The sequence below is a fragment of the Notolabrus celidotus genome, chromosome 13 (genome assembly GCF_009762535.1).
Source record: "Notolabrus celidotus isolate fNotCel1 chromosome 13, fNotCel1.pri, whole genome shotgun sequence".
In the NCBI taxonomy this organism is placed as follows: domain Eukaryota; kingdom Metazoa; phylum Chordata; class Actinopteri; order Labriformes; family Labridae; genus Notolabrus; species Notolabrus celidotus.
This window is the reverse complement of record NC_048284.1, coordinates 17,873,735-18,162,092: the sequence shown is the minus strand read 5'-3', so window position 1 is coordinate 18,162,092 and position 288,358 is coordinate 17,873,735. Positions and strand designations below refer to the sequence as shown.

The 288,358-nt window shown below is 40.1% G+C and overlaps 7 protein-coding genes across 12 annotated transcripts; 4 read left to right on the top strand and 3 right to left on the bottom strand.

The window, feature by feature from the left end:
• Positions 1-73,550: 73,550 nt before the first annotated feature.
• Positions 73,551-211,010, top strand: gphnb (gephyrin b). Of its 4 annotated transcripts, XM_034698846.1 has the most exons (27): positions 73,551-73,620; positions 116,212-116,290; positions 131,010-131,067; positions 131,262-131,354; positions 138,064-138,158; positions 138,460-138,526; positions 145,603-145,875; positions 146,100-146,134; positions 148,143-148,215; positions 148,548-148,682; positions 179,500-179,541; positions 182,760-182,834; positions 188,757-188,813; positions 192,005-192,047; positions 193,111-193,248; positions 196,517-196,609; positions 199,922-199,977; positions 200,418-200,537; positions 200,981-201,039; positions 202,580-202,733; positions 204,437-204,558; positions 204,825-204,912; positions 206,886-206,959; positions 207,115-207,179; positions 207,306-207,409; positions 208,825-208,921; positions 210,611-211,010. In XM_034698846.1, the coding sequence occupies exons 1-27, from the start codon at positions 73,557-73,559 to the stop codon at positions 210,742-210,744; spliced, it is 2,493 nt and encodes an 830-aa protein (XP_034554737.1). In that variant the 5' UTR covers positions 73,551-73,556; the 3' UTR covers positions 210,745-211,010. The 4 variants fall into 4 exon arrangements, with proteins under 4 accessions (XP_034554737.1, XP_034554739.1, XP_034554738.1 ...); XM_034698848.1 differs by lacking the exons at positions 146,100-146,134; positions 148,143-148,215; XM_034698847.1 differs by lacking the exons at positions 146,100-146,134; positions 148,143-148,215 and having other exon boundaries at positions 207,115-207,182.
• Positions 211,011-217,048: 6,038 nt separating this feature from the next.
• Positions 217,049-238,886, top strand: mpp5b (membrane protein, palmitoylated 5b (MAGUK p55 subfamily member 5)). 2 transcript variants are annotated; one of them, XM_034700221.1, is made up of 14 exons: positions 217,049-217,271; positions 220,923-221,393; positions 223,790-223,998; positions 228,591-228,668; positions 231,440-231,547; positions 232,237-232,398; positions 232,518-232,595; positions 232,703-232,886; positions 235,435-235,503; positions 235,673-235,744; positions 236,304-236,465; positions 237,020-237,222; positions 237,473-237,583; positions 237,864-238,886. In XM_034700221.1, exons 2-14 carry the CDS (start codon positions 221,069-221,071, stop codon positions 238,038-238,040), a joined length of 1,938 nt encoding a protein of 645 aa, XP_034556112.1. In that variant the 5' UTR covers positions 217,049-217,271; positions 220,923-221,068; the 3' UTR covers positions 238,041-238,886. The 2 variants fall into 2 exon arrangements, with proteins under 2 accessions (XP_034556112.1, XP_034556111.1); XM_034700220.1 differs by having other exon boundaries at positions 231,428-231,547.
• A 1,541-nt stretch (positions 238,887-240,427) lies between these two features.
• Positions 240,428-241,460, bottom strand: LOC117824584 (alpha-N-acetylgalactosaminide alpha-2,6-sialyltransferase 1-like). Its single transcript, XM_034700116.1, has 2 exons — positions 241,191-241,460; positions 240,428-240,775 (listed from the first exon to the last, which is right to left on the bottom strand). Exons 1-2 carry the CDS (start codon positions 241,458-241,460, stop codon positions 240,428-240,430), a joined length of 618 nt encoding a protein of 205 aa, XP_034556007.1.
• A 600-nt stretch (positions 241,461-242,060) lies between these two features.
• On the bottom strand, positions 242,061-246,361 carry atp6v1d (ATPase H+ transporting V1 subunit D). Its single transcript, XM_034699083.1, has 9 exons — positions 246,081-246,361; positions 244,332-244,449; positions 244,160-244,239; positions 243,681-243,748; positions 243,554-243,598; positions 243,369-243,472; positions 243,056-243,122; positions 242,885-242,963; positions 242,061-242,756 (listed from the first exon to the last, which is right to left on the bottom strand). The coding sequence occupies exons 1-9, from the start codon at positions 246,119-246,121 to the stop codon at positions 242,612-242,614; spliced, it is 747 nt and encodes a 248-aa protein (XP_034554974.1). The 5' UTR covers positions 246,122-246,361; the 3' UTR covers positions 242,061-242,611.
• Positions 246,346-251,990, top strand: eif2s1b (eukaryotic translation initiation factor 2, subunit 1 alpha b). The gene is made up of 8 exons (XM_034699082.1): positions 246,346-246,547; positions 248,997-249,239; positions 249,502-249,581; positions 249,771-249,922; positions 250,005-250,111; positions 250,196-250,293; positions 250,415-250,558; positions 251,370-251,990. The coding sequence occupies exons 2-8, from the start codon at positions 248,999-249,001 to the stop codon at positions 251,493-251,495; spliced, it is 948 nt and encodes a 315-aa protein (XP_034554973.1). The 5' UTR covers positions 246,346-246,547; positions 248,997-248,998; the 3' UTR covers positions 251,496-251,990.
• A 3,175-nt stretch (positions 251,991-255,165) lies between these two features.
• Positions 255,166-268,677, bottom strand: rbm25b (RNA binding motif protein 25b). The gene is made up of 17 exons (XM_034699057.1): positions 268,527-268,677; positions 267,959-268,055; positions 266,921-267,135; positions 265,545-265,602; positions 265,204-265,364; positions 264,911-265,096; positions 264,741-264,824; positions 261,248-261,513; positions 260,896-261,013; positions 260,580-260,669; positions 260,249-260,322; positions 259,805-259,955; positions 259,150-259,567; positions 258,202-258,497; positions 257,955-258,053; positions 257,817-257,864; positions 255,166-256,096 (listed from the first exon to the last, which is right to left on the bottom strand). Exons 2-17 carry the CDS (start codon positions 268,032-268,034, stop codon positions 256,004-256,006), a joined length of 2,433 nt encoding a protein of 810 aa, XP_034554948.1. The 5' UTR covers positions 268,035-268,055; positions 268,527-268,677; the 3' UTR covers positions 255,166-256,003.
• Positions 268,210-278,337, top strand: hsp90ab1 (heat shock protein 90, alpha (cytosolic), class B member 1). 2 transcript variants are annotated; one of them, XM_034699060.1, is made up of 13 exons: positions 268,210-268,361; positions 271,297-271,475; positions 273,240-273,383; positions 273,631-273,837; positions 274,416-274,575; positions 274,756-274,889; positions 274,973-275,278; positions 275,380-275,545; positions 275,662-275,852; positions 276,296-276,443; positions 276,540-276,808; positions 277,363-277,696; positions 277,780-278,337. In XM_034699060.1, the coding sequence occupies exons 3-13, from the start codon at positions 273,240-273,242 to the stop codon at positions 277,896-277,898; spliced, it is 2,178 nt and encodes a 725-aa protein (XP_034554951.1). In that variant the 5' UTR covers positions 268,210-268,361; positions 271,297-271,475; the 3' UTR covers positions 277,899-278,337. The 2 variants fall into 2 exon arrangements, with proteins under 2 accessions (XP_034554951.1, XP_034554950.1); XM_034699059.1 differs by lacking the exon at positions 268,210-268,361 and adding an exon at positions 270,910-271,173.
• Positions 278,338-288,358: the final 10,021 nt, after the last annotated feature.

Genomic DNA, 288,358 nt, shown 5'->3' with positions numbered 1-288,358 from the left:
CTGAGGGAGGACTTCATGACCACCGAAGATAAGCTGAAGAAAAAACTTCAGAAGGAGAGGACAAAGAGCGAACTTCTCCAAGAAGAGCTGGAGAAGAAGAAAGCTTCAAACACTGACGTCCAGGAGAGTGAGTCAGAGGTCCCTGCTCTACAACAACAGGCTGGTCTCCTAAACCCTGAAACATCATATTTCTTATTAGATAGAGAAACACGACTTTGTAACATGGCAGTTGAGGAGGCTTCTGGAGTGCAGATGGGGCCCTTAAAGAGCTGAAATCAAACCTTTCAGACAGAGGCCGAATTGAGGGTTTTCAAAGACATTATCCAATCCAATCCACTTTATTTATATAGCACATTTAAAAAAACAATCAAGTTTAGTAAAGTGCTGCACAGTGAGGTAAAATAAGTTAAAACACACAGAACATAAAACGCTGTAAGAGAATAAAATAGAATAAAGTAAAAGAATCATGATAAAACTAATAAAACACTTAAAAAGAATAAAAACACTGTAAGAGCAAATACAAATACAATAAAATAACAGACAGAGACATAGACCACACAACTCTCACGCTGGGTTAAAAGCCAAGGAGTAAAAATATGTTTTAAGACGGGATTTAAAAGTCAGTAATGTTGGGACCACAAGAAGAACATTAGCCTGAGATGAGAAAATATTTTTTTAGCTGTGGATTATGTAAAGCTACTACAAGCTATAATAGGGACAATATTAAGCCTGGAACTAAGAATAATACACCCTCTTTAATGAGTATGATTCAGTTTTTATTTACCCAAAAAAGGAGTCTTGCTTAAATAAATTTGGTTTGAGTGAGTTGTTCCTGGAAGACAGATGTCAAAACAGAGTCTGTCTCAGTTGGGACCTCACTGTGAGCACACTCAGAGCCTGAAGCAGAGAGCTCCAGTTAACAGAGAAAGTTTGAGGAAATGGATCACTGAAAAAACAACTGGATCCCCTTATCTTGACTAACCCTGCCAGGTTTATTCAGTTTCACTTCCGCCACTGATTTGACCCTGGCTTTGATGCTTCTCAGGGCGTTGCTTTTTTTTTTTTTTACTTTCCCAGCATTAACAATAGGTTCCTACTCAGTTTCTGTCCACATGTCGATGTGTACTGACCACTGTGGCTGGGTAAATTGGAGGGAGCTCTGTTGAGTCAGGGCGCTTTTAATATAAGCCCATTCTTGTCTGTTTAGCTTTCATTTCCCCTACTGGGAGCAGCTATAGAGTAGTATGCTTTGCCACTCAGTCTGACTGTGGGAGTAAAGTCAAGGATAGTGGTTATTGTTAAGATTACTGTAGTTTTCCTGGAAATAGAAGCATGTGCATATTCAAATCCTAGTTTGATGAAGACTCCCAGTTTAGAGTCTTGTTTAAGTGCCAGTTTTTGCGAGACCTATATCAGCTCTACATTCTTACCTTTTTTTTAGGGAGGGGTTTTATCCGTTAAGGGGGTCACAGATTGTACCATGATGTGGGATTTGTACGGTACATTACTTCCACCCCAGAAAAGTCAATACTGATGAGAAAATAGATAAAAATGGTACTTCTCTGAGAAATTACTGCACCCTGATGTGAACAGGTGTGATGAAAGGCTACAGTGTTTTATGAATCATAGATCATCTTGAAGCTTACTGCAAAGGTCATGGTATTAATGTACTGGCTTTTATCCTGTCAATAGCTTCCCACACAAGTGGAGAGGTAGTCAGAAGTAAAATACTTGTGCTATGAGAGATGGAGTGTTATTTTGCTGAATTTTTAATAGTCACTACAAATCTGCAAAGGCTGGTATGTGTGATGAAGTCTCTTCATCTGACTGTTTTTTTTCTGCAAGTCTTTCCTGTCCATTTTTTGAAAAATTATCAACAGCCTTTTCCCCCTTTTTCTGTCATTCTTTTATGTAATGAAACTATTCGATGTTGTTTGAACCATGTCTTAAAATAAGCCCAGTACCAGCATGATATCAACTTTAAATCTGCAGAAAAGATCTGTAGGGCAGTCCCAACATCTCTTTAGACTGAGAACGATGAAGTCTTTTTGCAGTTAGGTAGCCAAACCCTGAATCCTTGCACCGGTAAACAAGAGTAATCGGGAATTTTTGCTTCCTGTTGCTCAAACCCTGTATTTCTTTGGTGGTGCATATATTTTAGACGATTTCACATTTTAGGACTTAATTGCAGGTTTGTCCAGGACAGAGATAGGGATTAGAAAATACTGCCTGTCTTGTTTCAGAGCTGTTTGCTGCTTGACTGATATTGTAGCCATGCTACTCTCGCTGCCACAAGGTGTGTGAATGACCCACCCATGGCAGGGTTGAATCCAGACTGGTTTGATAGAGGCGGCCCCGGCTGGGTCACAGACTTATTCATGGTTTGCATACAGTTTGTGTGCACACACACATGCAAATTAAACTCCTTTTGTGTCCACTGATTATATCTACTTTATCTCCTGACATCAACATACGAAACGGATGTTATATTCTCATATATTTTAAACTTTAATAAGGAACACCAGAATGGCAACATTTAAAATCTCCTAAACTGACAACTTAAAGACAGAATAGGTATGTCAGTGACAATTTGAAGTACTAGAGCTAGTTCCGCAGTACTTGTACTAAGTTGTAGTGTGCTACATTGAAAAATAAAAAGAAAGCTACTAGCATCCTGCTGCAACACAGCTTAAATGGCTGACTTTTACACAAGTCCTGCCTTTGACAAGGAGCAGAGCCAATCATAGTTTAAGATTTCAGGGTGGCCACTCAGATTTCAAGGGGGATCATGCCACCTCTGGCCCACTGTACTTCCCTTGCACTTGCGCTGCTCTCTGCAACTTTGTTGGAATAAATTCAAGAACGCTAAATTTGAACTGACTTTTGTATTGTTGTTACATCTAATGTAGAGGGGTGACTTTAAGTCCATGCAGTAGGGTAGCTTTACCAAGCTTCACAACCCACTCACAGAAAGACCAGTCAGAATATCTGAAACACTACAGTGTGAGTGTAACAGCCCTATAAAGGAGTCCTGAAGGGCTCTTTTAGAGAAGTTTTTTGTCTTGAACTATTGTCTAGACCCAACACACTGGAGTATGATGTCAAACTGCTTTAACTTTGAGTCCCACTAACTGGCTTCAAGTTGACTGCTGTTTGGACAAAAACAAACGTATTGATGGCAGGGATGGGGATCTGTTGGAATTGTAAATATCTGTTTTTGACTCAAAGGGGAAACTCTCAAGAGGAAAACAAACAGTGTCACAATTGTTTTTGCAGCTTTATAGAATGATTTAAGAGTCTGGCAAAAAACACAGTTGGCGAAATAAAAACAACAACAACAACGTAATTTTCTGATAGAAATAAGTCCACCTTTTCTGAGAATAAGGTGCCATGTCCACTGCCACCGTTTTTTGTGCTGGCAGCACCTATTTTCTATTCAAACGCAATGTTAATCAGAGTTACCAGCCTCCTGTGTCCTCAGTGCAAAAACACTATCAACCCCAAGTTATACAGGATGCGCTGCGTCGCATCACGGCTGAGCTGCACACGACGCTGCCAATACGTTCCCATTCTAGTCAGTGCTCATGTGTACACAGGGAATGCCGCGGCACGTCTCAGCCCCGTCTAGGGAGCATGCTCCCACCCCACTTCAACACCATTTATGGACTCCCGACCATTTAAAAGATCGTATACATCAGAAATACTCCTCTATCATGGATGTAAGCTACAAGCAGCCATAGATCAGTGATCCATGTCGACTACAACAGGCCACTAAGATGATAACTGTTTCAGAAGGTAACAGGACAACAAAATAGAGCATAATTAGTAATATTAAAATCATCTAAACTTTCAAAAACAAAACCTTATAGTTTTGCAGCATACTCAGCAATGATTAAAGCACAAACTTAGTGGAATACTATCCAAATGAGCAGGAATTCAACCACAGAAAGGCTCTGTAACCTGTTGTTTGTATGTAGTTCTCTCTATACTGGGCCCAGCTGATCCTGGCTTCTCTGAGCTGGCGCCACGCCCCAAACACGCGTCCTGTGTAGCAGGGCGCAAGCTGTCATACCGAGCAAACACGCAGCATAGCCATAACGCAGCACAGCCATAACGCAGCACAGCCATAACGCAGCACAGCCATAACGCAACGCTGCGCATCCTGTATAAATTGGGATCAGAGTCAGATGGTTTTTGTCGCAACTTTTTGAACATTGCCGCACTCATCATTGTCACTTCTTAATCACCGACCAAGCATTTTAAAAAAGACCCAGTGGTCACGACTTGGGAAGTGGATGGGCCACGGTCTAATTTCTTAACTGTAAAATTGAATTGGTTGTTAATATTAAAATGTTTCCCTCCATTTTTCCTAGCTGTTACTCCTTTTACTATTTTTCAGTCACTTCAATGGATGTTACTTTAGTCTGCCTGTTTTGTTTTTTTCGTGTGTGTGTGTGTACAGATGTTTTGTATGGATGTTGTGTATGCATGTCATTGGATAATGGTCAAAGCTGAAGCCACTGCCCAGATACAATATTTTGTTTGAGCTTCAAGGGTCTCCTCTGTCTTCTTCTTAATGATGGCGATGACAGTTGATGAGTGGGATCTGTCAGGCAGGGTGGAGGAGCCTGATGAAAAGTTAGCTTGTCTCAGAGCAATTTAGCTCTGGGGAGGTTGGTGTTGCACCAAAAGGTGGAGTAAGAAATGGACTGCTGGTTGGCTGTCAGGGAGTTTTTTTTGGCCGCACAGGGCTGAAGAGATTGTAGTACAGTCAGTGCATTTAAAATAGATAGTGAGCAGAGAAGCCTTGTGAGATTAAGAGCAAGAGAAAGACAGGACATTGCTTTGCTTGAGGGGGCGGAGGTCTCTCGGGTGTCCAGAGATGATGATGAATGAAGCTCTGTTGAAACAGAGCCTGAACACCGGGTGGGAGTAAGATTGGGGAGTATGGTAAATATTTTACTGCAAAGTAAAATCTTACAACTGCATCCTAAGAAAGAAAATAGTTTTCAAGTATTATGGCCTAGTGTCTGTGACTTATCTTTGGAGCTGCCTGGATGGCACCAATGGGCTCGGCTTTTTGGTAGTGGTTTCCATCTGAAAGGTTTAGGACCAGTTATAGAGTCTAGGGATAATCTGTAAGGTCATGAGAAGACTTTAAAAAAGGAACATTTGTTTTGAATTAAGCTGGGTGCTTATTTTCCTTGCGAAATGCTATTTTGGATAAACCCCCAGCAGCCTCTTGATCATTTAAATTTAAAATACAATTTTAAACATTCAGTTTTTAATCTGTGGTCAACAATTTGAAAGCTCAGACTATGCCACCTGTGACAAAGAATCAAATGTCATCCTAAAAAGAAACTGTAGATATGTTATTATATGTTGGATAGGCCTGTAGCTAAGGAATAAGTGGATTGTTGACTGGTCATCGATTATTCAAACAGTTAGTCGACTAATCAAATAACAAACTGCTCAACTCATTTATCTATCAGCTTTAATTTTAACATGAATCTTAAATTCAATACAAGCCAATAACAATCTCAATTTAAGCCATATTTCTATATTGTGTTGATGAACGCCATGATTTTGTTTTAATGTGTTGTATTGTTAGTGTAGTAATTTAATATGAGTTCTAGAGGAAACACTTTGAGGTGCTCCCATGATGAGTTAGGTCGCCTTTACAAATGTGAAATGCTAGAAAATTCTGTCTTTGCAGGATAAAAGCTCCCATGAGTATATGTTTAAGGACATGATGGTGTTGCAATGGCCGCCACCATTTTGCCATGGTTTGTGTACCTGTCACTTCCTGGTCCTTGTAATGAATGTGCAACTCACACAGCAGAGACAGTAAGGGTAGAAGACTGATGGTAGAAGACTGCTCACTCCTCTGAAACCAAGCCCCAGAAAATAATGTTATAAATGTGCAGTGACATAACTGACTACTGACAATTAAAATGGCTAGCAACAGAGTTTGCCATCAATTTTATTGACAATGTCAACTTGTCTTGGATGATCATGAGTCTTGCATGCCATTTTCATTAAAATGTGTATCAGAATTGGTGAATGTTGATGTTAAGAGTCAAGCACTTAAAAGGTCCAAAGCTTAATAAAAGTGCCATGTAAGTGCAATCAGTGCACCATTCACTCTAAGGATTTATTCCTTTCATCAATGATGTTGGTAACACCGAAAACAGAAACAGCTGCTCTAAGGTGTGTAAAGGTAAAATGAAAAAGTCATTAGAGGACTCACACAACCAAATATGAAAGCAGCAAAACCAAGTAATCATGGACAAATAAAGTTCATGCTTATGTTGGCTCTACATTTACAGTGGCTCTCAGTTCATGCACACAATGCACCAGATGACTGTTTCCGTACGGTCGTCGATGAAGCTTCCTGGACTAACAGAAGCATTTATGCTACACACGCACGTTTCCAATTTGTATAACTATGACCTAGCGCAAACACCGAGCCAATCCATTTGTATAGATGCGATTCTTAAACTTCATAGCACAGGCACTACATACATCCTTTTTACCTACTCTGCTGCATGCTTCCCAGAGATTTTAGTCCCTCCACCTCCTCAACTTCATGTATTAGGATTACGATTTATGTGAAGTCAGCATGTTTGTCTATTCAACATGTACTTAACTTTAGTGGATCTTTGCAAGGGGGAAGTGAGCTGAGGGAATGTGTGTGTGTGCTGGAGTAACACATAAGTAAACTAGACGACAATCAGTTATGTTTGGGTTGCACAGAATTTATGATCGTTCCTTGGCTAAAGTGCAAAGATGTTTTTTTAACATCTAAGCATATTTGGATGTGTATGCTCTACTTGCCTTATCTTTTATGTTAGAGCCATCCCTTCTTATCTCTTACATTTAAATAAAACATCTTATTGAGGGAGTCCTTTATTTATTGTTTGTGTGTTTCGTAAGGTCCCTAGTGACTGCCTCAGTGATTAAAGGCTCCAGAAATAAACATAAATGCCATTATGTGCTTGCTTTTGCAGAGAGGATTTAACCTCCATAGAGGCCTTGTGTGAATTCTTTTACAGTCCCAAAATAAAGCCAGTGTTTCTCTGTCCCTGCAGAGGGTGTTTGTATCAGTGAACACATCATCCCATGCTCCTTATACTGTCACTCACCTGAGACTCACAGGAAGAGTTGAAGTCTTCACCAGGAAATAATCCCTCAAAAACATGTCGCCACAAGCTTGTCACATCCATTTTTTTTCTATATTTAGGGCGTCTTTGTAGCTGAGACAGCAGTTAACTTCAAGCAGTGTTTGACTGCACAAAGTCTGCATTCTGAATAGTACAAAAAAAACAGGAATGCAACAACATGCAATGCGTTACAAAACATAAACACATTTATACATTGTGTTCAAACAATTATTTATGAGAGGAATGTTTCGCTCTGGGTTTCTATATAAAAATTTTAGCATCTGTTTCCTTCCAGCTGCTGTTTGGAGGTTCTTTCCTGGAGCTGGAAATGTTGAATCGGTTTCTTCTTGTCTTTAATCTGAAAGTTGGAGAGTAGTCAAGGCCAGAATGAAAAAAGCTCCAGTCTTTCCGCAACAGATCCCAAAGAAACCCTTTTCTTGTGTTGTGGCTCAACAAGATATCCAACCTGGAGCTCTGTGCTCAAACCCAAGCCCATAAAATCCTCCATGAGACCACAATGATCACTGAACACAACCAAACAGGCTTCCCTTGAACACTATCAAATGAAAGGAATCAATGAAGGCCTAAAGCTGCCTTGTAAGAACAGATGAGAATTTCCTCATGAAACTAACACAATGTTGAGCCAATGAGCCAATGTGGCTACTCTTTCAGTATTGTTTAAATATATATTACTAAGATGAGTTAACATTAGGCTTTTTATATATATATATATTTAGTTAAAAGGTAGATTTATTTATTTATTATTATTATTATTATTAATAACCAAGCGCTTGCCAGAAACTCAAAGACAATGAACAATCATTAAAATAAAAGGTGAAACAACAGGGAAAAAATAAGAAAAATAACAAAATCCCACAAACAAACAACACAATCACACATTACAGGTTGTTTAAAAAGGTGAGTTTTTAACAATGATTTAAACATGGTAGGGTCAGTGCAGTACCAGAGGGAGGGGGCGGCTATAGAGAAGGCTCTGTCCTCCCAGGTTTGGTGCTCGGTTCTGAGAGGTAGAGCCTGAGGTTGACATTTGAAGAATGGAGATTATGGGTAGGAGTGTGATGGTGGAGGAGGTCAGTGAAGTAGGACGGGGCCTGGTGGTAGAGAGCTTTGTGAGCAAGGAGCAGGATTTGAAATTGGATGTCATAGGGGACAGGGAGCCAATGGAGCTGTTGCAGGACATGGGTGAGGAGGCGTCCGGATGTATTGAAGTTCAGGGAGGACTTTTAATGACGTGCAATAAAAGACGCTTTTAGTTATCAAGACGGTCAGGATTAACGTTACAGCGGCAGAGAATGGCAGAAGTGGACAGGGGTCGGCTATGTTTTTGAGGTGGATGAAGGCAGTTTTAGGGAACTGGGTGACGCGATGTTCAAAGAACAGTTGCAGTCAAAAATAATACAAAAGTTGCAGATATGAGGTGAGGGAAATATGGTTGAGTTGTTTATTGTGTTGCTGAAATTTGGTGGAATAAGTGAGGAACTTGGGACCAATGATTATACAGTCAGATTTTTCTTAGTTTAATGATAGAAAGTTGTTGTGCATCCATTTTTTTTATTTCAGCGAGACAGCAGGTTATTGTGGAGTGGATCTCAGTGGTGATGGAGTTTGTGGAAATGCACAGCTAGATAACAAGTCAGATAATGTAAAGATGATCAGATGTTGGGATCCTGTGTTAAGCCTGCTCTCCTCTTTAGTATAGTTGATTAATCGAAATTTTTATTTACATTTAAATGGCTAAGAAATGAGTCGCGTACTTATTTTAATTTGTATACATTATGTGGAGATGGAAGACTGTTGTCTAACTTCCAACATTAGTGCTTTGTAAATAGAAAAACAGGACAGTCCCCAGAGTGAACACAAGCACAGTCACAACACTTCAATCAGGGATATGGATATTAAACCTCCATTACATGAGTAGTTTTCCTGTTGTATTCAATAAATCAACTTTTATTTTGTCTTAACTCTCCGTTGAAGCATCCTCCTGAACACAGAAGTTATCTAAAGCTGAGCAGTTGTATTTTGATGAGAAGTCAACCCAAGGTTTTTCTAATGCTTCCAAAAATGAGTATCTTCCAGGTTTGTCATAAAAAACAGTCAGTTCTCATTGTTGAGTTTCAGCTTTCCTGTCAAACACATCTAGTTTGAGTAAAAGAAGCCCTTGAAAGCTCCATAAAAGAGGCCTCGTCTGCAGCAGTATATAGCCCAGCTTCTGTGCTGGTATTCTGGCCAGTTTCTTAACAAAGGGGCCGACCCGTCTGGCACCCCCTGTGGGTAATACATTTACCTTTGACGAGTGCCTCATACAACCCCACTTCAAAAAACCAACCTATCCCTTTATTTGACATCTAAGCTGCCTTTAGGCTCTCGCCATATGTTGCAAAATGGTTATTTAACCTAAAACTGATGCACTGATCATTCCGTTGTATTGTATGGTATATTATAAGTATTAACCCTCCTGTTATGTTGCGGGTCCATTTGACCCATTTTAAAGTTTAAAATGTAAAAATGTATCAACATCACTTCATAAAAAAAATAAATGAATACAATGCAAAATAAAATTTTAAAAAAAACTAAGTCATGTAAAGCTATTGCTAATTATATTTAAGGCTTTCCAATGTACATTAAAAAAAGTTTTGACATGAATTTTCATAATAAACGAGTGAGTTATCTTAATTGAACCATGATCTGTGAGAATTAAAAAACACCATTGCACTAAATATTGATTTGAATGGTTAGTAATTGAGTTAATAATGAGATTAAAAAATGTTTATTTGGATTTTTTGGGGTTTGAACATTTTGGATTAAATTGACCCAGGAACATTATTACTGTCCCTAAGAAACGAACATAACAGGAGGGTTAAGTAAGTTCCCTGTGTTGTTATTAACCATCAAATGCATGAGAATATCTTTAAGATGTTTATATACCAATCTAAGCTAGTTTGCAATCCTGTCATTTAACCAAACAAAAATGTGCACACTGTTCCCAGACAGAACATTTCCTCGATTCAAAGTTTTAAATTATGGGGCGCTGGTTGCCTTCCCCACTCTCTACTCCCCACATTTCTTGTCTCTCTTCAGCTGTCCTATAATAAAGGCAAAAAGCCCCAAAAATATAACTTTAAAAAAAAAAAAAAGTTTTCAATTATATTTTGATCGTCCAATTCCAGTGCAGGACATCACCCTTTCCAAAAATGTCCCTCCAACTTCAAACCAATGAGACAAACATGGTCCAAAATACATCATTCTGTCAAGTGAAATTTGCAGTAGGGGTGTAACATCAGTCAGTAATGATGTAGGAACTCATCTCTAATGGCCTAAAGCTGATTAAGAAAATGTTTTTTTAAGGCTTTAAGCTTAGTTCCACCTGGACCAGCTGCAAAATTAAGCTGCTGTTTACCATTAAGGCATTTTTTTTACACTGTGATGAGAGCCTTTTTTGGTTAGGATGAGAGCTTCAAATGAAATACTTGAAAGCATCTGATGAAAATATGGTTAAGGAAAAAGGACAGAGGTTATTTTTCTTATACTGGGTATTTCTCTGTTCAATCATGAAAGTAGGTTATTTTACTTTTAATTTCAATTCTCATTGAGTCTGCCTTGTGTTCTGAAATATTCTTTCCAATGAATTTGACTTCACTATATCAAAAACTCTTCCTCTTAATACAGATATGGAGGTGAGCTTGGTTCATGTCTCCTTCTCCTCTGGAGATACAGAGAAGGATACAGCTGCCGCAGCACAAGGTGAGAGAGCTGTTTAACTCCAACAATTACCAGGAGCTAATGGACTGCGGTGTTCACTTCGCAGGTACACAGGACGCACAGGTATTTCCACTCGGCTGCTTTCCATTTATCGTTCGTGACAGGTGCACAAACGCTTGGTTATGATGACATTGTTGTGACAAAGCACTGCACCCAATCTATCGCTCATCTGTGACCCTCACTCACGCGCAAACACGTGCACGAAAAGGTCCACCTTCATGTCTTTCTCAACCGATCATCCAAAGTACCACACGCTATCTCGTTTTTTATCCTAAATGGTTCCTGCGACCCCTCCTCATATTTTATCCCAACCAGCGAGAATCCCAGGTGGCTGTTGGATTAGGCTCATGCTTTATAAAGCATGAATCTTAAAGAGTGATATAATGAAATCTGTAGATTCTTGTAAGTCATTCACATCAGTCTGATTTATGACGGTGGCGGATTAAGACGGATACCTGGAGATTTACAGCAGGGAGTTTCTGGTTGTGGTGAATGTGTGTTGTGGAAAGAGGCACTGGCCCCAGAAGCTTATTTTCCCACTTTAAATAAGCACTATAAGATTTATTTGGTTTTTTTAGGTTCCCCAACACAGATTCACAGGAGTTTCTAGGATTATAAAACAATACAACGTGCCAATGTTGAGGCCATCTGCTAAATGTTTCCTTTTCATGACAATAATTCTGTTTCCATTAGCGTCAGCAGCCTTTTCTGTAATGCTTAACTGGGACATGAATAAGTAATAGAGCCAACCTACAAAGCTACATAAACATGACTGACCCTTCCTCTTTCATACCCCTTTGAACTCTGTACTTCCTGAGCTTCATTCAAGGTTAGCACCTTCTTCTTAGGAGCTTTGTTCTAGCTTGTTCCTTACTTCCTCTGAGCTTTGCTCTCGCTATTCTCCTTCTTCTTATAAGCATTGTTCTAGCTAGCTCCTTACTCTTTAGAGCTTGGTGTTAGCTGGCTATGTTCTTGCTCTTGTCTTGTCTTTTTATTTAATACCTAGCTATGCATGCTGTAAACTTGGTCCATTAATGTTTAATAAATACCAAGTTTTGCAGATGATTAACAGTTGTTGCTGTGAGAACTTTCCCAGAATTGAAAAACAAAGAAAAATGGGAACATGGATCTGTTTAGCTTGGTTCGCAAAGAATGAATGTAACTGACCAATGGATTGTTATCCTGAGACTAAAATGTTTTGCAAGGAATGTGTGACTCCTTCTTTTAACTTTGAGACCGCAATGGCTCAGCCTCGATTCCTACCTTTGACTTGTTCATCAAAGTCTGAAGCTTTATTGCCTGAGACCAAAGACATATGGGCGTAGTATCCGTGACGTCATCCATCTGTTTCTGAAGCGCTGTTTTGAGGCCAATCGTCGACAGCAACCATATTGCTGCTGTCGAGCGAGTGTGACGTAAAGAGGCGGGCTTTGAGCCTCCTAGAATAGAATAGAAAGGAATAGAATAGAATGGAATAGAATAGAATAGAATGCCTTTATTGTCATTGCGTGATTTGCATAAAATGAAATTAGGAGCGCAGTTCCGTTGGTGCATGCATACATATATACATAAAGCAACAATAGCAGCAAGAGCAACAGTGGTCTGATAATAAAACCCTTTTTTTTTTTTTTAAAGAAATGACTGTAAAAATAAATAGTATTAAGTATTAAGTATTTACAGTGAGTATTGCACGTCGGATGGGGAGGGGGGGCAGAATATTGCACATTGATTTTATTGCACGGAAGGAACAGTGTAGTCAGTGTGTTTTATGGTGAGTGTTCAGAGTGTTGATGGCTCTAGGGAAAAAGCTGTCTCTGAGTCTATTGGTCCTGGATCTGTGAGACCTGTAGCGCCATCCTGAGGGCAACAAGTTGGTTATGTGGTGACCAGGGTGGGACAAGTCCTTAACAATGTTTGTAGCCCTGCTGAGGTAGCGAGAGCTGGCAATGTTGTCCAGGGAGAGCAAAGAGCAGCCAGTGATCTTCTGTGCCGTGCTGATCACTCTCTGCAGAGCTCTCCTTTCTGCTACTAGCCAACAGCTACAGTGTTCCCGCCTGTCAATCAAGTCAGCTGTATCTCTCATTGGAAGACTCGTAATCTCAATATCTTCGAAATTGCCACATTTGAAAAAAAATTCAACCCCCGCACAGTGTGTGCCGATCGAGAAATGAGCTATCCAGACTCCACTCGTCTTTTGTACCAGGCTGTAAACATGTTTATTTCTGAGACCCAGAAATGCTTTAGTGTGTGTGTGTGTGTGTGTGTGTGTGTGTGTGTGTGTGTGTGTGTGTGTGTGTGTGTGTGTGTGTGTGTGTGTGTGTGTGTGTGTGTGATCTAGTGTAGTGTAGCATCAGTTAAATGAAGCCAACATTTTTTGGATTTAATAGTAAAGAAGGAGTTGGGAACTTCAGCAGATTGGAAACGAGACATAAAATTATACTCATAACATTAAGCTAACAATGACACTTTCTCATTTTTTAAATTGTAGTATACATTGGCTTAGATTTCCATGGTTTTGGGTATTCAATATATACAACCAAAGTTTTGATTTTGTTTGTGTTTTATTCTAAGGTTAAAATGCAGCCTTAGTATTTCAGCTTTGGTTTATCGACTTCAACCAACAACAATCAGAAGGCACAACACAAGGCCTGATTGAATGGCCGAACAGACCATGATGTGGGTGGCCACTCAGAGGTCTGAAATCAGGCTTGCAACTGTAGCAACATAATATTGACCATGCAAGAAATCAACTTGTGCACTAATCCTAAAAAGTCCCTGCTCCTTTGTTACTCTCGGGAACAGTTCTTGTCGATTCATGTTTTTCCTTTTGTGTGTTTGATAAAGAAATACATCTGCAAGGACGGATCAGTTATTCTAATGTTCCTCTGATATCTTGTATTAGTGTGTATGCGTATTCGTCTGCTATTGTCAGTCAACAAAAAACGTCCAGCACTTCAGAGGAGCTCCCCGCGCTGATAATCCTTCATGGCCTGAGAACAAATCTGGGATAAAGCTGGCTCCGACCCCAGTCTACATTAACAAATGCTACAGAATAAGAAAAAAGCGCTTGGCCAGACTTTGATCCTCCTGTACAGTGTTGATGTGTTAAACACTTTCTATCAGACTGTGAACGCAGTGGATATAGCGCTACAAGATCCCATTATGTATTCCAGACACAGACATCCGGGATGCTGGCATAGAGAACACTGTTTGCTGTCAAACCTTTTTACTAAGTTATGGCTCAGGAAGAAGAATAAAAAGCCCTCATAAATTCCAAAATGAAAAGGTATAGGGCGCCATCAGAGATGACCAATGCTTGGCTGAATGAAGGTTTCCTTGCGCTTTTGTGCATTTTATCCCAAGTAATGAAAATTAGGTCCCTCAACACGGAAATGACCCCAAAGATGAGACAACCCTTATCTCCCCCTTTTATCTGACAAGGATTATTGATTCATGAATGAAAATGATCATCCGGGTTTGATGTGCCCTTGAAAGTAGTCTCTCTCTCTCTCTCTCCTCTCTCTCTCTCTCTCTCTCTCTCTCTCTCTCTCTCTCTCTCTCTCTCTCACTCTCTTCCCTTTGAATCTTTTATCAAGCCTGTGTTAGCTGCGGTTGGCTAAAAGTAAGCGTGATGCTGACGGTGTGGGGTTTTTCCTCCAAATCCTGCAATATTCATACCCTGCTGTATTATTTCTGCTTTTTTTTTTTATCCCTCCTTCAAAAGGAATTGGACATTTACTTTAAATGGTAGTTTGAGCCGCTGTCTTCCTCGCAGCTCTACAATGTTGATAGACATCAATGAATCGGATTATTTTTTTTGCGGGCATGGACTAATCTCCATATAATGAGGTCCATCTGCAGCAGTAACAATAAGTACAGCACCTTCTCTTTAATACTCAATCTTGGTTGACACAGGCGGCATCATATTGCCAGACTAATCCACTGTCCGATGTCACGGCATCCGAAATCTAATTTACCTTTCCATTCGGGGGACTAGATATTGCTGTTGCCAGTACACCTGTTGATTGTTAACACAGTGTGTGTGTACACACACACACACACACACACACACACACACACACACACACTCACACACAGACACACGCACACAAACACACACACACGCACACAAACACACACACACACACGCACACACACGCCTGGAAGTGGTTTCTCCCACATAGTTTCCATAGCAACAGTCCAGTTTAGTGTTCTGTTGTTTTTCCCACAGATGGAGAGTGGCTAATTTTTCAGAATGAGGCTCTTTGATGAAAAAGAAAGCTAGGTTGGGGGATTTACATAATGAATGGATGCCACGCTAGATCAGTCAACATCCCTCACTCTGATGATTGCTTTTTGATGAATTTCTTTCCCTGCATGTCCTTAAGGTTCACCAGCTGTGGGAGCCCACTGCATCCAAAACGGAGCCCTGCACATATCCACCTATTTAGGTCAGTCTTTGTCTCTTTGTGCCACTGTAGCCTTAAAATTGTGGTCAAATTGCACCAAAGTCCTGAGGGCAAATGTCACATGAAGCCTCAAACTGGGTTCTTCCCAGGAGTAAATGGCCAACAAGTTTTTGTTTGTATGGGAGGTTGTGCTTTTGAGGTCAGACAGGAACACTTAACACCTTGGGGTAAACGTAACACTTCATGCAAACCTTTTTCTCAGGCCTTGAACTCCTCATGTTTCTTTATTTTTAATCTGCCCCCATCCAAGCGCTAAGAGTCCACTCAAGTGCATTTCTGTGAGTGTGAGCATGTGCACAGACATATATGTTTGTGTGTGCTTGTGTATTGGGTGGGTGATGTGAAGGGAATGGGGGAATTTAATCACACTCTGACAGATGTGTGTGGTATTGATTTGTGGCTGTTTTTGTGAGCGCTGCTCTGGGCCCTCCGGGAGGGATACAAACCCCTCTATCAAAGCGACCTACCCACAGGGTGTGCACCGCACTTACACACCATATCTCGTTTTGTGGGTGTTAAAAGCATATGTGTGTGTGTGTATTATTTTGGGGGGAGTGCAAAGGTGAACCAGAGTTGCTCGTTACACTACTCCAGGGCTCACAGGGGAAATGTATAGTTCCCTACTGATGGAAATGGTCGATTCCTCCCCTGGAGAAAGCAAACCTCATAAATAAACAAAATTGTTGGGAGAGGTTCCAGTGTGGGGCATAAAACATTGTGAGAGAGTAAGAGTGAAAATTGGCAGTATTTTGGCCCAGTGAGTGTTTGTGATGATGAAAGGATAAAAGGTTTTCACTTTGGCTGAAATCACATGACCTCATGTGAACCACAGCCAGTGTGATCCAGCCCCTTCTAGTCCCCTCTAGTGGTACTGCCTTTGTCTTGTCAGGCTCTCAACCCCTTTCTCCAAACTTCAAGACACACACACACACGCACGCACGCACGCACGCACACACACACACACACACACACACACACACACACACACACACACACACACACACACACACACATTTTGTATTACTGTTTGGTCAGTTTCCCAAGGTATCTGTAGACAGGGTTTTGTGATTGTGATTGTGATCATAACTGAGTATTAAAAGAGCATTAAGAAGTCTCTCAGAAGTAAAGTTGGGAAGAGGAAAGACTGCATGAGCAAATAGGTTAATAATTTCAGAATAATGTTCCTTAGCATAAAATTGCAAAAAAAAGTGGGATTTCATGATCTACAGTACTGGATATCATTCAAAGATTCAGCGAATGTGGATAAATCTCTGTATTAAACAGACAAGGCTAAAAAATAATTCTGGATGTCCATTACCTTGACCCTGTGCACGGGGTGGCTGACATAGGAAGAATGGCCAAGCTGTCGTCTCTGATGGACATTTTTTTTTCTATATATATTCTTGTTAGAATTCTTGTAATATACACCTTCTTGTTTGCTGCTGTAACTCCGTGAATTTCCCCATTTAGGACGTATAAAGGAGTATCTTATCTTATCTTATCTTATCTTATCTTATCTTATCTTATCTTATCTTATCTTATCTTATCATAAGACCTGCAGGCGCCACAGCATTAAATACAGATATGACTCTGTAGTGGAAATCCCTGCATGGGCTCAAAATCACTTCTAAAAAACACTGTCTTTCAAAAGTGTTTTGCTCTATCCACAAGTGCAGGTTAAAACTGTACCATGCAAAATAGAAACCATATGTTAACATGACCCAAAAATGCCAGCTTTTTCTCAGGGCCCGAGCCTGTTTAAGGTGGACTGAAGTGCAATCAAAAACTGTGCTGTGGTCTGACAATTCAATATTTGACATTCATTTTGGAAATCATGGAAGCTGTGTCCTCCACTTTGAAGGGGACAGTTATCAACGCACAGCTCAAAAGCCAGCATCTGTAATGGTACAGGGGTGCATGAGTGTCCATAATATGGGTAGCTTACACAACTGGGGAAGGCAACATTAATGCCAAATGATAATTACAGGTTTCTGAGCAACATATGCTGCCATCCAGACAATTCCCTTTTCAGAGAAGACCTTGCATATTTCAGCAAGACAATGTCAATCCACATTCTGTATGTATTACAACAGTTTGGTTGTGTAGTAGAAGGATCTGGGTGCTAAACTGGCCTGCCTAGAGAGACACACATTGCTAACAGAGGTCTCCTCTGTTCCCAAACCTTTACAATGTTGTTAAAAATAAATCACCAATAAGTCAAAGTAGCAGCACAAAATAACAGAGGTTCAAAGTGCTAAGAACACTGATTACTGTGTTAAACAAGCTCATAGGCCATGATAAAAGACTTATTTACAAGTTGTCAAAGTAAATAAGTAATATATTACAAACGGAAACAAACTGATAGATAACAATTGGTATGAGGTGTTTGAAGTTTATATGATAAGATACAAATAGGATAAATTATGTCAGTAGTGTGTATGTGTGAATATTGTGTAGTGACACAAGTCTAACTAAATAAATGGTGCAGACCCTGGTCTGGCATGGGGAGAGCGAGAGATCGAAACCTGCAAGAAGCTGGCTTTATGTCAGGCGTGGAGCACCAGGCACAGGTGCTCCAGATCCGAGTAGGTATGGCTGATCAGCTCTCCTGGCACTCTGAGGAAACGCATCAGCAATTAGTACATATGGCCACCATAAACACAAGCATACAAGCAGAGGCCATCACAACTGTCAGTAACAATGACAAACCTTGTGTTTAAAGGAGGATCTAAAAGCTGTTCAAAGGAGATATACGTTTTGTCTAAAAAGTAAGTGATGGGTCAAATCCCCCCCCCCCCCCAAAAAAAGTTGTGGTGACAAAATTTCCTCCTTGGGGGACTGTTTTGTAGATTTCACTCTCTCGGTGCTAGAGCAGAAAGCAACAGTGAAACCCATCTTCCCTCTTCTGCCAAATGGATCGGAGAAAGCTGGGACTGTGTTTACAGCCATGGCTAATATCCTCGTTAACGCTAATCTGTGGGGAGTGGGAAAGACGAAGAAAAGGAGGGAGGATGTTCAAGAGAGAGACAGAGAAGGGAGGAGGAGTTAGGGGTAAATAGTACAAGGAGGAACCAGACAGAGTGAATGACCAGTGGACTCGTCTGGGCACTTTGATGGCTTCCCTGATGGACTGTGATTGGCTCATTAACCCTTCCTCTAAAAGCTGGCTGTACTGCAGGCTCCTGCTATATATTCTACACACACATACACACTCCAGCAAGCAGTTGCCCACATACATGCAAACAAATATTCTCATTAGCAAGCCAATGAAGTGAGACAGTATTCACATATAATCTATTTCTTCGTTAGACACACAAGGCCAATGGATCATTACGCTAAGTATGTTCTCAGTTAAGTCTAGACCTTGAGCAGCAGTAATACCTGAGTGGCACAGTGCCATAAAAAGTTCACATTTGAAAGGTGCACGCTCTAGTAAGCTTCCTAGTTAGATTAGAGTCTAAAGTAAGAGCTGTGGTCAATGGTGCCAAAGGTACAGTAGGAGGCTGAGGGTCAGGGTTAGGTTTTTAGGCCACAACACATCTAACAGCATATATAAATTGGAGATTGTAAAGTTGGCTCAAAGGTGTGTTAAGTTTGGGTAAAAGTTTTTTTCTTTAAAATTAGACGAGCAAGGTAAGGAGAACATGCCACTAAGAATATTCTCCATCAAGCCTTAACCTCAAACAACAAGAATCTTACGGTGCAATGCCATCGTAATTCAGATGTTGGTTTTGCGCACTTTAAAACATTTTTCAGACATCTGTAACACTCTAAACAGCATCAAGGTAAGGTTAGACTATTGAACGAAATAAGAAATAAGGTTTTCACTTGTTGAGTGAATAACACACTTGAGAACAAGACCAATTCACTGATCGCTCAAAAGGTCTTTCAATTTGTCTAAGGTTTGATTAGTTTTGTTGAATATTAGAAATAGTTACAGTTTAGGTCTTTAGAATAGGACAGTTAAGACTAATGTTTCACGACAGTAAGGACCCATCAACACATATCTGGATAGATTAGAAATTTTTTCTCTATATAGGCCTCATGTGTACATACAAACAGAGTTTAAGGTCACTGAAACTGGTTTTCAAAAAACACCTTTTCAAAGTTGAGATTTTTGAAAACTCAGTTTTGTCATTCTTGTGTTGTTTATTTGTACAGAGCATGCACCAAGATGGAGGGCTACCCTTTTTTGTTTTGACATCTGCATGTTACTTTTAGGTTTGATTGAATGTTTAGAAGGAAATCTTGTTATTCTTTATCATTATACCAGGGTGCGAGGGAATATATTTCACTTAATGGTTTTTAATTCACCACTACGTACACAGTTTGAAAAAATGTTGTTTACAATTACACTGTTTCTGGAGAAGACGCTCAATACACAGGCGCACAATGTTCTTCTGTGGTGTTCAATGAGACAGAACGATTACACATTCTCACCTACTGTCCTGGCATACTTATGTAGGGGATAAAAACCCTTTATTGGACTGTTATGTGGACAGGGGAAATATTTAGGAACACCTCTGGCGTGGACGTGATTTTTTTTTTATGAAGAGAGAAAAAAGAAAGTAAAGATATCTGTGTTACACACAAAAATTAACCCTCAGTTGATATAACAGATTACAGTTCAGATTTTACTGGTTTACGTACTTCACAAAATTGGAGTGCTAATATCCCTGATGCGCTAAGAAGTAAGTTCAGATTCCAACTTTGCATTCTTAAAAGATGTTGGATATCTTGGATATAATTGAACTTGAAAATAGCTTCCAGGTTCAGTATGAGATTGAACATTTCAGCTTTTCACTCTCAATATAGCAAAGATATTGCCCTTGTAAATAGCCTCTGTAGTAAAAGAGATGTGGTCTAAGGTGCAAGGAAAGAAGGTATTTACTTTTAGACTGTCAGAAATCCGCCTCACATTAACAATTAACAGATATATAATGGGCCTTCTATGATGGCTGAGGTTTGTTTAGTTTGGGGAATTAGTTCATTGTTTTAAATGACTATTATTGTAATGGTTCAAGTGTGCTGCTTTATTGGATCATTCAAATTGAAAGGCATATGAATAGCTTTTAAATGATAACATTTGATGGCTAAAACTGTCTATTCCGACAAATAACACAAGGGCTGACGATCCCCACATTAGGGCGCAGATGTTTTGTAGCGACTGTGTTATTTAGTTACCACTCAAAGGGTTTTTTTCTCTTTATGTGATACCTAATTCAGCCTCAGCTGTTCTTGAGCTGCAGTTAAACAGACTCTCATGGCTCATTGCTCAGTTAAAAAGATAAATGGCATAAATAAATGGCAAAGGCAAATGCTTGATACTTAAAACCTACTCCAAACACAGATGGAAGTATATAGGCCCAAGCTTATAATTTCACGACACTTAAAAATACTCTTACTTGTGCTTAAAGTCAAACTGAGCATCAGGACCGAGGAAAAAGTGAGCGAGTATGAGAACACTTTGGCTGTCAGCTTGACTGGTTTCCGTTGTCAACCATTTCTCAAACACGGCCAAACATTTAGTTTTTTTGTTTGCTGTCCCTGATCACATCTCTGCTGTCAGAACGAGAGCTATTTTTCTTTCAGCATGAATCATCTCTGCAGATCTTTGTCACAATTTTAAATAAATTGAAGTTTTAGACAAAAAAATAATAAAAAAAACTCCCCATACAGCTGCATATAACCATAATATCAACACAACTGGGCCCATCTAACACATTATCCACTGTGAAGTTCCCACGCACTGGATAAAATACCACAAGCTCATACTTGAACATCCACTGTATGTTTAGTGATTTAATGACAGAGTACAAACTTAAGTCGTGCATCACCATCAGTTTTGTTTGTTTTGTCATGTAGTTATTACTTCACAGTGGCAGATGTGTAATGACGGGGAGGCTGTTAACACTGGAATGTGATTGTGTTTTATGTTCATATTGCTGTCAGATGTGTATCCCTCTGCACTTCAGGTTGTAAATTCAAAGGACAAGGGTGGCAATGTGACCTTCTGGTTATAAAACACCTGACGTAGTCCTTCTGCTTGTTTGCGTATCGGGCTGTTGGTGACAGGTCAAGTACAGGGCAAAGGGTGCAGGTATCACATCATGTTCGATTGGTGCCACGACATTTTAATTTTAGCTCCTCTTTTCAAATGGCAAAACACAACTGATCTTATAGAGCTACTATTCTCTCCTAAGATTCTCTTACCAAGTTGGACAGCACCAAATTAATTGATACAATCTTCATCAACATTTGAACATTTTACTCTCATAAAAGGCTGTAGCTTGAAGAGACTGACTGGCTCCCACCTTAAACTGATTACTGGCTTAATAACAATTAGCCTGTTACACCAGCTATGTACAAGTTGTGTCCTAAGTTAGGGTTAAAAGTCCACATGAAAACATATGCTCAAACTAGTCAGTTTGTAACTTAAGTTGTGTCATTGTTTGGTTGCACCACAAAGACTTCAGATCCATCTTAACTAGTAGATCAGGGCTATTCACTTAAACATTTGGTCGGGCTAAGGACATGAGCTGGGCCGGACATTTTTAACAGACATGAGCAAAGTTAACCATTTAAAAGAAAAACAAATAGATAAGATAACCAACACACTGGATGTTTATTAACGTATTGCCACATCCAAAGCATAAACACAATCGAAAAACCTATGCTAAAATACTACTTCTTTAAATTTTACATTTCAAACACATAACTTCAACACATTTTGACAGGTAAATACAAGCACATGTTGAGGTGCATATGAACAAAAAAAGAAAAGTGCAGATTAGGAACACCATCTTTTGTTTTGGTCACATCTGAAAGTGCATAAGTCACAATCACTCAGCAGTTGCTTTCGGGCCACTCAAGGGTTGCTTTTGGGCCGCTAATTCAATAGGGCTGTAGTAAACCTTAACATCTAAACTAACCAAAACATTGTTGAAGATATGACATTTTCAATCAGTAAAAAGTGTTTATTTCTCCATTGGGTGTTAAAATGCTAACTTCTGTTTGCCACATTGACTCTAAACAAGCTAACAGTACCTGCCATAACTCCCGTTAATGGACAAACAGGAACATAAAGGTAAGTCATATATGAAAAAGCACTTAGATACGGTGATAATTACTCTATAGTGTAAAATAACAACAGTGACATCAAGTGGTGAACCTGCAACTACAACATATGGTACATTGATATGACTATACTTTAATATTGTGCAGATGTACAGTAATTATCTCCGCTCATTGGAAACCAGCGTGAATTAAGATCTCCATCTTGTATGGAGGACTTTACAACTACTCAGAGCTAGGTGTAAAATTTAAGATTTAACTTAATGCCTACATTGGAACTATCTCAGCTGGTGCAACGGCCAAAACTTTAGGAGAGTGTTATGTTCAAATTAGGCTACGTTTGAACTTATGCACAGCTGGTGCAACCCAGTACGTGAAATGAAATCAAGTGGTATTCAGAGTTTGAAAGGTGCTTGCAATTAATTGAACTTTGTTTTCCTGCACTAGGGTAACATGTTAATGTTAGCATGCCTGGCTACCAACTTGCTTCCTGTAATCAGTTTTGAGGCCTGATCTAATGTTTACATGTTGGCTGAATATACACGGCTGCTCAGAGATCACGTTACTTCAACCCTCTGAATCTGATCCAGAATCTGATCCTGACGGAGAGGCGCCTGTAGCAGGACCTTTCTGAAGGATTGGTCACAGATTTTGTGTTTCTTGTTGTTTTATTTGTCAGTATGTCGACCTGTTTCTTGGTACACAGCTACAGCTACAGCTATGAACATGTAGCTATGCTTACTAGCGCTAGCACTTATCCATGACAAATAAAAATCATCCACTAGATCTTCAAATCTGCAGAAGTGGGGAGTAAAACCGACCTCTGCCAGAAAGGCAGCGGGACCTTTTCTGAAGGATTGGTCACAGATTTAGTGTTTCTTGTTGTTTTATTTGTCAGTATGTAGACGTGTGTCTTGGTACACAGCTACAGCTACGACATGTAGCTATGTAGCTATGCTTACTAGCGCTAGCACTTATCCATGATAAATAAAAATCATCCACTAGATCTTCAAATCTGCAGACGTGGGGAGTAAAACCGACCTTTGTGTTTATTAAGACAGCCTAGCATACCTCCCTCCTAAGCTCCTTGTTACCACACATTTGTGCAGGTAATGAAAAACAGAGGGGGGATTCAGTATTAATTTATACAGTCTATGGGCTGAACAAGCTCCGAGCTCTGACTCCGTGACAGACCGGATATTGTTGTTACGTAACAAAAACACGGAAGTCTGAAACGGCTCGTTTCACACACATTTACAGAAAGGTGTCGAAATCAAAACAGGGGTAGAATGGATTTTTTTCATTCTCGGGGGGTTTGTAGACATGCCAGGGAAACATATTTCAGGTAGAGAACCATTCAAAAGTCCATTTTGCATGATATGTCACCTTTAAGTCCATTGATTCTTAACCAGATTATGTTATTTTTTCTCAGAGCCTTGATAGCACTCAGATCACAGCAGTTTTATTGGAAAAAAATGTGTACGTTGGTCACTATAAACTTAAAATATTCTACAAGGTAAAGCTGGAGAGCCATAGTAATAATACAGAGGGACACAGGTCGAAGCTCAGTTCTTTCTCAATGACTGTTTGAAATGTCTCTGGTCTGTTGGTTCATGTGGGAAAATTGAAAGCCTTTGTCATGAGCTTAACCTTTCAGAAGATTCACCAACTGCTAATCTTGACACACCATTGTTTCTTTTCCTTATCAGCAAATTTACATTATAAAGTCGCTCAATAAATCTATGGCTATGGATTAAAATGTCACCCTGCCTTGGACTCCATTTACTCTCCATTTATTTTTTTCTCTCTTGTTATTTTTATCTCATGTTGGGGAGCATTCGATTTCATGTCTCTTGCTCATTTTTATCTAATGAGCGTCATTGATTTGCCCTCATCAAATCTTCATTAATCACCATGAAACTGTCTCCATGTGTGTTCATAAAGGGTGCTCCATTGGAAAGTGGACGTTAGCCGGCATGCTTTCTGGTTGACTGAGCAAATAGATCAAAAATATTTGAATAAACCTTTTGGCACATCCTTTATTAGTCACTCGAGCTACGCTGTTTTCCTGGCCAGAAAACCGCCTGGGGGTTAAAACATAAACAAGTCCAGCTGTGTGCACATGCATTCCTATCAGCATACATCTACTGCAGGGAGTATTACTTATTTGAAGACATGTGTGGCGTCATGCATGTAGTGTAGCTGAAAAGCTGGCAAACTACAATCACTTCCTGGCTCCTAAAAGTGTTTCTCATGCAGCGCATCTGGGCTGAGAGGCACAAGCAGAATGTATATTAAGCCCCATCTCTCATACTCAGCATGCTCCAGCACCTGGAGGATGGGTCAAGTATCAGCTCCAAGGCTCTGAGTCAATATTAATCTGCCAATATGAAAGGCTGGATTATCACTAGGGTCGATTGCTTGGGCATCATGTATGAGAAGTGTATAATGGAGGATGTAGGAGGAAGGTGGGAAAATGAAATGGACAGGATCAGTGGCAGGCAGGAGGAGAAATAGAAAACTTCCAGTGCTTCTGGATGGTCAATCTTGTCATGCTTCTTGCAGGTGAAGCGCTCTCAAATTGATTTAAATCAGGAGGTGAGAGTTACAGCAAAGAGCAGAATTAGGAGAGAGGGGAGAGGAAAGAACACTGGAAAGGTGGCTGCCATGGAATGCATCTGCTTGGTAAGTGTGTGTATACATTCAGCTTGCACTGTATGTGTGTGTTGCAATTAAAGGTTGAAGGAGACAAATGTTTCTGTTTGCTTCAAGGCTTGAGGAGAAGTGGCACACATTTATTTGCAATCTCCAAAGAGAAACATGAAGATTACAGAGTGGCTTTATGATTTTGTAAAACTCAAAGAATAAAAAAACAAGCATTTTGCCACCCATAATACAATTTGTTAACAATGTTATAATTATAGTAAATAACTAACAATAAAGCTATCATTTGACCCCCCCTCCTCAAAAAAAAAGCACAACCTACCCCTTTAACAACCATTTTCGCCAGACACTGATTAAATCCAATTGGATCCTTCATTCTCAAACTGACTATCAAAAAAAGGAAAAAGTGAAAGTTAATGTATCCCATGATACTTATCTACATGTTCTTCACATATGATGCAATTATCCAAAACATGATGGGAACTAAGTGGGAGGCTTGGGGGAAATATGCTCAAACAGGCTCAGGCCCAATACAGTTTTCAGCCTTGTCCCCTCGGTGCAGAGATGTCTTCTGATTCTTTAAATCTTTAAAGATATTACGTACTGTAGATGATGAAATCTTCAAATCAATTACAATTTCACGCTGAGGATTATTATTCTGAAATTGTTGAACTATTTGCTCAGTCTCTCAGAGAGTGGTGAACCTCTTCTCATCTGTACCTCTGAGGGACTTCGTCTCCCTGGAATTCACTTTTTAAACCCACTCTTTCTTTTATACTTAACCTGATTAGATTGGAGATGTTCTTCTTGGTGTTTTTGTAGCATTACACAATTTGGTCAGTGTTTCCTTGTCACTGTCACAACGTTTTAGCCACATTGCTGACACCAAATTTGAAATGAGAATATGAAATAATAATAATAATAATCATAATAACTCTATTAATATTGCGCTTTTCAAAACAAATTATAAAGCACTTTACAATTTTTTTTTTAAAAAGCAGTAGGCAGTAATTAAAAACATATCATTATCCAGCAGTAGTATTAAAACAAGCATCAAAGCAATAAACCATAAAATCAATAAAAAGAAAGTCTAAAATACTGAGATTTTAAAAGTGACTTAAAAGACGACAGTGTGTTAACTTCGCCTTTTGTTTTTTTGTTTGAGCGTGGAATAGTTAGTAATGACCTACAGGAGGATCTGAGGTTACATGATATATTATAATATATTATATATTCCTCATTGAAACATATAACTACCAAGGTTCAATATTTGATGTCTGCAATACTTTCAATTTCAAATAGCGTCTAAATGACCCAAATGTTAGTTTTAAATCACAAGTCTCCACTCCACCTGCATGATAACTCACTAGGCCACACCTGATCAACCAAGCCACGCCCCCAACACTATAAAAGCCTGCACCCAGGCCTTTGTTTCCCCCTTTTTCCCTCCAAACCTGGCATGTGCCAGTGACTCCTTTGTTTGAATGTTTGTGCCATGTGGTTTTTGACGTTCACCTGGAGTGGATGCATTACTGATGTAAGTGACACCTTATTTCTGAATTATCTTTCAGTATCATTATGTGACATTGTTTATCTAGATAATTAATATCTCCTTGTTTGCATTTTGTTTGTAATCACAAAGATCATCCACATCCACATCCACACCTTTGACAGCATTGAGCTGATCCTTATTACGCCAAATAAACCTTCGAAACCTGCCCTGGATCCTGACTGTTTACCACACATTGTTCTGTGAACCAGCATCAAGAAGAAACAAACATTTTACAGTTAGCTAATTACGATTAACTTAAGTGCTTTATTTTGAAGTTTTCTTTCTTTGTTAAAAACAGTTTAATTCATGGATATAAATAAGTTCAATTCATAATTCAGGGTTTAAAACACTTAATATCAAGGATGTAATTGAACACACGTGGTTTTAAAGGACTGAAGTGATCTCATATAAAGGTATTAATATATTCTTTAGCTCTTATAGTGTGTTCATCATTCAACAGAGTCACAGATGTTTCAAGGAACTACTTTTGATAGAACTTAGTGAACCATCAATCAGCCGGGGATGCCATACAGGGTCTAAGTGATTTGCGAACCTTCATGTTCTGTTTTTATTAATATTTTACACAGCGTCCCAACTTTTGGGGAATTGGAGTTATAAATGATATATATCTGCTACCCCGAATAGTCTCCGATTTGACTTGAAGCAGAGTGATAAAAGTCACATTTCTGTTGTGCTGAATATATCAGTGCACATGAAAGCATCTTCCTATAAAAAGACTTGGTTGTTGCTCGCTATTGTTTAAGACTACAACATGACTATGATATAACACTCTGCCAATGTATTTTCAATTAAGTTCCATATGCCTTTGAGGAGACAACCAGAAGCATTTCATTCTTCTTAATGTCTGCTTGGGTTTTTTGCAGAACCATCATCAGGTTATTTGGAACAAAACTTAGCAGATGATTTTAGATGTAGTCAGGCAACATTTGGCATAGGCTGGTTTGTTTCCCTGACCTTCTGAATGTGGAGGGAAACACAATAAACAAAATAGCATTCAACATACAGCACTCAGGTAGGTAGTTGTCGCTTCCTAGCAGCATGTGCGCACATCTGGGTCTGTTTGTGTGTCGTCCCGGGGTGCGCTGATGGCTCTGAAGAGCAGTAGAACAATCACAGCGGCACAGCCCAGATTGCAGCCTCCTTCCAGGCCTTTATGCCTCCTCATCTCCCTCCCTGCTGAGATCGGTTGTGACTCTTTGTCCTTGTTGACCTGCTGTTGAACTATCTCTCCATTATTCTCATCCTGCACAGAACCAACCCTTCACATGCACGACACACACACACGCACACATCCACCCCGCAGGCTGTTGTTCCCCCTGTCCCAGCCCGGCTCCACCTCCCCTCTACACACCTTTCCTGGGGCCACATAGCCGGCTTCCAGCTCCTCGACAGCTCCTCTCTGCACTGCGACACTTGGTTCCCGTCCGTTGCCTGCTGGCCGCTGGTTAATCGCGATTGGTGGGGAGGAACAGATCGCTGTGAGACACGGCTGTCCTCTGGAGCCCACAGAACCAGGCCAAGGTCACTAACATCACTCTTGTGCTGCCGCTTCCCAACAGCAAACAGGGAGAAGGAGAGAGTGAGGGATGCAGGGGTTCCAGGAAAGAAAGATAAGACTGCTGCAGAGGACTGTTGTCTCATGAAGTCACCTGGTGATCATTTCATTCCTCAAATTATTGTTTAAAAGCAAAGCACTGGAATATTATCCGTATGTCACATGCATATTTACCCCTTTTGATGAAATATTCAGGCATGTTCGCATGTGAACGTAGAGGTAACCTAGGTTGGCTTTTCCTCTTGATCAACGCTCATCAATAATTCATTCCTAGTCCATTAGTTTGGTGCAAAATGCCACGGAGCAACTTAAACTCATCAGCAATTCATTGCTTATTTATTTTGTGCCCAAACATATGGCACAGCCTCTCATTGAGGAAATGTAGAGAACTTGGCTGTGCAGAGTAGTTACACTGCTCACTTAAGGCAAATTGCTTTGCAGTTAACCTTGGGATAATATTTACATAAATTCCAATACAGTGCCACATCAGATTGCAAGAAGGGAACAAAAGTGAATGCACCCCTCCCTTTTTTTTTTTTTAACACACACTTATAAGACTTATCTCCTCAGAATATGTCAGGAATTGTTACAGTGTGCTGATATTCAGCAGACCATTTCCCCTCAGCGCTGACAATGTATTTTATGGAATAAGTTGAGAGATGGATACTAAAGTGAGGGCCTCTGTCACGAAAGCACACAGTGTTGTCATCAACAAGCCTGCTTTTTTTTCCAGCCCATTGCCTTTGCTGTAATTTGCACTCTTTCTCATTCCCTCTCCCCCCTCCTCCCTCTGCCCACTATTATTTCAGACAGTGTTTTAGAAATCACTGCCAGATTTTCCTGCCAGTGTTCACACATTTGTCATTACATGTCAGCAGGGCTTTGGGATTTTGCTGCCTCACTTGGCAAAAAGAAATTGTGTGCGTCAAGCTGTGGCTCTGTTGTGGAAGCTGAAACACACCTGGAAATGAAAAAAGGGCTTCTGGGTAAAGCCTCTTGTGATATTATTAGGCTGCGTCCTTGGTTGTAGAGTCCAGGCTATTTTATATGCCCCACCTGTTAGAGTGTGAGTGTCTTCAGCTTGGCTTGTTTCTAAGCCCTCTCATGGCCAGAGCATCCCCTCTTACATGCTCTAGCTCCTCCCTGAGACCTCAGTACTCTCAGAGCCCTGTTCCTATCTCCCCTTGGCAGTATTCACTTGATTGTCACTTGATTTAAGGCTTAAAATGGTTGTATCTTATCGCAGAAAAAGAGCACAATGTTATATAACCAAGCCCGACTGAATGGGGACCATGGCGGAGAAATCTCATATGACAGATATTCAGAGTTTTACAGTTTGGGTCTCGAAACTTTACTGCATGTTACGCTGAATGACCCATTTCAGGGTTTATAATATAAAGCTCTCAGGCTTTAAAATATTTTTATATATATATACATAACTTAATCACCAAAAATAATAATTTATGCACACAGGGTACAGCAAGATTTCCCTGTGAGAACGTTCATACTTTATATTGGACAAGTTATCTTTACAATTCAAAGAAGTTCATGGTCACCTTATGAAAAGCCCTGCAGAGCTTTGCATGTTATGTATTTCTGGTGTCTCATTTACAGGCAAGAGGCGACATTTTTTTTGTCTCATATAAGAGTGAATATGTTTGCCTATATGCAGTTTGCAGTCTGCAGTATTTAGCATATCTGCATCAGTTTTATTTCTCACAGCTGGAAGTTGCAGCTTGTTGGTTTTTAGTCTTGTAAGAGTGGGTAGATTCTGTGATCGTTTGGTAATGCTTCAAGGTTCCAGTAGGAGGATTGCAGACACGTTAACAGTTTTTTTAATATTGTGATGCATTATGAAAAATATAAATTTTTTACTGTATTGTATTGTTGATAGAGTTTCTTGCTAATTCAGATTGTTTTTTCTAGCTGCAGGAGTACCATAGCTTTGCTGTGGTCTTCTACTGTTAAGCATAGGGTTAAGGTTTATTAAGCTAGTCACTATTTGTGCCTACTACTGTAAGATAGGTATATTTATTCTGCTCTTGGTCAGTTCATATTACATCACTAATACTTTACTGGGTAAAAACTAAAAAAAATCCTAATTCCTGTGTTAACTAATAACTTAGTAAAAAAGATTGCCTTGGAAAAGTACTTGTGGTCCTGAAACTGAAGTGTGATAAATTATGCAAGTTTGTTGCTTTCTAATACAACTCAATACAGATCAGGGATGGCAAGATCGAAGCGCGCGTGGAAATCACCAAAACAGTTAATTGTTAGTGTACTTGTGTTTGTTGTAAATCTCTATATACATACGAATATCTAAATATTTGTTTAACACACAAACTTCATCACAGCCTACAAAAAATCTCTATCTAACTTGAGAAAGCATGTCAATGTTTGTAGCTAACAAATTTGTTTTATTCCAGATGAACATTTTAAACTGGTCTGTGCTTGTAGAAACTTAGTCCCTGTTTATATTTCATGTTAAAGATTTTAGATATGAAATAATGTTTTCTAGATCAACTTAACCTAGCAGAATGAACACCCATCTATTCTTGACTGCAATCATGCTTTGTGAAAATATATATATTTTAAAAAGTACTTTGAATGCTGAAGCATTTTTAAAAGAAATTACTCCGTTACTTTAACTCAAGTAATAATTTGACGGAACGACTTTCACTTGTATTGGAGTAATATTTGACCAGAAGGATCTTTACTTTTACTTAAGTAATGAAGCCATGTACTTTGTCCACCACTGATTATTACACATTGGACAGGAAACATGGTGTCCTGGGTGGTGGTCCTGTGATGTTTTGCCCATTCATCTTCCAAGAAAACCACTCCAGGCAAACTTGTATCGTCTTGCTAGATTTTTGCTCACTTGCTGTGAGCTTCTTATATCACTGAAGTTGGGTTTATATGGGAGTTAGCTAAAAGCATGACGCATTGTTCACAGAAACGTATGGGTTCCTAAAGCATGCCTTAGTATTTGAAGTTTGAAATAAAGGAGACTGGTATACAGGGCTGAAATAATGCATTACAATTAGATCAAACTTTCTGTATAATAAATGAAAACAACAAAAGCTTTCTAAGAAATGTAGTTAAGTAAAAAGTGCAACATTTCCTTGTGAAAAAAGTTCATCCGTTGAAGTATATACAGAAATAAACTTAAGTACTGAAGAAGTACTTCAAAGCACAGCAGTGTCAGCTTCCATCGAAAGTCAACTGAGATTAGCAGAAACTAAATTCAACCCTTCAAGCTCTTATGTTTTGCTACTGGCAAAGTCAGAGAAGATGCAGACACTCCTTCAAGTTATGGGGTACAAGGCGATGAAAATATGCAACCATTTCAAGTTTGGAGAGGATGAAAGAGTATAAATAGATGTGCTTAACAAGGAATTTTGGCACCATTGAGAGCTGAGATAAAAAAGGTCTTTACACAAGCCTAGAAACGGTTTGAGCTTACTGATGCATACAACACTAACTTGTAAAGTAAAGCCAAAGATACTGTTTAGACAGCTGTGGACAGATTCCCTAGTTCCATATGGGACAGAATATTTTGTCTAAAGACCATGAAAGAGGCAGACTGTTAAGGCAAGCAGATCTGATCAGAAGTTCTGTTGAGCCAAGCCAAAGAACTGAAGAGTGGAAGTGAACAGAGTGAGTCAAGACAACCCAGTAAATCTTGTCCAAAAGAAGAAAGGAGTTGTGGCTTCAAACAAGGGACCAAATGTTCAGCAATTGGCCAGACATGTAAATGATGCCCAAAGAAAACCACTTGGAAAGAACAGTATGAAAAGAGAGTGCATGCAATTAAGCAGAGTAAAAGGAACATGTTTGTTTGGAGGGTTAAAACTTAAGTGGACTGAAAAATCAGAATGGTGCTTTGGTTTGAAGAAACAAAATTCGAAGACGATGGATGATGAAAGATATATTAAGTTACGTGGAATGATGTCTGTGTCTTGCCAAGTGTTGACCTCAAATGTTAGCCATCAGCATCTCCTTAGGAAGTGTTGAAGGAGACAAAAAGTGGAAAATAGAGAAGACATAAGATGAGCTTTTTAACAGACAACTGGTCCCCGTCACCCAACAAATACGATTTTTGATGATGACAGACAGATCACACTGTCAGCGTTTACCATCCCAGAAGGTATCATGACCAGTAAAGTACAATCTCCTGAGCATTTACTTAACGCCTGCACACGGAGTAAATTGCCTCTCAAAGACAGTTACACCATGCTCCAAACAGATGCAAAGGAACAACTTTAAAATCGGGGGCAAGGATTATAGCGTCATTCCTTGAAAAGCAGAAAGATCAACTGGAGAAGGAACTTTGGGTGATCTGGATTACACTCCACCTGCCAGTTTCAGAGGGGAGAAACAGATAAAATCCAGGAACAGCAACGGAACGAGACCCAGAAACAAGCCACAGAGAAATATTACGCTGACTTGGTAGCAGGTTTTGAGCAATACAGCACCCAATCAGAGACTTTCAGGGAGGAAATCAAGCACACATGTGGTTTGGTGTTCAGAGCAGCAGAGCTTTTGTTCCACATGAGCTGAGACAAGAAATGCTTCCTCAAATCTTTGAGTAGGAAAAGCGAGAGGTGTTCTGTTTTGGCCTGACACACAGAAGAGACGGTAACTCAGTTTGCAATTTGGAAAAAGGGAAGGAACTGTCATCAAAAGGAGGTGTAACTCTTGCACCCAATACCATTATGACCATGAGGAAATGTGTCTTTTACTGGAAAATCCCTGGGTTTCTGCTCTGCTTGGCTGCCTCTCAAAGCTCCCACTGATCACTCAGTGGAAGGATTCCACCAACTGCTGTGTCATTATTTCAGTGACATGAGACACAGCGAGGCATGGCATTCCTGATCTTCTTTGAAAGACTTGTCTGAACGTTCAGGTACATTTAGTCTGATGGTCAAGCATAAACAACCACCCTTTGAGAGAGTGTAATAAAAGTAATGCCATACACAACTGGTGTTTGTAGGCTCATCAGCAGCAAAGTTTCTGTTGGGAAGTCAGCTGAAAAGAAAACAGCCAACCTTTTCCTCTCTGCTTACTCCTGAGGGAACTGTCCAGGTACGCAAGCTGCAGAGAGAACAAAAACCTGTTCTACAAAAAGCAAGCAGGGAAACTTTGTGATCTGTGAGTCTATCTGATCTGTCCACCCAAGTTAAAGTAACAATTCTTTGACTAAAGTAAACTTCTCCAGGATCTTTTCATCTCTGCTAATAACTTTGGTTGACCTGGAGCTCTTCTATTAAATCTGTACAGCCCCTTTCACACACCGACTTCTGTTATTTCCTGGAACGCTGTGATATTTCCTGGAACTTTCTTCAAATACTCAAATATTCTGCTTAGTTAAGGTGAAGTGTTGCGACCTGGTATGAGTCGCTGTCTTCTGTAATGGTGACTGTGTCTGTGGTAGACTTACTGCAATGTGTACAAGGACTTTTCAACAACACATAAACACAGTGGAAAACAACATACAGGCAACTGAGACAAACAGTTAAGAGTACAAGGCCATTAAACTCAGCTTAACGTGAAAAACATCATCACTTTATATGGATGCTTTACTTGAAGGCTTTGAAGGAAAAAGCCAAGGTAAGCAGATCCAGCTCTTTATTTTCATTGATGCATCCCACCTGAACAATTTCAGGAAATTTACAGGAGTTCATTAATGAATTTAAGTTCATTATGCTTTCATACTAATGAGAGGCCTAGGCCACAGGAGCTCTGAGCCAATTCATCTGTGATTAAGCCATCCCAGCAATCAGAGAGAATCTGTTCTGCAGCTTTGGTTATATTTTGTCCAGATTATCTTGTTAACAGAGGAGTTGGAAGAGCCAGTTAAATGCCAAGCCATGCTGTCCTTTAATGCTTGGTCTCTTGAGTCGATGTTTAGTGCAAATGTACCTTAATTGTTTCAAACATGTTGAATATTTAGGATCTAAATCTGTGTATTATGTTAAAACTCCAAGCAGATCCACCAAAGTCAATAGGAGTGAGTTAGTGAGTGTGTGAGTGTGTGAGTGTGTGAGCGTGTGAGTGTGTGAGAGAGAGAGAGAGAGAGAGAGAGAGAGAGAGAGAGAGAGAGAGAGAGAGAGAGAGAGAGAGAGAGAGAGAGAGAGAGAGAGAGAGAGAGAGAGAGAGAGAGAGAGAGAGAGAGAGAGAGAGAGAGAGAGAGAGAGAGAGAGAGAGAGAGAGTTGAAGAAACTGACGGTGTTGATACTCCTTGAAGCCAAAGTGAGCTCGCCAACTTCTCCTGACAAATATTAAACTTGACTGTTCTCACCTTCACTTCTAAAGAGCAGACAAACTGCTTGACCATGTCTGCCTAAATTTTTTATCCCTTTGATTTTTTTTTTTGCCTCAGAGTTACCAAGTACACGTCTTGTGAGCTTAAGTGATTGCTGTCAGAGAGAAGAAGCAAGAAACGCGACGTGCCTGTTTTTTATCAACAGTAGCTAACGAACAGTGTTTGGCACTACAATGTTTGCCAACGCTCTGACTAACAATCAATCCGTTGTAAATATGTCAGCAAATCTATGTTTCTACAAGAATACTCATACTGGTAATGAGTTTATCATTAACATACAGTTTATAGGCACAAATGAAACCTGCCTCTTTACCTTTACATACAGTGGGTACGGAAAGTATTCAGACCCCTTCACTTTTTCTACATTTTGTCATTATGGAGTATTGTGTGTAAAATGTTGAGGGAAAAAATGAATTTAATCCATTTTGGAATAAGGCTGTAACATAACAACATGTAAAAAAAGTGAAGGGGTCTGAATACTTTCCGTACCCACTTTATATCTAAACTGAAAAAACTCTTCAAAATGTTTTGCAGAATTTCACAGACACATATGGAATTAATTTTCACATTACTACTCAAATATGAAGAGTTAATGTTGTATTATTTAGTTTCAAGTTAGTTAACTCTTGTATCTATTCTTTCATTAAGCCCCTAACCAACTTCAGAATTTTAGTTAGGAAGGAAATAAAACCATGTATTGTACTTCTGAAAGCTATTAAAGATAAAAGCCTGATATGGTGGTGGAGACCAAAATATAGCAACAATGTATTCACATTTATTAAAGTCTTAATATTTATCCCATAGTTATACAAAAGGAAATATGTATCTCTCTTGGCTTGTTATGACCACTCATCGCCCTCTCCCCTTCTCTCTCTCACTAGTTATTGTAGTCAGGCTTTGTAAGTGCTGCATTTGTTTGGAATCCTAAATAACAATATATGTAATTTAATTTTCTTTGTTTTATGTAGAAAGGCACTGTGTACATTATTGAACATGAATGTAACCATTTGATGCATTGTACCAGAGTTAGTTAAAAGCTAATTTGCAACTACAGTTCCTTTTTCAGGTTATAATTTAAAAATCACATTGTTATGAGACATCATTAACACGGAGCAATACAATACAATACTAACACACACATGCACGCACGCACGCACGCACGCACACACACACACACACACACACACACACACACACACACACACACACACACACACAAACACACAAACACACACGTTAGGAGCACTAATAGCAGTGCATTTGAAACTATAGGGATGGTTCTGATGAGACTTTGAGCTTTTTTGGAGGTAGAAGTCTGGAAACCCTCACGTTGGCAGATATTGTGGGCCAACCATACTCCTACCTTGATTGTCCATATGGGTATGATCAGGTATGCAAATAAACCCTCAGCTCTGTAGTTTGCTGTCACTTAAATTCAATTCAAAACCTTTATTTATTCTCGAAAATACATTGAGGTTTCCCTAATTTCCAATGTCGTCCAGATCACAGGCACATTAGAAACAACAAACAAACACACACAATCATTCACGAAATAACATTAATTAAAACAGATACAATTTGAGACACAGTGGTCTGGGATCAAAGTCTTAAATTCTGCAAAAGTGGGAATGGATGTCAGCTTTAAAGTCTGTTGGAGGATATTCCATGATTTAGGGGCTTCGATGAAAAATGCTGATTGACTTGTATACTACACTTGTGAAGTATACAACTGAAAAAGGAAAAGGAAAACATTGTTCTGCTACTTTTGATGGATAAATAAACATTTTCCCCTGAAATATTGGATATCATCACCTCTGAACTAATATGCAAATGAATCTGAGAAGACAACATCACTCCTTGGTAGGGCTGTGCAAAAATATAGATTCAAAGTATTGTGATATTTGTTTTCATGATAATATGTAGATTTTTTATGTAATCACAACGACCTCTACACTCATAGATGTTTGGCTAATAGACTGGCTCCTAAAGCTTCCGAGATAAAGAAGCAAGAACAGCATCTGATTCTTTTGAAAGCCGTAAAACTAAGACAAATGACTTTCATTCTGATTGTTTTCCAGCAGTCAATCAGGCTCTAAATAATTTCAAAACACTCCCACAATTTGACACAAACCTGCCGGAAGAAGCTCCATCTTTTTCGTATGCAGCTGCGCTTCATCTTAATGTGTGTCTCACTGTACCGCCCTCTGTTTCACCTGTAGCCCTTACACAGCCATGACACATACAGACTGATAACATTTATACGTTCACCATGGCAGCATTTGGCATCTCCTTAAGATGCAAGAGTAACATCTGTGCCTGTCGCTGACCAGCAGAGAGCAGAGGCAGTGATGTTATCTAGTCCCTGTAAGTTTTTATTTAGACCCGACCTGTGAACTGTTGGCTATGCGCTCCACACCACTGCATGATGACTGACACACAGGAATGACACAAACATAGCAACACGATAACAAAATCCAGAAATACAGAGAGAAATATCTGCAGATACAAACATCAACACACTCTTCTTCTGGCATTTCAAATGATTCATTGGGTGTTCAGAGGGTTTTTCAGAAACAGAACTGTGTACAGGTTGCTTATTAAAGCAAGAAAGATACCAATTTGGATGCCCATGACATTGAAACAGATATCTAAAATGTGAGTTTAACTAGTGCCATTCTTGTTTAAAAATGTCACATTGTAAAAACCTTCTCAAAAGCTTGACTCAGCTCCACTCTTAAAGCTGGGGTTGGTTGTCAGATTTAGATACACTTTTTGTTATACTGGTTAAAATGATCTATATGTCCCCGATGGCAATCAATACATAATGTGTTCTTAAAAAAAGAGTGAAAAAAAGCTGCTATCTACAGCCGGAGTAAACCTGGGAAAACACCAACCAATCACTGTCATTAGGGTCCAATTTATGAAACCAATCAAATCCTGTCCTGCTGTTCTGCTCGCCTCCTTCACGTACATTTCCCCGGCGTTCACTCCCCGTCTCCTGCCTCTGCTTCCCCTGACTCTACTTACTGCCCCTCTCGCTCGACCTCAGGCCTGTCCCCTCTGACCCCATGAGGTGCTTTGCTCAGGACTGTAGTCCAGATCAGAGTCTAAAAAGCTCTCACCACGGGGCTCTGACAAGCAAAAGAATTAATGACATTTAGTAAGTCCTACAGAAAATATATACATATTGTAGCGTCCGTCCGGATGCTGTAGGGATGACGAGCCGATTTGTGAACACGTTGATCTTTAATAACCGGTCACTGTCGGCCGTGATCACGCCAACCAACAAAGCAACAATCAATGTTTGAATGAATTAAAAACTTCTCCTCTTGTCTCTCCTCTCTCCCGCTCACACACTCTACACCTCTCCTGATGCCTTCACTGACTGTCAACACTGTAGGAATTAAGAACATCTACACTGAACACGTTTCACAAATAGTAGAGCTGTTACAATATTATATGTGTTATAACTTTTCTCCTGATATCGTGTCACCAGTACAACTGGATAATGCTAGCATGACAGTTGTGAGTACTAACAATAGCCATGTTTGTTTGTGCTTTTAACTTTCACTATGATAATGTTTTGTTGAGGACCGGTTTTGAATCAGTCACAATCATATGTTTTGGAGGAGCTCGGAGGGGAGGGGGGAGGGGTTAGACGGAGTCCTGAGGAATTTTCTATTTTCAAATTCATGCTAGTTTTCCGAGACTACCATCCCTAGCTTTAATTGATCAGTAAATTGGGTAGTATTTCAAAGTATCATGATATGACACGAAGCTTGGCCCATGTGATATATATATCCCATCATGACGTCCTTGCTAATACCCAGTCCCACTCTTTGGTTGAACTCTCTTTTGATTATTCTGCATGCAACTTGTTACGTGCTGACTGGCAATGCTTGGCTGACAGGATAACACTTTTTAAATAATTGCAAACCTCTGCTTTTGTGAAAAAACAATACAAATTTGCTGTATCAACTTTATTAAAGCTCTAAATGTATGTTGGTACAGTGTGTGTATAGTCATCTCATATTTGATGTCTGACAGCAGGCAGAGTGCTTACTATTGAAGACAACTTGATAATGGAGTGCCAAAACAACAACATGGCCTCAAATGTCAACAGCGCTAAATAACTCAATGTTGACATGTGCGTGTGTGGGGAAGTAAGGGAGGGGGTGAGACCCACACTCCCATCAGTGAGACTGGTGCAGGCGTGAAGGCAGTGAACAGCTTAAAGAGCCCCTACAGGGTGGGATTTCACACCAGAATCTTTTCTTTCTTTCTTTTCCTTTTTTTCCCCAACAATACAGCTGTCAAACGGCTGGATGGAGACTCAGTGGATCACACAGGAGGGCAGCAATCTGTTCCTCTTGTGCTATCACATGCAGATCTAATCCATTACTGCCACTGGAAGAAATAACAGAGGAATTTGAGCGCAAGTGTAGCTGTTTTCTGGGATTACTTAGTCATTGTTTAGAGGAGAAAATAGTATTTTGATTGCAGGCATATGGACATGAACATAATCTAAAACATCTTGAAAGAATCCCTGTTGATAAGACTGATGAGGCTTTGGCTCAAAAAAGGAAAGATATTGCTTTTCTGCTTGTGTCTGAGGCGAGGAAACCTTGAGTTGAACACAACACGTCAGCAAGTTTGCACATGAGCAATAACAGTTTTGTTAAGCCATAATAAGTCCCAGTGTTCAGAACAGTTTACACGAATGAGTTCTCAATGAATGATGCCCGATCTTTATGTCCAATTACGTCAACCTTTTCATGCTAATATGAAAAGTCACCCTTGTTTCACTGCATACATCCTCATGTATGCCTTTTTATTCAAAATATTGATCCCCTCAGATCTGTTGTCATATGAAATACTGAAGATGTGTCTTTTTTCTAATCTTGGAATTGTTCCACATTAGTGAGTTACTTTGTCTTGCTGTTAAACATCGTAAAGACTGCAAATTCAAAACTTAATGTCTTCTAGTGATGTCTTCTTGATCAATTTTTCTATGTTGCAAATTATCAGCCATCTGCCTAGCCATCCCATGATGACTTGTGTTTAGTCTCATGACTTATTGGAGGCTCTGGTTCTGCAATATGTGTCAGCAATGCAATTATGGTCCAAATTTAACTTGTTTTTTTATATCATGTGCTATTGTGTCTCTTTTGGAACATTGTAGTTATGCTGCCGCAGTGTCTTCCTGCTTCTTGCTGCAGTTGTGATGGACAATAAGGACATCTATGCACTTTTGAATGGCACACTTCAATCAGACAACTCAGATGACATGTCAAAAGTGATATGCACCTTGTAGCAGACGAAACTGCATCGCTAGCTGGAGTCCTGGCTTAAACGTGTCTCCCTGTTGCATCCAGAGCAATCATCTGGATGCAACAGGGAGCTGAACTTGTGAGCCGTTAAATGTTGTAAAAACTAAAACAAATTTATTTAGATGTTCCATCAGTGTCACAAATCCAAATATTTGGCAGATGATGCAGGATTCCACAATAATAAACAAAACTCTAGACAGACACGGTAAAAAAACATGCAACTCCAAACCAGTCTAGCTTCCACTGACCCCTCCCACTGTCTGTGCCACACACAAACCTATATTAAAGAGACAGTGTCTTCTCATCAAAAAATTAACTATAATAATATGTTAAACAACCACACCTATTATGTTTTCTTTACCACAACAATTTCTTAATTATACTAACGCTAAATAAATCTATAAACAGTCACTAATAACCGGAAACATTACTTTGCCCCATACACACCTTGTGTCAAACTGGAGTCAGATATCACCACCTTATTTTGAGTTTGAGCTACCACCTTCAAGCTTAGCATACAGGTGCAGCTAATCAGTCTGATGTCAGCTAGCAGCGGCATCACAAAAGCTTGCAGAGCACTATTTGCCAGTCAACATTGAGGAGGACTCCTCAGTTTTGCATGTTGTGACCGGTCATATGGCTGACCATCCTGGGGAACAATATTTGAAACCATACAGGACCAGTGAGCAACAGCAATAAGAATTACTGTACATTGTTGATGTGGACTTAAAAACATGTTTGTAAAAATAATGTTATTTTAAACATGCATTCAAAATGTGGTCTATTGTGAGTAACTATTATAGTTTCTTGATGAGTCTCAATTTAAGTAAGTAGTGTTTGACAGGCCTAATACAATCACAACTCCAAAAATGTGCTGACACTGACTTCCTAATTGTTAAGACTTACAGATGGGTGTCGCCAGGAATTCTGGGCCCCCTGACAAGATATCCCCCATCACCACAGCCAACCCAACAAAATATAACATTGCTGCTATAATACTGGTTTATTTGCATTTAAAAAAATATATATGTTTAAAACTATCCTGGTAAAGTGACTCCAATCTAAGCTACATATCAATATATATATATATATATTTTTTTACAATTTCTCCAAATGTAACTGCACAATATTGACCTTCAGATTGTCCACCTCTGTAAACAAGACTATTTGAAGCAAAGTGACTTGTTGAATAACAACAAGGGAGCAAAATTTGGTATAATCTAACTTCATGAAGTGAAATAAAACTCTAAAAACCTACAGTTTACTTTCAATCAGATTCAGCCACACTTGATGCTGTGAAAATATGACAATTCCCCACTTTAGGCATAAGACGCACATCTCACGGAGCCGATCCATCTAGTCGACAGGAAGAGACTCCCCTTTTTTCTAGAAAGGAATTCTGAATGTTTGTTTATTTATTCAGAAAGTTTTAGTTATCTTATTGCAGTTATAACAAAACAAAAGAAAAGCGTTGTAGAAAACACGTTTTATTTCAGGCCAATAAGGGCCCCCCTTCCCACTTGGGCCCTAGGTAGTCAGTCCCACTTTTCCCCCCACTACAACGCCCCTGCTTACAGATAAAGTTATTCATGGTTTTTACTACCTGCTTTGTTAACTTACTTTTTTGGGGGCAAGTCTCACACAAAAGTGGCATTTGGAAGTCCATATCCCAACACCCAAGCATTTGATGATATAACAGTGAGACAGCCGTAAGAACTCAAAGAATTACCAGGAAGCTATTAGTATGTAGATTGGAATAGAGCCACAGGTTTTAGTGTAAATGTTATACATTTTGTGTATTAAATAAAGTTTTGTAAGATCTTTTGTAATCTTTGGAAAACAGCAACTTTGAAACTTGTCAACTTTGATTGCACTTTTAAAAAGCAATCAGACATTTTCAGACAAAATCAGACATTTTAGGTCGTAACAAGGGAAGGCCACAGAAACCTGGAGGGACTGATATTAGTCATGATTCTTGGACGCATCCCATTATGACTTGAGCTTTCGTGAGGCCAGAACCATGAGGCAGACCTCAGACATGCCAGAGCTTGGGAGTTAATTAGTGGCTTAGATCTTGTGTCGCTAGTGGACATCGTTCCACCTACTTGTGGCTAAGGCAAAACTTTAATTGGGTCGGTAAAGGACTTTGTGGTGGCAGGGTGCCACGGAAAATGCTTTCATGTGTCCATCAAAGATCACACTCTTAAAAAAAATGTCCATTCTTACATGTTGATGTCTACTGAGCTGAAACTGAAACATCTACGCACACCTTACATATGACATACCCTTTAAGTCCATTTTACAAACACAGTATGATCAATGATGACTATTACATCAAAAAACTTTGTTTAATTCAGTGCCAGAGAAGTAAGCATTAATGTGTTGCAGTAAGAGTCACTTCAAACACCCTCATGCACGTGCACACAGGCCTACTGGATGCATGTTAATGTTGTCCACCCTCAGCACGATCAGCGGCCGGCGGCATTAATATTCCCTCTGATTCCATGCACACGGGCATTAAAATAGTGCCATTAACATCATTACCACGATGGAAATTTATCAACAAGTCATGTTGAATTAGCATTAATGTGCCCGCTGACAGGGTGTACGCTCTCCTCTGTCGGGCTGAAATGCCAGTGTGCTGAATTTTGCTCAGCCAGGCGGGAGGCCTAGCTGCTTCGGCTGCCCACTCCTGACCCTCAAACGCTCGCTGTTGTCAGGGAAATGGAGCTGCCTTTTTTTAGTGTGCTCAGTTTTTTTTTTTTTTCAAATTGGATTAATGGGAGTAATAGGAGGTTGTCTTACCCTCCGTGCTATGCTTTTTATCTCTCGCTAATTGCTCCCTCCCTCCCTCCCTGCCTCCCTCTGTCTACCTCCAGACGCTATTTGAGCTTGGAGTCTCTCCCCCTGGTCAACCTTTTACTCAAATGATCTCCAACCTGTCCTTCTTCCCTCTACCTGCCCCCCCTCCCCTCTCTTCCCGGTCATTGTTTGCTCCTGAATGACTGCTCATTTAGTGGTTGAAACTATGCTTTTCAAAAGAGGTGCTTATCTCGCTTCCTGTGCAGAGAGCTGCTCTTATTCTCTCCTTCAGTTGATGTCAGCACGTAGGATTTCATAGAGGTGTGTTAACATGGACATGCTGAACGAGACAGGGAGCACAAACATTACATACCAGTACATCCAGTACAGTGTGCACCAACATGACAGATTCATGTATGAGCCAAAACAATGCACATCCATTTGTTGATCCACACAGTCTGGGAAGAAACTAGTTGCCATGGTGAATGCATGGATGTGTGAATTAGTGGCATTTGCTTGTCACTGGGTTACATGCACAGAGATTTAGTTGCTGGCTGTGGTGCAGTTGTGTCACATTTATAAGCGATTTCATGAAAAATTTGCTTTGTTTAAAGGAAAATTATAAAGTAGCATTTTTCACAGTGAGCTTTTCTTTTTTCTTTTGCATTAGCAAGCTAAAGATGAGAGCTACTTCTGAGGGGTTAAGCTGATTTTCAAAACCAAATAATATTGAAGTCAAAATTTCAGAATAACACATCAAAATGCCTTAAAGTTTGTGGTTCCTGCTTAACCCTCCTGTTATGTTTGTTTCTTTGGAACAGCAATAATGTTCCTGGGTCAATTTGACCCGGTGCATATTCAATTATCCAAGTGTCAGAAAACCAAAAAATCCCAATACACTTGTTTTTAATCTAATTTTTAACTCCATTACTAACCATTTAAATCAAGATTTGGTCCATTGGTGTTCTTTAATCCTCACAGATCATGGTTCAATGAGGATAACAATTTAAAAGTTTTTTTAATATAGATAGGAGAGCCCTAAATATCAATACAATAGTTTTTTATGACATAGATTTTTGTTTATTTTATTTTACATTTTGAATTTATTTATTTTTTTATTTAGTGATGTTGATAAATTTACTTAACACCTCTTCTGTCACATGCTGCCCAGATTTTTCTGCTGCATTTAGCTGGTTTGGAGGGCATATATTGCCTAAAATAGACTTTAAAAAGGGTCAATTTGACCCAAAACATAACAGAAGGGTTAAGAGATACTTAAGCACTAAATGAAATCTGCTTGCTTGCTGAGTGTAAGATAATCATTACTACCTTATTTATTTGCTTAGCTACATGAAGCTACTGTCACAGCTGGTTAGCTTAGATTTAAATGAAGATTTGGAACAGCTAGCTTGGCTGTGTCCAACATGAAATACAATCTGTCTACCAGTACCCACTTATAAAGACACTAAAGCTTCCTTTTTTATGGCTCCAAAAAGAGAAAGAGAAAAAAAAAAAACATGTTTCTCTAGCTAGCAAGGCTTATGTGTAACCTAGGCTACTTGCCTGCTGGCTGTATCTTATATTTACCATGGAGACATGAGCATGGTATCAAACATTTCATTAAATTCTTGGCAGGAAAGCAAAATAATGGTATTTGATTTATTTATGTGGATATGACAACTTTTTTGTCCTCTTAACCAGGCAAGCTGACAGGTTTGCTGGTGCCAGGGACAGGGCGACCCTGTCGCTCTTCTCCTGAGCAACAACCCTCGGCTGTGTTACTGCCCCAATGTCGTCTGCTGTCAGAGAAGACGTACAGTCTTATACAAGCTAGTGGAGTTAAACATTTAAAATCACTGGCTGTGCTTTAACTGTCTCACCTTGTTGTGAGTCATCCTCATAGGTTACTTCTTAACACTGAAGTATCTGATAGTTAATAAGTAACTGACGTAAAACAAGTCAAAGAGAAACCTATGTTGTCCCAGACTTTCAAGGAATTTGTTTGAGACCCCCTTCCAATTTAGTGACATGCATGGACAAGGTTTGTAACCATTAGGCTAGCAGAGCCCAGGAGGGTATAGTAAATAACTAGAGATCAAGATAAGTTTGGGCTTTGTAGTAAGCTATGTCATTGGCTCAAAGACCTATAAAAGGTGCTGGTCAACAGCATTCTGGGAGTCAGCAGATTTGCAGAGCTGTTCTCCCAAGCATTCCGGGTGCTTGTTCGATACTGGTATTGTTTTCTTGTAATAAATATATTACTAAACAAGCAAGCCAGTGTCACGAAGATTCCTTCTACATCTACACATCACGGGCGGTCCAGATACGACAAGTTGGCGTTTTCGGCAAGGATCTGTTGTGGCCTCCTCCAGCGAGCGCTGCAGTCTCATCACATCTATTCCTCTACCACATTTGACGTCAGGGTGAGTGTTTTACTCACAAAAATTGTGGCACTGGTTTGTGCGTTGGGACTGTGTGTTCGTCTGGTAGGCTACACTGTACTAAATTATCTTGCGTGGGTAAACTGTGATGTGTTGATGTTTGAAGCTATACTTCGTCTAAATTTGGGGTAGAGAAATAAATAAAAAGAAGTTATAATGATAAGAAGATTGAGAAAAGAAGATTGAAATAAGAAGATTGAAGTGATTAATCTGTAGAATAGCAAGAAACGAGTAACGGACAGTGAGCTAAATAATCATGCAAGATTAATGAAGAACAGGGCCCGTATCTTCTTAACGGTAAGTCATGTATAAATTAGTGACTTCCTGAAAGTTTGGCTAAAAGAGATAGTTAAATTTGTGGTGAAAAAAGTGGAAATGACAGCCCTGGGCCCAGGGAAATTGGCAAAGAAAATATAGATAAAAGAAAAATGAAAGGTAGAAGATAAAATAGAAGATAAAAGGAAAATTAAAGATAGAAGATAAAATAGAAGATAAAAGGAAAATTAAAGATAGAAGATAAAATAGAAGATAAAAGAAAAGAAAAGATAGAAGATAAAAGAGTGACAAGAAATAAGTGAAATGACCATTTGCTTTTGAAGAAGCTTGGCCAAAGTTTAAAGATGTTTGATGAAGATAAAAGAAAAGGAGAAGAATTCAACTTAAGATAAGATTGAAAATAAGTTAGGGAAAGATAGAAAAAGAGAATGAGTTGACTTAATGGTAGGAATAAAGTTTTAGAGTGTAAGCCAGGGAAAGATAGACAAATTAAAGAGATACCTTCCTTTTTGATAGGAATGTATAGTGTGAGCGCTTTGTGAGGAGGTAGGAGAAGCATGCTGGAGGACTGTGTGTGAAGAATGTGTGTGTATGCATACCTGTGTGTGTGTCTCTCTCTGTGTGTGAGGAGTTATAAATCTCTCACTCTCTCTTTCTGCTTCTTTCCTATTTTTTAAAGGGTTTTCTTGTTTCTTTCTAAGGGGTATAGAACTAGCTTAATAGAAGTGGACTAATTGAAGGTGTTGTGCTAAAGCTTGAATTGAATTGCATATATATATGTTTGAATTCAGGCGGCAGCATAATACTGGCAAATTGTCCAGGAATTTTGTGTCTCTAAATAAGTCATTGTTCCAGGAAGATTTGAATTGTTTTTGAACGTAAGTCTGTTAACCCTTTGAGGAACAAGCAGTTTGAACAGCACTGAAACTGGAACCTTGCATAAAGACAAAAATCAGGTCTGCTGGAGTTCATAAAACTTTAGTGGTCAACAAAACACTTATCTGACTCCATAATCGGGTAAAGTGGGTATTGTTAGGAAGATTGCTCTCTGTGTGTCTGTGCTGTGTGTTTTGGCTGTGTATACATGTTGGGGAATGTTTTTGAGTAGGTGTAATTGATACATAGACGTCTTAATAAATAAATAAATAAATATATATATATATATATATATAGAGAGAGAGAGAGATATAGATATAGGAGATTGAGTAAAACTATATGAGCCTCTAGGATAAGAGGACGTTTTTAAATCTAATAAAATGAGCCTTTGGTATATGAGGACGTTTGTACATTTGCAATGAGCCTTTTGCTGAAGTCTAAGGAGTGATGAGATCAGAAAAAGGATGTTCTGTATAAACAAGCATGAATGAGAATCTAAAAGCAAAAAGTGAAGAGAAAATCTACTGCTGAAGTCTATCTTGGCTGTAAAGTCAGTTTTGATTCTTTGTATGAAGTTGATAAGGACAAATTTGCTGAGGTGTGGTCTCTTTTCTCTGTGCCTGTGTGTGTGCTGTGCCTTCCCTTGTAGGATAAGAAGGGGAGGAGGTAACAGAAAGCCCATATCAAAATAAAATAACTCTTTAGAGTTTTAAGGTGTTAGACCATTAAATAGATCATTAGATATTATACATTTGAAATGCATGTAAGTGAAAAGTGAGAAATCTGTTATGAGAGTAATATGATTGATATAATAGATTTGTGTCTATTGTAATAGAGGAAAGTCCTAAGTATTGACAGATTAAGTGTGAAAGTTTCACTAAATTGTATATTGCATTGTTGATAAAGATTTAGATGATGATAAGTTACTGAACTTTTGTTTTGTCTTGTTCCATGATACATGAGAGTTGAGGAAGATGGAAAAGATGAGATGTGTCTGAATTTGGATTCTCCAAAGGACAGACGAGAAGATAATTGACTGTTTCACTCCAAAAGGAGGTTTGCGGATCATGTGCTGACTTCAACTGAACAGGCTAGTACGATTTTATCCACAAACTCTTGCAACATGTGTCTGTGTTCACCCGTTTGTGCACACACTCATTTATAGCTGATACATATTTAGTTTGTTTGCACATATAAACTAGAAGTGTTTTATTTTACCTGTTGCTGCTGCATATAAGATCATTTTTTTCGTTTTGCGTTACTGCAATGCAATAAATATCATAACTATTTTGAAGACAAAGCTTGGCAATGGACTGACCAATTAGAATATTTAATTAATTGAGTTTAATTTACAAAGGGGGGTATAAGAGAGTTGCCACCATGTCAAAGATGAACACTAAAAATCTAAAAGTGATAACCCCAGTTGATGTGGTACAACAGAATAATCCTCTTATTAAAAGTATTTCAAAGTTATCGAAGAAATGGATTAAACGTTGGCCTGACATTGACCGGCCGTGGCCAGTGGAAGGTACTCTTAATCCAGATGTAGTTAAAACAATGCAGGTGCTTGTGTCTACTTACAAGACAGGACAAAAGAAAGGTAAAAAGGGACAGAAACGCAAGGAGAAGAGAAAAACAGAACTAGGCATTTTGCAGTTGTTTGAACAGGAGGGACAGAAATTGTTGAAAGCTAGAAACGAAAGTAGGGAAAAGAAAGCAGAAGAAACAGAAAAAAGTGTTAAGGAAACAGAAAAGTTAATGGCTAAAGTTAAAGCACCCTTCTCACATACGACCCCAGAGAAAGGGCCCCCACTTTACAAGACTGACGTAAAGTTTACTGATGTTAATCCTCAGCTTCCAGTAATAAGACAGGAGAGTAATTATCACATCAAAGATCAGGATGAGGCTTTTGGAGGCTATGACCCAGCAGTCAGACGGTTGTTAGCCAAGGCAGAGGAAAGCTCAGAAAAGCCAGAAACTTCAAGATATGCATTATGCTCAAGAAAGAGAGGAAAGTTACCCAATAAGATGTGTCCAGTGATTGTTCGAGGACAGAATTTGGAGTATAAACCTTTGCAGAGCTCGGATATGTCAGATATTCTTGAAAAGTTACCTATTCTTCAGGATGGAGCACATCCTTGGATTTCAAAGCTGGAAGAGATGATGATAGGATTGCAGTTGGCCATGGGAGATATCAAGAGACTCTTAGCTAACCTTTTAGGGGTTCCAGCTATGGAAGAGATCTTACAGAAGGCAGGACTTAATCGATATGTGATGACTGCAGTGAATGATCCAGAACTGTTTGCTGCGAGCAGAGGACGAATGTGGAGAGCGCTGAGAGAAACATTTCCAACAAATGTACATCCTGATAATATTTTCATTGAGCCGTTAGGGTCACAGGAGAACCCTAGAGCTTATGTGTCAAGAGCTCATCAAGTGTGGAGAAATGTGACAGGAAATGATCCAGATTTGCACCAAATGGAGCAATCAATCCTGCGAGATAAGATACAGAAGGGGCTGCCTCAGTCAGTGAGAAGCAAACTGGCCGAAGTGGTTGGTCTAGGAAGCATGACAAAAGGTGTCTACACAGATCATATAGCTCATCAAGTGGAGCTACAAAGGAAGAAGGAGTATGATCAGCAAAAACAAGATCAGGAGACTCTTAGGAAACTTAATCAAATGCAATTAAGTAAATAATGTTAAAAAGGTGGAAAAAGTGACAATATATACAGATTCTGAATATGCACATAATGTTTGTCACTTGTTTGGATCAGTGTGCAAAGATCGAGGGTTTAGGAAAACGGATGGTTCTCCTATACAACATCACGCCCAGATAATGAAATTGTTGCATGCAATGAAGAAGCCTAAAGAAATAGCACTGGCTAATTGTGCAGCAGTGCAGCACACAAAGTGGATATGTCGAGAGTTACACAGGGTAACAGAGTGGCTGACGAGGCTGCAAAAGCAGCCACAGGAGCAGATGAATTAAACAAGATTATTCTGGTCAATCATGAAGTAAACCTGGAAGATAAAATTACTCTTAGAGGTGTGATCACAATGCAAGAAGCACTCAAGATTTTACTGGTCTGTGACAAAATCATGAAGGACTGCTGGTAACACCCTCAGGCCTGCTAAGTCTGATGATTTAGGAGGCACATGGTTAGCCCATGCTGCAAGGGGGGAAGTTAAGAGAAAGATCACAGAGGAGTACGGTTGTTGGGCAACATATTTGCTTGAACAAATTGATTATGTCATAGGCAGGTACACTATCTATTAAAAAACAATATTAGGAGGGATGTAATGGTTCCTTCTGAATATATTTAAACTCTGACAGGTCCCATGTGGAATTTTGTTGATGTGATAAAACCAGTTGGAGGCAAAAAGTACATGATAGTCATAGAGTATAGATTTTGGCGATAGTCTGAAGCTTGTCCAACTAAGCGTTAGGATGCTCAGTCTCTTGCCAAGTTTTTGTGTTGTGAAATCATAAATAAATGGGGATTTCCAGATCGCTTATCCTCAGATAACGGAAAAGAGCTTGTGGATAAAACAATCAAATTGATTTTAAAATAAAATGGATAAAACAATCATCAGTGATTCTAAAAACTAGGAATTAAATTAAGATAAAATAGTCAGATTGATTCTAAAAACTAGGAATTGGATTAAAATAAAATGAAATTTGGGAATTAAGTAGCATTTAGGAGCCATGTACCATTCGCAAAGCCAAAGATAATTCTAAAAAATGAAGTGTGATAAAAAACCACCTTGTTAAGATCTGCCAACAGGTGTGGTAATGCCAGGAGATAATATCCAGATGACACTACTACATAAGAATGACCAAAGTGAAGACGAGGAGGAAGTGATGGTAGAGAAGTGATGCTTGAACAATATCCATTTAAATATTTAACTTCCTTATAGTCTTAATATTTGATTTTGATGTTATCTTTTGACTTTTTGACATATGATAAATTGAAATAATGTGAAAAAAAAAAAAAAAAAGAGTATCAAGTGACTTTATTTCAATATAAAATACAACATTTGATGTTTGTTGTTTTTGCAAGATATTGGTTGGTGATTTTTCTTCCCAGGACAACAGTTGGGAGATTGAGTCGAGAGGGCCTGCTTGTCCAGAGGTCCTACAGCTTACATGAACTCAAATATTCGAAAATGGACAGTGGACTCTGAACAACAGTGACAATGGACAGAGAATCCTGAAGGAAGACATCGAGTCTTGGAATAATGTTGGGAGTACATTACACTGACAGCTTCTGCTGCTGAAGAACAAAAGTTTGATGTATTTGTATGTTTTCTTATTCAATTTCATGGTTTTGAATTTTGATTAGTTATATTGTAATCTGTGATATGGATAGTTACTATTTATGTGTTATACATTGATGGATGGAAAATATAAGTAGAATGTTTTTGGTATTAATCTTAGTTAGCTATGTCTTGGTTTAGTTTTCTATAGCTACATGAGTTACATTTGAGTGTTTATTATGGGGGATATAGATAATGACAAATATGGGGATTTTCTATTTTTGATTTGTTTGGACAATGATGTTTTCTGATATGATGTAGATATATTGGGATCTCAGGTGTTTTCCTTTGTTCTCGATGCCTAGGGCCAGTGGCGTTAGGCAGGGCTAGGTCCAACGAAAGGTCAGATGGGATGACCAGCCTGACTTTGGACACTTTTCATTTTTATTTCTGAGATTTCCAAATGTATTTGCTTGTCGTACTTTTAAATTGGTTTAAAGTTTTATAGGTGGTCGCCTTGGGCAGAGGGACCGGTGAGTGAGTTTTTTCCTGTCTTAATTGTTTGATGGATATCAAAAGACTGATCGCTGCCTGACAGGTTTTTCACTCTCACCTTTCAAAAATGTATTGTAATGTTAGGATTTGCTGTAACAAACACTGACTGGAGATATATCTTAAATATTCTGTGTGTCATTAGGAGGTTTTATGTGACAGAGTGTTTACTGTTTTTTTCGAGACAGTGTTGTCTCGAAGGGGGGATATGAAGTATCTGATAGTTAATAAGTAACTGACGTAAAACAAGTCAAAGAGAAACCTATGTTGTCCCAGACTTTCAAGGAATTTGTTTGAGACCCCCTTCCAATTTAGTGACATGCATGGACAAGGTTTGTAACCATTAGGCTAGCAGAGCCCAGGAGGGTATAGTAAATAACTAGAGATCAAGATAAGTTTGGGCTTTGTAGTAAGCTATGTCATTGGCTCAAAGACCTATAAAAGGTGCTGGTCAACAGCATTCTGGGAGTCAGCAGATTTGCAGAGCTGTTCTCCCAAGCATTCCGGGTGCTTGTTCGATACTGGTATTGTTTTCTTGTAATAAATATATTACTAAACAAGCAAGCCAGTGTCACGAAGATTCCTTCTACATCTACACATCACGGGCGGTCCAGATACGACAACACTTTTCTCACTCACATCTTTTAAAAAATGTTCATGAATTCCTCACACCTCTCTTTTTATTCTCCTTTTTTTCGATTCTCCTTTCTTTTCTAAGCACCTGATTTTTAGTGACTGGCCACTTCCACTGATAACTGTGACAGCAGGACAGTGGGAGTTAGCCAATAGGATTTTTGAATATACACTGTAATAGGCCAAACCATTTTTGCATGGAAGGAATGCAGAAAGTATTCTACCACAATGTCAAAAAAATTAGGACAATGGAAAAAGGATAACTTTTTTATGTGACTCATATAAGCCAATATGACAGATTATTCCAGCAGATGTTATAACGGTCAGAGGGCCCAGTTCTACCACCCCCCTCCCCTTGACCCAGGACCTGGGACAGCTGACTTTGTTGGCGGGTCTGTCCTTAACATGTATGATAGTTTATATTTTGGTGTTTTTAGTATTGTTCGTCAGACATATAACCATTAATAAGATAAATATAGCATTCCCTAAACTCCTAAAATGTAACATCAGTATTTCTCACTGTTTGCTGACATTTTTTTTTTTACCTGCCAATTAAAATAAAGTAATTATCATAATAGTTGGTAGAAAAATAGATGATAAAAAAGTTTGGTATTCTTATTGCACTGCTTCAGTTTGCAGAACTTGGAGTGTATGAGGATCATTAAATGCAGTCATGGTAGTGTTGAAAGCAGTTGTTCTTTCATTTTTTCTTGTTCACACACTTGTTGCATATTGAACCTTAATTTAACTTTTACAAGCATGGAGGCTTATCATTGCCTGGAATACTAGGCTAATCAGGTCAGGAAAGATTGTCTCTGTGTACAGCCATTGTCACCAAAGAACAAAGTCTGCACAGGAGTGGTATAATGTTTGCATGTGCTTTACAACCTGCATGAACAGAGCTTAACAGAGTAATAAAAGTCCAATCAGGTGGATGAACCAACAGTGTCACTATCAGCCTCCTTGTACAGCTTTGCTGATATACCAGCTCTGAAGCCGTGTGTGTGGAGGCAGGAGGCATGGGGGTGTTTTGTGACTTTGAAGTCCAAATAGGCCTTTTTGTCTCTCCGGCACACATACTCTCACACACACACTGACAGACTCACTTACTCGCCACATGATGTGGGACAAATTTATATCCTGAGTGTCCAGCACTTGCTGATGGTTAAAAATGAGTTACACTGAATGAGTTATAAGACGCTCTCAGGCCAGAGGGCTCATAAATCCTGGACTCAGCCATGTCACGCTGCCCGGTCGAGCCTGCCCCTGCTTATTAACAGCAATTTACCCACCTTGTGTTTGATGCAGTGCGGCTCTTGCTGGCCAGTGCACTGCAGGCCGCTCCCCTCTTGTACTCCGCTCGAGGTTCAATCCCCATTTTCAGGCAGTTGCACATGGGGTGTGAAGACTACACTGACACCTGCTGGCTACTAAGAGTACTTAATTAAAAAACAGCCTCCATCCATGTTAACCCGTGCAGTGATCCTAAAACTGGAGGGATGATAGAAATGTTACACAGCTAGTGGCACACACACGAGTACAAACACATGCACACACACAGCGGCTGCTTTCGTATGGTGATTTGACCATTAGCCTCTGACTTTGGACAAATGGCAGTCCATTATTAAGGTGTGATGGGGGAAGGCTAAGCCTTTAAGAGTGGCTTAAAAACTCCCATAAGACATTAAATCATGTCCTACTTTCTCCTGCTCTATTTTTCCTTTTTTCTTAAAAGCATCAGAGCCTTTCATGAATTACGAGACCAAAGCAGTCCGCAGAGTGGTGTCCTACTCCGAATCCGGACTCCCCCTTTTCTTAAAGCAGGGGCTTAGTAACCTCTTCATTTAAATTTAGAGAATTGAATCAGGACTGAGTTGCTTTCTCTTTCTCTACTTTTCCCTCTTCTCCCCCCTCTTCACCCGTGCCGGTAGGTATATTAAAATTGATAGCTCAGAGACTGCAATTTTAATGCATACCTTGTGTGTGTATGTGTGTGTGCCTGTGCAGGTGTTATATCTGTTTGATTCCCTTAACTTGTAATGTAAGTATCCAGGTAGTTCAGAGCTATTTCCCCCCCGGGGCCTCTTCATCACTAAAATGCCTTTTGCACTCCCCCATCATCTCTCCATGCACTAATTTTCTCTCTCCCTGCCACACACACACACACACACACACACAACACACACACACACACACACACTCCCTCCCACCAGGTGAATTAAAGCTATCTGCTCTGAGGCAAAAATAGTAATATCAGCATGTCATCATGGGCGTTTTTAATAATATCAGCAGGATTATATTGACAGAGAAGATTAAACTGTTTTACACAGACGATTATAAATTCTCTGCAGGGATGGATGTGGCATTGGAAACTGCTATTAACACTTAATGCAATCCCATCTCCTAGCTTAATGCATATCACTGTCTTCTCAGTGCACATTACTGTAATGGTCAGTGGTTGCAGAAATCCACTATCACCACAATTTCAATGGGATACCACCTAATAAAGCTGCAGTATTGATCCGTATATATAGTGAGCTGTGTGGTTTTGGTCATATGAGCTCAGGTTCAGGTCTTGAAGCACAGTGTAGTGTATTGTTTATTAATAGCACATCCTCACCTTACAGTCCTATAGACTTCATCCTATTGATTTGTTAAGAACTGCAAAATCATCACTTTTCTTTAAGCTTCATATTGATCTCTTCTTTAGCTCCACGGAATATTAATTTTTACAATCAATAGATATTGCACTTTTTCCTCAAAAAGGGCAAAATCCACATCTATTTTTAGCAAATCTATTCTGCTGACATGATCTAATTCCTCAGGCTGATTTTCAGATTTGCTGTAAAGAAGATTTGAATAGATTACTCACTTGAGTAAATGTCTTTCCAGGAACAGCTTTGCTACATTTCCTGCAAATGCAGCTTTTGTGGTTTCTGGATAATCGAGAGGTAAGGAGGCACTGAAAAGTAATTCATCTCGGTGTAAATGCAGGGCAAAAATTGCCCTGTTTGGTGTCCTCGGCCACATGCACTGGCTGCACGTTTGATGAGGATGCAAGTCCAGGCTGAGGCTGGTGCTTTTATGAAATATTAACACAAGGTGGTGCTCTTGTTCTCTGGAAAAGCCTCCCATCAACCTGATGCTGGTGCTTTATGAGTGGGAAAGGAGTCTCTGAGACTGGTAAATGTGGACTAGCTATTTGTTGATTATGACTTACGGGCTTTTAGTCTAAAGATGAAAACAACATCACTCAGGGGATGAAGGGGGAAGCAATCAGTGTAGAAAGGAATTATGTATGCATGTAATATATTTAGAAATTTCAATGTAATCAGTCTGAATATCTGAAAACACTAAGTGTAATGATGATAAAAGATGAAAACTAAAGATTATTTGTAATGAAAGTTAACTTAATAAGGTTCAAACTTTAAATTGTATCATGTCTTTGGTTTCATTTCAGCTGTCAAGCTTTTTTTTTAACATTTCCACAAGTTTTTTTTTTTTTTTTACTTGTTTTACTTTGCAATTATCATCAAAAACAAAGACAATGGGGTGCTGGTGGCCCAGCAGTCTAAGCGCCCCACGTACAGTCCTCGTCGCAGAGGCTGCCGGTTCAACTCCCGGCCGCAACCATTTCCTGCATGTCTTCCCCCTCTCTCTACTCCCCTCGTTTTCTGTCTCTCTTCAGCTGTCATATCTAATAATAATATTAATAATAATCTTTATTTATATAGCGCTTTTCTTAACAAGGTTACAAAGTGCTTCACAACAAAAAAGCAGAGAATTACAAAGCAAAAAAAATGATGCAAACAGGGGAAGAAAAAAGACATAAGCAAAACAAGACATCTGAATGCAGAGCAAATTCAAGAATTAGGGGTGGAGAAATGCCTTCTTATATAAAAATGTTTTTAGTGAGGATTTAAAAGCAGTTAAGGTTTTGGACTGTCTAATTTTCAGTGGCAGGGAGTTCCACAAACTTGGAGCTCTGATTGAAAAGGCCCGGTCACCTTTTGTTTTAAGGCAGGATCTTGGCACGACCAGCAGAAATGCATCCACAGACCTGAGGCAAAAATAAAGGCAAAAAGTCCAAAAATATAACTATAAAAAAAGAGTAGAATGGTACTGATAGAACAACTGACCGAAATTGACCTCTACGATCGCAGAAATATAACACAACTCCATTGTGAAGTCAGATGTGATGTTCTTCTCAGTGTAAAACACTACTGGTATCATGTACAGAAAAAGCTTCTCTACACATCATTTCAAATTCCTCTAAAAATTCTAATTTCATGACTTATAAATGGAAAGCAAACACTTTTGTGTCATACATGTTGTTTTTATGTTCTAATAGCAGATTCTTATCGAAATGTAATAGGCTTTCCCAAGCAGGTGACATCACATTTTTCGGTATAATCTCCGCCCACTATGCTGAGCTACACATACTTGAAGACACATATCTCACCTTTAATAAGCAAAAGTTTCATAACTTTGAAAGTAAAATGTGTGCTCATTAAACACTTTGACATTAATAGTGAAAAGGCCTGATGGTATCAAGGCATTAGCTAAACAATAATGTGCTAATATGGCAAGATATTAAGTCAACACTAGGCCCTGTAAGATCGTTTAAAATGGTGCAAAAAGTCTTTTTAACGTGATTAAGACTCAAACTGAGCATGCTTTCTACCTCCTCCTTGCTTCTTCTCTGTCTCTGGATGATACAAATGTAAGGCATGTGTAGTTGCAGAACAGTGGGAGGTGAGGTGTGGATGCTGCGTGGAGCTTCCCTGACCCAGTCAGGAGGGAACTCAGGATACACTATCAGCATTGAATCAGCAGAGAAAAGTCCTGTCAGGTGTGTGTTACTGTAATGGTGTGTTGGTATGGGAGGGGGGTGTGAATGCTTTTTATTTTAGCAGGGCAGGCAAAGCTGGAGCATCCCACAGCAGCATGTGAGGCAAACACACACACCCTCGTCCTGCCCCTCTCCCCCTCCTCGCCTCTCTTCTTCCTTTCTGCGGCCCTCTGTGGTCTCCTGGCCGTCCCCAAGTCATTTCAATCTAAATGCAAATTTCATCAACCTCCCCACTAAAAAGACTGATATTAGTATCAAAGCCAATGTGTTACGGCTGTGTCGTGTGGACGTGTCACTCTCACTAGCATCTCTGCCGTGGAGACCTGCCAATCTGACTCTACCACTGAGAATGGATCTTCGCTTTCTTTCTCTCTTTTCCCTGTTTCCTCCTCTTTTATTCTCACCCACCAACTTCTCTCTCTTTCACTCTTTCTGGCTGACATCTTCCTTTTCAGGCCTTGTTGAACCCCCTCCCCACCCCTTTTTCATCCCTTGACTCTGCCCTCCCTCACCTCCTCACATTTGGCCCAGTCTAACCTTTCTTGGAGAAGCCCTCCAAATAGAACCTCATTAGTCCTCCATATGTTGTGTTCTGCCTCCCCGAGCCCTCCTGCCCCTGCTCTGCTCCACACTAAAGCAGCTCCCTGGGACTCGCATGCCTGCAGACCAACAAGGAAGCACAGCAAAAACTCTCTCAGCTCCTCTCTGCACTCACACACATATACTCTGCAGTTTGTGGAAATATCCATCCTGCATTTCCCCCTCTCTCAATCTCTCTCTCTCTCTCTCTCTCTCTCTCTCTCTCTCTCTCTCTCTCTCTCTCTCTCTCTCTCTCTCTCTCACTCTCTCTCTCTTTGTGCTCGCAGAGTCAGGTAAACTGAAGTGGAGGATGGAGGTGCAGGATGGAGGGATGGGTGGAGAGCAAGGATGAGGATGGGTACACACACATGGAGAACAGGGAGGTGGGGATAGGCTGAAAGAGGAGGAAGAGCAGAGCACCCCGGGGAGGCTGCGCTCCAGGGGTTGTTAACATGCAGGTTGCATATTTCTGAATTGCAGAGCAGCCTTATCTCGCCGTGCTGGGTCACTGAAGCACTCCCTCCCTCTCTCTCTCTCTCACTGTGTGCGTGCCTGTGTGTGCACTATTTGTGTATTCTGTGACCCCCCCCCCCCCTCCTTGCATGTGTGTCTGCATTTTAGAATGTGTGTGTGTGTGTGTGTGTGTGTGTGTGTGTGTGTGTGTGTGTGTGTGTGTGTGTGTGTGTGTGTGTGTGTGTGCACGTGACTGCACGTAAATATGTGCATTTGTGTATGCAAAAGTGCTGGAAACATCAGGAAATGTGAAGCTCAGATGGGGAGGGATTCTCTCTCCTTCCCTCTTTCTCCCCCTGTCTCTCTCTCTCTTTTTCTCGCACTGCAGCAAGAAACACTCATCAAACTGCAACACGCATCTCACAGAAGCCCTCAGATACAGCAGCAGCAGCAGCAGCAGCAGTGGAAGCAGAGACCGGGCCTCCTGTTAACACACAGACATGACACAGCGACAGCCAACAGCTTAACACTCTGCTCCCCAGCTGGCTCTGCTCTCAGGTGGGCCGCTGAGGTCTGCCAGATAAAAGCTCGCACTGCTTGGTGTTAGGCGCTCTAGCCAGGGGGGACGCTCTCTGTCGCTGCTTCCCCTCCGTAATACCTGGGCTAAGTTAAGGATTCTAGCCTATGTGTGTCCTTTAGAGGTCAGGATCTGCTTAAGGCTGTGTTGCATGCTGGGCCCTCACATCTCAAGCATGCACCATGCGCTAAATGAGCCTCCACCCTCTTTAACAACTCTGTCACGATCCCTTCCATTTGTCACAGCGTGGCAGCAACACTATTGTCATACACGTCGCCGCCGTCATTATCCAATAACGCAGAGTCGTGCAGAGGTCAGAGTTTAGACCACGAGTTGTGTACGAAAGGGGGATCACGTAATTGTACCGTAGAGATTGTGAGACTGCTGCTGAATGTAAAATGAGTTCTGTTTCTATTTTGACCTTAGTGGAGTGTGCTTTGGTGCAAAAGAGAGAGAGAGAGACAGTGTAGGGGAGAATAATGCAGACGAGGAAATGTTCATCATCAGAGATTGTAAGAGTCAGTGAGCCCTCACAGAAAGTTTAATATCAGTCATTTTTTACACACCTGACAACATAAAACTATGTAGAATTACAGAATGAAAAACAAGATGAGAGAAAGCAACTGTATGCAGTTATTTCCCTCTGTAGAGTACTAACACAGGCGGTCTTATCCTAATCAATGCTGCAGAACATGATATCTTTTTATAATTCAATGCACGCATATTCTTTGTCAAAACCAGGTGCATGCATTTCCCACAATGCAACTTGCTTGTTTAGTTGTGTTATGCTAAAAGCGTTCCCCCTTGTACCTTTGGGTCAAGAAGAAAGTGGGGGTTATAGCTATCAAGCTGAGATGTTACTCAGCCCCCCCCCCCCCCATCTCAAACTTGGAGTGCCTACCCCTAACTAAACTTACAAGGACTAAAGTGATTTCACTGGAGTCAGCATGAGTTCATCAGCTTTTAGGTTTGGCGTGACCTAAGCTGTGGTGTGCTCACTTTACTGAACTTTTTGAAACTTGAAGGCTTCAACCCCGAGTGATGCTGACTCAAGCATCGGAGGTTAAGTCGGCACACTTCCCGTAGACTTTTTGAAAAAATAATAGTCCTCATTACCAGTGGTGGACAGTAACAAAGTAAATGTACCTGAGACCAGTGCTTAAGTACATGTTTTGAGTATCTGTACTTTACTTGAGTATTTTTTTAGGGAAACTTATTACTTTTACTCCACTACATTCAGAAGACAATTATTGTACTTTTTACTCCACTACATTTCTATCAATGCTCTAGTTACTCACTACTTTTGCTTTGAAGTCAGCTCATGAATTTCCTTCTCTTATCTGAAATCTGATCCCTCCGTTGAACGTGGAGCAAACACAGAGAAAATTTCACTCAAATCAGGCAGTTCATGTAGAGGTGGTAATGATGGCTTTAATTCTCCACCTGAGCACCCATGGTCATATCTTCCGCCCGTGTTAGAGGTTTTTAAAATGAAGAATGATACGTACCGTTTGAAATGTTCTCCCTGTTTCCCACTCTGCCCAAACAAACAAAAATTCACTGTCCAACCTGAGAAAGCGTGTTGAGCTACTTAACGTTTGATTCATTCCAGATGAACATTTCAAACTAAGTTGTCTGTGCTTGGAGCAACTTAGTTGCTGTATTTATTCCATGGTATAGTTTTTAGAGATTTCAAGTATTTCTAGATAAACATGATGTAAGCAAATGTACTCCTATGTATTTTCACAAAGCATGATGGCAGTCAAGAATACAAAGTTTTGAGATATTTAAAGAAGTACTTTGAATACTTAAGTATTTTTAAAAGCAGGTACTTCAGTACTTAACTTAAGTAATAATTTGACAGAGTAACGTTTACTTGTATTGGAGTAATATTTGACCTGAGTGTCTATACTTTGACTTAAGTAATGAAGCTGTGTACTTAGTCCACCACTGCTCATTACCGATGAAAACCGAACCAGGTGGCATCATGAAACTTTAGGAAACCAGTTGGATTCAGGAGAGAATCCTAGTGGTTTGGTTATGCTGGTATATTCAGACTGATTTTGCCGATACCAATACCTGATAAATACAAACCTTCTTTCTCTCATTGTGAAGAACACCAAGTCTCTCCTGTACTCATCTTTCTAGACACTCTATTTGTTTCAGAAACAGAAACAAAAGAAGACAAACAACATTTCATTCCACCATAAATGATAAATAAGTTTTTCCAAATATGGACATTGAGAAATATGATCCCCATTTTATCTATGAGCTTTGTCAAATGACTGAGGAAGAGTCTGCTGACAGGCTTTTGCTGGCAACAACACTTTTTCATTCTTACTTTTCAGAAACTCTTGGTGCAGATCTTGAGATGCACAATTAAATTGGTAGTGTTACAGGTGTGTTTTGCTCAACCTCTTATCACCTGTCCTTTACAAGCAAATAGTGATTTGGCGACTGACACGTATACTCCAACATACTTCTATACAGCCAACATGTTGAAGCTTGTTGTTTGTGCACCTAAACTGTCATTGTGCGCATAATAAACGCATCACCTGTACATATCTTCAGAAATATTAATTTATGCCAATGCTGTTATGCAGATAATATTGTGCACCCCTCGTTTTTGGTTTGTCATATCTTGAAATATCATTAATGGGTGGACTTGATTTGATTTATGATTTATATTAAACATAGTTGGATAATCTGAATAGTGATTAGACAAAGAAACTCAGTGAGATTGAAGTTTTTGCAGGATTCAGCATTGTGTGCACTGTAAGGTCTGGTGGGCACACTTGTCTTCCACTTTAACTAATGCTGACTAGTATGACATCATCAGCAGCATCAGTTCTGTAACCCTGTTGGCTTTGCAACTTTAAGCTGCAAAGGTTCCACACTTCCTGGGACTTTTTTGTAAATTTTGGAGTTGTTGTCTTTAGCATCAACTGACACTGTCCTACGACTCAAGCGACATCACTTGAGTTGTTGGACATCATTTGAGTCTGACACAAAAGGCGTGAGCATAGACTGTATAAAATATGGACGCAGTATTTGTGACGTCACCCATCTGTTTCTGAAGAGTTTTGAGGCCAATCGGCGGCGGCAGCCATATTGCTGCAGTGGAGCCAGTGTGACGTAAAGAGGCGGAGTTTGAGCCTCCTAGCCAACAGCTACAGTGTTCCCGCAGTCAGCTATGCCTCTCATTGGAAGACTCGTAATCTCAATATCTTCGAAATTGCCGGGTTAGAAAAAAATCCCCCCCCCCCACAGTGTGTGCCGATCGAGAAATGAGCTATCCAGACTACACTCGTCTCTTGTACCAGGCTGTAAACATGTTTATTTCTGCTGTAAAGATCATCTTTTTCCCATTCATGTGTATGTGTCTTCAGCCTCCAGCCTCAAGCGGATTCTCGATGAACTGCAGCTTTTAGCATTTCCGCATTGGACTCATATTTTTAGACCGGAGGTTGCCGCTTGGGCGTGAGTGACATGCGCCGGCCCATGCAAGTCCTTGACATCCTATTCAACTGCTGAGTCGTCAGACAAGCGAGGGGTGAAGCGGTGAAGGAACAATTAACGTTGCCTCAAGCAACATCAATGAAGGCACTTTGCAAGGTTGACGTTGTCTGCCATGAAATGATACTTCAGATCTTGTAAAGAGAAAACAAATAAGTATTAAATCAGTGGATTTGCCCTTCCACCTCTTATCCTTCAACCCAACTTTCTAAAGACCCCTTTCCCCTATGTTGCGAGTTAATCATATAATAATTTATCAATGCATAATATTTCATGTTCTTCTACATTTGAACATGCATACCCCAGAAACACATATTTTTATTGTTTCTGTCCAAATGTGTCTGTGTTTGCACTCATGCATGTTTGTCCACATTTGTTTGTGCATCTGTCTGGGTTATGGAGATAGAGTGTGAAAGTGTGTGTCACTGTGTTTGATGGATTTGCATGAGGAGACGGGATCAGAAGGGAGTGCTGTGACCCGTCCCCGGGGTCCGTCTTCATGACTGAGTGGACTTGCACTTTGCAGATTCAGGTTCAAAACCGCAGCTTATAATAGACACACTTAAGATCTTAGCAACAAACATCCCTCCTGCCTTCCATGCGGCTCAAGGTTGAATGGAGTATGTACTTGTTAAGAAGCTGACATGTCTGTGCTAAACTACAACATGTGCATCCTGGGTCCTTGAGGAGCACTCTAGCAGAGGCAAAGCTCTCTGCTTCTGCCTCAGCTGGCTCTATTGTTGATCTCTGGCTCCTGCAGATGCAAACGCATCACAGCTATATATTTGCCACATCCAGGCCAGTGTGTGTTTTTTCTCTGAGAGGAGTCCTTTTCTGCTGCTGATATGGCTTAGCTTAAATCCCTCTGCCCTGTGACGACACCAACGCAAATGGAGCCAGACAGAGGGGTTCAGGGTTTAGACAGCAAGGGATGAGGCGAAGCTGCTAATTATTCCTGCTGCTTCCTCTTCCTTGTCAAATCAAAACAGCTTTATCTTCAAATCACGAGCATGAAATGAGCATAAGTGTTTGGTACTGCTAACAGTATCAGTGCCTGTTTGGCCGTCTATATCCTAGATATTACTCTTGCATGTTTTTGAATGCTGACTCCTTTTGGATTATATTTTGTACAGAGATGTTGTTTACAAGCTGTTATATAAAATCTCTAGTGCTCAATACTTATCAACCTTTAATCCAGATTAAAAACATTTTCAAGTTTAAACACATAAGGGTGTTTATTGGTTTCCCAAATGCTTTAAAAGGCACTGTCCTTGAACTTGACGTTCACAATAGCATCCCACTGGATCTGCAGTTTATTCCAAAACATTGCAGAGACATATGCTTCCGTTTGGTACTGAGATGGACTACATTTCCCTTCATTTTCAACCAAAAACATGCAAACTACTGTATATTTGATATGCATCTTTATGACTTTTCTAATATGAGTGAACTCAAACTCAAATCCAAGGTTTTCCTGCTCCACTTCCTCTTCTTCTTCTTCCTCTAGTTTTCCCTATTTCTTGCTGTACATTGACTGACGTGTTTTCATTGGTTGCGTGCCTTCCCATCTCTTCTGCATGGCTGGCTCATTTTTTCGACTGGCCCGGGTGTGAGTCAGGGCTCCTGCGGTGATATGGGAGACCGTGTGCGGGGAGGGGCAAGGAGCGGGGTGACGGCTGAGGGTCTGCATGCGGACAGGAAGCGAGGAGGAGATGGGTGAAGAGCAGACCCCGAGGCTTTCTCTTGAGATGGAGAGCAGAGGATTAGAGGTGGAGGCACCTAAGCCAGGGAGAAGGAGATGGAAGGAAGCTGCATGGCTGATTCAGAGACTGACAGGCCGGCTGGCTGGCTTGCTGGCTGATTGACAAGCTAACAGGCAGAGCAAGGAGAGCGTGGGTTCACAGCTCCACGACACTGCCAGCAGGCATCCATGCGGCTCTGAGGTCCAAAAGCAGGGGTGAGTAATAAGTCATGTAGCTGCCCCTTCTCTGGCCCAACACCTTCAATACAGGGATGAGAGAGGAGGAGGAGAGAGGAGGAGGAGGAGGAGGAGGAGGAGGAGGAGGAGGAGGAGGAGGAGGAGGAGGAGGAGGAGGGGGTAAGGGAGAGAGGAAGGAGTCACCGCAGGGAAAAGTAGGGTGCATCTAAGCTGCAGTAATTGCTTAGTGTATGTTTGTGTACCTGCATGCTCAATTATATATATATAACAGTATATTATTGAGTGTATACAGGAAGTGGATGGTTCATCTGAGGTCACCAATTGGTTTGTGAACCCCCCTTTAAAAGTCTCAGACTCTGCATTTTGCCTGTAGCAATCTTCTTGTGGGTTTTTCAGAACAAATTTGAACAACAGGATGGACTCAGGATCCCGCTTCTCTATTAGGTCACCATGGTGGCAACTTTCACCAACAATCATAACGCCCCCTACAGGTCTGGAGTATTAAACAACAGGACGGACTCGTATTAGCTTCTTTTCATCCAGGTTGACAGGATGCCATGAGAGTAGTTTTCTAAAACAGACAGCACTTCCATTGTGATGTTTGCTTTTCACTTTGCATCCTTGCAGGTATTTGTAGCACATTTGAAGGTTATGCATATGTTTTGGGTTTCTGCATCCCTTTTCTTTTCTTTTTTTGCGAAGTGGCGTCTGTGTTTCAGATTTTTTTTGCACTGATACTGAATTTATGGACAGTTTCTCTCGAACAAAATCTGTTGGGGAATTATTGCACATTCACCCTCAGCAGCCACAGTCATTTTACTTCAAAAGACCAATACCATCACTTTGTGCTGTACTATACTTGAGACCATAAATTCATCAGGCAAAAGTTTACTGGGTTTTCCAATCAACAAAGAAAGATTCATACAGTCAGCTTTCTTCTATAACCAATGGAGTCGCTCCCTTCAGGCCATTGTAAAATACTCAAACTTGGCTTCACCAAAGCTGCATCAACTTCCTGTATACAGCCTTTGACAATTATTTAAATGCATGTATATGTGTGCATGCAGACGAGTGTGTGTTGAGTTAATCTGCATTTTGTGTTGAAGATTCAGGAGGCAGATCTCTGCTGGAGGATGTCTGATTCAGTCTGGCTTTGCAACAGATCGCAGGCCGCTGACTCTGCTCTCAAGCCCCGTCAGGTCCAGCTTCACCCTCTCTCTCTCTCTCTCTCTCTCTCTCTCTCTCTCTCTCTCTCTCTCTCTCTCTCTCTCTCTCTCTCTCTCTCTCTCTCTCTGCCTCTCTGCCTCTCTGCCTCTCCTCTTTTCCCCTCCTCTAACTCTGCCACAGAGCTGACAGCTTGGCCCCAACAGCTCGCTAACCACATTACCTGAACTCACCACAGTCATTATCCTGCACTGGACTCAGTGGAGCCTGAAAGTCATTCCAACTTCTCTGCTGGTAGAGGTTAATAGGTGTGTGGACGTGAGATTACATCCCAAAAGGCTATACATAGCGTCGGGCGAATCCGGGAATTCAATTCTTCCCCAGAAACAGCTTGGAAGGACAGGTACCAGAGGGTGTTTTTTCCCCTCTTTTCTTTTTTAATGCAGCTCACGCTTTCTGACTTGCATGTCAGATTTGATGACAAGAGACAGCCACAAGTATCTGGAACATTTCTGTGCATCTGAAGGCATAAACAGTGCTCCATGACTCCTCGAGGACAGTGTTGTATGGATTAAATATTGGATGTCCTTAAATGGCTCTTCAGCTCTGTCCTCAAAACTGAATATCGGTTTAACACACAACCAGACCTTCTAAATAAAAAAAATGAATGTTGCTGCCAGAGTTCTGTTTTTATAGCTCAATATACTCAACTACCCTGATGGTACATACATGGAAAAAGGGTTTAATTCACTTTTTATTTACTGGTTACTTATTTTGGAGCCAAGATGTGCAGAAGCAATCTAGCTATTGGAGAAGCAGAACTGACATCACACCTTTTCCACCAACCAAAACATGCAAACATTTAGTCTGTTTGAACAATCGAAATCAGTGCAGATTTGTGAGTGGATTTGAAGCAGGTGCTCAGAGTTATGGAAAATTCAGCGACTGAATTGCTTTCAATTGTGATGTCATGAATCTTCCTTTTAACATCAAATAACTAATTCAAACTTAACATCTCAGAAAATGAACACATAAATCAGGATGGGGAGAACAAACCGCTACGACGAAAAGCATGTTTCAGAAAAATGTTTTTCACATGGTGTTTAAAATTATAGTTTGACACATGTTCCATCTGTCATAATGGAGGAGGCATGCTTTATGACCTTTACTTCAACCAGTCCCCAAGAGGAGTTGTAAAAGTTTTGGCTTCACTTTTGGGAGAGCTGCCATGTTGTCCACATTTTTATACAGCTTATTGGTTATTAAAAAAAAAACCCAAGTAACACAAAATGACATCTCACTGCATCATAAAGCAAACTAACTTTTATAACACAAACAGTAAGTAGCAACTACAAACTTACAGAATAGTCCAATGCAAAGCATAATGTGAAACAAGGCAACCAAACTTAGCTTGAATAGCTAAAAAGAAATGACTTCACATTCAGTGAATAATTGGCAATATACTGTGACAAATGAAGAATCCGAAATCAAACTAATAACAAGTTAGATTAGCAGGATTAGCTTAGCAGCTATGCTCATTTGAAGTGAAGCATTTACAATAGCATGTGAGCACTAAAATTAGTAACACCATCACTAACGCCGGGTGTTTTTTACCCGATATAATATACCCAATAAAAAGTACTTGTCATCAACATATATCAAAATACGACAATACATGATAAATTAGAGTAGTGTTCTTTTATTTTAAACTGTGCCATGTCTAAAAAAATGAAAAAAATGTATCATGGGGGACCCTGTAAAAATGTTCCAAAATGATGAAACTGGAAACTTGGTTTTCGGTCCACCCATTCCTGGGACATTTGAGACTTCCCTGGTGAAGGCACAGTCGCCTTGACACACAAACAGCTGCAGGAGAGAGAAACAAAAAAAAAAAGGGTGGAAATAACCCAAACACGTGCCTGTAGGAAAAATCGGGTTTTGGAGTAGAGAAACACCCACACCTTCAAAGACATCAAAGACGATGCTGAAGCTACCCAGGGACCCATGACACACAGACAAACGCAACATAATGAAAATCATGTAAATGTTTGCTCGGGTAAAAATCACCCGGCGATAGCGTTCTAGGGTTAAAACTGTCTTTCACTGGTGTCTATGTCTTTATTTTTAAGGTAGACTCCCCATCAATATTTTTCCAGAGCACAAGAACAACTATTAAAAAACAAGAGCATACTTCTGATTGATTGGCAACATAATGTGCTGATTAAATTCTATTATCAAGCTAATGAATACAACTTAAACTCTGACTCATATAGACATATGATACATAAAACTTAAGAGTCCTACATATGGATTGATATGGAACAAAATATTCAACATTCAGGGTGTATTGTATAATTCATACTCATTTCCCTCTGAGGCTTAATGAAGGAACTCTCTTAAAGTGATCCCATAGTGCTAAAATAAAAGCCGCTTCTATTGCACAAACTGAAGAAACTCTGGCTGGCTGTGCATCAGCTGTAGGGCTGCCCTACATAAAGTTTCATTCTATGTATACTGCCAGTTTGCCTGAGATTGCATGTAGCCGTCAAGCTGGATGTGTTGAGAACGCAGCACAGACATGATCTGCAGAGCCAGCGACGCAGCCACAGAGAGTATGGTTGCTTACACAAACATTACATCAGACGTGTCACTACAGATAGGCAGAGACGGATGGACGTGTTACCTCCACTGCTTTACAGAGCAGCTCAGGGGCAGACACAGGGCACGAAATGAGACACTTTTTGAATGCTTATTTAGCCTAAAGACTGAAATTTGAGGGAAGAGTTCCTCCACAGATATGCAAATGCATGGGATGGATTTTCAGGTGGAAAGAGGTGTTTTTTGACATCCATAATCATCCTTTCCTAAACTTCCAAAAGTCCAAACTGACTGATAATCACCAGCAGGAATCCAGGGGTGCTGAGCCCATTAACAAGAGGGTTTTTTTTTTTTTTTTTTTTTGCTTTAAGGGCAGAAAATCTCTATGGTTAACTCCTCTGCATTAGGAGCCAATTACACGGCTGAAAAAAGTGACCCGGGGTAGTTTGGTGTCCAAGGTTGTTTGTGCTGACATTCTGCTTTTTCAAATGCCAGTCTGTTAATTATGCAAATGGACTACAAGCCCCCTGTATAAACATATACATAGGCCTCTTTATGTGCACACAGTCCTGTATATTCAACGAGTTATTAGCGACAGCCAGCTCTTGTTCCAATGTACTAAAACAAAAAAAAAATTGAGATATGAAATGACCCCTCCGGCTGCAGTTTCTCCTCTCAGACTCTCAGGCCTTCACTCTCCTCCTCCTCCTCCTCCTCCTCCCCTGTCCTCTTTTTTCCTTGTGGTGCAGCTCTTTGCGCAGCGATGCTATGCGACACTGGCCAGCTTTAGAGGAAGGCGAGTCCACATTGCATTACTTCTGAGCGGGAGAGAAATCCAGTATCAGATGTAATGGGTTTGATTCCAAAGCCCCGGGGCTGTGTTCCGCGCTGCTGTAATGGTGGTGGGATTCGGCAGAGATCCCGCACTCATCAGAACGCTGCCACACACACACACACACACACACACACACACACACACACACACACACACACGCACACACACACACACACACACACCCTTCCTTCTCATGTCTGCTCCCTCTTTCACTCCCTTCTTGTCCACTCTCTCTTCATCCGTTTTTCTCTCTCCCCAAATGACCAGAGGTGTCCTCCACCCCTCCTCTGACTCCCTCCAACCATTCTTGCCATGTTGTTGCCTAATTACTGTCTCCAAACAAGGGAGGGGGGCTTTGTCCCCAGCTGTCCTGATTTAAGTGTCTGCTGCCCATTCACAGATGAATGATGGGTTTTTTTTTTCTTCCTCACTGACTTCCCTACTTCGGCTGAGGCCAGATATAGTCAGGTATTCTGTAGAAAGGCATCATGGGATAATGTGGAAATAAGCTCCAGGGTAACTTTCCCTTTCCTTTTTTTGTGTGTGTTTTTTTCCCATCTTGTTTTAATTAAAGAGCAGCCTGTCATCATGATCAGGGCACCTCTCCAAGACAACATATGATTGGTTAGAGGAGTAACAAGGCTAATTTGTTTGCCACCACACTGTAGATAACAGAGAGAAAAACTGAGCCACTATTGGCTCATCAAACACGCCTCAAGTGCAAGTTGTCAATATCTGACCCTTATAAAGTAAAGCGTGCAATGTAAAAGACATGTAACTCTGTAGAGCTCTGCAGCTGCATGCTTTATCACGCATTTAACAATGTCAGCCTAGTGTTTTCTTTTTAAGAACGGGTGCAGGCTCTGCCTCATTTGGTGTGGAGGTAAAAGCTTTATGGCTCTTTGGCAACAATTTCCTGTATGCTTTATGAGTATAAATGGAGGGATATGAACCTTTTACCAACCTTGTGCAAGTGTCCAAAGACATCAGAGGAGAGTCAAGAGACAGAAGTAGTAAAATGTCCAAAAATATCTCCTGTATTAACTGTTGTGCAATCAGATGTGACCTGTGTGCCGTGTTTGCATCTATTCCTCTAAGAACGTTAATCTGACCCTTTTATATTTAAGAGAAGTTGAATATTTAAAAAAATGTGTTATGAGTATTTAGGGCCCAGTTATACAAAAAGTCTAACCTGGATCAGAATAATCTGAGTATTTTGGATCAAAGTCAACTCTATCCTGCTCTAAAGTTTTATGAAAACATACTGGAGCTTTTATCCAGATAATAAACACAACTGAATTATGTACTCTAATCTGATCTGAAAATCCCTTTCCTTCCTTAAATAGATGAAGAACTCATTCTCAGGATTTAATCCAATCTGATAGCTGTAACCAGATTACATTACTTTTTAAAAACTGGGTCTCGAGGATCAACATTTCATTAGAAGGCAATAGAGCACATTTGTTAGTTTGATCCATGTCAAGCACAGAAATGCCTTTTATTTTAACACCTGTTCTGAGTTTTAAGCCCAGGCAGTTCAGGAAAGTCAAACGTAATAATAAAAAGGGAACTGAATTAAACATTGCATTTATTAAAACAGCATCCTGCTTCTCTTCTTTGATGTAAAAGATGGTTCAACAAGTTTAATCAAATCATTTTAGAAACTGGGCAAGGGAAATGTAAATGTGCAGCCCCCTTTTCAAAAGTGGCCCTTCCAAAGAAGCAATAGGACAGGCCTGGTGTGAAGTATGGCGATTGCCTGCTTGGTCTAGTTCCCACATAGTTTTGGGTGAGATTCCACCTTCTGCCACATGTCTCAGCAGCTGTAATATGGGCCTTAAATGCCTCTAATGTTGCATAACACAAACACCCAGAGAAAGCTGCTGTCCCCTGGCTGGCCCCCCTCCTCTCCTGCATCTGGAGCCTTTGGGGGAAACAGAGGGGTTTCCTGGGCCTGCAACAAAGATGTGGAAGCATACGTTTACAGCTCCCTCCGTCTGCCGGGGCTCCCCTTATTATTGTGATGGATGGGGAGCAAGAAGAGGAGAGCGATGGCCCCTCGCCTCCTCATCACCTATCCACGAAGCGAGCAGCTCGACCGACGGTGGGGTAATTACGGCGTCATTATAAAGCGCACTTGTGCACAAGCATACACACTCTCACACTACATAAACACAGTCCTCTATGCACCAGATGGGGTCCCCGATGGCCTCAGCCGATGCCCTCCTCCTTCTCTCCCTCCTCCCTCATCCATACATTTTTGCTCTTCTATCTTTTCTCATCCTTTCTTGTCCAACAAGGGAATTCCAGCCTTGCATGGGAGCTTTCCAGCTTTGGACCATGCAATGGGTACTTGTGTGCATGTGCAAGCGGCTGTTTGCACATTATGAACTGTATAAGTGCTATCTATGCATGTATAAGCACAAGCACTCATGCATCCAAAACACCTCTGTGCATGCTGGTTGTAGATGCTAACGGGGCCTGTTTAGTGGTTGGTCTCTCCATCACTGACAAGCTGACAGATGTGGAGGCTTCATGTTGTGATGCCTTGCTGCAGGGGACAAGATTTCTTCATGTTATGACCCTGAAATTACATTGCTTTTGATTTACATGGCCAGGGGCGTGTCCAGTGGGATGGCATTGCCCCCTTGAAATCTGATTGGCCACCCAACCTCCTGAGCTAACATTGGCTATTTGCCTTATCAGAGTTGGGACGCATGTTAAAATTAACTATTTGGACTGTCAGAAATACATTCATTTTTGGCAATATGACCTTGCTAATAAACGTATTTCTAACAATTAGACAGTTTTCAGGAGTTTTGCTTGAAATCTTTAAGTACTTTAAATTGTTACCTCATAAAAAACTTTTTGTGCTTGTAAAGAAGTAAGCCGAGAAAATTAAATAATCTTATTCTGTTGTGGTACTTTTTCAAGTTAAAAATCATACACAGGAATTTAATATAACTTTGATCTATCAATGTTAGTAGATACATACATGTATACATGATGTCACTAATTTGTTTCTGAAGCAGAGTTTGAAGCCTATCGTCTGCAGTCGCCATATTGGAAATGCTGACTCAGCCTAAATTTGGTTGACCTAGCAAGTTAGAGGCCTTTTTTCTCCTCGCTAACAGTTACTGAATCTGTCTGTCAAGTCAGCTGTAATTCTAATTATGCTAAACTCGCAATCTTAACAGTTTCTTAACTAATGAGTTCTGCTAAAATTCTACCCCATACAGTTAGTGCATTTAGAGAAATACTCTAGTCGGGCAAATATCTTTTTTTTTTGTACCAGGCTGTAAACATGTTTATTTTTTCTGTAAAACAATTTTTAAATGTGTGTGTGTGCGTGGTTTCCAGTACTTCCAGAGCTACCCTTAAGTTGACACTCAAGGAACTGCAGTTTTTAGCACTTCTGCATCAGCTTCATTTCTCACACAGTTACTTTTATTGGTTGTTTTTATCAATAAAATTGTATTATCTGAATAACTGGTAGAAATAAAATCCTCTCTTTATGATAACCTATCGGCCTGATATATATTGTTCATCCCTAATATTGCATGTCTGCCATCAGCATGGCGTGTTGTGGTCTGGCCAATCACATTGACCAGCCTATTGCATTGTTTTCTGGATCACCAGAAAGTTGTTCTGTAACCTTGCAGAATAATTTTTTTAACTTTTTTTTGTGGAGGTAATGAGATAAATGAATCTGTTATAATTGGGAAATCAGCTTTGTTATCCCTAGATAACAAGAAAAATAAGTTGAGATCTCAAGAAAATAACCGGAAATTACTCATTATCATGGGAAAATGGAGTGAATAAAATGTATAGATGAGTATCTCCTTAGGGTTTCCATACGTTAGTGTCACTGGAGACAGGATGTTTTATGCAAAAACAAATGTTAATAAATATGTACAGCTGGTTATAACTCTAGCCTGTGAAACTAATATAGTGTGAAAAGCACAGCTGAAGTCTTGAGGCATCACTATTACAATAAGAAGGCTAGACAGTGACACAGAACTTATCCAAAGTTACATTTCTAATCCTTCTGGTTTCTTAAGATGTATCTATTATACATTTTCAACAACAAAAATGTTAAAAACCATGAATAATTGTCTCAATCTTGTGTACTCTGTACATCTTGTGATGTACAGAACTGAAAGTCATAGTCTAGAAAGGCTGTAGGCTACTGCAGGAAAATAAGATCCATTGTGTGATAATTCAGCACAGGTGAAGACATCATTCAAGCCTTGAAGGTGTCCTGTCCTGAGCTGACACGCACCTCTTGTTGCTAGCTGTGAAACAATGGGACTTGGTTACTGTAATATGTGTAGAAACTGTGTCACCCTTTTTGTTTGGGACACTGGATAAAGACCTGGCATCACTACTGAAGCAAACCTGTCAACTTTGAAGAGTTGCCCCATTTCTTGCCACGGTTACTGCGCTCTTGTAAGTCTGTTAATGAATTATGCATATTGATAGATTCCCAACAGAAGCTGGAGGATGGGCATTTTTTTCTTCCATGAGAATAAACAAGAGAAATTATACACCGTGGAAGCGTGCAGCCAGTCTATGAATAGAAGCGGCGAGGTTGTTTTTGCCCCGGGATGTGGATGCATTTTTACAGGTTGGACTGTGATCTTCTCTTCAGCCTGCATTGAGTTGTAGACGCATCTCTTGGGTGCAAGGGACCCCTTTAATCTCTAAATGCAGAGGTGCATCTCATGAAAGGTGCGTGTGTGGGGGGCTTTTATGAGACCCCCCAAGAGAATTCATTATAGATAAGAGACATGATACTGTTATTTATAAGGTTGGAGGTCAAATTTGAGACGTGATGCATTAGAGATCAAAATCATATGGCTCCAAATGTATGATATGAGAAAGTGAGTGGCGTGTGTTAGTCAGTTTTCCCTTAATGCCTTCACGAAAAATCAATAGTGGTCTCCATAAGACTTAATCTGGGATCCACACTACTACCGTGGCAGGCGGCCAGCTGAGTGATGTGTGCGGTTTAAACGGCCCCCGCATCCTGCCCGCTTATCTGTAGGTGTCCCGATGATCAGTTCGGCGCTCGACGCATCATGTCTGACTGATTTTTTTTTTCTTTTCTTTTTTTTTTTTCGGTATCCCATCCCTCCTCCATTCCATCTCTTCCTCCTCCCTCCCTCCCTCCCTCCTCTTCCTCCTCCCTCTCCCCTCTCTCTAAGTTCGATGTGATCGGCTCTGGGCCCTGCCGTGAGTTCTCGGTGCGGGCGACAGCGCTGCTGAACATGGCGTCAGACGGGATGATTTTAACGAACCACGACCACCAAATCCGGGTCGGAGTCTTGACAGGTAAAGGCAGAAACATCCATCGGCTCTATCAGGTTTTCCTCACATTTCCATGCTTTCATTTCCGCCGGCTATCCGCCTGGATCTTCATACATGTCGGCTGCTTTTTTTGCGTGGCAGCAGCGGCGGTTCTCGGTCTCTCTCTCCTGCCTCTGATTTAAAGCCTGCTTTTGTCAGGATGCATTTTGCTACACTACACCCTGATCTTGTGTGTTTGAAGCTGTTTAAACGTGATCTCTGCATTGGGCTCGTGTGGATTTCTTGTCGTAGCTGTTTTCCTCTGCTGAAGAAAGGAGCTCAGTTTATGTGTATTGAATAATTCATGTCCCTATCTGCTTGTCAGAGCTGGGAATTACAGCTGACCGTGTGTTGTGCGGCTGCTAAAGATGCCCGGGCGATAGATCGCATTATTGACACCACAGCTGACCACAGCGATTTTTGAAGTGTTGCTCACGACAGTTGCTGGTCGGTGGATGTGGTGGTGGTGATGATGATGGTGATGATGATGATGATGAGCGCATTCTTGGCCTATTAAGATGATGTCAGAAAAATTAGAAGAAATGCGCGCAGACATTGGATGTGGCGTTATTTTGTGAATGACTGTGCCGGTGTTTGAGTTTGCATGATGACACATGAGAGCAGCTCTTGCTTGGCTTGGCTCGGCTCGGCGCGGCTCGTTGGGGATGAAAGCACACTCACACATGCACAGATACACGCACACACACACACACACACACACACACACACACACACACACACACACACACACACACACACACACACACACGGGTAAATCCTCCTGACATTCCTCCAAAGGCGACGCGATGACGGCGCGTCTCTCGCCGCTGGAGACGTTATGCGCCTTGGATGCGATGTGCGGCTGTTAGGCGGCGGATGGTGTTAGATCTGGCCTTCATTTTCTCTCTCTCTCTCTCTCTCTCTCTCTCTCTCTCTCTCTCTCTCTCTCTCTCTCTCTCTCTCTCTCTCTCTCTCTCTCTCTGTGTGTGTGTGTGTGTGTGTGTGTGTGTGTGTGTGTAGCTTATTGCTTTGTCATGTTACTGATCGTTGAGGCGAATCCAGCGGTGGTTGGCATGATAGGAAAGTGAATGAAACACACTTTTTTCTTGTGGAGAAGGAGGGAGGTGATGGTGGAGGTGTTCGGGTGGATGCATGATAAAGGCTGTCCAGAGGAATACCCCCCCTCCCTCTCTCTCTCTCTCTCTCTCTCTCTCCATCCTGTGTGTGAGGCTCGCTCGATCAATATTTAATGACAGCCGTGATCTCACACATACGGTATTCCTCCATATGGAAAACCCAGCACTGAGAAGGAGGAGGAGGAGAGAAGAAGGAGGAGGTGGCAGTGGTGGGCGATGTGTAGCGATGGAGGACTGACTGTGTATAGATAGACCTTCTCCTGAAATCTGCTTGGGAAACCCCCGTCACCAACTGAACAACAGCAACACCACAACCACCCGTCGTCTCCTCTTCTTCTCCATCTCCCTCCTCCTCCTCACCGTCCTCCCATTCCACCCTCCTCCACCTCCTGCTGCTGCTGCTTTTGCTGCTGCTGCTTCTCTCCTCGCGCTAGAGGTAGAGCGCTGTCCGTGGTGCTGAAATCCAGCGTCACTCACAAATCAGTGCGGTACTGACCCCACCACAGTAAATACCGCATCAGATAGAAGCACACAGACAGGTAGAGGAGGAAACCCCGAGCTTAAGTCACTTTTTGCCCTCTTAAACACCCTTTTTTGGAAGCTGAAATAAGTTTATGATGAGGAATTTTTAATAAAAGAAGAAGAAACGGAATAGAAGTGGATGTTTCAAGGCTTTATTTTGGTTTGAGATAACCAATAACGGGTCTGTGCAGCACCACAGGGGTCATTTCCCCTGTGTGTCATCAGAATCTCCAACTGTACTCTCATTGTGCAATCTTGCCATGCAGTTTTGTAAACTCCTGCACATTGAGGTATATTAACAACAGTTTTTTTTGTCTTTTTGGTGTATTTGTGAGTGTATTTATTGAAAAAAGGGCTCACTCTATCACAGTACACAAAATGGTGCACAGTGATTTAAGTTGCCATGATTTTGCTTGACCCTTAGCCTTTTAATAATCTAATCGTAGCAGGATTACTCATGGCACTCGTGTGATTTTTTTTTTTCCAACTCTTTTTTCGTGACGTGATGTGTTTTGACAGCCGAAGTTCCCCCCGCTGTGCTGCCATGAGGAAGCAAAAGCTCCAGATATTCAGGTTGACTCCATCTCTCTCTCTCTCAAAAATGCAGAACCTTCAGTCGCCACACCTCAATCTTCTACATCCACAGCGTTCGTGCAGCAAGACTGATGTGTGAGCAGAATGCTAATAGAGGCAGGAGCAGTGCTCAATCTCCCCCTCTTCCCCTGGGGGTCAAAGGTCAGCAGTCCACTCCTGCATTCAGTTACCGGGGGAGGGGATGAGACCTTGGCTTCGCTCTCCTCCATCACTTAGCCTCACATCCCTGTAGACAGGTGACAAAGCCCAGGGGACGACTCTGTTTAGACCGGGACACAGAGCAGGGGAGGTGAGGCTGTTGGACCGAGCTTGTGCGTGTGCGTGTGCATGTGTGTATGTGTATGTGTGTGTGTGGGGATTGATGCATTTTGTGGGATGCCTGAAAAAGAGCTTGGGTTTATCTGCAAGGAGAGGTAGGAAGCTAGGAATCTTGGAACAGGATAATTGGGGTGAGCATGCCGTCACTTGTCAAAGATGTCACACTGAAAATGTGACCTTTGTTAAGAGTGGATGAAAGCTCCTCCTGCTGTGCTCAGCCTATTGTGATGTGTATGTCTCTTTATTTTTACCTCTCCACCTGTGTGTGTGTATATTTTGATGCATGAGTGTCCAGTTTCTAGCTGCCTGTTCTTTTTTTCTTGTTGAGTTTTAATTGTCCTGAGTTTCTCTCCCTAGGCCTGCCTCAGGGTCTGGGCACTCAGGTACACACACGCACTGCAGCTTAATTTGCGTGCATTCATTACTTAGCATTTGTGTGTGTGTGCAGGAATATGGTTGTAAAAGTGGCCTTAAGTTTTCTACCACATAAACCCTCTAAATATAAATTACCGGTATGTTGCCAGACATTTACTGTCTTGCTTGTCTGATTTAGCATCCTGTTGCAGGAATTCATCATAAAACATAGTTTTTTAACAACATACCAGACCATTCGAGATCTTTCTTGCACATGTTAGAATGAGCATGTATTAAAACATATGTTGGACACACACAAGCCAAGTTTTTGTGTGTGCATATGCATTCCTCTGTCTGCGTGTGCATCTTGTGTGTGCCGAACATGTACATAACATGTGACTCTGCCCTGCTTTTGGTCCTATTACACTAATACTGAGCTCTGGCTGTAAAACACAGCTTAGCAAATCCCCTCCAACCCCAAATACAGCTACTGTATTCCTATCTCCTATGATCACACATATACACAGACAGAGAGGTGGAGAGAGATGGGGAGAAGAGAGAGAGAGAGAAAGTCCTGCAAAAGGCATTCAGTGGCCTTCCCTCTGTTTGAAGCCAGTGTGTATGTGTGGGACCATATGTTTTCAATGCACTACAGCTCTCTCCATGCATGGGCCACAGATGCTCTTGGATGTGTGTCTCCATTCACAGCCCATAGAAAGCCCAATTGATGCAGTCCGCTGAGAGTGTGTGGGTTAAGGCATGGACACACACCCGGCACTGAGATTCCAATGAGGAGCAAGTGCAGGAAAAAGTTCACACAACACACATTTTTACCTCTCCTTCACTCTCTCTATTTTTTGTTCTCCTAATTTCCCCACTCCCTCTTGTTTGTAACAACTGAGAGATGCTTAGAAATGAGTGGGCGGTTTTCTAAACTTGCATGTCTGTCAGACAAAGACATGAATCGACAGTAGACAGGCTTCCCAAGAGAATCACATTTAGTCCCTCTGCTAATCCGTCTGTTTACACTAATTCTGTGACTCCTTGCAGGACAGAGTTGGGGCTCTTATTTTGGCGCTGCATTGGTCTTTTGGTGGGCAGAGAGGAGCCGCACTTCTAGTAGATCATTATTTCCATCATACATGCTTATCAGAAATCTACATTCAGTAAGGGCAAACAGCAAAAAAAAAATTGCTTAACATTGACATAGAAGTTTAAACCTCAAAGCTAAGTATGTAAATTGGTAGTACTTTAGTGTGTGCATCCCTATTTATATCCCTTCACATGAACGTGCCTGTGTGGTTTTGTGGACAGTATACATGCCCGCTCATGTGTGAGTGTGTGTGTGTACTTGTCTGGCTGCAGATGGGATAATAACTATTTAATCTGCTTTTCCACATAATTTAATCTCTGGAGTTTGTCCCAAGCTCACCTTAACAGCTCAGGCGCTAAAGAGGCTAAGTAGAGAAACAGGAGTCAAGTCAGCAAAGAGGCAGCCTGGCGTGCCAGAGCACCTTGACCAAAAACGAGGAGACGCCATCACCTGTCAGAGCGTGGCGTGGGCGGCTGCCACGTTATGGAGCAATCTCCTCTCGCTGTCTCTTTCACGATGACTCAATGTAACATTTACAACACAAGTCAAGGGTTTCTACAATTAAAGGAAGCTACGATCACACACCAAACACGGTAGTAACACCATCAGGCTGTCACAGTCACTGTTACGTGACATTTTTCATTGTAGTGCATTTTGCAGTTTTGAAATCCCTTTTTTACCACAACCTGTTTCATGTACTTGTGGCTAATGACCCCAAAATACTAACATTTATCTTTGTAGTAGTTGGAGAATGTGTCACAGTGTGTTTGAACATTTCAGCTTTGGGCTTTAAATGTGTTTTTTTTGAGCTGATACCGATGTTCGATGATAACCAAGCGGCAACCTCCAGTCTAAAAATATGAGACCAATGCGGAAGTGATAAAAACTGCAGTTCATCGGGATCCGCTTAAGGCTTGCTCCGGAATTACCTGAAGTCACATACACATGAATGGGGAAAAAAAGATCTTTACAGCAGAAATAAACATGTTTACAGCCTGGTACAAAAGACGAGTGTAGTGATTTTTTTCTAACGCGACAATTTCAAAGACATTGAGATTACGAGTCTTCCAATGAGAGGCATAGCTGACTGCAGGAACCCTGTAGCTGTTGGCTAGGAGGCTCAAACTCCGCCTCTTTACCTCACACTGGCTCAACAGCAGCAATATGGCTGCCGCTGATGATTGGCCTCAAAACAGCTCTTCAGAAACAGATGAGTGACGTCACGGATACTACGTCCATATTTTATACAGTCTATGATAATAACCCGCTCCTGATTGCCGATAGAAATATGATTATTGATATATTTTTGGGGATTTTTGTATTTTAAAATGTGTAGTTAATGCACACCTGAGAGTAAAATCAAGAAACGCAGAACAGTTCTGTCTTGTCTTGTTTTTTCACTGTGAACCAGAGCTCTCCTGTTCGTGGAATAATGTCCCTTTCATGCTAGAGTCTTCCTTCAGCTGTGGGCCGTCAGACTGGGCATACTCACTGGACTAACATCAGAATTTATATGTCTGAACTATGTATGCGCTAAAACTTCTGTCATTGACTTTCTTATGGATCAGACTGTGAATGCGTGTAGCGATCACCTAATGCCGGGCCAGTTAAGGCTTCATCTGCGAAGTAGGGGCAACTCAGGATACTGTTCCACATAGCTGGTGCAATCTTTACTCTTCTATTTTTGAAAAAGATTGGACATCAACTTCTGTAAACTGATTTCAAACTGATTTTGTAATTAATTGTTTAAGCTTTGGGCTGTCTCTGGTAAACTTTCTGCAGTTTTCAAAGGCCTGTTGAACCAGCACAACAGCATTTGATTGGAGTTAATGCTACCTGAGGCTACTGCTGTGTTGCATCTCTTTAATACATCTTCAGTATGATGAGAGTTTTTCAGGTGACTTAAAAGATTTGTTGTGTTAAAACTTGTTGAAGACTTTTTTCTTCCTCTCGTAATACTTGTTATACATGTTTTGCAAACTGCAATTGTGTTATCAGAGAGGAAACATGTCCATCAGTCAGTTAATCTGTTAACTGTTAATTTTTTGCATCACTCTTTTTTTTAAACCTTTAACATGGATGTCATGAAGAAAACTGTATTACCTAAAACCTTTAACTTGCATGAAATACAGTTTTCTTCATCGTCATTTTCACGTTACCTGACTTCCCTTCTGCCAACTTCCAATAACAACTGCCTACCTTAGTCAGCTGACCTCATTTGTTGCTGACTCTCCAAAGAAAAAAAAACAAGAAGACAGTCCCTGTGGTGGGAAAACAATTATTTTGTTGAGGCAGAAACCACTAGCACTGATGGACCTTCCAATGACCATTGACATGAGAAACCCTGGCCCCACCTGGACCCGTACTTGGTTTTCAAGTTGAGGGATGGAGAAAAGTGCCTGCCAAAGATAGTGCTTATGAAGGGGCACTACATCAGCTAATAAGTCAAGTTGTAATGTTAGTTAACATATTTGTTAACAGATTCATGTTTAGCAGAGTTGAATCTTTGATTAAAGCTGAAATGCTACATGCATCCTTAAGAAAAAATAGTTGTATTTGTCATCATTCCACCAGTATCCCCATTAAGACCTATAGGATTGGCCGTATTTTATTATTGGAAAGCTGTTGAGAGATGATCTCCTTGTGTCGGACTCTAAAAGGTCAGCTTGGTTGCCTGCTTGGTAAAATGTTAACGTGTGAGAATTTCACTTAGCAGACAAAAACAGGCTGGTCAAGGGCTCTTCAGAAATTGCTTATGTTCACTGCCTGCTCGTGAAATCATAAAAGTTGTAGTTTGAAAAAGTTTAGTTTGTTTGCAAGTTAATTATTCAAAGCACATTATTAATTAAAACTGACAAAAACATTAGTTCTTGCTTTTAAACAGTTTGGTTAAGAGAATTCCTTCTTTTGCCTTTCTCTGTGTGATGATGGAGTTTTGTATACACAGTTCAGATTCACTCAGTTGCCTTAAACATTATGATTATCTGTAAATTTCCCTATTGTTGACCTTAGAGTGATATACGGAGACAGAAAGAGAGAGAGGGAGAGAGAGAGAGAGGGAGAGAGAGATCTGAAACAAATGATGATTAATAGACTGAGAAACTGTGCATGTAACAACTTTATTTTTTTAACCCTCCTTTTATGTTACTTTAAAGTTCAAAAATTTAAAAAAATGTTTCAAAAGTATTTTTTCGGTGTGAAACTTCTTCTTTGTAGCTTAATTAGTGTTATCAATACATTAAATGAAAATTGTTCTTTTCACATATTTGCAACCTCCCTGAATGTTGATATTGCAAATACTGTTTGGGTCAATTTGACCCGGCAGTCAAAGTGGAGGCAAAAAAGGGGTCAGAAGTGCCAAATAATAATTGTTTCTTTGGGATTGTTGGTGGAGGAAATTCTACTACTCTATAACCTAGGCCCTAATGTCAAAGTGGATGAAAAGCTAGCAGTATTCAGAGGTCGCTGGCCATTTAGACAACACATGCCTTCCAAACTAGCTAAATACGGAATAACTATCTAGGCTTCACTTCATAAATAGAAAAAAAATTAAAAATGTAAAATGAAATAAACAAAAATCTATGTTATGTAAAGCTATTTTATTTATATGTAGGTCTTTCCAATGTACATTGAAAAAAAGTTTTAACAAGATTTTTTTATGAAAACGAGTGAGTTATCCTCATTGAACCATGATCTGTGAGAGGTAAAAAACACCATTGCACTAAAAAATGATTTAAATTATTAGTAATGGAGTTAATAATGAGATATCAACAATTTTCTCAGTCCTGAGAATCGAACCTAACAGGAGGGTCAAAGAAAAAAACACCTGTATGTAGAGTTATAAATACAGCACATTTTTAATGACGGTTGGCACAAAAGCAATAGACAGAAAAAAAGATTTTGAAAGGGAGTCAAGAAACTTAAATAAAAACAATATAAAAATGTATTTGCAAGAATTTTGTATACAGGTACAATATATTGTCTTACAACATGTATCAGAATGACCACAGCACATTCAAGAGCTAATAAAGCCAACTGTAATTAGTTTTGTCAGTGCATCAGGAGCATAGTGCTGAGCACATTTGAAATTGTGAGAAAGAAATCAAGGATACCTGAAAAAAAAATCTTCTTTCAAACTCAATTGTAGCATAGGTAATACACTTTGTCACATATTGTCTACATTTGGCCAAATATCCAAGGGGAGTGACAAAAATACACCATCAGACTATAAAGCAGACCTTGAAATGGACTTCAAATGAATGCTATTTTCACTGTGTTGGGGGAAAAAAGTAGTCTTACGGATGAGATAGTACTTTCAAATCAAAGAAACCTCATCCGTTAAAATTACAAGAGACTAAATCAAGTGCCTTAGGACCACTCAGCCCACCTGCACATTTCTGAAAGTCTAAGCTAGCTCCCTCATGGCCGCTAGCCTGCCTGTGTGCTCCCATTAGCATCACAACGTTATTATTCATCCTCTCCATTTTGGCCTCTGTTGACTCTGAGACAGACAAATGTAACATCCTGCCATCGCTGACATCATGCCCGAATAACAAAAAACACAAAATAGATGTTAACATTCGGTTCACTGGTGGTATAAAGATACGTGGTCTGGATGGGAATCAGAGAGCCCCAGGCGTGTGTCTACCCACTAGCATGATTTTATTCCTCTTTTTTTTTTTTCCTGCTTTGACCCAACTCTCTGTGTCTGTCTGTGGCTGAATCATCTCTAAGCTGCTACTGGGGTGTTCCCTTGCAACAATATGTGGGCATCTGTTCAACAATATGCTAGTTTGAGAGGGCTACACTTGGAGCAGAAGAAAACACACACACACGAGTTATGCTAACGCTAGTTCCTGCTTTGTATTTCTCACCAAATTAAAACATGTTTTATATTCTTTTGAGGAAAATGTGAGGGAATATTTTATTCTGACTCTTAGAATTGTCACTTATGTAGACCTTGGCATGTTTGTGTTGTAAAATTAAAAATATTTCTAATATTGTGATCCCAATAACCTTTAAAATAAGACTGTAGCATTTGAGCAGAAGAAAACACACACAAAGATTGGACTTACACTTGTTCCTGATTCTTATTTCTCATCAAAATCATCTATTTTATCATTTTCTTTCAGCCGAATGTAATGGACTGCTTTTTCCAGGCTTACTCGATTGTTGCATGTATTGACCTTGACGTGTTTGCACTGTGAAAACAGAATATTTTGAAAATTGTAATCCTAGTGGCCTTACAGATAAAATAATAGTATTATGCAAAAATAAGCACCTGGATGGTTTGCACACAACATTTTGGATTAGAAATATATTTGATCTCTTTGTTCGCATGTGGTCAGACAAGGATTTATCTTCAGTTTTGGGTGGGGCTCGCACTGTAGCAGTACTTAACACAGGCTGACCCCTCTCTCGGTTGCACTTTCTCTCTCTCGCTGCATCACACACACGCACATACACAGCTGTGTGACAGTGGACGGCAGTAAGGCAGGACCAGAATAGACAATATAGGATCAGGGACACGAACACAGAATGTGAATTAAGTCTTCTCTGGAAAGGAATTATTTTCAGCATTGAGTAGTGGGGAGTGGAGTGTTTGTGACTCTCCTCCCCTTTTGCACACACCCCTCTCTCTCTCTCTCTCTCTCTCTCTCTCTCTCTCTCTATATATATATATATATATCCCTCTTTCTGCATTGATAGCTCACAGAAGTAATCCTCAAACACTGTAAATAGTCTTTAATTGTGATGTGAGTAAGAATAAGAGGCAGACAGTATTTGGCGGATGAGGAGCTGCATCTCCTCCACTCTCGTAGGCTCTTGTCGTCTCTCCAGAGAAGAGCACTGTCGGGGCTGCCTGGGAAGCTATTCCCAGACTGGATGCGTAGGTGTAGGAGAGTCGGTCGGTTCCCACTCCCTCCAGGCCTAAAGTACTGTTACAGTCTGTCATTCATTTGAGGTGATAATCACAGGAAGCCAGCAATGCCAAAAAAAGGGAGCAAGATTCGGCTCAATATTTTTGGAGTAAGCAACAGACCTAAAAGGGATGGTGGTGCTTTTTTTTTAGTCTCAGCACTTCTCGTGCTTTTACAGAAAAAAAACAGGCTTCAGACATGTTGGGCTTGGAGCTGTTGTTTTCTATTTTTGCATGGTGATAAATAGAAGTGAATATTCTAGAATGAGTAGTAACACCTTCCAGTAAGTGTTTGATTGTTGGTGAGGTAGCTACGGATGAATCTGGCAACCAATTTTGTACGTTCCACTACGAGTGCAGTCACCAACACTATGGTGACAACTTAGTGTCTGCTAATAATTTCTGACTGTGACAGCGGCATGCATAGTGGATTTAATACGGACAGCCACCCCAGTTACTGATGAAGATACCTTAATCAGGGTATCTAAACATTATTTAGATTTTACATATTTCAAATTGTTACAACAGCCTGCTATGTAATGTAACTAACCAGTTAGATGTTAAATTACAGATGCATTTAATCATCACAAACTAGTTGCACACAGCTCTTATTTGATTATGCTAGCTAGCAAGTGGAGAAATGTTATGAGATCACTTAATGCCTATAGTGTTGAACAACAAGATGCCATCTTCAGGTCACTCAGAGAGGGCAATTACTACGTAAGAAATAATATTCTTCATCCTCTAATGCATAATGTCTTGGTCCTCTGCGTGGCCTGTGAATCTATGATAAGTAGTTGGTCTCATACAGGGAGTCTTTTCATGAAGTAAAGGCTAAAGTTTGTCAGGACTGTGAGAGCAGCCGAGGATTTCACAGGTTCTTCCTAATGACCTTTATGCAGTTGTCAAAAGTAAACTTATATAGATAGTGATGGTAAAAGTAGAAACTATTCACTTCTTAGGACAGTTTACATTCAAACATGCAGATTTTATAGGGAGGAGTTACTGCATCAACATCTAAACCCTTACATTCCTATTATGTGAAAATTCCTTGATGGTACCAGGTGAAAATCACATTCTGAAAGCTCTAAAGCTTTGTTTATTGTAAAGATTATTTGTTCTTGGTAAATATCAGATTGCTGAATATGGGTACTTATGCTGCTAGCTTCCAAAACTACAAGCAGCTATAAGTTTTACTCAAGCGGCAACCTCCGGTCTAAAAATATGAGTCAAATGCGGAAGTGCTAAAAACTGCAGTTCATCGAGGATCCGCTTGACGCTGGCTCTGGAAGTACCCGAAACCACATACACACCAATTCAAAAAAGCCGATATTTACAGCAGAAATAAACATGTTTACAGCCTGGTACAAAAGACGAGTGTAGTCTAGATAGATCATTTCTCAATCGGCACACACTGTAGGGGGGGTGAATTTTTTTCTAACGCAGCAATTTCGAAGATATTGAGATTATGAGTCTTCCAATGAGAGGCACAGCTGACTTGATTGACAGGCGGGAACACTGCAGCTGTTGGCTAGGAGGCTGAAAGCCCGCCTCTTTATGTCACAATCACTCGACAGCAGCAATATGGCTGCCACCGCTGCCATTGGCCTCAAAACAGCTCTTCAGAAACAGATGGGTGATGTCACAGAGACTACATCCATATTGTATACAGTCTATGATTTTAAAACTGTAGGTTGTTAGCTATATAAAAACTGTTAACTGTTAGCTAGCATAAACTTCTATTTTTTGATTAGTGTTTGTTATTTGGAGTTGTTCCTTTCATTCTCGCTCAGTTGCAAAATTTTCTCCCATTGAGTTGTGCTGACTGAAGTGATAGTTGCCTGATGTCTTCACATCAGTGTAACTAAATTCTCCACTAGCCTGCCAGGTGTTGCAGCTTTACTATTTTTCCCTCCATGTTTACTCAGGAAGCTTTTAGACATAGAACTGTGTGATAGCCATGTCTTGGCAGCACTCTGAGCCCAATACACTATCATTTTAGCGATGCTTGAAAACACGAGACATAACGTGACTTTAATGTCAAAATATGCTTCAGGTTGTTGTATGGGCATAGAGCACTTATGCAAGCCATTACGCAGCAGACTGCTGGATACTTTGAAATGCCTCCCCATTTAGACAAGTCTTTTCCTGTTCATGAGGCCTTGACAAGTATCGACCTTTCATGGACATGGTCTCCTGCAGAACTTTATGTACGAGGTACCTTACTTAGCCTTAAATAAAGAATATAACTACTCAAATCAAAAGATTAAATAAACAGAGTTTTTCGAACACAATGTTAGAAGATAATGGGGCCTTATCACACAGTAAAATCATCTGACAAGCAACAATTTTTGGGGTTTAAACAGTAACCTGGTGTCCACAATGATGGCGCGGACTGTTTAATGAATTACTTTTAGTCTCAAAGATTAACAAAGTTGCATTTTGTCTCACAAATCAATTTTCATTTAATTTTAGGGAGTGATTTCGCTTGTGCTTTTTCAAAATCTCTTATCTTCCTTGAGTTTAAAGACATCTGTTAAAGACCTTAATGCTCGGTCCTTTGGTTATCTATTTGAAATCAATGTACCGCTTGATTTTCCCCACAGCTGAGTTTAATATTGGACAGTGTAACCTGACTCTAACACTACAGCTGTGCCAGCTAAGATGAAGAACCTTTTGCTTTTAAGACAGTTCCTGTTTTTATTTTCTGGTTCAGTATTTCACACCTACCTGAGAGACAGTGATTGCATGCCCCCCCCTCGTTTGCTAGGGTAGGTCCCTTGCGATAACCTGTTCAGGAAGAGAGGCTGCTGAGTGATGTCGATAGAGATTCAGATAAAAGATACAGCGGTAGGTTTTAACTGATGAGTCACTTTTGTAGTCCGTGGCAGCCACTGGATCCAGTGTCCCAGCATAGGGTGTTAACTAAGGACGCAGGCAGTGAGCGAGTCAGGAGGGACGATGGAAAGAGAAGAGAAAGAGTGGAAAAAAGTCATTGATTCATAAGTGTCTCTCTGTGTGCTGCCACGCCGCCTCACGTCTTTATCAGTCCTCATCTAATAGGTGTCTGAAACGTACACCTCTCTCATGTTTCACTCAGAGGGGAGGTCAGTTCGCCTGTATCCAACATCCATCACTGTGCTGATGTCTCAGAGAGCTCCACATTGAGAGCAGGGGCTACACTAGCAATGCTAATGATCTCAGCAGTGCAATGTTCAACCTGTTTCATAATATCAAATTATTGTAAACTGAACACACACATTGTAACATTACACTTACAGTAATAATCTGTATCTGTTTGTTTGGTGACTTAGGAGGCTTACAGTGATACTCGATTTAGACTAACTTGACTATCTTTACCATTCTGGAGTAAAACATCTCATCTTTATTTGTGTATTCTAATTTGATCCAATTCCGCTTTTACCTGCTCTAAACAACTGGCATACTATACAGTACAAAAACTAAAATTCATAACATTTAGCACCATTCAAGTTGTTGAATGGAACCACACTTTGTTTTCTTTGATACAGTCTTCAGGTCTAGAGCTGCTGCTACAACACAATTTCTATCACTCGTTCTTTTGTTTTTTTATGGAATACCACTTAATAAGCTAGTATGAAGCATGCAGAGTTCACTACTCGAAGAAGCATCAGTGCTGCAGGACAGCCTCCCCAGCAAAAGTCAGTGCTGGTGAGAAACACTGAAAATGATGTGGTTAGCGCAAAAACACTAAGTGGATACAGAATCAGAATCAGCTTTATTCGCCAAGTATGCTTGAACACACAAGGAATTTGACTTCAGTAAACTGTGCTCTCTTTGTACAAGGCAGAATAGGAATAAGAATAAGAACTACAATAAAAAATAAAATAAAAATATAATAACAATAACCTTAGCTATAACTACAAAGAAACAACAAATAGGCTTGACTAATATGTACAGGCCCTTATTGCAATGTTTCTATAGTTCTTGAAATGAATATAGAATAGCATATCATAGGACACTCAACTTTTGACCCTGGTGGAGGCCTATGTCCTTTGAGTGCCCCTAGTTTTATTTGACATTTAGATGGCTTCTCCCTGTTATTATAGTTCCTTGAGAGGTTAAATCTGCATCTGATCTTCACAAATTTTAGGTTTGCCTCAGTTTTTACTAAGCTTTGTCAAGCCTGAGAAAATCACTGAAATGACATAAAAGGCTTGGAGTTAAATCTAGTAACCAGTATGCAGGGCCTTACAAAACATGGTGTTGGGTTGTTTATGGTAGATCTAAAGTACGTTTTTTCTGGAGCAATAGGGGCTTTAAGCTGGCAACAACTAAGATAATGTTTCCATAATTCAAACTGTAAGACACTACTGTTAAATATGTTTTGATGATTTTTTTAAAAACCCTGTAAACATACTATTCAAATAAGTAACTAACTTGTGAAAATGACAGTTTTTAACACCCCATGGGCCACATTAGCGTTGACAGGGGTAAGCAGCTAAGCGGAGGCCTTTCAGGGGAACTACTTCTTAGATCTTCCATGAAGTGCCACAGCTATTAAATCTCAGCTCAGTGTAAGAAGAGACAAGGAACTTCATTTATGTCAACATCACTCAGCTTTTCAGTATTTCGACATTTTGTTGTTGTTTGCCAACACAGAGGAGAGAGAGAGAGAGGAGAGAGAGAGAGAGAGAGAGAGAGAGAGGAGAGAGAGAGAGAGGAGAGAGAGAGAGAGAGAGAGAGAGAGAGAGAGAGAGAGAGGAGAGAGAGAGAGAGAGAGAGAGAGAGAGAGAGAGAGAGAGAGAGAGAGAGAGAGAGAGAGAGAGAGAGAGAGAGAGAGAGAGAGAGAGTAAAGTGGAGTTTGAAGAGGGTCGGGTTAGAACACAAGAGACAGAAGAAACAGAGCGAGTCAAAGTGAAGATATGACAAGTGACTAAATTGCACTATAAGCTGTTGCTGTTTTCCCAACAGGTGTGTTTGACTGCAAAATATAGCTTCTTCAATTCTTATTTAAAAATGCACATACTGCCAACAGCAAAGCTTAAGGTTAGGAAGCGTAGCACTCAAAAACACAATATGATCGGGCATTCATGAGAATAAAGACAAGCTCCAACAAAGTGGGAAAACACCTCTTGGAAGAAGTGCTGTGTGACATGTGGCCGTCACCCTTGGCTATGGCCCCAATCTTGACACACGGCCAGGGTGTTCATTGGCTTGTCACTTGTTAACCCCCCCTGCCTTGCATCCCTACATCCATTCCCCCAGAGGCCCAGAAGACAGGCCATGTCTAGGTTTGAGGCAGTGATTGATGTGTGACACACGTTCTTGTTAACCACTTCTGGATTGTGGTTTGTGCCTGAATTGTGGTTCTACTTTGTCACAACATTCAATGGTGACACAATAAGAAAAAGATGTTTCAGGAAGGTGTCCAAAAGCTACTTTTCATTTGTTGGTTCTCAATCAAAAACAAGCAACTCTCTGCAGTGTTTAAATTTGCCATCAAGTAATTTACAGTAAATAGATGAGCCATGTGTTCATTTTTTTTTATTAATACTGAACACGTGAAAAAAATTGAAAGTCTTTGTGTGATGATGGCAGATACCTTTTATGGTTTATTCAGTCTTGGTAGATGGCTGTCCACCCATGGATCCTTTTATTTTTCAAACTGAAATCATAGATAATGCATTAAATGGGCTGTGTGAGACATTGTAGAGAGAGCAGTTGTAAATGTTCAGAAGAAAGAGGACTGCGCATAGACAGGTAAATAGACTGTGCAGCTCTGACTGTGAAAGCAGAATAACTCCTGGATGCTGATGTAGTTGATTGAACAGGAAAACTGGCTTGAGAAGACCTCACTGACTGATGGTGATGAGTGCTAGACTTGAACGCAGCTGTTGAGAGATCAAATCCAATCCCACTTGTGCTTGCAAATACTTGTGTGCATGTACACATTTGTTGTCTGTGATTTTGACGCACTGCTCACTTATTCCGTCATTTTAGCTGCTATATATGAGGTGTGTGTGTGTGTGTGTGTGTGTGTGTGTGTGTGTGTGTGTGTGTGTGTGTGTGTGTGTATGTGTATGTGTGTGTGTGTGTGTGTGTGTGTGAGAATGTGTGGGGAATCTTGTGACAGAGGCAGATTTCTCTGTGAAATCTGGTCTAAATATAAACAGCTTGGTATCTTCAAATAGTGAAAAATTAACGTTTTTTTCAGTGTTTTTTCACAGTAATTTTTTAAACATCATGTCTCAGAAAAATGAGCAATGGGAATGTCATTGGTTTGCTAAACTAGCTTATTTATATCAATTTCAAGAATTAATTTCATATCAAGGATTCATGAAATAGAGATCAAGGAGTTTTACAAGACCCGAGACTTAAGAGATACATTTTACACGTTTGGTCCCTCTTTCCCTTTCATGTTTCACCTTTTTCTTTTTCTGGCTCACTATTTTCATCTGCGTCTCCTCACCTTTCTCGCTCTCCTTTTTCATCCACCTTTCTCACTTTTTACCTTTTCTGTCCATTTGTGTTTAACTCATCCTATCTCCTGGACGAACCAAGGAGCGAGGGGAGCATGTTCACGTGAATAATGGAGGAGGCCAGCGTCTTCCCAACAAAGTGCGTTTGATGGCCAACATTAACCTCGGCCAGTGTGTGTATGTGTGTGTGTGTGTGTGTGTGTGTGCGTGTGTGTGTGTGTGTGTGTGGTCAAGGTGTGCTCCCATTCTCCTCCTCTATAATTCAACGTCATGCCCTTTTACCGTTTCTACCACAAAACCCTTTCAGATCACAGCACCTGGGAATTAAATGTTAATACACACTCAAACACATCAGAGCCTCAAATGCTCCACACGTACGCGCAATAATTTAATTTGATTGACATGACGTGGTATGGCTCAATAGCTTTGTTACCCTTTTACATCATTTATGATCTTACAAACAGGCATGACAGCTCTTTCTTCTATCACAACTCATGACTGTGAACATTTGAAAGAGTGAGTCAGTTGAGTAACGTGAGCTTCTCACTCAATTTGCCCCGTTCTGCTTCGTTGACCGACCTGTTCTTTCCTACTCTGTCTTCACTTACTGTGGCAGCAGATTTATGGAGACAAATAAGTCTTAGTGGTGCTACTGACCACGTGCAGAATTCAATTTTCCGGGTTTTCCTACAGCACCTAAATACAACTTGCTGATTGTCAAAACTTCCAACTTGATTGATTAATAAATTACATGTGTAGTTTTTAGCCTGTTATTTTTCTCTGTCTTGTTTTTGGGAAAGGTGGTCTGACAAAATGTAATTAAAGATCCTGCCTCGGAACTAATGACGTATGATGTTCATTTTGAACTGTTGTTACTCTTAAAACCATGAACTGAATTCAGGGACAGAGGATATATGGGCAAGCAGAGCTAAGCCCTATCCTCTATATATGGTAAAGAAGACAAAAATATTCTTCAAATAATTTAAAACACACTATTTTAATTTTGGTAGACCTTAAAGGTGCATTTCGACCAAGAGCTCCGGGGTCTTTTAGCTTCCAGAACTACATTCACTGGAACTAAAAGGTTCCTGTGCCCCCATTGTTGTCTGTGTTTCAACTGCGGGCTGAAGTCCCGGGTAGATTGTTCAAATCAGGCCAGTGATGTATGGAGAAAAAAAATTATATTAAATAATATTTTGAAATCTTAATAAAAAACTAAAATAGTTGCATTCCCAGGAACTCCCTCTGTGTTTCAACAACTGTGTAAACTCCACTAACACTGTTACGTTCAACCGAAAGTCCCAGGACCTTTGAAAAGTACTACCCCCAAGCAGGGGCTTTTCAGGGGGAGATTATCTACCCCTGAACTGAATTTAAACCCTGGTTCCTCCGGTCGAAACGCACTCAACTCAGGGGTAAAGTCCCTAGTTCGGGGGTAAAGTTCCTGCGGTGGAAAAACGCCTTAAGAGTTGCCCAATAGTTACTAGAAAAATGCAAGATAAATCTGAATCGGCCTATTTTTTACAGCCCAAGCACTGTAGCATCCTCTTCCATTCACTTCCATAGTGTACATAAGTGACAGGTGTTATTGCACGCCTCCTTGGTTTGTTGACCATTTGGGGAAAATGTATTCAGTCTATGGGCCATCGACTGTTGACTCATGGCATGACCGTGGTTTTACAGACTGTAGAGATGCTAGTTGTGTGAGAGTGGCCAGAGAGTTGAGCAGTTTTGGAAATCGTTGGTATTATCATGATTCATGAAAGAAATAGATTGTTTACTTTCTCATCCATTTTGTTCTATGACAATTGAGAAATAATTGGAAGTTAGGAGACTGGAGACTGTCAACCCCACTTCTCCACATCAGAGAAGGTTAGAGCCATGTAGCCCCTCAGGCTCTTCTCACATCTGTACCAGCTAACTCATTATTTCCAACTTTCAAGACCAGTAAGAGACAGAAACTCATGTTTTTGCCACATTGTCAACAGGCTAAGGGGAAATGTGCTGGACTCTTTTTTTTAGATTGAAGAGTTGATCAGGTTGTCCCAAGCATGGTTGCAATTGTCATTGAAAATTTCTCATTGATGTCTTGGAGATTTGACCAACCAGAATCAAGTATATAACAGCCTGGCGATTAGCAAGAAAGCCATCCATCCATCCATCCATCCATCCATCCACTATTCGCTTATAAGGGATTGGGTCGCAGAGGCAACAGTCACAGCCAGTTGACCCAGACATCCCTCACCCCAGCAACACTTTCCAACTCCTCCTTGGAGATCCTGAAGTGTTCCCAGGCCAGAAGGGATGTAGAATCCTTCCCACTTGCTCTTGGTTTACCTCCTCCCAGTTGAACATGCAATCTCTAAAGGGAAGTTTCTAGTAAGCAGCCTTGACAAATGCCCGAACCACCTCAACTGGCTCCTTCCAATACGAAAGAGCAGCGGTTCTACTCTGAGTTCCCTCCGGATGTCCATGCTCCTGACTCTAACTCTTAACTCTTGGCTGAAACAAACATTTGGGACTCATTGGACTCTGGAAAATCCTTGTGGGCATCCAGATTAATCTTAGTTTTATCAGTTAACAACTACTTATTGTTAGAAGTGTATGCTTTTATTAAACAGCTAGAAACAGAGCAAAAATATGCTATTGAAGTGAGACAAGGAAGAAACTAAATGAAACCATGGTTCCAGGGATGACTCAAGCCGGAGGACAATGTGGTTCATTGGTGCCGTTGTTACGCCAACACAAGTAGGCCACCCCAAACAGATTTAAAATAAAAACCAAGAAAGTTATACAGCAGATTAAGCAATCATGAGAACAAGTGTTGGTTGCAGGCCTCAGGGAAAGAGAGACACACTAGTGATAACCATTATTTATTTACATGTATCCTTGTCAGTAGTAGTAAGACTTATTTTTCTCCATACCAATTTAAGTCGCAGGATTATTCCTAAACAGCATCACAGTGAAACCAATCCCAAAAAAACTCCCAGAATGCTCTGACTCGTTGAGGGTCTTCCCACCTGCTTTGTGACATGTATGTGCATGTGTGTCTCAGTGGGATAAGTGATGAGATGTGTGAAATATGGCAAGTAGAGCACTCTATTAACCCCCCACCCCCCACTTGCCTCCAGGCTTCCTTCTGTTCCAACATACTGAGAGGGTGGGACAGACCAAGACGTCACAGGGGCTAGGCTGATGTGCTAATGGGCCTCAGTTTGATGTTTTGAGAAGAGTTTCAGTTTTAAAATATTCAAGCCTGAGAAAATTCCACCAATGAAGAAGAGTAGGAGCTGGGGCTCCACCCTGCATCAACCTCAGTTAGCATTGTCCTTCTTCTTGAGAAGAAGGGCAAGCCTCCAACTGACTGTGTTTGTGTGTGCGTGTGAGTGTGTGCACATGTGTGAGCTCTGACAGTGGGAAGCTGCAATGTAATTGCTGACACTGTCCAGAGGATTGAATGTAATGAAGGTAGCTGCTTACAGGCTGCTTCATTAGTACAGCGCGGCCCAGGGCATTCCCTGTGTGTGTGTGTGTGTGTGTGTGTGTGTGTGTGTGTGTGTGTGTGTGTGTGTGTGTGTGTGTGTGTGTGTGTGTGTGTGTGTGTGTGTGTGTGTGTGTGTGTGTGTGTGTGTGTGTGTGGGCATGCAAACTCTGCGTCCTGGGAAATAAGGAGAGTCGAAATGGTTTGCCCACACACAATGACTTATGCACATGCATACACACATGTATTAGCAACCACCCACTCACACATTAACAAACACATCAACAAGCATTGTCAGTGCGTGGAACAGGTTGATTGTAAATTTAATCCATACGAGTTCATTTCCTCTGAGTGTCAGTAACAACAAAAGCTAACATAGAAATACTTCAGAAACGCCCTTCATATTGTAGCTTAGAACCTCATGCAAGAAGTGGATGGAGCCTCTGATTTCAAAAGAGTAGTGAAGTGTCTTTAACCTTCATTCTTTGTAATGACCTGCAGGGGGCAACTCCAAAAGAAGTCTGACTATATTGATATATAGATCTTGAAATGACCCCTTGTGTTACTTGATTTATTAACTGAATTAACTTGTTCCTTATGACTTAATGTGTCAAACCCATAGACAGTATAAAATATGGACGTAGTATCCGTGACGTCACCCATCTGTTTCTGAAGCGGCAGCCATATTACTGCGGTCAAGATTGTGACGTAAAGATGCAGAGTTTAAGCCTCCTAGCCAACAGCTACAGTGTTCCCGCCTATCAGTCAAGTCAATTCACCCTCCCTACAGTGTGAGCCGATTGAGAAATGAGCTATCAAGACTACACTCGTCTTTTGTACCAGGCTGTAAACATGTTTATTTCTGCTGTAAAGATCGTCTTTTTCCCATTCATGTGTATGTGACTTCCGGTACTTCCGGAGCCAGCCTCAAGCGGATCCTTGATGAACTGCAGTTTTTAGCACTTCCGCATTGGACTCATATTTTTAGACCGGAGGTTGCTGCTTGGTCAAACCCCACATTCAAGTCTTCTCTAAAAAATGCATGACAAGTATTTTGTAAATTAAGGTCAAAAGAATGCTTTTGGGCAAGACCATGTGTAACCAACAATTTGCTACTTTCTGACAGATTAAAGACATAACTAAGTGAATCCTCTCTTTGTTCAAAAGATTGTATATTGTGGCTATAACAATTAAGGTTGCATCATATAACATCAAACTAAACGCTTCAAACAGTAATTCCAAAAGCAGTGGTTCGCATCACTTTGGCTATGTCCACCCAGTTGTACACAGTTGATGTAGTGGACTAGACTTAAACCATGGCTGTTTTTCAAAACCACCTACTATACTAGCAGTACGTATTGATTTGTCCAAAATTCAGTATACAGTAAGTAGTATGTGAACAAGAGCAAAATCTGCAGTATGCCCAAACTCCCCGGATGCCTACTGATTCAGGAAAATTTCACAGTATGCATCGGACCAGTCTCCCTCGTGTAGTTTCCCATGCAGTGTTTGTTCCGCTTTTTCTTTTCTCTTCTTTTTTTGACGGGGGGAACTCAGTTTTTAGGTGCTGTGAAAATTATTAAATTCCATATAAACCACTTCCTAACTTTTTAAATCATAAGTGGAAGCTAAAAAAGCAGTTTCTCTATCAGCTTGGTTGGATGTTTACTTCTGCTTTACGAAACCGGAAATTCAGTGACGTCTGGCCCAGCGTACTGCAACACAGATTAAACAGAACAATCATACTACAGACTAAATTCAAACGCAGTATGTAGTAGGCAGTACCTACTGTCTAGTAGGTAGTATATAGCAGGCCGTGTGTCATGTATCATAGAGTTTATATTGAATGACATTGGTAGACGAATGAATAATGACGGTGAATAATTCATGGAGTAAAACAGCTAACTTTCAGTGCAGCTAGGAATCAGCATAGAGGATGAGTTGAGGTCATGTCTTGCTACCTGGCTAACAGCTACAATGCCTCCCCCTGTCAGTCAAATCAACCGCGCCCCTAGTAATTCCTGATTAGTCATGACTTATTGACATAACTTTGTCTTTCCATATCAATTCATGACCCTTTTCAAACTGCTTAGAACTTTTTACAAGTGCAATTCAAAATTTGAACAACAACCAAAATAGGTTATTTTGTTTACTGTTATTCGATGACCCTGTATTTTATCAGAGCTGGCAGTTGGTGTGCATGCATTTCTGTAGATACAACATCAGGTTTCCTTTTTGCCAAAAGATTTACAGTTCATTCATCAGCTGTTTAAACTACCACCAGAGACTTCACAGCATCACGTTGATGTGAGCGGCTTGTGCTGCAAGTCTCTGCTTTTAGTGCAATGTTTTGGGTGTTGCCACTTTTGCTAGATGCAGATTTTAAGATTTACCTCTGGTGCCTCTCTTATGTGAAATTTATCATAGCAATTCATGAAAACATATTGACGAAGCAACACTCATGGCCATTCAAGCTCCAGTTAAAACACTGTAGCACAGACAGACCTGACTACAGAAGATTCACACAAATAACATCACATGAAGGCCAAAGATAAGCCTATGACTGCGAAGGGACACTGTGGCAATCAACTATTACAGATGCTAACCTTCAATTAACAGTAACGGGAAGTTCCTTGTCCTCTTAAAGTCCTGATGTACCCTTAGCTTAATGCTTGCTTGTTTGTCACTGCACAGTTTTGGATGCTGCAGAGTTCCACTTTGCTTTGTTCCTCTGATTTCACGATGATTGCCTGAACAATATGCCAAAGCTGCAGCTGTGCTGATCAGGCTTTTGTCTCGGCTCTTCAGAAGCGTGGCTGGCATGAAATGGGATTTGCAGGCCGGGAGCTGGAACTGGAGCTGGTCACGAGGAGGGCATCCGGTGGACCAGACGATGATGAAGCTGCCATCTTTGCCGCATGGGAACCGGGCGGAGATGTAGTTTAGATTAACTTTCCACTTAGTGAACAATATGTCACTTGCAATACGGTCATGTCTGTGGCTCCAAAAATCAACTTGACAGCTGCACCTCTTGAGATGCGTTCGTCCCAATCATGGTTGGTGTGGTGGATGCATATTTGCCTTTGACATCAAACCATTCCCTTGGTCAGCAAGGGTCACCTTTGATCACAAACCTGTCATTGATTCCTAGTGGCCATCTGCCAGCCACACCTTGACCATTAAGACTGACTGCAGTCAAACTATAACCCTTGACCTCCATCCATCCCTCTCCCTACCTCTATTCTTCTTCTCTTCCATCCTTGCAGTGAGAGATCACAGAGAAGCAGGGAGATCGTTAAGCTTCCTCTATGAGGACCAATCGATACCTGATCTGATTAGGCCTCAGCATATACGTTTCACTACAAACCCTAAAAGCCTGCAGAAAAAGAGCCCCATTCCATTGCTAATGGGAATGGGGCTATCCATTTCGAAGCCCATCCCCTGACCCTTCTGTCTTTAGTCATATCGAATAAAGTGAAATGAATGAGCTAAGTGTTTTCCATGCTTGTCAAGGATGCAAAACTGGATTGTACAGCTAAGCTGTGGTAGTTCTGGCGCAGCCCTGGGTTTCCCTGCATCAGCAGCTTGTAAGGATGAAGGAGTAGGAGGAGGAGGAGGGGGAGGAGGAGGGGAGAGGAGGGGAGATACGAAGGGATGTGATGGCAGAAGGGAAGAGAGGAGGGAAGCTTCTAACAGTAGGAATCAGAAATGTGCAGTGATATTGATGCCAGTGTAAGCACATTTCTATTGAAATCAATAGAGTTGCTCTCTAGCTCATTTTGGCGTCTAACAAGAGAATGGTACCTGGCTCACTAATGGAGCAGACATGGATAACTAACAGAAGGACCCGAGTTAGAAAAAAGGAAAGAATGCGCCAGTAAGGTGTTAATTCATTTATTTATTTGTGTTCTCTCAGTCTGGTATGATACTCTCCTTGTTACCTCTTGCATATGTTGTTTTCTGAGCTACAGTTAAACCTGTCAAAATTAAAGGGTCATTTCACACAAACAACAAAATGAATGAACACTTTTTCTCACCTACATCCAGAGGCATCTGGCCAGGCAGACAGTATTATTTTTATTTCCAGATCCTTATAATTGAGCCTCCTCATTTTCTTCTTCAACACAGGGAACCAGTTTTTAGGATTTGACATCTTAAATATGATTTCAAGTTAACACTACCTCCAGTACCTACATCCAGTAAGCCCAGCCTTTATGGAAACTTGCTTTCTCTTCTAATTCCTGTCTCTTTAAAAAGATCAATGCATACAACTGTAAATGCAACTAAGCCAAAGATTGTTTGTGTGGTAAGATCTATCACTCAACTTCTTCTGTAAACTACGGTCTATGTTTTACGCTTAGTAAGACGAAGTCATTGATTTTTTTGCCAGGCCTAGCACAGGAAATGCGTCATGCACCACGTGAGTATTTACAGCTACTGAGCTCACTTGTGTAGTTGAGTCAACTGGCCTTAAGTCCAAGTCCAATCTTGAGTCCTCAGTGTTCAAGTCTGAGTTTAGTCCGAGTTGAGTATGCGTTGAGACCTCACTGCCCAAGTCCAAGCCGAGGATCATTATTGCTATTGATATTGTTATTTATTACAAGTAGGAATGCTGTTTTATTCCAAACTGTGTGAGTATGGATCGACTGTGTGGGATCTTTTGGATGTGTAAAAAAACAACTCATTTATGAAAATGAGATTTTGACTGATCCTGTTGGCGTGTCTGGAGATTTCAATTGTCTATGAAGACACTAAGCATTGAGTAAGTGCACATCGCTTCTCTCTTAATGGAGACACACTCATCCATTCTAATGCGATGGGATAACTGCAGGTGTCCAGTAGAGTCTAAAATACCTGCAACTTATTTGCTTTTAATCCGAATTTTAACTAAGCTAACATCTTGTACACAGTGGTTGAGTCACTTTAGTTGCAACATTACAATAATGTAGTGGTAGTCCATGTAGGCTACCCTTGCTTCCATAGGATAGCTGTCTGTTAAAGTTTGAACTTGTCTCTGCCTTCTAATCAATGTTTTTTATCCAGCATGCTGTGCTGCTCCTGCTGTAAAGCAAAACACTTTACTCCGGGCACCTCTTTAGGAATCCTTGTAGTTAGTCTTGTTGACAGTGCATGAAGGCGAAAACATGTCAGCATTTGCTCCAATTTGAATAAATTCTTAGGGCCTTATACAAAAAAGCCTACCAAAATAAGAAAAGTCTTTATTAATAAAATGTCTTAGTCCTCCTCCTCATCTTCCGCATTCAATTGCAGCCCAAGTCCAAGCCTGAGTCATCAGCGCTCACGTTCAAGTCGAGTCACAAGTCCTGTCAGATTCAGCTCACTTATGGCCCTTTTCCACTACACAGTTCCAGCCCTACTCGACTCAACTCGGCTCTACTCAGTTTGGGTACCTTTTCCACCAGCCCGAGTACCGACTCACGGTGGGCGGGGTCGTCATAACACAGCTGTGCGAAAACTGCGTTCATGTCATTTTGAACGCGACACAAACACAACAATCACCATCAAAGGAGGACATGGAGGCAATGGTGTGCTTGCTCCGTTCTTCTGCCACTAGACCCAAAAAAGTATGGACCTCGTCAACAGACCACGTAGAAACTTTGCGTGCAGACAATGTACAGTACTGATGTCATTTTTTTAAAATGGCGGGTTTGATTCCTGTATTGGGCGTCGTGCTCATGACTCTTCAGTGACGACATTCTCTGACCAATCAGTGGCCGGCAATCCGTCCATGTCACCTTTTAGTATTGGCTCAGCTTGCTTGGAACCAGAGCAGAGCAGGTACGAAATACTGGTATCTGACACGAGGTACCGCGCCCGTGGAAACGCAACACAAACTGAGTAGAGTCGAGTATAGTCGAGTAGAGCAGGGCTAAGACGGGCCGGTGTAAAAGGGCCACTAGACTTAATGGCTTTGCTATGTAGGATCTTAGGTTAGGTTATCAGCTTGTAGGTTATGAACTTTGATAGAGCTTTTTGATTCAGTTCTGTCAGCTAATGAAAGATATTTTATACTGTACCTATTAGAGACTATCTACTTGGCCACACAACTGATATGTGGATTTGATAAACGGGCCAATGAGCTCCAACCAAAAGATTTCTGCAATTTCTAATACTTTTGACCTCTATGCTGTTGTGCAAACAATTGCACACAGGTCACAGACCTGGACAAAATCAAAACTATCTACATCACTAGTATAATTTGAAAATATAAAATAAAGCAAGATAATTTCTTTTTAGAATGCATATTTGTTTTAATCTGCTTCTAAATTACAGCAAGTAAGTGCAGGTTCTGAGTCTATCCTGGCTGGTGTTCATCTATATATATATATAACTGCAGCATCATTATAACCTTTGTACTGCCCTTGTAAACAGCTCCTGTTCTCAGTTTCACCATGACGTACTTGTTTAACTGTAATGTGTATTATTAGTCAAATGCTGCCTCTATTTGTTTTTCCTATCTTGCACTGACATATACTTCCAAGGCAAATAGTGTGGCCTTTACAGTGAACTGCACCGGGTAAATGGTAGCACTCATACAATGCATATATAGTACATGCACTCGTGTTCAGAAACACAGAGTCTACCTTTAGTTTGTGTGCATTGTGTGTGTAAACAGCTGTTAGAAATGCCACAGAGTGCTGGCTTGCCTTGGGCCCTCTGCCATGAAAATGTCATACTACATGTGGAGAAAAGCTGCAATATATACCTTATCCAATCACAGACATACACACCTGCACACAGACTTGACATACTACATACACACACGTGCACACTCCTGCCAGGCTATATGATAATGCCACACCAAGCCACAGACACATTCATCAAGCCCGTTGTCATTAGAAACAAGGCTCATTATACTCACAGCCTGTGATTTATGATTAATATTTGCAAGGGGGTGTGGTGGATTGTCAAGCCCCTCCAATCCATTGATTTCACTGAAGAAGAAAAACAGGGATGGGGGAAGAAGATGTGTGTAAGCATGGGGGATGATGTTGAAGCTGCAGGGGCATTCCGGTCATGGCGTGGGAAATGAGATGAAGGAGAAGCGAAGTAAAAAGAGGGCCGTACAGTGCCATAATCAAGGTCCCCGTATCCCCTGATGCTGTAAATTGTCTCTGGAACTTTTCTCTGTGGCTTCATTAGTAAGTGTCTTTTCAATATTTATGGCCCCGTTAATAAAACATCAATACACGAGGCCCTTTATGTAGAGCTGCAGGCTGTTGGGTGCTGCAGTCTTGGGCTTTGCACTGATATTTAGATGATAAAGAGAAGAGGGTTCAGGTGAGTGCTTTGCAGAGTGGGAGACGTGACAGAGAGTGGGCTGAGTGGTGGTGGGTCACGAAACGCAGACGCTGAGAAGTTTTTTTGGACATGCACTGCAACATGGGAGAGAAGTTTATCTCATATTCAGACCAAAAGAACTGTATGTAGATGATCCTGATTACTGTGTTTCTCGTATATAAATGTGTTGTGTGATTGTGGTTAGCATGTATGGTACACAATCCCCCTCCCTCTTCTGTGCCATACAGCACATATGGGACTGCATTTTATGATGTGGGATGTTCCAATGCCAATTATTTTTCATGATGCTCATTCCTTGCCTACACTTTAGTATTTGCTGATACTGAGTGCCCTTCAGGTACCAATGATGTAACCAAGCTGTGTTGAACACCTGATTCTGATAACGACAGTGAAGGTGACTCCAGGGTTCCAGGGTTCCTAAGTCTGTGTCCTGCAGAGCCACCCGCTGATTATACATACACATTTACTAACAGCTAGGGGTGTAAGGATATATCGCAAGATGGTAAAAAATCGATACAAATAAGGGTGGATTAAAAATCAAGTCATCAAAATTTGTATCGGGATATTATTTTTAAACAGTAGAAGGTGCTATCTGCATTTCACTCCGCTTGCTCAACATCATTAAGTCTCTTGGGCTGCTCTCTCGTCACTTGCTGAGTGGAGGTGTTTTAAGTTTAAAGCATGTTTTAGAATCAGCTGACTGCACACAGCGGAGACCCTCAGCTGTGTACTGTGGCTCAGTGACAAGTCTCCACGAGCGCTTTTTTCTCCGCCACCTGACTGATTATGACCTGGTTGCGCTCCCTGCTGACACCTTACCGCGTTCACATGCTTATTTTTCTCAGTAAGAAGGAGTTGACAGAAAACTGGACACTGTGAGTCCAAAATATGATTCTGTTCACTTGTTGCAGTAAATCCACATGTTGTAGTCTTCACTCTATGACCATGCGTCCACGGAGATTATTTATAAGCCTGCTCCTCACGTTAATATTCAGTGTGTTAACATTTTGAAGACCTCAAAACAATCTGTATCTGTTTAATACCGTCAGTTAAATACACTGTGTCGTGCAGGAAAATTTGATTTAGGGGAAAAAAACGCATTTGGCATTACTTTTGACATGGAAAACATTTACGTTTTTTTAATGATTATACGATAATTGATCGTTAACATTTCCAAAGATCAAGCACGGAAAATACTTGAAATTGACATCCCTAATTTAAAGAGATTTACCTTATTTTTGAAAAAATATTTAATACTTTCATTTGGGAATTGTTCACTTTCCATTTCTCTATAATTGTTCTGAAATTTTCCAACAAGGTATTTTTGTACGGTGACTTTAGTTTTTTTGCAAGGTACTGAAAAAAAGTATGCAGTGGTTTTATTTGAGTTAAACAAACCTTAAAAATGAAAAAGGATTACTTTGTTTACAAAGAAATATTAGAGAAAAATATATATTGCAACTGTCCATATCTGAGAATTGAAATAAAATAATAGTTATTTAATTTTGAGTTCAATCCAGTTTTCTTGAAAATCATAAGAGAATTGTGAGTGCATCATATCGTGAACCAAAAATCAGGATTCGAATCGAATCATGGGTTGAGTGTATCCCTACTAGCAGCTGTATGATATGTCTGTAATAATGTGTTTGAGTTGCTGTGGACCCGCTCAGTACATTTTAGGAATCCTTGTCCGACACAAGCTGTGGTGACGCTAGCAGCAGCTCAGCTTGCAGCAGCTCAGCTTGCAGCAGCTCAGCTTGCAGCAGCTCAGCTTGCAGCAGCTCAGCTTGCAGCAGCTCAGCTTGCAGCAGCTCAGCTTGCAGCAGCTCAGCTTGCAGCAGCTCAGCTTGCAGCAGCTCAGCTTGCAGCAGCTCAGCTTGCAGCAGCTCAGCTTGCAGCCCCACACCCTCTGCTGGAGGAACACTGAACCTAATCTGCTTCAGTTCGCATTCTTACCCATTTTTATTTAAACTTCTGAAAAATGAAGCTTTGACATGTATGTTGGGAAAATATTGATTGCCAACATATTGTAAGCGTTGACACATCCTCTGCTAAAATCACACTGTTGTTATTTGCTAATGTCTGTGATAATTTGTTCTTCTTTGCTGCTCTAAAACATTTAGCTAAGCGCTCATGGCAGACAGAACAACACCATAACAGCATTATTTTTTGTTCTTACCTGTTAAATTTCTTTTACTGTTAAAAAGCCTAGAGTCCAAGATTCTGTTAAAAAAAAAACTTAAAATGTTGCTAGCTTTGACTGATTTCACACTCTCTACTTACTCTCTGTTGTTTGCCATTGCTTATGTCTGTGACAATTTACAACTATAGTCGTTTCTCCTGGCAGACATACATTTTTTTGTAGGCAACTGTGTGAAATTGGTTGAGTTATGCTATAAAGTGTAGCAATTATTTGTGTATTCACACTACCACATTTTAGGTGTTTTAGGCACAGATATTCTGTGCTGATATCTGTGTCAGAACAACCCTAGAAATGATTTAATACATGATCAACTCAAATCTGCTTGAGTAAATACATTTGTTTGCATGTGTCTGTCCACCACACACAATACTAGACCATTCATCCATGTATTTTATACACTTTTCCTCATGGTCGTTGACCCTGTGTGGTTGCTGGAATGAACAAGTTATGAAATATATACTTAACCGATTGTGTTATACCATCTGTCACTGATCCTTATATGGTTCTTACATCCTGCTGCATAAGTGCAGCTGGCAAAAGAGATGAGGAAATGGGCTCATTCAAGGGCTTCGACTCATAGTCACAGTGGTATATAAAAATCATGTATGTTCTGTTGTGATTATCTATTGAAGTTGGGTTTGATTTGAGATGATTACGTTTAAACTTTGGCAATCTTTGCTGCCATCTTGGCTGTAATGGAGCCTGGAGGGACAACTGAAGGACATTAACCTGTCTTATTTTGGAAGGGGAGAGGCAGGTGTTCCTATCAAGACGTGTGCTGTTTCCACCAACATGCAGCCCCATGCACCTGGCAGATATTCTCTCTTCTTATTAAAATTTTTAGTCCATTGGTGCCACTAATTATCATTTCTGCTATTTTAACAACCACACTGTTATTTTCCCTTTTCCCACCATGAATCCTAAGGCCTGGTTAAATCTGAACTTGTCTGTGTTTGTGTATCTTACAGTCCATTTGCAGAGTGTAAATGCAGTCTGTAAAGTTTTGGCCACACTCGTAACAAAATAATCTATCCAAGTCAAATAGAAACAAACTTGGCCCCTTTGCGCTGTTTCAAGCAAGCCAAGGCAAAATGCTACAGACAATTACTTTCTTGGAAAAGTAAAAGTAAGAAGAGCCCATACAGCAGAATGCTCACCGGCCTGCCAAATAAAGATAGTTAATTAATTGCAATGTAGGATGAATTTGAAAAAAAAGTATCACTTTGCTAGGTTTGTTGCAAAAGCCCATGATAGGAAGTTTTATTCCTGATACAGATACACTGTAGACTGTAAGTCAACATCAGGTGTTTCTGTCTTTCTTATGTCTTTCTATGCCAGAAGAGAGGGAGGGACTCAGCTGAACTCTCTACGTCCTGCATGGTTGCTCCCATCATCTCCTTCATCTTCCCTCCTCTTTCTCTTCCTCTTACTATCGTATTCCACCTGGGATGTGTTGTATTTATCCCCCTACATCTCTCTTTTCTTCCCCCTCCTCCTTTTACCTACTCCCTTTCCTCTCCTGTTTTCTTTATCTGCCCACCCCTCCTTTTCTCTTTACGAGTATTCCCACCGCTGCTTCCCATTCCCCTCTTCTTTCCCTCTGTTCCCCCCCCCCCCTCCTCTTCATCCAGTGTGAATTGCTCTCTTAATCCTGTCAGGGTTAGGCTCCAGCTCGACTTCCCCTTAACTCCACATGTCCATCCTCTCCTCCTCTACCTTCCCTCTCCTGGGAGACAGGGAGGGGGGAAGAGTCTGCTTGGGACACAGCTGTGAAGAAGAGCGCTGTCTCCCCCTCTCTATCTTCGTTTCTGTGCACATCTGGTGCATGGGGTGGGAGAACTGGGCTATTTTGCTCTCTGATGTTTTGTCCTTGGCTCAGCATGGGCTCTGGATTTTGGCCTGGCTACACTGGAGTAGGTTCGGATTTGAGATGCGGATCGGGCCCACTGCTGTACCCACACGGATGAGCCTGGGTCCTTTTGGTGTGGTACGTGATGGTTATGAAGGCGATGGAGTAATTATCAGCTGCAGTATTAGCATGGGCCCAGTGCTTTTTTGTTGTGTTAGGCTTTTTTTTCCCTCCGTAGTGTTCCTCAATGGCAGGCTTGGCAGTAGCAGGTGGAGTGTCGCACTCCTTTCATTATGTAACTCTACCCCAATTTAGATCTGACTTCAAATAAATGAAAATCAAGCTGCTGGTTGGCTCCTCTCCCTGCGGTTATAAATAGCATTTTCAAATCTTATCTAGAAACAGTGTTGTCGTGGGGGGGACTTTGAAATGCAGCCCGACGATTAGAGTCCCATTGTTTCACTCCACACCCCCTCCGCTCTCCCGGCTGCTTACAGTAAGCCTGAGGATCCGTGTGTATGAGTGTGTATCCCTTGCACATGTGTACGCATTCATCTGCATCACAGTGTGATAGAGATAGCAGCTAATGGTAAGATAGCATGAGAACGTGCCTGGTGTCGTGGTTTTGAGAGTTTGTGAGTAATTGGTGTGTGTATGTGTGAGTGTGTATGATGCTGCTGGGTGTGTCTTTGATGATGGATGCTGCTGCTTACCCCACTGCTCCTCTCAGAATTAACAAGGTTGCTAAGATACAGTGGGCTTTTAGATTGGGTTATCTGCTGTTATTGCTGTTACTATATTTTACCCAGCACCGCGAAGCCTTTATTAATTTGGAAATTTACCCTGCCATGGAATGATGATGCTGGCATGTGAGCACTGCTCCTCTTCTTCTGGCTAGAGGGGGTGGTTGTACAGCTAAAAGCCCCATAGCTAGATGTCTACCCCACCCAATTACAAACTGGAGGCGGGTCCACACCTCTATTCATCATAAGACCCGTTTAATCCGAGGCCGGGGGCCCAGTGTTTCCATTTGACACAGAACAAGCCAGTGAGAAATGAGGCAGGAGGTAGTGATATCACTTTGGTGGAGGCTTATTGGTGTGCAGAGGTGTTGTCCCTCCCACCAGCAGATGTCAGCCCAACCCAGTGTTTGACCTCCATAGTAGCTTCTCCAGGGCTTGAGGCCCATTGGCACTGCTGTGAGCTGATAAAGAACAAGAAACAATTGAAATGCCAAGTGGGCTGATTAGACGAAGAAGAGGGCAATTCTCTGGATTTGCTCATTTTCCAGCACACGTAAACATGTATTTTATACGTGTGATCTACATTCAACCAGCAGAGCGAAACATGTCAGTTCAAACTTTGTTATTTTCATTATCTGGATGCTCTTCTTTTTTCTTTTTTTTTACAAGAAGTTAAATGGTATCCAAACATTTAGGAGAGCCAGATATCTGTCACTTTCTTTTGCGAGCAGCAGCATAAAGTGCCATAATGACAGATAAGCGCTGTCATAATTGGACTGAAAGCAGATTTTGGCTCAAGTAACTCTGGACGCTCTGTCTGCTGCACTGTAATTTGTAGCACAAGATGTGTAAAACTGCTGATGCATGATGAGCTGTCTGAGGTTTTGTGTGCATATGTGTGTGTGTCGGTGTGTGTTCACCTGACGAATGTCTGTTTGTTGAGAGATATTCCCACAATTTTGTATTTAAATACATGTGATATCGTGCATGTGAGCTGTATGTGTATAAGCCTGTGTGTGTGAGGACCTGCTATAAGGGAAAACCCCATCAGTGTGAGATCCGAAGGAGATAATGAGTGCTGACTGCTTTATGTCCTGGAAATGATGGAGTGGAACATAGTGGCAGTTTATGAATCCTCTCTGCCAGCGGCTAACAGACTGACAGCACATAGCCTGCTAGCTGGCTAAGCTGCTGTATCACAGATGGACAGCACCTAGCCTGGTAGTTAATCCAGATTATCTCTTTTAGAAAAAGACATGTAGCCTGTATGCTAACTTTACTTTTTAACACTTGAAGACCAAAAAATGTCTGCTTGCTGTTCTGCACTTGAACTGTTAGCAAAACTTGCTACCTGAGGGCAGGGTTCCCACGCGTCCTGGAAAAACTGGAAAACCTGGAAAACAGTTGACCAGTTTTCCAGTACTGGAAAACACCTGGAAAATGGGAGAAAAAGTAAAATGTCCTGGAAAATCATGGATTGTCCTGGAAAATGATTTCAACATGACTGTGTGCTATCTAACAAGGTTAAAAAAAACACACCCCCATTCAACATTTGTGGCAATTTTTGTCACTCACATCTATTAAGGTCAATTTATGCACTGATCCTCTGATTATTATTATCATTTATTTATTTCAGTAAGGCAGCTTCCAGAGTCCTTTGCTGGCTCTTTTGTGTTTTACTTAGCTAATTTTATATTTTTTGAGAAAAGAGAAAGCTGAGATGAGAGTTGCCCATCATTGTTGCTTGGTTGCACTAATAAAGTGAAGTGCTGTACATCTGTGGTTGTATTGTTCTATAATCAATTTGCCAAAATTTTTAAGTATGTAAGAGATGATTTCATAGATAGACTACATGTCTTCAATGTAGACTTCCACTGAGAGGAAAATATTAGACTATTTAGGAACTAAATTTAGACTGTCATATCAGCTTGATCATCACTGAAAATGTCCTTGAAATGTCCTGGAAAATGATCTCTTGAAAAGAGTGGGAACCCTGTGAGGGGTATACTATGAACCTGGATTTGCGGTTATCAAGGTAACTTCAGGGTTAACTCTGGATTTTCAGGACTACGAAGGTGGTTCCCGTCTTACCTGGGTAGATCACCTAACCTGCTCCAGCGCAGGTTATGATCAGTATCAGAGATCTGTTTGGAGAAAACTCCACCCACTGACCAATCAGCTTGCTCGATCACGGAACTCTGTGAGCTGATTGCAAGGGGAGGGGGGGAGAGATCACCAGGACGCTTTGTCTACCTGTATGATTTTACATAAAATACTGATGACAGGTATTGATTTTATTTCCTGACATCATACTAAAACAGAGTCTAAAACAGGTGTGTCAGGTGAAGTTTTTGTCCTGCATTAAATATAAAACTGCGAGTTCTTATTACTTTGAATCATGTTTTCATTTGTATTAGTCCTTTAACCACAGCGCTCAGTTTGAAACCGTCAGGGCTGCAGCTAAAATACATCTAAAACTGTTACACACGATTAAATCAGAGAGAGAGATCCTTTCAGGGAATAAACGTTTGTTATAATCAGTTACTTTGCACTAATGATGAGAAATAAGATGGGATTTGCGCATTCAAGCAGTTTTTGTGTTATCTCAGTTCTAACAAATCTGTGTTGAAGTTAATCTGGATTATGTGTTTAGTTTCTTCATAATTTTCTAATAGCGCAGTACAGTGCAGTGTTTAAAAAATATGTGGACGTACTGGTGGCAGTCTGTCCGTATCTGTCATAAATTGCCTTTTCTGCCCCGTTCATGTAAACGCACTTCTGGATTGACTCATCATGTTGATAACCAGCTTTTTATGACAGTTTAGCGCGATCTCCTTTGTTAGGTTCAGTGAAGCAGGATCAGGAGAAGATATCTGGGTTATGTTGAACTCGCTCCATAGTATACCCCTCTGTACTTTAAAGGGAGTGTTCTCAAGTATGATTGTCTGGGTCTTTCAAAATCACTCTTTGATGTTCGCCTGCTAGCACACATTCTGTGTCTTCCTTCTACAAAATAGTCAAATACAGTTCTGACAATCTTTTGACTCATAACTTCTGAAATGATATATCATTCATCATAAATTACAGATTGCATACAGTAACTAAAAACATTTGCATGGCCTGCTAGCAAACATGCTTCAGCCTAGCAAGAGAATGTCTGACAAAGCCCTCTGACTCAGCAAATGTCAACTAACTTGTTTTTTGTTCACAGTATTTGAAGGCTAGCTTGCTGACTCTATAAAGATAGACTCACATCACCCACTTTCAAATTTCTCTGTTTGTTATGTTAGCTCACTTGTTTGTCTTGTTTTAATTTGCTGTAGGCTAATGTGTGAGACTGAAGTAGCTCAAAAGAAATCTTTGGCTGGTGCTCGTCTTGTTTTAAAGGATTAAGATGCAGAAGGAACAAGGAGACATTTTTCATGATTCAACTTTGAAATAAGTGTGGTTTTTAGCACAGTTCTACACCCACCCCTCTGCTCTCCATTCAAAATCTTTACAACTCTCACCCTATTCTACTTCTGAGATATTGAGTGTGGAAGATTGCTTATGAAGAACAGAGAACCAATAGATAACAGAGCTGTTTTTATCGTTCTAATAGGAAATAGGTGAAAGGAGACACATAGATGTTTGAATACACTTTGAGTTATTCAATCTTTGGTGTTGCTTGGTGTAAAATCAGTATGCTATTCAGTGCTACAGTTGATTTAGGGTCAACAAAGCAAGAGTATTACATTATGGAAAACAAAAAACTGTAAAACCTACTTCTTGTGTGACAGTAAAAGGATATCGAGCAGAAGAACATGGATTGAAGTGCAGTGAAAGGATTAGCCTGCAATGCGAGTGTTACTTTGGCCTGTAATTATTATGAATTTAACAAATGAAAGGAATCATTTTTATTCTGATGACAGAGTCCCACCTCCTCAAAACAAAAATGTTGTGCTTGAAAATTGGATGATGTCAAACCACACAATTGTGATACAAACGTATTTTTATTTACTTTATCTGATCTTCATTTATTCATCATAAGAGAGTGAATGGGTATAAAATCCCTTGCTATTGTGCAAACTAATGTTTCTCTTCACTTCACCAGAGCACTTTTTCTTTTCTTCTTGATAGGCAATAACTCCTCCAGTGTTTTTCTATACATTTCTCCCCTCATTATTGACATTTCTTCCTCCCTGATCAGTTCTGGTCTCCATGGTGTGTTGATGTCTTCCCTTGTGTACTGAACTCTCCTGCTATGCTTTGGCTTAGCCATTAACCCTCCACCAGCATGTGTTAGTGTTTGTGTTATAGGGTGCATGTCTTGATTCTGTGTGTGAGCGCGGTGTTGCCCTGTGTAATGCTTCTGAAGCTTGGACCTGCTGCTCTACTCTCACTGCTTTAGCCTGGGGATGTTGAAGCTTTTGCACTCACACACACACTCACCAACAGATGGAGGCAAATTTGAGAGCATATATTGACAAAAGAAAATAGAAAGATATTAACTTGAAAAAAAACAATAAATTCAATAAAATCACTTAAAAAAGATAAAGAAGTAGCTGAAATGAACATTAAAAGTATAAACTGATAAAACTGTAAGCTAAAAGTAAAAGACAAGTATATTTTGTCATTTTTGAATCATCATGTTGATTAATTATTTTATTTAATAGTTTATTTTGGGGTTTTTATGCCTTCTCGTAGAGGATAAGACAGTGGATAGAGCAGGAAACTGGCTGAAAGTGTGAGGAATTACAAACTGCAGGTGTCAATCAAACCTGTGCCGCCTGCCTCGAGGACATGGGGCGCACCATTTAACCACTAGGCCAAACCGGCCCCCCTCTAATTGTCATTATTTGGCTTCCCTCATAAAATTATCATTTGACTGCTCAATTGTTTTGTTTTAAAAAAAAATTCAGCACAAAAACTATTATGAGTGTTATGGTACTATTATGAATTTTTTACTGAATCTTAGTGCTTAACCTTCCTGTTATGTTGCAGGTCAAATTGACCCTTTTTAAAGTCTATTTTAGGCAATATATGCCTTCCAAACCAGCTAAATGCAGCATAAAAATCTGGACAGCATGTGACAGAAGAGGTGTCTTGTTAATTTATCAACTACACTTCATAAAAGTAAAAAAAGTGAAGTTGTAAAATGAAATAAACAAAAATCTATGTCGTATAAAGCTATTGTATTTATATTTAGGGCTTTCCAATGTACATTAAAAAAAAGTTTTAACATTAATTTTAATGGAAAAACAAGTGAGTTATCCTCATTGAACTATGATCTGTGAGAATTAAATAACACCAATGGACTAAATCTTGATTTAAATGGTTAGTAATGGAGTTAAACATTTGATTTTAAAAAATGTATATTGGGATTTTTTGGATTAGTGAATATGCCCGGGGTCAAATTGACCCAGGAACATTATTGCTGTTCCAAAGAAACAAACATAACAGGAGGGTTAAAGACATTAAACAGAGAAATGCAAAGATGTACAAAAACAAGGGAAAAAAACTTCCAGGAAACTCCAAAAGTTTGCATCTTCACTCACACTTTGGTTGACTCAGTATCAGGATTCTAAGAGTTTCAAATGTAAAGGCTTGACTCTTGCAATGCATTCAAATTTCATTGCACTGAAATTGTATTAACACGATGTGAGCTGCTGCTCGTCTGTAAGTGTTCTACCACTGAACTGTAGGATGACATATTGGAAGTGACCAACTGTCCGTCTGGCCTTTTTTGTCTGACTGCTTGTTGTTGTCCAGCCATGTAGAAGCATTGACCTTTAGCTTGCTGTGTGCTGTAGGGAGTAGCGCCCTCTGGGGTGGGACAGGGTCACTGCGTTACGTCTTCACTTTAGCCATGACCTCGGACTGTAGGGTTGGAAGGGGAGCTAAGTCGATGTCTGCTGTGATTATGAAATCCCTGGTTTCTACCACATTGCAGCTTTCGGGACGATGATGCAGTGCATACCTGGAGAAAGGTGCATGGGCGGAGTTTAGAAAGTGGGAGAGAGAAGCGTCATGAATTCTTGCGCACCTTTTTCCCCCTCTCTCCTCTCACTCTCTTTCCTCCGTCCTCCCTCCTTCTCTCCCCCGTCTTCTGCTCTTGCACAGGATCACATTAATATTCCTTTGAAGCCTGTTTCAGCCGCAGCCAGATCTCCCTCTTTTCCCCTCTCTCTTTCTTTCCCTCTTTTTGTCCCCCCCTTTTCCTCCCCTCTTTCTTTCCCAATTCTTTCCTTGCCATTGTTTTGCGGGAGGGGATCGCTTTCTCCACCATTTCTACCTACCAGTGCAGCATGCAGGGAGGGGCAGTTTTATTACCTTCAGTCAGGAGTTCCCCCTTGTTGCACACATGCACACATGCACACACCCACACAAACATGTGCGCACGCACACACACACACACACACACACACACACACACACACACACACACACACACACACGCACAGATAGAGGGGTGGTGGGTACCGATGCCTTTGACAGAGCGTGTTGATTGGTTCAGAATGGTTGCTGCCTCTTGTAGGAGAGTGGAGCGGCTATTTTTAGATCAAGGGGTAGCTGGGAGAGAAAGACTGAGGATAGCTGTGTGTGTGTGTGCGTGCAATAGAGTGTGCGTGTGTAAGGAATACTGCAGTCTTGAAGGAAGTTCCCCGTCGCACACACAAACACACACACACACACACATGCACTTATGCAGCAGTGCCCCTTTAAAGCCAGGGTGGTGTGTATTGCATGTGCCTGCTCCCCCTTTTCTCTCCTCTCTCAACCCTTTTTTCTCGCTATAACTCGTCCCCCCCTCCCTCCCGCAGCCTTTCTGTCTCTCTTGATTCTCCCTCTCTCTCTCTTTTCCGAGCTGTGCAAATGTCAGCACTCTCCCATTTATTTGCCAGAGCCGAGAGCAACGTCCTGCACCCTCTGTTTACCTCTGTCTCCACACTGCTGCCCCATCGGCACTACTTTTCCTCCTCCTCCCTCCTTTCTCTCTCCACCTTACATCCCCTTTTCATCTGCTCCTCTCCACCTCTGTCTCCGTCCTTTTCCCTTTCCCCTATCACTTCTTTCCGTCACATCTCCTCCTTTTGACACCCTACTTCCATTTTTTACACCATTCTTGCTTCACCCATCCACTAGCCCTGCCCCCCCCCTCCGCCTCCCTCTCCTCTTTTATGGATCATGGCACTTCATTGGAGTAACATGATGACATTTCCAGTCTTGTCTACAACTAGCGCATCAAGTTTTTTTGGATTAAATCCACTGCACCACCACTACCAACACCACCCTCACAACCCCCTCGGGTGCTTCCTTTTGCTTCTTTTTTTAGGACTTGAGCTTGTCTGTTCACGTTTGGCCCCGTCAGATCAAAAAACACCTTGTCCCTCTCGTCATCCTCATCTGTCTGTCTCTTTTTTGTCGCTTTGTCATATTCTTTTTTGGAACATTTTCCTCTTCCCGTGTCTACAACTTCCACACTGTCTAACTCCATCCGTCACTGCATCCCTCTGTGATCCCTGCGATGACTCATGTGGCTTACACCTGCTCTGCATTTGAGGGGCCGCCCTGAGACAATGAAAGTGTGGCATTTTAACAGTGTGTTAAAATGTGTAAAAACATGAATAGTTGGTCAGTTTGGATCTTTGTTTCTGAGTTGTTCACATGGTGACCATATTTGATTTGTTATGTATTGTGACAGAAATTCATGGTTCACAGGAAGATAAAGTAGGGATGTAGTGCTGCACTTAACTCACAATACGAGACAATACAAAATGATACGACACAATTCACGATATGATTAGTAATAGGTTCACGATACGATTTTGTGTAGAAAGGGTCGCCAATGCAAAAGTCCCAAAAATATTGCAGATCCTTCAGAGTCTGCTCGAGGCTGGGAATCCCCATCAACACCCATGTTAAAATGGATAACCCAAAGTTCTGCATAGATTTTCTAAAATAGGGGCGAGGCTGATTTGACTGACAGTTGATTGCTTGGTCACTCTTTGCCAGGAGGCTTAAGGCCCGCCTCAACTTCACCTGTTTGTCTGTTGCGAGGCTGACCATAAGTTAGGATGAGTCAGTATTTCGATTGCCAGCCTTTGGCCTCAAAACCCCTTTTTCAGAAACCAAAGTGTGATGTCACTAAGACTTGTTTCATACAGTCTTTGAGTGTAAGATACCCAGTTGATATGTACACTTAAGAGAAGAGATTGTGTCATTAAACTGTTTTTATCCCAGTTATGCCAAGGTAACTTTATTTCCTATTTAGATAACAAACTTGCTTTTATTTGAAAGGCTGTAAAAGGTATGTCCACCAGATCATTCAGTTTTGGTTGTACATAAAGATAGGGTAAAAAGAACAACAATTAATGTATCAGCACCAAGAGGCAACCTCCGGTCTCAAACTATGAAGCCCATGCACAAGTGTTATAAACTGCAATTTGATGAGGATCCGCTTGAGGCTGGATGCAGAAACACCGGAAACCACATAGACACCAATTTATAAAAGACGATATTTACAGCATTAATAAACATGTTTACAGCCTGGTTCAAAAAACGGCTTGGCTCTACATAGCTATTTTCTCTATTGGCACACACTGTACGGGCGGTGTTTTTTTTTCTAAAGCGACGGTTCAGAAGATATTAAGATTATGAGTTTTTGCCCAAATAAGAACATGACTGACTTGACTCCCGGCCAGGAACACATAGCTATTGGCTAGGAGGCTCAAACTCCGCCTCTTTACGTCACACTCTGCCTGGTTGAGTTCTGCATTTCCAATATGGCTGCTGCTGTCGATTGGCTTCAAAACAGCACTCAGGAACAGATGGGTGATTTCACAGATACTACGTCCATTATTATACAGTCTATGATCAGAACCCATTAAGAAACATACATTTTTAAGGCTGATTTATACTTCTGCGTCAAATCGATGGCGTAACCTACACCGGAGGTCTGCATAGCTCCCATACCTACGCAGAGGTCTACGCACGCAGCTGACGTGCACCTCCTCCAAAATCTAACTATGCATAGAATCAATGTGGACTGCAAGCCCTGTGATTGGTCTGCTCGGCCGCATTGTATTTCCCGCATTTACAGCACTTCCGGGATCCCAGCTCATCGGCCCCACATCGGCCGTGCATTTCATGTCCTCCTCTCTATTCTTCCCTGTAATCATGTCACTATGATAAACAGCAACATGTATCAGCTTTAAATTAACATAACGCGCCCTGAGCGGAGCGGGAAGCAGGAGAGAAAGAACACACTGCCCTCAAGCGTTTCAGCGGGAATTGCTGTGCGGCACGGACATATAGACGCACAAGTATGTGGTGCTCATGTCCGCGTCAGCCCCTGAGGCAAAGCTGGAGTATAAATCAGCCTTTATACTGTTACATTGTCAGTCTTATGTCTGTCTCTCTCTTCATCTTTTACATGTAGAACAGGTGTAGAGACACAAGAGAAAGAAAGGGAGTTCATCAAATAGTTTATCAGAAGGGGATGGTAAATTTGTGTTGATAAGAAAAAGAAAAATGCAAAAATGGTTAGCAGATATACTTTGGCAGGAATCATCTTTGTGTGGGGAAACACTGGAGAAATGTCCTCTAAAGAATAAATCACCTGCTGCTGCCACCATGTCTGTTCTTCTCTGTCAGCTATGGACGTAGGGTCATAATGACGTCAAACAGGAGAGGTCAGAGGTAGACAGTGCTGTTTAAAAGGGTTTAGTGAAGCATCATTCATCACCATGATTTGTCTTTTGTGAACCAATTTTCAACTCTCTGGTGAGGTATTGCTGACATTTATTTTTTAAAACTGCTTAATAAAAGTCAAAACTGACAGGTGGAGTATCCTATTCTAACAAAAAAAGATCTATGTGAGTCTTGGATACAGTGTTTTTTTTTTCATATCAAGTCCCATGTATACATTGTGGACCATGTGTAAAAATGAATACAGACATGTTTCCAAACAAGAATTGAATATTTGGACCATTTTTTATCATTTGTGAGAATAAAAGATCCTGTTTTTTTGTTTGTCTTCATCTGTGTATCATCTCATTCTCCCACCTTAAGTTCCTAGGAAATAAAAATAGATCTCTATCACGTTTTTTTTATCACGTGTCTTGCAACAGTTCTTACTCATACCTTTATAGTTCCCAACAGTGACAGATAAGTAGGTGTTCTTGAATCTATTTTTAAGTTTTTCCATTTCTTGGAAAGCATGACTAAAATGTCAATGGCACGTCATGTGTTTTAGGGTCCACGCACATTCTGAATCCAGTGAAATGCTTTAGAGATTTTTAGTTTCCTTCCCCATGCCCTTGATTAGACAAAGTTAGCAAACAGTCAAAGGTTATCGTGTGTTTTTATGTCCTATTTTTAGAGGGAAAGAACCAAGTAACACTTCAGAAGCCTTTTGAATTTTGGTGGAGAAAAACTTTAGAGTTTTTGTAATCTTCCTTACCTCCATCAAAAAGATTATTTTACCTATGGGTCTATGTGACAATATCAGTATGTGCCTAAAAGCCCTTCGTGCATTCATGTTAACATCCTGTATTGTTTGTGCACTAATTGAGTTTCCATCTCTTCGTCTCTGCAGTGAGTGACAGCTGTTTTCGAAACCTCGCAGAGGACCGCAGTGGCGTCAACCTCAAAGATCTCGTCCATGATCCCTCCCTGTGAGTATCAACCCTTTCATGTCAACACAAGCTACAATAAAACATCAGACAGCGCCTTCATGTTCACGATCATTTACTCTGTAGTTGAGTCCTTTAACCAGCCTTTAAGCTCCCCCAAACAAAGACGCAGGACTTTTCTGCATACATGTAACACTGCCTGTTTGTTGTGCGAGATTGTAACTAAAAATAACTCCTCACAACAAGATGTCGGGGAGCTCGGTGTCACCCTATGGAGAGAAATTCCCAGCATGCATGGCAACAACAAAAGAGCTGCATAACTCTTCTGTTTGAGGATTTTTCTTTGTAGCTGCGAGGAGTCATTATTTGCTCAAAGAAGCTGAAGGAGGTGAAATCAGCAAATGTTTCCACAACAAGGGAGTGATTTTTTCTTGTTGTTTTTGCATCTTTTAAAAGCTTGAAAAGGTGCCTTGTTTCAGGATTTCTCAATGCACAGTTGGTGTAATCTGATGCAGACAACTCAAATGATGTTAATGCGCTTTTTGCTACCTTGGGTCACAAACATATAGAAGTGAACATGAATGTCTTTTGTTAAGATGTTCACCAAAAAACACCTAACTCAACAAGAGCAAAAAATACAACAGGTAAGATACATCTCATGGCCAAAAGTATTTCAGCATGTCTTGCACAAAAATACGGTGGGGGCTGGCAGGAAGAATCTGAATACAAATAAGATTACAAAAAAATAAAATAAAGTAATGAAACATTCCTGTGTATCTAATTCTAAATACTGGGCATTAATTGACAGCTGTAACAGCCTCCACTCTCCTGACAAGGCTTTCTTAAAGATTTTAGAATTTGGTTTCAGGGTTTTGCTCCCATTCAGTCACAAGAGAGTCTGTGAGGTCTCGTGCTGATGTTTGGTCATATGATGTGATTCTCAGATCCAGATCATAGGAGGCGGAAGAGGGAAGTGGAAGTTGGTTTGGACTGGGTATGTCGGTCAGAGCACTCCTTCATAGCCTTTTACTACAGGAATTAAGGAATCAAGATGATGTATTTGTCACTTTAAAACACAGGCTGACACGGTGTAGTGGAGTTTATTCAAACCAAGTATTGTAGCAGGGTGGTTAGTGAAGCATGGAAGGTCAAAGCTGGGTTAGCTTAGCATTTACCCAGCCCTCTTCAGTGTATTTCTTTGGTGATCGCATATGTCAATTCCGCCTTGAGGCTCAGTCAAGTGCTGGTGTTGAAAAATAAAGCTGATGCAGAAGTTTAAAAAAACTGCAGTTCGTTGAGTGTCCACTTGAGGTTGGCTCTAGAAGCCAAGGAACACCCATGAGAGTTTGTTTTTATAGCAGAATTAACAGCCTGGTGTAAAAATTGTTCTCATTTACCCCTTTTCGACCGAGGCAGTTTCAGGGCCGGTTCAGAGCCGGCGTTCAATTGAGAACCGGTTTTTCATTTATCGACTGCGAGTGAACCGGCTCCTGGCCGGAAAAAACAGTTCCAGAGCGGCTCCAACCCTTTACTGGTCTAGAACCGCAAAATGTGTTTCTGCCATTGTCCTGCAGCGAAAAAATAAAAGAGACTAATGGATTCCAAAGCAAAGCAGGGGTCGAGGAGACAAGCTGCCGTTGTTCGCCATTGTTGTCGTTGTCAGGGAAAGTTCGCGCTAGTGCTGCTGGGAAAAGCGTTCACGTAAATCTGTCATGATGTGCCTCTTCTGCAGGCTCGAGCGGGTGGACAAACAAACGGGTGCCATGTTGGTTCAACCAGCTCCGAACCAGCATGAGCACCAGTCCGGAAATACAACCTGGTTTGCGTTGGTCAAAAAGGAGTGGTTGTGCAAAAATGTGTCAGCTGTACAGAGGTTAGTTTTTTCTAACTCTACTGTTTTGACAGGTGGGCACATTGTAGCTGTTTGCCAGGCAGCTAATGCCTTAACCCCTTCCTAGGTTAGCCAAATTTTGTTGGAGTCATAATTTCCAATATGGCGACTACTATCATTTGGTTTCATAAGGCCTCTTCAGAAGCCAACGTGTAACATCACTAAGAGAACATCAATGTTTTAGGTCTATGGGTGTGCTAGGTCTGGCGTTCTTTTTATGAAGATCTAAAAAGTCAGCTATGCTTTGTCTGATTTCAGAACTCTTTTCCATTTTATTATCACATACATTCTTTAGTGATAGCTATAATTTGAAAAAAAAAAAAAAATGTATGTAGTAGCATCACGTGTAATCCTAAAAGGCCATAGCCCAACCTGTAAAAAACAGCTCCAGAGGTTTAAATGTGAACCTCTGTCCACATACTTTTGGCCATATGATGTAAACTGAATATGCCGACTACAGCAGTCTACACCAGAAGCGATGTTATGTTTCATGTCAGATCTGATGTCACTAAGATTTACAAGTGGAGCTCAAGCGATGTTAGATTTAATCAATATCACGGCCCATATCACACATTGCATTTTGAAATGTCGTCCCAGCCCGTGACTGGAAACACTGCACACTGTGACCCCGACACGCAGCCTCAGACACGCTCCTCTGCACATCAGAACCATTCTCCATACAGACATTGATCTGCTGGTGCTGCCCTGCTCCTCTGTCACAATATCACACCAGTCAATAGCAGTGGTGTGTAACCAGTCCCCGTCCCCCCCCCCACCGCTATGGGACCCCACCTCCATCCCCCGACTGATCCATGCTTGTCATGTCCTTTACGGTGTGTTTATTTATAAGCTGAAGTGTATTGTGTGTGTCGGCTCTGTGTGACACAGGAAGAAAGCGTGAGGAGGCCTGTGCCATGTCATGTGCGTCACGCCAGATAGAGTGCCACACAGTGATTAGGAATCCATGGCATGTTTGTTTGCACAGGATGGACAGAGAGGAAACTTGGAGTGGTCTTGTTTGTTTTGTTTTGTGTATCTGTGTGAGCACAAACAAAAATGCTTTTATTCATGTAGGTGTGTTTTGTGATTTTTTTCACATCTACCACATCCAAAGCCCTGGGACAAGACTATCTATGTCCAAACAGTAAGTTTAATGCCTGTAATTGTTTGCATGGGGTAGCTGTCAGATGAGATGATTTACAGCATGCTGTGGAAAAAAAAAACTGTCTTTTTACATTTTCAATATTTTTACATATTGAGAATAAGTGAAACATTAGACTGTTTAAAGAAAGCGGGAGAGTATTTTTAACTAAAATCACTACTCACACCGGACTTACACCAAAACCATATCCGGTCTGTTTCTGATCCGCTGTGTTCTGGCTCCCTGCGCTCTCGTACGTCTACAACCACCTGCTGCGTTTTGAGAACCTGGCACGGAGCAGGACCGCCGGACAGCTGGAGTCATGAGACCAAGTTTTTCCTGCGGTAATCAATGATAATCTGACTCCTCTCCTTAACCATGTTGTCTTTATTGGCCTCTGAAAACTCCTGACATGTCGACTCAAGGCCTGGCTGCGCTTATTATGACGTTTTGTTGTTGTAGTTAAGTGAAATACGAAATAGCGATAACACACACTGATTTATTTCGACAATTAACCAGATGTTTTCATTTCTTTTTCGGTGCCTGACTTCCTGCCCCGAACGATCTGCCAAGTGCTGATTGATGAGTCATGTTCCAGCATCAGGCAAAAATAGAAGTCTTGTGTATCTGATCCGGGGAGCTCCGACCTGCCGGGTCTGAAACGCAGCCGGAACACAACGGAGCGGTGGAAGCCAATGAAAGTCAACACATTGGATATAATAGAAAGATCCAGATCGGACATGGATCTGGTGAAATTTGGCCATTGCACATGTACAGGAGAAAAACAGCAAAGAGGTGCAATGTACATCTTATCCCACAGAGGGCACCAAAATCAACACAAATGCAAAATTCCTCACTGGAGCTTTAAGCTTGTGAATATGTTTTCTTTAAGCATCTGTGTTTGTTCTTTATAGTTTGCTCTATTTGCACTGATATTTTAAACCTAAAAATGTTGAAATACTGTACCCTATTTATTTTGTCATGTTGACTTTATGAATTAGCTTTGCTTTTCTTTCCAACTTATTTTAGTCTGTACCAACAATTTGACCACCCTTTCTTTTTTAAGTTCTGTTATCCACACACACACGCAAGCACAGTGGCGAGTCCCACTCTGCCTCTTATTGTTTCTTTCTGTCTGCATGTGTCTGTGTAATTCTTTAGAAAAACTAATAAGCAGTATGTCTGTTAAAGATGACAAGTAACAGAACTGGTAGTTTAAAATCTGTCATTCAGTCACAACAGCTGATCCACTTGTGAGTAAGCTACTGCAGAATGACATCGGCAGCAACCAGCTGCATATAACTTTTAAAACAGCAGTATAAGAAGGTTGATCACTGACAAGGGTACAGAGTGAGGGGAAGAAAATTGTAAAAAAGTTATACTATTGTACTTTTGCTTTTAAATATATTTCTTCAGTGCAAAAAAATCATATCAAAATATATTCTCATTGGATAAAATCCAGGATGAGAAAAAGTTCCTGGAAGTAGTTTGATGGTGAAGTGCTGTCCCATTTCTCCACACCTGGTTGAGTGCACTTGGTTACGCATGCACTCAGGTAATGTTTTGCCGCGTGAAAGGAACAACTGCCTGTAGTATGTAAGCACATAATAAGTGGCCAAGTGCAAAAAGCAATTGGAACACTTGCTGACCCCCTTTTACATCGGGGAGTAGATTGAGAAGACGACATTGCTGAAGACAAAATATTGTAGCTGATTGTGCTGGCATTGTTTGGCACTCTGCTTGAGCAATTTCCTTATTAATAGATGTGGACCTGCTCACTGCAGACACATTAATGGATCTTGCAAACGTACAGTTATACAATCATGCTGTTATGATATGAATATAATATAAAGTCACAACATGGTGGAAATAAACTTCACCAACATGACGCATTGAAGCGTCAAAGAGTTTAAGTGTGATCAAGGATGCATATTGGGCAGCCTGTATGTATTTAAAACTTTGCAGTAAAGGCCTCTAGAAGCAGCAACGGTTGTTTGAGGGGGGGAGGGGGGCGGGGGGGCAGCTACCAAGTACAGTAGGGCCACCCTATCTCACATCTATGCAACTGCTGTCATCTGATATGTGCCATGAAATAGTTTGAATAACACTTAATTCAGCCTCCTCTGGCCTAAGACCCTCCATGCCGTGTTAATCCACGCCAAACTGCGAGTCAGCCGCTCCATCAGGCAGACCAGCCGGAACGCTGTGCCCCCAATGTGCCACTACTTCCGTGACAAAGACACATAGACTGAGGCAGAGGCCAAGAGAGAGAGAGAGAGAAGAGGAGGGGGGGAGGGAGTAGGGGGGCGCAGCAGGACACATAACATAAACTATAATCACAGGCGCACAAACACACCCACACGTTGGCACATGCAATCTATCAGTCTGCCCAGTTTGGCATTCAGGAGCATCCAGAGGTGTGTCAGGTGGAGAGAAAAATGATATGTGGCTAAAAGAGAGGAAGCGTAGCAGAGGGGGGGTCAGACAAATGATACTCAGACTCAAGGACACACAGATGAGGCTGGTGTAAATGTGTGTGCACACATACAGGTGTCCTTGAGTGAGATTTTTGTTTGCATCTTTACTGTTTCGGCTGTGAGTTAGTACCCCTGTTTGGATTCATATATTTTTGTCACACAGTGTTTGTCTGTGGGTGTTTGTGTGTTAGAGGCTGAGTGAGCCTCCCTCCCGGGTTGTTGAGCCAGCTCTGTGTCTCTGCCCTCCAGCGACTTGTATTGTAACATCCTTTGTCAATTTTACAAATTGTCATGGCTAAGAATAGCCAGGAGTCAATCAGATGGTTGACAGAAGGCCCGATTTCACAGTCAGGGGACAAGGACAGGCACACACACAAAGACACAAACACAAACCTTAACTGCCAAGAAACCCACCACATGTAAGCATCACAGGAAGTGCAACACTTTTTCTCAGATCAACTCTTTTGAAAGTATTCATCCAGTGTTTAAGGCAAGGTTAAGCTAAGCTAAGTGCTAACCTCAACATCTACATGCATTTAAATCATCAGTAAATGTTTGCAACAAATATCTGAGAGCTGCTGTCATCACGTTCTTTTATTGACCACTACCATCACTCAGGAACACCTACTAAACCCGACCGCACAAATGAGCCTCATCCATTATGAGGGACTCAACACACCCCGGACATTCCATGTTCACCACCTTACCCTCAGGCAGACTCAGAACAATCCGCACACGGACGAAAAGATTTAGTGGTGGACATACTGTAGAAGACGTGACCCAGCCCTACACCCAAAAAACAGTTTTTATTGACTCTAGCTACTTTGCTGACAGCGCACTGCACATTACTGTCAGTTACTTACTTGAAGCGGTCAATGCACATATTTAGATTTATATTTTTACATAGGTAAATATTCATTTGTAATACCTTTTTAAATTAGATTGAAAACTTTTGTATGGAAATGCTGCCAAACGAAGTTTTGTTGTATCTCTTTGAAATGACAATAAAGTACCTATCCTATCGTACTTGCTGTCTATCAAACAATAGAGAGACAGCGTAAGCAACAAGTTAGTGAAGTTGCGTTTAGCAGCTAAAACAGCAGATATTACAATCGGTAGTTGGTGGACACCAAAAACAGAGCTAAAAGGCAAGTGAATACTGGAGTGTAGATATGTAAGCAGCAATCTTGTGATATGTAAAGGTCTTACCCTGAAGGGATTCTAATTTGCACAACCACCTGTTCACTATACATTATCTGCTTATTACACCACTACCAACTAGACATAAACTAGATGACACAAACATTTGATTATATGATGATAAAATGATGTATGTGTTCAGCAAAGATAGTTCCTCAGATTCCACTGTTGGTAATGCTTCCATTGCAACAAATTTATATTAGGCTCCTTTTTTTTAAAACATGTTTTTATTAAGATTTTCAGAATGTTTTACAGAGTATAAAGAATAAAGTCAGACAGAAAAACAAAACAAAAACAAAACAGGGCTTACAATGCAGGAAATTATGCTACATGGCATTACTAGCACAATATTTCTTGAGACATATATTAGACTCCTTGAAAGATAAATAAACAGCAAACTGAATAAAACATTTGCATGCTTATTTGTTATAGTTCACATTAGACTAAACGTTTCCAAATGAGGTTAATATCCCAAATTGAATGCCCTCTTGTTGCTGTTATCACTACCACTCAAGGTTTAAATTAATTGATTGTAATCAGCAAAGATGATCTCACCAGCTCTGCTGCCATTGCCTGGGTTACAGGGCAAGATCTTGCTCTACTTTTCCTTTATCAGAGATGGATGGGGCCCAGTAGCTCTGCAGAACGCTATCACATCTGTGCACAGTTACTGTCATTCTCTCAAGACCAGTCTGAGATGAAAATGTACTTATTTTTTGCCACAGTGTCAACAGGCAGTATAATGTTAATTGATAGATAGATCTTTATTTGTCCTTAAGGAGATTTGTTGTCACGGTCTGTACAAGAATACATATATAAAACACAAATAAACAATAAACATCCACCCAGCCTCACAACAATGGTGCACATCATCCCAAATAACACACTGGACACATATGAACACACAGGACACATATATATACACACCGGACACTTATAAACACACCGCACACATTACATGGGCATTTTGTTTAACAGTGCTATGGCCAACGGGCAAAGCTTCTGCCAAACCGGGCTCGCCTACAGTAAGGGGATCTATATCTGTGACCAGATGGGAGTAGTGTGAAGACTGAGTAGAGGGGGTGTTGGGGGTCAAGTGTTATAGTGCGATAATATTTGATGTGGGTGATCAGGTTATCCCTGGAATCATTTTTGCTGTTGGGAATGACGTGGGAATTACTTTCATGATTGGGTTTTGATAAATAAGAAGCAAGTATTTAACACAGCCGGGTAATACAAAAATAAACGATAATAAAAATGACAACATTCTGTTAAAAATTAAATGCACACTGAGGTAAAGCTCAGCCTTATTTAATGTTAGGGACTGATTTATACATATTTATTTGATTTTTATATCAATATGATTGTATGATTTGTACAAATACATTACCAAAGCCAAAAAAATCACGATTGATATTATACAATTATCAAAATTGTGCCAAGACTGCGATAAAAAGTGCATTGTTGTGGTCAACTCCACCTTCTTGGTGCCTGCTGCTACTTCCAATCCGTGAAGACCATGTGACACAGCTGTGCTACCGTTCTACCTGAAGACCTGAGTAGAGGTGTAGTTTACATTGCAAGTAATTGAAACACACCGCAGCAGTGCTTTTTCTGCCACACAGGTTAACGTTGTTGTTTAAATACATGAAGTCTGTAGATTATGTGATGTAGTTTGGTTTAGAAAAAGAAGATGAAAAATGTGAGATGACAGATCTGAACCAGGATGACATTTATTCTGTAAATAAACGGAACCCTTGTGGGGTGGAGTGGTCTGTGGAATATTTTATTCCGTGTGTGTCTGTGTGTGTTTGTGTGTTTCTTATTCAGCATGCGTGTTGTTTAGTGGCTGTGAGTGGAATCATGAGAGTGGAACCCCTTGCTGAGCTCTCATCACAGTCGGGTTTTGAAGAGGTGGACTCCTCCTCCTCCTCCATCCTCCAACTCCATCCCTCCATTCTTGCTTCTATCAGCTAACATGTTGAGAGGTGACCCCTTGAGAGCTTTGCTACACATGAACGAACCAACAACTCAGCTGTAATGGGCTCGACTCGATGCCACAACTGGGAGTGTGGAGATGGCCGAGGCCCTCCTCTCCTCCTCCCTGGATGGAGTGTGTGTGTTGGAAAGCAGGAGGAAGAAAGAAAGAGAGAGTGAGATTGAGTGCCCTGTACAAAGAGCTTGTATTATTAATGAAATCACCCCAGCAGATGGGTCTTATCTTGGAAGTGTCCCGCAACCGCCGAGATTTGCAGCTGGCTCCCATGCACACACACACACTTTCCCTCTCTCTTGTTAAGTGTGCCCCTGACAGTCCATCCCTCCCTTTTTGTCGCTCTTTTCACTCCATGCCTCTCTCTCTCATCCCCACTTTCTCTCTTTATCCTCCTCTCTGTGCTCGTCTTTTATTCATAGAAAGATTTGGCCCAGGCGTCCAGGCTTTCAGGCCAAAACTACTGCCATGCTCCTCTCCCCCCTCTTTACACATACACACCCTATCTCCCTCACTCTTCCCCCCTTCAATTTCTTCCTCCACCCGCATCAGGATTTGTCCACACCTCAAGCGAAAAAGCCTTTATTCCAGGCTGACTACCTCCAGCCTGCAGTTTGAAGAAGAGCTTTATATGTCGTCACCCCCTGCAGTAGAAAGAGACATAGATGGGTGTTTGAGATTAAAATGTTGCAGGCCCTTTCCCCTCTAATAGGCCTCACTCAATTCAGAGCACATCCTCCCAAATACAGCCGAGCACTCTATCTGCAAGAGAGCCAGTTATGCTAAGACACACAAATCTGCACCAACTCTTGTGCGTATGAACACACAATCATATCTTTACATACATAACATACAAAGACTGCAAAGGCATGCATATTCATTTGTGCCCATGTACAAATTTATGGCACAAAACATGCATATGTGCATATATGTACAGTATATTAGCCTATGTTTATATAGCAACTCGCACATATACACATTTTAAGTTTCGTCCCTAACTAGTTAGTAGTAACAAAACTCAACCATATTTATTCTAAGAAATCTTCACAAGGTATTTTGTTCATCTTTTTTTGCCCTAATTTGAAAGTTTAATAAGAACACATAATTAATCCAGGGATGTTGCAGTTATGTTAAGAGGTATTATTGTAAAGCATATACAGTTTCAATATAATCAATTCCATTGTTCCGCTTCCACTTCCTTATGAATGAAGCTTCAGTAGACGTTTTCATGTTGTTCTATGACAATTCTATTCTTAATCCATCTGCAAGAATTGGATTGGTCGATTTTGTTTTCATTCAGGGGACACAATTCAATTCTGCAAACAACAATCACAGCACATGACTTACTTGAAAAGCTGATTAGATTACGTCACTGAGGGGATTAACAACATTAGGCGTTTTTCCACCGCAGGAACTTTACCCTGGAACTAGGGACTTTACCCCTGAACTACATTCGTTTCCACCGGAGGAACCAGGGTCTAAATTTAGTTCAGGGGTAGATAATCTCCCCCCTGAGAAGCCCCTGTTTGGGGGTTAGTACTTTTCAAAGGTCCCTGGACTTTTGGCTGAACGTAAAAGGTGTTTGTGGAGTTTACACAGTTGTTAAAACACAGAGGGAATTCCTGGGAATGTATACTAGTTTAGTTATTAAGATTTCAAAATGTTATTATTATTTTTATTTTCTTCATACGTCACTGGCCTGATTTGCACACGGGACTTCAGCCCGCGGCCAAAACATAGATAACAATTGGGGCACAGGAACCTTTTAGTTCCGGGGAAAGTAGTTCTTGGGGCTAAAAGACCCCGGAACTCTTGGTCAAAATGCACCTTTTGGTATCAGGCATTGACTTTATAAAAATATGGATGACATAGCAGCTCCTCTGAAGTGAAGACAAAACATTTAGAGCTCCCTCTGGTCACTGCCTGTAGTATTAGTAATAAGCCGGCCTACTCCATTATAACAGATGGGAGATGGGTCAAACTAGAAAATTTGAGTTCAAGTTAAATACACTTTTCTCAAACATGGTTTCTGTCATAACAGTTAGTTCTTATCACGTTGATTCATGTAAAAGTGTTAATTTTTCAGTTTCATTTTTTTTGAGAGGGGATGTGATGTCAGGGCACATTGCAGCAGCTATGACAGTTCTGTTTATAAATGCGGCTCCAAGTATTCTTTACTGGATCAGCAGAGTAGAGGAGAAACAGTGAGAGTAAAAAACACAAAACACAAGAGTCATTAAACTTTCCAAAATTGTGAGTATCTACTTCAAACCATGCAACACAGGATCTGTTCCGCTGCAAACTTAGCCATCTTTGCTCAGGGATCAGGTATCATGTTGTGTTAACGAACACAAGAGTGAGCAAATAAATTGAATATAGATGAATGAATGCTTACAAATGAGTTTTACTTTATTCTTCCTGTTTGTATTGTATGAGCAAGCTAAAGAAAAAAACACTTCTCTGCCCTGTCGATGCACATGTGTGACTGTGCATATAGGGAAAACACTGATACATACAGTACATACAGTACAGTATTTACACACATGCTGTAAAGATACATCCATATTTTAACATGCCTGTTTATTCAGATAGAGTGCATACTGTTAAAGTTTCATTATTTCCCCTAGTCCAGGGGTTTCCAAGCTTTTCAGCCCATAACCCCCAAAATATACAGTAGGTGCCAAAGACTCGCGACCCCCACTGTCCCTCAAAGTGATTTAATGTGGCTTCATTTAGCTCGTCTGCAGAAAATGACCCTACCTATATGAGCATGTGACTGTGTGTCCTGTGCTGTTATGAATTAACCTAATGCTACTGATGCTTTTGATAATTAACTGTTCACTAACCCTAAACTTAGGCGTCATCTGTCAACAAGAAAGACAGAAAACTCATTACATTTCTATCGTCAAGGTTTTATTTCAAGGTCAGCTACTATTTTTGTTGATATTTTTACTATAATGGGTCAAATTTGATATTTTTAGATAACTTTTAAAAAAAAACATTCTGAAAGACAGCTCAACACCCCCCAGGGGGTCCCGATCCACACTTTGGGAACCCCTGCTCTATATGATCCATATCTTCTTCTATTTTTTTTTGGGGGGGGGGGGGGGGGGGGGGTAATTTTTGCCTTCATTGATAGAACAGCTGAAGAGAGAGAGGAAACACAGTAAGCACAGAGCAGGAGAAGACATGCAGCAAAGGTTTGTGGCTTGGAGTCGAAACCAGTGACCGCTGCCTCTGTACATGGGGTGCACGCTTCAAGGAAGTTTGGTGGTTCGATCCCAGCTCCTTCAGTCACATCCCGAAATGTACTTAGGCAAGACACTGAACCACAATTTTCTTCCACTGTTGATCAGCTGTGTGTTAATGTGTATGAATGAGATCAGTTAATACTACTGGTCCCTTACTATAGCAGCCTCTGTGATCAGTGTGTGAATGTTGTGTGAATGGGTGAATTTGATGAGTAGTTTGAAAGCGCTTCGAGTGATCAGAAAGACACTTAAAAAACGAATAAATACCCTCAACTTTATAGTCATACATGTATATATACATACAAGTGTTGTATATTGTATAAGCGTGTGCTCATGTATGTCTGTAAACATACATGTTTAGTGGCCTGGAAGCACCCACACATGAATATTCAAATCGCATTATAACTCACAGCTTATTAACGCCACATGCATTCTACACCCACAAGCAGAAAAGTGTCCAGTCAACAACATATTTCTGCTTTCACACAGAAATGGCATCCCCGACAGTTACCAAAAAAAAAAACCTCCACAAACATTCACTGGCACACACATTAAAAAAAACTCTCACACTCTCTCTGACGACGAACAACACAGCACCTGGAGGCTTCAGGCAGAAGGGGTTGCCTTGGAAACGGTGGGAAGGAACCCTAGTTATTTGTGTTGAGCATATTTTCATTTGGACTGAAACAGAGAGGCATAAAAACCCCAGGAGAGGGGGAGAGGTGATTTGTCCTGACAGCTACTTTACTCTCCTGAGGTGTAACACACACACATAAACACACAGGCACATGAACGGACCAATGCACATGCATGAACACGATCATACACACACACACACACACACACACACACACACACACACACACACACACACACACACACACACACACACACAGAGAGAGATGCCAAAATTCAACCTCCTTGTCTCCTAAACACATCAGGAGAAGTAAATCACTTGTGCCATCACAGGAATGTCAGCAGGTGTGTGTGTGTGTTTAGTATGTGGGTTAACAAGTCAGTGGATGCTCCTAGTAGCCATGCATGGGCACTGTTTCATGCAGAAGTACTCCTTAAATGATTCTATTTGACTTCCCTGCCTCCTTTGTCGGGCACAGATGGATTCTCTCTGACTTTCATGCATGCTTGCTGCAGTGTTTGGGATTTTTTTCCGATTGATTTTTTCCAGGATGCAAATTGTAGTCTTTGTAAAAAAGGATGAGGGTAAAACACATCCCTCCTAAAAGGCTTGGAAAAGTACCCGATGCTTTGAATGTTCGCAGAGTTCATGGGTGTTTGTCTGAGCGAGGGTATCATGGTGTAAGTGGCTGTCGCGGAGGGGAAACATGATGCAGTAGTCGCCCAAAAATAGCGCATCTTAAAAAAAGAAAAGGGTTACATAAGGGATGTCTAGTGCAGAGCCTTCACCTTGAGCCTGGGGTTGCTCTTTTTTGGCATGTCATACCCCATCTGGCCACAGGAGGTCACCGTGGATCGATGTTCAGCATTAGCATTAGCAGCAGCTCTGTCCTTGTCAGAGCTCCCTCTTCAGTGGGCCGTCCTGTAGAGAATCCTTTAAGGAGGGGACGTTCAAGGGCATTCTCTCTCTTCACGTTCTTTTCTGTTATTTTTCTATGTCACTCACTCTTTTCTTCTCACTTTATAGTCTTTATTCACTCTGTTTTCCACCCACTTTTTCTACACTTCTACAATCAGTCATCTCTTTTCTCGTAATCAGTGTTTTCAAAGGGCTTGTTTTTCTTTAATGGAAGATATAGTCTTTTTGCTGTTTAGACTCTGAACTGAATAAAGACTTCATTTCAAAAGCCAGATTTCCGACTTCAGGGGAGCATCTAGAACTTTTTTAGAGGGAGTACTTTCTGCTTTATTACACCAAGAACGATCAAAATTAACCAAAAGTGTCTAAACCTGCTACCAAACTTGCTTTTCCTTTAGGGCAGTTCATTATGTTTGGCAAGGCGTTGACAGATCGTACAAATATAACAATGGGCCTTGCCCTTGTCACCACAGCAACACCAACCCTGCACAATTTTTATAACCTCACCCATACCAGAAACCAAAATGACCTCATCAGAAACTTTGAATAACTTATTTTGTGTTGCACATCATCTGAGGGGGCATTATTGATATCATTTAATTTCCACAAGTTGAAGATGTGTTTATTCTAATACAGTTCAGCCATGACCTTACACTTTAAATATTCCCCCTCAGCTCTTTGCTTATTGAGCTTCTTTTAACACTTCAAAAAAATACAGCGAGTCATCTCACCGGATTCTAAAAGCACAGTATTAAGGCAGTTTAAGGCTTTTTTAGAGCTGGCTAGTGTTCTGCTAGCATGCAGCCAAGGATATCCTGATTTTGCTTTTCAGGGGACAGACATGTTGGCCCAGCATCAGTCACATGGCTGCTTTCACTACATTTGAGTCTTAATTAAGGGCAGACTGAAACATTTTGCACATGCAGTAAGAATGAGAGGTCCTCAAAGAGAGTCATTTTCTAAATAAAGACAAAAAAATACAAACGAGTAGTTTTATTTCATTTCAGGCCCTCTCCTCCTATAGGCACTGAAGTCAGCCTCACTTTCCCTCCCACTGTGACGCCCATGTATATCTTTAACTGCTCATCCTGACTTCTCATAGGTCTGTAGTTCCTTAAAGGACCTTTATGACCTCTATGTAGGTCTCAAGAATAAAGAGGATTTTCTCCTCAGGATCAATAAAGAATCTTGTCTGGTATCTAACACGTTAATAACTGTGTGTGTGTAATCTAATGCCTTTCTTTCTCTCTCAGGTTGGGGGGGATGATCTCGGCCTACAAGATAGTGCCAGATGAGATAGACGAAATTAAGGTGTGTAATCTATCAACCTGTCGGTGTATCTGCTCTATCAATCTATTAGCACTTTCTGTCTCTTTATCAGCTGTAAGGCTTTTTTGGATTATAATGAATTGTGTGTGTGTGTGTGTGTGTGTGTGTGTGTGTGTGTGTGTGTGTGTGTGTGTGTGTGTGCGTGTGCGTGTGCGTGTGTGTGTGTGAACTAACAGGAGACTCTGGTGGACTGGTGCGATGAAAAGGAACTTAACCTCATCCTTACCACCGGAGGCACAGGCTTTGCACCGAGAGACGTCACACCAGAGGTGAGTTTTGAAGGAGTGGATCACGGTTCTCTCCAAAAGCAGCAATTTAAATCCACTTCTTGTCTTTTTTTTGTTTGATTCTCATTTTCTGAGCTTAAAAGCCTGACTGGAAGTGGTATGTACAGACTGGCAGCTTACTCAGTTTGTTGTATACTTTATGACTTCTGCTGACGTTGGCATAACTGTTTGAAAGAAGTGGTAGCAAGCAACATCTTGAGGAAACAAGGGTATTTGTGGTGAAACGCCTTTTTAGTATTCCTTTAAAAAGGTGATGTCATACCTCTCTAATAAAAGCAGCTCACACGCAAAACAATTGTTTGTGTCCTAAAAGGAAAGGCTGTCAAAACGTAGCTCCCTCCTGTAGCTGTGTGTGTTGAATTCAGAGCAGCCCATCCTGTTTTTGCTGATTACACACGTGTGTGTTGCAGCAGTGATTAACACACAGTGTAATTAGCCCTTTGGTCACATGGGAAATAAGGAGGGGAAGTTTGATCCTTATTGACTCACTTTTTTAAATGAAATATGGGATCATGTAGCAGGCAGCTCAGAGATAATGGGTGGCAGGTGGCAGCATGGGTGTATTGACTTTTTGAACCTCTGGTATGAGATAAACCACAGCAGATACACAACGTCCAAATGTGTAATGTCTTTAATGTCTTAATACATGACCACATTTCTACAAATGTAACTGTTTTTTTGTACTTATGTCTGGGTTGCTGCAACTATCGAACTTCCCACCGGGGATCAATAAAGTAATGTTTTATCTCATCCTATCTTACTATGAATTACATTCCTTTATTTTTACTTTCTTTAGTCATAAAGTTTGTCAAAGCTAGATGAACGGTAAATTGCTGCATTGCAAAAGCAAGGTTGTCAGAGCGACAATGACAGCAGTGAAAAAAATTAAGTACTTGTAAACCTGAAAGTAGAAATATAATTTTTTAATAATGTTTTTTCTATTTTTTCACAATATGTTTATTGACTTTTTTTTTCCATTACATGCATGAACAGTCAAGAACATAGACAAAGACTCATCCAGCATACACACACACACAAAACGAAACAAAAAAACACCTACCCCATCTGCCCGTACCAAAATCAATTGGCAAGTAGGCAAAATAAATTAAATTAAATTAGCCAATTGTGATTCCCACAGTTTCTTTTAGAGAAAGTCCACGTTAACATCCCTGATGATAGCCATGTATGGCTCCCAGAGCTGAATAAAGTCCCTCTGTTTTCCTTTGACAATATATGTCAGTCTCTCCAGTCCAACGCTACCTGAAATCTCCTCTATCCACATTTTCAAAGATGGGGCGTCCATACTCTTCCAACATAGTGTTCGCCGAGCCTGAAGAAGTCCAAAGTCCAGAAGCCTGGTCCGTCCTGAACTCTGCCCAAAGTCCCTCGTATATATTCCCAGCACACAAAGTTTAACATTCAATTAGGTCTTTTCAATATACACTACACCTTGCTCCACGGAAGTAGAGCAGTGCGACATTCAATGCCTAAAAGAGAAACATGCAAATCATAAGGTGCTTAAATATTGCTGTTTTAAGAAAGACAATGGCTCTGAACACGGCTCTGTCGTGATTAATTTGTGTGTGATGGTTTCTTATATGTGGATCTAAAATAAGCCTTGTTCTTCACTTGATTCCGTTTCAGGTGAAAATTAAGAGTACGTTAAAATTAACATTTCTATATAACAGTTGCACTTAATACATAAAGCATTATTATAAGCATTTCAAAGTGGTTATGATTTAGTTTCAATGTATCTTGTGTTTTTTTCATTTAATATTCTTAGCTACTGTATCTGTTTCCCTTGAGGAAAACACAGAAAAAGAAACTTTAAATTTTGTGAATACCGTTTTGACCCCATCAATAAGGATGCACTACCTTAAATCTGTCTTTTTAAGGTAGTTATGTACTGTTAATAATACAGGACAACATTTTCAAAACTTCAATACTTTTCAACAGTAACTGCTTCAAAATAATGCAATCTGCGATATTTTTGCATTAGATCGTATCAAAGAGTACCAAAGCATTTGAAAAAGACAGATCTACAGATTAGTCATTCTCAAACCCAAAGCTGCTGCCAGTGACAGAGAGGGAGTAGCTGTGTTGGAGTTACATAGAAATTAACTCAAAAAGCAATGAAACGGACAACAAAACCTTATTTATCTATTTCCCAAATCTTGGTCTCTACTCCATCTGAACCATTACTCTCTACAGTGTGGTGATCAAAAAAATTGGATACCTAATTATAGGTGCCAAGGAGTATTATATGTTGTATTATATCCTTTCATATTCCAGTATTGTGTTGAAGTCTAAAATTCTGGTGACAACCCTATTCAAGACCACCTGAGGCCTGATTCATTAAAGGATTGTGTCACTTTTGAGCCCACTAAACTTAAGCAAATAATAAAAAAAGACATTGTCTAATTCACAAAGTATGCGCAGGGTGAAGGCTCCATAAATGGAGCAAAATGAACAGAACTGCAGAACTTTGGATGTTTTTGATCCTGAATATCATCAGTGCAGTGTGCTTTGTGAATTAGACCTTGAGACAGAGCAGACATGGAGGTAAATGATGCACAATCCTCTGTGCTGTTAGCAGCCGCAATCCGTTCTCAGTGAATCCCCCAAGGGGGGTGCATAGTCTGACCATCGTAAGCCACAGAACTTTAGATAAGAACCACTTTTTGGTTAACACTGATGCACTTCTGTTTCAACACACACACGGACACACACACACACACACACACACACACACACACACACACACACACACACACACACACACGCTCACACACATACAAGCAGTTGGCAGGGGATGAGCAGTGCTTCTCAGCAGTATCATTGGTCCTCATCAATCATGGCAGACAGCAGCCTTCCTGGAAGAGGGAAGACACGTAGACAGTGTAGTCCCTGATACCTGCTATCTGATTCAGGCCTGTGTGCTGCAGACAATCATATCTCTCAGTGTGTCTCTGTGTGTGTGTGAAAGCTGAACAAGACACACATGACTGCTCTCTGTTTAAACTAAAGGCAGGGCGGACATAACAGGTTAGGTTTTGTGGATTTTGCTCAAATCGGAGAGAGCTACATATGCGTGCCTAAATGTAATAACTGTTTTTCTATCACAATAGATGCTACATGTTGCTTATTTGAAGAGGTTATTGTTTTGCTAGTTTTACCTCATTCCAACATGTCACTGGTTCACAGAAGCCACTGTTGCATTGTTTTCTTCACCTGAAATCCTTCATAATTTCAAGTCAGACACATTCTCAAAGTTTTGTTGTATCTCATGTGAACATAAGCTATGGCTGCTGCAGTGTCACCATGCAACATTTGTACACTAGATTCACTGCTTTCTTTAAGAACATGGATTTCCAATGATGTGGTTATGGCCCAAAAATCATGATGTATGTATCTACATGTTTGTTAATTTAACAGGAATAACTTGAGTTTTAAAATTAACAGAATAGGTCAGTTTTTGATTTTGGAAAACCTGCGTGAAAGCAATTCCTCCTTGCATGCTCACAGAGAGAAAAAATAGGGTCAGTCAGAATATAGGTGCATTTCAACCAAGAGTTCCGGGGTCTTTTAGCCCCCAGAACTACTTTCCCCTGAATTAAAAGGTTCCTGTGCCCCCATTGTTGTCTGTGTTTCTACCGCGGGCTGAAGTCCTGGGTAGATTGTGCAAATCAGGCCAGTGATGTATGGAGAAAAATAAATTGTATTAAATAATATTTTGAAATCTTCATGAAAACTAAACTAGTATGCATTCTCAGGAACTCCCTCTGTGTTTCAACAACTGTGTTGACTCCACAAACACCTTTACGTTCAGCCCAGGACCTTTGAAAGTACTACCCCCCAAGCAGGGGCTTCTCAGGGGGGAGATTATCTACCCCTGAACTAAATTTAGACCCTGGTTCCTCCGGTCAAAACGCACGTAGTTCAGGGGTAAAGTCCCTAGTTCCAGGGTAAAGTTCCTGTGGTGGAAAAACGCCTTTAAGGGCCAAAGATGACCATAAGAGGCCTCCTTATGATCATATTTTGTCCTCAAACACAGTCATAAATTATTCTTGTCTTACAGGAAACCCAGACAACATAATCCCCATGTTATTTCTGCAATATTGAAATATCGTCCAGAGCACACAGGATCTTTTTTACGCTCCCTCTGGAGGCATGCCTGTTGAATCTCTCCTCCTTCCAGAAGATGATTACATATGATGTAAAACGACGTATAAATCCAGCCTCACCACTCCCACTAGCTCATGCCTTCTTCTTTCCATCTCACCCCTCCTCTGTCCCTCCCACTCTCTTTTTCCGTCCTCTCGCCTCCCTCCTTAATGTCTTTCCCCCCTCTCTTCTGAGTCCAAGCCCACGAAGCTCATCAGCGGCTCCTCTCCCTTTGAAGTCTTTTCTCTCCCTTCTCCCTCACTAATGGTGCGTTTGAAGTGTCACTCAACTCAAGGGCACCCAACACACACAGCTGGAGGAGGAGAGAGCGCTATCACCTCCGCTATCTTTCTGTCAGGAATGTACTGCATGCATTTTGCAGTCCCACATATGTATACATACACTCACACAAACACAAACAAACAAATGCATTTGTTGCACATATCACTGAAAAGAGGGTGAAATCTGCAGAATTAACAACCTTGCTAACCATGTGTAAATCATTTTTGGCTTACAAACAAACTTTTGACAAACTTTTGTAGTCCCAAAAAAGTCCCAAAAAATGCAATAGTTCAATGAAATCTGAAGCTGTAGGATAGACTTAATCAACATTATCCAGTTTACCTACACAGAGTGACCATCTAAAGGACGTACTGCTGCATCGATTTCATAGTGTGGATCAATCTAGATTGCTAATTGGGAAGGATATGGAGGGAAACAGGTCAGGTAAAGATTTCTCAGCCTGCAGACAGTTGTTTGATTGTGTAAGATGGATTGTAAATCAATATCTGAAGGGCAATACAGATGTTTTCAGTCAAAAGTTGTAGAAGTGTGGGATGTTTTCCACTATTTCCTGGTGATCTGACTAAATCTTACAGTTTTACCTCTATCTTTGAATATTTTGAATCACTCCTTATTCCAATTATGTGTGTTCTTTTACTTCAACATTGTTGATTGAGAGCTTGAGGGATGTTGTTTTTTCCTTCCTTTTTTGATTCAGACGCCAGGTCGAAGAAAGGTAGAGATTAAAGTTGGTCATATTGGTCAAAATGAATAATGTAAGCATTTTTAAACAGGCTGAAATGAAAGCCTTTCGATGAGCTACAACACCAAACAAAACCATCAGCATAGTAAACAACAACCTCTATATAGCACAAAACCGCTGCCAGAGGCTAAGTGTCAGACAAAGATTTCAACAACATGCTGCAGAAAAAGCCAAACATTCTTTTTAAACTACATGAAAATACAACTTGCACACACACACGACTAGATAATCCATCCAGCCATTATCTTGACTGCTTATCCCGTTAGGGTTCAAGGGGGGCTGGAGCCGATCCTAACTGGGAGCGGAAGGCAGGGTACACCCTGGACAGGTCACCAACCTATCACAGGGCAAACACTGAAAGACAGACTACCATTAACGTACACACTTACACCTGTGGGCAATTTAGAGTGATCAATCAACCTGGTGAGCATGTTTTTGGACTTTGGGAGGAAGCTGGAGTACCCGGAGAGAACCCATGCATGCACGGGGAGAACATGTAAACTCCACACAGAAAGGCACCTGCCCGGCCAGGGATTCAAACCAGGAACTTTCTAGCTGTGAGGCAACAGCGCTACCCACTGCACCACTGTGCAGTCCATGACTTGATAAGCAGAAAACTTAATCTTCCTGCATCAACAGAACCGTAAATTTCCTCACAGGAGCTTTAAATTGCACTAATTATTTTCACATAATATAATATTATCAATGTCTTCAAATCAAATTGTCACATTTCATTAAAATAAAAAGGGATTACGTGTGTAAATAAGGCATAATTTAATTCCTTCAGTACGTTTTAAGTAACATACCCTGACTCAAACACATTTGAAGTCTTTCTGCACTCGTCATCTTCAGACATTACGCCCCATGGCACTGTATTTCGTGTCTCTTCGACAGCCGTGTAACGTCTCTTCGCGTTTTTCTTAATAAGACATCATAACTCTGCCTCAGTTTTCAGCTAACTTGTCGTACTTCTGTGCTACTTTGCTCTGGTCACCGTGTGTTTCCATCTTTCATTCTCCTGCCCCCATAGCGGTGAGTGATGCCTGGTCTCAGTCATGAGGGGAACGCTTGCTCAGTAGCACCGTCCACTTTTTTGGCTTTAAATTGCTAAACCCGGAGTATAAGATGATGTCCGATACTCTGGTTAATACGGTAACCCTTACCAAAGGCTTAGGATAGTTGATTTAGTGTGTGTTCATGTTGTCATAGTCGGAAAGCATGAGCCATGGCCATGCATAAATGTGAACATCTATCCCTTTCTAAAAAGTCTTCCTGTAATATTAATTTGGCTGTATTAATGAACAACACTGAGCAGGATCAGGGTTAATGACTGCCTTAAACTGAAGGAGTAATGAAGGAGCATATCAATAAATCATTTTGTGATTACGCTAGATGTACACATTAGACACGGTAAATAGAATTAGCTAAGTTAAATCATAATGTTACTAATGACCCTCCTCTTCATCTCTCTGCTCTCCTCAGGCCACTAAGGAGGTGATAGAGCGCGAGGCTCCGGGGATGTCTCTTGCCATGCTGATGGGGTCTCTCAACGTCACACCGCTAGGCATGCTCTCCAGGTAAGTGGACGACATGACAAAATCATACCTGAAATGAAAACACCTTTTTGATTTAGAGCTGATCAGAGAGCAGAGAATGTAAAGCTTTAAAGATAAGATACACAGTGACTCCACTCGATCGGTTGATAAGGACCATAACACCTGTCCATGTCAGACGAATTCAGTGCAATATGCAATGCATTTTGAAATGCTAAACTGAGACGTTGAGACAGAGGTAATGGATATCACCTTACTGAAGCATTTTTAGTTGCACGTTCTCCTTCTGTACTCAAAAAGACTCCCCCATGTTGATCTCTTACAGACCTGTGTGTGGTATCAGAGGGAAGACGCTCATCATTAACTTACCAGGAAGCAAGAAAGGCTCCCAGGTAGGAAACTCTGCTAATAGATGTAATGCCATCACCTTTCTACTGCACATGTTGGGGTTCAAGATCACTTTGAAAAACAGAGCACAAACACTGGGAACTTAGATTCAATAAATCAGGTCCTGTTCCTGCACAAAGTTATGACGATAAATCCAGTTGATAGTCCTCACTTCTGTACAGTTTATTGGAAGAGGAAGCAGGGGTCAAATGCTGGATCCAAATTCTGTACAGACTCATCCAAGGAAGCCAAATACTCCTACGTCACACCCCTTTAGCTCCTTTTTGACTGTATCGTAACTGTTTTTTCTCTTTCCAACATGCAGTTAAAGATAAACCAGCTGTTTGGTTGTTGTTGTTGTTTTTCTATTTTTAAGCTAGTTTTTTGGGGGCATTTGTCTTGATTAGACCGGACAGCTGAAGGGAGACAGGAATTGGAATTTGGAGAGTGGAGGATGACATGTAGCAAACGGCCGCTGTCAAAATCAAATTAGTGACCTCTACAATGCATTGGCCTCTGTACACAGGGCCCACGCTTTAATTGCTGAGTGAAACTGGAACCTCAAATTTGGTTTCAGTTTAACAGGAAATTCATAATTGAAGCTAGGAAGCACATCGGGCAAGATTAAAAACAATATTCACCTGATGTTGCTTATAGTTATACATATTGTAATGTAGCCCCACTCTTCTTTTGGTGGACTGCAGTAAAAAAAAAAAAAAAAAAAGGGCCATGAACTGTATTTATTTATTTATTTATTTATTTATTTATTTATTTATTTATTTATTTATTTATTTATTTATTTATTTATTTATTTGTTTGCTTGTTTGTTATTATTTAATTATTTATCAACATTAAAAATAAAATAAAGAAATAATTAATCTTGCAAAAAGAATATGCTAAAGCTCTGCCTCAATGCACTACGACATTTTCATTCCACATCTGTACATACAAAAACAACAGGGATGCAATCAGCAATTGGTGACTCTTTCTTAATTGCTGCAATTAGGTAGCCACAACCTGTTTCTATGAAGTATCATCAGCTTAGCTTTTTGCCAGCAACATGACTCCTAATGTAAAGGTCAACTCTGCTTTAGACTCCTACATGTACCTGATCCGTGAACCGTAAATGTATCTACATGTTGTCAATATATCTGAGTGTGTACAAGCAGCATGTGGATTGATTAAAGGTGTGTGTTCTTCTGTGTGCACAAATTTAAAATGATGAATTGATGATGCCATGCAGCATAGATCTTTTGGTTGTGTTGGCGAATTTGTAATTTTCTGTGTTCTGTGTACAAAAGCACAGACTTACAGAGGACTTATACGGGTTTAAACTGTGTTTCTCAATATATGTTTGAGAATGTAGACCTATGTGTATATTGGCGTATGTGTGTTTGTGTGTGCACCCCTGCTGTCTCCCTCTCCCACTCCATCTGTCTCCCTCTCTGCCATGCTGACCTACGCATCTGTCTCTGCCTCGTTATGCGCCTGCTCCTCCTGATCGATTTTAGTATTTCTTTTAATCAATTACGCCACCTCCCCCCGTCTGCTGCCATATTAGTGTCTCCCTCATCAACCTCCAGTTAAAGGTAACGACACAATCCGCCCATTGCAGCATTTTATTACTATGATGTCCTGTCATAAAGATAAGTCAAGCTGAGCCAGCCAATAGAAGGTCTTAATATCAGAGAGAGCCGGCTCTTTTTGTCTCTTTGGTTTCGTTAACACTCTACCAGATAAGACACACTTTGAAAAGAAAGAAACAGGAAGTTTTCATTATAAGAGGGATCACTGCATTCTTTTTATTCAGAGGCTCTACTTGACATTAATATGTACGTTAAAAAAAGAGGAGAAGAAAAACATCTTAAGCAGTGACTGTTAATTAAGATGTACCATGTGTCAAAACCATCTTGATGTTTGGAGCCAGAGTCTGCATCATAGAGATCAGCTTATGGAGCTGCAGTATTGACGTTCAGCTCCTTCTTGTAACCAGAACACACATTTAACTCAGTCTGCAATCAGTGTTTTTTAAGTTCAATAACTGTAGCATTACTTCTCTTTATGTTACCCTCCCTGTCCCTCCTCTTTGCTTTGATTCATTGAACACATCACTCAAGGATTCATATTTGTCAACAAAGCTGTCAATCATGGCGTAGTATCCCTTTATAATGACTAATAAAAACTAACCTTTGCATCAAAAAGAACTCTGACTTTCATCAGCATGATAAGAACCAACTTTGATGACAGAAAGCATGTTTGAGAAACATGTACTTTGCAGGTATTTCGATATTATATCGGTCGAGGCAGATGGCTGTCTAACATGAGTCTGGTTCTGCTCGAGGTTTCTGCCTGTTAAAGGAAGTTTGTCCTTACTGCTGTAACTTGCTAAATTTTGCAAAGTGATCTGCTCATTGTGGATAAGAGGAGAGAAGACTGATTCCTGTCTGTACGATGTGACTGGATATCTTATCCTGTCTCGATGTTGGGTCTTTGTTCATAATATAACATAGAGTACGGTCTAGGCCTTCTCTGTATGTATCTTAAGCGTCTTAAGATAACGATTTTTGTGATTTGACCATAGACTGTATAAAATATGGACATAGTATCCGTGACGCCACCCATCTGTTTCTGAAGCGCTGTTTTAAGGCCAATCGTAAAGAGGTGGGCTTTGAGCCTCCTAGCCAACAGCTATAGTGTTACCACCTGTCAATCAAGTCAGCTGTGCCTCTCATTGGAAGACTTGCAATCTCAATATCTTCGAAATTGCCGCGTTAGAAAAAAATTCAGTGTGTGCTGATCGAGAAATGAGCTTTCCAGACACCACTTGTCTTTTGTACCAGGCTGTAAACATGTTTATTTTTGCTGTAAAGATTAGCTTTTTTGAATTGGTGTGTTTGTGGTTTCTGGTACTTCCGGAGCCAGCCACTTGATATTAAAGTGGTACCCATGTCCCATCTGTTAACATGGAGGAGGCATGGTTTATGACTTATACTGCAGCCAGTCAGTGGAGGGTGTTCAAGATGTTTTGGCTTCACTATTGGGGAGCTGTGAAGTAGTCTATATTTTTATTCAGGGATGGTTGTGGCTCAGTGGTAGAGTCGGTTTTCTCTCAATTGGAAGGTTGGTGGTGGTTCGGTCCTTGCTCCCTCAGTCCACATGTTGGGCAAGACACTGAACCTCAAATTGCTCCTGGTGAATTCACGTGAATGGGGTTAGTCAATGACACTGATGATGCTAATGGAAACTTTGCATAGCAGCCTCTGCCATCAGTGTATGAATCTGGGTGTGGATGTGACATGTAGTGTAAAGAACTTTGGTTGGTCATAAGACTATAGAGAAAGCGCTACATAAGTACAGTCCATTACCATTTTAAAATGTACCCCTTCAAACAGTGGTGCTAAGTTACATAGCTAACATGGCTCTGAACTAACAAATGTACATTACATGCCTGTAAAGAATCCACCTTGCAACATTAACTATTAACAGAACTTGTGCCTGAGTGTAAAGGATAAAAAAAAAAAACATGTTTGACCTGTCCACCATCCCTGAACACTCCTATACCCCTCATATAAAGATAACTAACTCCAAGACAACAGAGATACAATAAGCAGTGTGGAATCCAGAAATGCCCAACACTGGTACCTAGATCATCCTATTTTGTGAGACACTGTCACAGCAGTTGTTTTTGATCATGTAAAAGTCAGAACTTTCTATTTCTTAAAGAAAAATTAAGAGTTATTGTCTTCACCAAGTCTCTGTCAAATAACTATATCATGTAGAATAATTATTATAGGTTAGAATACTATAAATTAAGCACTATTTGCGCCTCCACACACGGTCAGATTGTCCATATCAGTACGTTTTAATATAAAAACATTATTAAAAATGTTGTTTTTCTTTCTTTTTGGTACTTTTTTAATTTATTTTTTCTCTATTTAAGTGATCTTGAAATTGAAAGTAGTCCTCTCATTCTGGAGAATTGTTTCAGATAAAAATGCAAAATAGGCCAATACTTCAAGCCGTTTTTCTCTGTCTGTATCTCTTAGTCTCTGCCGTCCCTGTTTCTGTTTGTCTCTTGTTGCTCTGTCTCTCTTTATTTTTTGAATGTCTTTCTCAGTTTCGTTTTGCTCTTTCAATCTCTCTTCGACATTCCCTCCTCCCTGTCTCCATCACTCTTTTCTTTCACTCTCTCTCATTCGCCGCCTGTCTGTCATTCTCTCTCATCAGCTCCTGCAATCTCTGTCCCCTCTCTCTCTCGCTGTCTTTCTCCCTCTCTCTCTCTCTGCTTGTGTTTCTCATCCGCTGGCACTTTATCCAGGGATTCTGCTCTTTAGTGTTCTTGACAGTTACTCTCCTTCAGGACTAAACAGTGAATAAGAGCAGACCACAAAAAAAAAAAAAACACTCCTGACGCATGAAAAAAAAAGTTCCCATCATGCACTGAAAGCACAAAATGAGAAAGGAGGGATGTCTCCAGGCTCTTAACACCAACATTATTTCTCCTTTTCCCCTATACCAACCCAATTCTGACCCAACACACCTGGCTTTTCTTTGAACATGTAAGGAAAAATGCTAACAATATAAAGCAGTGTATTGGGTGAAAAGGTTAGCTAGAGGCTACACAGTAAACTTCTGAGATTAACCCCTTCAATGTGCTCCCTTTCACTATCTGAGGAGTACATTTTTCTCTCCTTTTCATTCACGGCTGAAAAGGCTATTTCAGTCCTGGATGCATCCTGTTGTGGATCTACGGGATTTAAATCCAGTCAAATCAAGGTTAACATTGTCATATTTAATCCCGCCTGCAATATGCACACATGAAAACATGACGCGGAGTGGGAATGTTGCTCCCAAAGCCGGAATAAGATACTGTAAAGCGTAGGAGGCGATTAATAATGTATCCTCTCAATGCTTAAAATACACAGCTAGATAAATAATTTCACAGATTAGCGCTTGTCTTGGGAGTGAGGAGAATGGAGCGTTTAGCATAGCAGAGGAGCCCATGGGCACACACACACACACACACACACACACAGACACACACACACACACACACACACACACACACACACACACACACACCGGAGAGGGGAACAGAGAGGAAAAGGGGGAAAAGATGATGACAAGCTTATATAAAAGTGGCCAGAGGGGGGCACTGTGATCTTCTCATGTCAGGAAGTAAATCTCAGGGTCACACTCTATTTCTATTATGTTACACAGAAATGAGTCAAAAAGGAGGTTATAGAAGTGCACTTTGAAGTCTCAAATACTGTAACTGCACTGATTTGACACAGAGTTGCTGTTTATTAAGGAAAAAGGCTTAATATGTAATTTTTCCAAATTTAAAAATACTTTGCATCAAAACTTCAGCTGTACCCCAAAATGAAGATGTTTTTTACTGATTCACATATAACAAATATAACAACATACCATGACGTTTTTTTTGCAGTACCAATTTGGTATAAAAAGCATTTAAATCGTTTATGTTCCTTTAAATAATTTAATTAGCGCATATTTGTATATAGTTATGTACAGTGGTGGACAGTAACAGATTAAATTTACTTGAGTACAGTACTTAAGTACAGTTTTTGAGTATCTGTATTTTACTTGAGTATTATTTTTTGGGGGTACTTATTACTTTTACTCCACTACATTTGAAAGACAATATCATAACTTTTACTCTACTACATTTCCATCAATGCTCTAGTTACTCACTTCTTTTGCTTTGAGGTCAGCTGATGAGTTTTCTTTTCTTTTCTCAATCAGATCCTAAAGACCGTAAACTGTTCGTGTACTTGTGTTTGGTTTGTCTTAGTGGTGTAGCCATACCTCAGTTAAGAGTAGAGCAGATCAAACGTTATGGGACCAGTCCATTCATTTAGTAATGGTAACATCACCATCTAACCTGAGAAAGCACGTGGAGGTCTGTAGCTAACACACTGGTTTTATTCCAGATGAACATTTGAAACTTGTCTGTGCTTGTAGTAAATTAGTTTATATGTCATGGTATACTTTTTAGATATTAAATCATGTCTTCTAGATAAACAGAATGAAGCAGAATGTTAACCATGTATTCTTGACTGCACTCATGCTTTGTAAAAATACGTTTAGAGATCATTTAAAAAGTGCTTTGAATACTTATTATACTTAAGTATTTTTAAAATCAAGTACTCCAGGACTTTAACTCAAGTCATAATCTGACAGAGTAACTTTCACTTGTATTGGAGTAATATTTGACCAGGTGGATCTATACTTTGACTTAAGTAATGAGGCCGTGAACTTTGTCCACCTCTGGTTATGTAAGATGTTCCTATATGATTTATTTCATCCCTTTCCATCTACATTGCTGTCTCTTGTCATCTTTGCATTTTGCCCTGAGGCTGAATAATCAATATTTTCACAGCACCTATTCTCTAAGTAGTAAATAGTCATTTTTTTTCTTAAATCAAGAAATATTTCCAAAATGACTACATGTTTATGTTTCTTCAACTTTGCTTAACCCAAATATTTTGTGTTCTTTCAGATTCAAAGCATTCCTTCACTTCATAGTCATTAAGTTAGCGTGCACACATAGGGAGTACCAGACTAAATTTAAGCCCATCAAAATTTTAACATCATACAGTATTTGTCCATGCTTTATTTATGCAACATTTTTCAACTACACCTAATGTGCTGATTAAATCAACACTGCAGAAAATGTTTTGGATGTTTTATTGATAAGGTGTTGTGTGCTTAAGAACGATCGGGAGGCTTTAATGTGACACAAACAGCCTGCAGTTTTAGGTGTTCTTGGCAAAACCTTGTTCCTAGCAGATAAGTTGTGAAGTAAAAGTAATTTAGAAAAGCACAGTGGAGGAGTCTATAGCAGCAAACTTTTGTTTGAAGAAGCCCTGTGGAGTTTTCATATTCTGGGTAATTAAATACATAATAAGAACAGGTACAAGTAAAAAAGACACCAAATATGCTTTCCTATCACTGTACTATTATATTAGGTTTTCTTGTTTACGATCAACTCCAAACCACCAAACAAGTCCTCCAAATCATTGATATCCTCTGATCCTCTTGCCTCTTACTTTTCCAGGAATGCTTCCAGTTCATCCTGCCAGCGCTGCCGCACGCCATCGACCTCCTGCGGGATGCAGTGGTGAAGGTAAAGGAGGCGGTGGATGAGCTGGAAGACCTGCCGTCGCCACCACCGCCTCTTTCGCCGCCGCCCAACAGTTCGCCACGTCGCCAGACAGAGGACAAGGGCGTGCAGTGTGAGGAAGAGGATGAGGAGAAGAAGGATAGTGGCGTGGCGTCCACCGAGGACAGCTCGTCCTCACACATCACTGCTGCATCCATCGCCGCCAAGGTATCAGAATATACATAATAAATTGAAAGGAAGCTAGAGAGCTGAAGGTTGTGGAAGCATTTGATCATAGATTTCTTCAAATATTTCCAAATATGCATCATGAAAACTGAACTTTATGCAGTGAACAGATGTGTTGCTCTGTTTTATATATCTGTAGTGTCTAATCAACTCCATTCATAACACTTGGGATGAAATGAGAACCTTCTTGATTGGTTTCTTTGCAGAAGAGTCTGCTGTTTCTGTGGATGAATGTCACTGTGTATGTACTGTTTATTAAATTCATGATTTCATATGATCATTTGAGCATACCTGCTTCACATCCAAGATGCTATCATTGTGTCGAGATAGCAGCTAAGATCATTGCTATGATCTTATCACACATCTTCATGTTATAGATTCACTATTTTTTTACCTTTACACGTTTGTGCTGCTCCCTACTGGCTAAAATGTCGTCCAGCTGGGCTAAGTTCAAAACTTTAAGATCTTTGATATAGCTCAAAAGATAATTTTGAGAGTTTGATTCAATTCAATTCAAAACCTTTATTTATTCTCAAAAAGTCATTGAGGTTTCCCTCATTTCCAATGTCATCGAGATCACAGGCACATTAGAAACAAACAAACACACAATCATTCACAAAATAATATATTAATTAAAACAGATCCAATTTGAGACACAGTGGTCGGAGATCAGAGTCTTAAATTCTGCAAAAGATGGAATGGATGTCAGCTTTAAAGTCTGTTGGAGGGTATTCCATGATTTAGGGGCATCAATGGAAAAGGATGATCGACCCAGTTCAGTGTTAACTCTGGGGACTTTCAAAATGAGCCAATCAGAAGTGCGAGTCCCACAGGATACATTCCAACAAGTCTGTGAGGTAGAGTGGGAGGTGCACAGTCCAAAGCAGGAGTTCTAATATCAATCAATCAATCTTTATTTGTGTAGCGCCAAATCACAACAATCGTTATCTTGAGACGCTTTTACAAACATAGGAGGTCTAGACCACTCTATGTCAAATTATAAACAGAGACCCAATTTCAAGACAGGGTAAGACTCAGTCTTACTCAACCTTAATCCTCCATGAGCATTGCACATAGCAGTGTTTAGCTAGTTACAGTGGTGAGGAAAAACTTCCTTTTAACAGGCAGAAACCTCAGGCAGAACCAGACTCTTGTTAGACAGCAATCATGCCTCGACCGAGTTGGGTCTGGAAAGAGGGTTAGAGGGGAGTAAGAGAGAGAGGGAGCGGTGATAGCGATGAGACGAGTAGTAGAAGCTGTTGCCACTGGAGTCCAGCATGTGCGTAATATGGGTCTGTTCTTTTGGATATAAACTGTATGTAGGTGATAATCATGTAATGGATAAAGTATCGTGAACAGGTGGTTATGCAAATCAGAGTCCCAACAGAGTGAGCTACCTGTCCACATTCAGCTCTCCTCCTTCAACGAGCTTTGCAGTTGACAAAACTTAACAACTATTCACATTTCGTGCTATTGTCAAAAGCACTTAAAGGTTTAATTAAGGTACTTTGAAGCAATTGGCAACTTAGAGATGCTCTCACCAGCTCTGCTGCCGTCTCCTGGATTACAGGACAGGCTCTTGCTCCACTTTGCCCTATCAGAGATGGTTGTGGCTCACTAGCTACTCTAGCTGCTCTCACTTCCATGCCCACTAGCTCTCATCATTTCCCAACTTTAAAGGCCATCTTGAGACTCGTGTTTTTGCCACAGTGTCAACAGGCAGAGGCGAAATGTGCTGGACTCTATTCCTCGGATTGATTTGATATATGATGTGTGTGATCAGGTTATCCTTAGCATCTCTTGCTGTTGAGAATTAACCACCATTTTTATGTGGATTTAACCAATTGGAATCAAGTATTTAACACAGCCTGGTGATGAGAGGTTTTCAATGACTTCATATCTCACTGGTCACAGCTTTGCCAGAGGCTACACAAACAGGACATGAGCGACTTGACATCTTGAGTTGAAAAATAGTGAATCTCTTCTTCCTTATAAGTCAACCATTCATTTCTGTTAATCATACATCACATCATAACTATGGGCCTCTGTATTCATCTGTGTGTGTGTGTGTGTGTGTGTGTGTGTGTGTGTGTGTGTGTGTGTGTGTGTGTGTGTGTGTGTGTGTGTGTGTGTGTGTGTGTGTGTGTGTGTGTATGAGTGTGAGTGTGTGTCTTCACAACTCTGTGTTTTCATGTATAACATTGAGTATCTCTCCGCCACCCATCATCCTATCCTACCCCTGTCTGCAGCCTGGACCCTGCTTCATGGCTCTGTTGTCACGGTAACATCCCACCTCATTGTCCAGTCACAGACGGATGTTTGGTAAGACTCCGCCCCCTCCGGATATGGCTTTATTTAGTCATCATGGTGTCACATTTTTTTAGGTCATTTGTCTTTCATCTGAGTCAGCCCTGTGAGTAGGCGTGTTCGTTTACGTTTGACACATGATTATGTATCAGAGGTGTTGAAGTATTTGTCCTCTTGGCTGGTTTGTGTGTCACTGTGTAGGTTTGTACAGTCAGAACGCTCTTTATTATATATTTGTGTGTGTCCTGGGTCTGTAATATTAGTATATGTATCAGGGTTGCCTATGGGTTTACGTTTTACTTGGTTTTTACACAGTTCTATGTTTGTGTATGTGTGTGTGTTATTAGATCCCAGACTCCATCATCTCACGGGGTGTGCAGGTGTTGCCCAGGGATACAGCCTCTCTCAGCACCACGCCCTCGGAGTCACCCCGCGCCCAGGCCACCTCCCGCCTCTCTACCGCTTCCTGTCCCACACCCAAAGTAAGGAAACATGTAGTTAACACACTCACACATCGATACGTTTAATCACATGTTGATTTGATATTGGTTAAATTCTATCCTTGCGAGGACTTTGCTTTGGCGGTGATTATTGCCTCAACTTGATTCTCAAGCTCAATCATGGAATAAATCTGATGGAATTGAAGAAGAGTGAGTGACACTCTAGGTAGTCTCTATTTACAGACGATGTGTAAAAACAGAGAAAGTGTGGGCTCAGACTTTAGTGTGGAAAAGTGTTCTGGTATCTGTTTGTGTTGTGTTTGTAGTTGGAAAAAACATTAACAATTCCTGTTTTTGTAGGCTTTACTGTAAGCAAGAAAAATGATCAATGTGGAGAGCAAAAGCAGGCGGAACGCAATCTGCCATAATGAAAGGCTTACATTGTCTGTGATCTGACACGTTTTATTTCTCTCTTTAAACAGTAGCAGTACATTTGTTGTTTAAATGTTAATGTTAAATGTTTATGTTTATTTATTTGCACAATTTAATGAAAATATAAAAAATAGCAGATAAATAATATAACGTGCAGGAGGGGGCAGAAAACTCAAAGAGCTTATTTGAAGCCTCCACCTAAATAGTGTTCTAATATCAAAATTGAAATAAAAAATACTAAATTGACACATATAATTAACAATTGTTGATACTAAAAATAAAATAACATGAGAAAATACAAAATTAACAATTAATATAAGTACAGTAATTACATCAACAGAATTCAAAAGTACACAATATGAATATGATATGTATGGACACCTACTCTATGAGTATGTGGTTGAGCATGATGAGTATGATTAAGTAAAAGTAGTTACAAAAAATTTAAAGGATCCTTTATAACATATTAAAGATAAACAGTTTTTCGCTACAGTTTTCTACTCCTTACTACGTCAAAAAGACTGATCAGCGTTTAGATTTCTCAACTTCCTGGAATACATCAGAAATTGTTGATTCAACAAACAAGCATTTCATATTTTCTTTTCTTCTTCTTTCTTGGACAGACTTGTTAAGCTTACAGATTTTGCTTTTTGCAAATGTGCAATTTGATGTTGTTAATTTTAACGAACTTAAGATCTCTTAATTGCAAGAAAATCAAAAGAAAATCTGTCTCTTTTTGGGGAGTTTATACCTCTAAAGTAAGCCAGAGTGAAACCACCATGAAGCATACTATTTACAGTGAAACTGAGACTCACCAAAAAAAAAGGAGAAAATGTTTCTCCAAATGTATGGCTGTTTCCAAGTTGCTTATTGGACTGTAAACAATGCCACTCAGGAAAAATAAAATCTTGGTGGAAATCCTCTTTTTCAAACTGCTGACCACATCAGAACTCCTGAATAAGTTGGCTTTTGTTAACAGAGGCGTTTATCATTGTCCAACAAAAGCCAGTTGGATCCTAGATTGCAAATTACCTAACAACAAACCTCGAGAGAACTGAGCTCAGACATTTCGCTTATCCGGATATATCACTATTTTTATTGTTCAAAAAACAATCCCAGCTCATAATCCAAATTGCATGCTTTTTATAGACATATAAATCTCATCAAGCTTTATTCATCTGATTCCTGATTACTTCAACAATTTAATGTTTTATGAGCTTGAAGAACAGATTTATGTGTTTTGTGTCAATGTATCCATTGTTTTTAGTTGGCCAGCTGGACTTGATTGTAAAATAGCATACAAGACGCTTAAAAATGTAATGTTTTATTGGGGCCTATTTCCCTATTGGAGCAGTGGCGTCTTGGTATTTTGATTGGTATACTCTCCAAAATGTCAAACTATTTTTAACTTTCAAACCAACGGACAAGAAGTCCTAAAAGTGGTTTAAATTTAATAATTAATAATAAAATGTGTAAATTAATCATGACTTCTACTGAGCTTGCATGTCAAGTGATCCAACTCTAGAGAAATGAGTTATCCCACTGCTGATGAAACTTCAGGAAAAGATGTTTGAAGTTGAGTTGGTTATGATGAGTAAACTTTTCAAAAGTTAAAGGAGAAACAATTGGTATTTCTTTTGCTTCTTAAGTCAGTCAAAGTGACACCTCTGTGTCACTTGTTATTTACAGGGAAACTGAGACTCACAGCAAAAACATGAACAAGCATTTTTTGTTAGGGAATGTAACGAACCAAGACATGAAAACGTTTACTTTGTGGATATATCTAGGTAAAATATGGTGGAACTTAAGTAGGGATGATTGGTAGAATGAAGCTTTTGTGTAACCTCCAGATGACAGTGAAACTGAGACTCAACACAGACAAATGAATAAATCATTCTCTGAGAAATGTAATTCACAAAGAAACAAAGACAGCTACTTTGCAGACATATCTAGAGGATACCATTAATTGCAGAAATAACATAAGATAAGATATTACTTCATTGAAATTCAGTTGTTACAGCAACCCAGACATAAGTACAATCAAGAAGAAGTTTCAATAAGTAAAATAAAATAAAATAAAATAAGTAAAAATAAAAATAGATAAAGATAGAATACAATTTAGATATACACAATGTTACAAATAGAATTTAGATTAAATTAAATTACAGGCAGTATTAAAAATGATTCAGTAGTGACAGGTTGACATGGTGTGATTATAGTTGCTAATGACAGATTAAGCAATAAATGAAAATAAATATGGGTATGTAATATGACCTTGAGTCGTAGTAAACAATGATAATGTATTATAACATAATATAATATAGCAATATAATTATATAATATAATATAATATAATATATAAGGCATTATAATGCCAGCAGCAGCCAAGAGAGTATGCATTATAATGTCAGCAGCATTCAAGAGAGTAAATAGTCAAACTTTCTCAAAATCGAGTCCTTAGTGTACAGTGATCCAAAGCTGTAGTGTCATCCGAACTTCTGAAAACAGCAAAAGACTGTTAGCCGGAAGTCCTAATTCCTTATTTTCAACAGTTCCTCCCAAAGATAGTCATGGAATAATGAACAACTCTTTAAACACACATACTGACAATGTTCATAAACACCGGCCTTTCCAAGCCCACTTACCTGTCTACTCAGCCCTTTTGTTTGTCTGCCACAGCTCTGTTGTTTTTCTCCACAGGTTATTTTAGCTACAGTGTTTTTAACTTGTGCAAACTAATACATTTTGTTGGATCCCTTTAATATTTTTTAATTTGGGAGAGGAGTGGTCTCCTACTTGTCTTTCTTGTCTCAGCTTCAGTTTGATTTTTAAAAATTTTCTTTGTGGGATTTTTTTTTAGCTTAATTACAACAGAACAAGGAAATACATTCTTACAATACACACTTATTGAAAAAACTTCATACTTACACACACACACACACACACACACACACACACACACACACACACACACACAAATACACACATGTACATAAACAAACAAGTCTTTCAGTGCTGTTCTCTCTCAGTGTCTCAACTTGGCAAAGTGTATGTTTTGTGTTTGTCTCAATGTCTTCTTTATGTGAAACCCCTATTGTCTGTGTTTGCGTGTGCGTGTGTGAGTGTGTGTTAATGGAGACAGCAGGTTGTGGTTTCTCTGCTTGGATGCTTACAGAATGATTCCCCAGGTCTAATTTGAAGCTACAAACCCTATCCGCTTTAAAAGGAAACCTTAACATTTTGCTTGGTTACAGATGGAAGCTTCTTTTGTGTTGAGCTGCATCACCAGTGTGAAAGGTTTACTCAATTATTCATGCAAAAAGCAACACATTGTAATGTGAAATGTCTGAGTATCCTTCTGTGATTTCACTGATCTCTCCTGCAGGTTTTTTCTTTCTATTTCAAATCCGGCTAGTCTTCAACTCTCTCCCTCTCTATCTTCTGTTTCTCTCTCTCTCTTTCACCTCATCTGTCAGTGTCAGGTCTCCGTCATGTGTCTCTTGGACAGCAGGCAGGTGCCGTGGGAAAAGATGATGGGGTTGTCATGGGAACAGAGGGATGGGATGTCAGTGGTGAAGGGAGGAAGGGAGAGTGCAAAGGCAGGTCACGAGACAGAGAAAGCAACCAGATGAGATCTCCTTCTTTCTCTCTCTCTCTCTCTCTCTCTCTCTCTCTCTCTCTCTCTCTCTCTCTCTCTCTCTCTCTTTCTTTCTTTCTTTTGCTTTCTCTGGTCGACAGTGTTTGGGTTTTGTAGAGTAATGAGAAGCCAGTCGCACGAGTCAGCAAGAAATCGGTGAAAGCCTGACGGAAATTACGATATTTTTTTTTTAGTGCAGCCGTAGATTAGTCAAGATGTGGAGAACAAAGCAGCAAGTAGTGATATGGCACAGAGAGAAAGATGTGTGATTCATGAGGATGTAGACTTTGTGAGGCTTGAAACTGCTGAGGTGGTCACAGAGGGTGCACAGTAGAGTACAGAATGATGTAAAACACACACAGTTTGGTGCAAAGTCTTGTTCCAGCAATCTTGGACTCTCAAGTCTGCAGGTTTTTCTCTGTCTTCACTACTGCTTCCATTTGTGGATATAAAAATCAACATATTGGCATTAGCTTGCATATGAAATGAACAGCTGTGCCTTACTGCTTCTACTAGCTCTTGTGAAAAGCAAAGAACTGGTTCTTTTCTTTGTGTTAATCCAAATCCCTTCAGAATCTGTTATGATTAGACTCCAGATCTATTTTAGAGTTTTCTCTATGTATCAAATGCACACACAAGAAAAATGGGCACAAAATAAAGATTTTTTTTTCACTCTTGAGCTCTCTGCCATCCAAAAATAACCACATTTTAAGAAGTTAAATTTCAACTGGTGCCCCACAAAGGAATTAAGTTATCAAACAATCACTTTCAAAGACGCTGCACTCATCTAATCTGGTTAACTTTATTGGAAAAGACTTAATTCCCTTTATGTTATCAGTTGAAAGAATTTCAGCTGTTGTCTTTTTACAGTTACAGTTTGACTGTTTTGTGCTTCTTTTTTTTATTGAGAGAGCATGAAGACTGAAAGTTCAACATTTACCGCCTTGACCCTGACCTTGTTTCCCTGTAGACTTTAAGCTAGCGCAGCACATTAAATCAAAAATATTTGTCCAACAGCTGTGTATCCAAGTGCTATGGTAAAAGTAGAGCAGCAAAATTGTTCTGAAGGTTAGAATTTTAATCTAGAACAGGGGTGTCAAACATGCGGCCTGGGGGCCAAAACCGGGCCGCTAGAGGTTCCAATCTGGCCCGCAGATGACTTCCCAAAGTGAAAAAATGACAGAGAAGACATTAACTGCAATATTTCAATAAAAGTAACTGCTATTTCAGATTTGTCCTCTGGGGGTCGCATACAATATTTACAGATTGCATAATCCAGTGGAGATTTTTAGACTATTTAGAGCACTTCAAGATCCAATATACACAAATTTTTTCATATATGTAAACATTTAACAGCAGGAGCGGTGGATCCACCTTTTTCAAAAAAAGGAGCCTCATATCATGGTCATGCTTAACATACATGTGCATATGTCATAGGTGTGCTCCATCACTACTAACACTAGCACTACACCCCTGCATACAACACTGTCCAGGAAGCAAACTGTTCATGCTGGAGAAGGGGGGTCCACGCTAGTCAACTTTACCTTCTTCATTATTATATTGTATCTGTTCTTTTAATGTAAACATTACACTGTGTGTGTTAGGTGAATGGGTAACCTGTGTGTTTGGTGTGTTCACAGCAGGTTACAGGGCTTAAAGAATATATTTGGCCCACTATGAGACTCATCATGGCAAAAAATACAACAGCTGTTTCTGTTCAAAGATAGTTCGTGTAATGTGAACATTTACAGAATGTACTTGTACTTTTTTGCACTAAAACAAAGGGAAAAATTTTGCGTTTTCTTCTCTTATGTTATTATATTATGACTTTACAGGTTCGGCCCACTTGAGATCAAATTGGGCTGTATGTGGCCCCTGAACTGAAATGAGTTTGACACCCCTGTTCTAGAAAGTATTGTAATGGAGTATCGCAGAGATGCACAGATCCCATGGCAATATGTTTTGTTTTAGGAAGAACTCAAAAAATTTTATCTTGATAGTTGTGTTTTTTGCAGTGTCAGTCAGTAACATGTTAGCACAATCATTAATTTGGTTGAAGTAGTCTGATTATGATAAAGGATATGATGCTGGATTTCACTTCCCACTAAACTATAATTCACCATCAGCCTTTTAATCTTCTTCAAGTGTGCAGGTGGGCGTTTGATAAAGGGAGTTACCTTTCCCACATTTTTCACCAAAGCCTCCACTCCTCTTTTCCCTTTCCACTGTGCCTTGCAATGATCAACACTTGATAAGCCTCAGACTTAGCTAAGGTGTGTCTGACCCGAGCTGAGCCTCAGAGTGTGGAGCTGTAAATAATTGGACAGTGGGGAGCTTTACTGCTGCTGCTCCTCTTCTTGTCCCAGCGATGCTCCCGGCTCCACTGATGCAGCGAGGTAGTCTTCTCTCATCAGCCCAAACTCACAGACACACACACACACACACACACACACACACACACACACACACACACACACACACCTGTCTCTACTGAAGCCTCTCTCTCCCAATGACCCAGTTTGCTTGCCTGTCACAGTCACATGCCAACCACATTAGTCAGCGTTTGTGTGTGACATGCATGTGTGGATATGTTGCGTGTGGCAGATAACACTTCATGGGCTCTTTTTTTTCCTGTATAGCTCTAAGCTTGTTTAGACTCCGACACAGGCTGCTGCCCGTCGACAAGCTGCCATATGTTCTTTGAAATTCCCATGTTGCAAGCGGCTGCTGACAGTATGTACACAACATCCCCGGAGCCTGAGGCAGAATGGCTTCGTTCACTGATGCATTTCATGTGCCACCGTGGGCTGTTTGAGTGTGTTAGCGGGGTCTTGTTGGCAGAGCTGAGTGGTGGCTTTGAGAAGAGAAGGTATTGTGTAGGTCTTAATCTTGTCAACACCAGAGCTGCCATACAACAAAACACGACACCATGGCTAACGGAGTAAGCATATGCAAGAAAATACTCTCTGCCAAATGGAAACATGCATAAATACACTCACAGGTCGTGTATTAGCACTTCCAGCCCAAGTAGCCTTTAACAAGTTGTGTTAATGGGTGCGTTTTCAAGACATACAGGGATGTGTTGGCAAATTTGAGGTTACAGCTCAATGCGTATTAATGATAATGTATTTAATTTATAGGCGCCTTTCTTTTTTTTCTTTTTTTTAATTTAACCTTTATTTAACCAGATAAAAGACCCAGTGAGATCGAGACCTCTTTCACAAGGGTGACCTGGCCAAGAGAGGCATCAACACAAGTCATAGTAAACCAAACAGACAGATAACAACGACAACAAACATTAAAATATAAAATACAAGCAATTTGATAAAATAAAGAGCAGAAGTTATTTTACAGTAACAATTTAAGAGCACAGACACTGCTCGAAGGATTTCCGTTGTCTTTTTATTAAGATAGAGCGGAAAGCTGCCAATGAAACAAATGCTGACAGTTTTCAGGAGGGCATTCCAAGCAGAGGGGGCAGAGAAACTGAATGCTTTTTTTCCTGTTTCAGTTCGAACACGAAGAATAGAAAGATATAAAATGTAATTTGATCGTAGGGCATAATGGCTGCCAGTTTCTCTGATAAAAAGTGCATAAATAAGTAGGAGCCACTGGACTGGATGGGAGGTGAATGATTTAAGTTAAATGAACTGAGTACGGCCTGAGAGGTATGAATGAAACCAGTTGAGAGGTGTGCTTGTGATGCCTATGGAGAAGAGTCTATTCAGAGGAATGGTGTGTGAAATAGTGTTGAAGGCCGCACTCAGATCAAGCAGGAGGAGAATGGATAGTGAACCGGAGTCAGCAACAACGAGGAGGTCATTAGTGATATTGAGTTTGTCTTTCTTTTATTTAAAGTTTATAAGTAATAGTTTCAAATAGCCTCAGAGACATCTTTTGAATCATGTTTAAAATTAGGAACGCATATACAACTGAGGTTGCAAGTTTAGTGTGCAATGTTCTTAAATATTCAAGATGAATAAGAGAGTGTAACTTTTTATTATTTCAGAGCTCTTTTCATCTTTGTGTTACAACTATTTAACAGTGTTTGGCATAAATAGTGCTACAAGTAGTGACGTAAGTAGTTGAATTACATTTCTAAGCAGCTTTGTGGTTGCACAGTTTCCTGGATCAAGTAGTTTTTCAATAGCTCAGCTCTTTCATTGATCAGGTGGCATGGTAGCATCCACAAAGGTCACATTTCTTGCTGCACAGTGGGGCTTTCTGCTGTTGCCTGAAATAAAACTGGCAGGAATCTGTGCATGATGCTTCCCCCCTTTACAGACATGTACGTGTGAAGGGCAAACGTACTTCCATATTATAGTTACATCTTGTACAAATCCTTTGTTTGATTCTGCTGCAGGGAAAAGTGCAGACATGCTGGTTTGAGTTTACTTGACAGGGAGAAACTTTGAGTTGTCAGATTGATCATGAAAACAGAGATTTTAGAGCCTAGATTTTTATGTCAGTGCATACCTGTTTCTGTTTGTGGTATGAGTACTTTTGTCCACTAGTTTTTGATGAATCAATCAATCAATCAGTCAATCAATATTTATTTATATAGCGCCAAATCACAACAAATATTATCTCAAGACGCTTTACAAACAGAGCAGGTGTAGACTACTCTATGCTACTTTATTAACAAAGACCCAACATCAAGACAGGATTAAAACCAGTCCCCTCTTACAGACAAGACTTACTCTGATCTCATCTTAATCCACCATGAGCAGAGCACTTTTAGCAAGTTACAGCAATAAGGACAAACCTCCTTTCACAGGCAGAAACCTTGAGCAGAATCAGACTCATGTTAGACACACATCTGCCTTGACTGAGTTGCAAAGATAAGATAAGATAAGATAAGATAAGATAAGATAAGATAAGATAGTCCTTTATTCGTCCCACAACTGGGAAATGTAAGTGTCACAGCAGCAAAGTAGACAGTGCAAAAGAGTATAAAGCAAACAAGAGCATATAAAATAGCAATTATTAAAAAGTTATTAGCAATTAAAATTAAAGAGGTAAAAATAAGCATATCTTACAACATATATATTTATATTATTGGTTATAGAGTCTGACCACTGCAGGAAGAAAAGACCTGCGATATCTCTCCGAGAGGGACAGAGGGAGATGATCTGCTGTGTTGAAAACTCAGAGGCTTTCTTCAGTCATCTAACAATAATTAATGTTGTCTCTACAAATATGTCTATATGCAAGTGCTGCTAACAGTACGCTCTTGGATGTCTTTTCTCCGACCCAACTCTGTTTCACACTTTCACAAGTTGCAATGAAAATGCGTCAAGAAAGGATGTGTTGTCTAGGAGTGTTTTTTTTATCACTAAGTGCTGGCTACCCCAGAAGTGCTGAAAAGTTAGCCGTTGCTTCTGGTGGCCATGACATCCACAGACAATAGTCTATAGCAGGGCCATTCAATTAAATATTTGGTGGGGCTGGATTTTCAGACTAAGGACATGAGCTGGGACGGACGTTTTTAGCAGACAGTGAGCAAAGTTAACCATTTAAAAGAAAAACAAATAGATAATATAACAAATACACTGGATGTTTAATAACGTATTGCCACATCCAAAAGGGCATAAACACAATAAAAGAGCAGATTCAAACACATAACTTCAACACATTTTGACAGGTAAATACAAGCACATGTTAAGGTGCATATGAACAAAAAAAACAGAGTGCAAATTAGGAACACCATCTTTTGTTTTGGTCACATCTGAAAGTGCATAAAAAAGTAACTTGCTGAACAGCAACTTTTCAGAACTTGAGGTTTTTTTCTTCTTTTGAAATAACAAAAAACACAGTTTGTCCCTGTCCATATTTTCCTCACCGATTTTTTGTTTTAGGATATATGAAGACATGCTATTTTCACCTGTACAGAACTGCTAATGTTCACTTTTCAAACGCGCCTCCTCAACAACACAATGTATTATGGGTTAGTTGCTAGGTTACGATAAGTGTTGCATTCAATGTTTGTAATAATGTTGGAATTTTTGTAAGAACTTGTCAGTGTTAGTAAAAGATGTTTTTGTTGCCGGACCCAGGTCACAATCACTCGGCAGTTGCTTTTGGGCCACTCAAGGGTTGCTTTCGGGCCGCATGTGGCCTGCGGGACGCTAATTGAATAGGGCTGGTCTATAGGTTCTAATGTTGTAAGGTTGTATGGAGTTTTGTGTCTGTCTTTGGTCAAAATGGTTTGCTTGAAATATGTGTTAATTTATCAATTAGAATCTTTCAGATCTTATCTCACTGGACACCTTTGGTTCCATCTTAAATGAAAGACAGACCCCAGAACAGTGACTGTGTTTTTAAATGCTGTCTTTGTGATCACAAATTGCACTTTATTTGAAAATAAGTTGCACTTTTAAATTATTGATTGCTTCTACATACTGTCTGTATATATGCTCCATGTTGTTGAGTTGTGCTATTTATCTTGACGTGTGCTGCTGACCTCTTGGCCAGGTCGCCCTTGTAAATGAGGTCTTGATCTCAAAGGGTCTCATCTGGTTAAATAAAGGTTAAATAAAAAGTAAAAAAATAAAAGTTTTAAAACAGAACGTTAAAGAGCATTAACTTTGAATAAAATTGGTTTACATTACAATAGCTGTGATGTTGCATGCTACTTTTGCCATGTTGCTGTTGTTTAGCATGCTACATTTCCCCAGAGGGTAGCTCCAGTGTTGTGACATGATTTAATCTAGAGTAACAGGTAGCTTAGCTCACTTTGTTTCAAAAATAACTAGACCAGCTATTATAAGTACTGTGTTTAAATCTAAGCTGATGTAATGAGGTAATTTCACAAGCCTTATAAACTCTGAAAACATCTATTTTTGTGTTTTCATGTGTGTGTAATAGGTGCTCAGCAGCTTCTCTCACATGCTGTCGTTGAGCATAAAGCGTGTGTGTGCGCCTGCAGACTCTCAAACAAACCTGGCTCACTGTGAAGCAGGGAATACACACATACACACACACACACACTCACACACATAAAGTGAATTTAGACACAGAAAATCATCCTTCAGGGAGAGAGTGACTGTCTCACTCTCAGATGCAGCACACACACACACAGCCCACAGCTCACAAATGCAAGCAGATACAAAAGGATTACAAACGGAGCAGCTCTACAACCATTCATGTAACCAGATTTTCTTTCTCTGTCACACTGTCTCTTACTTGTGCACACATTCTTAAGGAAGAACACACACACACACAAACACACATACAGGCACAAGACACAGGGAGGGTAGTTGTACCCTTCCACTCTTGTGAGCATTTAGTACAGTTATGTAATGCTGAGTTTGGATTAATGAAGCATATGGGAGACGGGGCTTTTTGACTCAGACGATGGTTGACAGTTTTGTTTGTGTGAGTGTGTGTGCGTGTTTTTACTGTTGTGTGTTCTGTTCTTCTTTTAACTGGAGTTATACTGGTTAGAATTTCTACATGCACTAATTTGCAGAAACACAACCACTAAAACACTGCAGCCTAATTGAAAGGTAATAATGTTTTGTATTAAAATCTTGTTTTTTTAGTTTTCTGGTGTGTGCTTTATGTGTGTACAGATCAAAATAGTGTGTAAGGAATGTTATCTTGAAAGCTCAAATGATAGATGGTGATTGCTCTTGCACTGAATGAAAAGTCCAACAATGATACAGAGAAGTTTGTATTTACTAAGGTCTTATTCGTATATGCTCTAATTTTCCGGTGATTGATTATGAAAGCTGTCAGTTAACAGCTGTCAGTTGTAGAGGCAAGGCAACAGGTGTCGAGGTGTTGAGGTGTTCTAGCAAGCATACCTTCAATTGAAATCTTTTATGTAACTGTGCACGAATCGAGAGTTTGACACACTTTAAATTTTCAAAGAAAGCTCTGTTACATTTATTCCTTTCAGTTATTCCCTTCTTCTGAATTATTGAATACTTTGATCTGTTGAAGACTGTGGGGAAATTCCCGTCTCACTCTTAACTTGAACTGCTGACATCTCCTCTCCGCATCAAGGTTTTCACCTCTAATAAGGAAGGCTCATTTTTAAAGGGTCAAAAGCCAGAAGTTTTGGAAACTGCTGAACTTTGCTACACAGGTGGAGGTGTTGAGGGAAATTATTTGTTATGACCAAGTGTCATAATGGAGGAAAAAATGCTTAACCCTCCTGTTATGTTCGTTTCTTGGGGACAGCAATAATTTTCCTGGGTCAATTTGACCCGGGCATATTTAATGATTCAAAAGTGTCAGAACCCCAAAAAATCCCAATAAACCTTTTTTAAATCTCTTTATTAAGTCCATTACTAACAATTTAAATCAACATTTAGTGAAATGTTGTTTTTGAATTCTCACAGATCATGGTTCAAGGAGGATAACTCACTCGTTTTTTATGAAAATTCATGTTATAACTTTTTTGAATGTAGATTGAAAAGACCTAAATATAATTAAAATGTTACATTTTTGTTAATTTTATTTTTCATTTTATTTTATTTTTTTTTAATGAAGTGATGTTGATCAATTATTTGATATGTTGATTGTGCTAATTAAGCCAAGCAGAAGAAGTTTCATACCGAAAAAATACTTTTAACATTTTTCTTTAGATTTTTTAACTTTTAAATGGGTCAAATTGACCCGCAACATAACAGGAGGGTTAACTAGGCTGCTTAACGCTCATCAGCACTGTCGGTGTGAGCTAGTGTGAACCAGTGTGACAAATGAGGTGTATTTACAGGTGGTGCTTGAATTACATTTGACTGATGTAATGAGATTAAGCTTCTGTTTTCAAAAAAGCTCAAATGACCTGTTGTCTATTAAACAAAAGAAAAACCACACATGGAGAACCACAATGAAATGTCATTTCTGTGTTGTAGCTGTTGCTCAGAAGAAGAATGCTGTTGTCCTCCAATGCTTCTGGAGGCATAGCAAGCAATGTGAACAACGTGAATGTGTGTGTTTGGGTTAGTTCCTGATTTACAGCTTGGCACTTTGCAGCCTCTGTCACCAGTGTATGAATGCAAATGTGTATAGCTATATTCAAAACTCCTAAAATGTCCTATAACTCTTGGAGTGGGTCGCATTTGTGAATGCACAGTGCCAAAAATTTTACCCAAACATAACCTTGACATGTTCCTACCAGACCCATAGTAAAATTTCGGAAGAAGTCAGGTGCCCCAAGATTTCTAGATTTTGGAGTAACATAACATAGCACAGGAATTGAGCGATATTTTCTCAGTGAAGGTTTCCAAAGACCAAGGCCTTTTTATACTGAGTTTACCTTCCAGAACACTGTCTCTGAGTCAAACTGATTTTAAGCTGTGTGACAAACTCTTGTTTCTGGCTAGGAAGTGTATTCTAAAAAGGTGGATAAGTGACAAACCTCCTACAGTTACTCAGTGGCACCGTGAAATATACAAAGTTTTCCCATTTGAAAGTTTAACTGCACAGATGAGGGGAGACGATTACTTATACTATATAATATGGTCATCTTATATAAAATATCTGCCCCCATCCCTCCAGGAAATTGTAAAAAAGGTGAATTATGTCTTCGACCGGAGTCACCCTTAGATTCAGGTTTGTTTGTTTTTTGTTTGTTTTGTTATGGGGTTTGTTTTTTTGTTTTTTTATTGGTAATAGTGTGGCTATTGCTGATATTGCTGTCATATATACATTCTTAGTTACTATTATTATTCTGTTACTGATATAATAACTATTATCAATATTACTTATTATTCTCTTATCTGTTTTTGAAGATACCCTAGCTTGGATGGTGGAATATTTATTTATTCTATTTTCTATTTATTTCTGTCTTAATCTGAATGTTTGACCAACAATTGTTTCCGATAATCTTCCTACTTTAAAGAGCACTGTTATTGTTTTGATTCTTTTGTTAAAATGTGAAAAATCTATAAAAATCTTACAAAAAAAAAAAGATTAAAAAAAATCTGGTGAGCTAATGTGAAAAAACAGCAATATTCAAGAAAATTCCCCACAAGTGAGTGAGTGGAGGTGATCATATTTATCATGCAACTGGTACAAAAGCAGACATCACAGAGTTGGTCTCTGTCTCTTTGTCCACCGTCATGTTGTAAACACAACACTGTGGCTTTCACAACGTATTTTTGCTGTCATCTGGCTCCCAAGCTTCTTTTCTCTATTGTAGTAATGTTCTGGTGTGCATATGTGTGAGAGGTTTTTGTGATGTGTAGTGCAAAACATTTTGAGTCTCCACAAGACTTTCGATTCATTATTTATCACTTTCTTTTTGTCCTTCGATCAACACTAAACCACAACAATGAAGTTTCCCCTCATTTTTAATGTGAACTGACAGTCTACCGTAGAATAATAATGCCTCTTCATCCTGTCTGCTGGTCTTTTCATCCCCTCTCCTCTTTCCATCAGAGCTCTCACCTTGATGCATCTGCAGGTGCTCACATTATTTATGCTCTGTGTATTGTATACCGTTCCAAACATCCCATCCACTTGACTGATATCGGCATTTGTTTTGATTAAAGTATTCCATGCTCTCACTCTCTCCCGGTGCCTTGTTTGCACAGACTCTTTCAGGTGGCTGGCTGTGCACCTAGAGGACACTTCCTCACTCTGCACTGGTCCTTTCACAGTATTTTGATTAATGCCTTGATGTATGGCTCTGGAGCCAAGGCCAAGGCTTATGGAAATCAGCCATCCGTCCTCACTGGAATGTAGAAAATGAGTCAGCGCTATATGCAATTCAGAACACGCCACTGCCATGACCTTCTCCATGGATGGATTGCCATTCTGGCCACTCCCAGAGGCCTGAACAAGAGTGCGGTTCCATGCATACATGTGTGCAGACAAGAGAACTCATATGTACATACATAAGCACATGAAAGACCAGAATTTGGTAAATTAATTTACCAACTTAAACCCCCAAATTATTTGTTAACAGAGATGAGGAAGTCCCATTAGAGCCTCAAATGCCCATTACAGCAGATATAGATAAGTCCACTGCCTGGTACAAAAGAGGCTTACCTCTCTCTATTACTTGCATCAATAGTATGGGAGTTTAAGTCTTGTTATAAGTCATCCGTTAAAACTAAAAGTTATACTTAGCCCTGTGATAGACTGGCAGCCTGTCCAGGGTTTGCCTTGCCTCTTGCTCAGTAACAGCTGGGAAAGGCTTCAGCCCCCACACCCCCAACAAACTTGAGTGGGATAAGTGGTAAAGAGGATGGATGGATGGATAGATGGATGGATGGATGGATGGATGGATGGATGGATAGATGGATGGATGGATGGATGGATGGATGGATGGATGGATGGATGGATGGATGGATGGATGGATGGATGGATGGATGGATGGATGGATGGTTGAGAGTTATGCATAACTGTATATTCACTCTTCCTAAAGTCTCAAGTACAGCAGTCTTGGCATTCTGTTCCTAGCAGGATTTCACAGCCCTCATAACAAATGTGTTAGTCACAGTGTGTGAAACAAGCAAAAAAAAAAAAACTACATCCCAGTGGACAGATCGCAGAATCATCACTTGCAAATGAGCGCTGACAGAGGATTATTGGCAGAGTGAAGTGATCAGACAGAGGGAGATGAATGATTTATGCCCCTTCTGTATGCCTAAGCACCCGTCCAATGTCAAATCTGCCGGCCGCAGTGTGACGGATCAATGATTAACAGCCTGCATGGCAGATTCTCCAACTGCAACCAAGAACAGTTCAGGAGACATGCCTCTGTAAGGTCCATAAAATCAGGAGGAAGTATGTTTATCAATGTGTGTTTAATGTGTGTTGTAAGTGTATCCCACTGTCTCTTTGGCTCTGTTTTGGGCTGTGAGGATGAAGCCGTGAGGTTCTGCAGGAGTAGCTCTGTATGGCTCTGTTTGCCTGTGCTGAGAGAGTAATTAAGGGTGTGTTTCTGTGTTTCTACATCTAGTTTTGTTCGGGAAAGCATAAATGGAAAGCATCCTGACCCACATACCATACTGTCTGAACTAAGTTGTTGTTGCTATTGTTTGTTCTTGGTCTTCTTTTTGTATTTCATATATAAACTGTAATTTTGCATCTACCATAAACACAAATGTTGGTGCAAGATATCCTTTAAATACACAATTATGGATTATTTTCAAATCTTAAACTTTGAGTTTGACCCTTGTGCCGTGTGAGTTTGAGCAATGTCATTACTTCCTGCATTAAGTCTCTTTTGATGGCGCTATGGTCTTCTTCCTTATGAGAAAATGAAGTCATGGACTTTGCTGACTTTCAAAAGTCAGAGACTAGAAAGATAAGTCGTTTTTGTACTTTATAGTTTTAGTCTAGTTTCAGACGACAACAACTCAAAACATTTTAGACAAGTCAATAAAAAAGTTATCAGATTTTAGTCATCAAAACATTTTCTCTCTTTAAATGTATTTAATTATTCAATCAGAAGATGGCATCAAGGTTGTACCAAGTGTTCAAATCTGCAAAGCAGCATTTCACTCCCTTCACACTTTTATTGTGTGCTATTCAGATTCCTTGCCTTATTTGGATAGTCTCGTCTAGACTCTCCCACTCTCCTCTGCTGTCCTTGCAGATTTACCAAGGTTAGGAAAATGCATTTGACACTGAGAGTTGTGTTAATATCGAGGAATAGTCCTTACTCTAAGTCAAGGAAAGAGGACCTCCTTCCTTTGAAAACTGTGGCTATGTTTAATTTCTTCAACTTCATATTATAGTGCAATCACAACACATTTGTTTGTCATGTTAAGGGCTGTATTGCACTTTTACAATTGTCCTGTGATGAAGGACACACTCAACGGACATTAAATCCACAGCGCTTTGAACTGCATCATCATCTTTGATGATTGGTAGTTTATCAACATACTGCCAAACAAGGAGAAATCGAGTCGTTAAAGTTAACACAAGGCAGAAAGACAAGTGTCAAACTGATTTCACCCTGGTTGTGTCTTTGTCACTGACATGCATCAGGAAAACAAATCACCAATGACAATGAGAATAATGCATGGAGGCAGAGGGAACTTGTACCCATTGCACACAAGTGACTAAATTAACACTGCACCCTCTACCAACTCCGTAGAAATGCATTTCTTGTATTTTGACAGATTAGATGTGCACTAGGGAAAAGTATCATAGGTTTTTAATGTCCAACTACCGACCACTAACATTTTAGTCTTGTCTCATTAATGTCAATGAACATTTTTTGTCTTTTATCACATATTATATTGTATTTTTGTAGATGCAAATAACACTGATGCATTCCTATGCATTTTCTATGGATCCCTCTGCATTCATTTATTTTTCTTCACTTATGGGTAGGGGTGGGAATTGATAATATTTTATCAATGTCAATGCCATTGTCGATTCTGCTTATCAATCCAATTCCTTATCAATTCTCCTAACAATTCCTGAGTATTTTTTCGAGGGGAAAAAAAGTAGTTCAACACAGTCTTCCGCACCAAAAGGAACCTTTTTTTTTTCTTTTTTTTTTTTTTACAAATTATGTCTGCACAAGACTGAACATGAACATATTCAACTTGAACATACTGAACAATAGGTTGACCTCATTCTCGGCCACGTTAGTCCAGACGTGGCCCCTTGAGCCTGGATTAAAAGACTGAATTTGGAGAGGAAAAACACTTTTCCTCCGGGGGTCATCGCGGAGGCATTTTACCCACTCTCGGTGCCTCATTTTAGTCCGCGTGAGTCCCGATGTGGCCCATCAAGCCTGAGGGAAAGCGTCCCAACTCGCCTCCCCGACGCAAACATGTTCACATGGAACCCTTCTCCACCTTTGCGTCAAGCTTCGAGGCCGAGTCGACAAATGCTTCAGCATATTTGAGGTGTTATTGCACTTGGAGTTCTACGACGCAGAGTGTGTGACGTAATGCAACGTACCGCTCGGTGACGTCATGCTGGGAAATGAATCGTTAAGAAGGATCGATAACATTTTAGGTGTACAATTCCGATGGATTTGATCAATTGGAACCGGTTCTTAGTCAGATCCGGTTTCCGATTTCCACCCCTACTTAAGGGCCATGTACACTTGGTCCTGTTTTTCCCCCTTGTTTGACGCCTCTGTCTGTGGCCTTCATTAACAGAAAATCGTGATTGTCATCAGCATAAGTTTGAATTAACACCTTAGTTGATGTAATATTTTTTTGTTTGTTTACCTGTTAGATACCATAAGAATGGAAAGGTTCGGATCAGTTGAAAATGTTTTGGTCTGCCGTGTTTGTGCAGCAAACTGCTTTTTGTGTGCACCCCTTCTTAAAGTCAAAAGTTCAAAGTCTTCTTTAATGTCAAATAAACTGTAGTATGCACTATCGATACTGCAGTACATACAAGTACATGGGAATGCCTAATCAAACCCTTTCAATAATTCACAAAGTTTGATAAACATAAAGTGGACTTGATCTTACTGATGAGCAAGTATACATCTTCTCTTGAGTCATCACTTCAGTGAACAGAAAAAGAAACTCCACAGGCCTCAGATGTCCATGCTTTGGATATGAGTTTATTAAAACCATGAATCTGAAGTGTATGAATGGACAGCTTTAAGTAGTTTCCCTCTCAGATTTATACAACATTCTCTACGTCATACAGAATATGGCGTCATCACTGCACCAGACAGTAGACAGACAACAATATGTTTAATTCTGGGTCAAGTTCCCACCAGAATCAGGAGAGTCTGGAACGTCAACAAGTTTCATGTTATTGTGTCCTCCAGACACAGTCTTCGCACAAGAGTGCAAAGTGGAGAGGACAGACACGTCATAGCACAAATAAACATTTCTCTCTGGGTTAGGCAGAACTTATCATCATTAAAACACCAAATGAGGGGATGTCTTGTGAAAGAAGGGTGTTCATAGACTCTATGAAAAGATGCATTGGAGCAGCTCTGAAGGCCCAGTGTCCCGCTTAAACATCCTGTGGTGGTGTGCCACTTAATTTGTCACCTGTAATGAATACTTTCCATCACTTCTTTGTTATTTCCATGACATTGGACAGTGTTTCTGGTGTCCTAATTTTGAGTCAGAGTGTGCCAAAGGATGGTTTTATTGGTCTGTTTGGATGAGAATATCAGGGCCTGGCGCAGTGTGACATTGTGCCGGCTCTGTTTTACAGCCTGTGTCGTCATTCCTTACAGGTTTATTCCCCTGTGGAAACCATAGATAGGACTTGTTATATGCCTTTGTGCTCAACTGAAATTATTCACGTTTGGTTTTACCCAACAGTATTGACCGCTTTTGTGTCTGTTTCCGTGCGTGTGTGTTTGTGTGTGTTTGTGTGTGTGTGTGTCTCTCCGGCTGAGCAGCAGTAGCACTAGATATGTGTTATTGTCCTCCTCCAGTGCAGAAAGGCTCATAAAAGTGACTCCTCATCTCCTGGTCTGCTGGAGGTGTGGAGGATTTATTATGGAGGGAGTGAGAAAGAAAAGGCGAGAGAGAAGGAGAGGAGGGATGGAGAGTGGGAGGCAGTGAAGAAAAGAGAGAGAGGAAGGAAGGGAGAGCTAATGAGATAGCGAGGACAAGGGGACTGAAAGGGAGTGGGAGGTTGGGAAGGAGAGATGGATGTAAATTTCAAAAAGAAGAAAATGGATGCTTAGAAATGGAGAACACGAGGAAGGATGTACTCAGAAACCTGCAATTATTTCTTAAGGTTGTTTAAAGATCTTTTGACATTTTGGAAATTATGTCCGATAACTTTCTTCCCTTTCGTTGTACACTACAGCTGGTTAGCTTAGCTTTGCACAAAGACTGCAAACAGGGGATGACAAAATACACTTACCAGCAACTCTCAAGCTTTCTGATTAATATGAGATGTTAGTTTAAACTTTATGAAGTGAAATTCCTTGCTTGGACTTGAGCCTTGCCAGTTTTCCTTCGAGACAACATGACTCACAAAGCAAAACAAAGCATGTATATTTTTGTGTAATTAAGAAAAAAGGTATTGTTTAGTGAGATTTAAAAGTGCTTAAACAAATTTTGTCACCGACCTGGACCTGGTTTTCAACTTTTTACAGTCTTTGTTTGGCGAAGCTAAGTCAGCTAGCAAGCTTTCCATTAGATATGCAGTATGTGAACATGTATCATTCTCGTAGCATTAGCAAGCATTCTGGCTACCTCGTAGAGATAGGGCTCTCAAGTTTTGAACTCAGCTCGGAGTTAGACTTTGTCAGCGGATTGTATCCTCTCATTATAGTCATTATCCAGATTTATACAGCCTTTATTTTGTTCCTTTATCTTAACAATTTCAACTGCCCTCTCTCTTATTCTGTCCCTAGCTCTCTTTATTTTTGTGAAAAAGTAGTAATTTTGTTCCGTAAATAGCTTACAAATCAATTGACTGTACACGTCTTCTAATCTGCGTCGGTCAGTCTGCAATTGCGCAAGTGCATCCTTTTCTTTGGAACGTAACGTTGTTGCATTGTTTTGCAGTGATGCTATTTTTTGATTGGCTGTTGGGTAGCTATATTCCTTTCTCTTTCTTTTGATTAGCTGGTGCATGGCAACCTCCTACTGAACTCTACGGGAAACCCACTTGATTCCTACCTGTTCCACAGTTTAGAGAAAAGCGGCGCAACTTGGTGGGCGTTGTCCTGGTAATTATTCTGCGTGAGACATACAAAGTGTGGCCTGTTAACAGGTTGAAATGCATGTGTCTCACGCCCAATGCGTGAGACTTGAGAGCCCTGTAGAGACAACTCGACTTGACAACAAGATGTAACGTGGACCACAAAAAAACAAACTTGACCACACTTAATTTCATGTTTTAACTTGGTTCAATGAACTAAGTAAGTCTAATGAGTCAAATTTCTACTTTAGAAGTGTTTGTTTACAGATTTTGTTCCCTATGGACAGAGCTGGGCTAGCTGCTTCCAACGCTTTCCATACTTTCTGCTAAGTTTATCCAACTAGCAGTAGCTTTGAATATACCATCAAGTAATAAGATTCTTCTCCTTTCACCCAACCTATGGCATGAAATCAAAAAGCACATTTCCAAAAATTCCAATAATATAAAGACATCCCAAGCAGGTAGCTAGCTTAGTGAGCATCAGTACTCAAAACAGGGGGAAACAGCTAGCATGGCTGTCACGGAAAATAAAATACACATTTAAATGCCTCAAGAGCTTACTGTTTAACATTTAATGCTCGTTAATACTCCATTATTTAATATTTATGAACAGGACTCTCTGAAGTCTCTGCTGTAGTTCTGGCTTGCTTACAGGGCCAGCAAGATGCAGGAGACAAAGTACAGCTTTGCACATAACCCTGACTACATCATGTTTTTTGCATTTTTGTACATGCTGTCTTATTTTAACAGAAATATGTTTATGATTGATATGCAGGCTTAAAGTGCTCATATGCATATTTTGTTACTTAACAGAGCAAGGAGAGCTAGCTTCGCCTCTTGCTAGGCTTTAAGATAATCTAACCTAAGCTGCGTTAGCCACGTTTTTCCAATGAAGACATGAAAGTGATACCAGTCTTGACATCAAAAAACTAATTCTGGAAACATCCACAGCCGTTACACAAATATAGCAGCCTGTTTTTATCAGCATTTAAAGTTCTTTTTGTCAATGTTTTTTTTCAGCTAGCTTACATCAACTATAGCAAGGGTTACCAAACTTTTCAGCATGCAACCCCCAAAATAGAGGTGCCAAAGACTTGTGACCCCCACTGTCCCTCAAAGTGATTTAATGTGGTTTCATTTAGCTGGTCTGCAGAAAATTAGCCTACCTATATGAGCATGTGTCTGTGTTTCCTGTGCCTTTATAAATTAACCTACTGCTACTGATGCTTTTGATAATTACCTGTTCACTAACCCTAAACTTAGAAGTCATCTGGCATAAAGAAAGGCAGAAAAGTCATTACATTTTCAATTTTCAAGGTTTTATTTCAGGTTTAGCTACTATTTTTGTTGATATTTTTTACTATAATGGGTAAAATGTACTATTTGTAGATAACCTGAAAAAAAAAATCATTCTGGAAGACATCTCACAACCCCCCATTTGTATCTCGCGACCCTCCAGGGGGTCCTAACCCACACTTTGGGAACCCCTGGACTACAGGACTCTGGGAACAATAAACATAATGGTAACTCAGCCTAAACCACATCGCTTTTCATTTTTACACGATTTTTTTTTATACACATATATAATATAGCAAACACAGGACAACATGCTGATACATGAGCTTTAGAAGAAGGCAAGGATGCTGAAAGGGAGTAAGTGGTGTGGAAGTAGATAAAGATGTAAATTCAAAAACTAAGACATGAAACACACAGGAAACAGAGGATAGTTTAACTAGCGAGGCCTGCACTGCCCATCTGTCTAACTGTCCCTTATTTGTCTGTCTTTACCCATCTGTCCATCCCTGAGGCAGAGTCCAATAGCTCACCTCAGATCAGCTTCAGCCCTTGCATACCCTCTTCCTTTATGCTATTGTCCTAATGAGAAAACTAATAAGGATATACAGAGATACAGAGTTAAGACGGGAGACGTGAGAAGAAGTAAAGGTTAGGAGTAGAGATACAGTCACATCCGTCATTTTCCTCAACAGAAACAGAGAAGCTTTGGGGAAACATGCACAGGCATACCTACATGGACATGCGCACACACATACCTCGGTCATGCGTGTATGATTTAGCGCAGCATACAGCACCGTATGTGCAGCAGTATACCTCCTCCTACTCTCCCTCTTTCCACTCCTCCTTATTGTCTCTTTGGCTGTTGCATTTCCTTGCAGCTCTTTCGCTCTCCAGCTTTCTCTTCTTATCACTCCCTCTCTCTCTCTCTCTCTCTCTCTCTCTCTCTCTCTCTCTCTCTCTCTCTCTCTCTCTCTCTCTCTCTCTCTCTCTCTCTTTCTCTTTCTCTCTCTCTGTTTCTCTTGCACTCTCTCACCCTCCTCCAGTTAGTGAGAGTGTAAAAGTGTGTGTGTGTTCTTGTGTGCATGTGCCGGGGAGCTCATTCTGTTTCGACTCCAGACAGAAGATGGTAAGTAATGTCTTTTCTCTTGCATATCTGAGACAATATTTACATTTTTTGGATGTAGAGAGATGTGTTTGTGTTTGTGTGTGTGAGTGTGTATGTGTGTGTGATTGTCTGTGCAGAAGTACTCTGTGTGCTTGTTTAGTAAGTGAAGGGTTTTGTGTTATTAGAAGAATAGACATGGGGTGGATGTAATGCATGTACAGTTTGCGTGTGTTTTTAAGAATAATTGGTGCTCTTGCACAGATAGCTGTGCATGTGTGCGCTGCTGCTGATGCCTAAAGGAAGTACACTGTCAAAGCACGGATGATTTCAGGGGTTAGACGGGTGAGTAATATAGCGATAGGACTGTTGACTAGTTTAAACTAGCCAGAAGGGCTTCAGGATGAAGAAGAGAAGGGAGGATGGAGGAGTGAATGTACCTGGTGTGTATGTTTCTGTAGTGTAGGATGGTGTTGGACTCTTACATAAAAAGAGAGAGGAGCTAATGTAGCTATCTCATGGACTTCATCAGTGTTTAAGTCAAGCAATCACCTTTTCCTGAACTGAATTCACTACATCCCATATTCTCATTTAGACCCTGCTTTTATCCAGAGCCCCTTACAGCAAATGGAATAAGAAACCCCTTGATCCTGATTCCTCCGCTGTTATCCCTTGTCCCTCGAGTTATCATGTGCTTCCTTCCAGGCTCCGACATAGCAGCTTAGCCGGAGCGCTACTGTAAATGGAAATGAGGGCAATATGGATGAAGAAGTGTGGAAGCAGCACCTTCAAAATCCATGAAGGCTTTAAACAGCTGACAGGGGTGAGGTTGAGGGATAATGATGTAGCTGTGTAACCTCTACCAATGTGTCGGGATCAGCGATAAATTTCAGAGTTTTATCGATGTCAGGGTATGCAAGAATTCCCAGTGTGTGAGGAATAGATCTATGCAGGGATTGTTAATGCCTTTTGTTCCCTTTTTCTGCTTTATTGCACAAATAAAGAATTGATTTTGGTCGGGGTTAAACAGAAAAAAACTCAAATGAGATCTGGTTTACCAAAACATTCGATAAGAAAATGCAGTTTTCTGAAATATAACCTCTTCAAGTATTTTTTCTGTTAAATTCAGATTAAATAAAGGATTGTTCATATCTCAGGATGTTGGAACCCCTATTGGTTTGGTTGCCAAGAAAGCATTAAAAAAAAATAAAAAAAACCAAATGTCAGCCGCTGTACAGCACACTAAATTAAAAGTTATTACTAGTAGTGAAATAGATTCACACAAAGACTTGAAACTTGAACAAACAGCTAGCATGGTCTGTTACAGGTCATACAGTAATGTACACATATTATTGCCTCTACAGCACACTTTCTTATAGTTTATACTTTATTATGTGATATTCTGGACTACAACTTCTCTGAGTTTCTGCTAGTTTTCTGGTTAGCGTAAAGAACCAAGATGACACAACAAATTGCACAACCCTTTTAAGGCATGTTACTTTTAATTTTTGCACTTTGTTGTAGCAATTTAAGAGTAAAAAAAATATTTGTGGATAAGTGAGCTTATGGAGTGCCTTATGCACATCCAGTTACTTTTTACAGAGACTGGAAAGAGACAGTAAACCTCCCTTCTTACTATAAGCATGAAATTGAAAAAGCTAGTTGACCAGAAATATGTTAGTGCTTCAAAAATAAATCAATCTTTGCCAATTTGTAATAATTTTTTTCCAGGATTTTCCAGAAGTCTGCGCAAAAAAGCTGAGAATAAAACATTTTGCTGCACTAGATTTCATGAGGAATTTCAGTCATTCAGAGAATATGAAACAACATGACAGGTACTGGAGATATAATATAATATTCTTATTACACTTTCAGATTTTTTATTCAAAATAGAGACTTTAAAGTCTTGTTACAGAATTCTTTATGAAGAGATTTCTTAAGTATGTTACTTTATTCACCTTTTTGAAGATTTGCTAACGCAGGTCTTTATGTGGCATTAGGGAATATAGAAACATGAATGTCAAGCTAGGGTGCATTTTCTTATCTCTGTTTACATCAGAGACAACAGTGCTCAGTGACGAGATGTAAAAGATCATTTAACATTAAATCGACTAAGAAGAATACTTGTACCCTGTTTAACGACAGGTGCAGAGTGGGATGGCTGAGATAGCTGGGTCATTTAGGAGCAGGGATGTATTAAAATATGTGTGATATATTATTGCAGAGAACAGATGACAGTCGGTACAGCCAGAAGGAAAGTACTCTTTTGTCCCTGATTAATGCACTCACATTCTGCTTTTTTGGCACATTGCACTCATGGACCATTTGGGTCAAATTGCTTTAGGCTTTAAGTCAAAATCACTTCTGTGGCGTCCATTGTGTTTGGTCATGTGTGTACGGAGCATGTTTTAGTTTTAGTGTTAGTCAAGATAGAAAATGTTGACATCTACAAGAACAGTAGAACCAATTTGAAAGAGTGGTTATAGGTGTCTTTAACATATATTAAGATCATGTACATGTATGTGAAAGTTTGCAAGCACTATATGCGGTGTTACATTCGTATTGAGTTAATCACGCCCACTGACTCTGAGAGTTTGCCTCGAGGGTAACCGAAGAAGAAAAGTATGAGTTCAAGAGAGCTTTGAATAGCAAGTCAGATAGAGACGGAGACAGACAGAGTGGAGGGGGAGAAGACAGGCAGAAAGCATGAAAAGCAGCCAGGGGAATGGATGGACGAGACTGTCTGGCCAGCTGCACTGAGCGTGCTCAGTCACCATGTGGGCATGGGGGGGGCATGGGGGGTTGGTGAGCAGCATAACACAGGCCTGTCAAGTCAGCTGTGATAGCTCTCACTCTCGGCTATGCTGGCTTCTCACTCAATAGCTCATTAAACTCAAGAGCGTGTAGACATGACGAGGGCCACAGGAGGGCAGCGATGAATGACCCTATCTGGACGATACAACATGCAGCGCCTGCCTCTGGTCAGCTGGAGTTTCTGGTTGTTTGGCTCCAGTATGGCTTTTATCCCAGTTTCTGTTTGCCTTGAGGAGTCTTTGGAAAGCAATATTTCTTTTTCACAAAATGTAAACACAAAACTATAAATCAGTTAAAGGCACTGGAAGCCTACAAGTATTATTTGAGGGGAGGCTACCCAACGTAACCCTGGAGTTGTGCATCATTTGCCCCGACTATCTGCTCTGTCTCAAGGTCTGTTCCCCAACGCAAATTGCTTAAATAATATTTAAGCGCAAAAACATCTGCAAAACATTGCAGCTGTGTCAGTTTGCTCAAGTTTTGCACCTGATTGTGACTAAGATAAGCTGCCACATCTCCGCTCTGTGCTGTGCTGTTTGCTTTCATACTGATAGCGTTTAATTCTATCCACTGATATGATGAGCTGGATGGAGAGTGGAAGTCCTTACCATTCAGGGAGTTGATTCATGACACATGTAGCACAGATTCCATAGTTTAAAGTCTTGACCCTTAGTCTGACTTAAACTAGTTGTAGCCGGCTTCATAATGATTAGGGATGTCCATGTTTAGTCAACAAAACAGTGAAATGTTGTCACCCTCACTAGTCAGCACCAGAATTACGAGTCAGTTCAAGTTCAAGTCAGCCCACAATGCTGGTTAAGTAATCGGCTGGCTCTCCCCACTCTACTGCCTTGATGTAAACCAGCAAGGTGCATGAGCGGCATCTCTTTGCCCAGTATGGATTTGACTGAATGTTGGCATATGTGCAATGTGTAACCAGCACAGACATTCTGACATGAACCTGCAAGAAGGACCAAAGTTGGTGGTGCTGGCTCTGCTAGTGTTAGCCACACTTGGCAAACCAATTTGTGATAATTTATGCACAGGTGCTGTGGTCTAGCTTGGTCTGAAAAGACAGCGCAGCTCATCATAAAGATGACTGCACAAGACATGCTTTTCTTTACCTCAATTGCAAGAGGAGGTATCTGAAAATTATCAGACAATGTTAAGTTTCTGTTTAGTTAAATGCAATGTTAAGTGACGTGCCAGTTTGCAAAATGATCACTTCACACTGTGCACAATTTGGACTGGGTTTTTTGTGTGTTTTCCAACCTTTAGATTGGGCGACTAGCCTGAATTTAAGCAACTGCAGCATACTAAAACCTCTCCCTGCACTTGCACAGGAGATCACACTCTAAAAATCAATGCCTGAGGTGGGTTCAGAATCCAACATAATGATGCCATGTGGAGTTTACTGTATGACCATCACTGGTTCTGTGATATACATTTCAAAGGCAGTTTCACGCCAGTCCATTGATGTATAGGTGCAGTTGTGCAACTGCAAAAGGCAGTAGGGATGAAGATTTTCAAATGCATTGCAAATTTCAAACGTGGAAATAACAGCGCTGGGCTTGTGTGACCTCAGGAATACATACGTTGGCTTTTGTTGAGAATCAGTGAGTCTTAACAGAAACTTTTCTTCCATTAAACTTGTTACTGTTGGACATAGAGTGGCTTTGAGCAGTTAGAGTGAGACTGAACAATATTTAGAGTTGATATATTAATAATACAATTAGGTAACCAGTCTAAGTGGTTATGTTAAATAAGAATTTGTGCCGAAAAAAAAGACGACAATTGTATTACTTCAAGATAGTCAATGAAAAGAGAAACACTACACACAAGGTTTGAAGTTGGGGAATGTCTAGAAATCATTTCCTGGTGTTACTGGTGAGGACAATGAGGTTCATTGAATGTTGGTGGACTGAGCCTTCTCCTAACAGCCACCTTGCTGCTACAGCATTTAAGAGATCCTTGTGTAGTTAACTCCCGGTTTTCAATTTGTAACCTCCTGTGGTTTCCTGCCAACGTCCATTATCTGAGCCGTGAGTTTGATGAGGGCAACTACTGTGAATCTCCAGCGTTTCAATTAGAGAGGGATTGGATGCTCATCTGCTCGACAGCCCCACTTTAAAAAGGCAATTTATTATTTAATCTAAAATGTAAGTGTTTCATGAGGAATGGCTGAGAATATCTAATGTCTTTAGTTATAATTCTCAGAGAGCCTGGCTCTCGTGCTGGCTGTTGTTCTGTCAGGAACAGATGTGATACTTTCAAATGGACTTCCCAGTGATGCGTCATTTTCAGAGATTGATGCACTCTTGGACCAGCAAAGAACCCTGACAGTGCAGATGGCTATGTTTGTGTGTTCATTTTTGATGTTTTGACTAAAAACCACATGACCAAAGTGCTGTACAGCTGCTGTCTTGGACTCCCCTCCCAGCAAATGAGCAGTAGACAAAAACCCCAGATACCAATCATTTCTTATCTGTCTGCCTGAGTTTAAGGAAATCTGTGAGCACGCTGCACAAAGAGGCAAAAACATAAGCCCTTTCAAACCTCAGTAGTATAGGTAATAAAAGTCGCCATGTGCTGATCTATTAGAAGTGCCTTACTGCTGCATGAATGAAAATCCTCCAATCATGGCTGACCCCAGAAGAGCAGTGATAGATGACACTTATGGGTGCTTGAAACAAATTACATTGCAGTTTCCAAGCGCATTTTATTTCCCATGGGATTTCTGCTTTACATGTTGTGTTGGATGATAACTGTGAGCAACACAAGGGAAGAAGAGATATTAAGTTTAACCCATTTCAGATCAATAATCGTCACTTTCATTGATTACGGAGCTGTTGTAATGAGGGTTGAATCTTTTAACAACTGGTATGGATTCATGAAACCTTTAAAAACATTTTGTCTCATTCACCAACCACCTTGAGACATTAGAGGGCATTTTTCAATGTTAATCAGAAAAAACTGGAAAGAGCTTTAAACGTACCAGGACATGGCATTCGTAAATTTAAGTGTGAACAATTCACATTCAGAACACGTTCATGAGTCTGCCTTAGACTTCTCTTAGAAACCGTCTTAAAAACTAATGTATGAAAAGTTGAAAGAAAATTTTGGTGAATGTGGCCCATTGATCCTTAAATCTAATCCTGTTTCAGTTTTTAAAATGTACCACCGAATATAGCAGTGAGGTAAATTTGCGCTTGATATGAAAACAGCTGCGTACATTTAGAAAGTTTTCATATGGATTGAAGCCTGGACCTCCATGTTGGAGGTGGCAAATTTGTTATTCAGGCAATTCATATTTTCTTCCAATTTGATGTCATGTTACATTCAGTGCAATGACATTTTACTTACAACTATTCTCTGTTTCACATTGAGTTCAGACACCTTTCCTTTGAGGGAAGGGCCGGGATGTACAGCAAAAAGTATAGATGGTTTTTACATTTTGTGCACATGTGTAAGCTCCTCTTTGTCCTCGGGAATTCCTGTTGGTAATGCTTTTGCTGATGGTTTGAGAATGAATGGCTTTAAGGCAATCTAGAGAAGTGTGTCTGTACCTTTTATACTGAAGTCTGTTTATATCTTCCTTTTATGGCTTCCTTTTATGTATTCAGTCAGAAGCGCATTTTATACATGTTGTCCAGACTTAGCCAAATGAATTTACAAGGAGCTCTTACATCTTGGAATAGGATGACTAGGTACATAAGCATGGGGTAGTTTGGTGGCAATTCAACCAGTAATTTATATCTCTGTGAAACGACTCAATAGAGAGATTTGCCTCCCCTTTGTAAGCTTAGAGCAGTATAAGCTTGATGATCTGGTATAAAAGAAGCTGTTAAGCTCATATGCACTAATAATAAATAATCAACTTTGACACCATTGACAGACAAGTTGATACACGGAAGATGAGACTACATTTCACAAGTTGAAAGAACTGACACTGATTTAAATGTGTGATGTTTCCTGTAAGACCCTTTCTCCAATTGTTATGGTGGAAAGTCCAAATGCAACTCCTACCTGCTGTCCTGACCTGTGATGTTTTGTGCCTTCCTGTACAGACCTGTACTTTTCATGTCTATACAGTCCTGTCCTGTCCCGACCTGTATTGTCCTTCTCTTCCCTCTCTGTCCTGTCCTGTTCTGTTCTGTAATGACGTGACTTGTAGTGTCCTTTCCTAGCTGGACTATTTTTCTGTCCGGTCCTGACTTTGTCCCGTATCCTTGACCTGACCTGTGCTTTACTGTCCTGACCTGTACCGTACTATCCTGTTACTCTTCTTCTGTCCTTCCCTGTATTTTCTGTGCTGACCAGTACTGTCCTTACTCCCCCTATTAAAGTGTCCTGATCTTTCCTGACCCTACCTACACTTTCCTGTCCTATACATGGCTGTCCTAACCTTTACTTTCCTGGCTTGTTCTGATGTGGTCTGTCCATCTCTGTCCTATCAGTCCTCTCCTAAACTGTGTTCTCTTGTCTAGACCTGGACTGTCTTTCCCTGACATGTACTGTCCTGTTCCACCTTTTCCTGTCTGTAACTTACTCATCCTAACCGGTCCTGTCCTTGACTTTCATGTCCTGTCCTGACCTCTACAGTCCTCTATGGTCTTGACTTGTACTCTACTATTTTCTCTGGACATTTATTTTTTTCTCTTCCGGTTCGGTCCTTTTCTGTCCTGACCTGTAATGTCCTGTTCTGAACCTGTCTGCCTGTCCTGTCCTGTCCTCCCCTGTCCTCTATTTTTCGTCCTGTCCTGTCCTGTCCTTACCTCTCCTGTCCGTCATGCCCTTGGCTGCCTTGGCCCATCTGAGACAGTCACACAGAGAGCTGTCACGCAGATGTCCTCCTGAAAGACAGAAGGCGCTGTCTGCCACTCCCGTCAGTCTCTGTGTGCCTCTGTCCCCCCGCTAGACCCAGCTTTGGCTCTGTTAACCCTCTTCTCTTCTCCCCTCCTCTCCCCCTCTCTCTATCCCTCTCTTTCTCTGTCTCTCCCTCTCTCTCGCGGCACCAGGCGCGGCTCCCCTCCTGTTCATCTACCCTAAGCATTGCTGAGGTACTCCTGCATGGGTTCTAATGCATCGATACGGCCGTCATCATGGCATCAGATTCTTCCCCTTCTTTCCCAAAACCAAACACACTCCTTCACTCTTCCTACCTTGCATGACTGCCTCCCCTCCTTAACATCTCATCCATACCCTTGTGTGCTTGTGCTGTCCTGCCTGCTGCCCTCCTGCTGTCTCTCTGTGGTTTTCTACTCATAATCTTTTCTGTTCCTCCTCTGTTTTTGTGTAGATGTGGTCTTGTTTATGTTTCTCTCCTGATTTTGTCTTGTAGTAAAAAATGTCCCACGTTGCCCTCATTCTTGTACACGTACTGTATCTAACCCTTTCCTCACTCGCACACCCTCCAAAAATAAACAAACCTCCATCACTTGGCATATTCCTCAACTGCGTTTCAACCTCAGAATTGAAGTTGAAAGATGCTTGAATTATGTATTTGAATGAAAGTGATATTGCTTGCACAAACAAAGCGAGTCTCTCTCCCTCTGTGTAACACCTCGGTCCCTGTAACACTCACACAAACACACAGCAGCGTGTAAAAGGGAAAAGGGCCGTTAAATGTGCCGTAAGCCTTTTTGCAGCTTTCCTGTGCTTGTTACTCTGGTCATGGCCCAATGACTCTGATCTGTAAAGACATGGCCTCAATGAAAGGGGGAAGGAGCTGACAATTGTCCAATGTGGTATTGGAATGAATTGATTTTCTGTAATTACACAGTAATGAAACCTGGGAAGGAGTTTGGATATGTTGTATGAACATAATATCCACCTCAAAGGTTCTTGAAGGTAACATTCATTTTAAGTTTATTTATCTTTTGAGATCATTTATCATCCTTTTTCTAAATAGAGAATATGCAACAATAATCCTATTCTCCAAAAGTTGTCTCATGATAACAAAACTGTGGCACTACTAATTTAAATACTGTGATCGTATTAATTGTAGTATGTTACAGAGCCCTATCAATAAGTCTGCAAAATACCCTTGACCACGTGTTAGGCCATTTATGAAATCAATGCATATTTTGTGTTGTTGGCTGGATCAGTTTAGTAAAGCTCAAAGATAATGATACATGAGACACTTTCAGATTTAAAGGCCGCCTTTAATTTATTCTGATACAATTCTACAATTCTACAATTTCATTGAGCAGACACTTTTGTCCAAAGCGACCTACAACATAAGCAAGAATTTAGACTGGATGGAAAAACCTTAGTAAGTGTGAAAAAGTGCTTCAAGTTGATTGGCCACAGGTTCTGCCATCTAGTGCCAGAAGAAGCGCCGGTCTTTTTTTTGTTTGTTTTCTGTTTGTTTTCAAGATAATGTAGCCAAAGCTAATCACAACAAATAATTCAAGTCAACAATATTGTTCAAAATTCAACAGCATTCAATATTCAGTGCTAATTATTCAAAAAGAGCTGGGTTTAAGAACTTCTGATTCATTCTGCCCCTGAGGACAAAGAGGAGAAGGGTCAGGTTAAGTGCCTAAGTGTTCCCTGAACAGTTGAGTCTTCAGACATCTCTTAAAAGTAGAAAGGGACTTGATACGATACGATACAATACAATACAATGCAATACAATACAATACAATACGTAAGAATTTGTAACGATATAACATGATAGGATACAGTATGAAATACTATACAATACAGCACCATTCTACACTACACAATATTAAACAATACAATAGGAAACACTACAAAACAATACAATACAAAATAGTATAAAACACTACAATACAATATAATAGAATACATCACAATGTGATGCATTCTATACAAAACAATAAGATACAATACTATATGACACGATAGGATATGACATATCCTATTTAAGCAGTACAATGCAGCGTAGTGTAATACTTACAATACAATATGATTTGAAAAATATGATATGAAGCAACACGATATGATACAATATAATACAATACCCCTTTTCTTTAGTAGGCAATATGTCTTAGTCTCGATTGCTGCATACATTTAGCTGCATTCAAAATAATGCTTATAAATGGAAATGGAAAATCATAACAACCAAAATTCCGAAAGTGAACAAAGATTTTTTTAGTCTTAACTTTAAAAAAGTTCTGTAAAATGTCTGCCTCTGTTCATAATTTATCCTTTTTTTCTCATGGGACATTCATTTCAGCAAAAAAAAATTCAGTGTTTATCTAGCAGCATCTCAGTTTTATACTGACATATGAATTTTATTAGCCTTATTTTAGGCAAGGCAAGGCAAGGCAAGGCAAAGCAAGCAAGGCAAGGCAAGGCAAGGCAAGGCAAGGCAAGGCAAGGCAAGGCAAGGCAAGGCAAGGCAAAGCAAGGCAAAGCAAGGCAAGGCAAGGCAAGGCAAGGCAAGGCAAGGCAAGGCAAGGCAAAGCAACTTTGTTTGTATAGCGCATTTCATACACAAGGGCAACTCAATGTGCTTTACATTACAAGCATAAAATAGCACAATTAAAATGACAAATAAAATGAAACATAGAAAAGAAAAGGAAAATTAGAAATATATTAAAAATAAAATTAACATTTGCATTTAGATTTTAGATTTCAGATTTTTAAAGATATGTATAATATGGCAGAAATACATTTAAAAAACGAAGTTAAAGCTAGTTTTGTGTTTTCATGTTCTTGTATGTACTTCTGAAAAATCTTTTGAAAAATACAAAACAAACAAAAAAAACAATCCCAGACTGAATCTGGGTTACCAAAGTACCATAGTTTGTAATCAGCCTCCCCCTTCATTAAGTTGTTCACAAATATACAGACAAAGGTCTTGGGCACAGCCAGGGATCAAGCACCCACTTGTGTTCACTTCTTGACTTTAACTTGCACACACACTGATAGAGGGATGTGTCCACAGTATCAACGCTTTACTGGAATTGTTCTGAACTGGTTCTATTCTTCATCCATCTTTGGTTTTATTGTGTTGTTGGTGGTCACTGGTTTTTTAGTGAGTTGTTGGGCACTTTTTTTACTTTCAAATTTCCTTTAGTGCAATTGCAAATTGTGTGTTCTGGCTTAGTTCTGGCATGTGTGTGTCCTTCAGGTGCATTTGTGAGAGAAGAAATGAGGAGACCTTGAGAGCACCTGTGTTTTTTTTTAAAAAAAAGCCCCCCCTAACTGATGTGTTGATCAGAGCAGGTGTGCATGCCTGTTGCCTGCACGTGTGTGAGAGTGTGCGTGGCATGAAGGTGAGTGACTGTCCTGTGGCTTCCCCCAGGCCTCACGGAGAGAATTCAGGGCTCACCTGGATGAGGTCATCACGCTCAAGTCAAGGTACTCTACCTTGGACCAGGTAAACCCACTAACCTTCTACCAACCTCTTATCTACCGGCATGCAGGCCACTGGCATCCCACATTGCACCTCACCACACACACCGACATACACAGACACACACAAAGGTAGGGAAGCAGCTGAGGAAAGGAGGCCAACAGTTTATACAAGATCATAGAAGGAATCCCCTTACTGTACTATTATTTGTTATATCTACTGGAACACAGCTTATGATACATTTTTGTTTAGCTATAGTGGAAGATTACAGTTAAAGATGACATAGTGCAAGGGATTAAGATAGGGTGATATTAAGCCCCCTAAGACAACATTTACACATGGCAAAATAACATGTAATTGTGTCTGGATATCTCTGCAGACCTTGCAGTTGGAGTGTGAACAGGTTTTTCTGAAAGTTTTTGGCTCACTTTTTAACCAGGCCAGGTGTATTTTTTCTAAAAGTTCTTATAGTTTTAAGTCAAGCAGTCATCAGCTTCAAAAAGGTCATTTGCAATCATAACGATTTAGCAATGTTTGAACCTGAATGTGATGACGGAACTGTTTACCTGTGGCAAAATGAAGCATGCACTGCTTGACAAACAACTTTCACACAAACTCTAGGTTATGTTTTGTTCTAAATTTAACTTGATTGTTACTTAATTGGTAAAGACTGTTTTTAATTTTGAGCCATTTTTCCTTTATTAACCAACGGAAAAGAGAGTAGAGACGACAGGCACTCGGGGTGCATGCTCTATCCACTGAGCTAAACCACCATCCCTTCTGAAGATTATTTACTGTAATAGTAAAACACCAAAGTTTGGAAAATATGTTTGCAGATGCTTTGAGATAAAACGGCTCCCAACAAGTTAACAGCCTTGTTACTTGGCATAGAGGACCTTTTGCAAAGGTTTTACTGTTATATGAGAAAAGTTGAGATAGCTAGACCACTTCATGACCAGGTCCAACTGCAAAAACCTGTGAGAACATCTTATTATATACAACACATATCAAGATGCATTTTGCATGTTAATAACAAGTGTAAATGGGGTCTTAGCTTTCAAACACAAACACACATTTTACACTTCCCCATGTCACAGAATTCTCCAGGGGGAGTTGAGTTGTGCATTCAGAGATAGGCTTTAAATTCTTTGTGGTGATACTCACAGCAATATCTTTGTCACAACACTCATGATCAAAAGTCTGAAGAAGTAAAGACGCAGTTGAAAGTTGTTGCCCTGTGTATCACCACATTTAGTGGTGAGCAACATTCCTCCTCATTGCCTCTCTCTCTCTCTTTCTCTCTGTCTCTCTGAAGATCTCCACCAGCACTCATTCTCCAACATCAATCACCCATCTGGTCTTTTAGTGTGATCTGTGTATTTGCCTGGTTGAATTCTCATGTTTTACTTTTGAAGAATGTATGAGTGTCCGAATTTTGAGTTTGAGCGCGGCGGGTGTGTGAAGAGATAATTAGTGGGGCAGCAGTTTAGATGCTCCTGCAGATAGAGGCCTTTACTGCAGCTGTGTCACTCTTCATGTTTCCCCCCCACTCAGGCTCTTGATTCGACTTCCCAAGGTGTAAGGACTTGGCTCTGGATGCCAGAGTATAGCATTTTGTCCTTCCCTCTCCCACTCTGTTGCTATCACTCCAGCGTTCTGTCCTCCGCTCCCTACCTCGTCCCGTGGGGTGAGGCAGTCCAAGCCAGTTTCCCTGCCCTGTCACAGCTCCTTTCCCGCTCACGCCGGGGAGATAAATCTTCCCCCGTTTTGCATAATGTGTCTGACAGCTCCTTTGTTTTTGTGCTGAGCTCAGCACTACAGCGGTTGCATCCGATCATTTCCCGGAGTGTCTCCTCAGCTGGCTGCTTATCGGCCCCATCGATTTCCCCACACGGAGTCTCGCTGACCTCTCCACCCTGACTACTCTCTGTCCATAGATGCCACCACAAGCAGAGCCCATTGATCTTCTCGGCAGATTTCTTTCACTTTTAAGATATTTTTGTGTGTTTTCGTATTTCAATTATCCTGCAACATGCAATTAAGATGTTTCAAGTGTTGTCAAGCCCAAATCCTCCTCAGGAGCACACACACTGATACCACAACAATGGCTATGTGTATTTCTTATTTGTCCTTTATTTCCTTTTCAGGCCTGCTCTCTTTGTGTTTGTGTGTATGAGGTGTACGTGCTGACATTTGCATCCCTCACATGAGCTCATCCTCTTCTCTCACATTGTCGCTCCCTCACCAGAAACAGGGGGATTATAGTGGAGGACAGATTAGAAAGGAGTGTGCAAGTGTGTCAGTCAGCTCTTTCTTTCCTTTTTTGCTTTTTGCCTTTCCTCCTCTTTACATCACACACCTCATGCTGCTTCTGCACTCCACATATTCTCCTCAATTCCTTCCAAAGTCACCCCTCTGTACATGTTTTCACTCTGTTCATGCAAACTGTCCCCCCCCCCTCTTGGATGGTATGATCCTTTCTATTAGGCTGTTTATTTATTTATTTTTGCCATACTGAGGTCTTGATTTTACCCATGTCAGTTGGTGTCATCACTTCACACTGCATCAAGCTGTTTCTTAGTTTACAGCGACTGTGGATTTACTGCATTTACCCTGCTGCAGGACAGATTTATGAGACAATATTATAAAGGGCGTGTTAAACTGGATTAGGAAGTAGAAAACTTGTGTTTCTTGTGGTCCGTCTGTGTGTCTGGAGAGACTAGCAAGGTAGTGAGATTCTGATGCAATTGTTCTGCCTTAATTGTGTCATTTTTTCTTATTTTGGATGTCTGTTGCAGTTAGCAACGCACACCTTGTATAAAAATGTCCTAGCTGTGGATCCCTAGTTTTCATATGTGCTTTTTCAATGTCTGCAAGTTTGATCTGTGTCATGCTGTAGCTGTATTTAGCTCCCTTAATCCCCACCTCTGTTTTTTCTGCCTTTTTTCATCATTTTTCTATTTCTCTTTGAATATGAAGGCTGTGCAGCTGTGGCACAAATCTTCTAGCAACCACAGCTGTCAGAAGTCCACCGGAAAATAGACTGTGCACACACAAAAAAATCAGTAATTTTTCCAAGTATGCTCACAGGAGAGATAGAATATATGACAACATCTACATGTAAATATAACCCCAGTTCCAAAAAAAGTGGCACGCTGTGTAAAATGTTAATAAGAGCATATTTTGATGGTTTGCAAATTATTTAAATCCTGTATCACTGATAAAAGTGCAAAGACAACATATCAAATGTTAAAAAAGAAATGCTCATTTTAAATTTGATGCTAGCAACACATTTCAAAAAAGTGTTTTACATCACATCTTCTTTAACAACACATTGTAAAAGTGAGGGAACTAAGGAGACCAGTTTCTGGAGTTTTGGAAGTAAAATGTTGTCCCATTCTTGCCTGATGTGGAATTCAGCTGCTCAACAGTTTAGGGTCTCCTTTGTTGTATTTTTCCTTCCATGATACTCTAAGTGTTTTTAATGGGTTTTTAACAGGACTAAAGGCAGACCATTTTAGCACCTGGACTCTTCTACTACAGAGCCATGTTATTGTGATATGTGTAAAATGTGGTTGGGCATTGTCCCCCTGAACCTGTCCCTTGAGAAAGACCTGTTTATACCATCTAAAGAGTGGAGGACAGTTTTTCACTTTGCCCCAGTCTATCGTCATCAGTCCATGGCCTCGGGTCCAGAGAAGTTGCTGGCACTTCTTAATTATGTAATACATGTTTTGTTCTTTGCACAGTACAGTTTTAACTGCATTTATGGATGCAGGGACTAACTGTGCTCACAGATAATGGTTTTTGGGAGGGATTTTGAAGCCATGCAGTGATTTCCACTTCAGAGTCATGTCTATTTTTAACGTGGTGTTACCTGAGGGTCTAAAGATCACAACCATACACTTCTGGATTCCAGTCTTGTCCCTTATGTACAGACATTTATCCATATTCTCTGAATCTTTAATGACTTTATGTTCTGCATTTCACAATTCTTCACATTTTATGCTGAGGAACATAATTCTAAATTGTAGAACGTTGCACTATTTTCAATTGAATATGGGCTTTAAGGGATTTGCAAACCAGTCAAATCTGATCGTATCAACATGTAACACACTTCAGTTAGGTCAATAATAGTACTGTTGTAAGCAGCCTGGAACAATAGTTTTGTCATTTGATCTTCTAAAGGCATAATAAGTTTTTATTCTGAGTAAAATTACAGTTACTGTTTTTGTTAAAGCTAGAAACACATGTTATAAACAACTACCAACTGCTAAACTGCTGCCATCAAATATATTTGGAAGTGGTCCAATCAAAAAGTTCAAAGTTTATTTACTTTAACTTTATTATTTACTTGGACAGTAGATTTATTTGAAAGCCATGCACTACCAGTGACATTTTAAGTTAAGCATTGGTTTGCAGCAGTGCTCAGTATCACATTAAATAGAAATGCTTTGTAAATCAGCACCACTTTAGATGACTGAATTTAAATAAGGCTAGCTGGTAGTAGAAAAAAAAAGTTCCCCTTCATTTGAATTTTTCTTAAAGTCAACAAAAAGAACAGTTGTTAGCCTCTCTTTACTTAAATTATCTGCTCCATCAGTTGCACACGTTATTTCTACATCAATTTCAAAGTGGGTCACAGGTATTATTTAAAGCAAAATAGTCCCACTAAACACGTGGGAACTGTTTTGTTTTTCAAAAAGTTACTCCACAAAGTCCAAATAGTGCCACAAAAAGGCATTTTTCGACCGCAGGAACTTTACCCCCGAACTAGGGACTTTACCCCTGAACTACGTGTGTTTGGACCAGAGGAACCAGGGTCTAAATTTAGTTCAGGGGTAGATAATCTCCCCCCTGAAAAGCCCCTGCTTGGGGGGTAATACTTTTCAAAGGTCCTGGGACTTTCGGTTGAACATAATAGTGTTTGTGGAGTTTACACAGTTGTTGAAACACAGAGGGAGTTCCTGGGAATGCATACTAGTTTAGTTTTTTATTAAGATTTAAAAATATTATTTAATATCTATTTTTTTTCTCTATACGTCACTGGCCTGATTTGCACAATCTACCCGGGACATCAGCCCACGGTCGAAACACAGACAACAATTGGGGCACAGGAACCTTTTAGTTCCAGGGAAAGTAGTTCTGGGGGCTAAAGACCCCGGAACTCTTGGTCGAAATGCACCTAAAGTTATAGTTTTTTGGGAACTATTTATAACCAAGGATGAATACTTATTTGGTCCAAATGTGAAGTGAATATTTTGTATGAAAGGATAGCTGTAGGGTTGACTTAGAGAAAAACAGCACTGTGTGTGTTTGGATGGTAATGTTACTCAATGAACAAGTGCAATATTTGTACTCACTGATGTATATTTTATTATCTTTTTGACACAAGTGGAGCTTAATGCTAAATAGGGCTTTGGCTACAGAGGCATAACTCGACAGTGGTATTATTTCATTTTTGGTGTTTTGTGTGACTTGTTGGCTTTAAGAAAAAAGTTGAAAATCACCAGCTTTATTGTGTTAGAGTAGCCAGTTGACTGGAAAGTTTGCTAACCTGCTTAGCTAACATTGTGCCAATCCAAAATGTAACTTTTCATGAGCTGAATTATTTCTTCAAAGTTAGAAAAGAAGACGCATTTTCATGACAGACATAATTTTAGGTAGATCAAACTGTCTGATTTAAAATTAATAAGCTAAATGTTTCATTACACCCCCTAAATCCCCCCGAGAATAACTCTGTTTTATTTTTTGGTCTTTACCAGTTCTCTCTTTGCTGCTCTTTTCCCTTATCCTGTTAGGGTTGCTTGTCGTAGTGGATGCCTGTCTGTCTGTCTTTCTGTCTGTCTGTCCTCTAGTCTGTCCGTCTGTCAGTCTGTCTGTGGTGTTGTGGTTGCTGGGAACAGATGCACTGATGCCTGTGATTCGATGCTTTATCTCCACTAGCTCCAGTGTAGGTTGGAGGGGCTTAAAGATGATCGCAGGAGGACCTTCAGCTCTCGAGTAACTATCCCTCCCCTCCTCCTCCCCCCTCCTCCTCCTCCTCTTCTCCTTTCTTTTACCTACCCCCCTCACCTTCCTCTGAGGAGCGCGCAAAACAAACGCCCCCCTCCTCCTCTCCTCCCCTCTTCGCTTGCCTCTTCGCTCTCTCTCTAGCTCTTGCTCACTCTCTTTTTTCTGTTTGTTTCTCTTTTTTCTGTTTGTTTCTCTGTCTGTCGTTCAATCTGTCCCCTCTGTCAAGATTCTGTCTTTTTCTTTGTTTCCTTCCCACTCTCTCCTGTCTCTTGTTGTCCACTCTCTCTGTCCGTCTTTCCCTCTCTTCCTCCATCTTTGTCTCTGTCTCTCTGGTTAACATGCTCTGCTTTCAGTAGCTCTGTCTGGTGTGCTGGATGTCTGTTTAGTAGATGCCATCAGGCCGCTCTAGTGGTCTTTATTGTTTTTCGTTCTTTTTCTTCTTCCTGTTTTCTTCTACTTTCTGCTGTGTCTCGGCTCTTGTAGTTTAGTGAAGTCTGTCTCTAGTCCGTGCTTCCTGTTTTTGTTTGTTTCTTTTCTTTCTGGGCTGTGGGACCACGTCATGCTAATCTTCATCCCTCCACTCTCTTGCCTCTCTCCTTCTACCTGTCTTTATCTATTCCTCAGTCTCTCCATCCCCACCCCTTCTCCTTCTTCACCATCCCGCCCACCCATCCACCTTGCCCCACCTCCCATTGCCCACTCAATCACTTTGGCTGTTTGGTGCCCAGTGGTGTCACGGTATTAGTTAAGTAGTGATGGCAGTGAGAGAGGGAAGGAGGGAGAAATGGCGTGGGTGTTTTACACCACACCCGACTTATGTGAGGTCACAGAGGTTTTGTTCATGCATTAACCCCAGATAGCAAAATAGCAGACAACCAGATGTTAGTACTGTATGTCAGTTCATTTGAATAAAGTCAGTAATGCAGTTATACCACTAAGAAAGCCTAAGACAAACAACAGCTAAAATAATTTACCAATATCTAAATCAAGGCCAACCTAAAAATTGGCCAAAAGACACTTTTTGGAAAAGCAAATGGATATTTAAGTTTGGATAACCGCCTTGAATCCCAAAAGACTGTAAAATCTTGGCATCAGAAAAGATCTTGGCTGGATTTCTAAGCTTTCACTGCACCCAGAGCTATATTTGTGTGGTGATACTATTTTTCTGTGCCAATCTTGTAGCTTGACAAAAAAAAAAAAGCAACTTGTGATTCCTCTTTCCTCATTTAGTCTTTCCCCGAGGCTGAGCTTCCCAAAAGCATGCTCGTACTGAAGCGCAGGATGTTTTTTTTTATAAAGGGGTTTAGAACTGCTGAGTAGCATCTGTAGCATTAATGTTTCAGAGCAATGTTCATTCCCTGTAATTACTACGAATACATTGCAGTCACAGGAAATCTTCTTAGCTTAGTTCTTTAAAGACTCAAAAAGAAGATGTATGTCCAAAGTCATTATTTGAATTTAGAACAAAAATCAATGTGCTACATTAAAAGAAACCTGTTGCAACACAGCCTACATATATAATTTTAATAAAGCAAATAACCAATAATAGTTTGGGGTTTTGAGGTGGCACTTGGGGGTGGCTAATCAGATTTCAGGGGGGTCATTTTAATCTGCCCCTGCTTGATTCTGGATACAGTAGCTTGACCTAAACAATGCTAATTCAAGGCCAACTAGCTTTTTGGCATTACAGCTGTTAAGCCTGAATGTCAATGGATACCTCTCAATTATGGCTGAATAAACTTCATCCTCTGACAAAGACTGGATGGCAAAGTTAAAAGGTCTGGAAAAAAGTAGTTGTATGATCTAAAGTTACGATAGTTTTGTAAAAAAAATAAAAAAAATAAATAAAAATAATAAAAACTTTACTGATCACTATGTTATTAGAACATACGTCTGTAAAAGAGAAAGTAAATGCTGGTCTTTAGTAGACCTTGCCTAAACATTTTTCCAATCAATCAATCTTTATTTGTATAGCGCCAAATCACAACGAACGTTATCTCAAAACGCTTTTACAAACATAGGAGGTCTAGACCACTCTTTGTCAAATTATGAACAGAGACCCAACTTCAAGGCAGGGTAAGACTCAGCCTTACCCCACCTTAATCCATCATGAGCATTGCACATCGCAATATTTAGCTAGTTACAGTGGTGAGGAAAAATTTCCTTTAACAGGCAGAAACCTCAGGCAGAACCAGACTCATGTTAGACAGCCATCATGCCTCGACCGAGTTGGGTCTTGAAAGAGGGATAGAGGAGAATAAGAGAGAGAGGTGATAGTGATGAGACGAGTAGTACAAGCTGTTGCCGCTGGAGTCCAGCATGTCCGTATCAACTGGAGTCCAGCATGTCCGTATCAGCTGGAGTCCAGAACGTCCACAGCAGGAGGACGTCTATTGCAGCTCCAAGGATGGTCCTCTTTTTATAGGAAGGAACAGGGTTTATGGGAAATGCAGTCTTTTGGGTTTCCTTGAGATAAAGCTACTTGCCTTGCCATGGTCACTACTTTTTATTAATTTGGCAACGACATATGAATTTCAAACCATTTGTCACTATTTTTCCCACACATGAAATAACAGATGACCCTAATTTCCAGATGGTTTTGGGAAGCTCAGCCCACCTTCAGTCCCCTGTGCTCTCCTCTCCCCACCTTGCCACAGATAGCAAGAAGTGAAGAGCTAGCACAGCTGTCACGCAGCATCAGTGTTCTACTGAGGAAGTTAACGTCCTGCACCACATCTGAACAGCCACTATCTATACTGGACACTACATCTCCACTACATTTGATGTCACACCGTAGCACAGTTAATACATCTGTTATGACCCTGTGGTACAAAATTGTCACTCTGTATGTTGTTGCCTTTGTCCGTATATAGATATATATTCCCTTTAGTGCTATAACTTAGTGCTGTAACCTCAATGTGACATGTTACTATGTGCATTTCTAAGTGTGTATATGTAAGTAAGTGATGATAATGGTAATGCAGGACAAAGTGCACAGTGTAGTGTGACACGGCTCTTGCCAATGCTTTTTGGTTGTTGTATAAACAGCTTCTCATCTCCAGCATGTCAAAAGAGCAGCCTGGTTTATCTCAAATTACCACTACCTCTGCTTTCTCTCTCTCTCTCCCTTTCTTCTTGACCTTCGCCTTTCACTTCCAAATCGCTCCCTTCATCTTCAGGTGCAGTCACGATGCAGCAGCAAAGAAAATATCCTAAGATCAAGTGAGTACCAAGTTCACAGTACAGAGACACTGTCTGTTTTCCGTGTGTCATGTTTGTAATCTGCTGTCAAACACGTATAAATAGATTTGAAATTTATACTTGTACTAGTTCTTGTTCTTTTTTTGACGATGCGAGCACGGTTAGAGCATTTGGCTGTGTGGGCTGTCAAACAGCTCCACGTCTGTGTGTGTGTGAGTGTGCATGTGATGTTTTGCCAGGGGTTGTTAAGCCCCATGTTAAGCATCAGAATATGCTGTGGAAGCGTAAGTGTATGTTTAAATGAGAGAAACTGGGTCAAGGGAAATCAAAGCACAGCGCTTGTTCTTTGCTGTGAGGCAGAGGGACAGAGTGAGATATACAGAGAGGAAGAGAGAGAGAGCACAGATTACATATTAGTTACACCTTGCTTTGTTCCTTTTACCTTTGGAATTATTAAAGGTATTATTAGACCCTCCAGGCTGCTATTGAGTCCCTTTATCTTCCAGCTGGGTGCCACTGCAAACAAACAGGTCTATTTCTTTCTAGCACACCTTCCTCTTGGTTTTTATTGCTCATAAATCCAAATTTATAGACATGTTTTTTAAATGATGTATGTCTGATACTCCAGTAATCCTTATGACATGAGAACAGATTAGATTACATGAGTTTTGCCATATATTCTGAGCTTTATTGCTAAAGCATCAACCAGTAGTCATTCTAAGTGGATTTTTTAAGACTCTGTGGTTTAAGGGCTGAATGAAGTTCTGAAAATGCTTCACTAATACACCAGAGATAGTAGAGTAGTTCAGTTTCTGTCTTAAGAGTCATTTAGATGCCTTCAGTGTTTCGAGTCCCCTGCAGAGCTCCCTCTTCACTCCCCTCCTCTTATCATCATCTGGACTCTCAAATGTCTAAATTAAGAATAAAAATGCAACAAAAAAATGAAAGGTTGGGTTGACTTTTCTGTTTAGAAGTCTTACATTTCAAGCTTGCACCATAATTACTTTATACCCCTTGTAATGTTCCAATTTGCAAATTGTTTAATTTTATGACATCAATCCTTAACAGTCACGTGTGTCCTTAGGTCACAGTGCGGTGGACATCACCAAGGTGGCCCGAAGGCACCGCATGTCCCCTTTCCCCCTCACCTCCATGGACAAGGCCTTCATCACTGTGCTGGAGATGACCGCCGTCCTGGGCACCGAGATCATCAACTACAGAGGTGAGAAGAAGAGATTCTTGGTTCCCTTTAAACTCCCATGAATCACAGTAACAATGATTGACAGCAAATCTGCAGCAGACCCACCCAGCAGAAATCTTACTCCCTTATTTGCTTTAAAACGTTATCTTTGCAGCATTACTTTCACATAATTTTTTTTAAAAAACGTGCCAATCAGAGGGCAGCTTGCTCTTTTTTTGCAGAGCAATCCATTAAAATGTTCTTGCATGTTATACCTGCTGAGTGGAGGGCTTTGTTTCCAACTTCTTGTAAAGCAGTTGAAATAGAAGAGGATTCTGATTCAAACAATGTTTTGGTCACATGTCAATTTTTATTGTTAATGGATTTCATTGTATTATTCGCTGTAAATTCCCAATTCATTGCATGTTTTTGGTCATACACAGAGAAGTCATACACATGTACAAAGATATGTGTACATATAAATTAGCTCTAGTCAGCCTTCCGGCAGAGAGGGGAAAACACTACCTGCTAACTTCATCTCTTAAGACAGAATACCAAAGATTGGAGGCAAGAATGTAGCACATGACTTCTACATCCATCAGGATAGAAGGAACTCTTTCTCCTCCCAGGTGTAAAGTGTTGTTTCATGTTCTGAGAGATGGGAGTGATTTGCAGAAACACAGCTGGGAGGAGGGCAGTGAGATATGAAGGAAAGAGAAGATGGGACATGAGAGATTAAATATTAACAGCTGGAGTAGCTCCCCTGCTGGATTTAGTAGAGTCTGCAAGTGTGAAGTGCACACTGAGTATAGTGTGTTGAAGGGTATGTGTTGTATTTTTGAACCGCCAACACGTGGTCCAAAATGCTGCAGCTAAGCTCCTCACAAAATCATCCAGAAGGTCCCATGTCACACCCATACTTAAGTCTTTGCATTGGCTCCCCATTAAGTTCTGAATCCAGTTTAAAACTTTTGCGATCGTGTATAGAGCAATACCTGGTCAGGCTCCAGCATATATCGGAGAACTGCTGAAGCCGTACAACTCCAGCAGGACTCTGAGGTCCTCTAATAAGGGTTTGCTTGCTGTCCCTCGCACCAGATTAAAAACTGAGGGTGACTGTGCTTTTGAGGTTGTTGCTCCACAACTGTGGAACAGTATTCCACCGGTACTGAGAGCTGTGAACACTGTGGTCATTTTTAGAAAGCGGTTGAAAACCCATTTATTTAGACAAGCATTGGATTGACCTGTCTGTTTTTATGTTTGTGGTGTTTAGTATTTTGTCTACTTCGATGTAATTCTTGCTGTCTTGCTTGCTGCTTTTTATTCTGTTATTGTGAAGCACTTTGTGACGCCTGTTCTGGAAAAGGTGCTATATAATTAAACTTTATTATTATTATTATTTTGTATAGCATGAGTGTAGACTTAGAAAGATGTATTTCACATTTATTGATAACCCATTTTAATAAGCACTGAATGTCTCTTTTTTTCTTGATGTTGTTGATGGTAAAAACACTGAAGAGTGGTCAGTAAATAAAGGAGTGGTTCTGAATGTTTCAAATCTGTCCAGCATTATCATCAAATATTTATGAATGGATAAATATTTCGGAAGTTGCCCTCATTTTTTTTTTTGAGTTAGATGAGACACTCTCCTGTCAGTACACTCTGGCCGAAACCACCTACTATACTAGCAGTACGTACTAATTTAGCCAAAATTCAGTATGTAGTATGTAGTATGGGAACAAGAGTAAAATCTGCAGTATGCCAAAACTCCCTGATTCTACTGATTCGGGAAAATTTCACAGTCTGCATCGGACCAGTCTGCCTCTCGTATTGTTTCCCACAATGCAGAGCGCTCATTCAGCTTTTTCTTTTCTCTTCCCTTCTTTTTTTGGTGGGGAGAAATCCGTTTTTGTGTGCTGTGAAAATTATTAAATTCCATATAAACCACTTCCTAACTTTTCAAATCATAAGTGGATGCTGAAGAAGCAGTTTTGCTATCAGCTTGGCCGTCATTTACTTCTGCATTCCGAAACCGAAAATTCAATGACGTCTGGCCCAGCGTACTGCAACGCAGATCGAACAGAACAGTCATACTACATACTAAATTGAAACGCAGTATGTAGTAGGCAATACCTACTGTCTACCACATTAGTAGGTAGTATGTAGGCCATTTCGAAAACAGCCTCTGGCTGCAGCAGGTTTGGCTAGCTTAGTGAAAATGGTAAACAGTTATCCTAGCTCTGCATAAACACAACAATTTGTGTACTTATCAAACAAAATATAACAAGTAAACCCTCTTTCTGCCTCTGCCATTCTCTGCGCATTAGCTCTATTTTTTATTTTTGCAGACCTAAGGGTGTTATGAACTTTCACATTTAACAATAGACAAGAAAGCTGATCAGTTATGCTTCTTGGTTTAATGACCATTTAATAATAAGATTATGAAAAAGTTGGATCAGCTGTAAGTGTTGTTTTGAGGCATTTTTCTGCTTCAGAAACAAGACATCACTCTGTTCTATTTTTACTCACAGCGTAGACACAGCACATGCTTTTAACAAGCTGCTTTAAAAGAAGCTTGGAAGAAGAAGTGTTTGTGAAGAAAACTCAGATATAAGATGTGAGGATCTGAAAACTCACATTACTCAATTATCTAGAAAGCTAATGTTTATATATATATGTGTGGGAGTTGTAAGATTTTTTGCCATGTTTTTTTTCTCCATTCACTGGTATCAAAGCTTAGATCTTTATATTAACACCCACATAATCAGAGCATAAAGGCTCTGGGAAAAGCTATATATAGCAACACAGCAGCTTAAGATATTTTAGTGCCAGGATTTTTCTCCTCCACCCACTCTCCCTCTGTCTTTCTCTGTCTTTCTTTCCTGCCCTCTCTTTCCCTCTCTGAGCTATTGTCTCGCTGCAGAGTCTCTGTTCTTCCTACACAGATGATTCCCGGGTGTTTTAAGTTGTCTGGCTGGTGGAAGTGGTTGAAAAAACTGGATGGGGACACTTGCAAGCTTCCACTTGTTGTATGAAAATAGAAATGGAGACCGTGTGTGTCCATGTGTGCTGGTCAGGTGGTGAGTCATGCACAGAGATCCTGATGCATGGTGTCACACCCTGTCCCTTTTCTTAAGTCCACAAACATAGACACACACACCTCCGGCTCATATGGCCCTCTGTGTTTTAATCTACATCAGATGCACCGTCTCCCTCACCCTCTTTCTGCCTCTCCCTCTCTCTGTCCTTCTGAAACCCTTTTCTCTGCTTATCCTCCTCTCCTAACACTCATATTCTTCCTCTTTCTCAGATGGGATGGGTCGAGTCCTGGCTCAGGACGTTTATGCCAAAGACAACCTGCCTCCATTCCCTGCTTCTGTTAAGGATGGTTATGCTGTGAGAGGTAAGTATCTTTCATCAATGTGAAATAACTTCCTATAGACACAAAAGTTTACCAATAGACAGGCCTCAAAACATGAAATACAACCATTTCAATGGCACAATGGACCTTTCTGACAACTAAAGTAAAAAAGAAAAACTTTTTCAAACAGAGCCTTTTAAGCTGTATTTACCATGATTTCAATCTTGACAGTTATTTAAAAAAGCTCCGTAGACAGCTGCTCAAATGTAGCCTTGAACATAAACCTTGACATGTTCCACTAAAAAAAACAAGGTGTAACACAGGGGTTTCCAAACTTTTCAGCCCGCGACCCCCGAAATATAGGTGCCAAAGACTCGTGACCCCCACTGTCCCTCAAAGTGATTAAATGTGACTTAATTTAGCTGGTCTGTTGAAAATTAGCCTACCTATTTGAGCATGTGGCTGCGTTTCCTGCTCCTTTATGAATTAACCTACTGCTACTGATGCTTTTGATAATTAACTGTTCACTAACCCTAAACTTAGGAGTCATCTGGCAACAAAGAAAGGCATAAAACTCATTACATGTTCTATTTTCAAGGTTTTATTTCAAGTTTAGCTACTATTTTTGTCAATACATTTTACTGTAGCCTAATGGGTAAAATTTACTGTTTTTAGATAACTTTTGTCATTCAACTTTTTTTTTTGCATTTTCTCAGTATTTCTTTGTTCACCACCAGTTAACAAATTATATATAAGTAATAAAAAAAAACCAAAAGAGAAGAGAAAAAAAATAAAAACAAAAAAATAATAATGATAATTATAAATTAATAATAATAATGAACAATACAAACAAAAATGAAGATAAACATAAGAAAACAAGATAATAAACCAAAATAAATAATAATAAATATATTTAGATAACTTTTAAAAAACATTTTGGAAGACATCTCACAACCCCCCATCTGTGTCTCGCGACCCCCCAGGGGGTCCCAACCCACACTTTGGGAACCCCTGGTTTAACAGACAGAATAAATAATTGAAGCTACCATTTAGAGATTTGTTGTTTTAACATTTTAACACTTTGTGTAACCAGGTATTGCGTTACTGTTTCCCCTCGATGCTTCAAAGTATCAGAATAAGCTAACACACAGAACAAAAGCGAGCTTGATAAAGTGCCCATAGAGGTTTCCATCAAACAGTTGCACCTGCTAACCACCAGCTAGATGAACTAACACACTAGCCAACTGTGTTGCCCAACTAACTAAACTAGTCAACTTAATACTTGAGCCTTATCATCAAATTAAACTGTTGCCTTGCTAAGTAAGCTAGCTAACTGAAAGATCAAACATTAGCTTACTAAGTTCTTTAAAAGGTAAGTAAAAACTTAATCTTTAGTCATTATTAACTATTGCCAATCAAAGAGCTTATTATGATAAAGTACTGTGTTGTTTGGCCTCCTAAAACTCAGCATATCTAGAAGTCCTGGTATGGCTGATAATGATAATGATGATGATAATGAGTAATTAGTAACAAAGTTGTAAATTAGTAGTAATTGGTTGTAAAAAAAAAAATCCTTAAAATATACTTGAACAGCTCAACATGTTTTAAAGCAGCGTTTTAGGCAGAGACAGCTCCTCATTACGCGATGTGATTCAAGTGGCTCTCCTTACCATTTTCATTTTTTCAAAGTAGCTCTCAGAAAAAGGTTGGAGACCCCTGGTCTATCCTTACGGTCAATGTACTATAAACTAAAGAAAAAGTTGAGAAACATAGCTACAGCTGAGAGACTACCAGGCCAGTGTGTCTTTCATCATGTACAAACCAGACTGTCCTAGGTAAGGATGCACAGGGCAAGTCGGGTGTGGAGAACTGTCTCAGGATCCATGTAAGGGGTCTTCTGCCAAACCTGAACTGAAGGCAATTTGAGGCTCTTGATTTTGTGGCTGTCCAGGGCTGTCCTCAATAGTGTAGCAGTCAGGTGGACACTGATTGGCAAGAGATGTAGGGGTTTATTCACTGAGACAGTCTTCATACTCTGCACCGCCTCTGTGGGGTGGTATCCAGGCGTTGTTGATGACTTGCTCAGGCTGGTCACCCTGGAAGGCTTTTAAAGCCCTGTTAACCTGGAGAGCAGAGTGGCAGCTTGTTCGCTCCAGGCTTCTTAAACACTCATGCTAGTAGCATCTGCTGTTGGCTCTTGCTGGTGGAGTAGGAGGAGCTGGACACCACAGGTTTCTCTGGGTTTTATCCACCTGTCCTTAGGGCCTGGCGCCTACTTGTGCAGATTTGAGGGTTTAGTACCTAGACTGTGAGTATGGATGAAGATGAAAAGCTATTACTTACTACAGAGGCAGGGTGTACTTTGACCTGCTACCTGTACCTTTAGCTGTAAAAAAAATAAAGTCTGAAGGAATCACATGTGCAGGTCACAAATATCCTCTGCTGGCAGCATCAACCAAATGAAGAAGCATCAGGAGAGAAAAATCCGGCCTTTTCTGCTCTTACCATGCTGCAGTTTGTACGACTAGGAGTAAACTCAAAGATCCACAAACTTCTGAAGTATACACTAAAAGAGAAGTCAGGGAACATGCAAGAAAAATAAGAAAATCATAAATTCCTGGCGATAAAATGCTCCAGTTCTGGTGTGATCTAGGTGGGTGGAAAATGTAAAAAACATTGGATTCCAATGATCTATTTTTGAAAAGAACTGGAAGAACAGCTCTGAATTTAAGGCAACGACATAATCATCTTTATTCAGTGACTCTCAAATGTTTTGCAAGAGAAAGAGTTTCAGACTCTTTTGAAACTAAATTGTGCGAAAGTATTTTTGCTGGAGTAAAGATTATATGTCAAGTCATGAAAATTAAAGTTAGGATGTCTTTGGCACATGAGACACTTGTCATCAGGTGCTTTAAAGTTTGCAGTGTGTTATAATAGATCTTTCTCCTGTGTGTTTGGTCTGTAGAATAACAAAGTAATAAGCCTGTTTTTAAATGTTCTGTATTGCTGCTGGCTGAAAGTAGCTCTCTTTGCTTAAGGCTTCAAAATAATGGTCTCTGTAGCGCTCAGAACAGCGGACATGATTTATAATTGGGTAACATTACACAAGTAACACAAGTACAGTTTTGGATTAAATGATTGATGATTAAATAAGAATTGAAATAATTATGCATATCTGATTTTATACGTTTAAATAAAAAGAACATTACATTTTTCTTTCCCCGTCTTTTTCCTGTTTGTTCATTCTCTAGGTGGGTGAAATAAATGACTCAGCAAAATGACACACTCCTACTCCCTCACGTTTTCAGCTGCACACGTGTGTAATGCTTTTAAATGTGCTTTTTTTTGTTTTAGCGGCTGACGGCCCAGGCGACCGCTTCATCATCGGAGAATCCCAAGCTGGAGAGCAGGTCTGCAAGCATGGAGACATCTCTGCAATCATATTTGTCTTTGCTAAAAGAAAGTACCAGAACATTCATGCAAACACTCACACACACCTGTGTATGAAAATAGAGAACTTCACTCTCGTCTTTTCGACTCTACCCATAATTGCACATCAGTGTGTTTTCTTAGCAGATGATGAAAAGCCTTTCCCGCCCAAAGCGTGGCTCCAAAGTCAGAGTGCAGCCAAACTACAAAACAGAGAGCGAGCTATGGAGATGTATTGACTGCCTCCACCTCTCTTCTAGAACTAAATCAGCCGATATGCAAACACATACTCTATCTTCATGCTTTCATTTCCCTCTCTAGGCCTACTGATTATATCAAATGCCGTTTTAGTTTGTTTCACATTAATTAATTGTTCTTTTTATTGAGTCATGTATTTTCTCTTGTCTATCTCTCTGTGCAGCCCACCCACACAGTGATGCCTGGCCAGGTGATGAGGGTGACGACGGGTGCTCCCATTCCATGCGGGGCTGATGCTGTAGTCCAAGTGGAAGACACAGAGCTGCTCCGAGAGTCTGAAGACGTAAGCTTGACTGCAGATCTTTTTTTTTTTTAATTCAAAAAGCAGGTGGAGAAAAGTATGAATCAGACTTCAGGGCAAATCAACTCAACCAGACAGAAACTTCTGATCCGCAATTCCTTAAAAACAGAGGCTACATTGAGTTTATGGCTAGCCACTGAAAATAGATTCCTGTTGTTTCATATGTCACTGAGGTTTGTTATTTTATTTCCCTATAACATCATTATTATCAAATAGTTTAATATGTGAGAAAAGTACAAGTGATCAATACCTATTTTATCATGTACATGCATTGATGTGACGACCCAAAGTTAGAATAAAAAGCTCACTTAAAATAAGTTTTGCACTCAGGGATGAAAAAAAGTAAAGTGCATTTTGGTGTAGTTGAGTCAAATTAAACTGTGTCTGTTCGCTCTGATGGATTTAACAGCTGGTTTGTCTTTCAGGGCACAGAGGAGCTGGAGGTACGAATCCTCGTACAGGCTCGTCCTGGGCAGGACATCAGGTCAGTGTATTATTGAGGAAACATTTCAGAGTAAACAAATCAAAGTTACAGTTACAAATAGGGTGAAAACATTAATTAACATTATTATTGAAAGCACATTTGAAGGCACAGTGTATAGAAATGGGAATATATAGCAACAGGGGTGATTCTAGGATTGGATGTTTATGGGTGCTGAGCACCCAGAGAGCTGCCCACCCGGGCAAGATAAATTTCACTGTTTTGTACATTTTAATGCAATTTCATTCCAACATTTGTGAAAGAAAAGTAAAACACTGTTTGGGAAAGTCTGTGACTAAACATTCAAATGTGTATGCTGAGCCACAGCAAAAGAGAATGGGATTGGAATCATAAAATAAACATATGGTAACCCTAATTTTTTGGACTTTCATTTGAAATGCAATGCACAACTTGTAAAACACATTAATAGAAATGGACTTTTTTTAATGTTTTTCTCTGCCTTTTTCCTTCTTGTCTGTATTATATAATTTGATAAGATTTGCATGCCACTATTCTCGGTTTGTTTTCTTACCTGGTTCTTCCTGATCTTGCACTCTCTCCTCTCCTTCCCCCTTTTTCATCTCTCCCTCTTTGGACTTACAATAATATACAAATAGATTGTATTCAAATAGATGAAAAATTACATCAAAATTAAAAAATACATATATTAACCTAATAATACTACTTAATAAAGTCCTCTCTCTCTCTCTCTCTCTCTCTCTCTCTCTCTTTGTACTGTCAACCAAAAGGCAGATAACCAAACAATATGTTTTATATCTAATAAGAGATATACACTGATACATTGATCCAACTTACTACATCATTCTAGATAGATCGACCATTTGAACTTACACTCTTACCTGAACCTGGCTCTTTTCTTTCAAAAAAACTATCTTATATGCATGATGAGTCTGTCTGTCTGTACACACACACAGTCATGCACACACGCACACACACACACACGCACGCACTCACGCACACACGGTGGAGCTGCTGTATTTTTGTTGTTAAAATTTTATGTTTCAACCAAGTACTGTATGGTTTTGAAACTTTTCTAGCTTGTTAAAAAAGACATACAATTAAAAAAAAAAATCTCTCAGATATAGATTGAAATGCTCCCTTACTCACCCCTTCCATTGGGGAAGTGACGGTGTCCTCTGAGGACAAAATACTTCTGTGATACCTAAGTCTGATCCTCCATTTGTCAAGTTTTTACCATCCAACGTTTCTATCACTACAATTTCGTTTGAATCTAGCAACAATAACTCCCCCCTCTTCTCTCCTTTTTCTATTTCATCTCCTTTGTCTTTTTTTTTCATCTTCCAAACCCTGCATTCCGGGTTGCCACTCACTTAATACAAATCCGTGCACTGTCCCAAACAGAGTATTGATTTGTTTCACGCTTCAGAGTTTCCATTAGTTTACTGATATATCTTTGCACCTTACAGAGAAACTTCATTACAAACTTTAATTTACACTGCATTTCGAAGTATTTTCTCTCTCTCTTATTAACCTAAACATTATTTCTGCTATCCCACCACAGGCCCATCGGTCATGACATTAAGCGTGGGGAGTGTGTGCTTGCAAAGGGCACCCACATGGGCCCATCTGAGATCGGTCTGCTGGCCACTGTGGGAGTCACGGAGGTAGAGGTCCAGAAATTCCCTGTGGTAGCCGTCATGTCAACAGGGAATGAGGTAAGGGGGTTGATAATATTGATTTGATTTATTAACATTCAGATAAATGTTGTATGTAATGTGCCATCTATTCTAAACAGCATACCTCATGTTTACACACAATCATCATTGTTTGCATGACTGCGAACATTACCACAAAACTCAGAGCTGATTGTGCACTTAGTTGTTTCATGTGTGCTTTCAACTCCACAGGATGTTTTTATCTGTGACCAGGTGGCTTCTTTTAGACATTAGGGTCACATTTGTGTGTTTTTTTGTTTGACTGATGTGCAGTGTCAGTTTCATGAGGTGTGTAACCTTCACATAGATCACCATCAGACTCTAGATACCAATAACATCTTGTTCTCTTGCTCTGTGCTGATGCATCTAAATTGTATAAATCAGCCCTGAGTCACCAGCTCCATGGCCACGTTCCAAACACATGAAGCGGCTCAATGTCCTCAACTCCCCTTCTTTGGGCAAGTGTGATGTAAGAGAGAATTAGTTATGGTTGCTTTGTCTTCTTGCTTGTACACATGCTGTACCTGTGGCAGTTCAACCACCTTGGTTTTTGGTACATTCTGTGCACATGGCGTTTTCATGTATGTTGACTTGATGATTGTAGTCACTACGTCAAAGAAACTCAACCTCAGATTCTTACGTCTATTTCCTCAAAATAAGGAAGAAAAATGTACTTTTTGAATTAATTAAGACACCTGCGAAAGGTGTTCATTTTAATGATTTAAAACTAACACACCACTCTTTACCAAAGCTACTTGTGTATGGCCTGTAAATAATAGATTCAGCCACCGAGAGTTATTTTCATTATTTATCATCTGTTATTTGTTTCTTTTGAATGAATCATTCTCCCCTTTCAGTCGGTTACATTTTACAGGTCCTCTCTTAGGAATCAATTCTTTCATTTGAATTTTCTGATTTGATGTCTTTATTTCGAACATGTATAAGTAAAAATAGAAAAAAAATAGTTATACAAAAGAAACAAAAACAATATTAGCAAGTGCTGAAACATTTTACTTTACATGTGCGAAAAGGAGTAAGAAGAAGTTCAAACTTATCTGGCATTATACTAGTGCACTCCCACTCAAATCTTCATATATTATATTCATAATTACACCGACAATCAAAAGTAAACCCCCCGTGATTATCAACACCTCTCTTCCTCCTTGTACCTCATGAAAATGATAAATTTTCTTGTTTTGTCCAAGTCAAAGTTTAACATCCAAAGATATCCAATACACAAAGACATATAATGGAATAAAGAAGCAAAAGCAGACAAATTTAAAAAACTGCCATCAGAGTATTATTGGCTTTTCTGTTGGATTGATCATTTGAAAAATGAATCAACTGCCAAAATTGATGGTAATAGATTTCTTTTCCTACTAATAAACAATGTGTTGGTGATGTTATTTTGAACTTGAGCCATTTTTAGAACTAACTCATTTCGTACCAAGGGAGAGCTAAATATAGAAAATGTGGCCAAAAAAAACAAGAAAAGAAAAACAAGTGTCTATCCTCCCTTTTATTCCAGCTGAATAATTATTATTTCCCACTAGACCGGCTGTAACCCAACTGAGTGAAGAGATGCTGTGAACATTAGAAGTGATCTCTAAGGCATATCTTGTTTTTATTTACATCAACCCAAAAATAGAGGTTGCTTTTAAATGTGTAAAGAGTGTTTCTAATTTTCCCTTGTGTCGCTGTAGCTGCTGAACCCAGAAGACGACCTCCATCCTGGGAAGATCAGGGACAGCAATCGCTCCACTTTGCTGGCTACTATCCAGGAACACGGCTACCCCACCATCAACCTGGACATCGTGGGAGACAAGTACGTCCTCACCTTTATTCTCCCATACAATTAAACACACATCATCCTAATTTACACTATCAAAACGTAGCTCTTTATTTTCTTTTTCCCTCCATTACCTTCTCTCGTGTGGGAGCTCGACTAACATTTGTGTGTGTGTGTGTGTGTGTGTGTGTGTGTGTGTGTGTGTGTGTGTGTGTGTGTGTGTGTGTGTGTGTGTGTGTGTGTGTGTGTGTGCGTGTGTGCGTGTGTGTGTGTGTGTGTGTGTGTTCATCTGTGCCCTACAGCCCCGATGACCTTCTCAATGCTCTGAATGAAGGCATCAGCCGTGCTGATGTCATCATCACCTCAGGAGGAGTGTCCATGGGAGAGAAGGTATGACGGCAGAGCTGTAGAGCACTGTACAGTACACACATCCGTTCATGGCCCTGTGTTTCACTGACACCCAGTGGTAGAAGAAGGGAACGACAGCCTTTATTTCAGGGGCGCTTATGAGGAAGAAGAAAAAACCCACTTTGGCCCTTCTTTTACGGCCCCCCTAACTAAAAGACTCAAAGGCTCAAAAGTTGAGGATGGAAGATACAAAAAGAGGTGTCACACAAAATTCAAAGTTTTAAAAACACAAGTTTTATTAAAACCAAACCCAAGAATGTCAAAACACAAGAAAACAAAAGTAACTGGGGAGATGTAGACAGTTTCTGGGCCAGCCATGCAATCCCTGCCCCAATCTAAAACATGCTGAGGGATGTTTGCCTGAAGAGGAAAACCAAGGTTAAATGACAAAACCAAACTCCACCAGAGTCAACCTGCACAGCGAGTGTGTGTCTGATAAAATGCTCTCCCCCTTCCCTAATCCCTTCTTCCTACCTGAGTGCTGTTATAACTCAGGTGTGCAGCAGTCAGAGGGAGGAAGGAGACCAGAGATAAAGAGACATGAGCCGTACTTAGTACCTTTCTCAAAACCGGTCCCCACTTTCACTCCACTGGGGAGTGCTCTGTTTGAGTCACACCCACTGCTGAATGAAGCACACTTCATCAAGGTGAAGGGATCAGGTACAGCTTTGAGGAAAAACTCCCCTCACTCCTGCAAAAACAAAAACTTTACATAACCATGTTTGTGTCACAGAAATATTAAGTTTAGTTAAATTACTGTTTGGCAGACTCACAAAAATCCCCAAACAGTATGAGAGTTTTTTTTTTTGAGACATCTTATTTTCATTCTGATGTTTATTATCTGTTTATTTTGTGTAAGTATTTGTAATTCTAAAACACTTGATTATCAAGTAAAGATGTGCCATATTCTAGACCAGGGCCATCAAACTCATTTCAGTTCAGGGGCCACATACAGCCCAAGTTGATCTTAAGTGGGCCAAACCAGTAAAATAATAACATAATAATCTAACAACAACTCTTATTTTTTTTTCCTTTGTTTTAGTGCAAAAAAGAACAAGTACATTCTGAAAATGTTCACATTTAATGAACTATCTTTCTACAAACACAGCTGTTGGATTATGCAAACAGCAAATAATCTATTTTCTCACTTTGAGAAAAAAACTCCTGGAAAAAAAAAAACGCTGATTTTATGCGACCCCCAGAGGACAAATTTGAAATAGTAGTTACTTTTATTGAAAAATTGCAGTTAATGTCTCCTTTTTTTCATCTGCAAAGTCGTTCCGTGGGCCGGATTGGAACCTCTGGCGGGCCGGTTTTGGCCTGCGGGACGCATATTTGACACTGCTGTTCTAGACTGAAGGGGTTGATTATATTCCAGATACTTAAAGAACTTTTTTTCTCTTCTCTAAGTTATACTTATGTGCATTAATGTCTTTATTCAGAGGAGATAGGACAGTGGATGGAGTAGGAAACAGGGAGAGAGAGTGGGGAGTTACATGCAGGAAAGGAGCCGCAGGTTTAAACCCAGGCCGTCTGATTGAGGACTATAGCCTCTGCACTTGGGGCACACAAATTAATCACTAGACCAAACTGGCGCAGTAAAGCAGTTTGTGTCTATACTGGTTAACAACTCTTTTCCAATCTGCTCTCAGAGATTTTGGATGCACTCAATGTGGTAGACCCTCCTTGTGAGTGAGCAAACAGAGAGGATGTGTGTGGGAGGAGGGTGTAAAGAGACGTTTAGGAAAGACCCTTTTACTCACACTTTTATAGAGCTGAGTTGACTGAACCTATCTGTAATACTGCAATTAACAATTCACACAATCAAAAACAATTCTCAGACAACTATTTGTTTTAAGTTGGAGTTTTCATGGCAATGTCAAGTTTGGTGTTTTATATGTTCTGGTTGTTGATGTGGGTTGAATATGAATTGTTATCTTTGTCATCTCTTTTAGGACTACCTAAAGCAGGTGCTGGATATTGATCTTCATGCTCAGATCCATTTTGGTCGTGTTTTCATGAAACCAGGGTGAGACAACTTCATTCTCTTCATTACACTTTTTACAACCAGAGTGTGAAATGGAGTGACTTTAAGTCAACAAGGTCATGTGTGTAGATATCAGATGAACATTGAAGGCAAAAATGGAGAATTCAAAAGTATTAAAAGTGTTGTTTCTTTTTCAGTCTCCCAACAACATTTGCCACCTTGGACATGGATGGTGCTCGCAAACTAATCTTTGCCCTCCCAGGTAGTGTGTGAAGTTGAGAGAAAGAGTGATTCACTCCACTAATTCTGAGGAAATGTTACTCATATATTTCTCCCTCTTGTCTTTTCTGCTCTCGCTCTCCTCTCTCTGTCGACCCTTCTGTCCTAGGAAACCCCGTGTCCGCTGTTGTCACCTGTAATCTTTTTGTCATCCCTGCCTTGAGGAAGATGCAGGGCATTTTGGACCCTAGACCTACCATCATTAAAGCGAGGGTAGGATGCATAGGGGGGGCAACCAGAGGAATCTGACTCTGCGGTCAAGACACAGAAAGTCAAAATCCACCGTTTTTGGAGACGCGGGTCACAAAGTGTTTAATGATCAGAAGTGTGGTTTTCACTGATTTGTCCAATAAGCTGTCTTTTTATGTGAAAAAAGGGGTTGAACCTTCTACAGGTAAAAAAAAATTGGCAGTCTTTATCTTAAAGAGGTAAAAAGTTCATATTTGCCACCATTGATGGCAAATGCAACATCTTACTGTAAAGAGTAAATATTACACTGAATATTTAGAATGAAATATTCACTAAAGTTCAAGAGTGTATCATTGCAGTCCATTGCGTCTTAGCTCATGATTAACTCTATTTTCATCATCCACCTGATACATATTTATGACCAGCATGTTTGCCTCCACTTGGCAGAGGAGCTAATCACAGCCCACTCTGACCTGCAGACCTGCTGCCTTCTCATGAATATTCATAATCATGGACCAAAAGAAATAATAATAATAATGATGATAATGATAATATCACATATAGTGAACAGCCACAGCTCGTGTCCCCTTACAAGCAGCATGGAGTGAGAGCTCTGGTCCCCTGCCATCATGGGTGCTATCCAGAGATCTCGGCTACATCATTAACTGTTATAAAGCATTTAGAAAGTCAACCTGAATGCATTACTGCCACTTAGCGGTGGGACTGATGGGCTGAGAGCACAGATGTAGCCAGATAATTTCCCTCAAGCAGATGGCATCAGACCCAGGTCAGATAATGTTCTGGAAAATCCTCGGCTATTGCCAATGAAGTTGGAAGAGTTTCCACTGCTTTCTGCTTGCCTTGTTGCCCATTAGGAAACGTGTAAAGTTTTGAAAATGTATGAAAGCCTTTGGCAGAATTTTGCGTCTTTTACCCAAGTTAGTTACATTTTGGTGAGGGGCCTGATCTGGGATTTTTGCCATTTAAATGTAAGAATATTCTGTTACTGTAATACTGTGCTGCATTAATGTCTTAAAATGGAGCTGAACGTCCAGGACTTCTCTCATTCTGGCAGAATATTCATATTTGAGGCTAATGATACAAAACAAACATGAAATGCAGCTCAGTCCAAGCATTATAGGTATTTCTGGCAAAACTTCAACGCCTTAAGAACTCAAAACAGGACACATAAAGAACAACTTCTCAGCACAGTTTATAGTTTTCATGGAGGTCATCAGTGGAAAGCGTTACCAGACTGCAGTCCAAGTATGAGACAGTCCAACCTTGGACAAGAAACCTGATGTTGCTTTTGCCTAAGTAGGTGCCTGAAAAGTGGAGTTTGAAAGAATGAATTAGAAAAAAAAAAGTTAACCTTTTTTTCTTCTGAAGGTTCCATCATTTAAATATTTTAAATTTACATTGTTCCTTTTCTTCCCCAGTTGTCTTGTGATGTGAAGTTAGACCCTCGCCCTGAATACCACCGCTGCATTCTGACATGGCATCACCAGGAGCCTCTGCCGTGGGCACAGAGCACAGGTACCAAAACAAAGCCTGAACCAAACTATACCATGTATTATTCTGACATGACATATCAGTCTTGGCCTTTTCATTGTGTGAAGGAGATTTCAATCTCAGTGGAACATTTTGGTTAAAGCTCCTGTGTGGGTTTTTTAACTGGTTATAACTAGCTGAAATAAATAGTTATGTCTCTGTAAAACAAACAAACCATCAGCGACAAAATTTGATATTTCTTCATTTGTAATGCATGAAGCCTCTGGGGTAGTTGTCAGACAAGGCAATTTATGAAACCCTGAAGAAAAAAAAATTCTACAGGATATAGTCACAATAAAGTATTAATGTATCCATTAGAGGGAAGCAGACTGAGATTGTTTTGTTTGATAACACTTGCCCACTAGAACACAGGTTATGCAAAAACCGACATAAATTAAAAGTTCCTCACACTAGAATTCTAAAGCTACTGTACAGTTTTTTTAACTGGTTGTGAAACACATTGAACTTTAAAGTGTTGCAGTTTTATAACCAAGTAAAGCAAATGAGACCATCAGCAAAGAGACCAACAATGTCTGTAATGTGATTATTATTGTCTTTAACCACTGCTAGGGGGTAGGTGTCAGATCAGATGATGTACAGCATGGCGAAGAAAAAACTTGACTTCCTCACAGGATCTTTAAATAAATGTTGAATTAAAACTATGAAGTAATAAGGAATAAATGGGCTTTAATTGACAACTGGTATAAGGCACACATTTTTATTTTAACTCAGCCTGTAAAGCAATGTGAATTTGAAAATTGTTTATTTAAGTGAGTAAGTAAGTAAGATTTATTTATAGAGTACCTCTCAAGAACAGAGGTCACAAGGTTCTTTACAACAACAACAAAAGAAAACATCAAATCGGCGTGTATCTGTGCTCATGCAGCGGAAGAACACAGGTCTGCAAGGTGCGTCCGAAAATAGTGCAAAAAGAAAGAGGGTTTCTGACAGCAAACTGAATAGCTCCAATTTCTTTTACTGGTGCATGCATGGTGCTAGTTTGCCTGCCGGTCATCATGGAATTTTCTCATTAAAAGCTCACCGGCACTCATTGTAACTTGCAGGAGCAATAGTTTAATGTAACTCATATGACCCCACTTCAAAAAAACTGAAATATCCCTTTAAAATAGCTTACTTTAAAAAAAAATCTTTTTAAAAGGCCTTTTCTACTTAAATTGATATTGAAGCCTGTCGCACAGTTTATTCTGGGAATCTTTTTATCTAGTTATAAAGATAACCTTAAATCAAGAAGAAAAAAAGATCAAAAATAAGTTTCTAACTCTGTTTAACTCTTAATACTTAAAAAAAAAACATGAAATGTATGATATATGGTGGGTTTTTGTCCAGGCAGCAATTATGAAGATTTTATAAAGCTGTTACTCTTTACTGACCTACATGAAGTAACTATAATCGATACTGAAACTACCTTGAGTTTGTTGTTTACACTGCATCTGACACAGATTTAAGCACTTATTCTCTATAATCTATAATTTAAGTTAGTTTGACTACAGAACTTACTTGTTTTTAGTATATTATAAAATATTATAAAAATATTTGTTTTTGTGATAATGATAAAACAGAAAAACTCAAAGAAACTTTCCAAACTTTGTTCCCAGGAAAGATTCTGACTGTCAGTATTTTGTCACTTCTGTTTCCCCCTTCTCTCCTCTGCAGGGAACCAGGTGAGCAGCAGGCTGATGAGCATGCGCAGTGCTAACGGGCTCCTGATGCTACCTCCCAAAACAGAGCAATACGTGGAGCTGCACAAGGGCGAGGTGGTCGACGTCATGGTCATCGGCCGGCTATGATGTCATCACGGAGGGACGGAGCGTCGGCGTCATATAGCGAGGGTTGGAATGGATGGTTCACGGTGCATGTCCACATATCATTGACTATTCTGTAATATGCAACGGCACAGCTAGTTTTTATTGATTTGGATAACGTTGAGGTATAGTCAACATCTTGATCACAACCTAGATACATATGAAAAAATTAATTTAAAAAGATTATAGTATTTCAAACAAAGAAAATATAACTTTTAATGAAAAAATCTAATTATAAAAAGAGATTTATTCTGTAATATATTATTATGATTATTATTATTATTATTATCATTATTCTTCTTATTATCATTATTATATTAAGGCAACTTTGTTCCTTTCATTGCAATTGCTTTGTGTGTTCAATGCTAGACCTTATCTATAGCAGTAGCATTTTAATAGACAGCTGTAGGTGCCTGCCAGGACAAAAAAAGAAAATTATTATTTTCTCATCTTTAGTGGAAAAAAATAATCTGTTTTTTGAAAAATGAAGAAAATATTGAGGAAGACTCCAGATTCCCCATGGTGCTCAGCTAAGAGGAAGAGGGGACACATCAAGACCACTTCCTCTATCGAGCGCCCATCAAGGTGATACTTCAGTTTTTCTCTCATTAGTATGCATCATAATGGCTTCACAAAGAGCTTTGCTTGTTGTTTATCTTGTGAGTCTTGTTTATGTGCGCAGTGCCAAATGCCTGGGCAGGGGGGGGAGAGGTGTTGTTGAGATGGGGAGGTGGCTGTGGTGAGGGGGTACACCCCAGTCTGCCCAGACCCTGAAGCTTCCTTATATTCACGGTGACCGGGTGTAAAACTCTGCCCAAAACCCCCCGAGGGGCGAGCTCAACCTGGGAAAAATAAACTTTTATTTGATCAACTATTTAAGAAATTTAAAAAAAGAAAGAAAAGAAACAGCTTCTTTAAGTGCTGACAGCCTTTTTAACCAACTTCACAAAAAATGTACAGAAAAAAATAAGAACCATATTGTACAGATATATGTGACCAGCACTCCTAAGGAAATTATTAAGCAATGAGGAGACATTGAACAACGCTGTACTATAACATTTTCTGTAATGATATGAAACTGATGAAAGAGACTAAGATAATAAAAATCCTTGATCATTATGTAAAAAAAAGTTCTTGTTGGGTTTCCTTTTTTAATAAAATATATCTTAAAAAAAACAAACAGTGATTTTCTTCTTTGATGCAAAAAGTTTGCAGCTAGACGTTAGCCTGAGAGTTAGCAGAGCACATGAGCTGTGTGTGAATGAGTAATGGTGTTACTGTCCTTACAAACCTTCTGAGATAGAGCTCCATGAGCAAAGCACCCACATGGAAAGATTGCAGGGTTGTGTATGTGGTGGAGTGAAACATAATTATTTTCTTATTTCTTTTCAGAAATACACTTCCTGTGACAGAAAGAAGCTTAAACAGCTATGTTTAAGTAATGATGAAAACTATTATTTCAGAGTGAGGACGTTGTACCTTTCACCCAGCTAAACTAATGGCCCTTTTCCACTACACAGTTCCAGCCCTACTCGACTCAACTCGGCTACACTCGGTTTGGGTATTTTTTCCACCAGCCCGAGTACCGACTCACGGTGGGCGGGGTCGTCATAACACAGCTGCGCAAAACTGTCGTCATTTTGAACGCGACACAAACACAACAATCACAAACAAAGGAGGACATGGATGCAATGGTGTACTTGCTAACCCTAACCTCGTCAACAGACCACAGATTAATTTTGCATGCAGACATTGTACAGTACTGATGTCGTTTTTTTTAAAAATGGCGGGTTTGATTCCTGTGTTGGGCGTCGCACTCATGACTTTTCAGTGACGAAATTCTCTGACTAATCAGTGGCCGGCAGTCCATTGACGTCATCTTTTAGTATCGGCTCAGCTCGCTTGGAACCAGAGCAGAGCAGGTACGAAAAACTGGTATCTGAGACGAGGTACCGCGCCCGTGGAAACGCAACACAAACCGAGTAGTGTCGAGTCAAGTCGAGTAGAGTAGGGCTAAGATGGGCTGGTGGAAAAGGGCCATTATAGGACAGTTGTGGTTATCATTTACTGAAAAGATTGAGATTTCACTGAGCATTTTAAGCTTAAATATCACAAGTCTAATTCTTCAATTAAAGATGAAGATCAAAGGTTTTGGTTTGGGTCCATCATTAAGCCATATGTTGGTGCTACCACTATTTGTATCAAATTTTCAGCTACCAGAGCTAATATTGGCGACCATCAGCGACAAGATCGCCTGAAACTCCTGCTGTGTACAAGTGTCAGGCAAGGCTATTTAATCAATCTGAAGACAGACAATATTTCTTCATTAACAATAAGTGATGCATTGACTGTTAAAAGTAAACATGATGATGTTTCTCTGTCAGAAAACACTGGAAAAATCTGCAAAGAAATAAATTGTACAGCTTTGTCCACAGGGGGCGCCAAAAGCAACACAAACTGAGGGTTCCTTTAACCCTCCTGTTATGTTGTGGGTCAAATTGACCTTTTTAAAGTTCAAAAATCTAAAAAAAAAATGTTTAAAGTATTTTTTCGCTATGAAACTTCTTCTCCTTGGCTTAATTAGCGTCAACAACAAATAAAATGAAAATGACTCATTTCACACATTTGCAACCCCCCCTGCATGTTTATATTACAGAGATACTGGTTGTGCAGTCAAAGTGGAGGCTAAAAGGGGTCAGAAGTGTCAAATACTAAATGTTTCTTTGCAACTGTGTTCATAAAAACGAGTGAGTTATCCTCATTGAACCATGATCTGTGCAAATTAAAGAAAACCATTGCACTACATATCGATTTAAATGGTTAGTAATGGAGTTAATAATGAGATTTAAAAAATGTTAATTGGGATTTTCTGGGGTTCTGACACTTTTGGGTAATTGAATATGCCCCTGGTCAAATTGACCCAGGAACATTATTGCTGTCCCTGAGAAACGAACATAACAGGAGGGTTAAGTTATGTTCACAATTTCACTTGCATCACAAAGGTCAGCAGCATAACTTTTTTTTTTAACTAAATCCAAAATTTTTCTTCCAGTCTTATTCATGTCATTTTTGTGGTTAGACCTAACCCAATTATGTTTTAACATTGTTGACCACAAGTGACGTGTGTTTGTGTGAATGTATAGACAGGACATTTTGTTGAAGGTGATGCTGATTCAGGTAACAAACGGGTTGTATGAGAGACCGGGAATAAAGGATCTATGTGGTTAGTCTGGTTGGAGGACCTGTTTTCTCACCCCTCCCATTAACCACATCATGACCCCTCAGATTCATCTTGTGATCCTTTGGAGGAGGTCCAACGTGTAGATGTAGAACCTCCAGACAAACACATGCTGTATTTATAACCAGCCTCATCTTGACTAGCTTCAGTGAGATGTTACTATATGTGCTCAAAATGATAGAAATAGTATCTGAGGTATTCTTCCACTGCTGCTCTGCAGAGAAACAAAGAGAAAAGTGCTGCGTTGGAATGAATCACGTCAGAGCAAAGAGGGTTTTAACCGTCTCTCTTTCTAGGAAGGTAAGTATTTAAGAATCCGGAGCTGGCAGCAGAGAGCCTAATGAAGAAAAGAGGTTAAGCACAAAGGTGTCAGAAAGGATTAACTTAATAGAAATACAGCAGGAAAAAAAAGGCTGCTTCAGGCTTTGGTGTAGATATTTCTGAGGCTGCATGAGATTAGACAGTTTCTGTTCTGCTCTGCGAGGTGAAATGACAGAAGATCCCATTAGCTGGTGATGATTAATAGAGCTGTGACAAGAACTTAGTTAGATTCATCTCTGTGAATGTGTGTAAAATGTGTAGAATGTAAGGGGATCAGTGAGAAGATGATTGTAGAGAGTAACGGCAAATTCTTCATGTCCTCAAGTGCAATAAGTGCATGTTTATTGATTAGAGAACAGATTTCTCCAGCATTTATCCATCTTATTTTCAGAGAGGTACTTTTACTTCTTAAGGCCATTAGTGTAAAGTTAGATGCTGGTATTATTATTGATAATTTAGATCTTCTAATTGGCTCTGTGAGAGGAGATACTGAGGAAAATGAGGTTACCTTCATAGCTTTTTTCTTTTTTATATATTTTTCTAGGATAAATTATTTTGTTCATGATCACACACTGAAAGGCTGCATTGTAGAAATCAGCATTTCTGTGTGATAACATTTAAACAAAACAATATTCCAACCTCACTGTTAGCTTGTAATTTAAAATAACTAAGTACATTACATGTTTTGACCTTGAAGCCTATGTGAGGGGCATTTTGTTTATGTAAGGACTGTTGTTGCTTTTCAAGTATATTGCAAGGCACTTAGCATTAGCTCCATCAGTTGCATTAAAACGTTGTAATAGTAATCACTTAAAATGTGTATTTTCTTATTTTATATTTTCATACTTTGACACTCAACAAACCAACAAACAAACTGAAGTTGGGGAAAGCAGGATGTAAATCTCTCGATCCAAGCTAGCACTATATTTCACTTTTTACAAATACCCAGAAGCGCATAGGGAAATATTTTGTGGATATGATCCAGCCTTCTGCAGCCCAGATTGAGTAAGCAGTATAGCTAATGGATGGATGAATGCTGAGCCTTCTGTTTTAATTGTTATTGAATACACGCATTAGCTTTAGCCAATGAATAACCTGCTGTGAAAGGGTAAAGGTATTTTGCTAAGATGTCATGAAATACACAGCAGTTTATTGTCTTCCTTACATTAACCCTTTGTTGATATGACCTGGTCAAGACATAACGTAGGTGAAAACTCTTATTGTTTGAGGCTACATAGTAAAGACTCAATGATCACCACATGCAGGAAGACATCAGGGAAGGATACAACATGCCTCTTTCTAGAAAAGCATGCTGCCCAAAGACAATTCATCCTAAAGATCGACTATGTTACAAAAATACTTTAGAGTCAGTGTAATGTATTTGGGTTCACTGACTGGGTAAATAGCCTATTCCATTTGAACAGTGTCAGAGTTTCAGTCTCACTGAAAAAAATGTATAACTGTATAGAGAGCTCTTGACTCTTTGGGTGCATTCCTATGTTGTGTTATTGCTTTTGTACCTTAACTTATGTGAATGCAGGATGTTTAAACACACTTTTTCATCCCTAATATAACATGTCTTTTTTTAAAAAGCTCTGTCTTTTCCAGCTTCAAAGCAATGCTTAAATATGAATATACAAGGGACAAAGTAGACTCTTTCTGCTCAGGAGACTCAGGTCTTTTGGTATGGAGGGCGCTCTTCTGAAGTCCTTCTTTGACTCTGTGGTGGCATCAGCCATCTTCTTTGGAGTGGTCTGCTGGGGAAGCAGCATCTCTGCTGCTGACAGGAAGAAGCTTAACAGACTTGTGAAGAAGGCCAGTCCTGGGCTGCCCACTGCACCCTGTGGAGGTGGTTGCTGACAGGAGGATGATAGGAAAGCTATCTTCTCTGATGGGCAACACGTCCCACCCCCTGCAGGAGACCATAACTACACTGGGAAGCTTGTTCAGTGACAGACTTCTTCACCTGCATACCACAGACATACCACAGGTCTTTTCTTCCTGCAGTGGTCAGACTCTACAATCAATAACAATAACCTCACCAAAACGGACTCATGTGCAATATTTCCCCAATATATTTTTAACGTGCAATAATTGATCATCCTTCTCTTCTTACATGTGCAATACGTTTTTTCCACTCATCTTCTCAGTTCTGTTCTGTACATTGTTTTATACCTATGCTACAAGTCTGTGCACATTTTTCACCACGTCACTGGTTTTGTAAATATTTGTAAATTTACTTATTTAGTTGTGTATATAAGATATGCTTATTTTTTTCTTCTTTACTTTCAATTGCTAATAACTATTTTAATAATTGCTTTATATACTATTGTTTGCTTTATACTGTTTTGCACTGTCTACTTTGCTGCTGTAACACTTAAATTTCCCAGTTGTGGGACAAATAAAGGATTATCTTTATCTTATCTTATCTTATCCTACCTTACCTTACCTTACCTTACCTTACCTTACCTTACCCATAACTATAATATCCTCTGTTTGATGATAAATAACACAAGTAAACAGATGCACTGTACAAATGACTAATACACTTTAGCCATGTGTTCTTAAAAGCTATATCTGTTTGATTATTTTTGAAGAATGTATAGAGTTATATTCTTCAGGTGAGCTTTAAATGCAGGGCTTTGTGGAGACTGGAACCAGAATGTAAATCCGGAATAGGGGTCTTCCCTGGTCTGTCAGACAGGGGGCGCTGTAGAGCCGCACTGTTGCCAGGGAGACGACTCAAAACACCAGGCTCAGCCAGACTCTCAGTCATGGCCTCAAGAGTCCCGAGTGAGCCTGGACTAAAACTCTGCGGCGGCTGAGTCCCACGAAGACAGAAGACAGATCTTACAGCTCCCATTTCGAGTTAAACACACATTTCCAGTGTGTGGGATTATAAAGGAGTATCCTCTTCTAACCCAAACCCTTTCAGCCTGCTCTCTTTAAAGAGGTGAGTACATGGAGTTTGTTACTGTGTGGCTGCCCAGCTACTAAGCTACTGCTATTGTTACTTCAATACAAGTGAAGTTTATCAACATTTAGATACACTGCTGTGTTTTTAAACCTGTTTCTGTAATATGTTGGACTTGAATGTGCTACACTGTGGCTCCTTTGTGAAGTTGAGTGAAAATAGACAGTTTTTTACGCATTAGGTAAGACTGATTTGCACTGATTTAAATGTGTCTGGATATCAGCTTGACCACACAACTCACATATATGCGTTTATTTTCTCTGTTTATCCTCAAAATGTAGAGTTGATTATCGCTCAAAATCGGTTTTTGTGTGTGAAAAACTTACTGGAACACATTCTTATTTATACTGGACGATTTTCAGATGTGTTCCAACTTTATTATAATTCTCAAGAGGAAAAGGAAGTCACTTGGTTGAGATTACAGCATGTGAGAAATTATCACAAAACTGTTGTGGTATTTTTTTCAGTAGTCTTTATATGGGGATGGTTATCAGATATTCCAATTAGTGTGACAGATTAGCCTTTACTTGAAGAAGTATGTTAAAATTACTATTTCTTATTACTTAATTAGTAATTACTTCTATTTAATCCATTGTAACATTTGTATTTATCTAAATTGCATTCTATCTATTTTTATTTTAACTTATTTTATTTTACTAATTGGAACTTTTCTTGATTGTACTTATGTCTGGGTTACTGCAACAGCTGAATTTCCCCCCTGGAATCAATAAAGTAATATCTTATCTTATCTTAAAACCCTCCACTGTTGCATTTCTGAGAATTTCTCAACCACATCTCATGTCCTTGGTGACTTAATACCACCAGAGTTGTTCGATCCTGCAGGATATGAAGACTACTTCTGCTGAAGGCTTGCTTTGTATGTAAGTCATAACCACACCATTGGAGGATACTTCATCACTAGTTTTACTCATTAATTCAGGGTGATCTATACATTTCAAGTTGTATGCAGTATGTTGTTCATTTGAGTTGTTGGGGGGACAAAGTATTATGTTGGTGTACTTTTAGAATGTAGTTAAAATTATTTGCTACTACTATCCATCACTACGTCACATGGGATCATCACATCTTGCTCAACTATGAAACTCTTGTCTTTCTTTGTTTGTTTATGTCTGGATGCGTGTGTCTGTGTGTGTGTGTGCATGCTTCCATTCACTCCCACTACTCTACCCAGTTCCCTCTGTCTCTTCCCAGCATCCCTCCCAGTGCTGTTGTGGCCACTTAGCTGTAGAGTAGGCATGAGATCCCAGGCTTAATTAAGCCCAGAGGAACAGATGGCCCGCTGGCAGTCTCTGCTGTTTGTCGGCCATACACCGTCTTTCTAAACGGAGCTAAATACTCCAGCAGGGGAGGGGTTTTGGGAGCTTGGACCGAGAGCCGGGAAGGGATAGACCTGCCAGACGTAATTAGCTGTGGGAAGTAGGTAGAAGAGGGGGAGGGCTGTCAAGGAGGCACAATGTGACTTCTGCGTATTACTGACTGTATGACATGAGCCTCCAAGGTGGCTTTCAGCGACAAAACAATGTTAACCCTTTTGTTACTTGATGGTAATAGATAATCATTTAATAAGTTACTACATTTTCAAACTTCTGCTTCCAGGAGGTGTAGTTCAAATTGATCAGACACCTTTTTCTTTTTGCTAAATCCACTACAAAGACCTGAGTATGTCTTCTTTATTTGTTTACCCTTCAATGCTACTATTGCAGACATGGTCTCAGTTTAAGAACACTGAATGAATTCCAACCTAAAGGCAAGCTCACAGCCCCCCTGATATCCAGTGTCTTTGGAATACTTTCGGAGAGAGTCTCATATTTTACTTGAAACTACTTGAAAAAAAATAAATAAAAGAATATATATATATATATATATATATATAAATATATATATACATACATATATTATTTAAACTAAAATACAGTCTAAATATATGTGGTAGGAAAATGCTGAATACTGACATTTTGCTGGCCACAAATGATTAGAAAATGCTGAAATCTTTTCCACTCTGAAACAGGAGCTGGTTTTCCTGCGTGCGTTTGAAAGGAAAACAAGTCGAATTTAAGGAGGACAACAAAATGTTTCAACTCAAATCTCAACTCAACTTTATTTATATAGCACCTTTCATACATACAAACATGCAGCCTTAAGTGCTTCACAGAATAACTGAGACAGAAAACAACAGCAATGGTTAAATTATAAAAGGCAGGATTATGAATAAAATACTTAGAAATAAAATAAAATGAATACAGTTAAATTAATCAAATAAGTAATAGTGGTAAGAAAAGTTAAAAATAACGTAACGTTAAAAAGATCAGATGAATACAAGAAATAAATACATAAATAAATAATGAAATAAGATAAATATAAGTTAGAGCAATGATTAAAATAATAACGATTATAAGAATAATACAAATAATAATTTAAAAAACATTAAAATAATAATAATAATAATAATAATAATAATAATAATAATAATAATAATAATAATGCAGTCCAGATCTAAAAATAAATTACTTCAAATTAAAAGCTAGATCAAAAAGGTAAGTCTTAAGTTTACTATTAAAAACACCCAGAGAGCTTTCCGTTTTAATGTCTAGAGGTCCACAGTTTAGGGGCGTAAAAACAGAAATTTGTAGGAACGATGTATTGAGTGGCATAGCCGTTGATAAATGCTTTTTTAGGCAGTAAGTGGAGGCATTTCTGATACTGATATCTGTGTCTGAATAACCCCATTACACTCCCTACACTCTTAAAGCCAAATTAAGTGCCCTACCTAATCCACTGCATGGTATTAAACAGAGGCTAATGCCATTATATGAAAGGTGAAGACAAGCTAGTATCTTCCAAGGCAAACACTATATGTTCCTCTCTGCCTGCTCAAACAGCTCTCCTCTCCTCACCTAGTGACAGTTTGGCACAATGATGTTCCATGTGAGACTTCATACGTTTCAAAGCTTAACTGACTGAAACAAATCTCAACATGAACATCCCCTTGTCATACTACCAAGTTTGCCAATCCGGATTAATGCAGGTAGCACTCTTAAAATAGATTATAATCCAATTATGTTACAAAAGTGGCAGACACAGTAGTATTAGTTGTGTGTCAGGGATTGTGTTCAAATGCAATAATTTTATTTGGGTGTCTGCACAAAGGTGACAGATGGATGTTTAGTGTAGCTGTTCTAGAGACTGGGGCGACTGGGGACAGGTGTGTCAAGCAAGGCTGAACTGAAGGGATTTCAGATGACCGAGGTTAGAGAGCTTTCCATGTTAGGAGTTAGATTAGCGGGGTGATAAATGAGAGGACAAAGGATCATATGTTAACAGTGATCAGCTCTGGGCTGGCTGTAAAACAGTCAAACAAGGTCTCATGGCTGGTTTTCAAGTTTGTGAATTAGCTTAGTGATGATGGAAGAATGATGGCGTGTGTCAAAATATGAGGTCAATGAAGCTGAATGAGTTCTGATATTGATAGAGCTAATCAGGGAAAGAATAGGCTTCATTTATCCACTAGAGGGTAGCAGCTTGGAGATTGTTTATTTTATAGTAGAAAGAAAAGAAGTGTTGAAAGTTATAGCTTTGAAATAACAAATCCCATCTCTCTTTATATTTCAGGAAGACCAATGACAGAACAAGCTTCACAACTACATCTTCGGTTGGTGCACCATGGCTTCTGACTCTAGCAGTGTCAGCATCAGTGCATCGTAACACTTTGGCAGATCTCAGTAAACACTGTGCAGGTTCGATCTACTGCTGCAGGGATGATCACGTCTCATATGAACGGTTTTGTGCAAGAGGGCTCCGGTCAGGCCAAGAACCACAGAGAGAGGGCTGTGGATTGTCCAGGGGAGGACGGAAACCCGGTCAAAGCTTCACACTGTGGCTCCAAAATGGAGAGGATCCAGCAGTACCAGGAGGAGCTGAGGAAGAGGAGAGAGGAGGACAGCAGGGGGAAGCACGACATTGACCCCAACGCTTCGCTCAGGCTCAAGAAGCTGTCGCAAAACCCCAAGGCGGGGATTGATAATCCCACCTTCGAGGAAAAGGAAAAGACCAAAGAGATATGTTCCCAGGATCCTGTAGCCGGTGAGTTTTGAAAAGGAGGGCGGGAAGAGTAAGAGGGTGTTAGAGGGGTCACAGAGGTCTAAGAAAGGAGGGAAGGGGTATACAAAGGAGGGGAGGAGTTTTGACCCTGTAGAAGAAAAGGGAGTTGTGGGGTTTTACACAAATTCAGTGAAACAAAGGGGGACTAAAACAATAACTATTGAGGCTGCAGACTAGTAAGGCGTTGATGGGGGAGGGTGTAGGGTTAAAGGCTGTCCCCCCACTTTCACTGCTTACTCAGTATCTTGTACCTAAAACTAGACTAGTGAGAAAAGAGCACTCAAAACAGCATTAGCCATCAAATATTTCACAGAAATTAATTATAGTGCTGACAGGTCAAATTTGTAAGAGACAGTTCTCATGAGGTTTCTTCAATCTTAACCTTTAAACAGATTTTGGCCTCTGAGAAAAATTATGACACTTTTTTTCTGGTGAGAGCAGGATTCAGATTTGGTGTTCATGCTTTCAACTCTTTAGTACTGTAGGCCTGACACTGCTCAGCTTTGGTATGAAGGAGAGTAAGTTAGCATGTGTCTCTGTGCAAATGCTGTTTAGTTTACATTGCAAATTCTAACTTGAATAAACATGAAGGCTCACAGGTGCACAACTCTGGAGCAGTATTCAACCCTTTCTCTGCAGAGAAAACGCAGCTTTTGTTCACATCTCAATTCACTTTGACACACATGTCAGGGCAAACAGGCACGCAAAGGTATTTTTTTAGTTCTACTGTATTTCTGTGTAAGTGTCTGAGCAGCATAGTTCAAAGTTCAAAGTTCAAAGTCTTCTTTATAGTCAAAAACTGAAGTATGCACCAGACATACAGAGGATTTGATATTACGTTTCTCTCTCAGACCCTAGCAACAACAACAACAACAACAACAACAACAGATAAACATAGGAAATAGCTTGAAAAAGATTAGCTAAAATTAAAGAGAGTAAGCCAATAAAAGAATAAAATACAGTTTAAAACAGTGCAAAAACTTTGCTATATTGCAATTTAAAATCAAAGTGAGTGTGCACGTTTCAGTCCTGAGGATGACAGACCTCAACGTTGATTTGGGGGGGGGGGGTCAATGACTGGGTTAAGTCTGTGAAGGGGGCACTATAGGAAGAGGGAGCAAAACAGGGAGGGAGTTCATCATTCGGACTGCCTGGTGGATAAAACTATAGTTAGATTATAGATAGTTAGCACCAGATCAGAAAGCAGCAGGGTAGAGCTAAGCGTTGTCCCCCCCCCAGATTTCACTCGTTTGCGTCTGCAAAAGTCATTAAAAGCTCCTCTTTAACCTCCTGAATATGGATGTTTATCATAGAAAAGAACAGACAACTGCACCCACATGTTCATAGGTTTTTCTTGTAAGTATTTTGAACTGTTGGGGTGCCAGTGGCCTAGCGGTCTAAGCATGCCCCATATACAGAGCCTATAGGCTATATATTGGAAACTTTCCATGGGAGTTATGGGAATGAACTGGGAATTGAGGGTAATTTAATGGAAAGGTATCATATCCAAGCATCAATATTTGTTTTGTTATAAGCAGACATCTATCCAAAATAATCAAATCAAAACAGATTTATTTGTAAGTAGATCTTTATCAAGTGTTAAATATTTTATTGAACAATCAATTATTTCATTGAAGAACAAAAATATGAATGTTGAGTTAAATATTACAGATCCCCCTGACCCAACACATTCAAAAATGAACAAAAATGCAATCCCAACAAAGTCCCATTCAAAATGTTAAAATAAAAAGAGCCCCTCTCCCTCCAAAAAAGTCCAAAACATGCAAATAAAAAAGCATCTTCCCTCAAGCTTCTCAAGCCTAGCCTCTGCAGGATTCTAGAAATCATCTGTGCATGTGATGGAGGAATGCACAGTGCATGTAGGGGGCGTGGTCTCAGTAGCCCTGCATTAAGCAGTGTGCTTTGTGCATGTGATTGAGGAATAGCATAGATATTCAACTGTACTTGCATGAAATCTGTTTTTTTTGTCAGGTTTATGCTAAAATATATTTTTACCCAACTATATTTAAGTTCCTTATTAAGAGGCAACCTACAATTTAGTAAATTCCTGGTTTATTCCTGTTTATTCCCATGGAAAGTTTCCAACTTTGAAAATTCCTGGAAATTTGTAACCCTAGGTATGTATACAACTATAACTGTAATAGCAGGTCCTGCATAATAAAAGATTAGCTTCAAATGACAGTCTGCTTTAAGTGGGTGAAATGCAGGTAAAACAAGCTCGTACAAGTGGTATGTATGTTTTCTTAAGATTAAACCAGATGAAAAACAACAAGCAGACTCAAATATCCTTATGTCCTTCATTTGCCCCCTGCGTGTCTCCCTCCCGGTTACCCTGATTCTCTTGCTCTCTCCCTCAGACCTGGTGGAGCTACTGCAGGCTCTGAAGTGGGCCTCGCACATACTGTCTGATACGCAGAGCCAGCAGGACGTGGACCTGTTAATGCGGTTTGTTGCCAAGGAGGACTTCAGGAGTGCCTACTCCCTGTACTGCGCTGTATCCCAGCAGATGAGCAGAGTCAGCCCCAACTCACCACTCACGGCACAGGCAGAGGATCTCTGCCAGGAGGTACACATATAATATGAACAGTTTTGTGAGAGTACTTTGACTATTAGGATTTCATCTTTACCTGCTAACTTAGTTTCCTGGATCAGTTTTGGATTCCTAGGTGGTTTTAGAGCTTTGGTTTTGCTTGTAAACAAATAGTGAATACTTCCTTAGAATTATACACTGCAAAAAAGGGTAGCTTAAATATAGGGGGAAAAAAAACTTAATTCAAGGTGAAAATTTCTTAAAACTAGTAAAATTATCTGTCCATGCAGCGAGTTAATTTTACTTGAAAATAAATCTTAATATCAGATTGTTAAATCAAGAAATAAGCAGGCTCTGAAAAGTACTAAAAAGGGTTGAAATAAGTAGAATATGCGTTTTTTTTAGCTCAAACTACTTGAAAACAAACTTCCTACAGCACAGTTACAAGGTAAATATACTGAATATAAGCAAAAAAAAAAAATTTTTTAATTTATTTATAAGATAAGATCAGATATACTTCATTGGTTCCCCATTGAGGGAAATTCTTTTGTTAGAGCAGCTTACAACACGGGACAGGGGAAAAGAACAATGGACTAACATAGTTAAAAAATATAATAAAAATAATAATAGCAATGATAAAGGTAAAATAAAATAAAATAAAATATGACAGCTATTACAGATGTTTGTACACTATGTACACTTCTATATGATAAATAGATAGGTAAGTTATTGCACGGATAAAATTGCACCAGGCCATTTTAAAAGACATACACAGTATGAAGAACAATGTGATTCAGATTTATTTTGTATACTTAATTTGAGCAAATTAAGGCCTGGGGACAAGAAAAACAACACTAATTTAAGTAAAAAATGACTCACTGGCAACATTTAATAAATGTCAGGATTAACAACAAATAACATCAATATCACTATTAATAGTGGCTCAGGGTTGATGATACTTCAAGACATTTAAAACAGTCTTTAGAGCCAAAACCAACCAAATATATTACCATTTTGCACAGCAGAACTATGAGAAATGAATAAGATACAAGCTGAATTGTGTTTTGAATAGATGCCATATGTGTTATTCTTAAATTAAGCAACTTGAAGTTGTTACTCAATCTTGAAACAAGTTTTATTTTGATGAGATTTTAGGTGAAACCACCAATGTAGCTTATTTTAACAGTCATTAACACAATTTAAGATTCCCAGACTAATTGAGACAAAAAAGACATGTTCAAAATTAATTTAAGATTCAACCATACATACAATTATTAAAAACAATTAAAGAACTCTAAAAACAAGGTAATTCATCTAACATGTCTCAATCTAAGAATTAAAATCTTGGCAAGTGACGAATATTTGCAGTGTAGCTGTCCATAACCATGCCCAAAACCATTTGTACCCCACGAAGCTAGCAGTTATCTCCGTAGAGTTAGTATTTGGTGCATACAGGCTCAAAGGCAATTACATTTTCTTTGCCAATCTGTGGTTTGGACCCAGTTACGCTCGTGTTCGGAGGCAGCAAGTAAAACATCTGAACAAGCCCAATGAAGCAAAGAAAAATCTTTGCTTGAGGTGATGATTAATTCGACAAAGCTGCCGAAAAGACAGCCAAGCCGGTCTGATTAATTATGAAATGTAAATTGTCCTGTGGTTAACAAGGTGAGTGAAAACAAAAGTGAGGGATTTGTTGGATCCAGGCCATGCATGAAAATTGAATAAGGTGGAAAAGCAGGCAGAAAGTAGAAAAAAGAGAAGGCGGATAAAGTTGACGAGAAGATAAGATGACAGGGAGAGGCTTTATGTATGAGATGGAAAGGGAGGGAAACCAAAGTATAAACATGTGGTTTAGTATTCCTTTGGTTTGATTTGATTCCAGCTGACAGTGCTGACTCCTGAGCCCTGTTAGAGAAAGCAAGGAACAATCTCAGTGCTCAGGTGTGAGTGGGAAGGGAAGTGCCACACCTGACTTCCTCGTTGACATGAAACAAGCTAGTTTGTCTCTACTGAAGCAAAGCGACAGTAATTGAGTTGTGTCCCCGCAGAGCTGGGTGTCTACACTGTCAGTGTTTTAATGCAGCCTGTCACACACAGCCCCTGTCCCTGTGAAAACACAGGAAGTGAGAAATGCTTTGCTATGAATTAGATGGACGCTCAACACAGCAATGACAGACTACACCCACAATGGGCATTTCATTTTAGGATTAGTGTCAACTTTTGATAGGCAGCACATGAACAAGTGTTATACAGCGCAGTCAGACTGGTGCAGTGTGATTTGTAGCTGATGGCTAGATGTTGAAGAGTCCAAAAAAAAAAGTTGTTTTTGATGCAACTGGCTGCTACAAGCTGTGTTGAGTTCACGCAGAGGACAAAAAGCAGCACTGCTACAGTTTCTCGGGGATGGAGAAGCTGGAGGAAATTATCTATTTTTCCTTTACACTTCACACAAAACATGCCGTCTCCCCGCGTACAGTAAACCAGTGTGCGCGCTCACCCACAAGGCACAGTTCCCCGAAGCGCTTAACAACGTGTAAGAGTTTGAGCTGCAGTGTGACTAAACTAAGTGGCTGTGCTGTGTGGCACTCAGATTGGCTGTTGGGTACACTAATCTCCCCGCAGCCCCCTTGGTGCAGCACACCCTACAGGAAGGAGGCAGGGATCTGGGCAGCCAGAAAAAGAAACTCCAGCAGCTTACAGGAGTGTGGGCTGAGGTGTAGTGCTGCTGGAAGAGGGGGGGGAGGGGAAAGTGCGTCACCTTGTTAGCGAGAGCTTCGATTAGTGTAATGGATAAACTAAGCTCCAAACAGGAGATGGAGAGGAAGAGGGAGGAAGACAGAGGAGCAGAACACCAAAATGCCTGCTGTCATGATTCAGTATACACAGTCCAAGCCACAGACAATAACATCCTCCCACTGTATGACAACACAAGAACCCAGTGATTAAAATAGAACCGTGTTACACAGAGGAGGACAGAGGGGAGGAGATAAACACTGAACAGAGGGGACATCTTAAAGCTGAGGAAAAGATATGTAAAGTGCACAACTTCAAAGTTTGTGCTTTTAGACTTAGTATGCTACAAGAGCAGGCACATGTCATCACACAGTTTTAAGTGTTTTCCAGAAGTGTAACAGCAGACATTAATAAGTTGCTTCACAGCAGAGTGAATAAAATTTGAAACCCTGCTGTGAGTATCTTCTTGTCAGCCAGCTATTTTGTCTGCCTATATTCATATGACCTCAGTCCTCCTTCCCTCATCTGTTTTATTATCATTATTGCAACACTGGGAGAGACTGAAGTCGTTCAGCTTATCATTGTTGTGTATTATGTCAGACTGAAGTGATGTTTGCACTAAGGACTGGGTCATTGAGTTATCAAAATTCAAAGAATGCTTTGCCTGGGTAGCATCAAATACAAGGTTCAGATTCTGATAAATAATTGGCCAACACTGCAAACATCTACTGTATTCATTATGCTTGTATAATGAATCTCAGAGCAGTTAAATGTTAGATACGAGGTAGATGAAAAACTGGATCACAAACTATATCTTCTGCATGACAGTCAAGGAGTTGCATTTGTTTGTTCAAATGCAAAAAGTGAGAGCTAAAGGAGAAGTTAAATCCCTGGATCCTTACTCACACCACACACACCTGTCACAGCGTGAAGTGGGTGTAAATGTCAGACTCTTAAAGCTATTTGTCAATGTGATCAGCATTTACAACGAATGATACTGACAGCGTCAGGCTCAAATCTGAATCAAGGTGTAGTTTTATTATGTTGTGCAAATGCTTGGAGGAAAAAATACTTGATTCTTAACATGAATTTGGCTCCAATAACCTGAGATGTACAAGCTAATGAGGTGAGATTAAAAGATGTGTATCCCAGATATTATTATAATTTCAAAATCTGTATATTAGATCACCTTATTTAGGGACCTTCCAAAGACTACACTGTTAAACATAGGATTACAGAATCTGTGGGCAAACAGTGGAAATTAGTTTGGTATGTGGACGTCAACGTCCCTGCAGGTTGATGTCCTCATGCCTGTGCTGGTTACATATTAAGTGGAGTGGTTGTATGCTACTTCAAACGGAGACGACAGACATGCAATTGTATCAAGTAATGCCAAACTGCTCTGCACTACAAAATGCAATCTAATTCAACATAATACCCGCATGTCGGGCCTATAACGACCAAAATATTAATAAATTCTTGTGATAACTAGCGAGGCATATACTGGTTTAGTCCAAGGGTTCCCAAACTTTTCAGCCCACAACCCCCAAAATACCGGTGCCAAAGACTCAAAACCCCCACTGTCCCTCAAAGTGATTTAATGTGGTTTCATTTAGCTGGTCTGCAGAAAATGTGCCTACCTATATGAGCATGTGGCTGTGTTTCTACTGCTACTGATGCTTTTGATAATTAATTGTTCACCAACCCTAAACTTAGGAGTCACCTGACAAAAAGAAAGTCACATTACGTTTTCTGTTTTCAAGGTTTTATTTCAAGTTAAGCTACTATTTCGTCAACATTTTTTACCATAATGGGTCAAATGTACTATTTTTAGATAAAAAATCCGGAAGACATCTCACGACCCTCCATTTGTGTGTGTCCGTGACTCTTTTCAGGTCCAGAGGATTCTGCAGTCCAGCCAACAGAAGGAGGGCCTGGAGCTCCAGGCTCTGCTCACCAATCCTCATCTTCAGGTCAGATGTCAGATATGACATCACGTTATTTACTTTTAGCTGACAATATCTTTATAAAACACCAACAAGCTGACAGAGTCTGATAGAGTAACTAATATTTAGTTAATAATTGGAATACTGGAAGTTTAATCATGTTGTACTGTACTTATTGCAACAGGGTAATTATTCTTATGCACCTGCCCATGGGAGGTGAAAGTCAGGGTTAAATATGTCCATAGAGTCTTAATATGAGTGGGAAAAAAGGGGGTTAATTGTGTTTAAGCTGAAGGGCAGCTGAAGGACGCAGTCATCATCATTGTTCCATCATACAGGGTTAAATCAGACTAAATGATGGATCTGAATAGAACGTATACCAATCATCAAAACACAAGTACTTTAAGAGGGGAGTCATAACATGTTGTGTTTGTGTGACCCGAGCAGGCAGACTTTTATTATTTAGCTCAAGGACATTTAGGCAGGGGAGATTCTGTCTCTATCTTTTATGACACATTTATCCAACCTGTCGGTACTGGATGTTATGAAATGGTGTGAAAAAGTCTGTTTTTTTCCCCCAAGGTCAATTGGTCTGTTTTGTGCTCCAAAGATTAATGTGTTGGGGTCTCAAGAAAGGCCATTATATAAATGAGGTTGTAATAAGGGTCAGCTCTCCTGCTAATGAAAAAGTATGATTGCTGTGTTCACTGCAGCAAAGAAATATTAAAGATGTTGCTGCTGGTAGCGCTTCTTCTGCAGTGTAATGTAGTAGCAGATACATAAAAAAAATAATGCAACTTATAATTATTAATTGATAAGTACAGTAGATCAACAGGAAGTGATGTGTAAGTATTTTTTCCATGCAAAAAAATGACCGGAAATACTTTTTTATCCTTCTAACATAAAAAGATTCCTTGCTTTTATTATTTTAATTTCAAATCAAACTGAATGTCATTTGGGTTTTTGAATGATAGAAGGATATTTGCACACCGCACCTTAGCCTTTGAGAAAATTTGGGTGACATTTTTGACTGTTGTGGAATTTTATTGACCAAATGGTTGATCTTTTACTCTAAAAAAAAGTCTACTGATTAACCCTCCTGTTATGTTCGTTTCTCTGGAACAGCAATAATGTTCCTGGGTCAATTTGACCCGGGGCATATTCAATTATCCAAAAGTGTCAGAACCCCAAAAAATCCCAATAAACATCCTTGTTTAATCTAATTTTTAACTCCATTACTAACCATTTAAATCAAGATTTAGTCCATTGGTGTTCTTTAACTCTCACAGATCATAGTTCAAAGAGAATAACTCACTCGTTTTTCATTCAAATTCAAGTTAAAACTTTTTTTAATGTACATTGGAAAGCCCTAAATATAAATACAATAATTTTACATGACATAGATTTTTGTTTATTTTATTTTATTTTTATTTTATTTATTTTTTTTATGAAGTGATGTTGATAAATTAACACGACACCTCTTCTGTCACATGCTGCCCAGATATTTAAGCTGCATTTAGCTGATTTGGAAGGCATATATTGCCTAAAATAGACTTTAAAAAGGGTAAATTTGACCCGCAACACAACAGGAGGGTTAAGAGATTCAGATTCAAAGATTCAAAGGTTTTTATTGTCAATTTTCACTGTATATACAAGACATACAGGAAAAACAAGATGCTGTTTCTCTCTTCCAGCTTTTAAATATCTAAAATTTTAATATAAAATATAATAAAATACAGTTATATAAAAACAGCCTATGTACACAGTGCAAGTAGTGCAGTGACAGTTTAAAAATGGACAATGAAAATGAAAATAGATAAGAGTGCAAATGATATTAAGGTTAATAAGTGATTCAAGGAACTGCTAGATGACACCCCACCTTATGCACTTGATCTATACCATAAAAAAATACAAAATGTACTGAGAAGACCTCAGAGATGCCTCCTCTGGGGTTTTATGTTTGGGGGTCTTGACGAGAGCACCAGGAGGTCTGATATTCTACCCATTGCTTTGTTAACCCCTCCACTGTCCTGGATCCTATACAGTCAGCGGGGGCGGCATGATGAGACGCGTGCCAGCCTTGTGGCACAGAAAGAGAAACAGATTATGTTGGTTTCTCTGCAGGGAGCAGGGGATCACACGAGTCACAATGTAATCCACGCAGATAAACAACTTCAAACCGCAGTCAAATGGAGACAGGTAGATGCATGAGGTCGCTTTCGCCGTTTTCGTGGACACAGTTTGCTCACTAGCAGGGGGGAGCCAAAGGTGTCTGATGATTGATGGCGGTGGATCCTGACTCTAAAACGCTGGGGGAGATTAAGATGGATTGTGTGTATGCTGAAGCTTAGCCGGCCTCCACTCTCGCAGGTCCCCTCTGCTGCAGGACAGAGGAACTAATTTAGACCGACGGTTATTAATTGTGTGGTATGGAGCGCTTGTCACATTAAATGATGTGAAGGAGCAGTCTGGGTTTTATTCCTGGCTCAGTGATGGGTCGGCTGACTGGTCTTGTTAAAAAAGATGAGAGGGAAGGAAGGCTTCTCGTAGCAGGTGCATGTTTGGAATTAGTTTTGTATCCATAGACTCCTTAATAAATGTATGCTGAGTTTTAAACATCGAAATTGTTTTTTTACGAGCAGAATTTTTACACAGAAGCTTTTCATGCAGCCGTTCTCTAGCTCACTCTGCCTCCCGCTTTATGTTTCTGTCCCTGTTCGTGTCCTTTATGTCTATTTCTGTATGTTTGTGTCTCTATTTGTGTCTGTGTTTGTCTATTGTGGCAGGCACTGATGCAGGCTCATGACATTGTGGCGGTGCAGGAAATGGGAGAAGACAATGTGACCCAGTACCTTGGCGAGACGGTGAAACTTGTACGGCTGGAAAAGTCTCGTGACACTCCACTGGTGAGACTCTAATAGACTTTGAGTCTCTACTAAAACATTATGTTATTGTTGTGTGTGCATAGGTTGCATTTTCTATACACAGCCATATCAACAGCTTTATGTTTTATATTTGACCTTTTAATGCCTCATCATCTTGTAATCTTGAGAGAAAACGCTCTGAGAGGAGTTACAAGGATCATCAAAGATAATACGTTGAAGCTAAGCCGTTGAGACAAACGTGGACCTCAGGCATCCATGTCCTTGTTTATTGATTGCAGTTTGTGTTTATGTCCAGCACAAAAGCCTCCACACTCAGCCCTCACATGCTCCACCGATCACATTTATCACGTTGATTTGTCACTGTCAGTGTACCCACAAACCAACAGTGCAGAAAAATGCCTGTCAGTGAGAGCTCCATCTGAAAACACTGGTGCTGACACAGTGATGTTCACCGTGTGTGACAGATTTCCTTGTGTTCAAACTGTTGCCTGTCCTTTTGCTCTGTTCACTGTCATTTCAGAGATTTTCACAAGTTTAAGATGTTTACTTTAACAGTCAGTTGTAGTGTAAACTCTGCGTGTGTGTGTGTGTGTGTGTGTGTGTGTGTGTGTGTGTGTGTGTGTGTGTGTGTGTGTGTGTGTGTGTGTGTGTGTGTGTCTGTGTGTGTGTGTGTGTGTGTGTGTGTGTGTGTGTGTGTGTGTGGTCGTCAGGGTGCGACGGTACGTAACGATATGGACAGTGTGGTGGTGAGTCGAGTGGTGAAAGGAGGAGCGGCAGAGAGTAGCGGCCTACTCAGCGAGGGAGACGAGATCCTGGAGATCAACGGGATTTCAATCAGAGGGAAACACATCAATGATGTCCACGACTTACTGGTGAGGACGCTGTTACAGCAAAGAGACTGGCTGTTAACCTGTAAACACTATAACATATTGTACCTGAAATATCCTGAAATGTTATCTGTGATGTTTAAGTCATGCCACTCTTTCTTCAGCAACAAATGCACGGCACTCTGACCTTCCTCCTCATCCCGAGCTCTCAGATTAAACCTGCCCCTCACAGACAGACTGTGGTAAGTCTCTAATTGTGTGAGTCGGAGGGTGTGTGTGTGCCTGTGTGTGCCAAGGCCTGTCTGCATGCATGCATCGCTAACCTTGACTTTGTGCACCCTGTACGCAGATCCATGTGCGTGCTTACTTTGACTACGACCCCTCTGATGACCCCTTCGTGCCGTGTCGAGAGCTCGGCCTCTCCTTCCATAAGGGAGACATCCTCCACGTCATCAGCCAGGACGACCCTAACTGGTGGCAGGCTTACAGAGATGGAGACGAGGAAAACCAGCTTCTAGCTGGACTTATACCAGGTAGGAACCAGACATAGGCTTATTATCAATGTTGTCCATATCTCAAAAAGGATGGATGACAGATGTAAGGACAACTTTCTATTAAAAATGTTGAAGAATAACATACAGTAGTAAATTATAATTGTTGTTAACATGTTTTGTAGTGTCCCAATGTTTTTATTCATGTACATATGACATATCATATATACAATAGGGTTGGAGAATTAAGCTACAGCACACTGGATAAACTGGATACATTTTTTGATTTTGCTGTCTTGTCCAAATATTTTCAGTAGGGATACATGATATTGGATTTTCTGCCGATATTCCGTTATTTTACAACTCATTTAGCCGATTACCGATACCGATATTTTCTCCCACACACCTAATTGCAGAGATCATCAATTCTCTTCTGTATTGGAATTAGTGTACAGTGTTATGGTGATACTCTGATCACATTTGTTGTGTAATTAATTTCTTGTGCAAAAAAAGAAAAATACTTAATACTTAAAACTGCATATTAATTATGACAATTGCTTTCAAACTAAATTCATACAAAAAGATACTTCCTACTTAAAACTTGGATGATGCTCTCCCTGAGACAATCACAACAACACCCACAACCAGGGCAAATTTGACCAATTTCACATTTGACATAGTAAGTAAACCTGACCTCTGTTCACAGGGAACATGTGAAAAGTGCAACTGTACAGCAATTAAACCCAAATTAGATAAAATGTTTTACTCTTTGACAGTAAATGTGCCTAAATAAGTCAGCTACATGTACCTGACAGACTGCTGCTTAAATTCAAATTTAACTTAAAAAATGAGCCCAACATGTGTGCAGCAGCCCATTATTTTATCAGTTAATTACATCGGCGTGTTGGCTGAATATCCGAGAGTTCATTTTAAAGCCAATATCGGCCAATACCGATAATGTGCCGATAATATCATGCATCCCTAATTTTCAGTCTATTCAGTACAAAACATGAGGGATCAAGAGAAATCATTAAAGACTAGAAATATGTCAGAGGACAGTTTTACTGTATCGAGGACAAGGTCAATAAATAGGGATGCAGTGATTTATCAGCTGAGCATTAGTATCAGACGGTGTTGGACCTGTCATATCAGCCTATCAGCAAATAATCTAGCGTTCCCCGATTGCAGTAGGTGATATAAACTGTTACGCTGCATCAGTTTAATGATGGCCAGGTAGTTCGCCCCATGTTTTATAGTAGTGTTTGGAAACAAACAAAAAACATGTTTTTGTTGTTTTGTATAATTTAAGCTCTCTCAAAGTCACTATAATGAAGGCAAGGCCAGGTAACTTTATTTGTATATCGCATTTCATACACGAGGGCAACTCAATGTGCCTTACATTCAAACATTAAAAGCATCTGAAACATTAAGACAAGCATAAAAGAGCACAATTAAAATGACAAATATAATAAAACATAGAAAAGAAAAGGATAATTAGAAATATATTAAAAGTAAATTTTAAATTTGCATTTAAAGTGAGCTGGAATGAATTTAACAGTGTTCAATCATTTTATAATGAAAATTATTTTTAATTAATGCAATAAAAAATTAGAACAAACTACAATATTAAATTAAAGAAAATCATATGTAGGGGAATCGTCGTCAGCCAAATTGTTATTTCTGACATCAGAAGCCATCGGTGTCGTCTCTGATTTCCTAAGCTGGTGCATCACTTTCAAGTACTTGTGACTGTAGCAGTAAGAGTGTGTATTTGCAAGTAGTTAAAACAAATCAGAATAGTTTTAAAATAAAAAATTCTTGTCTTTGTGTTGCAATTTGATCAGAACATGTGGGCCTCAGTGCTTTTGTAGACTGTATTAAAGCTGTCTTAAAGCTGTCTTAAGTTAATTAAATCTATACAGTAATGAGGCATGTCCTTGAAACAGCCAAAGACAAAGTAAAGTCCAGAGTCCTAATTGTTTAAGTCTTCTTGAATTATGCTAGCAAGTATAAAATACATTCACAAATAAAAATCAGCAACTCATAATGTTGGTTTCCAAATCAATAATCAATCATCTATACCGGTCTGCATTTGAAAAATCCCCAAGTGGATACAGTCACAGTAAAATACTTTAAAGTTATCTGCGACTAACAACAAACTCAGCATTACAATCCTGGCAGGAAACACCACCCATCTGGCACATCAAGGAGATTAAAACAAACACCTTGTTTGTGATCACAGCCCTGTTATGGCTGGAAGAGGGTAAGCCCTGAAAATGGAAAGCGGGATGTATTGTTGCCTTGTTTCTCTTCACGTGCAGGGAGTCCAGGAGGAGAATAGCAAACTATTTTAGGCCTGAGAATAACTGTTGGGAATGTTTGTCGTAAGTGTAGCGTCAGGTTAATGCGACTGTGAGTGTATAAATAAGGTTGTTCGTAAATCTATACAGGTTTTACCATCCTATGTGCTTGAAAATCTCCATTTCAAAATAAAAGGGGCTTCCAATATGGAAATGACTTTGGATATGTGTGTCTGCATTTACTGTGTTGTTAAGCTGATATGTTTTGCTTTGCTTTGCTCCTTTTGAAGGAAAAAGCTTTCAGCAGCAGAGAGAGTCCTTGAAGAAAACCATCACAGACAGGAGTCGAGAGCACCAAGGTGAGTTTTAATATTTAAACACCAATGTGAGAAAATACAGATTTAATTTACAAACTTGCATACTTTGCATTCACACCGACTCTCTTTACAATAAAACTTGTCTTTTAACAAAGTTAAAGAAAATCCTTCCTATTAAGAATAAATATTGTATGACTTGTCATTTCTCCAGGGAAGCACTGGTATGGAAAGAAAAGCAAGAAGCAGAGGAAGAAGAGCACAGCTACTCTGAGCAGAAATACTGGTAAAAAATCTACTTTCATAATTGGAGATAATTACAAATCTGAGAATTCAGTGACTCTTCATCTGCTACTGTTTAAAACACACTGAACCCACAAAAAAGCAGTTGTCTCTTTTCATTGATTTGATTGATTCCATTACACATTGTCAGTATCAGCCACACATGTTAACTGAAGTTAACACGTCCTGTTGCTCTCGCGGCAGCTTGAGCAGACTTGATGTATCACTGGTCAGATTAGTCCTGTGCTAACTGACGGGATCAGAGGAAACAGCAACAGGTGCCCAGCAGGTGCCTAAATGGCTTGAAGAGACCTTTGCTGCTGTTAGTCTACACGCAGTCATACACAAATACTCAGACACGCAAAAAAACTGCTTTAAGGTTAAGGTTTAAAAGGTGAGAGTGCAACACAAAACGTATGCACCAACACAGTCGTAATAAACGAAGTGTTGCTTTATTTCCCACCTTCAGTGTGAGGTCAAAGGTCAAAGTTGGTTACGGAACAGATGCCTCGAGAGGATTAAGTGTCGGCAGAATGTACGTTAACTCTCAACTGTCTCTTTAGAGTATGATGACATCCTGACCTACGAGGAGATGTCGCTCTACCACCAACCGGCCAATCGTAAACGGCCCATTGCTCTGATTGGTCCCACAAACAGCGGCCATGATGAGCTGCGTCGGAGACTTCTGTCCATTGAGCCTGAAAAGTTTGCTGTTGCTGTTCCACGTAAGTTTGAAGGGAAGCGGAAACATCAAGTGAAAAAAGTCCATGAGGAACATAACATATTTATACCATCACCTTTCTTGTCACAGTGTATTATTGAATGTAAAGCTGCACTTATAAAGGAGTCACTGTGTATTTAAACATCAGGTTTGAACTACACAGCGACCAGGAATAGGAGAAACGGTAATAGAAAATAGATGGATGGATGGATTTGTGCAATGAACAAACTGTTCTTTCTCTCTTTATTCATTCTTTCTTTATTCAGATCCCCATTAGCTGCCACTAACGCAGCAGCTACTCTTCCTGGGGTCCACATAAAACAAACATAACATACAAAATATACATAAAATACAAAACTAAAAATGCTACAAACATTACAAAGAAAACTGTGAATGCTATATAGAAATGAAATACAAAAAACAGAAAAATGCTACAAACATGAAATACAAAAAACAGAAAAATGCTACAAACATGAAATACAAAAACAGAAACATGCTATAAACATATTTACATATATTTACTACAAATGTAAGATTCTGTACTTCTTCTCGGCGCAGACACGACCAGAAACCCGAGGATACACGAGCGGAAAGGGCGAGAGTACCACTTTGTGAGCCGGCCTGGCTTCGAAGCCGACCTGGGGACGGGGAAGTTCATTGAGTCTGGGGAGTATGAGAAGAACTTGTACGGCACCAGCACCGACTCAGTTCGACACATCGTCAACTCGGGACGCATCTGCTTGCTCTGTCTCCACACCAGGGTGGGAAACAAAACACTTAGCCCTGTGTGAAAAGAGTTCTCATCCTTGTTTCTGTCAGATGTGTTAATTACAAAGCCTGTTTGGATAGATCATAATTATACCTCTTTATATCTTGAACTGTTTTTTGGTTGGCTGCCTGATATAGAAAACCTTGGAGAGTCCATAAACAAGATGGCATAGTAGGGGAGTTTATTTTTGTCTTCCTTTCAGCTTCATATGTTTCTATGTCCCTGTGTTATCCTCTCATTAGTCACTGCGAGTGCTGAGGTCCTCCAATCTCAAGCCCTATGTCATCTTCATCGCTCCTCCTTCTCAGGAACGACTACGCACCCTGCTGGCCACAGAAGGGAAAACACCAAAGGTATACTTGCAAATTTGTATGTCACCCCAACATGCAAATATCTTGTAAATTTCATACCTTTAAGTTATTTGCAACAACTTTCATTGAAAGTAATCATTTAAGAAAAGAAAACAATCTTCAGGCACACTTAAGACACTATTTTCTTCTGTTTCCCAACAAAATGGTTCAAAAATAAGCATGAAATATAAGTTAAAAACCTGCAAGCATTTGAAATGTAATACAATACAGCATATTCATTTTGCATGAGTCACCTCTCTCACTGCTCCTTGTCCGTGCACAGCCTGAAGATCTGAAGGAGGTCACCGAAAAGGCCCGTGAGATGGAGCACAACTTCGGCCACTACTTCGATGCAACCATCGTGAATGCCGAGCCGGACCAAGCTTTCCACGAGCTGCGCAGGCTGATAGACAAGCTGGACACTGAGCCACAGTGGGTGCCCACCTCCTGGCTGTGTTAGAGGTCACAGGATCTCTCTGCAGGGAGAGACTCAGGGAGGGAGGGAGAGGAGGTGAAAACAGGAGAAAAAGCAACAGTGACTGTTGCTGCAGACTGAAAAGTGAAAATGAAGGCTGGACATTGCTGATGGTCACTGAATCTCACTTGCACATTGTCCGTGTTTACAGAAGAGCTGCAGGGATGGACTCCTCTTGCATTTCTGTTTGTGTCTGTGTCATTGTGGGTCTTTTTATTTGTTTGTTTTGTTTCATGAAGGTTCTTGTCGATTTCAGTTATATGCAAAGTCATTTATCAGACAAATAGAAACATTTCTATTCTCTTACTAGTTATTTATAATTGTAAATATATATTTTCTAGCTGAAATGGTCAAATATTTTATTATTACATTTTGTTTGTGCGATATAAACAACAGTAAACTCACTTGGGTGGGTGATGTCACGGATATGAAACGGTTTACTGCTTTAAACTGTCCAGGTACCAAACAGAAGAGAGGCACCTTACTTACAGTAGCTGCAGATCAATGTCTTCCTGTCAAAACCACATAAGTAGAAACTGCTGTATCCTCTACACCAGCATCAGTATTATTATATGTTGTCTTATATTCACTGTCATAACAAACCTCAATCCTAAGGTATTCTTTTCTAGCAGGTTAGCATCAGTTTACCATGCTGCAAAGTACTCCTGAGTTTTTTGTTTGTTTTTTACCAGACTTGTACCAAAAAAGCATCTTATACTTTAGTGTTTATCTGACAAATACAGTGTTACTTCTTTCCAGGGTACTTATGAAACACAAGCAAAAAATAAGTGTGAATAAAATCAGATACGTATGTGAACAAGTGATGTCAAATCTGACTACATTCATTTCGAATTTCACAACTTAGTAAACGTTTTTTTTTACTATGAGAAAAAATGTGCTTAAGAATTTGAAATTTCAAACTTAAAGGGTAACTAAACCCCTGCCATTGGAACATCAATGTATCAATTTGGACAGGGCTGGAGTTTGTGGAATGTGGTGAGGTAGGTTATATAGGTTACAATGACAGAGCCATTAGAAAAACTCCATTGCAGTGGTCAGGTTTCGACCTGCAGATGGCAGTCTCTACACACATTTTCAACATAATTTGAGGAATTTTAATACTTTATGCTCAACTTCTGGGATCAAGACCCACATTGATTAACATCACTACTAAATCCCTATATAGATATGTTCTCAGCTAGAACAAAGACTATAAGACTGCGACAAGGACTATAGCCTCTGTATATGGGGCGCACTTAGACCACTAGGCCAACGACGCCCCAAGCTTGCTTAATTTTAATTCAGTCACTGGTGATGTTCCTTTGTTGAAAACTTTCCACGATACAGCAAAGAATCCTGCTAAAGTAACTAAGACTATACTGTACAAGATATAGAATTTTTTACATAGTTATAGCTGGAAACAGCTGGCTCGTGGTATGTGACTAACAATATTTTTTTTCCCCATGTGGAAGATTGTTGATGAGCAATACATTTAACTGCAAAAAAAGTATACCACAAATACTGACAAAAGAAATACACACATTTGTTGCTGGTTTAAAAAGAGACTGAAATGTACACGGATAGCTCTGTGTGACCTAGAGAATGGTTTTCACTATATAGTAATTTTGAATGTCTGATGAGGCTGGTGGGTGATGGTGTTTTTTGTTGTCTTTTAAATTTTCCAAGGCAAAGATTTCCGAAGACTCTTGCATTATAATGTGTTAATATGAAGCAGGAGACATTTTTAAAAAACTAACATATGCACAAGACAAAGTCTTCAAAGAAAACAGAGGTGCTGCTTTGTCAACAGGGGGCTCCAAAATTACCCAAAACCAGCAGTCCCTCATAGGAACTTAAAAATTATGTCTCTCATAATTTCATACAATTCTTTCAAAGTATCACAGTTTATTTTGCACCTCTGTCGTTGATTCTGAGTCTGTTCTTTGGTATAGCTTCATACAGGGTTCATAGCTTCATACTGTGTCGCTCTTTTTTTTCCGTTTGTTTTCACTATCAGGATTTTTCTCAATGCCAACCTGAGGACATTATTAATGTTTGCTCCAGTTTGGTTCTGTTTGCATGAGTTTGGTTCTGTTTCTGTCTGCTCCAATGAGGAGAAAAGATGTGAAAAAAGTTGCACAGTGTCACTGTCTTTTCCAGCACAGCATGCACTCAACTTTCAATTAATGGGGATGTGTTTTGTTAATAGGGTCAGGTCGCACGCAGCCATGTTGGAATAATTTTCTAGGACTATACATGATTTTCCAGGACATTTGAATTTTTCTCCCATTTAACAGGTGGTTTTCCAGTACTGGAAAACTGGTCAACTGTTTTCCAGGTTTTCCAGGACGCGTAGGAACTCTGTTCATAGTTTAGTAGTTTAGTAGTTTTTTACATGTATCCTTCTGCAAGTTGTAGTCATGGTTGACATAGAAAACAACTTGGGTTTTGCCAGTCTCAAAAAAGTAGTTATTGTAATCTTCTGTGATGAATCCATAGGCCGACACGATGTCACATGTATACAGAGCTGTGAAGATGGCAAATGCTCCATTGGTTGGTCTGACTGTCGCCCAGTAATTGGCATTCAGATTACAAGACTTCCAGAACCTGTTTCTCGCATATCTGAGGAAATCCGGGTGCAGAACATAAAAATGTCTCTCATCAAACTGACCACCATAGTACGTCCAAGGCCTTGAATTGCGAAATGGGCATTGGCGGTTCTAGACCAATTTTGCTTTGGGGGCCAGGCTGGGGCCAAGGGTGTTGTCAGAGGGACACATTCAACCCTGACAAAAGAGACTGAGAAGGGCGAGGACCGGCTGAGAACTAACTGACAAAAAATCAGTGCATCCCTTTATAATAGACATATATACTACTGTGTACTATATAAAAATGCAGACTGACAGCAGCTGTTTGGCTGTTTACACTCAACATGAGTCCCATAGCGCTCTAAGGGACTGGAACGAAGTGCCACACGCATGTGTTCCACCTGTAACATCAGCGCAATACCAAAGCTTTTTGTATTGTATAATATTTGTTTGGTGTGGAGGGGGGCAACAGGGGGTCCAGGTTCAGTTTTACAGGGGCACTGGCCCCTGTTGGCCCCTCCCCAGTCGCTGGAATTGGGCCAGTGGCAACCCTTCTTCTTCTAAGGAGACCAGTGAGCCATTGATAATCCCTCATCGTCTCAGGAATCATCACATATTTTATTCCCTCATCAGCCGGGGCAGACGTGTATTCGTACTTCTTAAAGAAATACCTCGACGTAGTGGAGTGGGCTGTATGAACATACACAGATGTTCTATTTCTAACATCTTCCTCGTGACCTTTAATGAGTGCACCATTCATCCGGATAACGTAATCATGATCGTCGATCTCTTTCCCCGTTTTAGAGCCATCTCTCATATTTTCATACACTGGTCAGTTGATGCCATATCTCTATGCTAAATATACTATACTATTTTGGTCTAAACGTGAAAACAAATCTTAACCAAAACATAAAATTTGAAGCTGAAAAGAGTCAGGTCTACATTTAAGACAAAACCTTCTGATGAAAAAATCTAACATGTCAAGTTATGTCTTTATGAAAAAGTTAAACAAGAAATAAATACTTTGTGAGTCAGATAAACAAAACTGAATCAAAGTAAAAATTGAACAATGGTTATTAATTTTTTCATTTGACTACTTTAGGATTTTAAAGATCAAAACTAAGCTTACCTAAAGTCTTAGTGCTGAAAGAACATTTCACTTCTTTTTAAATCAACAAACCTTTTGACCTGTCCTTTTTCTTGTTCGTTTGTTTTTAATACACCAGCTAAAAATAATGTGCTAAATGTAGCATTGTGGTGCAAGATGGCTGACACTCCTGCTGTAGCTGGGCTACACAAGCATTTGTAGGAAGTGTTTTGTAGCATGCATCACTTCACAGATGGAACTAAAAGCTTCTCCATTGCATGACTTTGCAGCCAGTAAAGCTTTAATCTTAGCAAGGAGTCCTGGCAATTATTGAATATTGATAACATCTTTATTTATATGAAGTGTTGGGCTTTGTTGACTTGTACACAAGTATTACAGTGGGGGTCACATGTGGGGTTTTCAGATATAATGGTAAACATCCTCAATGAGGTAAGAACCCCATGATATGAAGTCAGCAGCTGGATGATCCTCAACAACACAGACTCACTCACTCTTACAACCACTTGAAGCTTTACAGCATGCAGTAAATGGCTCTAAATATTGTGAGGAAGGTGAAATATCTACAAGTCGATCCATCACATGGAATGCGTCTTAAATTTAACTCACAAGCCATGTATAAACATATTATTACTTAGATTATCTTATTATAGTGAGTGAACTCCCTTGAGGGTGAACAGCAAAGCTTAACAACACTTTGGTTCTGTACAGAGACGAATGCCGAAACACACATGACCCTCCAGCACGAAAACAACTGAACAAAAATCACAGACGAGTACACAAAAAATAACTTTCATCACTTCAGTGAGAAAAAACAACATGGCCTCAGAGGCACACAATAAATATGATGATGAGGAAATTCTTCACTCGAACAGCAGGTCTTCATCCGTCTCCTCCGTCAGCATGTTGGAGGGCTCCGCGATGGGACCCAGCTTTGCCAGACGCGCCGCAATCTCCAGTTCGGTTCTTTCCCTGAGTTGCTTCTTCTTCTCCTGGATTTTCTTCAGCCTGGTGGAGAAGAAGAGGAAGAAAAATACAAGGTTAGCCTTGCAACAGCATATAACACTCAAAATATTTGTATCTTTATTAAATCATAGGACAAGGGATTTATTTGGAGGGATTGAAAGTGTTTTCACCGGTAGAACTCCTCTCGTTCTCTCTCATCCAGCTCTGTGATGATGTAGGTGAGGGTGCGATCAATCCGGGGAATAATCACTGCAGAGGGGGACAAAGATCAGCTTACATTATCAGTCTTAATTCTCTAAGAAAAAGGCAACATTCGATGTATACGTTACAGTTGAGTTTACCATGTTCAATGGCGTTCACACGGCGGTTCGTAATCTTTATGGCTTCATCCAGAGTGACAAAAGATGTCTGCAGGCAGAAGGAGAGCAGAGTGTGTCATAACTTAGCAATTCAATTCATTTATTACCCTAAAATTACAACAAAATAAATGTATGGAAGTTATCAAATGTATTAAACCTTGATCGTATGTTTGGCTTGTATGGAATAGAAGTATAAGGTAGTGTAAAGCTTAAAGACTCAAAACAGTAACAAGTATCTAACAATGTATCTATCATGCTGGTTGTAACTCTGTATTTTGGTAACAGCGTCCCCTACCTGTAAGGAGGCCAACTCCACCAGCAGCTCCACAGCCCTGGCGTAGTTCCTCTTCAACCTAGAGAGCTGCTCTCCTCCTCTAGCCAGACCAGTCAGCTCATAACCTGATGGACACAGCAAGTGTAAGAGAAAACTCATTTTCATAGTCTAATCACAAAAACAAACTGTATCTTAGCATGACTCACTGTCACCGCCTTCCTGGTAGTGCTCAAAAACTGGAAGTGTCACACCTGGACAAAAACACAAACATGTTAATAAGAACTTTTCTCATTAACAAAGAGTTTGAAAATTATATCAATTTTTTATGCTTACCTGCCACGTTGTCTTTCTTGGCTCGGACCTTTACTTGAGCTTTGTTGACGTTCTGGATTACAGTTGTGCTGTGGACAAACAAAGATGGAAAGTACACTTAATTTGTCTTAAATTTAGAGTTTCCATGGAATTAAAGCAGGTGTTTTTGTTACTTTATTGAATGTGTTTTGTGATGATAGTCTCTTAACAATGCCTGAAATAAAATAAAGATGTTTAAAGGTATATTGAGTGATATTTTGAGGCTTGTTATTTCCTACAAAACAATAAAAAACAAGCTAAGCCTGCGTTCTGGGGCATTTGATAATTTTTTTGTCCAACTGAAGACTTAATTGAGATATACGTCCCTCCCTAAATATACATTGGACCTACAGTTCGCTTGCAGTAATGACTCATCACTTTGTCTTTAAATGTTCCCACATTCAAATGCCACATTTATTACCACAACAAAAGATTTTTGTTTTGTAAAAGTTGACTCTTACCTGAAGTCTCCAGCTGCAAATTTGGCTTCAGCCAGAGAGAAAGCGGCCTCTCTCATCACCTCTCCCATCTTAGTTTTAGTCTGAGGGGGGAAAAAAAGATAGAAACAGTGCCTTTAGGAAACAACAGAGAAACAAGCTCACGGAGAATATTTTTGACTTATTTTGAACTTACTTCAATAATTTTGCGGAGGATCAGACGAAAGCGCATGGAGAGGGCGTCAGATTTCTTCTTCAGCAGGTTGCGGCCGGTCTGTGCCCCTTTTAGACGAGCCTTCATGATGGTCTGAGCCCTGTAGGCCCAAACATATACACTGGATTAACAGAGGTTACACACATTTTTGACACTCGCTGGTGAAGAAAACAGATACTTGTTGTCAACCTGGCTCTTATACAAATGGGGTTGAGTACCCCTTCATTTTACCCCTTTGATTGATGGGAAACCTTTATCAAAGCAGAGCAAGCAGCTGTACATAAATGCGTTTGGAACAAGGTTATCCCAGTGTTGTTGATGTTGTGGTTTGATTTCTTTCTGCAGTTTTGGGTAGGTTTATCCCAGATACATGGCTTTTGGAACATGTACTTATGTTTGGGCTCTTAATTGCTCTACTTATTGAAAAGGGTTAAGGTATAGTACATTGTAAAAGTCAGTCTTTATAATGTGTATAAGAAACAAGCTTGTCCCTAATGTTCTTGTGAAAATTGAACTCTTAAATGTGTTGCTCCATTGCACTTCAAATGGACAAAAACTCCTCAAGGTAACTTTAAGTGGAAAATGGCGGTGTGTCATTCACTCCATTCGTGGTGTGTCACAAATCTTATTTGTGTGTTCATATTACACCACTTATTTATATGCAAAATTCTTATTTAGTCCAATATACCCATAATCCCACCTGGTGACTACCTCTGGCACAATTACAAGAGGTTTGGAATCTGATCCACATTCATAAATCAACTCTCTAAGATTTGCAACCAAGGACTTGCAATCGTTCAGTTCATCATACATTTTATCCATAAACAGTGCTTTCATGATTGGATCAGTGAGGTAAACTGATAGGACTTTAAACACTGGAATCTTGACAGATCTGAAGATAACCCAGCTTGTTTTAACAAGTCAGGCATTAACCCTCCTGTTATGTTGGTTTCTCTGGAACAGCAATAATGTTCCTGGGTCAGTTTGACCCGGGGAATATTCAATTATCCAAAAGTGTCAGAAAAAATCCAAATACACATTTTTTTAAATCTAATTTTTAACTCCATTACTAAACATTGGAAATCAAGATTGAGTCCATTAGTGTTCTTTAATCCTCACAGATCATGGTTCAATGGGGATAACTCATTCGTTTTTCATTTAAATTCATGTTTAAACTTTTTTTAATGTACATTTGAAAGCCCTGCCCTAAATATAAATACAATAGTTTTACATGACATCGATTTTTGTTTATTGTATTTTAAATTTTGAATTTTGTTCTCTTTATGAAGTGATGTTGATAAATTGACATGACACCTCTTCTGTCACATGCTGCCCGCATTTTTATGCTGCATTTAGCTGGTTTAGAATACACATATTGCCTAAAAATATAATTTAAAAAGGGTCAATTTGATCTGCAACATAACAGGAGGGTTAAACATAGAGTTAAGGTCAGGACTTTTCCTGACTGTCTCAGACTGACGGCTGACACTTGGATCATGAAATATCACATGATAAAGCGAAGGAGTCTTCCTCTTTTCCACTGTACTGTGATATAAACTAAATTTAGGATTAGATCACACTGCAAAAAGAGACTGGATCCTTATGTTAGGTTATATTTTACTGCAGATAGAAGCAGGGCACCATGGCTGGAAAACAATAATTCAATTATTTCACATTGTAATATAGCTTGGTGAGTAGCTACAGCATAAAGCTAGCAAACAAGCTGCTTACATTCTGGAGGGGAATATGTCGATCCTCTCTTTTCCAGACATCTTCTCGTCTTTTGGTCGATGATTGTAGAGTCCTTGTTACTTCCGTGAGAGAGGATTGTCACTGAAATCTAATGTGTTCTTCTACTGTAATAAATTAAGCGCAATGTGCATGAAAAAGAAGATGTTTATGTGTAGGATTAAATGCACAGATCGAGCTGATGGTCGTGATCTTGTCCTAGTGCTCCTCGTCCGGTGACGATCAGCTGGCCTCTGGTCATGTGACAGAGCAGGACGCGTTCTGCACATGCGCGGGTGAAGAAGCCCCTGACGATCTCTTCCGGGTCGAGATATTAGCACCACCCATGAATGTGAGCTAGCGGGCCCGTTTTCTTCTGTCAAAATACTTCGGGAGAAAGAACAGTTTGACATTTAAACACTTCCAATACGGAAAAGAACATTTTATCGTCCAGTAACCATATGCAACAGGTGAGTTTTGATTGTCAAAGGAGGTGTTAAGTGGGGAGTGGTGACCACACGGGGCTGCTAGCTGACGAGCTAACTTGTGCATGTGCCGCATGTGAGTCACAAACCGGGTTACCAGCTAAAGGCTAACGGGGATTTAAACAACTCTTATTCATCTCTTATACTTCATACTTGTGATTTGAGTATTTGTTAACATGATACAGTCTCACAAAGAAGCAGCATTGGTCTGTTTAATGTCAGTTTGGCCGTTATCTGATTCCGTTAAGAGCCTCTCGTTGTGTGCATTGCATCATCCCATTCAAAGGCAAAAATGTGGAATAAATCGGCCACTGCTTCCTCTTACAGACTTAATCCGAGTGCAGTTATTTTGGTGATAATTTCCAGGACAAACACAATCAGCTGACTTTGTGAAATCAAACAAACAAAACGATAACCGACAATCAGAAACACAATGAGCTCTCTCATGTGTGTTTTTTAATGATTCAGTATGGATCTGAGGTGTGTTTATGGCACTCTTTCTACCACTATCACCATCAGCTCAGGGTAGACTTCGAAAGATCCGTCAACATATCAAACAAAATCTAACAGCTCAACAATTAAACCTCCTAAAGGGACCTGAACTACTCATCAAAGTCTCTAAAACATTGTAAGCAAAATCATTTTTTAAAAACCTAATCTTAGGTTAAGGTTTATTCCAGAGCTGATGTTGAACACGTCCAGGTTTAGTTATAGTAATCACAATAGATGCTACCATTGTCTGAACTGATTTGATTCATTGTTTGCTTCCTATTGTCTGTGGACCAGTGGGTCCCAGACTTTGTATTTAACCAGTGGTGGTCAAAGTACACAGATTCATTATACTTCAGGTCAAATATTACTCCAATACAAGTGAAATTTGTTCAGTAAAATTATTACTTGAGTTAAAGTACTGAAGTACTTGCTTTTTTAAAAATACTGAAGTATTCAAAGTACTTTTCAAAATTTTCACAAAGCATGAGTGGAGTCAAGAATGCATGGGTGTACGTTCTGCTCCGTTATGTTTATCTAGAAGACCTTAAGTATACCATGACATATAAACTAAGTTACTACAAGCACAGGTAAGTTTAAAATGTTCATCTAGAATAAAACAAGTGTGTTAGCTACAGACCACCGCATGCTTTCTTAGGTTAGATGGTGATGTTCTGTTTGTGTGGTAAACAGATCAGAGATTTACAACAATATGAATCATTCCTTATTTTAAAAACCTCAAACGTCACTCAACCAAGGTACGGCTACACCACTAAGACAAACCAAACACAAGTACATAAACAGTTTATGGTCTTTGGGATCTGATTTCAGAGAAGGAAATTCATGAGCTGACTTCAAAGCAAAAGTAGAGAGTAACTAGAGCACTGATAAAAATGCAGTGGAGTAAAAAGTACAATATTTGTCTTTCAAATGTAGTGGAGTAAAAGTAATAAGTACCCCCCAAAAATAATACTCAAGTAAAGTACAGATACTCAAAAACTGTACTGAAGTACAGTACTCAAGTAAATTTACTCTGTTACTGTCCACCACTGTATTTAACATAAACCTGGAGGCTTTAAAAAATAATCATTATATACTTGGTGTTCTGGTCTTAGTGTGGGTGCGACTAGATAAACCACAGATTGATTTGATTTATTCAGTGGGATGGTAATGTTTGTGGTTCACCTGTCTGGTGTGTCTGATATTTCTCTGTCTCTGCCTTTGGGGCATCTGGAGCACACACATTGGTAACCTTTCCCATTTATATAATTATAAGCAAATACATAAGTTACATTTAATTATTATGATGTTTTGCACATGAGTATTGCCGGAGCAGCAAAGGCTGTATGTAATTAACTTTGAGTAATGATGGACTGCTGCTCCTTCAATGCCACATGATAGCAGTTTTTATATTGAAATACCTGACTGGTGAAAGCACACACAGACTCCCCCTCACTCAGCTCATGGTTTGTGAAAATATAATAATAATGCGTTTTATTTATAGGCGCCTTTCTTGACACCCAAGGTCACTTTACAGCATTAAAACAAACAGAGTTTAAATAACAAACAGTAAATAAAATACAACTTAAACGTTTTAAGTGAATGGACAATGGAGTTGTGGTCAGATGGAGTAAGCCAGTCTAAACAGATGAGTTTTGAGTTTGGATTTAAAATGTGGGAGTGAGTCAGTATTGCTGAGGTCAGGTGGGAGAGAGTTCCAGAGCTGGGGAGCAGAGCGGATGAAGGCTCTGCTCCCCAAGTGCAATATGAGGACTGGATTAACGAAAAGTCCACACAGACAGTCGGACAACAATTCCACAGTCCACAGTACTTAAAATTACTTAAAAGAGGTCAGGGAGAAGCGGCAGCTCAAGGCGCACCAGCGTGCACTCCCGACACTACTGGACAGTCCTAACTCCTGTCTGTCTTTGTGCTTACCTTTCAGCAATGCCGGGGCTCAGCTGTAGATTTTACCAGCACCGGTTCCCAGAGGTGGAGGATGTCGTGATGGTGAACGTGAGGTCCATCGCTGAGATGGGCGCCTACGTCAGCCTTCTAGAGTACAACAACATTGAGGGCATGATCCTCCTGAGCGAGCTGTCTCGCCGACGTATCCGCTCCATCAACAAGCTCATCCGCATCGGCCGCAATGAATGCGTGGTCGTCATCCGAGTAGACAAAGAGAAGGGTAAGTCATATATTATATAGTAAATATTTCATGTTCCATTTTCTATTTTAAAGTCAAACCACACAGTGTCGCATCACCAAGTTTATTGAATATATAATTTGGAATTAACACATTTCATCCTTGCCAGAAATTTTTAGCACACTGATGTCTGTCTTCGGATCTTGTGGCATACTTTTTGTCCAAATGATTTCCTGTCCAAGTACTCAGATTGTATTGTGCCAGGCAGCTGTATGACTGCATCTCTCCTCTGCTTTGTCTGCAGGATACATTGATTTATCAAAAAGAAGAGTTTCACCGGAGGAGGCCATTAAGTGTGAAGATAAATTCACCAAATCTAAAACTGTGAGTCAAAGACATGCTTTGTTTCCTTTTTGATTTTAAAATTTGTTAAAATATGACTAATCTTATTCAAGGCAAGCCTGTTATAGAAATATCTGAATGCAAATATGATCACCATTGTCCATGAATACATTTTTTATTGTGAATTTGACTTTGAATGAGAATTGATGAAAGTGGTCGTTGTGTCTGCAGGTGTACAGCATTCTGCGACACGTGGCAGAAGTGCTGGAGTACAGTAAGGATGAGCAGCTAGAGAGCTTGTATCAGCGCACCGCCTGGGTCTTTGATGAAAAATACAAGCGGCCCGGATACGGAGCCTATGATGTCTTCAAACAGGCTGTATCGTAAGTAGTTTTAACACACTCTGTTGCTCTTTGCAAAAATGTCAGAACACAAAGAGTGTAAATTGCTGTCTTCCTTCTGCAGAGATCCAGCAATCCTTGATGGACTGGAGTTAACAGAAGAGGAGAGGAACGTGCTGATTGACAACATCAACAGACGACTCACTCCACAGGCCGTCAAAATCAGAGCAGGTAACACTCTGCTCTGAAAAAGCAACATTTGAATATTATTTACAGCAGCCTTTATTCACTGTCATTCCCCTCTTCCTCATGCAGACATCGAGGTAGCGTGTTACGGGTATGAGGGCATTGATGCTGTGAAGGAGGCTCTGAGGGCCGGGCTGGGCTGCTCCACAGAGGTTATGCCAATCAAGGTATCATTAATGCACCCATACATACATACACACTTGTGACATGCTGCTTTGGGTGTCTGAGGATTTCAGAGCTGTTTAAGATTGTGATGTTAAAAATCTGGGTGGGTCTTGTCCCTTGCAGATCAACCTGATCGCTCCCCCTCGCTACGTAATGACGACGACTACGCTGGAGCGCACAGAGGGCCTCTCTGTCCTCAACCAGGCCATGGTCGCTATCAAGGAAAAGATTGAGGAGAAGAGAGGCGTCTTCAACATCCAGATGGAGGTGAGTGACTTCTGTTTATTTTTGGAAGCCTTTTTTGTGTCAGGTTCTACATAGGTAAGAGGTTTAAAGAGATAGAACACAGTGAAAATATACTGATGCACTGAACTTGAGTCTTTTCACAAGGAAAGTTATGTTAAGGCCAAATTCCACAAGATCCGTACCGGTCCGTCTCCGATCAGTCACGGCACCAGATCTGATAGGTTTGTATTCTAGTAAATGTGTTAACTCCCACTGGATCTGCTCCATTGCGTTCTGGCTGCGTCTCTGATCCGGCAGGTCGGAACGCAACGGATCAGATACGCAAGACTTCTGTTTTTGCCGGATGCTGGAGCACGATGCATCAATTCAGCACAGAGCAGATGGAGCGGGACAGGAAGTCAGGCACCAAAACAAAATAAAAACCCGGTTAATTTCAGAATAAAACACTCTGTGTTATCGTTAGATTGTTTTTAACTTAACTATGACAATAAAAGTCATTTAGAGTGGAGGCAGGCCTGGAGTCAACTGGTCAGAGGTTTTCAGAGGCTGATAAAGACAACATGGACAAGTAGAATCCTTGATTCAGGGATTGCTGTGGGAAAACCTTGGTCACATGACTCCAGCTGTCCCGCTCCGGTGGGTGTTGATGGACGAGAGAGCACGGAGCCAGACCGCAGCGGACTAGAGACGGACCGGATACGGATCTGGTAGAAGTCCCGTGTTAGAGTCTCTGAGTTTTAGATTTGCCTTTCCTGCTGACCTACAGTTATCACAATACTTGTAGTTTTCACACCGACGTGAACAGAACTTCTCCCTGCTCCTTGTTTTCCAGCCCAAGGTGGTGACAGACACGGATGAGACAGAGCTCGCCAGGCAGCTGGAGAGGTTAGAGAGAGAGAACGCCGAGGTGGACGGAGACGACGACGCCGAGGAGATGGAGGCCAAAGCAGAGGACTAGGAGCCGCTCCTCAGAGTGATGGCTGGTGGGGAGAAAATAAAACCATCAAAGAAGAAATGTGGACACAACTTTCCACAGTGGCTCAGTCCAACAGATGTTATCTTTCACATTGCAAACATTAACAGGCGTTAATGGCTCATTGGCAAACGTTTGGTTTGTTCAGTAGCAAGTATCGGAGGACACTATATCAAACAGCTGTTCTCTTACCCATACAAGAGTGCAAAGAAAGCTAAATTACTAAAACACAACAACATAGTTTCTATTTTTAAATTTGAACTTAAGGAAAACAATAAAGCAGTTTACAAGCAGTGGCCTTCACTTACCTCTTGCTTACAAGCCCAGTGTCGCTGGATGTGGTTGACATGTTTTAACATCGCTCAGCGGTGACTTCATGTGCTGTGCTCTCTTCCAGTTTAAGGGTTTTTTTTCTGGCAAGACCTGCTCCTGTTCAGCTCACAAGGCATCAATAAAGTTCTGGAAGTTTTGATCTCGTCACATCTTTGTCTGCTGCTCTTTATATGTTTAAATCACATTTAGTCTGTAGATTAAGATCAGGCGGAATGGTATCTTCCTTAAATGAGCATATGGCACCAGATTTACATACATTTACTAAGGTCGGTTCATCAATATTTAATCTACTTGATTTCTAAAAGCTGTAGGCTGCGTACAAGTAATCTATAGGCGTTTTTCAACCGCAGGAACTTTACCCCGGAACTACGTGCATTTCGACCGGAGGAACCAGGGTCTAATTTAAATTCAAGGGTAGATAATCTCTCCCCTAAAAAAAACCCTGCATGGGGGATAGCACTTTTCAGAGGTCCTGGGACTTTCGGTTGAACATTACGGTGTTTGTTGAGTTTACACAGTTGTTGAAACACAGAGGGAGTTCCTGGGAATGCATACTAGTTTAGTTTTTTATTAAGATTTACAAATATAATTTATATATTTGTCCATACGTCACTGGCCTGATGTGCACAATCTACCCGGGACTTCAGCCCACGGTGGAAACACAGACAACAATGGGCACAGGAACCTTTTAGTTCCGGGGAAAGTAGTTCTGGGGGCTAAAAGACCCCGGAACTCTTGGTCGAAATGCACCTTATGGATAACATGACTGGAATTTCATTCTATGCACTTCAATGGTAAACATTTGATTTGACTTGTTTCTAACTTAAACTTATGAGACAATTAACACCAAGGATAAGAACCCCCAGGTACAAAGCCACATGCACTGGACAAAAAGAAACCCTGGTCTGCAGCTGAGGACGCTTGACCCTTATCTGGCTCTCCCCCTCGCACATCTTTCTTTCCTCCTCGGGTCACTTTCACCTCCTTAATATGGTCAAAATCTCACTTCTCACAGACAAGTATTGTCGAGTAGCACTGTCCATGCTATAAAGAAATTATTTTTAGTTGTTTAATTGAAACTAGAATTTGATTAGCCAGGGTCCAGAGAAAAAGAGCTGTACTAGACTGACCATGTTCTCTTATTTTGAAGTTAATTAGCGCCGGTATCCAAAATTCTTATTTATCTACAGAGTTGTGGATGTCAGAAAAACCTGATCACTATTTGATACTACAGCATTTAACGTGCCGTCTGCTGGAGGCTTACATCCAATCACACTTACAAATAGATATACAAATAGCGACAAAATAGTTGATTTAAAACGAGGAAACATCAGTACAAGAGATCACAAATATCAGCAAGGATACTTTGAAATGAAAAGTATGGTCCCACACTTGATCTGGTATATTTTTCACCTTATAGCTTATTCCCCCCCACACTTAAAATGTACGGTTTTACAAGTATCATGATTCATATGAGTCACCTTGTCAGGTTGGACCAAACGGCATCCTGGATATATCTGAAAAAATCACAACCGTAATTTTAAGCAGCTAGAGGAATTATAGCAGAAGAGCAGCGTGAGCAAACAGCATACCAGGTCTGTTATCACTACAAACGCATATGCTCGAAAAAGCAATGACTTTTGACTTTAGAAAATCAAGCAGTGAGATCTTACTTCATTTGAGACCTTATGGAGTCAGCATTAAAAGAATCTACTAATTACTGGAACTAAAATGCAACACAGCTCAGGTCACAGCTCAGGTCACAGCTCTGGTGAGTCATTGTTTTCAATTTGAGTTAAAACAAGCACCTTAAAGCAAGTTAATTAAAATCTAAAATCATTAGTAACTGTTTAAATAAATACAAAAATTCAACTTGTGGACACTTTGTCAACATTTAACTTTTGTCATCCAATTGTTGTGGATCATAAAATCAAAATGAAGTCAGAGTTGATCCAAGGGAACCATAATAACATGGTGGACCAGTGGCGGTTCTGGGGAGGGGCCAACAGGGGCCAGTGCCCCTCTAAAACTGAACCTGGACCTTCCCCCCCCCCCCCCCCCCCCCCTCCCCCCCTGTGGCCCCCCCTCCACACAAAAATAATAATATTATACAATAAAAAAAGCTTCGGTATCGCGCCGATGTTACAGGCGGAACACATGCGTGTGGCACTTGGTTCCAGTCCCTTAGAGCGCTAAGGAACTCATGTTGAGTGTAAACAGCCAAACAGCTGCTGTCAGTCAAAAAATGCTAGAAATTAAATAATATAAAATTTGATGTGTGTGATTTTAACTTCAGTGAAACGTTTTCAATGCCAATACCTGTTTTGATGCTGTTACATTTTTTTTACAATACAAGTTATTCAATGCCAATGGTTTTTTTTCTCAGTTTCAGGGTGTTTTCAATGCCAAATTTTATTTTCAATACCAAACATTAAAGTCATCGTTTTGGCTCCATACACAAGACCCATGTGCTTAATATGCCAGTAGACTATAGCTGTGCTGAAGATTTCCACTTTGAAACGGCATTATAAGATGAAGCATAGGAATTTTGAAGAGACATTTTCTCTAAATTCAGAGGTAAGAACTACAAAATAAATGCACTGAAATCATCATATTAAGCTGCAAGAGGGACTCTTGACAAATCTATGACACAAAAACACACAACATTTATAGTTGTGCTCATAAGTTTACATACACTGGCAGAATTTATGGTTTCTTGGGTAGTTTCTGTTGTCTTTATGATATAAAAAGAGTAAACACAGTTGTTTGATAATAATTTGCTTCACCCAACCACTAAACATGAGTGAAAAAAAAGTTTTTCTCTTATCTTTCATATTCTCTGAAAAATGGCCAAAAAAAAATCACAAATTCTGACAGGGTACGTAAACTTTTAAGCACAAATGAAGTTCATATTTTTGTTGTTATTTTGAACGAAAGGGACATTTTGTTTTGAATATTACAGTATTGTGGCATTTGGTCTGACTGACCTCATTAAATGGACCTTTGGCTCATTGAAAAAAATATTTGTGGCCCTTTAAGATTTGTTTTTGAGTACCCCTGACATAGATACTGTTTGTGGGTCAATTTGACCCTGCAGTCAAAGTGGAAGTTTTAGTGTAAAATACTATGTTTCTTTGCAATTGTGTTTAGAAAAAATTAGTGTTATCTTCATTGAACCATGATCTGTGCAAATTAAAGAACACCATTGCACTAAATATTGATTAAAATGGTTAGTAATAATGAGATGATTATTATGAGATGATGTCATTATCTACCTAGAATTGATAGAAAAGGTGGTTGTTGAGTAAGTTCTTCACAAAAGTTTATAAAAAATCATTTTTATTCAAATGTTCACCGATACAAAAACAAATGAGGATCATCTTCACATCACGCTCCTGTTCTGAACTCATTTTCCTATAGTGGTTATGACACGCGCTTGTGTGTGTGCTTTGACAGCTGCAGAGATGTCACCACCCCTGATATTTTGTGGGTCTTTTATCACATGACAACAAGGTGCTTTTTAAATGGTCTGACAATGAGAGCATGCCGACGTGTTCATCAGGAATGTGATACGGAAAAATGAAGACAGGGAACATGTGTTGTACGTTGACAGAAATAAATCTGAGCTGTATCCGAATCCCTGAATAAATAACCCTGTAAAAAAATAGAAGAAAATCACATCCTTGTGGTGTTACGCATACTCTAAATTTTGAGTCCACTAATATAAACACACTATGAACTGCAGAACAGATTTTACACCTCAGAGTTGTCAAAGAAAAGTTCATGGAAGAAGTAAACTAATCCGGCGGATGACTGCTCTTACAAAGTGTGATGCATGTACACAAATAAAATAGAGGACCAAAGACACCTTATCTGGCACCAGAACAATGGTCCTCAGTGTCTGTCAGTAGTTCCTCAGAATGATGTTCTGTATTTACACAAAAGCACACAGACAGTCAGCACCTGCAAACAGAGAGGGGAGGTGAACGCAGCCTGAGTATGTTGAGGAGAAAAACGGTCGACCAGACTTGAACAACTGGTGCAAGTATGAGAATGAGCAGGAACTGAACGTACAGTCTGTTTGGGGTGACATACTGCGCTACACTATTTTACAAGATGCTTAAGAAGAAAATGTGTATCTTCATGTTGTGTGTTCTTCTTTATTTCGCCAGTCCGATCTTCTTCGCTTCAGTTTCGTAGATAAGTAACCTCCACATCTTCACTATGAAGACTTCGGCTTCTTCATCGAGAACCTAAAGCATGAGGAGGAGAGAGGTTTGAGAGACGTATCTGTGTGGTTTAAGGGAAATCGCTGTTGTAGGCTGAATTAAGACAATAGCAAGAATCTGTAATAGATAGACCGATATGTTCTTTTCAGGGCCGATACGATACCGATTATAAGTAGTCAAGGAGGCTGATAACCAATATTTGGAGCCGATATTCATTTGCAGTAAAAGGGAAAATATTGTTGTCAAAATTTAGAATAATACAATTTCCAACACTTAACTTCGTTTAAATGCCTTTAAGCATATGTTTATTAAACAGCCTTTCAGATCTGCAACATGTTAAAGTTTTTTTTAAAATCTTAGACCAGTTATTTTCAACCACTGTGCCACGGCACACTAGTGTGCCGTTACAGATCGTCAGGTGTGCCGAGGGACATTATCAAATTTCACTTAATTAGTCCAAACAATATTATTCATATACTGCAAATAGTTTGCCATGTAGTGCGTCTGTGCCTGCAGTGTAGTGGCTAGCAGAGTAATTGAATACTCGTCCATGTACTGACCTGTGCTACCCATCTACTGGGTGGCAATAAAGCACAATTATGACCTTGTTAATTTAAGACAATAGAATTAATGATGCCCATGTGAGGTGTATGTGACAAGACGTAGGCATAAAACAGCAATGGATAAATATTCAAAAAGGAAAAATGAAAACTCAAAACAGGGCCCTGGATAAAATTCTAACCCAGATGAAGAGCGTAATATGGGGGGGTTGAAAATCAACTTTTATGAGAAAAACTACAACGGTGTCTACAAGAGCCCTCAAAGTTAGCTACTTAGTAGCTGAACTCGTAGCCAAATCAAAAAGCCACACACTGTGGCAGAGACATTAATACTACCTGCAAAAGCTATTGTAAATAAGATGCTTCGCCCTGACACAGTTAAAGAAGTAGCCAAAGTCCCTCTCTCAGGTAAATAGATTCATATATTGAGAAACTAAATGTGTCATTTTGTAAAACTTTTGGTTGGTGGTGTGACTCAGAATTTTTTTAATGTATGAAATGTGCCTTGGCTCAAAAAAGGTTGAAAAACACTGTCTTAGACAATAGACATCTTTGTTTTAAAATTCTAACAAAAAGTGCAGGGAGCTCCCAGGCTCAGCAGCATGCCTTAAAAATTTTAATGAAAACTTAAACAAATAAATAGCTCCCTAAAGTTTTCTACGGTAAATAAAGTTTTCCAAAATTTCAATATAACTGAAATGTTAATCTTTGTTTTATGGGGATATTTCAGTTTTTTTGAGTGGGGTTGTATGAGTTTTAAATCATTAGTAGTTGTGAGGGCCACAACGGATGCTGCTCGGCTCGTTCGGGAGAAATCAGCCAAATAACCCAGTTTTAAATTGATCTCTTATCAGTCGTCGTATTTTTAAAAAAGGCAGATGCTGATATATGTAAAAATGCTGAATATCGGCGCCGATAATTGGCTCGATCCCTAATCTGTAAGTTCGATCTAATTTTAGAGCACATTTTATTTCATTTGAAGCAAACTGATGTAGTTTTTGTCCAAAAGCTGCAGAGAAACGTGATCGGGGAACTTATCTCTAACCAGTATTTATTCATTTTTCAAACTCTACATTCAACCGATACTTAATAATGATCAAAAAATAATAATATGTCAATTTAGGTTAAAAAAAAGAAAGTAGAAGACATCATTAGAGGCTTGTTTTGTGTGGTACATTACTCACCATGGCGACATCATCCAAGATGCTCTGTGGCATACTGTGAGCCATCACCTGGGAAACAGAAGTATCTTGTTCATCTCATGTTTCACTTCCTTTCCAGTCTGAACAACGTTCAATGTATAAAAACACAAGATCGACTACCTTAGAGCAGACAAAGTCCACTAACGTTGCCTCCTCCTCCCCGATGTACTCGATGATCTTTTTGTTGATCCAGGGTCGAACACGTCTCTCCATTAATGTCTAAAAAAAAAAAGAACAAAAGATAAAACCATGTCCTTAATAAACCATGTCTCTGTGTAGGCCTAGTTTTGACAAATGAACAGTCTTTGTTAACCTTCCGCAAATAAAGAGGGAAACCCCAGACAAACATTCTTCCTGCTCTCCTCACCGTGTCCACCATGGCCCAGTCCAACGGGTAGTTGAACAGCTCAGGCTTCCCCGTGGGAATCTTCTCTATCAGACTCTTGATGTGTTTTCGTTTCTCCTCTGTGTTGGCTCCCTTTATGCTGGAGAGGCCAGCTCCGTCCACCCCGAGACTCTTGTCATCGTCGTAATCGAGGGGGACCAGCTTCCTCTTGCGAGGCTGTTCGTCCGCCTCTTCGTCATCGAACTTGTCGAAGACACTGTCCACAGGCAGCTTCTTCCTCTTACCTGTGTTGGGCTGACTGGGGCTTCCTGTGGCACCTGGAGAGGATCACATGATAGTTTCATGTTATATTTAAGCAGCGGTTCAGCAGTGAATTAATCCCTTAAAGTGATTTTAGTATTTCCTTTTGAGCTTAGCAGGGAACAAGCAGAAAGCATAAATTAGTAATTCCCTCTCAGACATGTTAATATGATTTTCCTCTGCCAAGAGCAATTTACTTTTCATATGCAGCAACTCTCTCAATATCTGACTCACTCTTCAGTAGATTTTGTAATTCATCCAGACTAAATGAAAAGGGGTGTTCTTGTGCTCCGCATGTTTTATCGGTGGGAGTAATCAAGACAAAGACTGCTTCGTTTGTTTCCCAAGTTGGCTCAAAGTATGTGTGGAAAGAAAGAGGGACAATGGTGAGAGGTGGGTGGTTAACTAAATGACAGAAATCCAGTTAAAAAGATGTTGTATCACACAAAGCACTGACAACAGGATGTGTCAGCTGAGCATTCTGGTCCATGTAGGCTGCAGTCAGTGGAGACATGTCAACTGAATCTGACTTCTCTTTTTGGTACTTCAACCTTGTAACAGAAGCTAAAAAAGAAGGGTTTTCTTTCTGTTGTAACAGAAAAATTAAATATGGATTTAGAAAGTGTTTAGGCGTCATTTGTCTCATGTTACTTCCTTTTTTAAACTCACCAAGTTTGAGACTGAGACCAATCTTTGGCCGGTGCTCTTCCTGCGGCAGCGCCTCAGGGGGCGAGTTCTCGTGAGGAATGATGATGCCACACGGGGATTCCTCCCCTGGTGTGTTGGGGGACGCATTGCCACTGGCCGATGACACCGAGGGCGCCGATGTGATGGGCCGCATCGTCGGCTTCAGGCACGGTTTCACATCAGGGTTATCTTCATCGTTGTCAAAGTCTTCTTCTTCGCCCTCCTCCACTTCGTCGTCCGAGTGGGCGGGTCTCGGTCGGACCTCTACTCGCTCCTGGTGCTCTTGTCTGCGCTCCCGGTGGTCTCTTGAACCTCTGTGGCGTTCGCGTTCTACCACGGGCTCCGGCGGCTCTTGGATGATGGGAGGTTGTCTCAGACGCTCCTCCTCTTCCTCCTCCATCTGCACCAATAAGAGGCAGATATGAAGACGATTAGCACCCAATCACAGTGTTTAACAGGAAAAGAAGGTCAGCGCATGGAGACAGCTGAGCAACAGAGATGTGCAGAGATGCAGAGAGATTCAGATGATAAAGTGACCTTCACAAAAACACCACACAGCAGGCTCCCTCTGCACACACACACACTCACTCACACTCACACTCACAGACACACATGATTATTTTCATAGGAGGCATACCCTGCGTAGCTCTGCGTCTGGGTTTGGATGTCCCTCGTCTAGCAGCCTCTGTCTGATCTCCTCCAGCTCCTCCTTCTCTCTCTTCCTGTCACGTTCGTCCGCCTCCATCTCCTTCTCTCGGTCTCTGAGCCGCTTCTGCAGCGCACTGCCCCTAGGGGTCGCACCAGAAATTACACCCTTTAGAACAAAAGCCACAGCAGCAGTGCTGCATTTACTGCTGCAAATCAGATCTGGGTCACGGCATCTGCTGCGTCTCTCTTCCATATGCATCATGTGCATGTGCCTTAAGGCTCAGAGATTTCATAGGACTGAATGATGAAATATTCAAAGGATTTCTTTTTGCATATGAGATGTAATATCTTTTTACAGGCACGTTTTTGAGATCTAACGTGTTTTTCAATGCAGCTGGCCTCAGTTCAGACAGCTCCATTTATTGTTGCTCACCTGTAATATTTGGGGTCATCTCTTTCATCATCATAGTCTTCAAGAAATTCTTTTAACCGTTTGCCCTCTTTCACCTGAAGACACATGACTGAGGTTATTGTACATAAAAAAATATATGTGCATACAAATTTCATCACCTGACAACATTTTAAAAGATCATAAATGAAAGCTCTAACTTGTGCTAACTTAATAATACTTTCCAGATATAAAAGGAAGCCTAAATTCCTCAAACACATTCATGAAAGTCGAAGTTTTCTATGGTTAGTTTCAACAAGGTAAAGTTCTCAAGATTAGAGTTTAGGAGGGGTGCGTCTCTTCATTTCGCACTCACCATTTCACGTCGGCGCTCATCTTCCCTCTCAGACTCCTTGGCGTAATCCCGTGCCTTCTTCCTCTCCCTGAGCTCCCAGTTTTTAAGTCGCTGTAGTTACAACAATGTCACATGAGCCAAAACCAAATATAGACCCAGAAATGTCATGTTCAAAGAAATCATGGGGGCTCCCAGAGACTTTGAATGTCATCATTTGGAAACTGTGATTCAGAGCAGTTATCATACAGGAGTTTGGATATTCATATAAAATGACATGGTGAATATAATGCACTAAATAGGAGGGACACCAGCCCAGGGTGAGCTCCCTCTTTAGTACCTCCTGATAGGCTGCTTCTTTGTCTCTGAGTTTTCGCTCCAGCTTCCTGCGTTCATACGCCTCCTCTTCATCTTCTTGGTCTCGTTTCTTTTCCCTGTCTCGGTCTCGACTCACCTCCCTGCAAAAACAAAAGGTGAGAATTATATATATAATCCTTCTATCCAAGCTGTAAACCACACCAATAGAGTGTTAAGTAGGTTGTATCCATCCAATCTCAGAGAAAGTGCTGACAGATGTCAATAAAGAAAGGTCTACATAAGCACAAGAGGTTTAGTGAGTCAGGCCAAAAGACAGAGCAGTGTGGAGGGGAGGTTGTTAGATTGTGAAGTGAACATGAGGTTGATGTCTTCACCTTGATCGGCTTCGGTCAGGGCTCCTGTCGCGGCTCCTTTCCCTCTCCCAGTCTCGATCTCGCTCCCTATCTCTGGTCCTGCGGTCTCGGTCTTTGTCTCGGTCTCTCTCCCGCTCTCGCTCCCTTTCCCTCTCGCGCTCTCGTTCCTTCTCCCTCTCCCGGTCCCGCCGCTCTCTCTCCCGCTCTCGCTCCTTTTCCCGGTCCCTCCGCTCCCGCTCAAACTCCAGCCGCTCCTTCTCCCGCTTGTCCTTCTCCTCTTCTAGTTTCTGCAGAGCAAAACACAGGCAGGTTCAGCCGGCGCCGCGCGAGATCCGGGCAGTCTTTGCAGGCAATTTCTCCATCGTGCACAGATCAAGTGGTTTCCAGATTGTTTAAAAAAAATAAAAGGGGTGTTGTGGAGGAACATGCCCTAAACTAAAGTGCAAAGCTTTTCAGAGAAGCTGGAAGGAACAAAAGGCTCTCCCTCACAGAGAGACAGCTTCTTCATTCAAGTAAGACTTAATTCTTTGTTACCTCAGACTGGTGATTTATTCTACTAGTTAGCAAGAATATAACTGGAAACCACTTTAAATAGTAAAAACGATCTGTGGAACGTGTTCAACTTTGAGGCATTCATAATGAGAAAAAGACGCTGCAAAAGACAATGCTTTTTCTCTCCTTAAGAGTCCTCCTCTCAGAACACGGAAAACAAAAACAGAACACAGGCGTCAGTCTTTTGTTGAACTAGTTGTTTGTGACTTACAGGTGTTGAACTACGGACTCAGCCCTTCGCTGCCCCTACAAGCCTTTTAAGTTAGGCCTGGGAGGAAAGCAGGTCACACGTATACAAGGAAAAACGTTATGGGATTCTGACTTGCTTTAGCATCATCATCATCAATATCATTAAAAAAACAACAGCCTTTATTTCAATAAGTAAAATGGCATTGGGTACAGTGCTTAATCAAGAAATGAACATTATGAACATCAGTTACATTTCTGCACAGATAATTGAAATTGTAGAAGCAGTCTTACCCCTGCAGGAGTCTTCGGCGGCTCTTCGTGACTTTTTTCAGACACATACACACACACACTCACTCAGATTCTGCATTATTCTGCATTATTCTGCATTACACACAAGGCTTTTAGTGTAGTATGGCAGCCTGGATTCAAAGCACCAAACATGGAGAGTGTGGATTCAACAGAACTGAAGTGTTGAACTCTCAAGTGGTCTCATGTGCAGCCACAGGAAAACTCACACTAATCAAAACGCCTGGAGTGTAATGCAGCACGAGAGAAGGAAACCTGCGACATGAGAATGTTGGAAGATATCTGTTTATAAGTGTGAATCTAAGTCCGCTTGGGTTCCTGATGTTTGTGTACCTTTACTCGAGCATTAAATATTTGGTTCAATTATTCATCTGTTTTGGTGCCTTTGTACTTACCTGTCGAGTGTCTACCAGGGCTGGCCTTACTAGTGCAGGATAATTATTCTAAATATACATGGTATCTCAGTGTGACTAATTTAATTCTAATGTTATTTATCTGCCATACTTTGTTTGCTGTTTGACATATTTTATATTTATGTAATATTGTAAGTAGGGTTGCAAAATTCCAGGAATTTTCAAAGTTGGAAACTTTCCATGGAAATTAACGGGAAGTTATGGGAATAAACCAGGAATTTACTAAATTGAAGGTTGGCTCTTAATAGGGAACTTAAATTTACTTATTAAACTTAATATTTTAGTATAATCCTGACTAAAACAACCAGATTTCATGCAAGTACAGTTGAATATCTATGCTATTTCTCAATCACATGCACATAGCACACTGCTTACTGCAGGGCTACTGAGACCATGCCCCCTACATGCACTGTGCATTCCTCCATCACATGCACAGATGATTTCTAGAATCCTGCAGAGGCTAGTCTTGAGAAGCTTGAGGGAAGATGCTTTTTTATTTGCATGTTGAATGGGACTTCTTCGGAGGGATTGGGGCTCTTTTCATTTAACATTTTGAATGGGACTTTGTTGGGATTGCATTTTCATTCATTTTTGAATGTTTTGGGTCAGGGGGGTGAGTAATATTTCAATCAGCATTCATGTTTTTGTTCTTCAATGAAATAATTGATTGTTCAATAAAATATTTAACACTTGATAAAGTTCTACTTACAAATAAATCTGTTTTGATTTGATTATTTTGGATAGACGTCTGCTTATAACAAAACAAATATTGATGCTTGGATATGATACCTTTCCATTAAATTACCCTCAATACCCAGTTAATTCCTATAATTTCCAATTTGGAATATTTCCAAAATTCCCCAGCTTAACTTCCCATGGAAATTTACCAGAAACTTTCGCCCCTTTGCAACCCCAATTGTAAGCCTTGGTATTAGTAATACATAAAAAAAACAGTTATGGTTCTCTACTTCTTATTTTTTCTTTGCAACAACAAACAGCTTTTAACAGCACAGTTCTTAGGTTTGGTCACATAACTTGATCCTGGAAAACTAATTGCCTACACTCAATATGTATTCAACAGATACCTGAACTAACTGATTTGTCTTGCAGAAAATAAAGAGAAAGACAAAGATGGAGAGGAAGAGACGGAGGAAGGAACACACACAACACACACAGAAGGCACGTACCTCGTCAGTCTTCAGATCAGCATGCTGCTGTGGAGAGGGCGCCCCCCTACGCTAGCATCATAAAAAGCTACAGCCAGAGTCACTGCAGTGGTTATTGACAGAGTCCTTGTGCTTCAACATGAACACCATTAAAACAGACCATAATTTATGGAGGACTCGCACAGGTTCACTGACTCTCGGGCTTTGGGGGGGGGGGCACTGAAAATATAGTCACAAAATGAGGATGAAAGGGACAAGGGGGGCGTTTTGCTTTGAGTTGAATGTCTGGCATCAGAAAGGGCGTCACAAGCCTGTGCCAACACACAGAGACGTGCAGTACAGTTGCCCCTATGCAAGCCCTCGAGAGGGGGGCGCCCAGTATATGTAGAAAGTAAAAAAAGGCTGATACTTACATCCTATCCTCGCAACTTTTTCCAAAGCTCTGAGATTCATCTTGCTTTAGTCACCATATGATCACTATCATAATGGTGGGGTTTAATGAATAGATTAGCTTTTAAGTAACTTTACATCGTCTCCATGCATTTTTGTGTGATGAATGAAGAATGGATGTATCATATTCACACCTAAGCACTATCACTATGGTGGTCATAGACCTGAGAGAGGTGGCGAAAAATTCTAGCTGTCTGCCTACTTGTGGTGTTTGAACAGCATGAAAACATTTCATTGAATTCGGGGCAAAATATGATGTTTGGTGGTGTAATTTTTAAGGCACTGCCAATTTGTAGCGCAGTATGCATGTTACTGAGAGCAAGAAAAGGCTTAGTGAAATGTGTATGCTAAATGTTCAAGCTCTAAGGAGTGAACTATGTAAGCGGCTGCTGTCCAAAACCTGTAATGTCAACTACAAGATCAAAAGAGCTACTTTACCTTGTGAGTGTCTCGAAATTTACTAATCTCTCTGGAGATCAGGTCTCTCTTGTCCTCCTCCATGTCGATTGTGTTGATGTCATCCTAAACAGAGAGAGAGTTCAATGACAGTTATGATTTAAACTGAAGAAGAACACAAGTCACTGTAAAGTCAAAGACAGCTGGCATACCTCCTCTTTTTTCTCCTTTTTTCTCTTTCTTCGCTGAGAGTCCTCATCTGTTGAAGGTGCATTGAGTTCTGCAGCATATTCCCGCATCAATCCATCAATCGCACCTTTGACAATCTGATCTTTTTTCTGTGTTTCCTCATCTAGAACCTCCTCCTCGTCATCACCTCCATCGTCAGCCTTCTTATTCTGCCCGTACAAAAACATCAATTCAAGTTGTGTAGGGACTGAAGTGTTTATTCAGTCACTCTCTGACAGAACCATCAAAGTGAGATCAAACTGACACAACATCATACCCCGTTGGCAGTCTTCTTCTTGGCCTTCCACTCATCCAGCTGAGCTTTAGTCTTAGCATCCACTTTTACTAAAAGATTTTTGTCACCAATTTGCAGGTCATGTAGCAGGCGCAGGGCTCGTAATGTGGACTCTGGCTCCTTGTACTCACAAAACCCAAAGGCTGAAATGGATATTAAAATGAACACACGTTTATATATCCTAAAATTATAACAAACAAAAATTGAAACTGGAGGTTGGTTTTGAGTGAAAAAAACATGAATATACAGCTGATTGTCCAAGCTAACCATACATGCAGGTCTTTCCTGACCTTATGATGCTTGATGTGTGAATTTTTAATTACCTTGAAGCTTTCCAGAAGCTCCTTGAACCCTCTTCCAACTCAAAACGATTCCACATTTCTAGCAAATCAACATAGTGGAGAACAATTCAAGTTTTAGCATGTTGCCAATGCAATTTGACATCCAAAATACAAAGTTGTATTAATATGTGTGGTATCATTGTATGCAAATGGATACATTATAAGGCTGAACGATTTTCGTAAAGAATCTAATTCTCATGTATTTTTCAACAAACACAATCAATAAATCAATCTGTATTATAATAAACCATATCAGATTGAATTGTTCTTTCTTATAGGCTAGGCTTATGTTAAGATAAAGGCAAATGTAGCATTGAATCAATATGAAAGATGGTTTATTTATCTACTTCAATTACAGTTGTAAACTTACTAAATACTTTGACTTGCGGTCTTGTAAACATTCACCACAACAACTTAACATAATTCTGCCAAACAAGTGTGGTGTAAACACAAGTAGCCTATATAAGTCAGTAATAAATCACTCAAAGTAAAGTGTAGATTACTGCCTGAGTTATTTCTGCGTGCAGTTTTGAAATTATGTTTCTGGGGAGTAATGCTTTCAAACTGTTCGGTCAGTGATCACTGTCGCCTGGTACTTTGCTTACTTGAAGTTGAAGCACTGGTCACTGGCGTTTTAGCAACTGTCATACATCAGTTTGTGGTAGGGATGTTAAAAATTGATTGTTAAGAACTTACTCAAACACATTTTGTTGTTTCAATTTTCCGTCACATGGATCAAACATCATGTGGTCTCAGGGAGGTGTTTTAAGTTTAAAGCATTTTTTGATGTGAATAAGCTGACTAGACAGCAGAGACGCTCAGCTGGGGGTTTGGAGTGAGTGACAGGTCTCCACGAGCACTTTGTTTCTCAGCCACCGGACTGATTCTGACTTGGTTGCACTCCCGGCTGACACCTGTCCGTGTTTACATGCTTATTTTTCTCAATAAGAATGAGTAAGAAGAAAACTGTACCAACCCCTCATTGGTACTGAACTTTCTGCAGTGTCGGTTTCTGTTGAGCCTGGGGCCATTGTACGACAGGTTAACGTGCAACGTTGACTTCTCTCCCTGCCTGCTCTGCTCCGCTCACAAGTCACATTGACCAAATCACGTGACCAGTGAAATCGCAGCCTTTGCGGTTAAAATATCTAATTTTATCATTTCTCGATTTTATCGTAAATGCAATTAATCGTTCATCCCTAATACATTATTTGAATACTGTTGCTTAAAATAACTAACTACATTTATTGAATTAAACATGATAGCAAATAACTCCTTTTATAAATGACACTTGTATTTCTTCACTGAGTGACTTGAGTAAATGTAGTATCTGTAAATTCTCTGATACGCTTTCTTACCGCGAGTAGCTGTCTGATCAGCATGTCTGAGGCTTTCTCTGATATGTTCCCCACGAACACTGTGGTAGTGGGGCCACTGCTCTCATCGTTGTCTTTGACTCGCAGAATAATATCCTTCTTGTGGACAGGAGGCTTACTGACCACTGTCACAGAGGGCAGCATTACTGTTGGGGTGGATGTCATGATGCCCACATGAACTGGGATCATTGGGGTGCCTAGAAAATCCAGAGTGAAATGTAAATCAATTAGACACAAAGTAGTCTGACATCAAACTTTACTATAACAGGGTGTAACATCTGTTGTTTTTTTCTTTGGTGTGAACTTTCCATTCCTCCTTCTCCTAACATGAAAGCTGCTTTTGTCCCCTCTCAGAGAATAATAAGTGAATATGACAGTTTAAAAAGATGTGTTTTGAGATGTGATTTGAAAACGGAAAGAGAGTCGATGTTACGGATGTCTGTTGGGAGGGAGTAACTAATGGGGAAAGGCCTTGAGGAAAAGGTGTGTTTTGAATGCTTTCTTAAAAGTGTCCAGGGTGGGGGCGCTGCGAATCCCGGGAGGGAGAGAGTTTCACAGAGTGGGGGCTGCCACACTGAATGCTCTGTCCCCAAAAGTCTGCAGCTTGAAGACCTTAGGTTCCGGGATGGAGTGTGTTAGTGGAGGAGGTCAGCCAGGTATTGGGGGGGGGGGGGGCAAGGGCATGCAGGGATTTGTAGGTGAGGAGGAGGAGTTTATAGGTGACGCTGTACTTTACAGGGAGCCACTGGAGGTGAATGAGAGTTGGGGTGCTGTGGTGCCAGGGCTTGGTGTGCATGAGAGCCCTGGCAGCTGAGTTCTGCACGTATTGGAGCCTGTCCAGGGCATTACTGGGTACCCATTACAGGACTCCATTGCAGTTATTCAGCCGGGAGGTAATGAAAGCATGGATGAGGGTCTGGGCAACTGAATCGGAGAGAGATGGACCCAGCCAGGAGGAGATGTTCTTCAGGTGGTAGAAAGCAGACAAGTAAGTGAAGCATGGAACAGGGGGTTACTTACCTGTAGGGAAACCTGCATACTGTGGAGGTAACCCAGGAGGCGGCAACAGCGGCCGGTTTAAGTGAGGGAAAGACATTCTGGGTTCAATGGGAGCGACCTGGTGAAGAAACAGAGAGGATCATTGGCATGTTGTCTGCAGCTGACAGGTTCAACTCACCTCATTCAGGTCCTACCAATAATGTTTCATCAACTTGAGAGTAATGGATTAAACGTGCTCAGAAACCTTGTTTCCATGAGCATAACCTGCCATGTTTTCAAATTTGACATGGATTTGACTTGCAGCAGTGCTGGGAGTGAAGGCAGCTGAAAGGGAAATGCTCGAACTGATAGTAACTGAGTGGTTGAAGTATAACCACTTTGTCTCTATCATAGGTGTATGAGTTGTAGCTCAATGACTCTTCAGGTAAGAGAAACAAGCTTAGTTAGCTAGAGCTAGCTCTCAGCACGTTACACCGGCTAACTCAAGCTATCATTAGCTGGAGCTCGTGTTACGGAACAAGCAGAAAACTCCCTTCAGTTGGCTGAATATTTTTTAGAAAGGAACATATCAATGACAATATATACATACCCCGAATCAGGTGGTGCTCAAAGTTATACAATACCGCTATCAGGTGGATATTAATGTAGAAATCTGTGTAACGTCCCGAATGTTTGATTAGCACACGGACTCGTCACGGGCCTTCAAAAACATTGACGCAAGCGCGGTATGTACCAGACTAAAGGCGCGCTTGTTTAGTTTGCCAGGACGGGGCCGCTGGGCGGAGCTATGGTATGAAAAGGCAACTCCTGGCTGGAACTTCAAGATTCAAGATTTAAGATTCATGATTCATGATTCATGATTCAAGATTCAAGATTCAAGTTTCAAGTTTCAAGTTTCAAGAAAGCTTTATTGCCAATTGAGCTCGCACACACAAGGAATTTGACGTGGTGAATGGAGCACTGGTACTTAACAACAAGACAATAAGGACACAAGAGAGTAAGGACACAAGACAGTAAGGACACACCAAGACAGTAAGGACACATCAAGATAGTAAGGACACAAGACGGTAAGGACACAACAAGTCAGTAAGGGCCCATCAAGATAGTAAGGGCACAAGACAGTAAGGACATCACAAAGGACACAACAAGACAGTAAGTACACAACAAGACAGTAAGGGCACAAGAGAGTAAGGACATAACAAGACAGTAAGGACACATCAAGACAGTAAGGACACAAGACAGTAAGGACACATCAAGATAGTAAGGACACAAGACAGTAAGGACACAACAAGTCAGTAAGGACACATCAAGATAGTAAGGACACCACAAAGGACACAACACGACAGTAAGGACAATAAATATATAAACCTAAACACAAATCCAAAAGTTCTTAATACAAATAAAATACTATCTGTACAGAGAAAGGTATTGAAGTACTTTTAAAGACATGAAATAAGTTAAATTAGCCTTAGCCAGAGTGCACATTTAGTAGATGAATATAATAATACAATATGTTATGGAATAATTTACAATATTGGACATTGTTATGAGGTATTGCACCGGAAATCAACGTTCACAATATAAGTGTGTAACTTGTTAATAGTACATTTTTCAGGATTGCATCTGGCTTCTTCATCTGTTGTGCACACGCTCACACAAACACAAGCACTCATACACCACCAAAAACTAAATGTATTATAAAGCTCAGACATTACAGTATTATCATCACATCTGACATCTGACATCTATAGATTAACAGATTCTTCCATTACGCATAAAGATACAGTAAAAAAATGTTTAAAAATATTATTCAACATTTTCCTCAGGTTTTAAGCGCACTAAACATTACTTCACATAAGATCTTGTTTGATACTAGGTTTTAATTATTATTTTAACAACTTTAAAAGAACCTCTGAAAGTGAGAGAGAGAGTAAATGAGAGTATGAGCGCTCAGATGGAGGAGTCAGTGTGGGATGATGCCTACAGGCTCACTACATGCATGATTCTTTGTGTAAATTAAATGTTCAACTTTTGGAAATTATTTAATTAAAATAGAGTCTCGAGACACAAGGAGCATATCTTTAGCCCTGGACTGCATTATTATTATTTGTATTATTTTATTATTTTTATTATTATTTGAATCATTGCTTTAACATTTATTTATCTTATTTATTTATTTTTTATCTATTTATATCTTGTATTCATCTGATCTTGTTAATGCTACCTTATTTTTTAACTTTTCTTTCCACTCTTACTTATTTTATGAATTTTACTGTATAGATTTTATTTTATTTTTAAGTATTTTAATTATAATCATGCTTTTTATTATTTTACCATTGCTGTTGTTTTCTGTCTCTCTGTTATTTTATGAAGCACTTTGGGTTGCATGTTTTATGTATGAAAGGTGCTATATAAATAAAGCTGAGTTGAGTTGAGAGTATTTTGCTGTGAACCTCATTTGCCATCTTATTTCCATTTTTAAAGGGGAGGGGGGATTCTTACAAAGCATTATAGCATTATAGCCATTACATCTTCAGATGTGCACAGAAAACAAAATTATCTTAATAACACGCTTATCTTATAAAATTATTATAATTAATATGAAGATGTTGGCCAGTGGTTACCATGGTGTTCTTGTTGTGGAAACGAGCTCTCTCAGCAGCTGTGCAGCGAGGTCTGCGTCTGACACGCCGTGACGTCACTTCAGGCGGGTTTTTCATGGAAAGTGCTAGAAGAAACGAAGCACACCCTCCTGAATCCTATGTTCCTCCGCCATGTTTTATAGACCCTTACTCTTTGACGTAAAATAAATGATGTATCTGTGATTTTATTTGAACAGATTTCATTTATTAAGATGAATAGTGTGATTTTCACATTATGTGATGTTAGTTAAAGCCTTAGTCTTTCGTTAAAATATTTGGTGTCAAATAATTTATCTAGTTCTATCCTCTCGGAATAGGAACTGCCACAAGATGTCGCCAGTAACGCGCTAACCCGTGAACAGGGGTTGACTTTGTAATAGTGCAGTATTTTCTACACAAGGTTACATTCAATAAGCATTTATTTCTATGAGTGCTGTGCTAAAAAGAGTCAACACAAGAATATTTTTCTTGAAAACATAGTTTCACACTGTATCAGCATCTGCTCATTACTTTAGGCTGTGCGATTTTACCTTCTTTAAATACATGACATTGATCCTTAACTCAGTCTATCATGTTTAATATATAGAGAAAAAGGTGAATTATCAGGCTTTTGTCTTCCATTGTTAACATTCATCTTAATTTGATTTAATTTAATTGACAAATTGATTTTCCTCCATAACAGATGCTGTTTTACAAAGTGTCCTTTTCTATCCACAGTCAGACTGGTCCTTCTGGTCGATGGTGCACCGCGGATGAATACATCCGCACACTGAAACGAGTGTGTATAAAGATTCCGGTCTATTAAAAGGAAGTCCCTTTCCATTTCCCTGCGTCAGAGAGCAGAAGGGATAGATTTTGGTTGCATTAATTCAAGAAAAGTGAACGAAATAAACAAGGTATGTACACGGATATTTTGCTCCTACTCGAAAGCCGTTCTCCTGCTGTAATAATTCAGTTTTACTAACCCGTCATTGAAGTATGAATGGATGTGTCCACGATGGAAGCTCATGAGTCACGACGACAACCTTAGCATCATGACTGTTTCATGGACAATAGCTAAATCTAAAAATGTCATGTGTGTTCTTGCATACATGTTTAATGATTTGAAATGTTGAAAAATCGAACATTTTGGGTTCTGGTACTTTGTCCTGGTGGGTTTTGGGAATGCTGCACTGTGCCGCACTGCTAGGCCAGGCTTCAGTTGCACCAGGGCAGGTGTGGTGAAGATGACAGCGCTTACTCGGTTTATTTAAATAAAAGATAACTTTAAATCTATTTCGACTTTGTATGAGCTTAATGATAAAAACAGGACGTATTTCACCTTATTTCACATCCAAACACACCGTGAAGTCATGTGTTGTGACTGTAACTGAAAGGCGAGTAGATGTGTTTTCAGTTAACAGAAAGCTCGTGTTTTAAAATCACAATGTTATAATAATCAAAAATAATTAAACCGCCTTATGCAACAGTCGTGTATCTTTCGGTCCATATGACATGATGCCGTGAAATACTGGAACTGATCTGGCTTGTTTTCGACTCGCCATCTTTTGTAGCTGCTTTTATATCAACACCATTATGAATCTGTTGCTTTAAAAACGTTTCATTACTAACGTGAGATTCACGTTTGAACGTAAAATGACGCATTTCTGAACGTAATCAACAGTTTTGGCTTCGGCCGTTACTTAGCACGTGTTTGTGGAATCCATTGTCTGTCAGTTGACGCCATGTTGGTTAACTGCTGCTTCCGCCGGTGTTGGAAATATGATGGAAGAAGTCCAATTCACGAAACAACTTCTGGACTCGATCCAACTTAGATATCGATTTACAATTCAATGAAACCGAAAGCTAACTTCAAGAATTGAAGAAACGAAAATTATTTTTTCATTTAATAGTGTTCGATACGATATCAATTATTTTTTTGGCAATATATTCGATACTTTAAGTGATTTTTATTTATTTATTTATTTATTTATTAATAAAATGCAAACCTTGAAAGACCGACAAGTCCCATGACAAATACAGTTAATTTAACAACGTTAATATGCAAATCCTTTGCTGGCCTTTTTTAAACAATGAAATGGATTTAGAAAAACATATTAATATTAATAATAATAATTTTATTTGTAGAGCACCTTTCAAAACCAGGTTACAAAGTGCTTTACATGGGCAGCAAAATAAAACAGGCAGATCATAAAAACACACGTCAAGATAAAGAAATAAAACATATTTTAAAAGACATAACATTTCTCTAAAAGAACTCTAAAGGAATACAATTATTTTAAAATATTTCTTAAGATGGTTAAAATAAAATTAAGTCAACATCCTCCATCTAAATTCTGAGTGGAAAGCTTAAAACAGCCTCTTCACCATGACTACTGTTAAAATGACACTGATCATGATGTCTCTGAATTTGTAAAACTTTGGAGTAAGTTACCATAAAATAATCAGAAGTGACATGTGCTTTTATTTCCCATTTATTAATTAGTATTATTTTATTGAAGTAATGGATACTCAAATGAGTGACGTGTAAATATCTATACGCCCACCACTATCCCCAACAGTTTAACTTCACTTTTTTCAGTTATTACAGAGCTCTGTTATATTTAATATGTAATTCAAGACGTCTTACTAAGGTATTTAATATTTTCTTGTGTTTTAAGATGCCTGAAGAAATGCACCAAGAGGAGGAGGCTGAGACCTTTGCCTTCCAGGCAGAGATTGCTCAGTTGATGTCCTTGATTATCAACACCTTCTACTCCAACAAAGAGATCTTCCTCAGGGAATTGATCTCCAACGCCTCTGATGTAAGTCTGCAGTAGCTACACATGATTTGTTTTATTTTAATGTACCTTCTAGTTTTAAGAAACCACATTCAATTATACCAGCCAAAGTAAGATTATTCAAATGATATTTGATCTTGAGAGCTTTAATTATGTCTACATCTTCCTCAACTACTGCTAATGATTAATGTACCATTACTACTACCACCAACAATAATAACGTTCTAAGATTAATAATTATGATGATCTTTTTTTTTTTTTTTTTGTACAGGCTTTGGACAAAATCCGCTATGAAAGCTTGACTGAACCAACCAAGATGGACAGCGGCAAGGATCTTAAAATCGAGATCATCCCCAACAAAGATGACCGTACCCTGACCCTCATCGACACTGGAATCGGCATGACCAAAGCTGACCTGATCAACAACCTGGGTACCATCGCCAAGTCCGGCACCAAGGCCTTCATGGAGGCCCTGCAGGTACTTGAGGGGAACATGATTTAGATTGCAGCATATTGAAAAATGAAAGCAAAAGGTACCTAACGGGTCAAAGACGCTTCCAGGCATCCTTACGTGTTGCAGATAAAAGAGAGCTTGGTTCAAGTTAAGGCTCTTCCTTGCTGTGGTTTGGTCCTGATCCTTTAACATCGCAGCTGTGTTACGCAATACTACAAATTACTACACAAAAGTGTTACCTTGTGTGACATATTCACTCTTCACATCAAAAAACATTGTAGTCTTCTAAAGCAATAGTGTCTACATAATTTCCACGTGCTTCTTCAACCAGATACGGACTCTTAAAAACTAAGGTTGATCATTACAAGAAATATTATGAAATATCTCTGAAAATTGAACATGAAATTTTTAGCTGATCTGCTACTTGCACTTAATTGCCAAAGACGACATGTACAGAATTACTGATGGCAGCAATAACTAGAAAAGGCCTCTGAACCTCTCTCTGGTCTTCTCTAACCACAGATTTATCATCAACTTTCAAACAAATAAACCTTGCTGTTTTTAACCATTGAAGACATCTCCATGAATTGTTTTCCCTCTAGGCTGGAGCTGACATTTCTATGATCGGTCAGTTTGGTGTGGGTTTCTACTCTGCCTACCTCGTTGCTGAGAAGGTGGTGGTCATCACCAAACACAACGATGATGAGCAGTACGCCTGGGAGTCCTCTGCCGGAGGTTCCTTCACAGTCAAGGTTGACCCTGGTACGTGTTCCAACATTGTAGGAGAATCAAACCCTTTAGAACAAATGGAAGATTGTCACCTCAACAAGCTGCTTTTGAGGATGCAACACAAGTTTACAGTTTAAACAGCCTCAATGACTTGACACCTAGTAGAGTTATGGAGCCCACTTAACATGATCATTTGCTCTGTCTGTTTTAAAGGTGAGCCAATCGGCCGTGGAACAAAGATCATCCTGCACCTGAAGGAGGACCAGACTGAGTATATTGAGGAGAAGAGGGTCAAGGAGATTGTGAAGAAGCACTCTCAGTTCATCGGCTACCCCATCACCCTGTTTGTGAGTAGGGTTAGCATAATTTTGGTTTAGAAAGACTGCATGCATGTCAGTGAGTCTAACTTCGGTCCTCTTCGATTTTTAAGGTGGAGAAGGAGCGCGACAAGGAGGTCAGTGACGACGAGGCAGAGGAGGAGAAGGCAGAGAAGGAAGAGAAGGAGGACGGCGAGGACAAACCAAAGATCGAGGACGTGGGCTCTGACGATGAGGAGGACTCAAAAGACAAGGACAAGAAGAAGACCAAGAAGATCAAGGAGAAGTACATCGACCAGGAGGAGCTGAACAAGACCAAGCCCATCTGGACCAGGAACCCAGACGACATCACAAACGAGGAGTATGGCGAGTTCTACAAGAGTCTGACCAATGACTGGGAGGATCACCTGGCTGTGAAGGTAACTAGCACAGATCAACAGCTAATTTCAGTCTGAATTGTAATGGTGACAATGACATGGACATGGGAAGGTTAAGTGAAATCTGTTTTTACCTTTTTCAGCACTTCTCCGTTGAGGGCCAGCTTGAGTTCCGTGCCCTGCTCTTCATTCCCCGCCGCGCACCTTTCGACCTCTTTGAGAACAAGAAGAAGAAGAACAACATCAAGCTGTACGTCAGGAGAGTCTTCATCATGGACAACTGCGAAGAGCTCATCCCAGAGTACTTGAGTAAGAAACAAATTGTCCTGCGTAGACTATTACTTCACACGCATAAAAAGTCATGTTGATTACAAAGACTTGAAGAATCTGTCAGATTGGTTAACGGTTTACTTCTCCATCTCCAGACTTTGTCCGTGGCGTGGTGGACTCTGAGGACCTGCCACTCAACATCTCAAGAGAAATGCTGCAGCAGAGCAAGATCCTTAAGGTCATCCGTAAGAACATCGTCAAGAAGTGTCTGGAACTGTTTGCTGAGCTGGCTGAGGACAAAGAGAACTACAAGAAGTTCTACGAAGGCTTCTCCAAGAACATCAAGGTACTAGAAAATAAAGGCGGCAAAACACACACTATAATGCACTATAATTAATACAGAGCATTGTATCTTTTTTACTAACTTGTTAACAAAAGTTCCTCTTCACATTGCCATTCCTTATGTCTTCAGTCCATCTCTATGGATCTATAAGGTTTCTCTTTACTCTTTAATGTAGTTGTTGCTGCACCCTTTATTCATCTAAGGCAGTGTAGTGACTGTTAAGTGTACACTGTGTAGGCTGTAGAATAGTCCCTTTTTTAGAGCTGTAGATCAGTGGCTTCAGTGTTCATACCTGATATACTGATCATCTGATTGGAGTGTCGTTTGGAACGGAGTCCTAAAAGTTCCCCGTTCCAAGTCATTCAAATCAGAACTACATCTGTGTAAGGGATTATGACTTACTGGTGTATAGGATGTAGTGTAATCACAATTTATCCTGTGTGTAGCTCGGCATCCACGAGGACTCTCAGAACCGCAAGAAGCTATCCGAGCTGCTGCGCTACCACAGCTCCCAGTCTGGAGACGAGACCACCTCCCTGACAGAGTACCTGACCCGCATGAAGGAGAACCAGAAGTCCATCTATTACATCACTGGTGAGTTTGATAAACCCTGTTGAGTTTTTTTGGAGATGCACTTTTAATTGTAGCCCAGGACACCACTGATCCTGAATCCCTCCTTTCCGATTCAAGGTGAGAGCAAGGACCAGGTGGCGAACTCCGCCTTCGTCGAACGCGTCCGCAAGCGCGGCTTCGAAGTCCTGTACATGACAGAGCCCATCGACGAGTACTGCGTCCAGCAGCTGAAGGAGTTCGACGGCAAGAGCTTGGTCTCCGTCACCAAAGAGGGCCTGGAGCTGCCAGAGGATGAGGAGGAGAAGAAAAAGATGGAGGAGGATAAGGCCAAGTTCGAGAGCCTTTGCAAGCTCATGAAGGAGATCCTCGACAAGAAAGTGGAGAAGGTCGGTGTTTCCATTGTGCAGACATGGAGGTTAACACTCGTGTCTCTTCACACTGCAGGGTTTCAGGTTCTGATAGACTGTAGTTGACAGTGTTTTATCTGATAACAGGTTTCCTAACTGGTCCTAAGTTGTATTCTGGTGAGTTGTTTGCAGCAGAAAGGAGGCCCTGAACGTCTTCTGTGTGTCCTGAATGGTTTTTTTTGATGAATGTGTTTTTGATTTGTGATGGTTTGTTTTTCAAATGAGGAGGAGACGTAAGCCCAGAACTTATGAACATGCAACATTTGAGTGTGACCTAACAGAATGACTAATTTAACCCATAGGTTTAAATATTCTCAGGTTTAATGAGATTTTGTCCTACTCTAAGATGGTTTAGGTGTTGATATGACAAACATTCCCTTGGACATGCTGGCGTGATAATTTATTTCTAACATGACTTTACTGCATGCTTTATTAACTTGTTTGAAAATGTATCCGCCTGCTCTTCAAACTCTGCATGTTGTCTTTTTGTTTTCCATGTCCTAATGTTTTCTGTCGGGCGTTCTCTCACCCAGGTGACAGTGTCAAACAGACTGGTGTCCTCACCCTGCTGTATCGTGACCAGCACTTACGGCTGGACGGCCAACATGGAGAGGATCATGAAGGCCCAGGCTCTCAGGGACAACTCCACCATGGGCTACATGATGGCCAAGAAGCACCTGGAGATCAACCCAGACCACCCCATCGTGGAGACTCTCAGGCAGAAGGCCGACGCTGACAAGAACGACAAGGCCGTGAAGGACCTCGTCATCCTGCTGTTCGAAACCGCCCTGCTGTCCTCAGGCTTTTCCCTGGATGACCCACAGACCCACTCCAACCGCATCTACAGAATGATCAAACTCGGCCTGGGTAAGGACACAATGCAGAGTGCAAAACAGTTCTTACACCAAATTATTGCATCTACAATCCTAACTCAATCTTTTGTTCTCCAGGTATTGATGACGACGATATCCCCACAGAGGAGGTCGCTTCCTCATCCGTCCCAGATGAGATCCCTCCCCTAGAAGGCGACGGTGAGGACGATGCTTCACGTATGGAGGAAGTCGATTAAACCAATCTCCCAAATTTCTAACACTTTAGCCTCACTTTTCAATTGTTCATCCTTTAAAAAAAACTGCAGTAACTGCAAAACAAATAGTCATTCATGTTGTGTGGTGGACCAGTGTTGCTCTTGTGTCCAGAGCATAACTCTGCAAAGACCCCCTTTTTAAGAAAAGCAGTTTTGGTTTTTGCGTTCATGGTGACAGCACATATGTTTTAAAGAGTACCTTGTTGCACTGAGTTTTAAATGTTGGCGCGGTTATTAGTGAACATGGGAATGGTACATTCCACTATCAGATCAGGTCTGGTGGAGGGTTTGTTGAAGGTTCTGCTCATGTGCAACATTGCACGCTGCATGGAGAGAGGACTGTAAGATTCCTTTGCCTGAGTCCAGGCTTGTCTGTATTCCAAGTCTTGTTTTGCAAAAAATTAAAAGATGTAATACCTAATGCCATGTCTTGTCTTTTTATATCAGTTACATTTTTTTTTTATAATCACTGCTCTTTTACATGCCATTTTCACAGCTGGTACTTCAGTGTAGTCCACATTTAAAGGTGTTTTTCCACTGCAGGAACTTTACCTCTGAACTACGTGCTTTTCAACCAGAGGAACCAGGGTCTAAATTTAGTTCAGGGGTAGTTAATCTCCCCCCTGAAAAGCCCCTGCTTGGGGGATAGTACTTTATAAAGGTCCTGGGACTTTCGGCTGAACATAATGATGTTTGTGGAGTTGGCACAGTTGTTGAAACGGAGTTCCTGGGAATGCATACTAGTTTAGTTATTTATTAAGATTTCAAAATATTATTTAATATAATGTATTTATTTCCATACGTCACTGGCCCGATTTGCACAATCTACCCGGGACTTCAGCCTGCGGTCGAAACGTAGATGACAATGGGGGCACAGGAACCTTTAGTTCTGGGGAAAGTAGTTCTGGGGGCTAAAAGACCCCTGTCGAAATGCACCTTAAGATGTTCATGTCTTGGCTTCTTTATGGGTTTTCTCCTGTTCCTCCAGTTGACCACTAGGTGGGGGACTAGCCATACAAACACAGCAGCAACATTTACACAGACAGTCATCAAGTATTCCCATGATGGGAATCTTTTTCAATATCTAATGCTGCAACTAAAATTGGCTGTTCTGAGTTACACTTGATTTCTTCAGTTTAATATTTCCAATGAGCAGGTGACTACCCAAAGAGTTGTTACTGCTGGAGGAGCATGAAACTCAAACTAAATTGATACGAATGAAAACCCAAATGGGGAAATAACAGCTAAACCACTACCTTAATATCAATGTTGTGACATTTGCCCCAGGACACTTGACCCTAAAAGTTAGTCTGTGCTGTTCTTGTTATTGAGGAAGGTTAAAGTAACCCATCAGGATTACACACGTGGCAACAGTAACAGGGAAAACATTTAGGCAGAGCAGAAACCTAAATCGGACCAGAGTCATTGGTGAACATCCATCTGCTTGGAAAGAGGAAGGCAGAGAACAAGAGCCAGCATAACATGATCACACCTCAACAAGTCCTGTTTGAGTTTTTGGTAGATGGTTAATCTGACATTGTTGGCATATGGGGGGGGGGGGTATGTAGTTTTATCCCTATTAGAAAAAGTGTTGTGCTCATGTCAGGTAGTACTTGACTGGTACCATGACTTAACATTTTCTGATACTATATATGCAAACAAAAACCACAAAAACACAGCTGTTTAATCAAGGCTTCAATAGGCCCTGCTGGCTTGATGGAAAGTTTTACAATAAGATCATGAATCAGAAATGTTGCAACAGTCACGTCTATAAGTTATCAGGAGATGTAGAAATGCTCCTAGATCCCTAAATGTGTTGTCATTGTTTTTTTAACAAACACACCACAGTAAGAAATACATAAGAGTTACTAGAAACACATTACCACAGCCAAGCTAAAATACATACGTGCATGGTACATCCGAAGTTTCTCAAAAGAGTGAGACATTCTCAGCTGAACTCCGGGGGAAATGTCTTGTATTTAGTTTTCCTGGAAGTCATGCGTTTACTCAAATGTTGAGGGGGCGGCAGCAGCAGCAGCAGCAGCAGCAGCTTTTCTGCTCTCATCAGTAAAATAAAGTTACGTGTGGGTGTTTGTCCTCAACACCAAAACTCATGTACGCTCATTCAAAGTGTTAGTGGGGGAACTTCAAGCTGTGTCATTCAGAAACATACAGAAGACCACACTTCTTTTTTATCACCTTGAACCCCTGATCTTGACCACCCACTGGTGTGACTTCTGACTTCAATATCAGAATGAAAATAGAAATAAAGCAAATGAAGCAGCGCTTTAAAACCATTCTTTGTGGAGGTAGATGCAGAGAGTGTTGCTACTAAGTGTGAAGGTTGGTTGTGTTTAACACTCGAGTATGAAGTTGAGCCTACATTAAAATGCCAAATTACGAAATAAAGTCATCACCTTTTACATCATGATCTTTTGTCTTGTAATCATGACTTTTAGTCTATATTTTTTTTGTCTTTCAACACAGTATAGTACAGTATAGTAGTAGTATATTTGAATACTATCAATTTATGAGTTTTTATTCCAAAATTATGACTTTATATCCCATATTTATTCCTGTATTACTCATAATCATCGGCCCCAAGTCCCTCACAAATCCCATTCCAAATTTCAGTCTCACTTTAAATTTCATTCATCACATCCCGTTTAGATTACTGTGATAGCATCCTGTACGGCACATCTTCCAAAGTCCTCCATAAAATGCAATACATTCAGAACTCTGCTGCACGCCTCCTCACCTGTACCCACTCCCATGACCACATTACCCCCGTCCTCCAACGTCTTCATAGGCTCCCCGTCCTCTACCGCATAGAGTTTAAAATCCTCCTCCTCCTCACCCACAAAGCCCTCCACCACCAGGCCCCTTCCTACCTCACTGACCTCCTCCACCATCACACTCCCTCCTGTAACCTGCGTTCCTCACATGCCAACTTCCTGTCCCCACCTCACAGAACCAATCACCGAACCTGGGGGGACAGAGCCTTCTCCATAGCCGCCCCCACCCTCTGGAACTCACTCCCCTCCCATATCCAAAACTGCTCTGACCCTTCAGCTTTCAAATCTCTTTTAAAAACTCACTTTTTTAAGTTAGCTTTTAATTTGTGATTGTACTGTTGTTTTGTTTTGTTTGATCTGTGTTCCTTGTTCGTTGCTTGTATCGATTTTAACAGTTGTACAGTGTCTTTGAGTTCCTGAAAAGTGCTATATAAATAAAAAGTATTATTATTAATATTATTATAACTCAAACACTTCATATTCTTTTAATTTTCATTATCTCAGTATAAAATAGCTCTTTACTTTAAGTTATATATAACAATAGTGACAATATAACTTAATTTTGACTTCTTTCTAATCATGATGATTGTTTACATCATAATTGTAAATGTTATAATGATGCTAACATTTAACTCCATGAATATGGCTGTTTATCTGATGTGTTTTGACTTTGTTTCTCATACGTGTGACTTTTATTACAGAATTATCAATTTTTATCTCTTAATTTTGACACTTTATCTTTGAAACATGAAGTTTTATGTGGTTTTTTTTGTTTGTTTGTTTGTTTTTTTGGCCTTTTTGCCTTTATTTGATAGGACAGCTCAAGAGAGACAGGAAATGTGGGAAGTAGAGAGTGGGGGATGACATGCAGGAAATGGTCGACCGGCCGGGAGTCAAACGGGCGACCAATGTGACGAGGACTATAGCCTCTATACGTGGGCGCTTAGACCGCTTGGCCACGAGCGCCCCTTATCTGTTGTTTTTAATCATACGCTGATCAGCCATAACATTATGACCACCTACCTAATATTATGTGCCCCCCAACCCCCCCACAGCCCTTACCTGAGGTGACATGGACTCCATTAGACCTCTAAAGGTGTCCTGTGGTATAAAGCACCGAGAAATTAGCAGCAGATACTTTAAGTCCCAAACGCTGCAAGGTGGGGCCTCCATGGACTGTACTCGTTTGTCCAGCACACCCCAAAGATAATGGATTGGAGACCAAATCAACATTCATTGTATTGTCGTGTTTCCTCTGGCTTCCTTCTTTCACTGCAGTGTTTGGGATGCTCTGACCCAATCGACTAGCCATCATAATTTGGTCAAAGTCACTTGCATTCTTACTCTTGCCCATTTTCCCACTTCATACAGCCTCATTAACTTCAAGAGCAAAATGTTCAAGTACTGCCTAACAATAAATTAAACTGGAAAAAGAACACTGAGGTTGTATTTAAAAAGGCCCAGGCAAGACTCTTCATCCTGAGGAAACTGAGATCGTTAGACATTAGCAGGAACCTACTTTATGTTTTTTATCAGGGAATCTTGGCTAGTGTTCTCTTCTATGCTGTCCTGTGCTTTGCTGGGGGGGGGGGGCAGCATTTGTCTTGATGACAGAAAAAGAATCAATAAGCTGATCAGAAAGGCTGGTTCTGTAATTGGGATTACCCCTGACTCTCTCGAGGTTACCTTGGAGAAGAGAACTAGGACTAAATTAAAAACTGTCCTGGTCTTCGAAGGTAATCCTCTGCACAGTGTTTTTAATGGACTGAGAAGCTCCTTCAGTGAGCGACTGGTGATGCCGCAGTGCTCCACAGAACATCTTAGAAGGTCCTTTGTTCCTGCAGCAGTCACATTTTTTAATGAACACTTGTAGCCATGGATCTGACCCATAACTGTTGATTGTGCCTCAAATGGTGTGGCTGTGTTATTTGTTTATTTATTTGTTGTGTTTTGTGACTGTATTGTTTATTGTTTGTTGATTCTGTGAACAGACCTTTGTGGCATATGAATTTCCCCCGAAAGGGGATCAATAAAGTTATCTAATCTAATCTAATCTAATCTAATCTAATCTAATCTAATCTAATCCAACCTACTAACAGGTGACAATCAAGTGTATATTTCCAAGTTGTAATATATTTTGTGTAATTTTGATTTTTAATTGTACAATTATTTATTTTAACCTCATATTTACAGCTTTTTCTCATTTTTTTCATCTTATAATTACAACTTTCAGTTTCATAATTGTGACTTTTATAAACAGTTCTTTGCGTACATTTTAAACTTTGAGATTTTATTTTAAAATTAAGATTTTTCACTCACATAATTGTGACTGTTTTACCATTATGATTTATCATGGGAAGGTTTCTAGTCAATGAGAGATCCTCATGAGTTAAGAGGTGCTTTCGATCTGACTTGCTCATGTTTTAACAAGAGGCTTCCTGTGGAAACATTTGACTTCACTGTGTAAATCTGCTGCAAGTCCACCTACACATGTTGAGTGCTTTAATTGGAGGCGGGGTTCCTGGTGTTTCTGTAGGCGGGGGCGTAGCATTTGCTTGCAATGTCAGAGTTTTTGTATCCTCTCTGGCATGTGGTCATGCATGCTGTCAGAAATGAAATCGTCTCAAAATCTGTTTACTAGAAGACTGCATGGCCTACTTTCTGTAAAAAGACTTCTTTGTTTTGTCACTGAATGCTGGGGTTACATTCAGATGATTCTGGAACAAACTGACAAAACTGTGAATATGTTTGTCTATACATGTCTTTTCATATTTCATGGTGACCTTGATGAACAGATACCATGGTGCCTTGGTGACAACAGACCACCGCTGTTGAATACATTCTGTACAACACTGAAAGACAAAATCTGCAGATAGCATGAGATGAGAAGGTGTGACAGATTCTGCTGTAAGGTCACCATCCTGTAGGCCTGTCTGCACAGTGTCATAATTAAGTTTCCATGACATTTATGATACGAGACACTAGAAATAACACAACTACTACTCATGATCTGTTGCGCAAAAGACATGCAAACAGTAACTTCACATATTTGACAGCCTTTTGTAAATACTACAGACAGGAACAGGGCTAACACCCACACTAAGTTGGCAGGAAGCAAGACGTGCAGATAAAAATCCCACACAAGGCTAAAGAAGAAAAAAACTTTACTTACATGAAGTATGAAAATCTTCAAGCTTCAAAAACCGTGACCTTTGTTTACAGGAGTAAGAGAGAGTGGCGAGTCTCACATGGTTTGTCACACAGTTTGTGCTCCACATGTACGGTAAAGCAGCACATGGTGGTAAACAAAATGTCACAAAGGCTGAATGGGGAACTCATATTGCTTGCTCATATCCTCCATGTCTGTGCCACCAATGTAATGTTAAAACCAACAGCACCTTAGCTTAGCTTAGGGAGAAACAGCTTTACCGGCTCTTAAAAAACCGCCAGTAACAAAAGCTCATTCACAAGCTAGCTGTATCACCTATGTTTCTTTTTATATAGTAAAAGACAAACTGTGTTTTTACAAGAAATTATGTGTTCAACAGGAGTCTGGACAGGTTACCTCAAGAAAGCTCTCATTAAACAGACTCTATTATCATATGTAACAAATCAGATAATCAATGTCACTGAGTATGAATGTGCTATTTTTGACACAACTAGGCTAACTCCTTCCCTTTATTTCCAGTCTTTGCTCTAAGCTAAGCTGGCTAGCTTTAGCCTCATATATAGAGTGGAGACGTGTGAGAATGTATAGTGAGTAGGTGATAGGCCAAGGTGGGATGAGCAGGACCCGTAAGCAGTGTTCCCAACTCCTCAGTGAGGACAGTAGCTATTGGCTGTCCTAAAAGTCGCTAGAAGTCGCTAAATGACGCCATCAATTAATTAGCATATTCTGAATTGTTACAATGTCATTTAGCAAAAGTAAATAAGGATTTTTTCCTCTTTTTTTTTTCCTTTTTGTTGAGGGAGAGACAAAAAGAGGTTAAAAAACACCCTAAATATGTTTATAACTACACTCAGGAGCCGACAACAAATCAAAACATGAACATTTTCAGCCATAACATTTTCTACATATTTATTGTATACAATCTTCATTAACTATCTAGATGGACCAAAAAGAGACAGTAGGTGGGATCAGCCAGCGGTGTCTTCGTACATGCATGATACATTTGCAGTCTGGATGCTGAGGGGTGATTGCCTCCTGCTATGAATGCAGCTAGGAGGGACTCACAGCAGCATCCACTGCTCGTTCAGTAGAGTAAGAACAATACATACTTTCAAGTCACTCTCAAAAAGTCTCCATTTAACACCAGAAAAAGTCGCTAGATTTGTCGCTAGTTGCTTTTTTGAAAAAGAGTCGCTAGAGGGGTCTGAAAACTCGCTAAATATAGCGACAAAGTGGCTAAGTTGGCAACATTGCCTGTAAGCAAAGATGAGGGGTCTTGTCTCACCCTGAGGGATTCTATTTCCTTAATACCTTCATGGAAACAGAGTCTTTATTGGCCTACTTGTAGGATACTGTATATTATAAAACACATTTAACTGAACATTTCTATTGAACGTAACAGACAAGGTGAACAGGACTTCTGCAGAAATACATTGACTTCTTCTCAGAGCTTTGCATTTGACACACCTTTAAAAATAAGTGAGAATCATAGCAAACATGCTCACATTGTTACCAATGTATTTTAAGTTCATTTGTAATGATATGCAACTTCAAGACTCACTCACCAGATCTGCTGCTGTTGCTAGGACTGCAGGACCGGATTTACTATTCAAATATCAATGTCCTCCATGATGTTAAGCTGACCAATTTAGAATGCTAACAGAGACTTTTTGCCACAGTGTCAACAGACTGAGGTGAAATGTGCCTTACTTCTTTACACAGCTTTATATGATAAGATGTGCGTGGTCAGGCTTTCCCTGGTGATACCTTCGTTTTGGAGAATGAATTGATGTCATGGGGTTTTGACCAATACACATCTAGTATCTAACACAGCTGGGGGATTAGTAAGACAGCGGGTTATAAGAAAATCGCTCTCACTAATAGAAAGCTTAAACCAAGGTTTTCGTTTTGTCTCTATATTGGGATGACCATATTAAGCTGCAGGTGTTTAGGTCAATTGCTCCTTTTCCTACTTTATGGATTTTTTTTCGTGTCAAATTAAATGTTCATGTTTTAAATGGCGGGAGAAGATGAGGGCTAGATATTGTAGAAGTGTCCCCAGGCCCCTACATCACCACCAAATCTACATCTTCGACTTTAACCAACATGTTGAACATGACCTTCTAAAAGAATTCAGTACTCCTTCTCAGCAACCTCCATGGGTCTTTAGGAAATCTGTGAACTTTAAGTGTCCTCAAGGGAAAGTAATGAGTAAAATATTGCTCCTGAAACTTCCAATGTGATGACAGGTTTTGAAAACGACACTCCGATAATCATACAGGGCCATTAATAACAATGTAACAAATTACAAAAATTGTCGGTCTGTGTCACTCCTGCAGTCAGAGCGAGAGCCCGCAGTGACTTATTTGTCGGGGGCTGAAACAGAGGTCTTCCACCTTGCTGGTTTATCATTTACATTCCTCCAAGTCAGATGGGGCGTTGATGTCATAAGATGAGAGGTGCTGGGAAACTCCCCCAATGAGCAGCTGTGAAATTGATCGATCATGGGGGAAATATTTTTCCGCATTCTACAGTCAAATGTGGTCTCAAATTTGTTGTTAAATGAATCATATTAATGGTCTGGTTTATGTTTCAGTGTAGAAATGCCAAGAGATGCAAATGTGTTGAGGTTGAGAGAGAAAGGAGTTAAACTCATTTGATTGGGAGTTTAAATCCTGCAGTGATGTTTTGGACCATTTTCCCTCCGGCAACAACAATCTCTGAAAAAAAATATTTCAAGACAATCATCATAGAGCTGAGGTGCTGTAAGAAACATGACATTACAGAAATGGTCTTAGCAAAACCATGTTTGTTGATTTCATAGGAGGATACAATCAAGTGTTAAACCTTTATGCAGATGACTGATGAATTCTATAATGTTAATCTAGTTGACCTTAAGCAAGATTAGAGGGGAAGCTGGGTCTGTTGAGCTTAAAGCCAGGGTCCTCAGTGTCCCAAGGCCAGCTGTCTCTTTTAACCTAGCTAGATCACCATGCTTACTTAGTGCGCACTCTGCAGAGTTTTGGAGATGATCGGAACTGTAACATTAGATCCGTAAGGCCACAAAATGAAGCCATGCAGTTACATCAGCACATACTGTGAGTACATCACATCAAAAAACACGTTGCAGTCAAGTCAGTGAAGAATCAGATCATCTATATTGAAATAAACAACCATAGCATCCAAAGAAACTGGATTATGGTCTATGATTGAATCTAAGATCGTGACAAGTATGACTAACACAACTGGTTTTGCAGTAAAAACACAGGTTACACTTTATTAGTCTTGAGGTATCTCGCATTAATTCAGACTTATAAATAAGGGTGTTATCTGGAAATATGGATGTGCAGAGGTTAACACTCTCATCTCACATTGAGGGTTCCTGGTTTTAATTTCTGTGCCCTTTAACGTAAGAGTGCAAATGTCAGAATTAGTGTTGTAGTACTCCAGACCGGTCTTGGCCTGAGGACGCTTATTTCAGGTCTCGGTCTTGTCTCAGAATCGAAAGCATTTTTACTCGGTCTTGTCTCGGTCTCAGACTGGGCAGACTCCGCATTTTAAATCAAGACCGGTCAAGACCACCATTGATGCACTCTGTGTCCCTGTCATTACTGTGATAAGAGAAAAATCAAAACTTAAGGAGTCAAAAGAAAGGCAACAAAGACAAAACCAAACCTTGTTAGTTGCTGTTAATTGTATTCAAAGCAAACTAAAATAAAACAAACAGAAGTCTTTTATTTTGTTAACTCTCATGATGATTTTTTATTGATATATATGGTCTTGGTCTTGTCTCGGTCTTGCCCTGCCATGGTCTTGGTCTTGACTCAGTCTCTATCCCTAAATGTCTTGGTCTTGTTTTGGTCTCGGTGCACTCTGGTCTCGGACATGTGTTGGTCTCGGTTAATGTGGTCTTGACTACAACACTAGTCAGAATTACTTGAGAACATTGAGAACCTGCTTTGTAATCACTTGTGATTTTTAACTGGAACTTCAGGCTTTGTTGAGCCAGCTTATCCAAAGAAAGCCTGAGTGTACTGAAGTCACTCCACTAAGTGTAAACAGAGTAGGCATGGACTATGAAAGACAAATCAGTAAATATGTTTAAATGTGAGTAACAATGTGGTTGAATACTGCTGTTGCTATTTATTACATTTTTCCAGTTATTTTTATTTTTTTATTTTCAGTCTTATAGACAGCAGATGGCTTTCCTGACCTTGGGTGGCTTCTTAAAATATATATGAACCATAGACTGTATAAAATATGGACGCAGTATCCGTGACATCACCCATCTGTTCCTGATCGCTGTTTTGAAGCCAATCAACGGCGGCAGCCATATTGGAAATGCGGAACTCAACCAGGCAGAGTGTGACGTAAAGATGCGGAGTTTGAGCCTCTTAGCCAACAGCTATGTGTTCCCCGACAGGGAGTCAAGTCAGTCATGTCCTTATTTGGGCAAAAGCTTGTAATCTTAATATATT

Excerpts from the sequence above, each read along its gene's own strand:
- rbm25b (XM_034699057.1), bottom strand. The coding sequence starts at position 268,034 with ATGTCTTTCCCTCACTTAAACCGGCCGCTGTTGCCGCCTCCTGGGTTA. Across the intron at positions 259,956-260,248 it reads GATGACCCCAAATATTACAG|GGGCAGTGCGCTGCAGAAGC; the intron begins GTGAGCAACAAT and ends TGCGACCCCTAG. Across the intron at positions 258,054-258,201 it reads ACTGGGCCATGGTGGACACG|ACATTAATGGAGAGACGTGT; the intron begins GTGAGGAGAGCA and ends TTTTTTTTTTAG.
- eif2s1b (XM_034699082.1), top strand. The coding sequence starts at position 248,999 with ATGCCGGGGCTCAGCTGTAGATTTTACCAGCACCGGTTCCCAGAGGTG. Across the intron at positions 249,240-249,501 it reads CCGAGTAGACAAAGAGAAGG|GATACATTGATTTATCAAAA; the intron begins GTAAGTCATATA and ends CTTTGTCTGCAG. Across the intron at positions 250,294-250,414 it reads CAGAGGTTATGCCAATCAAG|ATCAACCTGATCGCTCCCCC; the intron begins GTATCATTAATG and ends TGTCCCTTGCAG.
- mpp5b (XM_034700220.1), top strand. The coding sequence starts at position 221,069 with ATGATCACGTCTCATATGAACGGTTTTGTGCAAGAGGGCTCCGGTCAG. Across the intron at positions 232,596-232,702 it reads CCCCTCACAGACAGACTGTG|ATCCATGTGCGTGCTTACTT; the intron begins GTAAGTCTCTAA and ends CCCTGTACGCAG. Across the intron at positions 236,466-237,019 it reads GTTTGCTGTTGCTGTTCCAC|ACACGACCAGAAACCCGAGG; the intron begins GTAAGTTTGAAG and ends TTCTCGGCGCAG.
- gphnb (XM_034698846.1), top strand. The coding sequence starts at position 73,557 with ATGGCGTCAGACGGGATGATTTTAACGAACCACGACCACCAAATCCGG. Across the intron at positions 138,159-138,459 it reads CCGCTAGGCATGCTCTCCAG|ACCTGTGTGTGGTATCAGAG; the intron begins GTAAGTGGACGA and ends GATCTCTTACAG. Across the intron at positions 206,960-207,114 it reads CGTGTTTTCATGAAACCAGG|TCTCCCAACAACATTTGCCA; the intron begins GTGAGACAACTT and ends TTTCTTTTTCAG.
- atp6v1d (XM_034699083.1), bottom strand. The coding sequence starts at position 246,121 with ATGTCTGGAAAAGAGAGGATCGACATATTCCCCTCCAGAAT. Across the intron at positions 242,964-243,055 it reads TGTGAACGCCATTGAACATG|TGATTATTCCCCGGATTGAT; the intron begins GTAAACTCAACT and ends CCCCCTCTGCAG. Across the intron at positions 242,757-242,884 it reads GAACGAGAGGAGTTCTACCG|GCTGAAGAAAATCCAGGAGA; the intron begins GTGAAAACACTT and ends CTTCTCCACCAG.
- hsp90ab1 (XM_034699060.1), top strand. The coding sequence starts at position 273,240 with ATGCCTGAAGAAATGCACCAAGAGGAGGAGGCTGAGACCTTTGCCTTC. Across the intron at positions 275,279-275,379 it reads AGGATCACCTGGCTGTGAAG|CACTTCTCCGTTGAGGGCCA; the intron begins GTAACTAGCACA and ends TACCTTTTTCAG. Across the intron at positions 275,853-276,295 it reads GCTTCTCCAAGAACATCAAG|CTCGGCATCCACGAGGACTC; the intron begins GTACTAGAAAAT and ends TCCTGTGTGTAG.
- LOC117824584 (XM_034700116.1), bottom strand. The coding sequence starts at position 241,460 with ATGAGAGATGGCTCTAAAACGGGGAAAGAGATCGACGATCATGATTAC. Across the intron at positions 240,776-241,190 it reads TCCTTAGAAGAAGAAGGGTT|AACCGCCAATGCCCATTTCG; the intron begins GCCACTGGCCCA and ends AAATTGGTCTAG.